The 288,358-nt window shown below is 38.4% G+C and overlaps 2 protein-coding genes across 5 annotated transcripts; both read left to right on the top strand.

The window, feature by feature from the left end:
- Window positions 1-61,149: 61,149 nt before the first annotated feature.
- On the top strand, window positions 61,150-265,395 carry cntfr (ciliary neurotrophic factor receptor). 4 transcript variants are annotated; one of them, XM_026298385.1, is made up of 12 exons: window positions 61,150-61,356; window positions 95,014-95,054; window positions 140,209-140,290; window positions 173,965-174,198; window positions 225,234-225,351; window positions 226,820-226,986; window positions 232,634-232,797; window positions 249,651-249,755; window positions 255,688-255,756; window positions 255,977-256,094; window positions 262,826-262,952; window positions 263,810-265,395. In XM_026298385.1, coding segments are annotated over exons 3-12 (1,185 nt in total). In that variant the 5' UTR covers window positions 61,150-61,356; window positions 95,014-95,054; the 3' UTR covers window positions 263,811-265,395. The 4 variants fall into 4 exon arrangements, with proteins under 4 accessions (XP_026154170.1, XP_026154172.1, XP_026154169.1 ...); XM_026298387.1 differs by lacking the exon at window positions 61,150-61,356 and adding an exon at window positions 90,916-90,933; XM_026298384.1 differs by lacking the exons at window positions 61,150-61,356; window positions 95,014-95,054 and having other exon boundaries at window positions 139,864-140,290.
- A 3,979-nt stretch (window positions 265,396-269,374) lies between these two features.
- tmem267 (transmembrane protein 267) lies at window positions 269,375-275,449 on the top strand. Its single transcript, XM_026298425.2, has 3 exons — window positions 269,375-269,418; window positions 270,706-271,171; window positions 272,722-275,449. Exons 2-3 carry the CDS (start codon window positions 270,764-270,766, stop codon window positions 273,055-273,057), a joined length of 744 nt encoding a protein of 247 aa, XP_026154210.1. The 5' UTR covers window positions 269,375-269,418; window positions 270,706-270,763; the 3' UTR covers window positions 273,058-275,449.
- The last annotated feature ends 12,909 nt before the right edge of the window (window positions 275,450-288,358 follow it).

Raw genomic sequence — 288,358 nt, 5'->3', positions numbered from 1 at the left:
TACCAACATGAGTCTGTTTTAAGAGGAGGAATGAGTCTGGAAGGAAGGATGGGAAATGAGACTTGAAGATGCTACAGTTGGGAGAATGCACATTGTGATGCTGTATTGGTGCCAAGCACACACACACACACACACACACACACACACACACACACAGACAAGGATTAGATGCAACACTGTCCTTTTTCATTTAAATTTTTTACATTCCTATTATTTTGAACAGCATACAATCAGCAGTGACAGTAAAGATAAGGAGGACAAAGGGGATACGACATCTAATAAATCAGCACAAGATCTGAGCTGAAGTGATGCAAGTCCATAGCAACTGCCTTTAGAAAAAATGAAAAATAAAAAGTATAAAAAAAAAAAAAACACACAATTGAGCCACCCAATTTAAAGGCTAAGTAATGGTGAAGCTTCAAAATACTTAACTTATTTTGTAGATTTGTGTATTTTGTTTCAGCAAATAGGTGCTCACTTCAGGGTGAGAAATTAGGCTGAGTTTAAAAAATGAAGAAGAACATGCAGCGGAAAGATAAAAACATGAATTATTTCTAATGTAAATGCGTTTGATTTTCAGCTTCTCTTGGTAGGTATGGGCAGGAAGGCACTTTGTGTCTTATCGTGTGCCTTCAGTCATTAGGTGCTGTCAGGATGCAGTTCACTATTCAAGCACTCACACTTCACAGAGTAGCAAAGCCAGCAGGTCCAACCACTGAATATAATCTACCCTTTTTGCTGAACTTGTTCTGAGAGCTGTAAATATTAATGGATATGTCACAATGGGGATGTTGAATAGCTCTGTGTCTGACTGTGCTGAGGCTGTGCATGTTAAACTAGACAAACAGACGAAAAAGAAAACCAGAATACCAAATGCAATATGTCACCCTCTGTAAGCGATGTCACCAGCTCTTATAAACAGCCTTACCAGTTTTTGCTGCAGTGATTCAATGCTTCATTTGGTAATTAAATTGTGTTATTGGCACAGGTTTTTAAAAGAATTTATTAATTAACAATATGATCAGATGTTTGTGCAGGGTGAAGCAGGAATAGCAGCCTTGTATGTTCAGTTTCTCATATTAAAAACAGATCATTTCTTGTAATTGTAAATTTATACCTGTGAGATAATCAGAAGCAGCTGAAGATGACCCACATTTTGACTAGTGTCAAATTGCAACTGTTGTGGTTTTAGCTTCTCACTCATATTGCAAGAAATGGCAAAACCGAGCACATCTGGCTTCCACTGCTACAACGTGCGCATCAGCCGATCAATTCCATATAATAAGGAAATGTTGTTACTCTGCATTTGCCAAGTTGGAAAAATTGTTAATGAATGTAGTAACATTTTTTCTGTTAGAATTCATACAAAGCTTTTAAAAATTAAAATTTACTGGCTTTCACTAACCTGTGATAGATGGCGTCATACTATACTTATAGGAAAGGGTAAAAAAAAAAAAAAGTTAATGAATTTATTGAATCCATATCTCAGCTAGAACATTTAAAATATGTCCTGCTTTTAGGACAGCACTGCATCACTCTGTTGTCTTTTTAAGTGCAGTCAGAAATTAGAAAGCCAGTGACATTTGTCATTGTTTTGGCTCTGGCCTCCAGCACACTCGATTTGAGATGAAATAATGACTGAGGTTAAAGTGCTGACTTCAGCTTCGAGGGCGTCCGAGTACGTTCATGTCCCCTGTTGAATGAACAGCGTAGCAGTCGTAGCCAGAGTTCTCCAATTTTAGGTTAATACGTAATGATTCTTTGCTCTTAAAGAGTGAGTTTTATTGGGCGTGTAGAGAGACGGTTTTCCTGGCGAAGTCAGTCAACTCAATCCAATCAATCAGGCAAAATAAATGAGGGTGGACAAAATAATAGTAATATTTAAATTAAACCATTTAATCCAATATATTTCAGCATCACAAAGCACAGACTTTTTAAATGATCATAAACTTGAATCAGTGTCTCTCATCAAAATAGTTTCAATAAAAAAACTGAACATTTATGATCCTTATGAGTGGAGGATTTATTGCAGCTCTGCAGTTGCCAGTTAATGCGTCCACCTAGTTAAAACCAATGCAGTCTGTGTGTATTTTGCCTTTTTTAACCATTTCAATATACTGTTATGATTTCATTCTGTTATACAACCTCCCCCGCTGATTATAAAAGCCCGTTGAGTCAGTATGACAACAGTTAACAGTTATATCAGTGTTGGTGCAAAATGCAGCAGAGAGCTTTATCTTTTTGTGGATGAAAGTAAAAATGATAATGAGTGTGATTGGATGCTGACAGAGACTGCAGGCCTGCTAGGATTAAGGAGGATTTTGTTCAGCCTCACTTATTTTGGGGGACTTTTGGGAGCAGATGGGTACTTATTTCAGTGGGCGATAACTATAAAATCTATTAGTTTTGCTCGTAATTGTGACCAGATGACCACACAGCCACAAGCATAAGAACTTTTTATTATTTCCTTTTCTCCACTATTTGTTGGTGATACCTTTTTATTCACATTTCAACCCTGAATTCAAATTTAGCTATTTAGCTAACTAGTTTCTTTTTTTTTTTTGCATTTTTATACAAATTAAATGTATTTCGACAAAGCTATGTCTTTCTCACTGTGAAAGGAGAAGAAACTGAAAAGTAAGGCTGCAGGTCTTATTTTGCTCTGAGGCACTGTACCTTTGTAGCCGGCCACGTGTTCATGAGGCTTTGCTGTCATCGTGCACTACAAGTTGTTGGGACACCCTTGCTCTTTCATTGTCCGCTATCTATCCTACCTGTGTTTAACAAGTCAGCTCTTGCAATCAGCCTCTGCATCATGACAAAATGACTGATACTATAGTCGTGTACTGTAGTGTGTGGAATAACACTGCAAATTCGGTGCTTGACTTGAATAACATCGTGTTACTGTAAAGTATATTGTCTGTGGATAGTGCATTATTTATGACATTCTGTCTTTCTCCTGTATTGATGTAATTACACATTTTTCCTTTGTCACTGCAGATGGCATTTTATGCAGACTCAGACAGGAGTTGAATTTGAGCTATTGTTGATGAAGTTGCCCTTTTCACTCAGTTGATGCAGTCACAATGATTTTTGAAGGTCATTCCTAATGCTCTCTCCCTTTCTCCCTCTCCTTCATTCTCTCATTGGGTTAAGGTTTGATCATTAAACCGGTCTGACTTCAGTGTCTCTAAATCCAGCAAAACTATGAGTCTAAACAATTAATAATAGCCTGAGTAACCTTTATAGCCTGTCTATGTCTCGCCTAAATTTCCACCACAATACATTTTGCTGCCAATTAGCAACAAGTGTTGTTGAACTGTTGTGTGGAGGAAGCAGCGGAGGTGACCGGTAGAGACAAGTGCTTGGTTGGACTAGCTTATTAATAAACCTGAAACAGGAATTAACCAAAAAAAAAACAAAACAAGCTCTTGCAGCTTGTTAAAAATTTGCATGTAATCCAGTTAGTTATGGAAAGTCCTGAATAAAAGATGACATTACATACAGTGCTGGTCAATCATAACTAAAAAGGCCACAAATGGCCTTTGGTGTGTCTATCTGCTCTTGCTCATTTATTGTTGTGAGGACAGTAACCTTACTTACCTTACCATATATATATATATATATATATATATATATATATATAGTTATAACTATATATATGCGAAGAACCCTCAAACTCCCAGGCCTCTGGTAGAGGACCCGAGATTGAGGAAGACACACACCACCCATAGGGGTGAGACGGGAAATTTTTATATATATATATACATACATACTAAAAAATATTTTGGCAGGCTTTACAATTCCAATCTTTATTTTGCTTATAATACCAAATTGAATATAGCTTTCTTTGAAATACCAATTAATTTAGAGAAAATTATCAGTAAAGTTTCCAGTTAATTAGCTGGAAAATACAGGACCTGGAAAATAAAGTGTGGCAAAATGTGAGAAAAATGATTGGGGGGGTGAAGCAGATGAAGCAGTGTTGATAAGAATATAATAAAACTTGTATAACAAAGGTTGCCAGCTTGTCTATGCACAACAGAGTTAACACATAATTGTATTGTCCATTTTAAGTATTTTAGTGGAGCATTATTCTGGCTTCTTATTAGAAGAAAAAGAAACAGCAAAGTACAGAATGACTTGAAGGAAAAAAGAGATTTATTACATATTTCTCCTTTCAAGAATTCAGTGTTAACAAGCAAAGTATTTTGATTTAAAATGTCATCCCCAGTTAGCATACCTGATATCACAGCCTGCTCCTGTACCTAACAGTTATTCATATCATTTAGCTACTGTACTATATTAGTATATTCATATTTAACTACTGAATAATCTCCAGCTATATCTCTGCCTACTCTATGTTTACAAGTTACAAACAAACTTAAATGGATGCTGAGGTTCAAACAGACTGATGATGTCTGACTGGCAAATATATGCACATAATCAAGGGCTAAAACATTACTATTTTTCATGGCGATGGTTAAATTTTTCATATGAGCTGGCACAAAATGAGGTAAATTACATCAGCAAAGACAGCTCATTAGTCTCAGTGAATGATGAGAGCACTGCTTAACGTTGCAGCTGGAAAAAAAAAAAAAAAACGAGCTCTGCTAAGTGATGTATAATATTGAGACCAACATCCTAGTTGGTGATATTACTTACGTTTCACGGTAGTTACCTGAACAGCAAAATGCAATCATATTTTGCAGGGCTCATTCACCTATAAGAAATACTACTACTCCATAAACCATCAAAATGACTTATTTTAATATTTTTTAATATTTAATAACTTCACAAACACTTCTCCTTACAAACCATCTGCATTGCTGCAACTGAAGATGTGATGGTGGTTATCAAATAGTGCACATAATGACAAGGTTTGTTTGTTGATATTTTTGCCAGTTGATGGGAGCCGCACAGTCGACTGTCACTGCTAAGAATGACAAATAGAGCAGATTAAATGTAAAACTAAAGAGTGCTATCAAGCCAAAGAGCATCCATCAATTAACAAATAAATACAGGTGAATAGGAAGCAAATGTATTCAAATTTATTCACTGACTGTAATTGCATGTACTGGGACTTTGACATGGCGGCTGTTTCAGACAATATTCACTCACAAAAGGGTGCTACAGAACATTAGGTGGTGTCAGTCACTCAGTGTGGTCTGTCTGTGCGTGTCTTTTGTTGACACTGTCACAACCATCGCCTGTCCTCATCTTTTAACATTAATCCCTTCCACCTACCTGTGTAATCTCATCTTTGTAAGGAGACACAAACATTAAGATGTAAAGAGAGATCACGACTGAACAAAAGCAAGAGAATAAGAGAGAGTGACTGTTTGAAAGGGTCAATATTTATGGAGGTTTACGAGCTTAAAAAGGAAAGAAAAGGACAGAAGGGCTGTTTAACTAGAAAGAGGAAGAAGAGGGGCACGGATGAAAGGACTAAAAGTAAAAGTCCAAAATGATAAAATCAAGATGAAGGAATGAGCCCAATGTGACTGAAAGGGGACAATAAGTGAGAATAGGAGGAGGAAAAAAGGCAGAATACAAGAACACTAAAGAGAACAAGAAGTAGAAGCTCAGAAAAATGAGAAGAACCGAAGCGGGAATCATGGAAGAGTAATAAATTTGCTGATGAACAACTATATAGCTTTCCACTGGTCTGAATCTTGTTAGAGTTAATTGGGCTGAGTCTATCACCTAGACAGAAGGTCTTGGACACAGCCATTGCTTGGACATATGGCCAGCCGCATGATACAGAAAGCTGCCAAAAAGAGGGATTACTTTCACAGTGATATGGGCAATCACAGAGGATTTTAACATAATAACAGTGAGGACATTGTGTAGCTAAAGAATTACAGTACACTGAAAAATGCACTGCATTGAATCTGTAAACAATATTTTAAAGTACATTTAATCACACATTATAGCTGTGTGATTAAATGTACTTTAAAATATTGGGCCAGAATAAGGTTTAGCATAACATAAACATTACCTTGCAACTGGCTTCAGTAATGTGGTAAAAAGATTATCAGAGCATTAATGTTTTGTGGTATTTGAAGAAATAAAATGTAGCGTGCTTTATAGCCACTGCTAAGCGGATTTTGTTATCTCTGAATGAAGCAAAAATAGTTGTGTATCCCTCTTTGCAGTCTCTAGGCTAGAGAAAGCTGACTGCCTAGTTTTAGCTTTATATGTAGCCAGCAGATATATGAGTGGATCATTGATCTTATCTTCAAATCCACAAGGAAGCAACTGAGCACATCTCCCAAAATGTCAAACTATTTAGTAAAAAAAAAAAAAACTCTCCTCAGTTTTGACACATTTATGTAATTGGTATTTTTCCTGCCCTATCTACATGTTACTGTAGCTAAGCTGACCCCTATCAACAAACAGGAGTTTTTCTTTAATATGTTTCCAGGGGAATTTGGGCTGTGCCTACACTTTGTTTGCATATTTAATCACTAGACATAAAAATAACACAATGTAAGTAAAAAGTGTAGAGTTCATGACATATACACTACAGCTGTTATCAATCCCCTTATACAATATGTTGCATTTTATAGATGCAAATATTACTACTCAGTCATGATGCAAAATGATCATGATAAGTAAATGTCTCTAAGACTACATTTAGTACTGCAGAGAGGTAATTATATAGAGTAGTGAATGTTTAAACACTATAAGGCAGTTTTGTCACAGTCAATTTGAGTCGGGGTTTTAACTGCACACAAACACATTCATATTATTAACTACTGATCATGTGACTGAGTAAAGTGCTAACCTGTTGTGCCTGACCAATACCAAATGGAGTGAATGGCTGGCAAACACTGAAAGATGATAATTTAATGATGTTGATCTTTGTCTGGCGGTTGCTGGTTGAGTAAACAGGGAGCCGCTTGCTAACATGTTCATCACCACAACTTTGTGAGATAATGCTATGCCGATGCTGTGTTTGCTGCTTTAACCCTAAACAAATGAAAGTGCACTGCTTTAAACTTACTTGGTAAAATGACAATAAGCAGATTGGCCCCAGGTGGGGCTAGGGCACTTGCCCTTTTGACCTCTGACCAGTCAAGTGACTTTTCGCAAGGGTGGTTTTTGCTACAGCGAACCAAGTGCTCTGGAGCGCAGCATCTACACACATCTTCCTGACGTGGTTGCGTCAGTTGGTGACAGACAATGTTACTAACAGGCTATAGCCACTGCAACTGAACAACTACTTTGTAGTTTGGAGGAGAGATCAGATGGTTTAATCATTAGTTTTATTCAGACAACAGCCTTATTTCATTGTTGCATAAAGATTTGGCTCTTTAGCCCATTAAAGTATGCACAATGTGGCTTTGCTTTCAATCTTGTTACCAGTTGCTGTAGCTGCCAGTAGTGAATGCTAAAACGTGTGCATGGAAATCTAAATAAATAGACATAAATAAAAGATGTGCTACTCTATGTAACCTTATTTTGTGGCTTTTTGTTTTTTTAGCTTGAGCACCTGCTGCACATCACTGACCTGGAAAAACTCAATTACAAAACAAGGTTTCCACAGAAGAACACTAATGCAAGCACTACAGTTTATGTATGTCATAATGTTTTTTGACCGGTTTAGGGTCACTCAGATTGCCGTTTATGCACCATGCTGCATCTGGTGGACCATGTCCAAAGATAAGATCATTGTACTTTGCTGATTACAGAGAATGAAAATGACTGCTTTCCAATAAACATATTTATCTGATTTTTTTTTCCCATTCAAGGCTCTGGCAAACGAAAGAGGGTTTTAATGGTAGCTGTTATTTCTATGTTTAGATTCTGGTTTAGTTTCTAGTTTTTTCTTATGGAATAAACATGAAGTTAATATATGCACAGCGAGAGTTTGGCAGAGGAGGTGACTTATTTACAAACAGATGTTACTCCATAAAGGCTGTGGTGGTCCTTGGTGGTCATGCATGTGTGTGTCCAGCCTGCAGGTCTCTTATTTTGTAGGCTACAGACACAGTCACTGATTGCTAGGTTGAAAATCATGGACCACACAAGATCAAATGGTGTGTGTGTGTGTGTGTGTGTGTGTGTGTGTGAGTGAGTGTGAGGGGGTGTGTGTGTGTTTGTGTGTGTATGCGTGCGTGTGTGCATGCATGCGTGTGTGTGTGTGTGCCAGTGCTCTGCTGTATGTACTGTACGGTTGATTGTCTGTTCACTCTACACATATGTATTAAACAAATGACAACTGCATCATTTTCGACACTAAACAGCAGAATAAAGACTTCACACCCATTATCTGCACTGCTATTAACTTGTGACATGTTAAAAAAAAACCTCAAACTTGGCAAGTAATTTTCTCTCAGAAACCTTTAAAAGAATCAAGTGACTGTTTTCTTGAGCAATTCAGCAGGTGTCAAGCAGACACACTGTTATCAGCTCATTATTTCTGTTGGGCTTTGAAGAAAGAAAAAGAAGGGATAGGAGAGGCAAACGCGAGAAGAGGTAATTTTGTTTTCGTAAGCTATTTTCCCAGCTAATGAATTCTGACCTTTTGAATGTTTACTTGTCCCTTTTTCTAAGATGAGCTGGGTTTTGAGTAAAAAACTGAAACATTACGTTTATTCATAAAAATAAAAAAAAAAGTTGTGTTTTTAGGTTCTTAGTGAAAATGTATCATTAGTCATGAACGTCTCTCTTCCCTGTCCCGCTTTTATCTCCCTCTTCTCCACATAACCTCTTCATCTTTTCATTTGCTCCCCATTTCTCTTATTTTTTTTTTTTCTCTTTTTTTGAGCCTGGCCAGCAGATGGGTGGAACTGTGATTTATCTATCTGGCAATGATTGAAAGAACGCTCTAAGCACACATGCTGCACATACTGTATACAAACCAGATTTAACCTTCCTTTAACACTAATTAATCACCTCAACCAAAAAAAAGAAAAAAAAATTCTCCTTAATGTCCTTGATGTCCATCAGTAGCACATTCCCTTAATTTGCAGTTTTACTTCACATTTAATGTGCTAGTTAACCTCCAATTATGTGCTTCTCTTTCTCTTTCAGGAGTAAAGATGTTGCATAAGAGCCTCAATTAACTGTAAACTTTGCTTTTTTTCTAAATAGCTTGGGTGTATGTTGCTCTCAAAAAGATACTTTGAGAAGATTTACTGTTAAGCTCAATAGGTGGAAGTGGTCCAATGCATCTTAATGGAATTACTCTTTTCTGAATATAAGAATATGAATGATGCTCATCTGTGCTCGGACCTTTTAACTTTACTGCCCAGTGCCATGCACATTGACAGCCCTCAGAGCTTTTAAATTGGCAACCCAAGTAAACACAACAGCCATAAAGGGCCTTGCACATTCTGTGTGCATCTGTCAGTATGTATATGAGTTTCTGTAAGTAGTACATACTGTTATTGCTACCACAGTATGATGGCATAAACAAACTGAATTTAAAGTTAGATGTAGCCGTGGATTATTGTTCAAAGGTTTTTAGGCTTAAACTCTGATGGTGTCTCTGATTATACAGAAGAATCTATTAAGTGAAATCATAGTCGGGTTTGTTTTAACCTCTTCAACACCCCACTGGCCTGTTTACAATGCTTGCATCAAATGGGCATTACCTTTGACAGTGTTATTGTTTCAGTAATAAATATGTCTTACTGTGAAACATCTGTTTGTAGATCAAACAGCATCAAGAGCAAGCTCCGTTGCTGAGGAGCAATATGATGATTGATCATTATAAATGACACTTCAAGCTGTATGTGATTGTTTGATCTCTCTCTCTCTCTCTTACTGTTTCTTGATCCCCTGCTCCCTGTAAAGCTGTGACAATGCTATACGGTTAATTTTCTGTGTTATGACTGTGAAAACTCACCGTGTTGTGCATGTTGTTTGTTCCAATATTTCTTTTTGCAAATAAGTAGAAAAAAAAGAATTTTTAAATTGTATTTTACGGGTTTTTCTTGTAACACACTTGCCCAAGGTCAACAAATAATTAATAAACATTAAAAAAAATGCTCATACTCACAGCAGCTTCAAAGTCATGTGCATGTATGCTCATTTTGGACCACACACATCACATTTACAGAAGAGTGGTCATGGCCCGTGACCAGGTAAAGGAAGCTGCCTTGGCGGCCGACCCCTTGCAGACACGCAGAAGGTGCAGGGGGATGATTGTACATGTATCCTGGTGAGATTGTGAGAAGCATCTGAATAAGCTCTGGTCCTCTCTGGGGTGAATTTGAACTCACCAGTTATGGTCTTTACAGATGGAGGAGCCTGTGGCCTGTGCCAAAGTGCCAGAGCATGTTCAGAGCCATGTAGACCATGAGGAGCATGATGTCCAGGCTGTAAGGGTAGAAATTCCGTCTGGTCCATGGCCTCAGATTCTGCTTCCTTCACCCTGCACTGTTTAATAGGAGAGGATGACAGTAGATATCTGAACATTTGAGGCAAACACTGATCTAAAGCCATTAGACAAAACAATTTTTTTCTTGCTTCTTTCCCAGTATTTGCTGCTGCTACCTCTGAAGCTCACATTTCCTTTGTTCAAGTAGTAGAAATGAAACTGAAACACATAAAGACTCCATATTCTCAGTGTATGACACACTCATTGAACCATAACAGTCATTAAATAGCTGCTAAATGAGTATTTGATAGGTAATTAGCACTAGCTCAGATTGGCAGTATCTGACAAAGGAAAAGGCAATGGGACATGTGGACATCACTCATTAGGCATCAGTCAATATGAAGATGTTTGTCCAAATTAAACTGGCAAACATATTCTGCATAAAAAGGATCCAGTCTGTTCATGTTCATGAGTCAATTAATTCACCAAAATAGCACTGAATGTCCAAATCCATGTCCCATGTCCAGCATGGGACATGGATTTGCAAGGACAAGGAGGAATCTGTAAGGCCTTTCTATACAGCATCAACATACACGCACATGCTCACTTCAATAATTTGACTTTCTTAATAAAACTGTATTTGGGTGGATTGAGTGTGAAAGTAATAAAGACCAATATTTCCCACAATATTTGCACATGCTGTGCAGCCTCGGTTCACCATAAAATATGGCATGGTGTGAAACTGGCACGACCCGATCATGCTGAGTACAACTTAGTCTCAGTTCGCCAACTCAAAGCTCCGCCATCTGCCATGCTCTGCCACATTAATATTAGAACCAGTAACTTTTGTGCCATTAGTTTTTTATTCATTCTATGTTTTTGGTTTGTTTTGTGTTTCACACAGTTCACCACAAGGCTTCTCTAAGATATATATTTCATTAAGGTGTATATATATATATATATATATATATATATTAAAAATCCAGTGTGAGTTTTGCTTGTCGACCAGTGTCACACAAGCCCACAGGCTGTGTGTACCAAGCAGGTGTATACCAATTTTAGGAAAAGGAAGTGTTTCTATTTGATGCCAGATCAAGCGGTGCACGGCCTGTCAGGCAGGCATGGCGGTATCACTGGAAGAAAAACAAAGAGAAAGGGAGCTGCTGTTGCAGCTTTTGCCTAAAAGCTCGTTAATCCCAATTTAGCTGTCACAGGGATGAGGTAGGCCTGAGTGCTTGCCGCGGTGTGTGTAGACGTGTGTGTGAGGAGAGAGAGAGAATGTGAAGCAGAAAATAAAGTCTTCTTCCAGTCTTACACCCTGGCTTTATGAACTGTCATATCAACGAGCCAATTAGCCTGATGGACAATGAAAAGTTAATTTCCTGCGGCTACTAGCAACGCCATGTGTTTGCTGGGGTCACGGTGAACGATGGAATAAGGTTCTCTTTAAAAATGTTCATTTTAATTGTACAGAACAGTGGTTAGATATGTTAAATCCAGGAAAGCATGATAACGAATGTTAATTGGAACAGAAAGAATACCAAATCCATCCACCGTGCTTCATCATCGTCATCATAACAGAAATCTGAAATCCACTTCCATGTGAAAAGTGACTCGAACTACATATTAAATCCTGAGCCAATCAGGAGACAGTTCAGCTGCCTGTTAGTAAAGTATCTATCAGGATGCAGTGTCTTCCGGATGCCTAGGCTAATTATCTTCTGCTCACCACCCACTCTCTGAGAGTGTGTATAATAGAGTAAGAAAAGAGAGGGAGTAGTCTGAATCAGTTTCCTTGTCTCAGCTCTTAATTAGTGCTGAATCTAAAGCATCTCCAGTATTGTGACTCATACACCTCCACACTCAAAGGTCTAATCCTTGATATACCACACATACACACAAATTACATATATGTACTGTATATCCATTCTTTCTTCTGTAATTCAAGACCTATGTCATTGTTTGCATTTTCTCCACTTAAAGAAAAACTGCAACAGATGTTCAATGCAGATCAGAATTGAAACGGTGCTGTCTCAGTATTGGTTCTTCTTAAACTTTTCAGTCACAAAGCAGACGCTCACTTCAACTCCTGCTATTGTCAGCTATCCTCGTTCAACCCAGTCAGCTATGAATATTTTCCATATGCATCTATTCTGCATTAAAGATTCAGTTGCAATGCTCAGGGCCTTTGCAGGAAGTAGTGTAATGTCCATGGCAAGATAGGATAAGTGGAAGCTTATTAATGTGTTGTATTACAGAGTAATGACAATGAGCACAGCGAGGAGGTCAAGAAGGTTTGACCAGGGGCCTTACTGTGTGCAGACTGCATGTTCTCACCATGTCTGTGTGGGTTTTCTTAGAGTACTGCAGTTTCCTCCCACAGTCCGACCCTTCACAGGATAAGCGGTACAGATGATGGATGGATGGAATAATGTCGGACGTAATAATTATTTTTCCAGTCCATAGTCAAACCTTGACACTTGGTCATTTTAGACAAGGTTCTGGATTAAGTTTTTCATCAAACTGTACTTTGCTAATGAAAAATAGCAACGTAGTTGTTGTGATGTCAGGAACAGAAAGTACTCACATCTGTCAGGCCCTGGCAAATCAGAAGAACTTCGTTATTGTTCTTGTACTGTTGTTTTGGCCTCCATGAATTCAGAAACTGCCAACTGTAGCTGATTATCTATGACACAAGATGTAATTTTTTACGTAAAAAAAAATAACTGAAAGAGTGCCTGAAGACAGAAGATGACACAACTGCTAGCTATGAGCATAATGTTATTTAAATCAGCCATTGCAAAAATTGAAAAACCCCCTACTTATTGATATTAATGCATGGATATACAGGCATGGCAGTAAACCTGTCACATCCAATGCACTGGCTCCTTGCTTAGATAGAATTTACTGGCACTGTCAACCAGGACAGGTGCAACCCGAGAGACTAATTAACATTTCTCCATAGCACAGTATGGAGAGTGTCTGCAGGAATCGTAATCATGCCAGCATTTGTGTTGTTCAGTATTCCACCATATAGAGAGATGTTTTAATAATGTCTAATAAACAATGGAGGCTTCCAAAGCAGGTGGAGCACCTATCAGCCTGTATTCAGATAGAAATACTCTATACTTGAAGCTGCTGCCTTTCTTACAACTGGCACATAAATATTTAATTTCAGTACATTTCTTGAGAAGAGTTTCTGAGTCCACTTTAGAGTCACTGTTTATGTTTTTCTTCACCTGTAATCACAGTATTTTTTCCATTCATAAATTCAGTAAACCTACAACGCTTAACATAGTAACTCAGCATCGATTGAGAATTAGTTAATGTGGCACATTTGCCTGATCTTAACCCTAATTTTTTTTTGCCTGTCCTCAACAATAACATAGACACTGAAATAAAACTGTAAAGGTAGATTAAATATGACAGGATCATACATATGAGGAAATAGTCACAAACCAGTTTTTGGCTCACTACCGAGAAAAACAGCTATTTTGTGTCTCTTGAGATTCCTAAACCAACAATAATCACTCCAAAAACCAGCAGGAAACAGACTTCCCCCTTCAATCAAGTGTATTATTTTTCACAATATTAGCATGTACCTCACAATGGGGCTTCTTAGGGGCCCACATGTCTCAGCTGGATGCTGTCATTCTGTTTATTTTTCATCCTGTTTTTATGCATCTTTTTTGTGTAGCTTCACACTTAACATTTGACTTTTTTATGAGTTTTTTTTTTTTTTTTTTTAATTCAATGAACTATTTTCTCATTTTTATGCCTTCCCACATTCCCTCGCCCAGTTCTGTCTTTCATTGCACATACATACTTTATTGCAGTCTCCATTTGGATTTGGTTGGGTCCCAAAGCTGAATGCTTAATGGTTCCTAATAATTCCATCAGTCATTAAATATTAACAGAATGAAACAATTGTCCTAAGTTGTGAAAAGTGATAAAGGAGTGGTGTATTGTAGCTCCAGGGGTGTCTAATGAAAATTTAATATTTCTGTAATAGTGTTTTGAGTGATATTTTCATTATTCCATAATGACACTAGAAAGGCTCAGTGGTTGGTAATTAGCCCCCTACCTACATAACAATTCTGTCACTCTTTTTTTCTTTCTGTTCCTCTTTCTCTTTTCTATGACATCAAATGTCATAATTCAGCACATCGTTCGTACTTTGGGAAATTAAAACCCCTTTAAGCAATCCTTTTTCTCTGCTCCGCTACAGCATCTGTGGTTTTTGGCAAGCCAATCGCAGTGAGCGTTCACAAACCGCCAGCTGCCAGCGCTCCCTGATCTGACTACCTGAATATAAACAGTCCCCAGTTCAGACAGTACACATTCCTCGAGCAGGTGTTGCCAGAGGTTTACTGTTCATTGAGTCATGTCAAGTTGTTGTTGCCAAAAAATGAAAATGTTAACCTCAGCTCCGTGCTTCAGTTTACCAAAACTGCAATAGAATATTTCCTGTTAATGCAGATCCTGTTAATATGTTTTATATTTATATTTAGCATCATATCATCAGTAATTTGTTATTGTATAACTGGAGGATGTATCCCACAAATTTTATACTGTATGACAGTGGGGTTCTGTATTTTTTTCTTCCATGATGTAAGGCATATGACAAGGCAGCCTACACAACATGCACCCTGTTGGTGACCTCCTCACTGGATGACAGAAACGTGTGACCTCGTGCATTAACTATAAAAGAGAGAGAAGCACCACAGCAGGGACCAAGATCAGACAAAACAAGTGTGGTTAAGAGTGGAAATGAGCTCTACTGCAGGGATGAAGCCTAGTGAGGAGCAAAGAAACATCTCCAGGTAGCTGGATGATGGCAAAATCACAAAAAAAATATTTTTTATTTGCTTCGAATGCAACTTTATTAGCATCACTGTAAATGAGTCAATAGCATGTAAGCACTGGCTGACATGTAAAAACATAGGTGGTATACATGTGATTAGCCTGTGGGGTCTCACAAACTACTAGAGGAAATATCCCTTTGCTCAAAGGATCAATTACGAGCTGATCAGACTAACAAATGAACAAGAACCTGATAGAGCCACAGCTCTGTGGGCTGTGTCCGGTCCTGGCTCAGCTCACTTCTCAACCAACCACTTCACACCTCACCTCCAGCCATCTGCCCACCCCAAACCTTGCAATCTGTGAGAGGTATGCTGGATATTCAGCAGATTTCACACCTGGAAAGAGGCTCCAGTCTTGGGCTAAGCCTCGTCTTTCCTTTTGTTTTTTCTTTTCTCGTTTTTTTAAACAGTCTTATTTTATGCATATACAGAATTTACAGTTATAAGATTGAAGATAAATAATAGATAATGATTGTAAACACCTTACATTTCCTGCATAATTTAACATATTCCATGTCTCCATAAGTGAGAAATCAAAAAGCAGAGACTTTAACAAGTAAAGTCCCATCACCCTGACATCTTTAAACTTTAAATACCTCTACTTATGATGGGCCACCTCAAAACTTTGAAAACCCCTCAGCCGGCCGCCCAGGCTAACAGCCAATGGATGATGCAGCCAGCAGGAGATTGCACATCGCCCTTTGGCATCTATTGTACATTATGTGAGGATTTGTTTGTAGCGCTCTCACACCCTCTGAGTTCAGCTCATAGTACCAGTAACTCTCTGTTGTGGGATCTCCATTTCCTGACAGACAGAAAACACCATGTAATGCCGGGAGAGCTCCTCTCTGACTCACTGACTCTCGGCACAGACGTGACTGTGCTTCAGCTTAAAATAACTGAAGAGATGTCGATGCTGAGCTATGTGTGTGTGTCTGTGAGTGTGTGTGAACGTATGCACCTGAACATGTGTTTACAACACGAAGTAGGAGGAGTTTGGAATGGTAGTACAATTTGTGATGCATACTTTCTTCTGGTAAGACTAAGATAGTTAATGTGCACTGAACTATACAATTTGGTGCACCTGGGACATTGAATGTATTCTAATATAACAGCAGTAGTATAGCATGGCCTAAATGCTTAGAAATTTCATAATATAGAGATTCAAATACATGCTTTTGGCCGTCACACGTACATATACAAAGACACTTAATATTACATTTTTTACTTCCTGAAAACAAGATTTGTGCTGAGATACACAGTCTAATTTTAAGGAAGTTATTTAGAATAGATGCAATAAAAAAAAAAGGCATGAAAACAGAAACCTTCAGGATATTCTGATCTGACTGCTTTGTGATGAGGTGCTGCTGGCATAATTCTGTATTCTCAACCTGTGATTAAAGCCAGATGCTTTTCTAATTACTCAAACATGCACTAATGATGCCAATGTTATTTACAGCTTAGCGATCCACTGCTTGTAATTATCGAAAACATGACCTCTCCTCATCCTTCACGGAGAATCGATGAATACAATGTGGCATATTGGAAACGGAATGCACAAACTGCACAGTGCAGGACGAGTGGTAGAGAATAGAAGATGATGTGGTGCTGGGTCACTGACACAGACTGATTCAGTTCAGTCAGGAAGTATTTATAATGGTGTTAACACACGCACACACACTCTGGAAATAAGATGGAAAAGGAAAGGGTGGAGAGACCAATATGCAGGTTAAATGTCTTGTAGGGTTGGAAAAGAAGCATTTTTTTTGGTAGGCATTTCTTAAATTTCTCTTTTCACCTTCATTGCAGTGAATAAATTAAATGCACTGACAACATAAAGAAAAATAAAAAATCTGTCATCTGTGGCAGCAACAAGGCTGAAAAAAGCCTGACCAATTATTTCATGTGACCTGAGAGAGGCTTTACGGGAAGACGTGTTACCGCTCTGTTTTCATAGCGACAGTAGAGCTAGTGAGGTATAGCAGAGAAAGTACTCACAAACACTTTTGTTTCAAAACTGAAGACTGTAGAAAGCTTCAAATAAACGCACGTTTGAGCCATTAACATCAAAAACTAGACATAATATTGATGTGGCTTTTCAATTATGGCAACAACTGAGAGAGCAAAAGTGATGCCATTATGGCCTTTTTCTGCTGGAGAAGTAATTATCATTATCAGGTTCTTTTTGTTTGGGGGATTTGTTATTCTTCTAAAATATGTAATGTTAATAAACATATAGTACTGTGCAAAGATTTTAGGCACTGAAACATACAGGGGATGCTTCTAACATAAATGACATAAATAATTTTTCATTTATCAGTTAACTTCACACAAAGTGCAGTAAAGGGAACCAACCCTAAATCTAATAAGTATTTGTACTGCCCTTTGCCTTTAAACCAGAAACAGTTCTCTCTGGTTTGACCTTGCACACAGTTTGTCCTGGTACTTTGCAGCACCTTGGAGAAACCCATGCAAGCACAGGGAGATCATGCCAACTCTAGACAGATAAGCCTCAGTCAGAACCAAACAGTGGGATTTCTTTGGTTTTCTGCTTTTCTGGTTTTCTTCTTGCTGTTTTTTCCAGAACTACCAGCTATACCTTAGTTCTACATCCATAGAATGGGAGTCACAGATATTTATGTTTACATGTTTTCAGGCATTTTCATTCTCACTGAGTTAACACTGGCAGTGGGGCCCACCATTATTCTTGTTGCTGTGACCATGTTCAAACCTTGTTTGTGCAGAAAAACATACACACCAAACTATTATCCTGTAAATACACAGCTAACATGCTCCGTAACAGCTGCAGAAACATAACAGGGAAAAAAAACAGGCTCACCACCACAAAGTTGGTTAATATGCATCTTTCTTAAAGTAAATCTGGAAAATGTGTACATTTTGACATTAATTTAAAAGACTACAATGTAGTCTGGGGCAATTTTTGATGTTGCCACTTTGTGCACCCTGTTGTACTCTGTAGTCCATGTTTGTATGAACAAAAATAGCAGAAAGTAATAGCAATGGAAAAAGCAAGAACACTAAACTGAGAAACAATTAGATGAACAAAATTGCATTAAGAAGCAATTTGGAAGAAGACTGGCTGCCTGCAAATGGCCACTGTACATTGTTTGAGGCGGTGGTGACTGATCACGTCTTGTTCATATGACGTACAGTGAGCATAAAAACTTGACAGAAGCTGAGATAATTTATTTTTCTGTAAACCTTAAAAAACTTTGTTACATAAGCCTATTTTGAAACAGGCCTGCAAGTGATGGAAAATATTCGATTAGTTTTATTATTGCATCAGAAAATAGAAGCTTCTTGAAAAACAGACCATGAAACAAAAGCAACATTTAAGCTGAAAAAAGCAAAAACAAATATCACAAAAGAGATTAAAAAACAGATTTATTGCAATCACATTTCATGTGCGGTGAACCGTTCAGGTCACGTTTTAAGGAAGTATAATGGCATGTGATCTCATACACCGTTAAGTCTTTACATTCTTCCCAACCATTAACAATCAATCAATAGTCTCTATTTCTTTTTTTTTTTTTCTTCTAATTTTTGTAAAAATGGCATCTCATATAGCTGCCAAAAGTAAAAACATTCCTCAGCGAGCTCCAGCTGCAGCTCATTAGGTTTTCTGGCAGAAAAACCTTTCCCAGCGGAAGAACAGTATAAAGATATTAGTGGTGTATTTGAATAAGCAAACACACTAATACACTCATTTTCATTGCTCCATCAAAGTAAGGAATATTGTTTGGTTATTAAATATTTTCAAACTCATTGGTATAAATTAACCTTGTATAATAAGGTGGTTCAATATAACATGTACGCATATGTGTGTTTATATGCAATATGTACAATGTAATGTAACACATCATGACAGGAGTAAGCAATACTTTTTATAAGTCCAAGTTGTTCACTGCAATTAAGCATTATTATTAACTTTGCCTTTCAGTTAGTTACTGCATGAGATAAAAATAATTATTAGTTGCTATTTGTCACTGATATGTGTAATAGACCTTCTTCTCCTATAGAGACTTTGGCTTTTCATAGCAGGAAAATCACAGGTGTGAAGTCATTGTTAACAGAGTTAGTTTCACCTGCACTTTTGCTTGGAGAAGTCAACGTCAGCTGTGAAAAGGTCTCTTCAGCTCACCTGTGGATGCTTCCTCAAAATAACAAGGAAACTTTGAATTTCATTTATTTAAATGAAGTTGCTGAGCCACAGAAGGAGTTGAACAATAGGCTTTTTTCTGAATATTATGGTGATTATAATTTAGATTCCTATCATTGCTTTATTGCATTTGACCACACAGGGAAATCAACTTCTAGGTAAGCATAGGAAACTATTGATAATAGCCATTGTTTTTCCACCTATTGTAATAACCATTGGTAAAATACCAATCATTCTGAGCTAACTAAAAAAACTAAAAAACATTTGATGACTGATGACCCCTAGTTATACTGTGTACACTAGTTTTGATGGTAAAATTATTTAAGCCCTATATTTGGTCTTAAAACTTAATTTGATGTAATTTACTACTACCTACCTTGTGCTCTATGCTTGACACCAAACAGTGATGAAGCATGTAAATATTCATACTCATTTAAGATAACTTTTCATTATCCACATGTGATTAGTAACTTTATTTTTATCACTGTTCAGTGTAACTATAATTTTCTACACTTACATATTTTTTTGGTTCAACCACGTAATGCTGTAATTATACCCAATGATAATATGTAGGTAAGTAGCAACTGGGTTATGAGGGAGGTTGTGCTACAGGCTTCCATTCACAGTAATACATATAATTTGTATATAATATAAATTGCAGTATAATCAATAATGGTAAAAAAACAGCAGGACATTAAGAAACTCAACTAGTAAGCATTTACATTAAAATGACAACCTCAGCAGCTGTAACATTATAGTGGTGAACATGATAATGCATTGGTAATTATAATTCAATAATTCAACATACAATCATGAGAAGTACCATTAAGTACTGCAAGTAATTTTGACTGCTGCAAACTATAACCTGTAACAGAGCATGATTACGCTGCAGTATTTTTACTTTTACTCAAGTAACAAATATCTGTTCTTCTTCCACCACTGCCACAGTCAAAGCAAGAGTGTGTGTAAGCGTGTGTGTGCATGTGCACGTCTCTGGCCGTCAATACATTCATGACACCAATTACAACTGTTAAAACAGCTTTAATTACTGCTGCCTCGATTATGCCTGCTTCTGCAGCCCTGCCTGCTTGACCCTCCTCAACATGTGCACATTCACATCTACGGTCAGGCATACACAAACAAACCAAAGACACACACATCAATACACATACACACACACACACATTTCACAGATAGACACAGGTGTGTAGCATACCTGGACACACATACACATCCTGTAAATGCTAATGACCTGTCAGCCTAATGAGCCTTCCAAAGCCTCTTAAAGCCTAACGATGGTAATGACACAGGTTAAATACTGTATGTGTGTGTTTTGTGCAGTGTTATGAGAAAGCTTATGTGTGTACGTGTGAGGGTGTTCATATTCCCGTCTCATTACACCCTCAAGAGCAATGTTGCCGGTCACTTCTCCCATTCTTACTCGGAGGTCTTTCAGTTGCCATTTTAAACAAGTTTGTGCATGTGTTGTAGTAGAAAGTTATATTAGACGTTTTCTGCATCAAACACATTGTGATTACTACGGCCTCTGTTGTACCACTGAGGTGGGCAAAAAGAACCACCTTGATCCTGGATCTGTTATCCTTCTTTTATATGCTTTCATTGTCTTCAGACAGCCTTTAGACAAACTGTCAACACTTTGTGCTTTTAATCTTGACAAGGCAACAATGTGAAGGCTTCTGGTTCTTCCTTCTACATATTCCTTTATGTCTAGAGACCTAAAGACTTGCAGTATATCCATAGAATCCCTAAAAGGCAACAACTTGATGCTGACAAAGAAGGATAGTGTAGGGAAGTTATTTTTTCTGAAATTCAGCCTTAATCTATGCAGCCATGAGGATGATGTGTTGGATATCTCTAAGTCAAGATTATGATGTAAACAATTATTATTAGTACTGTCACTGGACGTTAGTGATGATTAGCTCAACACTTTGATAGATACATCTCCAGAAATGTACCTGCCCCTTACCTGTGTGTACCTACATGAAAAAAGTCAAATGCATTAGTATTAATTTGAGCCCTGTACCAATCACCCTCCCAAATTAACATGTTTTCATCTGTTCCATCTCACTGCAATTAACTATTTATTCCTGTATCCTTTATCTGTCTTTCCCCTCACTCCTGTTCAACTAAGCCTTGTTTTTGCTCTCACCACCTGCATCCACTAGACTTTTCTTCACTAGCACTACTGAAAATAGCAGTCCTTGTTCTAAGTATCATAGTTAAGCACTAACCTGCAGAAGGGCAGAGCATTTTTATTTTCTGTTGGTACATTATGCACAGCAGTGCTATAAAATACTGTCTGTATTTACCTTTCAACCAAGGTTATATCTTATCTAATTAAATGTTGTTTATTTTCTCGCCTTCAACATCTCAAGGATTATTTGTTGTTCTTCTCAATCCAGTCTCTTTTAGTTTTTCACTGGTTTACGTCAATTCAGAACCATACATTTTTCAATGAATACAGATCCATAATGGGAAATGAATGTGTGTAAAAGATTTCACAGCTGTCCACCCAATATTTTCACTTAGATGAGGCCACAAGTGAACCTAAATGTGACACTGCAGAGGAAAAATCAGATCACAAATGTCAATAGAATTCATACCCTGGGGAAAACAAATGTCTGTACAACATTTTGATGTGGACTAAATTGGTGGACAACTGAAAGAGAGACATTGGCATCACTACACCTATAACATTGCTAAAATCATTGTTTCATGAAATATTTTCCCAGGAAAAGCAATACAGTTTGTCTAAACACCAAGAGCCCAGTTCCACTGTTGAAGAATAAGTTGATAAACTATTTTAATACACAGAGCTGCACGCCGTCCTTGACTGCTGTCTTCAAACCTACTGAGACCCCTAATCCTTGACGTTTAAAACAAATGCAATCATTTAACAACAAAGACATAATGATCTGTCATTGACAACACTTTTATCAGGCGTAGTGACACATGTGAGAGACAGAAAGCTTTGCAGACACTGCATTCGAACTTTGCTGCTACGTGAAGAAGTACTCAACCATTTCTGTGAAGGTTGACAATTATGCCTCCAAGCTTTGTAAAAGCTCCATTTATTTTCTACATTCACACTACAATGGGACACCTGATTTTCCAGTTTCATCCACTTGACAGGAGGATTCTGAAAATCTCTTATTTCAGCCTATGGAAGAAGCTGCCTTAGTGTTGACACAAAGCTGTAAAAGATGAAAAAGGTTATAAACTTTATTCTCAGAGTGTCTTCAAGGCCTAAAATAACAGGATAAGAGTTCCCCCTCCTTTATTTTAATCAAAATAAACACCTCCCTCAGTCTGTCTCTCTTTCCATCTCGACTCTTCCTTCAACTCGTTTGTCCCTCAGTCAGTAATACAAATTACTTCCACTGCCTTACAAGACAATCGCTTTTTCTCCCTATCTGCATCTCTTCTCCCACTTTCATTGATTCATCTTCTCACTCTGTGTCTCTTGGACTAATCCACATCCACATCCTTCACCGCTTTTTTCCCAGCACCCTCGACCCCCGCCCCGTGCAACTTTTGAGTTGCTCTGCCCTATTTTGGAAAGGCACCATACTCTCTCCTTCTCTCCCTGGCTCAAACCCACAGCCATTAATTCTGCTAATGACAGATAAATGAAGCATGGAGATGAGGAGGCTAGTGCAGAGCATCACGCACACACACAATAACACACAATGAAGCACACACGCATGCACACGAAGAATATACATGCAACTACAAAGATGTGCAGAGATCGCACTCTCTCTCTTAGCCACTAATTGACTTTGATTGAGGACCATCTTCTTTTCCCCTCTTGCCCATGTCAGGGTGAGAGGCTTATGTAACAAAGTGCACTGTGTGCTGCTTGTGTATGTTGTCTCGGAGTGAATGGGAGGCTGACAAGAGACACGCTCAAGTTTGGGTTTACAGTTACTTCATAAGAGGATTATCTGATATCCAGGGAATAGAGAATCTAAGCCATGTTTTGATTAAGCTCGGTACAGGGAGACAGAGCAACAGCAGGCGTTGGTGCAGCTTCCTCAAACCTGAAGCATCCACTGCTATTTTTGAATACAAGAAAAAAAAAAAAACAGGCAGGAATACAGAGTTATATAAAATATGGAAAAGGAAATAATACAGTGAGAGTATAGCATAAGAGCACAATAGAAAACCAGTAACTGTAATAACCTATGGGGATTTTTCAGATGGTGTAATTTGCCTGATAAGACAGCAGGATCTGAAAAAACCTGTTTACTCTCTTTTTAAGCCTTCAGGGGAAATCATTTATATTCTAACATCTTTATTTTCACAAACAGAGTCCTCTGAATACCTCACCTAAAAGGAAACTTACACTATTTAACTTTCATAGCTCACATTAATCAAACATGACTTTTTTTTAGTTATTAACCTACATTACATTAATAAAGTATATTACAGCACTTGGTGTTTTGCATATTACATGCATAATGGGGATTTGATTGTCTGCATGTTTTTAATTGGCTTAATAATGGTTTCACTAAAGCAGACGAATAGGTCAACACTCCACTTTGACTTTAAAACTCTGCACAGCAGTTTCAAAGAGCCGCCCAGCTAATTGTGAAATATATTCAGCCTGTAGATTATCATTTTAATTAATCTTGCTTACTTGGTCGTGTAATTTAAACATTTGCTGGATGGAGAGAGGAGGAGGGCGATAGAGGATGGTGGGATGCTGGGTGTGACAGGAGAAAGGAGGGAAGTTGTGTGTCAGTAGGTCTGTGTGTGTGTATGCAGCTGGGCATGTATTTATGCAAATGGACGTCACCTTCAGAGAAGTAATGCTATTCTCAGCCTTATTAAGAATTTAAACTCTGCATGCTTTGAGGGATAAATGAGGAAACTGAGGATTGGAACAGGATCACTGTAAACAGCCTGAGCAGTTGTGGCGGAGAACTGGTTTTGTTCCCCTGCCATTACAAATACACAGATCTGTTGCAAGATAAGAACTGATGTTTTCTCTTTCTAAAAACTCTGCTCTTCACATCTATAGTATGACTAAGGTGTGGCAAAGATCATGCATGACTAGTAAACTATGGGGCTCTGTGATGGACTGGTGACCTGTCCAGGGTGTACCCCTGCCTTTCACCCAAAGGGAGCTGGGATAGGCTCCAGCAGATCCCTGTGACCTTGGTTAAGGAATAAATAGGTATAGATAATGGATGGATGGATATTATACAGTGGGCAAGATATATTTGAATATGGTTTAGAACTACAACAATTGTTTAATAATGGGCAAAGCTCATGGTTATGATTTCATAACAGGATACAAATTCAGTCCTGCATAAAAGTCACACACTCATCTAATCATGTTCAATCATAAATAAAGACATCCATCCATTGCTGTGTCTGCTGCTTTTCCTGGTGCATGCAGGGTCACAGGGGGGCTGGAGCCAATTCCAGCTAACATTGGGTAAGAGACGGTGTACACCAGATCACAGGGCGGAATTCACATTCACATTACCTCTATATGCATCATTTCTAGAAGACTGGACTCAGATATCCTGGTCAGTTTGGAACCCAGGAACCATTTTCTGGGCCTTTGCAGCTTTATCTGCTTTTTGACTACAATTACATGCTGATATTTTTACAGTTAAAAGTTGCAGTTACAGTCACATAACCAGAAAACAAGAGTGCATACTAGATATATTGATATACATATACTGTAACTAAGTACATTTAATCAAGTACTGTACTTTCCTAAGGACCATCTGAGATATATAATTAATTAAGCTTTACATTATGCTAATCAGACTAATTATACTAATAATACTGATACCAATGGTCTAATACGTAATGGGGAGTTCTAATAATGTAGTGTTGCTATTTTAATACTTCCTCCCCCAGTGCAGACAACCTTTAAACCTTTCTGGTGATTTTCACTCCCTCTACACAAAAACAGGATGACTCTGTGTGCTTATCTTATTTTCTGTAAAAACTGCATTTCAAACAAAGCTTTTAATTCCCGAGTTTAGTACTTGGGACTTGGACTATTACCACGACTGGTAATTACGTGTAATTGCCTCTCTCAGTTTACATTCCTCCACTTGTATAAAAAAGTTTTTAACCCCCCCACCCCAAAAAAAAAAAAAAAAAAAAAAACAGTCAGGTCACTTCATCTAAACAGAATACAGAAATGAGAAATGCTTTTTGTCTTTTCAGAAAAGGGAAAATTATTGACGTAAAAGTTTAAAAGTTTATGGATTTTTGGAGGAGACAATGACAGACAGACACACACGTACCAAATCAATTCCCATGCATATTCATTTGTTTTTTCTAATGGGGTCTTTCAGCTCCACATTTAGCTTTGCTGTGTGATTTATGGGTCCCTTCTTGCACTGCCATCGCTATCACTTCCCTGGATGCTTTGTAGCCTGAAACCTGAGTTTAGCACCAGGCCCACAGGTAATAGTAATATATAGGTTCAAACCTCCAACCTAAATATGACTGATTAACTAATTCTGAGAAACTGAAAGTTGGAATATAATTTCACCCAGGTATGTGTTATTTTACTGGGAAGAAAATACAATTTGCCGACCTGTTTCTCATATAAGGTCTGTCTTGTTTTGAAAAACCGTGTTCAGCAGATTGATTTATATATAAGATATCCAGCAGATCTAAACACATACTGGTCATTAGTATTAAATGCTCTGTATTTACACAAAATGTACTGTCCCTGTACTATTCCAATTTTGATTATGTCAGCTTACCATTACTATCTTATCGTTCCTGCTACACATTTAATTTTGCTGATAGATTCAATGGCTGTGTTCACTAAAACTGCAATTAGTGCAGTTTTGTACTTGTATGTCTAAGTGTCATCTGACCTTTCAGTTCCATTTAATAGCAATAGAAACTGTTACAAAGTGTTGGTGGTGGTGGTGAAGGAGGAGAGGTAGGACACAAATGCAGAACACAAACAAGGCTTTTTTAACCTGAACTCCCCAGGCACAGGCAAAATTATTAACGCCACTCAGCGTTCCGGATGAAGGAAAAACAAAAACAAAAGCTCTCCTGGACAACCAAACACATGTACGTTATACACAATGCAATTCTCAGACAAAGAACAAAGAAAACCAGGAGGAATAAATACCTTCAGAACAGAGAACTAATTGACACGGGTGAAACTAATCTTAACTGATGAACATGGGGCTAATCAAGATCACATGGGAGAAAACAGGAACCTAACCAAATAAAAGTCCAAAACCGACAAGAAACTACTGAACTCTCCTTAAAAATGACTCCAAAGACAAACTTGGATTTCATCTTGGTAACTTTATGTCATCACATTTAAATAGTAAGAACATTTGGGTAAAATTAAACTCTATTCTACAATAAATGAGTTTGTATCTGGTTGTAGGTATTGAGTTAGAAACAGTAAGTACCCTTTATTAAGTCGTACATCTGAAGGACAGTTTTGATTAAAAAAGCAGTTAAGTTTTTATTACTTAATCATTATTTCACTAATACCCTTTTAGTCTATAAATCATTCTGTCATTTTTTAATCCTTTCATTTCTGACTCACAAAATATAAGTGACAATATAATGGACAATTTATTCCTTTGGAATGGCGATTCTAATGATTATCACTTAAAAACAGTGTTCCTGACAGGATTTTATAAATTCGCTTGCATTAATAACTCTATATACAAGTTTTTTTTTTTGATTTTTTTTTTGTAAAAAAAAAATAATGAAGAGTCGATAACTCGAAGTGCTGTGGATCTCTATTGAAAAAAGGGACCTTTTTTGTCTCGGGGGCTACATCCAGCTGAATAGAGATGGAGCTCAAATGAAATTTAGTGTGCAGCCAGTTATTGGGAAGCCTTGTGAGACAGACAATCATGCAAGTGGAGCCTGCCCAGGCACCTGACCTGATAGGAGACTTGGGAAACGGCCGTTCTGGGCCAGTCAGCTTAATGGTGGAGTTGTATCTCCTCTGTATTATTCATTTTTTATGATTTTCCTATTCACTCTGCTTTTGATAGATATTAGATTAACCTCAGTAATTTTGGAGCTATATAGATATGTTTCAGAAAATTGTGTAATGCAGTGTAACCTCTCTTTCATAAAATATACTGAACCCATATATTAATGATTCCTACAGGTACCTGCAAAAAAAGTGACATACATCATCTGGAAACTGAAATCTATACAAGAACAAATTTGACAGAAAACGACTACTAGGGTCAAAGCAGTGACTCAAGGATTTTTCAACCGATGAAACTTGACAGAGACCAGAAATCCTAAAAACAAATGTGTTGACTTGAAATGTTTTGGCTGTGTGCACGATTCTTCCACCTATTTGATGTACTCATGTCTAAAAAGTGAGCAAGACTTGGTGCTTATGTTAACACAGTAGTGCAACAACAGTCCAGCAATAACAACATATATACTGTAGAAAAGCAAGATGAAGTATGTGAAACCTTTGGAAGCATCTGGTTTTCTATATCAGTTGGTCATAAAATGTGGTCTGATCTGATCTAATTCAAAATATAGACAAAGAATTATCATTTATTTTGTATCTTTACTGAAGACACAAAATAAATGATAATGAATTTTCCTTGTCTAAAGTCATGCTGTGGATATTTACTTTGATGTTTAGAGTAATTGTCCTGCTGCCTCACCCAATTTCTTCGGAGCTTCAACTGGAGGACAGTCACCCTGATATAATCCTGTGAGACACCTTGAAGAATGTGGAAATTAATTTTCCCCTTTATAATTCTAAAAGCCTCTCTTGTGTTTTTTTGCCGCTGTTGTACCCTTTTTGCTAATTTATGCTAAAATCCCATAATGTATCCTATTAGATACATATACCAAAGCCCACACATGCAGCCTTGTTCAAATGCAAACACAAATCTGTGTTTGTGTCAATCACCTCACTGGAACTAATACTTTGGGAAGATGAATCTGACAATGTAATACTTTTGAAGTTGTTGCTGGATGACAGACATGATGTACTCTGTCAATTACAGTATCTTCATTTGGGAATTTGATCTGGACCTGGCAACATCCTGGGGTGATGAGATGCATAGGAAATGTATTGCCTACACCCCAGGACCACTGAGTGTGAAGCTGAGTGTATACAGACTTTCTCTTTCTAATTTGCACACAAATCAAATGCACACTTCTAGCAATGTACAACACCACACTCAACACTTTATCTCTCACTTTCACAAGCACAAATTGTCTTTTGCGTCCTCTCTTCCTCAAATTATATTCATGACTATGAGAACAATCACAAGAACATTTTCATCACTGCATGTCCCTTTTCAAATGCGAACCCTCTTTACCCCATTCAAGGCATATTTATGATGAGATAAGTCAGAGCACACACTAGCATGGAAAGAAAAAAAAAATTCTTCCCCATCTGTGCTCATTTTAGACTAAATATGAATTGGCCATAGAGTCCACCAGTGGAAGCGTTTTCAGTGTCGGCTGTGCTGGGCTATTTGATTTGGACACAATCTCTTGGCAGCCCATAGTTTATACAGTAAATGAGAGTTTTGGCTGCAGCGGCCAGCAAATGAAAATTGGATGAGTTTCCTTCTTATGCCTCATTCTCTCCCTCTTGGCACCCAGGCTAATGTTGTGTTTAGTTTTCAGCGCAGGTTTCATCTTGTTTTGGGAACATGTTGACTCTTGTGAGCAGTCACAGCGCAGAAAAGCACAGAAGAACAAGCAAGGAAGGACATCATTAAATTCATTATGTGCATTATTTTATTAAGGTTACTCATGCAATATTTAGCATTGTAACATTATATGAAAACTTAGATGACTTAGATAGATTCATGGGCAACTTAAGTTACTAAATATTAATGGTATACAGCATTTTAATAAAACTTTTACAAAACAAAAAAAAAACAAGCAAAATGCAAGAAATTGTTAGTATTATTAAAAGTTGTTTATATAAAAATTCTTTTTTAAAACAAACTGTACAAATGTTAATATTCAAAATCATGCGTGAATTAAACAGAGATAATTGTTCCAGTTGCCCTTTTCCTGCTCACCTCTCAACAATCCTAAAGGGAATGCTGTGAAGCTAATATGGTGACATCTTTTTATTTAAACCAAAGAGAAAGAAAATGAATTTCACACTTAAATCCCCATTCTTAGACAGTGGCCATAGTCTCTACACAGATTTGTCACTGAAAGCTTCTACCTATTAACCTCATTGTCCCACCAAAGCCCCTGCGTTTCTGCCATTCGAATCAGGGTTTCACAGATTGTAATGTCACTGTGCTTCATTAACCTCCTATCAGCCTCTTTACTGCACAAACACCCTTCATAGTTCACTCTGGCTTTGGGTTATGTTCTTATCCCTTGCAGCAGTTATATGATGTAGGGTGACATTTTGGGCCACCCTGATTAGCGACTGTGCCTGTGGAAATGTTTAATCGCTGCTGAGACATATTATGACCAGAAATCATTTCAGTTTTTTTCGCTTCACTTGTGAGATTTGTCTAAAAACTGCAGCTCTTTCTATCTGTCCAGTTTAAATATAGTGATTCCTGTCCTGCAACTCAAAGTTACAGCAGATTCAGCATCAGCAAAAAAAAAAAAAACCTAAAAAAAAAAAAAAAAACTGCGGCATTGGTCAACTTTTCCTCGTCGATAAATAAGGAAATGAGGGAAACTTGGCCAGCACCAGTCAGTTATTAGTGGAGACACACAGGCACTGGCAGCTGCTCTCAGCTGTTTTTTCTTTTAGAATGACTGCAGACTCACTCAAGGTTGCCAAAGACTGCAATCTAAGTGAGAGAATGGGATTAGTTGCCCTAATTCTCCAATTAGTGCAAGTAAAGTGAGAATGTGGCAGATCAAGATCAGTCATTTTCTAATGACTGACATAGTTCTAAAAGCAGAATCATATCTGCTTTACATCTTTATGCTGTTTCTCCTTTTCCTTTGATCATTTATGGCAGTGTGGTGCACTCAGAGGTGATTTAAACACTGGCTTAGTCAATATGAGCAATACTGAAGTTATTTCAAATCAGAAATTTTTGCTTTCTTCTCTTTGGTCTCGGTAATCTTTGTGACACAAGGCCTGAGGAAAGCAACATATCTAAAAGTTAACCCAGACATCACATTTTCACAACTTTCAAATTCCTTCTGTCGACAAGGTCTGAGCCCAGGGGGCAAGTTGATTTGAAAGTAAAATTATTAAACCTTTTTATCATCATCACCTTTTCTAGGACTGAGCTATAATGTGAATTTTATTTATTTGTATTGATTTTAAAATGCTCTGTGATGGACTGGTGACCTGTCCAGGGTGTACCCCTGCCTTTCATCCAAAGAGAGCTGGGATAGGCTCCAGAAGATCCCTGTGACCCTGGTTAGGAATAAGCAGGTATAGATGATGGATGGATGGATAATTTGACATAATCTGAAAACTTGGGTAACTCCGAAAAATTTCATAAGTCTCTTGAGAATCCTTATTTATTGTGCATATTTTGAAACATTGGATTAAATGCCATTATGTTGTAAGCAAAAACCCTTATGTGGGATGACCATCTAAGTAGGATCAATACCACAAAACTAAAATCCTGTAGTTATAGGGCCAATTACAGTGCAATTTAATGGTAAGGCAAATTAAGACTAATTATACTTAGAGTTAAAGGGGTTCACCACCCATGGTGCTTGGGCCTTTGAAGAAAACGCATAATGTGACCACATAACTCAACATCAGTCTGCATATAGGGTATGGCAGTTGACCCTGCTGGTACTCAGCAGTTCAGAAAACACCTTGTATTAATAAAAAAGGACGAGTGGCTTGGGTGCTCAGAATTGGAACAACATGCTCAGCCATTGACTGTAAGAACAGCCGCAGCCTACAGGGTTTCTGAAAAATCAAAATTGATGCAGCAGAACCAGAAATATTGTCCTATTTAACTCCAGACATCATTCCTCCTTGTCAAAATCTGATGCCTGCATCACCCCTAACGCAGTTCAAACACTGCCAAAATGGGTCGAGGTTTTTGGTGTGTTAGGGCTAGTAAGCTCAATTCTTTTTAATGCCACATGCCCTGATTGTTGTGCGTCCAACTTGTTGTCAGCCCTTGCTGATGCTGACTTGACAAGGAAGTTTATACAGCTCCCTCTGTAACCATTAAGCGTTTCATACAACTTTTTTTGCATTTGCACATTTAATCAGAATTGTAATTTAATATGAGCTATTTGGTTCCAGCCATCGCACAGTATAAGAGAAAAAGTCCAGTGGTATTTACGCCACTATTAGTCCGTATCTTAAAATATATCAATACAAATTAAATTTTGGATTTTCTTCACATAATTTCAGTTAATCACAGCCCAGATATGTTGTAATTATGCAAATGCTTCTGTATATTTTAAAAAAAGATGATAATATAAGTATGGATTTTATGTTTGGATTCGATCTAAATGTCTCGGTATTCCTATTTGTGTTTTAGCATTCTCACACTAAATCAGATAAATGTCCAAATGTCAGCTTTGTTGTTGTTTGTTGATTTTATGTTGGTTCCGCCCAACTCCTCCTAGCAACACAACTGAGTATTAAAAGCTAAAAGTGGAGCCATAAACATATGGCACTAGTTTGCAAGTGCGACACAACCAACATTTTAAAACATTTTTTTTTCTTAGAAAAAGGCCACTTCACAGCTCTAAATCTAATCCAGCTAACATGTGGCCAAGAATGTGTTTTGGGGCCAAGCTCTGAGTAATGACACACATGTGTGAAAGGACAAAACTAACCATCGGGAGCTAAACAAGCAAGCTTTAGGTGGCTTGACCTTTGAACCAAAGCAAAAGCTGGTGTGAGGGAGCCACCTCTAATGATGGGCTTCAAGAGGAAACCACTGTAGCTTGCGTCATTTACAGAAATCACGCTTCAAGTTTAAAAAAGAACTGTCCAAGGACAACATTTTTAAGCCTATATTTACTCAAACAACGTTGACTAAACACACATTCTCTTTTTCAGCAAAGTGTTACTTTATCACTTATATTTACTCTTGGGAGCTGCCCAGTGTTCTTATGCTGATGTAGTAGGGGAGATGAGGCTTAGTTTTTGCTGATTAGGTGGCATGGTGCAATTGTGGTGCTCATTTTGGACTGAAATTGTGTTAAAACCTCCTCAGGCCACTTCTTATTTGAGGGGCAAGCCAATTTTCTTGGCTTCATTTGGCAGAGGCACACCACGCACAAACCTCTCCAAAATCAAAAAAAAAAGAAAAGAAAAAAAAATCAATTTGGTTGAAGTGTGTCCTATTAGTGTTACTTTTTTTCCCCCGTCTACTGCAGATTGATAAGTGCATAAAATACATCTTGGGACTAAGTGAGATTACCAGTAACATCAGCCACATCAGTCCAATCCTGTGACCCAGAGTTCTGCAGAAACATTTGTAGAACGTCCTGTCTTTTCGGTGTAAAGAAACGCCTGCGGAGGGATCACAGAGCAGCAGAAATGATACGTATGCTTCATCTGCAGTGTGTGGTTTGAGAGAGAGAGTCAGTGCCTTATTTTACTCGTGGCTGGCACAGCAGCAGCACCTTCGTAAATCTCTGGACATAATGACTGTAAATATTAGTCTGTTTTTCTCAACATGCGGAGCTGTTGCTGTCCTCATGTCCTCCAGTCTAAATGACAATATAATGTATGTAGTTTGTCCCCACCTTAGAATACGACCTGAAGGATCTTTCCGGCAGAACACTTACCAGACTACGGTCATCATGGTAACATATTATGCCCTTCATGCACCCGTACCACAGGCACATGTGCCAGACCAAACTAAACATCATTGCCATGGAAACAATCATGTATTTGCGGTTAAAATAATGAAACAGCCCTGGTGTCATTAGATTTAAGTTGAAAAACAAAACAGGTATAGACAAAGATTGTGGTTTAAGTCTTTAAAGTTAGGTTAATACAGTAAGCCTCCTGTTAAGGTTGTGGAACAGTCATGGTCACACAAGAAATGCACACTTTTCTTCTGTTTTTTTCTGACCCATCCATCCACCTCTTCCAGACTCCAGTACTGAGTGAATTTCCTCCTTAGTTTGTGTCAGAGTTATTACAGGGGCTGCCTAATTATAAACTTATTGTTGGTTGTACTAACCTGCCAGCACAAACAACATATGGACTTGTTTTTTTTTTATTACAGGAAGACAGTCTCCAGAATGAGTCCTGAATTAAATCTGCCAGGACACTACAAACAAAAATCCAAATTTTACAATGAATCAATTTATCAGGCTGCAGATACAGTATTAAAACTATTAAAAGTGGCAATAAAACAATACATTTTTTGTAATTTTAATGACTATTGACACATGCCTAACACTACCTACATACTGACCTTAAGCCCAAACAATCATTGGTTTGCCTCATGGGGACCAGCTTTCTGGTAAATATGTTTATGTATTTTATGATTAATAACAATCTTATGCGATGAATATTAAGTTCACACACTGACAGTTTACAGTATAATCCATCATCTCATTTGCCCCTGTGCTTTCTGACCTGACAAGGGCAGGGAAGGGACTTGGACTCTGGCACTTCTGGGTGCCAGCATGCTAACAGTGTTGGGGTGTGTATGTTTTTTGCGAGAGAGACACTGAGACGGAGCCAGATGCTGATTTTTGTCAACATTAACATTGTTTTTATTTTTGGCCAAAACTCTCACACTCTCTCTACCAAATGATTGATCGCTAGAATCAGAAGTAAATATAGCCTGTCGTTTCATTTACTTAACATTTTATAACCTTTTGTACATAAACTTCTGATGAAATCATCCGTGTGGAATAACAAATATCAGGTGACATTTATTTTTGTTTACCCACAATAAGACATTTCCACTTGAAAAAACAATTGTTCTGCCATCTGCTTACTGAAGAAATAGTTGCTTCTGTAATTTAAGGGAATAAAGACTGTGTATACTAGAGTGTATACTGGATTTCTGAAAATTTGAAAATGAGTGTAATTTTTTTATTCATGACTTGTGTTGCTTGAGAATGTGCCTACTGCTTAGAATATTCCCCTAATTCTTAATTCTTGATTTTATAGATCACGCGTTGATATAGATCAATTTACACAGTACATAAAGTAATTAACAACTTTAAACAACCATAGCATGTAATTGCAACATATATGTCAAAACAAAAATATATGACAGGAAAATTCTGAATTCTTTATTTTGAGTACTTTCACTTTTCATACTGTCAATACATTGTGTTGATAATATGGAACTACTTTTATTTAAGGAAGGTTTAAAAGTGCAACTTTAAATTGTAATGAATTGAATTTTAATAGTGTAGTATTGCTGCTTAAAGGTTTGTTATGATTTGACAAAGGGAGGACCCAAGTGCAGATTCAGAATCTGTTACGATGTGTTGGGTGTGGGTGGTGAAGGAGGAGAGGAGAGGACCCAACTGCAGGACAAGTTCTTGATTTCGCCTGGATCTACCAGGCACAGGCAATATACATCTCTGCCACTGGGCGGGCAGGCAGGCCAAAATATCTCGACCACTCGGCGGGCCAGACGCAAAACAAAAACTAAATAAAATACACTCCTCGGACATAAGTCCACAAACGTTAATGCTCTAACAGCGAACAATGAAACACAGGGGGTATAAATACATTCAAAACCAAGACTAATCTAACACAGGTGAAACTAATCAACCTAATTAACATAAAACTAACCAAGATAAACACGGGAGAACAACAGGAAACTAACCAAAATAAAAGACCAAGACCAGAACTGGGGGATTAAGGGGTGCTCAGAAAGTTGCATCACTGCTATCCATCCATCCTTCGATCCATCCATCCATCCATCCATTATCTATACTCACTTATTCCTAATTAGGGTCACAGGGATCTGCTGGAGCCTACCCCACCTCTCTTTGGGTGAAAGGCAGGGGTACACCCTGGACAGGTCGCATCACTACTAGATGATGCTTAATCTTTCATATTTTACACATTGCACCTTTAAGAAAAAGATTGAAATATGTATCAGCTATATATTCTATTTAAATTGAATAATTATGGTTATAGTGTGGATAAAAGTCAGATGCTTTTGGAGTAGGTTAAAAAAGGTGAAAAAGGCAAGGTGAGAAATTGGAAGCAATTTAAATTTCTCTCTGTGCCAATACAAAGGCTACACCTTTGCCTAATAGTTTTTTTTTTTATCTCATGCAATTGAACTGGCTGAACCAGAGTAATCCCACAAATGCTGTGGCGATTGTTTTCAATAACTGCCTCAGTAGAAAACTCTTATAAAAGGGCCGAGGATGGGTCATCACTAGAACACATTGATGTCAATTTCCTGTCAATGTTCCTCTAATATGATACACTGACTCTCACTGAAAGGAGCCACTGAATGCCCAGTGAATGTAAGAGCCAGAATATAATAAAGCTGTGTGTGTTCACATGCCTCACAGCAAACTAAAGGCTTAACAGTTTTTTGAAGACTGACCTATAAACACAACTGAATCTTAATGTTCCCATCACCAAAACTTTAAATGCAGCTTTGTTTATATGTTGGTAGTAATACCAAGTTTACCGTTGGAATGTAATATATTCAGATCACTACTAATTTAACCAAAACTCCAGGCTTCTCTGACAGTTAGGAGAGAGGAAGCACCACCTGTGTTTCCATAGCTGTGTTTTGCCTCTTCTCAGTAATCCCTAATGCTCAACATACTTTTAACAGTTTGGTAAAGAAAAACACAAATGATGAAGTTTTTGAAATACAAAGCCTCTAATGATGTCTCATTTAATTGCTGTCAGATGGTGCAGGGTTGTTTTAGAGTGTCCCCATACTGTAGGACACAATAACATAATGACATTCAAAGTGTCCCTGTCTTAATTGATTAATTTCAGCAAGACGGCAGGAGACACTGAGAAAATCTAAACTTCATTAAGAAATGAAGATAGAGATCTGGTAAAGACACAAAGGAACAATATTAAAATATTAGTAGTAGGTATTAGGAGCAGTTGTGGGAGTTTGATACAGTGAGTGAGATCTACTCATCTCTTTGCCTTTTCTCCTCTCTGTCAGAACAGGAACCAATTGATCAAAAAAAAAGATAGATAAAACTCCCTCCTGATATTAAGTTGTAATCAATCAATGAAATCCATCAAAAATGTGCAATAATATATCAGAAACAGCGAACTACTCTCCCTAATTAATTCAACATCCGCTGATGTCTGCTCCACAGAATAGCTCCCAATCACCAGGACATGCTGGTTAAAACCGATTCATCCCCTGAGCCTTAAAGGCACAGCTTTTTCCAAGACGAGACATTGTGCTCGTTATGGTTCTACTCCAAAACGCACTCAATCATTCCACAACAAGGAAATTGATTGAGATCAAAGGGGTCATCTGCTCCAATCCTATAAATCTGGCTTTAATGATCATGCTCCCATGTGAAAACACATAAGAGTGAAACGCAAACTTCTTAAAAACAAGAAATGTCTGACAGCAGACAACAGAAGCTTCAGCCACAATCATTTCTGTATGAATCTAGTAGCGAGTCTTTTGAATTCACTGATGTGATACTTCATCCCAAGGGACAGTGGGCGTCAAGATGCACTGCAGTGCATCCAGTGAACATACAGTAGCTTCTGAAAGAATTCTGCTCTCCTCACACTTTATTGTACTTTAGTTTTAAAATAAATGCATAAAATTTCCACCTGTCTGCACTGTCCTTTTTATTTTCCACATTATATAAGCAGCTATGACTTATCTGTTATCTTTCAGACTCAGTACAGTGTAGGCAGTGAGCAAAATACACTTTCGCTCCCTCTCTTCCTCTTCCCTATACAAAACACTAGTCAGTCCTCTAATAGCCAGTCCACCTCCGTATCTTCCTCCAGATTACATTTTCCTACCCAGTTGCTCATCCTTCTGGCTGGTATCGGTATTGAGATCTTGTCAAATGACCCTAGTTCCCCAAATTAAATCCACTGCTGCTGTTTAAAATACTAGGGAAGCACATTTTACATAATTCCTTTAATTGATTAATGTAAATTTTAATGAATGAATAATCAATTGTTATTAAGGTAGATTCCATTGTAGGCCACCTAAAATACAAGTACTGTAATCTAAGTGGGAATTATTAAATAATCAATATTCTGCTCAACCTGATTTTAGGCTTCTATGGGAGTTCTTAAGAATAGAGCCAGAGATGATCTGAGATATCTGCTGCATGCATGAGTTGTTTCTGCTCCGCCTTGAGAGCCTACATCATAGTTACCCATGAGACACAATGTGGAGTAAACACTTAAATGATAGGTTCGTGATTTTTTGAGCCTGTTTTGAAGCAGGTACCCATATGTATTCTGAAACAGTTTTGTTTGCTGTAATCATTCCTCCTGTTCAAAGTGGCCATTAAGAGATTCCTTCCTAATACGCTTCCAGTGCAAGTGAAACTGTTTCCATGCACATCTGGGCATGGGAGTATTGTTTTAATACAGACTTGAAAAATATGAACCTATCCTTTAACAATAATTTTACTCACCCCTGAAGACAGTCTACAGCCACGCTATAGGACCTCTTTCTAGCTGTACTGCTTACTGTGAGGCAAAGTACTGGACAAACTGAAGCTTTGACCTGATGATTAAGCCTAATTGTTTCATACTGTGATACAGTAATAGTTGCCAAGATATTTCACTGTGAACCATGAATCACAACCTCATGGTGGCGATCAAGCAAGAGGAACTTATGATAGATTCATCCCCAGGGGAATGTGAATGTACCAAATACATGGCAAGTTGAGATATTTAAGCCATCACCAGAGCTAAGCTGCTATCATGGCTAATTATAAGAGTCAGCTTGACTGACAGTTTTTGAAAACCTCTTTTGTTGCTTGTCAAAGCTGTTTGTTTCCAAGTTCACAAAGTGATACATGGAAAAGTTTACAACTAAGACTTCATCAAGCTGAAAACTTAAATTCATTCTCCAGTGAATGTGAGTTTTTGGAAGAGAGTAAACTTCTTTTCCTGCACTCATGCTACAGCAATTTACCCAGGGAGCTGGCACTCAGCAGGCGTCAGACAAGAACACAAGCTGAGCTGAGCCACACTCTAAACTAGTTATCTGGGTTTCAGATTCATAACCAAAAGATGTATGGTATAAAAGACAGTCCAAAAATAAATAAATAAATAAAACGGTCAGGGGCAATGAGAACTTTTATAGTTTCTTTGCATTTCTTTAAAGGTTTTGGTTCACACAGCGGCAGGCTTTGCCTGCTTTTCAACTGATTAATTGGATTGAGGAGAGCATTTTTCATTCTTCCTTTTTGAGTCACAGTGGAGGCAGAACTTTAAGGAAGACTTTAAAAAGCCACATTTCTGTTTTCAGTCACACCTTTCACATTAAATAAACTTGAAATCATGAGTCAAAAAAAAAAAAAAGTCTGCACTATGAATCAGCCTTTGGCCTGTTTTTTAGCTTCCATCTAGTGTGAGGAGAGAGGACAGAGGAGTTAAACAAAGATCACTATTAATAAGCTGCCTTTATTCTATCATAAAACAAAGTCAACTGTTGTGTCAGCTACACAGGGTGAAGCTGTATCTTGTAATAGTGAGAGACAGAGAGAATAAAATGTGCATTATGTTTTACTTACCCTTCAAGTTATTTGCTGCTCAGATTTTTCTAAGGCTCTTTAGTGTTGGGTAAGATAAATTAAGTGTACCTTAAGCAAATTCAAATAAATTTTTCATCGTGTCAGGATCGGCTTTTTTGTCGAAAGATGAAAGTGTTCCCTGAAAAGGATCCAGCAAAGGAGTGAACACTTTGTTCAGACAGACTGACAGTTTTGCTGCATTTGCAGCTGATGTGATTTTATGGAGTAAACCAAATCCCATGGGAAAACATTTTCCAGCAAGGACACAGGTTTGAGCGGTTCACGCATTCAGACAGTAAGATTAACACAAATCATACTACAAATCAGGGAGTAACCAGTCGGGTGTCAATACATTTGCTGTTTAGAAATGGAATAAATGAATGTATTTGTGTTTCTATTTATTTTGAAGGCTTTTAGCTTTTGCTGCATACGCTGTTTTTTATTTACCATTGCCGGATTACAGTTGAAAATATGTCCCAACAAGCTCATGGCTTCTCAGTGCCTCTCAAGCTGTCCCTTAAAGCTATTCAGAATGATTTTATAAGTATTTCAGCAAAGTATCTGTTTTTCTTGTACAAAATTATGGGGTTGTAATGTGTAGCCCCGGGAAATGGAAGCTTATTAGACACCAATGAAAACATTTTGTTTCCAAAGCAAATGCAGGAAGACCATCTCCTCCAGTATATTTGTAAGGAAGAGGATATGAAGGTCAAGAGGGAAAACGAGTAATACAAAGAGTGAGAAAAACCAAGAGGCAAAGATGAAAGATGTGAAGGAAGGAAAGAAACAATGGGAGAGTGTGTACCCTCTTGTGGTCTATGCTAGGTTTCTTAATTTACATTTCAGACATTTGGTTAGGTCCCACATCAGTGTAGCCCAGCGTCCTGCATTCTGTTTGTGAGGCGGTGTGCAGAGGTCTCTGCGGGTTTTACCTTTCAACAGGGAAGTAAGCAGTCATTGAAACAGTTTACAGTGGCGGTGCCAACTGATCCCTGAGCCAGTTGTCTGTGTCTCTGCCATCTCTGTACTTCTGTCCTCCTCACTCCCCGTCTCTTTGTGTCTTTCACTCCCCCTATTATCCATCTCTTCTTCAGATCTATTCCTGCTCCTGTCTCCACATTACCCTCAGATGCCCACGCTCCACCTTTACTTCATCGAGTCCCCTTCTTAGTGCATTGCATCCTCCTCTTCCAGTGCATATTCTAAGCTGCCCTCTTCCTCTGCTCCCCTTCAGCCCGCTGTTTCAGGTTTTACTGTTCTCTATATCTTCTCTCATCATCCCCTTTTAACACCTACTTTTTCTCGCCCTTACCCTCTCCACCTCCTCCCTCTGCTGTTGTTATTCTTGTATCCCCTCTTCCTCCCTCACTCACTTACTGTGATCTAATGGTATGATATGTATCCATCTATATTTTTATCAAGCAGCAAACAGAACATCCCACAGATGATGTTTTTTTGTGTTTCAGGTTTTGTTGTATAGAGAAAGAGGAGGCCGGTATGTGGTCTTAACAGAAGTTAAGGGAGTGCCCTTGACCTTGCCTTTGACCAAAGACACTGACATTGCTTTTAAAAGTTTAAAACATCTCTAAAAATGGACTTGCTGGTGCTGATCTTTTTAACTGTTTACCACAAAGAGTAGCTTGATTTCCATCGGGGTGCTACGCTTTGCAGAACTTTAGCTCTCAGTTTGTATTCTCTAAAGGTTAAAGCACCAGGATCATGCCTGGAAGGTTGCAGTTTTGATTCCCACACTTTCAGGATAAAAGAGCAGCATTCAGGCTTTTCACCCCATGCTTCTTCTGCTTTTGGATGTGACTTTTGAACTGTCTAGGCCCCTGTTATAATAAAAATACTAAAAATACTTTATTTATATAGCACTTTTCTTAAAAATTAACAAGCACATTAAACAAGTTAAAACACACAACATATCAAAATGGACTCGGAAAGTGCTATTTAAATTAAATGAAACCTTAATGCCATCACTGGCCCCCATATCTGAAAAACTCAAAATTGAGTTGAGACAGTTTCCAAAGAATTGGGCTCATGGGCAGCAGATAGCTACATGTTTTTCTATACATGTTAATGTATTAGAAGGGAAATAAAGCCCATAAAAGCCTTAACACAATTTAAAGGCCAGAAGGAAATGAACTCCTTCGCATTGTGCCAGTTTGGTGACATCATAAAATACAGTAAGTGTGGCCAGAGCGTTCCTCTAAAAGAGAGCTTTGTTCTCAGTGAAACTACCCAAAAGGTTAAGAAAGAAATCGACATAAGTGATTTAGCTAATCCAGAGAAGTTTTTTCATGTTTCTAGTTTCTAGGACTTGGCAATGATGATGTTTACCTGGATAAAAGTAGTGTTAAAAATATTCCATGTTCCTTCTATGAGCCCTAGACTACCTTTATAAGCTAAACCACTAATACAGTTTATTTACTAGTTTGAATCTCCTTCAGTAAATATATTCCAGCCCAATGAATGACATCACTAGTTACCTATTGGTATATACATTGGTTCACATGTGTCTGGACTGCTGAAGGAGATGCTTGGGAGGTTTTAGAGAACCATGAGTGTAGGGAATGTCTTTGAAAGTGCTATCAGACTACCTTTAGGATGCATGTTCATACACTCCTGCTGAGATCCTGCTGTCTCTCACAGACAGCAACAACACTGCAGCTTGTTTTTTCTTTTTTTTTTTTTTTTGGTCAATTCTGAGGACACGGCATTGACTTGAAGGCCTGATGCCAAACTTCTTTCACTTCTTCATACCAGATAGTGACACTAATATTTTCTGTCCCTCACCCTTCTGCTCACCTCCTCTTCCCACTGGTGAGATTCACCCGCCCTTCCTCTCCTTTCCCTAGCATTCTCCTCTTTCCCCTCCTCTTTTCACCCACTCGCCCCCTCTGTGGTCAGGAAAACTGAAGAAAACCATTTCAGCTGGAAACCGCTGCCAAATAAAAAACCTCAACTTGTTACTCTTAGAGTTTAAACCCCTGCCAAATAAAAGCCCCTGCTCACAGGCCTGTAGGCAGTAAAATGTGGTAACAGAAACCAAGGCTTGTAAATCACATCTTGATTGAAGGCTTGCTAAAAATGGGATGTGACTCATGCACGCTTAAACACAAATGTACACACACACACACACACACACACACACACACACACACACGTCTCATCATGTCCATCATTCTTTTCTGTCCATTTCCTCTCTTTCACCTGATGTCTGTCATTGTCCTATATTTGTTTTTTCTGCTTGTGTCCATTCTGCTCCTATAGTCACTTGTGTCTTCTGATGATGCCACTCTGACCTTTACCCACTTTCACTTTCTGTCCTCCATTCTTTAAAGTATCTCTCTATCTTAAAGCTGGACTGCACAAACGTTTGTTAAACACTTCCAGAGGAGAGTCTGACTAATTAGCTTGTTCCCAACATGTTAGGCCAGGCCTTATCTACCATGAAGTCCAAGATATCTGTCACCAGGTCTGATGGAGAACAGGATAAGAAAATGAACCAGACGAAAAATAACTTAAAACAGCCTCATAGCTAACTATCATTAATGGCACTCACTGGTAAGTGTATGTATATATAAGTACTTTATATAAAGTGAAAAAGAAGTTGTATTGAGATTTTATCCTAAATCAGCTAAACTACTAGAAATAGTTTAGATGATGACATTACTCACAAACTCTCAAAACTTGCTGTTACCAACAGTTTTGGCCTCATAGATACAATATGAAGCTACCTCTAGCAAATGTATCACTAATAATTTGTTCCAAATTTATTCAGGAACCATTCTGATGTATGATTTTGTAATTAGTCCACCACCGTATTTTTTCAGTTTGAAGGGTTAAAGGCAAGATCAGTGGCAATCCACTGCATGTCATGCTTAACCAATCAGGTGCAGGAAAGGTTTATATTATGTCCCAGCGAAGGAGAGCACATGTCAATCATTTATTCTACAGTCTGGTTGAAATTAGACCTATTCCGAGAATGCCTGTTGAGCCTTGCCAGACCACAACATTTGTGGGTTTATTTTGTAGGGCTTAAAAAGATGGAGATGTGTGCCCCAGGGCACAAAGGCTCATACAATGTACAGTGTACATGACTATCCATTTGTCTTTCTGAAACATCTCCAATGCTATAATTTTTAAAGTAGACGATAGCAGTTCAGATTGTTTTACATAGGCGGCTGTGCAGGAAGCTGTGTTGGTATCACTGTGACTGCTGCAGAGCTTGAATGGCAACTGCACTGAGCAATGCTCATTCCAAAGTGCCCCTGCTTCCTATATAAATTATTATACTGTCTCCTTTCAGAGCATGAAAAGATATAAAGTCCTGAGTATACTGCGCAATTTCATTTCACTTTGTTTTTGTTTGCTTCCACTCTCATCTGAGATGGTATTTTCCAGCTTCTGATTGGCTGGTTTTACACACACCTGATGCAGGTGATCAGCAGCAGGTAAGGCAGGTAGATTTGTATAACTCCGATTTAGACCCGCACCCAAGCCATAATCACGGTCTCAAAAATAACATAATTACTGTATCTACTTTAAAATGCACATTTTGTCTGTGCTGTCCTCCCAGGATAACATATGTATTGTAATTATTATCCCTCTGCCTCTCTTCACTGTCTCACCCACACTACAAGGGTGGTGATTGCATATATTGTGAGAAACAGGCTTATGAAAAGATGGTCACTGTTTCTAATCCCTTGAGTGACTGAGGAATTCTGGGAATAAGGGGAGAGAAAGAGCTTTCTTCCTTCATTTTACCAGTGAGTTACACTTGAGGGAAGAGCTTAATCCCTAACTGCTTCAAGTGGAGCCATTCAGCACCAGCAGTATAATACTGTGGCTGTACTCGGTAGTTCCCAGGTGTGAAACGTGTGTAACTGAGTGAATGTGAAGGAGCTGCTGAAAAGGAGCATATGAATTTGGCACATCTTTGCTGTGCAAAGAGAAGTAAAAAAGAAAAGACATATACACACTTCCCTAGTCTTCTCTCACAAGTGTCAAGAGTCTGTTCTCACATTACCTGAAGCCTTCTCTTATTGCTAACACACACATACACACATCCTTCACACGTCATTCACTCCTACTACTACACCAAAAGCTCCAGTATTTTCCTCAGGCTGGACTTTTTCAGCTCATACTTAAAGAGTCAGATATTGCTGCCCTATTAAAGTCTCTCTATTTTCTATTAACCTTAGATAAAAAATGTACCGACCTATTTTATTTATGTTAAAGAGCACTATTAAATAAAATAATCAAATAAATCCAGATCCTACAGAAAATGTTGTCCTAAACCTTAAACTAATCAGATAAAGAACAAATTTTAAGAGATTTTGGAATTAAACGTAGAAATAGTCTTGTTATTAAATATAATCAAGGCTTTGGTAGAGTCATCCAACACCAGTATCCCTTATTAATATCTGAAGAAATGATCGTGACAGGAATTGACTCTCACAGTCTTGAGAAAAACAGAACCTTTCAGACTTTCTTATTTTTCCTTCCCTAAAGAGAATGAGATAAGCTGCACTATTGCAGTCCCACCCAAATTTGTCACACTTCATTTATTCATTTCTGCTTGACTTTCCCATTGCCAATAACTGTCTTGTCATTCCAGACGCAGCTGCGCCCACCTGCCTTGCAGTAAGCTCATCTCTCAATAAGAGGAGTCCACAGAACATGGAGAACTGACACAGACACACCAATATGACAGCTCACTGGGGAAAAGAGCTGGTATATAGACTTGATTAGCGGATGGTAAGGTGGGTGGTGTGGGGAACTACGTGAGCAAAACCAGAAGGAATATCTGATGAACTCTGGTGGGCAGGTGGAGAGTGGCAGGAGACAGAAAAGCAACGACAAAAACAAACATGGCTGAGAATTGTGACAGGTGCGCCTGTAGTAGATTTCCAGTCCTTCCTCGCCTGATTACCTGCCTGTGCCTGAACTTTGACCTTTTCTTTTTGGATTTTTTTTTTTTTTAACCTATGCCCAGCCTTTTGTGCTTGTTCACAGACTTACCTGACAGGGTACATGTTGAATATGCAGTTAGACACCTAGGAAGATTACACAACTCTCTGGTATAAAGGTGCTGCAATAAATTCCAAATAGTTCATTTTAAGTCCGTTTAAATTAGAAATACTTTGCTGAGATATTTATTGGCAAAGTTTGTTGGAGGTCATGCACAGCCTGATGTAAGGCAATGGAATAAACATGTCACAGATTATTAATAGGGTTTATTTGTCGATGTCAAGAGCTTTGCAGAGCTCAGGTGAAATAAAAGATTTGAGAACATTTCAGGATATTCTAAAATATATTGTTGGAGTTTCAAAAAGTGAACAAATTATGAAGCAATTGGTTTAACTATACTTTTAACATGAATTGTTGCAATGACAAGATGACAGAAACATTCTTGAATAAAAATGTCATTCTTTCATTTATGAGCAAATCTCTTTTATTCACTATTTTACACACACACACACACACATACTTTTAATCGCTTCTTTGCTTTACTCACTCTAACCAGGACCCTCTGTCTTTACATCCTGGTCGCTCTAACCAAAATATTGACTTTCATTAGTCAGATACATGTCAAAGGAAGCCAAAAGAATTAAATTCAGATGGAGGAAGGGAAACCAGAGGGCTGCTAATGAAATCTGGACCGCAGAACCAAGGCTGAAGGATCTGAGGGAGGGAAGCATGGTGAGACGCACACACACACACACGCACTCACACTCACACTCACATGCACTCAGAAGAATTCATAGAGGAACACACATGCTTAAGGACCCATTCATATATCCACATAAAAGGATTGGTATATGTGCATGGGCGCACACATGCATGCACGCATTATAATACTTTCCCAAAGATATGCAGAGACAAATGTGTTAACACACACATACATTGGCACAAGCAGAGTGAGGCAGAAGACCACAAGGCTCTGTGTTGAGGTTAGGCTTCGTTTCATCTCTGACTGGGGCCTAAATCTCCTCAGACAGGGCCCTCGTTTTGACACGTCCCCCCAGCAGCCAAGCTCTCACCCTGCCATGTGTGAAACTCTGAAGTTGCGGTTGACTCTGGGCTTTTCTGCATTTTACTATTTTTTTCCCATCCTTTTTTTCCCTTTTTTTTTTTTCTAGTAAAAGGGCTGTCTTTTTCTTTAAGCATTTCATCTGTATGCCACTGGTGTATCTCATTGTGTGGCTTGATGTGTGTTTGCAAGGGGTTCCATGTAGTGTATGCGTGCATCTCAACACACTTGCACGTGTGTGTGCATCTCTTAATGCAATGTGCGTCTAAAATTTCGCTCTCTCATTGTTCTTCTGCGTTCTCTTAGTCTCTGATTCGTCCCTTAACACACAGCAGGATATTGAACTGTGGTGCTGGCTTAGAGAGCAGGCAAACTGATATTCATCTGGGATAAATATAGAAAACAGACACTTTCTTAGGCCCCAAACTATGAAAGTTTATAAGAACAACAGGGCTTTGAAGCAGATGGGCTTTGATTTTGACGGGTGATAGCACTGTGCTGTTGTGTTTTGTTCATAGCTTAATAATGACAGTGCTTTTTTAGCATTTGCTGATTTAATCAGAGCATAAAGCTGCCCTTTTGCGTTGTTTAAAATGCAGATTCAGTTGTTGTGATGTACCATCAGATTAAGTAATCAGTCACTTAAAACCAATAGATGTCTGTGTTGGAAAGGCAGACATTTGGACCATTTCAGCCAAAAAAAAAAAGGAAGAAAAAAGAAACTACATACTTTCTCATTTTCCTCTAGTGGTATTTTATGTAATGCTGCAACAAATCATAATGTAATTGATGTGATTATTTTGCACCCATATCTAAAATAAATTAGTAATAAATAATATACGAACATAACAATTTTTTGTGAACTGTGTAACAGCCAGGATTTGGCTTATTATGTCCACATATTTTCCTCCAAAAACACAAAATATCCAGCATTACAGTATGTCCAAGCATCTTGTTTCCAATGCATTGTCCATGATGTGACAACATTCACCATTTCGCATGGCAGCCTATACAACAGTTTATGTGCACTTGACAAATAGCAGCTAAAGACGATAGCCAGTAAACAACCACAACTCTATATGAAAGGCGCATCGAGGGGATAAGGGCAAATGTAATGAATCCAATTACCTAACAAAATATATATGATCATTTCTGAAACCGAGGCACCTCACTATTTAAACACAGTTGATGTCTTGCAGCTAACTTTCTGGGTTATCGTTCACTCCCGACAAACAATGTACAGCTTTAGTATCTACTTCTAAAGTAATTTGGAAAACTATTTTAGATGATACTAGACACTAGATGAGTCACAAAATATGTCCTTTTTTTGCATTTTAAGTGAGCCAACCCATTATTCAAAAAAGGACATTGAATATTTCTGTATTTTAGGATTATTATAACTGGTTGAGGGGTATCTGTGATTCAGTCTTCTTTTGACTTCTTTAGCAAAATAACTACAGTTAGCCTTTTGCACATGAACTCTGTATTGTATTGTACAGCAGTGTCAGTAGACATCCCTGAAGGTGGCACTGAAAAGAAAGCTCATAAGGTACAGCAAGTGTTCACTCTTTCTGTATCAGATTAGCTATCAATGCCAGATAATGAGATGAAAATGAATTTTGCAGTGATTGCTTTGCTATCCAAAATATGGTAATGCAATCATCCTTATCCAATTACTTCATTTGTGAAATCAATGTACCCTTATTTATCCAACATTATGCCACTAATGGCTATTGCATATGCATTGAGTATTTTATATTCCAAGATGATTCCCTCAGCTATTGTACCCAGTATTTTACTGTATGTCCTCCTACTGCGACTTGCAGTGTTGACACTGTGGTGGGCCAATATTTACCAAGCCCTCTTCATGCTCTGTGCGTCTAGATATGTTTTTTCCAATTCTAATTGGAATTTTAATTGCAATGAGGATTAAGGCTGAGTGTTATGGATAATTGAAGCTGACAAACAGAACACGTGGCAAGCAAAACACACTGCACTAATCTTGTTCCCTGCTTTGCTTCAACTTCAATCGGAATCTTTCATGGTGACACATTCAGTATTTAGGGCTAGTAAGAGGTTTTAATCTTTAGAGGTTTAGTGGCAGTGGGGATGGAGATTGCAGCAAGGCTCCTCATTAAATTGCTGGTACAAAATAGGACTGCAATTTGAGTTTTCTTCCTGAAATATGGGAATGATGACTGGAGAGGTTATTCTAGAGGAATGGAAGAACAAATAGAAGAAACAGAGTCACAAGTTCGATGTCAAAGATGCTTCAGTTTCAAGCACTCACGGTAAGACTGTCTGTAACTCTAACATTTTTTAAGAGGAAATGCTGAAACATTACCCATCATTTGATATGGTACATAATACCAAAGTCCTTTTTCATTACATTATTGTCTTGTGGGAGAATGTGTTCTTATACTCCTCTCTGCTCTGCTGGCACTACTGTTCCTCCTCCACCTCATCATTCTTCTTATTTGTTCAGCTTTTAATATTTTTGACTTTACTAGTAACTAAGTTCTCCCTTGACTGCTGGACTCCTTAAGCTCCCTTAAAGAGCAAAGCCTTTTACATCACATCCAACTGTGTAATTATTTACTATAAATGGTCAATTCCATGTCATAAATGTCTCTAACTGAACTTTATTTGTTTATATTCATTTAAGTGTGTAACATTTAGAAAGACCTTTATAAAATGCAACAGTTATGGGAAAAGGGTATAATTATGCTGTAATTTCTCTGTTTTTAGCGTTTTTGTTTTAAAGTTCAGATGGGAGAATGTCACAGTTACATCTAAATGCTGCCAACCCACATGTTTTGGCACTTGCTAGTAGAAATGCCATGAACTGAGAATAAGCATATCACATAACCAAACAAAGAAGGGACAAACAAAACAATTCTGCAGCTGGTTTACATGCAGTTTAGTCATTTTAAAAATGGTGTCACATTGTCTTTTCAGCTTGTCATGCTTTGGACAGGTGGTCAAGTAGATCCTGAAGGAGTTGTTGATTTTGGTTCAATAGACTTTCTATGTTATGAAAGTGACAGTGAACAGCTTTTTGAACCAATGCAGCTCAAGCTACAGTACCTAATTGTCTTCAAGTGCATTTGATGACATTGCAGAGAGGTACTGAAGCTTGGAAACCCTATTTTAAAAATGCCATTAATTCAGTCCTGCAATCACACTGTGACTGGGCTAGTCATTGTTTTAAACCTTGATGCATAATGTCAGTTAGATGAATCACCTGAAAGCATTCTATTAATAATGGCATGGCCTCCTCTGCAGTTGTGATATGTCTCTCAGGCTTTATAACTACAGATCGCTGGAGGAAAAAAAAAAAAAAAAACTGACTGGACACCTGTGTCTTGCCTTTTCCTTGACTGGCAGTAATAATCTTAGTCGTCAAAAGGATTAGTGCAGACAAAAATGTTCTGTCAGGAATTTTAGTCCATTTGAGATGCAATTAACCACATCTTCAGCATTTCTGTCACTTGAATCAAGCTTGCAAAAGATGTCTGAACTATAGTCAAAGCTATCTGTCCTGTTAGTGCCTTCCAAATTTAAAAAAAAACACTCACTAGGATGTCTGATATGCTGCCAAAGTGCAAAGCAGTGGTACATGAAGTGAATTTTTATGTGTTATGTGAGGGTTTCACCTTAATGATAAGCACATGACCATGCTGAATTGCTGGCAGATTTTAACCACTCTGCTTGTGATATATCTGACTGGTGCTGTCAGAGGAGCAACAACTGGATTGCATGTAAATCCTCTTGGTGACAACAGATTTGGAATCCAATCATGGTGGATGCAGTGATGCAATCAAAGATGATCCTTAATCCAGTTAGTCTTTAACAGACTGGTGATTAGACTGGTGTCAAATTAAAAGCATCACTGCATGTGGCCATCAGAAGAACATGTCAAGACTCATCACAAAATGTCAAGCCTCCATGGGAGATGAAAACGTGTAAAAACATGCTTTCTAAATTCACCCTGTGCTGACATTTTTAATGTAACTTATTGACTGCTCATCTGTTTAGCTTCAGTCAGGTCCTTTACCTTCATATTTCATCAGTGAAAATAATCTCTGTATTTGTGAGGATCTTTTTTTTGTTTAGATGTTCTTCACAGAACTGAAGTCAGCAGCCTTAGCCAATATTTGCATCTTTAAAGGGCTATTTGAAGGTTAAGACTTGGTTTCAGAGATAATGCTAAAAAATAGGTTAAAGGTAGGAATGCACACTATTTTACTGGTCTACAAGTATTTCAAAAATATGATCTACAGACCATATCGCATGCCTTCATGTCACAACACCTTGATTACTGCAACATTCAACATGATTTCTGAGCAATGTGCAAGCCAGTATGTAGGCAGATGTCATTTATCTGTTTCAGAGACCCAGTTGGAAACTAGAGGGGACAGAGCATTTGCAGCCTTGAGGCTGTAGAACAGGGGTCTCCGGGTCCTCAAGCACTACTGTCCTGCTTGTTCATCAGGTATTCATTCCCTGACCACTGCTGATTACATGGATCAGGTTTGATCAACCAATCAGAAACAGGAAGGGCAGGGATAGTTGGAATAGCTGCAGGACAGGACAAGTATAAAACATACTTGTACAGAATGATGACAAAGTGTTTCACCTAGGGCAGCAATTTCAACTCATCAAATCATATTTTAAAAAGATAACATCAATTCAGTGGAAGAAAAAGCAAGAAGATATTTTAGGATCAGCTTTAAAAGATGTGTCTGCCAACCTGATTTCCTTGTGTGGGTCATTCTAGAGCAGGGGTCTCCAACCCTGGTCCTTGAGCGCCACTGTCCTGCAGGTTTTCCAACTATCCCTGCCCTTCCTGTTTCTGATTGGTTGATCAAACCTGATCCATGTAATCAGCAGTGGTCAGGGCATGAATATCTGTGTGTGTGTGTGTGTGTATCGGAGTGAGCAATTGTGCATTTTGTCTCTACCAACTGGACAGAAACAGAAAATGTGTTTAGGCCTTGCAATAGATACTATAGTAAAGTATGTACAGCGGAAACAGTGGATTAATAACAGCAACACCTAACCTATAGCCATTGTGGGACCCACTGATTAGTCAATTGTTTAACAGTGCATCCACCAAATTGCTCAACCATCATTTGCCACATTTAATCTAATTGAACTGGTAGATGCTAAAACAGAGAGACTGGTCTTCAGCTTCCTTTTAAGTATCAAGTATCCACAGTGGCCACAGATTGAAATTCCAAAGGGAGCGATTTTTGAAGTTTAGAAGCCAAAACCTCAAAAGCAGGGTCTCCTTTCAGCTTGAAGTGAGCCCTGGACATGATCTCATAGTACTGTTGCTCACCAACACCTAACCTGAAGTGCAGATCACAGTAATCCTGAATTTGATAACAATTCAAAATGATGAGATACTTAAATGATAAAGTGCCCCTGATATTTTTTCCACTTTGCATACCTGTCGGTACAGTTGTTTTCCTCCTCATCTCCATGTATCCATAATAAGCCCAGAGACTCAGGCATCCATTAGATATTACACATACCAACGTTTAGTGGGCTTGGTTATTTTCTGACACATTTTACATTTAAAGTTTTTGACATTCTTCTCATCAGATAAGACATTAATTTGTTTCTGAGAAAATCATCCTGCTGCTTTTGTCAGCAAGAAGCAACTAAGAGACCAACAGAGAGCAAAGAAGACAGAGTAAGAAGAACAAAAAAATGAGAGACTCAAAGAGAGGCAGGGAAATAATGATGAGGAGGGATGGAGAGAGCAATAAGGAAGACAAGATTTAGGAAATGATGAGTATGCAAAAGAGAAGGAAAACAGCAAGTGGAACAGACAAATAGAGTGAGAGACAGATCGAGCCAAAAAGTGTTATTTCTCACTGAGTGAGTGAGAATCAAGAGCCACATAACATATGTTAGGTGCATTCAATATATTTATTAAAGGGAAATGTCAAGCATGCCATGTCGTGAGAGTAACATTTATGGTTACAGCTTCTCTAGAGAGAGAGGAATATAAAATGACTGAAGTTCAAAAATATACCATGGCTGACTTACAGAAGACAATGTTCATTTGGTAACAACAGGTATTGAGGGGTTCATGTTGGACAAATAAAGTAATATAGGGTCAAGTCAGAGTTTCTTCTTCAACTCTGTCTCCTAAAAATGATGTTTCTATAAAACTCAACTGCAACAGAAAATCTGTTTTGTAGGACAACAATTTAAAACTATGTGGGATTATTCATATCTAGTGTCAGCATGCCACTGAATAATTGTAATCTAGTCTGCCACTCATTACTGAAAAAAGTATTTGTGCCATTGGCTGTGAACATCTATTTAAATGAGGTATTAAACTTTAAATTTAGCATTATTTGATTTAAATCTTTCATTATGTCCCACATACTAAACTTTAAAGTCTGTAAGTTCTGAAAATTAATAATAATTAATAATAAAGAAAGAAAGAAAGAAAGAAAGAAAATTCAGTATCATATCATGCTTTCGCCTGCATCACCATGGGTTAACTTGTAAGTCGATAAGAAGATGTGGACAGACATTTGACATAATGACACCAGCACAGCCTGCAGCGATATCTCTGCTAAAGGGTTCCAGTTTTAGAAAAAGCAAACAATCCAAAAGGCAAACAAAGCCCTGCATGGAGAACAATGACATTTTGTGTTCGTCTTATCGGAGCAAATAAATATTGGCTTAGTGCTGATGGAGGCTTGTGGGCCGGATGCTGTTTGTGATTCTGGGAATCAAGTGCCGCAGGGCCCAAAGGCGAGTTGTTGCTTTCCACCCGCAGTCTCCCAATGAGGAGGAATCTATCTCCCTGACCTCAGCTAACACCTCGAGACATGCTGATAAACACTGAATATTTATCATAAACTCGCTTGCTCTGTCTCGCGCATGCATGCACACACACTGTCTCCCTCTATCTCACCCAAGATAATCCAAAAACATGTGCATTCAGTCTCACACTCACACACACTTGTTGCCTCGCACACATATTTTCAAAGAAAGGCACATAAACAGTGTTAGCCATGTGCGAATACGCTCTCTCTCCCTATCACAAACACACACATTCATGCACACACAAAGCAGAGAAGTTTAATATTTTTGAAAAGATGGTGCAAGTGTATTGAAACCCTTAAGGACTACAACAAAAGCTGGGTATTTGTTGTTGTTGTTGTTGTTTTTTTTTCTTTTCTACAGAAACTTTCAAGAATAATATGTTCCAAGAAGAGCTCTGTTGTGTACTGATGAAACCACACAGTGTTGTTACATGATTGCTCAGACAGAATTTAATTGTTAAAGTAACTACAGAGCCCTGAAATGACAAATTCCCTTTAGTAGTGGTCTGAACCACTGCATCTGGTGTCTGTTGTTGTGAAGGAAAGAATGACAAGAAGCCTGCAATGTTTTACAGAAATCTCTCTCCTTTTGTTGTCAGTTTAACCTTTTTTTTACTAGGCTGCTGAGTGTAAGTTTTCCAATTAGCATACTGTTCCAAGTCATGCAAAAAATTAAGAGGGGGAGGTGCTGTTTTTCTTGTTTTAGAATCTTTTTTGCTTTTTATAGTAATGCCATAGAGAAATGCCATAAGATGCCAGATTTTTCTCTACTGTGACTCCATTTATACATTTTCTACATTGTTTTGCTTGGTAAATTTTTGTATTGCTATTTTTGTTTTGTTTTTTAAACACAAACAACAAAAAACTAATAAAGAAAACCATTGTGGGTGCCATCACTGCTGGTTTTACCATACAGGTGGTTAGCTCTGACACTGATAAACTAAAATGATCTTAGTTTCCTTTGCAGGGATGCTCCCTCAAGCAGTACCATAGATTCTAGTTCTTCTTCACTGAACATATTGTAATAAGAATAATGATTTCAGTGCCCATAATCAATACTATGCCATTCACACTTTTCTTTTCAAGTAGTTGTACATTCTCCAGTGTATCAGCCTATAGGGTGATGGGTTAATTATGTGTTAGTGTGGCAGGACTTCCCTATTGTTGACTTAAAAGAGCTGTCTCGCCAGGTCAATAGTTGTGTTCGAGCTTTCAGCGCTACCTCATTCTGCTTGTCAGTGGGAATTGGTGGCTTTTTCACACAGCTGTATGTTTATAGGCAGGAAGCTAAACTGTGGCATACATAGGACACCACTGTTTATGAAGATTAGGTGATGTTTTACACTGTGTAAAAACAGAGCAAAAATGAGCAGAATTGGAAAAATGAGGAGCTAAGCCTGAGGATCCTTTTTAATTGACTTCATCTTTGATCATAGACCCAGTGTTACAATTTGTAACCAATAATTTTAAACATAACAAAATATAAATTATAAATGTTTCAAAGGTTGAGATTCAAGAAAACCTTATAATTTAAGTATTTTCTGCTTCATTATACCTCTTAATTTTTTCTTCATTCATTTTTTGTGGAAATCTCTTGTGATTTTTTTCCACTCCAACAATTCCCCTTAATTAAGTGGATTTTTAGGTACTAATTTGTATTTTAACACATATCCACAATGTTTTCATTAAGGTTATTAAATTGAATGAGATACCATGCCCAAGGCAGAGTTTGGCATCTGCTGAGAATTAAAACCTTACAGAGAATAACTGAATCAGTTTTGCTTCAAACATCCATTTTAGTCTCTTATCTCTGGGTAGGATTAGTGCATGGCAGAGAATAAACCCATGACCTGTAATACACATTATTGAATTTCAAACTCAAGATTTATTCACAATAGTCCTCTGGACTTTGTTCAACGCGTTCTGTGAATGTGAGTTATTCATTTAATTTTAGAATAAACCTATTAGGATGACATGTGTGGACTAAGGGCAAAATTAACATTCAGAGCTCAAATTCAGCTTTCATGTATCATCCTTGGAAGGGATGTGTCCACTTCAATGTAGCATTGTTTAGGATGTATTAGTTATTATTATTATTACAGGACAATGAAGCAGCGATTGCAATTTAACAGACTTGGCGCTCTGGGAAGATGACTGCCACTTTTAAACTAAAACTTACTCAGTGTTTGGCAGTGGGGGAACAGACCCTTACTAATTCCCTTCTTTGTTTTTTTTCCCTGTGTAATTATTTTGAATTATTATATGTGGTTGTTGCTATGACAATTGTGATACTCTTACTTCAACAAATGCTACACAAAAATGGGTGAAATTTCATGAATCATATTAAAATTAGATGTCGCCTGCTAACAATTTATGGAAATGATTGATTGCAAAGAGCTGTGATTTTTTTTCTTACCTTATATTTTTGGTGCATTTTAAAGATATTAATATGTAATTATTGCAATTGTAGATTTGAAATAAATTTAAATGCCATCCACATCCAATCTCTAGATAACATAGCAAATATAAAGTTCAGATAAAGTTGAAATATGAATCCTAAGGATGTCCTCTATAATTATACTTTTTGGACATAAATTTCCGATTCAGATACTTTAATGATACGGATTTGCTGTTGCTACTATTTGCACAGATTCAAAGCCACACGTTACTGCTTTTTACAGTTTTTGCCCAGTTTTCTTTCCCTCCATGATGTGATCAAAATAATCAAATTAAGCTAAATAGAAATATACAGTATGTTTTTTGCTATATATCCTTACAAAGACATTTAATACATTTTCAGGTACAGTATAACAATTATAATTAAATAAACATGGCTTATTTTTAGCCAGGGATGAAATAGTTAGAAACAAAGACAATCCCAAAGTATTTATTTAGCAATCACTGTTGAAGGTTACCAGAAGGTTACATTCTTCACTTACTTTATAAGATGCCATTAAGAGCTGAGCATGCTTGCTGCTCCCTTACTTTGCCCCAACTTGCAGGGTGTAAAACATAGCACAAGGATAAGACTCTTACTGAGTGATTCAGTCATTGTGAATCTTACATTTTTCTTGGAACACCTATTTACTGCAGCAACACAACTGCTCTCAGTGCTTAATTGGTCGCTGATCTACAATCCTCAAAGGCTTAATTGGGAAATAGCAGCCTTTGCAAGTATATAATAAGTCACACATGCTGTGCTACAGTGGGCTCGAGCCATAGTGCCATAACATGTACTCGTTGCTTCCAGTTTAATTAAGTAAAGTACAAAAACCATCAAAAGCAGGGGGAATATCTACAGAATAATCAATAACACCTATCAGAGGATGTTTTTCTTGCAAACAACAAGGTTGGTCACTATTTCACAGAACTATATGGGCTATTTTTGTAGATTCATAGTTTAAAAAAATCACATCCTTCATCGGAGCCTCCTCCTATACTAAAGTTAGTGAGAGCATTTTGTTTGCTGTGCTGACCAGGTCGCTTGCTCAACAGTGTCTAAAACCAGATGAAAAGACTGATCCATTAAAGCCCCATTTCACAACCACTATAAACATCAGGTCTCTTGTGGGTGGACAAAGAATTATGACAACAAAATTGGTTGGTTCCTTTTAGCTACATTGACAACACTTCTGCAGTCGATGTGGGTGAACAGTAGATCGACCAAAAACAGCTTTAAAGCCTGAAAAATGGAGCATGGTACCTTATTTCATCATACAGTCCCCTGAGTGGAAGTGGCTTTGCACAAACCTTACAAAGTGATCATTTGTGTGCTATATGAAGGCCTCAATCAGCAGTTCATGTTTAAGATCTTACTTATACGTGATGAGCTCTTATTGCACGTGAACAAATATCTGTGCAGCAGTCAAACAGATAAACTTTCCTCGATCTCAAAATGGCAATCATCCCTTGGCATTAGAGAATGTGATTTTTTATTGTTGAAGTCAATACTGGACACTGATTTCAGTCATTGTTCTTGTGGCATCAGCATGCCTTTAATCCTGATAGAGTTCACCTTATGCAAATAGACACATTATCTGCAACCTTGCAGTCTGCAGTTTTATGTTTCGCCTTTTCTCACATTATCACATTGTCTTAAGTTTCATGTCCTGTTATGTTACTATATAACAGACAAAATGTAATGTAGTTATATTTATTGAATGCATTTTGGTTGAGTAACAACAATAAATACTCTTTTGTATTTACACACTGACTGTGATGGTTTGTCTGCGTACTAAAAATATATATTTTGAGATCATTTACACAATTTCATTAAACTGGCTCTCATTTAATTTTGTGATTTTTTTAATAATAGTATCTTGAGGTTTTATTGCTGTCTTTATTTTTATGTGTCTTATTACTTTCATAAATGAGTATAAGAATCATTGTAGCATTGCTCTGTCCTTAATTTATTCTGTATTTGAATCCCCATTAAATGTTGCCTTGGTAACCATTACTTTTCATTGTGTCTCCATTAAAAGAAATACTTCATTCCAAAGTATTACTTTGACTTTAAATAATAGACTTCACAGAGCCTTGAAAATACTATTTTGATTATTTCAAAAAAAACAAATGTATGACTGTCACAGGTAGGCCAGTGACCCTTCCATTGGGTCATTCAATCAAGTGCAAGTCAGGTGAGTGGATGCAGCTCTGTCTTGATGCCCTCATGTTCAAGCATAAACCTTTATTCTCAAAGTCTTTTTCTCCATGTAATCTCTAGGGGTGTGTCTTGCTATATTTTGTTTGCAAAACATGTGATTTGCATTTTAAAAAGATATACATTGAAATTATTCTAATGAAACCACAAGGGGGCACAATCCAGTGTCTTCATGTGCCAGTCCCAAGTCCGAGTAAATGCAGAGGGTTGTGTCAGGAAGGGCATCCGACGTAAAATTTAAGCCAAATCAAACATGCGAATCACAAATATGACTTCCATACCGGATCGGTCACGGCCCGGGTTAACACTGCCACTTTTGCTGCTGACTTACAGGGTGCCAGTGGAAATTGGATTAAGACAAAAGAGTGTCAGCAAGAATGAGAGGAAAGGTGGACAAGACAGTGGTGAGACCAGCAATGTTGTCTGGTTTAGAGACAGTGGCACTGAGAAAAAGACAGGAGGCAGAGCTGGAGGTAGCAGAGCTGAAGATGTTGAGGTTCTCTCTGGGAGTGACGAGGATGGATAGGATCAGGAATGAGGACATCAGAGGGACAGCTCATGTTAGATGTTTTGGAGAAAAAGCCAGATTGAGATGGTTTGGACATGTTCAGAGGAGGGACAGTGAATACATTGGTAAAAGGATGCTGAGGTTAGAGCTGCCAGGAAGGAGGCCTAGAGGAAGACCAAAGAGGAGGTTCTTGGATGTAGTGAAGGAGGACATGAGGATAGTTGGTGTGGGTGAGGAGGATACAGAGGATAGGGTTAAATGGAGGCAGATGATTCGCTGTGGTGACCCCTGAAGGGAGCAGCTGAAAGGAAAAGAAGATACACTGAAATTATACTAACATGTTCATTTTTGTGGGGTAAGGGAGGTCAGGGTCAACTACCAAACAGCAGCCTCTGGAAATGTATGGTGTCTGCCACAAGGACACTTGGTTTGCCAAATACTGCTCTGACATAAAGCAGGGACTTCACCCTAAGCTCTCCAGACTCCCCACCATTATGAACTCCGGTGACCTCACTTTTTACCCAAAGTACTAGAATTGGGTGAAGCCCTCGCAATAAATCAACACACTCAATAATAAAATGCAATGCTTTATGTAATCATTATCTTAACTTTAACAAAACAGTTTTAACAGTTTTCAAAAGAGCAATGTAGCTAACATTTAATCTGATTTACAGGTCCAAATATGACACACAGATGGCTGCCTGGTATTTAGAGATGGGTCTGTAGAGACCATCTGACCTACTTGCTGTAAATGGACCCTGACGATGGCAACTTTTGATGCCTTCCATCAGCTCTTGAATCACTGCTGAGCTGTGGATACATTTGAAATTGAGTGAAGGGGTCTGGCTCACTGGTGAGCTGGACCTATTATAATTTCTCGATGCTCAACATAGCGAACATATGAAATCCCTCACTGGTCTGGTGTGTGTGTATTTGTACTAAATTGTTAAATAGTTAAAAAAAAAAGCTTCATGCCCAGCAAATGTAGTAAGGTCTATCAGAACTTGTTGATTTCGACTTTCCTTGAATTACATTTTGGATATAGCAGTGTTAGTGATCAGAAGTGTTATTGACATAAGCTTTCACAGTAAACAAAGTCATCCATTTAAGTTCAGCTGAGACATTTTAGGAGAAAGACCAAAAGGTGCAACATTTGGATGCCAGTCCCCAGTAGAATACCTTAGGTAGACTTAGGTACAGCAGTTCTCAGTGCACTTTGTAATCCTAAGAAATGAATGAAAATGAATTTAAATGAATTTAAAGAAAAACTAATGAGACAAAAACAGGCTAAATATACATAGAGTACCCTATAAATAAAAAGAATGATTATATTGTTCAGAGGAAGAGCTTCCAGTCAAGTCTGGTAATATTTACAAATTCACAATTATTGCACTATAACACTCATCATAATACATACCTAAATTACCGTAGTCATATACTTAAATAACTGAATAATTATTTCATGTAAAAAACGATGTTTGTGCAGGGGGCGGGACTAGTCAGTCACGGTGCCAGGTATCTGTGACCGGAAGTGATTAGCGCGCCTGGCGTCCGAGTTAGCTAGTTTGTAAGCACTGAAGATGTCCGTCAGGAAACGCTTTGCTCCTGAGCGACAGTAAACACCAGCATTACAACCAGATTCAGCAGCCCACGGGGAAACATGTCGAACCGTGGAAAGTACAAGAAAAGTTGGGGGAAAGCACCCAAGTTCACCGACACTCAGCAGGTGTAAGATAAGCTGCTGCCTCGGGACTGTTGTTTGAAAACACACAGAAGTTAAAAAATTTCACCCAGGCCTTTGGTTTGAAAAGGAAAACCGAAAACTGTGTTATTTTAACGGTGAGTAAATATTTTGTAAATATTTTGTAAACGTTGCGGTCTGGGGAGCTAAAGCATGTAATGTGATGTATGCCTGTCATAGGACACGTGACTTGTTATTGCTGTGTTGTTTTCATTAATGTTGTTTAAAGTTAAACTGCTTTGTATGGTCTCTTTCACATCTGGATGTTTCAACAACTGGTGTTGAGTTAGGTGCTTGTAGTCACATAATAGATTCCTTGTTTGGTATCATTGTGATAATAGATGAATTTCAGTAGCTATCTGTTAATTTGTAGCTCAGGGGTCGTGAGAGCAACAGTGTGGTGCCAAAAGTTCCTGAACATTACATGAGAAATGTGTGAGGAGCTGATCAGCTAACCACTGGCATGCTTGCAGTGTGAATGTGGCTTTGGCTGCATTTGTTACAAAGAATAATGAGGCATCTGTGGTGTTTTGTAGCCTTTGCGATCTATTGATGTATTTCCCACGAATGCTTTCTCAAGACACAATCCATCTTCTCCGTTCACACTGTCATGTTGTGCAATGGCTTTAAATATTTGAGAGTGTACATGGCTTTTCGAAAATGTACTTCTTTGTAGTGATCACCATACATTTGACTTGAAAGACCTCATCTGTGGTGTTTTCCATTGTTGTTCCTTAAGGTGTGATAGCTGTAATGGAATTGCATCAGCCTTGCACCAGAAGGTCAACTTTAAAAGGTTTCCATTACTGAAAAGGTCAGTGCTTCCAGGTGTGAAGCACTGCCACAGTAGAGATGGAAAAGTCAAAAACATTGAAAAACATATAATTGGATGAATTGTCTCTAATTGTATTAAGTGCATTTGTGTTGTTTTGTTTCTTTTGCGTGAATTTGCGTTCCCCAGATGCTCTTTAAATTTGGCAAGCACCGTTGGCACTGTCTCCATACACGAGACACTTTTGTTTTTGTACGTGTATGTGCACAGAATTATATTTCATCCTATATGTCAGTTTGTGTATACATGTTATGTGTGTGTATGTGGGCTGTTCCCTCCACTACCCTGAGCGGTGGCTAGGGGGTGCACTGTGGACATGGTGTGTATGGGCAAGAGGGAAAGAAGGGGGATGAGAGAGAGAGAGAGAGTGAGAGAGTGAGGGGGAGTGTGTGTCTCAGTAATGTATTCCTGCCTGTGGCTGGGCTGGTCACATGGGGAGAGCAGTCTGTTTAAAACAGCCTCGGCTCGCTCATTCAGAGCAGTGCGAGACTCAGAGACAAGACGCACACATTCTCGCTCTCTCTCTTTCACACACGCACTCACACACACATGCTCATGCACGCAGACGGCAACTTTCCTCTACCGGACTGACACGACACACACTCTGGGACAGACACACTCCCTTGCCACAGTGGAGAAGAAGATAAGGAGTGACAGATCAGAAATAAAAGAAATACAGAAAAAAAGGAGGTTCCCAGTGAGTAGCACATTGATTTTCATATTTTTTTCCATTCTGATTTTTGGACTTTGCTCTTCTTCAGCGCTGTCTGACCAGGACCTGACAGGCACTGAAAGAAGGTAGAAGAGTTAGATGCAGGGGACTGTGAAAGAAAAAAAGGAAGGGTAGCCAGAAGCAAAGGAAAGGTGATAGAAGAGAGCAAAGATGTGGTGCTAGTGCAACACCGGGATACCTCTCCATCAATCTGTCCCTCTGTCTGTGGGATCTAATGCTGTTAATTAGCAGCGGGTGCTTGGAATGAGAGGAATGTCATTACGCGGAGCTGGAGTAGGGATTGCTTCGGACTCTTGTGCTATTCTACGTGTGTGTGTCTGTGCATGTTCAGTCTGTCTTTTTGTGTTTTGTATGCCGGCTGCATTGTGGTGGTCAGCCGTGCTGATGTTGAGCACATTCCCCGAGACACACGCTGCTCTGGCTGTGATTAATAGAAACCTATTGGTATGTAGATTGAAGGGGATAGACCTGTCACAGCACTCCGTTCCGGTAAAATGAGTGATGTGTTGGGGGTAAGAGGACTGTCTCGCTGCCTTTCCTTCTCCTTCTCCGTCCAAGTATCTGTCTGCACTTCTCTGTCCTACTGACTTGTCTTTTTCTCTTTCGTCCTCCCTTCTCACCCTCCCTGCTTGATGTTACTGCAGCCGCTGATCTCTGACATGCTCTCCCACCCCTTACTGTCCTTTCCTGTCTCTGTCTTTTCGTTAACTTTTCCCCCTGCATGCATCCCCCTCTATTTTTATATGTCTCATCAGCTCTACATGCTCTTTTTTTATCCAGCTCCTTTCTGTCTATATGATTTTCTCCCCCACACTGGCACATGCTGGTATACATAGTAGATTTGTCAGTTGCATAGAAGGAGAGAGGATCGGAGAGTTGTGAGGAGGGAAGAGGGGAGGGAGAGGGGAAAGATAGAGAAAGGAATGAAGGAGAAAGTGTATGGGGGGGCATTGAAAAGGCTGACACTGCCTTGGACAATTAGCCCAGGGAGTCCGTCCTGGGGTGCTATTCTGAGAGGGGCTTTGGCCCCTGGGCCCTGGGCGCTGGGTCACGGGATGCCTTGACCCCTCCAGTCGACAGCTAGGCATGGGAGCCATTATCACGGCCTGATTGATTAGCACTGAGCGGAAATCCCTTTTCTCTTCACTCCTTGGGAGAAAAAGACGGGAGCTTTTTGTCCTTTTGCTGCTGCTGGTTTAGTATATGCCTGTCTGAATGTGAAAAGTTCTGGCTTTTTTTTGCTGTTGTCAGTTTTTGAGGTCTGGTCTCCGTATATCTTCACCCTTTGGGCTTGTCTTTTTTCTTTTAACTTATTTTCCTCCTCGTCGTGTATGTGTGCGTGTGTGGCTACAGTATTTATTTATCAACAAGTTACCCTCCGAGAAAGATTCAGCAGATTCTGAGGTACTATTGAGTTCTGCACCTGCAGAGGCTGTTAGTGATGCATGGCATAAACTACCTGGAGGTTGTGGAGAGAAAGAGGAGTGAAGGAGAGAAAAGCATTTGATAAAAAAAGAGGTGAAAGAGAACGTGATAAAAGACAAGAATGGTAGGGGGAACACATGCAATGCTGTGGGACAGCTAGGGAAATTGAGCTCCTCACTTCAATCTGTATGTTTGCCTTGCATTCTGTCTCCATCCAATTTTTCTGTTTTGATCTTCCTGGTCCCATCGCTCTCTAACTCTTGCTACTTGTGCTCTTACTCAACATGCCCCCCTCCATAGGCTGGGAGGGAGTTTAGCGGGGTGTTTAGCCCAGCTCACTGCTGATCAAAGCAGTGTGTGTCAGACTGGGCTTAGCCCCGGCACTCCTAATGGAGCACCGTTTTCATGCCTAGTTGGTGGTGGAACGGGAGGGAGAGATGGGAGTTTTTTTTTTTGTTTTTTTTGGGTGGGGGGGGGGGGGGAAGGGGTAACTGACAGAAAGGGTTCAAGGGAGGGAAAGACAGCCAGACAGGCAGAGACACATGAGGGCAGACAGGCAGACAGGCAGAGGGAGGGAGACAGCAACAGGCAAAAGGTGAACAGTAAAGATGGAGAGACAGGCAACCCAGGAGCCAAGACAGTGGCTGTCAAATGCACATAAGACAGACAGGGATACAGACTGTGTGCAGAAAGACAGAAAATAAGCATTTTTCCAGTCTTTTTCTAGTGCATGGAGCTAGCACCAACATGGCATACAGTTTAGGCCAGCACAGGATAGCTCCCACACATGGTTTGTTTTTAGGCTGGAAGCAACACCAGGCAGAGAGAAGCCTGTGTGTGTGTTTGTGTGAGAAAGAGATAACGAAGAAAAAGGGAGAGAACTGTGTGTGTATGTGTGCGTGCATAGTGAGCATCTGTGTCCCCGTCTGTGTATGCCTGTATGCCAGGCACCAGACAGACATGCATGTATACCTCCGTATTAATTTTTAGCAGGCTGTAAGAAGTCTACATGCCTTGGACATTGACCTTGAATTTGGGAATTTTCTGTCTTTTCAAGACAATTTTTTTTTTTGTAGAGGAAAAGAATATAGACTTAGTTGAAGTGGAAAAAGTTTGCTGTTATAACCTTGAGAAATAGAGAAATAGGGTTATGTGACTAAAGGAAAAGAAAAAAAAAGGGTGACATTTATTTTCATGAAACTGAAAGGTAAAATTGAGAAGTATATAATTTAATGTTTCTGTTATATTCATCAAACAAACTGTGATTTAGATACTTTGCTTTGACCTTTTTTCTTTTTTTTCCCTCCTGTTTCTTGCTTTACTTTCCGTTCTCGGAGTTCATTTAGTGATTTCTCAAGCCTCTTCTTCTCTCATCACTCTTCCAACTTGTTTCCATCTTTTCCCCCCAATATATTGTCACCACAGTTGCCTTCTATCGTTTCCTCAGCCGACTTTTGTATTTTGGAGTCTTCACCGTCTTGCCTCTCCTTTCCCGTTCCCCACCTCACAATGCTGGTGTTTATGCTTCTAGACAGAAGAAAGGTAAAGTAAAACTAGGATAATATTTCTCCTAACATACTTATTGCCTGAGTAAACATCCTCCGACAGATGTCCGAGCGCAGGCCTGATCAGAGTAGGGCGGGCGGGGGCAGCGAATCTCAGTGCTGTAACGTACACAAACTCTACAAATTGGAAGCCGGTGTGGAGAGCGGGGAGCAAGAGAAGTAGGGAGAGAGAGTCCAAGATGTTTCTCGCCTTGAAAACTAAACTATCTCTGGAGAGGAGAGGGAAAACTCCTGGTATTTTTTTTTTTTTTCTTTTTTAGAAACTTTAAAGTAATTAAAGTTACTTTTAGGCTGATGCTGATGTCAGAATGCCAAAGATTGCTTTGCTTTCACAGTCTAAAACCTGACTGTTGTTTGGTTAATATTCTTTGTGCAAACAGGTGTCTGTACCAGCTCAAAGACAGTTAGCAAAATAAACACCACTTTATAGCAGTCTTAACAGTTTATGATTAAAAGTGAAAAACATGTGATTGCATCCTGTCAGTCTCAGTAAAACACTGATTTATATTTCTCAACTTAATAGCTTTGAATTGGGATCTCCAGTAAGTAACACTAGGAAAATGAACTGGGAAAGTAAGATGTCTAAACCAGTTTTCACCATGTTAGTTAAATGTGAAATCAACATTTCATATTTTATGTTTATTATGTATCTTCTGGTTGTAGCTGCAGTTGCTGTAAATTAAGCTAATCACACAAAAACATGTCTCTGCTTTCTCAACTGCAAAAAAAGTGGCTTTAAATCTTAAATGAATCTTTTAGATATATCTAACTTCTAGGCTTCTAAGGGTGAATCTAATCATCTGAAATTCAAACTGATTCAGACTTTATGATACTTGATTCAACTTTGACAAAGCGCTTTCAAACCCGACATCTGAAGTGGATGACGGGTGAGAGAGTGACAATAGGGAGAGAGACAAAAAGTGTCAGGGAGAGAGGCTAGAGTAGTAAGACAAAAATTAAATTTAATAAAATTAAATTTTGGAAAGCATATTTGTGTGTACAAGCACCAACAGAGACATATTACATGCCTCTGTGAAACAAATGCAGGCAAGAAGTTTTTATGCAACAAAAGGCAGCAGAAACATGAGAAAGTACTCCTTTTCAGCAACACACTGCTCCCAAACGTACTCTGTCTACACTCTTTTTTTTTTTTTTGGTTAGATATACCACTTGCTGAGTGCTTTTATCTAAATGAACCTAAGGGTCTGAAAACATGACAAGATTTTTGTGAAGATTTGGCCCCAATTAAGCTGCCTCACACATATTTCCACAGATCCACTTTCACGACAGTTTCCTCTCTGCACCCCGAGCTGGAAGACCTGGCTCGAAGAGGGACTCTGTGTGTATAATTATTTTAGTAAGCCAAAAGGACTCTTTCTTTGTACATTTTTAATGTGGAGAGGACATACAGATATATTAAACCACACTGATGCCATACCACATAACATGCTCTATAGATCAAAGCTTTAAATTGTAGAAAGTTGTGAAATGTTTATAAAAACATTCCTTGCTGTCTGTGGTTGCAATTATCTTTTCTTTATGAGTGCCTGTTTTTCTAAACTTCTGTATTTGCATTCACCTTTTGTTCGATTTTTTTTTTTTTTTGCATTTGCTTGTTTGTCTGCCTGTGAGTCAGTGTCAGTCTGCTTATGTGTGTGCTAGTGCATCAGTGTGTGTGTCAACTTATGTGGAGATTTGCTTGGCTTTGCTATATTTTCATCCTTAAGACAGCTCTCCATTCAGCCCCCGTAGTATTCTTGCAGCCCAGGCAATAGAAGAGTTTGACTCCTCTAACTTTCTGATCAAAGCAAATGAGGGAAATATAGAAAACCATTTATGAATATGCATCGTTCACCCCTCACCCTCCCAACACTCAAACTTGTTCCTACACTTCTACACACACACACACACACACACACACACACACACACACACAAAAGCAGTCTCTTCCAGTAGGGGGCAAACCTGCTTTGAAGTGTATTTCAACTACGGCTGTCTGAATGGCTTTCACATTTTAACATGCTCATGGGCCACATGCAGTGTGACAGTATGTGTGGTAGAAACATGCACACACTTATTTACCTTGCATTTTGACATGTGTGCTTTCAACATGTAGTTTTTCCCTCTGTATAGTACAGGAACATATGATGAAACTTTTGAGACAATCGTTATCTTCCATCCATCGATTTGCCCATCGACCCATCTATATTGTGCATTTATTTGTATTGTGCAGTATAACAAACTGTTTTTATTTTCTCTGTTCAGATTTAAATCACATTTTTTTTCTTTTTACATATAAAAGAGAAATGTATTTCATGTAGAATTGGGCCATTTGAGGTAGTTTTGGCATCCAAATCAGGATGCCTCCTGGGCTCCTTCCATTGGAGGATTTCTGGACACGCCCAACTGGCAGGAGACCTCGAGATAGATCCAGAACATGCTGGAGGGCTTATATATCTCATTTGTCTTGGGAATACCTTTGGATTCCCCAGGTTGAGCTGAAAAAACTGTCTGGGCTATCCTACTACCACTGTAACTTGACTCAGATAAGTGGCATAGGATGGATGATAGCTCATTGTCTCCAGTTGTGCTATATTTATTTGCATAATGGAAAGAATGGGAAAACTCAAACTGGGAACATTTGTACTTTTCTATTCTATTAATCTAAATGCCGTTACATTGTGGCCATACCAGATAAATAGAAATTAAGCTGATATCAACCAGTTTTATCTTGTTACATTCTTTTTGTTTTTCTTTCTTTCTTTTTTAAAAATTATATTTAGGCCCGAGCCATCAGGGCCTATTGTAATCGCTCAAGTGACCGCCGGTAAAAATGGTGTCAATGGCGAGCGTGCAGTGACGTAGGAATGTGTAAGAGCTGTCAATATATACATAGTGGTTGCCGTGGAAACGTCTATATTGTTATTGTCAGGATTATTATTATTATTGATAATATTCTTTTTCTGCATAAAGAATGCAAATTTCACCCTCTAAACATATTTAAACTCTCACATTTACCCAAAATTCAGGTTCGTGTGAAATTTTTTTTAATATATGCTACATAGATGAACACAAAAAGTGAAAAGTGAAAATTCATTATGTTATGACCAGTAGCTCTGATTTTCCCACATTCAGGTGCATTTATGATCAGTATAAGACATTAACACTGCATTAGCCTGCTTGTGGTCTGTACTGTCATCAGTTATTCCTGTGATCACCAGGTCCTTTTGAAGAAAGACATGGCTCTGCTAATGCAAAGAGGAGACATTTGCAGTTTGATGTACATTAATCATTCAAATTACAGTAGAGTGATAAGCTCTGATCCTCCAGGCATCATTTTTTGTTTAAAACTATGCTTCACTATTGTTCTTGTTTGTCATGTTTTAATATATATTTTCTTTTCTTGTATTTTCTGTTATGTTGGTGTTGCTCTTACTTTTGTCTGCTCCTCCATGGTATATATTACTGCTCATGCAATGGGCACACACACAATACCAAGATATTCATCACTGTTTGTGTAGATTTAGGCCTTTATAAGACAGACCCAAATGTTTCAGTGGAGGAATCAGCATTAATATGGTCTACGCTAAGGGAAGGAAAAAACTGTTGTGAAGTGTGACATCCCAGTTGCAAAATTACCAGTTGCTGTGGAATGTTGTCTATTTTTGGCAAATGGCAAATGAGGAGAGTGAAAAGATGCACGGCTGTCACACAGAGTTAAAGCATGTGTGAGAAAATCTGCGAACCAATAAAAGTGAAAAAAGAGAGATCAGGTGTTGCTGACATTGGACAATACTATGGTTCCTTCTCGAGGGAGATGAGAGATGGTGAGGTCAAGAGAAGTGACAGGAAAAGTTGAGTCTAACAACAAGCAAGAATGCTCTCACCTGAGGCATTATAAAGGGATACAAGAGACACTGAAGCTCTGACAGGACGGAGGAGAGGCTAAGCATAGCTAACAACATATGTCACTTCTTGATGGAGGGGTAAAAAGAGACAAGATGCCTGGAAAGACAACTGAAAGGGTGAGTAGGAGGCTGACAAAAGTGATTGTGGTCAGAGGAGAGGAGCAAAGAAAGTAGAAGAATAGCGGAGATTCAATTATGGAGCAGAAGACAGTTTTACTGAAGGATACCATCAAGCAGGATTGGGACAAATAAGGTAGCAGAAGAGAGGAGGCACTGAGAGAAGTGGATAGACCTGGAAGAAACTAACACCTGTTTGGGGGTGGTAGTGGGGCACAAGGGAGCTTAACACCATTATCGCCACTTGTGTGATAGAGGTCAGAGAAGAGGGAGAGGTGCAAAGATTAGAGAAAATGAAAGGGGAGATGTTGGACAGGGTGGGAGCCAGGGCAGTGCTTGGAGTTGAGATGTGACAGTGGTCATCGAACTGAAGACAAATGGAAGGGAGGTGGGGAAATGGAAAGCTCAGTGGGAACATGAGGAGAGACAAGAACACAGAAGCACATATGCATCACAATGTTCATTTTGCCTGAAATTTACAGCAGTAAAGCTTAAAATGAAATTGGGTTTGTTGCTTTAAACAGGAAATTGTAAGTTTAACAATGTTAAGAAACAGATTTGCAATTGACGTGTGTAAAATGCAGTTGCCGGTACTGTTGGAGACAATTTACCCACATAACCTGAAAACATTAGTAAATTGAATTTTTGTTTTTGTCCTCACAGCTACTGCTTGTCAGGTGCTGTATATCATCCTCATAAGTCTGCTCTCATATTACTTCAGGAGTAGGATGCTGAAACACTGCCATGCTCATTTATTTTCATATATTTTAAAAAAAAATCAAATTCAGACCTGACATCATCACCCCATGTATCGCAAATGTTCATAAGTCTGGGATCATGCCACTTTATTAATAATGCACTACATTAAAAATGCATGAATTTTCCATCAGTTGGAAAATCAACATTTATGATAATGACATGGAGATATCTCCATCCTTTCTTGAGATATTTCCGATATATTTATACATCTCAGCTTTGAAAGACTTCCGCTGGTGCTGCTGTGTGTAGGTGTGTGTGTGTATGTGTGTATTTGTAGTTTTGTGTCCACGCTATATCTTTGTCCACTCAAGTTCAAGAAACTGCTGTCTGTTCGTGCTGTGTATAAGCTTGCCTTCATATACCAGTGTGTGAGTGAGTGCCTCTCTCAGAGCCTGGGGCTTTTAATCTATTAAAGCCAGATCCTTAAACACTAATCAATGCACCCTTTTATATTTCCATTACAGTGCAGAGGGAAAGGGATAAATAAAGCATGACAGTGGATCTCAGTAGTGGACACACACACAAAAATCCCAATGCTTGTTCAAATGAGCATGGAGAGGAATGACTTGTTTGTGCCAAAAACAGGTTTAAGTGCAGTGTGGTGGCAGGTTCTTATTCATTATTTATTATTTTTCTATCCAGATTTAGTTCATTGTATTTCTATAGTCATGCTAGAGAACTTCCTGTTCAGTGTAATCAACCTGACAGGCAATATATTTTTTAAAAAGTCTATATTATTATGGTTGTTCAGACTGTCATTCTGTCATATTTTTTATTTACACAGATTCACACAAGTCACATTTTTATGTATTTGTGCCCACCTCATGTTAAGTGATATTCAATATGAGTGCATATCCAGTTTATTACAGTTTTGGTTTTATTGTGATAGTTGTGGGTGAGGTAACATAGTCACCAACATAGTGGTTGGAAAACGCTGACATTATTACAGCAGAGTATGAATGATGAATGCTAAATTAATACACCTGATACCTCCTCCTTTCATTTAGACAGTTAATTTCTGATGCTTGCATGAGAATCTGTGGCTTTTGTATGACATGCTCTTCATGTCATTGGCCTCCTAACTTTTTCCTCTTTAAATGTAGTGCTCCTTGTTTGCAGTATCGCATCACGTATTCACTTATGACCGTATTTAACTGGTGATATACAGTTTGTGCGGCAGCATTCAGCTGTCAGGAGACAAGACTTTCAAGCTATGCAGCTGGCAATATGCACTCCCATTTTAGGGATGATTTACAGCAAAGTACTTGCCTCTTCTCAGAGCACACTTTATTAGCAATGTCGGCATGTGTACATGTCCCTCAACCCCAATTAATTTAGTATACTGAAGTGGTGGATTTGCATTAGACTGTGCCAGCCTTTGGAGTATACTTTATTTGTGTTGTCTGGGTAACCTGCACCATCCCCTCTACCCCCCAAAATACCCAACCACCCCACATTTATTTCACCACGCTTACCTAGCACTATTTTCTCTGCAGGAGTGTACGTGTGTGTTTTTCCGCTGCACTGTGGTAGTTTATTAGCGATGTCTCCTTTGATAGTTAGTGTGCACGCTTGATTATGGCTGAAAGGGAGTGGGCCGGGCACTGGGCCGGAGAGGAAGTCTGCCTAATGATATTAACAACATCCTTTATTGGGTAGCTACTGCAGGCAGAGGGAGGGTGAGGAGCAAAGAGGCACGAGGGAGGGGGAATAGAGTGAAAGAGAGGGTGAGTTGGAAAGAAGAAGGCAAATGGGAGAGAGAAAATTTAGGGTGAATCAAAGAGACAGTGTGTGTGCAAGGCAGTGGGGGTTACTTGTCTGGGGATTTAGCTAAAAGAAAAAATAAGGAAGAGGTTGATGAGCTGTAGGCAGACAGAAAATAAACAAAACAAAATTATAAGAGAAGGAATAATCTATGCAAGTGACCCTGACCCAACAATATGATGGTGGAAATTCTCACCCTGTCTTCATATTTTATACAGAACTGACACTCTATATGTGCCCCTCTAATAGAAACTTTGCAGTTGTATCACAAATTACCTAACAACCCCATCTGGATCCATCATGAAGGCCCACTGGGGGATTAGCTGTTTGTAAATAATGGGTTTGACAGCTGGGCTGGAAAAAACAGTGATACCTGAAAAAAAGTGTTTTAATGCTGACTGTTAGAGTGAGTGGGTGGAAAAGGGAGAAAGTATTATTATTATCATATATAATTATAAACAAGACAACAGATAAAAGATTTGGTAGATATGCCTGGAGTAAAATATTTCACGTGATTCAAGAAGGATATTTCTTAAACATAATGGCAGTGAGAGTTGCTTTAAAAGCCATTGTGCATTTTATATGAAGATGTCAGGACACATAGGTAAATAAGAAATGTGCTTTTGCTCACAAACACAAATTGACTATATTAGGAATCAAAGAATAATGTGCACATTTCTGCATATTATTCTCTTCTTCCTAATATATTCAACTTAGCACAAAAAGGAGTCAAGGTGAAAGAGAAGGCATCATCTCTATTAGGTCTGTAGCGCTACTTCTGAATGCACTTACACTCGTACACATTAGATCCATTGCAGTGCATAAAAGACGGGGAGTGAATGGAACGGGGATTATTTACATAACCGGTTTATGTCCTTTTGTGTTGTTGAAAGACGCAAAATGAGACAGTGGAGCCTCTATAAACTGGCATTGTATGGTAGAGTCAGTGGAAAACCCACACCATATACACATATATAATTACTGTATGGAAGTTTATTATAGACAAAACTACTGTACAAGCTAGAAAGAGAATTTTGCTATAATTAGTCTGCAATTGAAGATGTGAGCGCGAGCAGCAACAAATTCATGAGTATAACTTTTGCTCCCAGCTCAAAATGTGCTATTACACTTTCCACAATTCTGAGCACTTGAGAATGTGAGAATTTGCACATCCTAATTAGTCTACAGAACATGCCTCAACAAAGACACACATGGTCAACTTTGTGAGGTAACTTGAGGCTTTACTGTCACTTCACAGAGGTGTACAAAACAGAGCGTGCAACTTTGAAGTTAGTGGGTGATGGAAGCTTTACTGCTCACAGATATACAATTTGTTTTGCGCTTCAGTTACATTTACAATTCTGTTCTTGCTCAATCTTGACACACACTAAAATCTTGATCTACACTGAGATTGATTACCGCTTTGTATTTGATCGTAAATAGAGTTTTGCTCTTTGCCATTAACAGACTTCTTTGACTGTAGACACTTTTATGAAAAAAAAAAAAGTTCCTGGCAACATTTTAATCGGTTTTGGAGAAAATGATGCGTGAAACAGCATATGTTAACAGATTTAATCAAAAGACAATGTTCTACCCTGTCTAGCACAACCAGCAATACTCTTATGAACACATACAGGACTGTCACACATGCGCATCCCCAGTTATGAACAGATACTAAATGACAGTGTGTTGATTGTTAAGCAGCACCAATCCTCATCTCCCACTAACACCCAGTAAAAGCTGTCACCTTGAAGTCTCGCTCAACACCAAAAAATGCCAAGGCTGGCAGTTTCCTCTGTTTACCTTGGCAAGGTGCCTAAGAGCCTAAGTACCTAAGAGCTCATCCCAGATGTATGTGATTGTGTGCAGGAATGTTTGTCTGTGGGCATGTTAGTCTCTGTACAACAGAGCATGTGGCATTTTTTGTTCTGTGTGAGTGTGAGAGAACTAGATGGAGACGGATAAATAAACTCATTCCCTTGCACTGTGTCTCTCTGTAAGCAGTGTCAGTGTCTCTCGGCACCTGTGGCTAAGGAGATGTATCAGACACACACGGCGAACAGTCACGCTGCCAGTCAAATGCACGCACACACATTATATCCCGTGCTGCAACAGCGAATACGCATATACATGAAGCAACAACATTCTAAAAACCCACACATCTTCAGTCTAAACGCACTTTGTCACATATGATACACACAGTCAAGCGCATACACAGTGGTTCCAGACCAACACATGCAAAAACCTGTATGTCACGTACACCCACCAGTCTGTCAGAGTTAAGATATCACATGTCTTTACCCAGGACCCTTCCCCCAGGTAAAAACGTGACTGCTGTCCATTTCTAAGCACATATCTGTGTGTGTGTGTGTGTGTGTGTGTGTGTGTGTGTGTGTGTGTGTGTGTGTGTGTGTGTGTGTGTGTGTGTGTGTGTTTGAAAGAGAGGGAGAGATACCATTCACCCATCTTTCACTTGGAGGCAGAATAGAAAATAGTCCCTTATCAGGAAGGATTATAAAAAAGTGTAATACCATCATGCACTTGAAATGACTTCAGCTTCTGTCGAGCTGTGGGTGTTTGTTTGCATGTGCATGTGTGCAAATCTAACCTTTTCTTCACATTTGTTATATATTTGGTCATGCTGTATATTTGTGTGATGCATTTGTATATGCATGACCTGTATCTGCTCAGTGTAAAAGTTTGTTTAGAATATGTAGGGTTCTGTGGTGTGTTTTAACTTGTTGTTCTTTTTATTTGTGTTACAGGAGCCATTTAGATAGCTTCAGTGCCGAAAGTAAATCAAATATGATTCAAATATGAAAATTGGAATGCAAACTAACATTATCAATATGGAAGCAAATCCTGGCAAAAACAAAACTGGACAGAGCATGTAAACTGGCTGCCTGAAGTGCCACAGTTCTGTGGCCAACAAATTGATGCCTGGTGGATAAAAACCCTGCTCCAAACACCAGCTGAACACACCATCTGTTTCTCTGCGATCCCACTCATTAGGGATACGTATTTTAATTTATTTTTATTTCCCATGTCATTGCATGGGCATTGCTGTCATCCTACTGCTTTCTGCATTCTTGTTGTTATTGTCATTTCATTTCTGTTATTGTGTGTGTATTATGAGAGCTTGACATCTTATTGTCTTGCTTGTTGCTTATTTTGAAGTGAGACTTTTTATGGTTCCTTCACAAATTGTTGATAGCAGTTCCTCTTTTCTTTTTCTCAGCATACTGCAATCTCTTTTTTTTTTTTTTTTTTTTTTTGGAACAACCACATTTGAAAACCAATGGACCTGTCAGCAGAGAGCCCAGAGGCAGCAGTCATGCTGCTAGCCTTCTGCCATCTCTCCCTCCAGATGCAACTTTTACATGCTCCATCTGTGGCCCTATGATCACTGTCAACAGCTGCTTGCAGTGGTTACATTGCTTACAGGCACAACCAGAACTAGTTTTATCTACTCCAAATTTAGAAACGTTATCTCTGTTTGTTGATGAGACACCATTGTCTGTTTATACGTGTGCCAGAGTTCAGCATGTATTCTTTCAGATAAATTGATACAGTGGTATCTGCTTGTGATCTTAAATTCTCGTCAGAAAACTGACCTACAGTTTTCTGTTAGATAAACAGATTGCCCAGATTGCACTGGCATTGCATATGTGAGAGTGTTTGCACAGTTTTCAAGTACACGTGCTTGTGTAAAAGCGCAAACATAATCTGTATTTGTGTTTGAGAATGAGAGAATAGAATCTGCATGTTTGTGTGTGTGTGAGCAGTGGATTCGATTTCACTGCGAAGGCATCCTGAACAGTCGGTCAGTTTCCTGCCACACGTTCAGCTTTGCCTCCCCATGACAAATTCCTCGATTTCCTCCAACACATTGCTGATGCATTATTGGTCATGGACATTATATCATCCCACATATTCTGTCTCTTGGAGTCTGGGAAGCATCAAATTGCATGCGTGTTTATGAGCGCAAGAAAGAATGAAAGAAAGAGCAACTTGTTAGCCAACAATGTTTTACCCCCTATAATAAGTAAGGATTTTGGCTTGCTTTATTTGAATTTCATGGCTTTTTTATTATCTGTATTTAAGCTGGGACCAGATTGTGGCCGGTTTTACTGCAGAAGCGCACATATAACATGCACTTTGCACAGTTTGGCTTTTGTTTTAGAATTACTATGGTATTGCTGTCCATATTGTTCAGGAAAGTTAAGGTTTAGCCCAAGTGTGAAATCCATATTGCAGTCTTTTAGTTATACTCAATTTGAAAGGTGATGTGTCTGTGTGAATGAGTATGAGTGTTTTTTCACGTGTCTGACTGTGAGTGTGCGTGCACATGCACAGGCCTGTTGTCATGTGTGTTATGCCATGTAATATATGGTTCTGTAAATTGGTATGAGGGTATCACTGGTATTTCCATCTCAGTGTGAGTGTGCTTGTGTTATAATTTGTGACCCTCCGCCATCGCATAAATCCACTAAATAGTAGCTCAAAAAGACCGAAATGCAGGAAAAAAGTCCATATGGAACTTATCATAAGCAGCCATATTTCTCCATTATTAGAAGCAATTTGTTTTAATTGCCTACTTAGAAGTAATATGGCCTCAAACTAGCATTTTTTTCATAAAACCCTAAATGAAATATGAGAATGCCTATTAACTGCCACAATTACGTTATAATAATCAGAAAATTGAGTTGTCAAGACTAGAAAGCCTCTTAAAGATGATAGGTACACAGCATATGCTGTGTGTAGGCGCGCACGCATGCACGCACGTGTGTGTCCACTCATTTTGTGGGGAACCAAACGTAATTACACACACATTGTGGAGACCGAACTTCCTCGTGAGGTTCAGATGCCTCTCTGGTTAATCAGTAATTATTAATCAATGAATTTTACCTTTAGGTTTGTGGTAAGGTTAGGGTAAGTCTCCATTTCAGCAGAAAACCAATGACTTTTTAGTACAGAAGGGTGGGTAACTGATTGATACTTGAATGAAACAAATTGGCGGCACATGCCTACATCACTACTATATTCACAGTGAGGAATATCCTTTCAGGGATGATTCCTAAATAGTGAGTGGCCTCTGTTTGCACTCAATTCTGACTGGCTGGAGGGATGTTAATTAGTTTTATAATAATCCCAAATCTTGTGCGCTGTAGTCATAATACCATAGTGTATGAACACATGACACACATTCTGCTGAATCAGAGTTCATAAGCCGCTTTTCCTTCTGCTTCATTTCACTGATAAAGACTGTGAGTCAAGCTTATGTGGAACAATTTAATTGACTAAGCATGAATTCCAAATCTTAGAGTGATCAATATGTGATTCCTGATCTGGCAAAAATGCCCTTCTCCATTGCCAATAGCTAAATGATCAGCTGGTCCTAACACATACAGAAATAGCTTCACTGTGAGACAAGCCAGTCTTGGGTCAGCACTTCTACTGTAATTGTTTGATTAGCAATGGCAGAAACGTAATATTAGATGTCAAAATCGAAATAGGAAAGACCAGTGGGATTTAAAAAAAAAACATGAAATGTTACTGATGCACATACTGCTTTCGTTTGGTTGACGTTTTTTATATTTGACTGCTAATGCATCAATTACCCTCAGTACACAATAGCATAAGGTACAGATAACCTCAGTCTCTGAGGATTATGAATATTATTCAAATAAAAACACATTTTTGTGACAGTGATTCTGTCTGTGCTTGGGGCTGTGCTTGACTTAGCTCTTCCAATCGTTTTTCATGTGCAAGAGGCTTTCAGAATACTTTATGTTCAGACAGGCATAAGGGATTCTCACAGGGCTGTGACACTCCCATTAGGAATATGATTCCTACAATACAGCACACATTAACTTAGAAACATACACCAGCTCTGTAGTCCCCGCCCGCAGCAGCATACACAGATTGTACTTAACATTGTACCCCAAGATGTTGTGGAGCGCTGACTCAAAAGCATTCTTGTAGTGTGAACTTTTAAAACTGGATTTTGTTTCACGGCTTCTCAAGGTACAAAACCCAACTTCTTGTAATTTAGTGGTCGAAGAAAAGGCTAAGAGCTTTTCTCATTTTAAATGCAAATGCCAGTACTTTAAGTTTGCTCTCTGCTTTCCTAAATTAACATGGATCCGGTCGCAACTGTGTATAGCCTTGGAGCTTCCAATACCATGCTGAAATATGTAAAACTAGTTTTAAATGGATTTCCAAGGACTAAAGTGGACTACTATGAAGTATTTTCATTTTTCTTAACTTCTAGCTATCCTCCTAATCTCATTTGACAAAAGCAAGACCTGCATGTGAGACACAGAACTGTTTTCATTATTTAGGAGCAGAACACACCTGTGGCACATTTCGAAATAGCATGTTTAGTAATAATACATTACCAGTGGGTGAGCGGCTGGCATCGATCATGGCCAATCAAATCAGCTCCTTCAGTCGCCTTTGAAAGCAGTGCACTCCCTGGAATGAGGCACTGACGATTTTATTAGGAAGAGTAGAGGCTGCCTTCTTATGAGAAGGACAGTCTGCACTGGACATTGCTATCTTAGAGATGGACACAGTTATATGGTACAAAAGTATCATACCATAATTATAAATATGCAGTATATAGCACCATAAATATGTTACCAAGGGGAGATGATGTCTCTCTTTAATCAAAGTCTAATCAACATGTCAGCTAGTCATTTGAAAACCATCCATCCATTTTCTATACCCACTTATTTCTTTAACCAGGGTCACATTGATCAGCTGGAGCCTATCCCAGCTGTCTTTCGGGTGAAAGGCAGGGGTCCACCCTGGACAGGTCACCAGTCCATCACAGGGCCACATAGAGACACACAACCACACACACTCACACTCACTCCTATGGACAATTTAGTCACCAGTCAACCTGACATACATGTTTTTGGACTGTGGGAGGAAACTGGACTACCCGGGGTAAACACACACAAGCACAGGGAGAACATGCAAATTCCACCCAGAAAGGTTGCGAACCCAGGACCTTCTTGCTGTGAGGCAACAGTGCTAACCACTCAGCCACCAAGCTGCCCTTGAAAACCATTATAATGCAATTTTGATACATTATTCATGTATCCACATGAATTGAATGATTCCCCCTCAACATGTTGAGAAAAAGCACCTCATGCGTATGATTTTTTTTTTTTAAATCAAAGTGTAACACATAAAATGTGTAATTAAGGGAAAGGACAAGGCAGCTTTCCTCAGTTAATGAAAGGCTGACATTTCAGTGAAGCTTCGATTGCATTTAATTTCCACAAGGTATTGTGCATGAAATATTTAATTGCAACACAAATAATTTGGATTTAGATAAAGGTAAAACATTTCTCTTGGTCTTTATTTGAAAAGAGCATACATTCTTATGTTTACCACAGAGGTGCCTGAAAGACAGTTAAAGCTTATTGGTTTTAGCAGAGTTCCCTTGTGCCAGTTTCTCTAAACCTATGATCATATAGGATGTAGCCAAAATGTAGAATTTTACAGTTTACTTCTCGCATGATCAAATAAACATAAGTAAAGGCATAAATGTTTTGAATATCTGTGATGGTGATTATTGAGCTGAACCAGCTTTCAGTTTACAGAAACTGCAGTCTCGTGATAGAACCTATTCTACTAGAGTATAAATAGCCTTTTACAAGTACAAATTACGTGCCTGCTGTCTGAGCAAATTGCCCTATCTCTTGATGTTAGTCTTGCAAATACTTAAACATATAGGCTGCAGTCTTTATATACAAATGGTTCGGTTTATTTATTTATTTGATAAACACCAGTATATACACTGAGCAAAGTGCTGCCTCTTTGTGATAGTGAAGTGTCTAAATTATGAAAGATCTTCTCTCAAAACACTTTCTTTATAGTTATTCTTGTTGTTTTGCCTTAGCTTATTGGATTTTTTGCAAATATCAATAGTAGTCATAAGAGGTCTTGGGACTTTATTTGGTTCAAGAGAACAAAGATAGTCAAAGACAAATGGGGATGAAAATGTGTAATTTCAAACTTTGAGGCAGTGACAGCAAAAACCACATGTAGTTGCTGAGACTTTATAACAGGTGATTATAGGATGATGCTTAATGCTTAATGTAAATAATGAGCAAATTAAGAAAATTATATTTTACTGTGAGATTTGTTGTAGAGTGTTATACTGCATTTCCATGGATGATCCTCAAAGAAATCCTAATTATTATCCTAATGTAAAGTGAAGCAGTATCAAACTGAATTAATAAGATTTAGGTTGCATATATCTGACCTGACAGGATGACAGACTAGGAAAGACTAGCAAGTTTTTGCAGAAAAAAACAGAATTTAAGTTGAAAAATGTGAACTACAAACAAGACTGTGGACAAACATTGTATTGATTTTACCCACTATATTTAATCTGTTTTTAGTGCTGAAGAAATAACATTTTTACTGTTTGCACTTAGTTTCCAAATTCTAATTGCTTTTATGTTGAAGAGTTGTTTTGTTTTTACTGAATCTTAGATGGTGTATGCATATTGCTGTTTGCGAAAATGTTATTTGGCAAACTGGGCTTTCAAATTGCATATGCAGAGTGATGCTGGATGAGGGTGAAATGTATTGAGAGCTTATTGATCAATAGAAATATAAAAAGCAGGGAGAGAGAAGAAGGAATTGCGATAGGACGCAATTTCTAAAACAGACCTTATTGTCATTGCCTGCTGAACAATTTTAAGTAAAGGTAAATGAATATGCAACAGAAGTCACTTTGCCAAGCACATATGTCTGTGCTATTTTAGAAATGCCACATTATTAGCAGAGTCATGAGAAGAATACAAATGTTGCACTTTTTCTTTTCTTACCATAGCGTTGTTTCCTTTATAGACCAACAATTATATTTTGTATTTTTACTGTCCGGTAATTTCTTTGGTATTTTGTACTGGAATCATATAGTATAAGGTGACTAATTTTCATGGGGAAGCTTTGTTGTTATAACATCTGCAACAATATTGAGCTTAAATCCATTGTGTTCTGATATATTTACCAGTTGCACTGTCAATATTGCAGCGATTAATTCATAGTGATGCTGATCTTTCCATAAATGAAGCCTGAGATATCTCTAACTAACATTTTGGGCCACCATGATGGCTGTATACATTAACAGGTTGCTATTACAGAGACTTGAAGTGGCCAGGTAGCAAAAAGTAGTGAAGAGCTGCAAGAGAATGGGAATGAGTGGCAGTCACTCAAAACAGTATGGCAGACATGTACATCGTATGTGAGTGGCACTCTATGCCTTTCTGCCTCAAAACTCAAAAGACAGAAAGAGAAATCAAAAAAGGTAAACATGGGGAAACACACTGAGGAAAGTAAACTGAGAAATAAAGAGACATGGGCTGAGCAACACAAGAAGCCAGACAGGCAGAGACAAAAGAGAGACAGATAGAGATATGAGAGGAGTCAGGCCACCAGATGGTCTAATGACCACAGGAAATATTACAGCTGGCAACCGCGCACCAACATTAATGACACCAGTCATTTAAGAGCCCTGAGATGAGCCACTATGTGTTCATGTGCATATCTTCCTTAGGGTTTGTGTTGCACATTTGACAGCATTTGCAAGGTCAAGAAGTTCTTCTCATTATTGCATAATTACCAAACGTCAAAGTCTGGTGACATTTTAACCTTTTGTTGTGTGAAAAGATAGCTGTAGGGTTTAGCCAAGGCCATGTATGCTCAAATGTGGGTAGGTCAAATGTCAGGAGAAAGGCAGTTGAAGACATATATATATATATATATATCCATGTTATATGGATAGATATATATATATATATATATATATATATATATATATATATATATATATATATATATCTCCATGTTATATGGATATATATATGATGATATGGTGACTAATTCTGTTTTTTTTGTGAATGCTGACCCCAAAATTTGTTCCACTGGCTGTTTAATAACAAGCTGTCTTCACAGTGTTATCCTCTCTGGGAACAGAGACCCAGAAAGTTCAAAAAGGAAAAAACTATTTAGCTGTGTTGCACCATATAATTTTGTTTAACCTTCCTTTGACTGACTATATATGTACAGAAACTAAATTGTTGCAAAAACAAAAGTTGTTTTTGAGTCGAAATGTTTTACCATTCATCCAAGTGGCACCTTCAGTCTGAGGGAAGTTGGATAGATGTCCCAATTTGTCCTCCAGGCTGGTTTCACTTCACACCTAGCCTGAATTGGTTTGTAAAGTGGAATGTAAGTAAGGTGATAAGAGTTGTTAGGCCCTCACTTAACCTGTAAGTTAGTTTCACTTCACATCTTGCCTAAATTGGCTCGTTAGGTGAACAATGGAAGTGAGTGGATGAGTGGTGAAACATTATGACTCAACAACAAGAAGTCAAGTTGCCATTATTCACCTGGTTCTTGAGAGAAAATCATGTTTTGTTGTACAGGTGATATGTGGAGTGTCAGGGACGGGCAAAAGGTGGCATTCTGCAATCTCACTACTGCGTGGCAGTAAATCTTTCACATTTTACAAATTGCACCTTTTAATCTAGCACTAGTATTAATCATGCTGAGGCCGATCTGGATATTTGGTTTGCACTGATTCATGTATTCTTACATGGTGGGGAAAAAAAAAATCACTATTTTGATATTAACACAGTTGTCTTTCTTCCCTTGACTGATTTTAAATATAGCTGTCCTTTAGTGATACTGGCTTGGTGATTGGAATTGTACATAATAGAAAATGCACTAAATAAAATAAAAAATCAAGTCTATAAAAGTTTTAATATATAGATCTTAATATAAGTAAGAAGAAATGTGGCCAAGCCTTGCAGCAAATGTTGGAGGAAGTTAGTGCTGTGTGTAACCTATTACGATAAAGGTTACACTGTCTTTTCTAATCCCCTTAAAATATATTTGGTACAAAGCTTAGCAGCATTGGTAACATCTTTACAACACATTTCTGTAAACACAGCCTGTGTGGTAAACTAATATTATCAGACCCATGTTTTTCTCTTATTACAACAAGGAGCTCCTGCAATTTTTACAAGTAAATCATAATGGGAAACTGATCAGTTAGATTTATGGCAAACTACAAAAACCTATTTGCAGGGTATAATGATATCCCACTGCACTACAGGAAAATAAGAAAAGAGCAGCTAGGACTTCAATTGAAGCACTAACCATAAAGGTGGTATCAAACTGAAACATGAAATGAAAGGAAATACACCACATTGCTATGTGGCTAATTAATTAATCATAGAAAATCTTGTTATCGGTATTTATAGGCATTTTGCTCTTTCTGACATTTGTGTTAGCCACTAAGCCAAAAAGCTCAACAGTGAGCTTCATTTAGGAAGATTGCACTCAGCAGCTTTTTCTTCTTTCAATAAGTGTTTTTTTTATGATATAATTCCACAATTACACAGTGAGCACAGAAAAAAAATAATTGAAAAAAAAAAACATGGAGTGCTCTTGTGACTTACTAGTGCAAGCATGTTCCTATCATGTGGCTAGTATTACAGTGATTAACTAAACAGTAACAGTAGTTCACCAATTAGTGCTGAGTTGTCACTTTGTCACCAAGCTTCTGCAGCCAAATATTTAGCAAAAACATGGATTTTACAGCCAGTGAAAGTGTGAAATACCTCAGCAGTTTAAGATGTGTGAATAACATGAGCTGGAAATTGTTCAGTGAGAACACATCTTTACACCCAGTTCTTTCCAACATTAGTTTCCCATTAAGGAGGCTGGGCCTTGACTTTTCCAAAATAATTTAAGAATCACACTGAAGACTTTACAAAAAGCATTTTTTTTTTCAGTTTTATAGGTATATGGCTAGAAAATTATCTATTTATCTAATTCCATATCTTACTTAGCTTACCTTAAAGTGCTTTACATGCCTTACATGTCTCCATCTTGTTCATTCTTGCTTTCACTTGGTCACTTGGTCTTACTGTTTAGTGTCATTCCTGCACAATTGCGTGATGCTTTTTTTTCTCTTCATCCTGTCTCCATCCCTCATTGTTTGTATCTCTGTCTTTCTCTTACATCTGTCGTTCCTTCTATCTGTCAGTCTCTCTTGTCTCTTATCTCTTTCTCATGGGTCTATATGAAATATTCTGGCCGGGCTCTTACAGGGAACACATAATTAGAAACCAGTGAACCATGTCTCCAACACAGGGGCTTTTCTCCTATCTGCTTGGGGAAGGGGGTTTGAAAAGGAGGGGGACTTGGGCTGTAAGATATCTTCATGGTCAGAGTATTACACTGGTCTGAAATGGTGGTGTCCTACAATACATTTAGATAGATAAGAGACGAAGAGAGAGGAGTGGGTGGGTGAGGCAGAATGGATAAATGGATTGATAGATGGGGCATGGGAGAGAAGGGATAGAGGAGGATGAGGGCCGTCGACGCTGAGATGGAAAGAGAGAGTTATGGCTTGTCTCCATTAGCTCTGGTGTCCACAGCCAGGGCTGACAGTGGTAGGGTTCATTGTTTGGTTTTTATCTTCATTAATTAGCCAGCTTCACTAAACAAGATTAGGATTTTAAAATAACAGGACTTGAGAGAATAAAGCTCAATAAAAATGACTGTAGCAGGTGGTAACATAAACAACACAGCTGTTAAAGATTATTTCTTGTTAAATGGCAAATCTGCCATTGTCCAGACACCTTTGGCCAGGTGGCTTTGAGCATGATGCAACAACATACTCTAGCATCACTCAGCCATATTCAGTACACACATTAAGTAAATGTGATTTCTCCTTGACTAATTGTTTGTGTTCTGTTGAACACAATACCTGTGTACAAGTTCATCTACAGCCTGTTTTCCAATATTAAAACTTTGTCAAGTACCTTTTCATCCCATACAGGGTCCCTGTATATGAGACACAGAGTTTTCAACAGAAAACAGTCTAAACAACTCGGATTGGTATTTTCTGCTAAGAGCAACAGGTCTGGTGACGTAGTATATATAGAGAGAAAGTCACACGTAATAAAAATAAAACCAACTCTATTTTTATGTGTCATGACATTTGAACAAATCTTAATTTGTATTATAAAAAGGCACTTGTGCATTAGAATTTCACACTTAAAGAAAAAGTGAGTGCCACATTAACTGTATTGAATTAACATGCTTTCAGAGATGCAATTAAATATTGCTAGACATTATCCTGGCGAGCTGCATGTAAAAACGCAATTGTCTGAGAAATGCAGACTGGATATTAGTTGGACTTTACTCCTAAGAGCTCAGCTGTAGAAAGTCTGGATAGCCTCTAAAACAAAGAGGTTAAGGGTGACATGGGTCTCATGACTGTGTCTTAGTCAATGTGGACCAACATCAGATAAAACATTGGCCTGTCTGCTCAGTGAGATGTTACTGCATCAGTTGGCGTAAGAACTGTAAGCATTTTACTGGATGACTGATTATTCTCACCATTTAACAGTGCAAAAATTGGAAACTCATATGGGGAGCAGTGGTACTTGTCAAAGCACCAGTATTTGAAAATCTGTCACAAAATAGTGAATTATTAATGAGTTGACTTTAGTGACAAATTGATTATCAGTTGTTGTCTGTTATTTTTCCATCCATCGACTAATAGTCTAACTGGGCACTGACTGGGTTGCATTTATAATAATTTAATACTATAGTGGAATTTGCACTTTAAATTATTCGTCAACACCCCCATATGCAATATTTGATCATTGCGACACCTCTTTACCTTGGCCACCTTAATGAAAACAACCTTGGGTCCACTATCTTACCTTAGTCTTTCAATAATCTACTGTGATATTATGCAATAACTTGCTGTACTCCAGTAGATTCACTGCGGTTCTATATAGTGTGACCATATCTCATCATGATCAGCTATATTACGATGGCAGTGTGACCTATGCCATATTGTAATTTTACTGTACCCCACTTTATGAGTTCACACTGCAATTCTCCTCTAATCTAGTGTGTGAGTATGCCTCTAATATGTGACCATGGTGTGACTTTTACCTGACTTTGTCCCTATATAGCTTTATTATGTTGTCATTGTGTGACTAGCTGGTTATGGTTAGTGCTGACGGCTTATTGTTGTATTTGAAAAGGACAGAGGAGCCTGTGGGACAGTTTTCATCACCACGTGTCCTTGGAACACACAGATGTTCACACATTGTCACACATGACGATGCACACAAATAGACACTCACCCAGTGACACAAAGACACACACCTCACACACATGTGACATACCCGCATGCACTCTATTTTTTATGAGCCCTCCCTTTTGGCTATAGCAGGAAATGAATGTCCGGCAGCTAAGGCTGTTAATTAACATTTATGGCTGTAGATGACCACTGAATTGTTAGACTGGGTCTTAGAGCCTTCATGTCAAAGCAACCAGGGTATAAAAATCCAATCTCTGTCCCTGACTCTCTGCCAAAGTAATGATAGTGGATCATGGTGCTGATTTGTTTTATAATATGAATCTAAACACCACAGATCCCCTTTGGTGATAGAGTATTGGTTTGTCCCCATAGATAGTATGCATCTGTGGATATATCTGTAAAAGGATGGGGATGGTTTGTAGAGAATTTCCATATGTTAATGGCATATGGGATTTCATATGCTTCTCACTGCATGTTCATTTGTTTCCTATGTCTGTCCATCAATCTGTGTTGCTATTATCACTTATGTTTGCAATATTGCTATGTGCACACACACATTTATGCATAAAACCAACCAGCCATCTGAGTCAATTCCAATCACAGCCACAAACACCTGTGTGCCAATCTTCCAACAGTGTTTTGTCCATGCCTGCTTCTCCCTGGCCAAAGGAAACTGTGTGAGCGCAGCATTTGTGCTCATAAGTCAGTTTGTTCATGTGTCTGTGTGTGTTAGCAGTCTGACTCCCACAGATAAGGTGGCAGTTATCTTATCATGCTGAGCCAACCTACCCTAAACCTTCACAAACCTCTGGTGTCACATTGCGTTGGCTACCATCCCCTCATTTTCATGTCAATTACACACCACTTTGCTCTCTCTGTCTCTGCCCTCCCTCCCTGCTGTCTATATCCCTCGATTTGCTCCCCCCACCTTTTGATCGGCAGTTAAGCCCATTTTAGTCCACTATTGTGCCTCTGTTCTCCCTTCATGCCTCCGTTTGTCTCCCTCCAGCCTTTTTGATCTTTCTTGGTGTCGATCCACTTGGCTGTGTGATCAGTCTCCTCCATCTTTGGCCAACTTTGACAGGATTTGCTTTCCTGCTTATTCCCATTTTGCCAGCATGTCAACCTCCCACCCTCCCCCATTAATTCCCTTTTGTTTTCCTTCTTATTTTCCTGTGGTCCCTCTCTGTCGTTGATAGTCCGGAAGAGGTGACAGTTCACTTTGATGGTGCTAGTTCACCTCACTCAATGTCATGATTTTTCTCACTTTCTCTTTTTAACTTTCTAATCCTCTCTCATCATCCAGTCCTTTATTTGCCTCAAAGATGACAGTTTTATTATTAATCTGTCAGCCATTTTACCTTCTTTTTTTCTAACTACCTGCCCTCCATCTCTGTTTCTGCTTTTTCTCCTGTGTTGCCTAGGGGTACTGTCACTCTGTAGTCACTTTTATCCAGCTATCCAGCCCCTTACCTTAAGCTTTGTCAGTTGTTCCTAAATCATATAAGATAAGTTTGGTAAGAAATAGTTTTGAAATGATCCACACTGTCTTGGTCCCATTTCGGAAAGATGTTTTTTTAGAAAAAAACATAATATCTCATGAACAGTTGCCATGTTTTTTCAAATTACCAAATGCATTGCCAAAAAAAAAAAAAAAACAGGTCTGGTGTGTTTCTAGGTTAGGAGGTGGTAGGTGCACAGTACTAGTTACTCTTGTCTAGCCATGATGAGCAAAGCAAAATTTGTTGGCCATTTTTGCAGAACTGCTTTATTTTTATTCTTTTCCTATTTTAATTACATTAGGCTTTTATCTTGAGATTATCATTTGTCTTTTGCATATTCAGATTCATTGTTTGTGAATAATCAGTTGAATATGATATGTTGAACTAAAATAGTTCAAATTCAGTGTCTCAGCCCTGGGTTATGGCTGTGATTATCTCTCATTTTAAATAAAACTATCTCTTTCTAATAGTCCATCTTTCTCCATCTCCATAAACATTTAGCCATTCCAAGCCCTCCCCATATAACTCCTTTCATCCTGTTTTCATCTCTTACCAAATATGACCATCTTTGTCAAAGTTTCAGCTATCCTCCCTTTTTCTTCTATCAAATAAAGCCTTTCAACTAATTTAACCTAACATCACTCCTCCCTTTCCTCTCCCTGCCCTTGCATTCCCATCTCAACCCAAGTCAGACACTTGTTATAAAAAGTCAGAGGAGAGAACATAATCAAAATTTTCTTTTTATCCCCCATCCTCATTTTTTTCTTCTTTGTTCTGTCTTGCCTCTGTCTTCTTCACTCCATTCTGCTTTGACTTCATTTACATCTTGTGGTGAAGAGGTGGACACAATGATGAGAGGACTGAGCACCTCCTAAATATCCCTCTAGGGTGTCACTTGTCTCTCTTTGTCCTTCTCACTGGCTTGAGGATTCATTATTTTTTGCACATTGCTATTCTGTGTTTGTCTCTGTCTCAGCTTTTAAGATGAAACCTTTTTTATCTCTTTAGATGTTTTGCAGCCAGTTTTCTTTGATTTGCAGAAAAAAAAAAAACTAGCTTTCAGGCATGCCAGTATTGTCACAAAAATGAAGCCACTGTAGAAAACACTAATTTCTTGCCAATATATGTTAAACCGAGGCAAAAAAAAGCCAGAAATAATCATACAATATGAGAAAATACTAGCACACTAATCGATAATGAGCTTTATTTCAGTGCCAGAAACAAAACATTTTTGAAGTGTCTGCCTCAGTTTGAGCCATCTGATTTATCTACAACACTGTTCACAGTTCTGACAGACATGGTTTTACAGGGTAAAAGGGTGAATGTTTCCTGGTAACAAGCAACAGCAGCTTTCTTGACAATACAATTTTCCCTGGATTCCCTGGATTTTCTAAGCATAAGAATAACATCACAATTCTGCCTCTGACATTAAGGGCTGACATTAAATAAACCCTTTCAGAGTCAGACTAAAAGTTTTGTTTGTGCGTTGCTTTACTGAGGCCTACTGTTTTTTTTTTTTGTTTGTTTTTTTGCCTTTTCATTTTTAAAAACACTTTATGTGCTTTGGTGAGAGGTCTTGTTTTCAGTTCCTGAAGGGAGCAAACATTGGCGTCTCATTGTTTATCAGAAGCTACATTGACATTTGTTTGGATTCATTTCACAATGAACAATGTACAGTAATCACACAACCCTTAAGTCAACACAGTTTTAAGAACTAGCTTTAAACATTCATCTTCTGCGAAGGTATTATTTTCTAATTTAGCCTTGTTGTATAATTTATACACAGTTTTAACTTAAGATCTGATTGATTTAATGTCACTCAATTTTGTATAACTAGGTGCGTTATGGGAATGCTGAGTAAATTATGAGTAATAGCCTGTGGTCATCCTTTCTGTGTTGGTGTGAAATTAAAGGTTGTTCTCATTACATGATTGTCTTGTAAGAAGTTTAAATGTCAGACTTTAACGCAGTGCTGTCTATTCTTTTTCTGTCATGGATCTCATTATCTTTAGTCTCTCCTTTTTTCCACTAGAAATGGCTATTAACTGAGTGCAGATTGCCTGCATTCAATTATCTATTTCTTTGCATGTTTGTCAGTGTAAATAAAGTGTAGTGACTATATCTCATGTGAGACTGACAGGTGATTGAGTGGGACTTTGACCAACTGATGACCTTTCGATGCTGTCCTTTAGAGATGGTCATACTGAGGAACATCTTATCTTGTAAAGCCTCATGGTGTGTCTGTCTATCAATGGGAGGTAACAGAATGATGAAAAAATACAAACATGTAGTGATAATGGTAACTAACTGTACATGTTTTTTATACTTATACTTTTTTTTTGCTTTTTTGCTATTATTTAAAAACACAAATTCCAATAAACTATAGATGTCAGATTAGGGATTAAGTTCTCCCCTCTGAGTCCTGATGAGTTGGTTCTATCCAGTAATCCTGCCTATTGTGCATAGGTAAGTCAATAACTGGGATCTGCATGTTGCCAATAACCAAACACTATAGAAAGATAGCTGGAAAGCTCTTCCCTCGCAAAAACTATTAAATAAAGTCAGCCTGATATGCAAAGCAGTGTGTCATTGTTGAGCTTGTAACTGCTGTTTTAATGACCTAAAAAATGTAAAATCAAATGATTGTGAGGAACCACCACTATGTAATTAGGCTTTCACATAGCTCTGACATTTGCACTACACCAATATGCATAAGAAAACGAGCCTATACATATCATGCTGCTTCAGTAATTTATACAGTGTGATTAGAGATTGTGAGACTCCTTGCCCCACTCTCCTTAATTGTCTAGATTGTTCTAATGCTTTGCTTAAAACAAATAAAATGTTTCTTGGACATGGGCGTGATTTGCACTGATCAGCCATAACATTATGACCACTGACAGATAAATAAAAATAATAATAAAAAGATAAGTCAGATCATCTCCCAAACTAGAGATCTTGTTGGGTGTTCCTGGTCTGCAGTGGTTAGTAGTGACCAAAAGTTGTGTAAGGAAGGACAAACAGTGAACAGACGAGAGGGTCATGGGTGTCCAAGATTCACTGATGACAAGGTTGACCTACAGTCAATTAAACTTTCAAATTTCAAACAGACTCACAGAAGATGCAGAGTGAGCTTTAGTGACACAAGTGCCAATCTACTGCTGCGTTGACTCCTGTGTTACACAGTGTTAGGCCGGTGGTCATAATGTTTTGGCTGATTAGTGTACATACAATTAGTGATATTAACCAGGGGTGCACTCTGTTTTGCATAGGCCACATATCCTGGCATACTTTTCTTCTCCTTCTGTCTGGCTGTAGCTGACAACTCTTCCTATTTCCTCACCAGCTTTATGTAGTGAAGTATGATTTTCCTAAACCATCTCTTTCTGTTATTTTATTCCTTTGTCATTACATTACAGTATGACAGAAAGACTCCCACCCATTACATTAGATTGAACCGAGAGAACAAGATCCAAGATAAAGCATCTGTTGCAGTGATGTCAGATGACAGTTATGAAGCAGATTATGAGGTTTATAGTCTGAACTCTCTGCCATCAGTTTACCCTCTTAACCTATGACATCTCGACTACTCAATTTACGTGTCTTTTCTTCTTTCTGTCTCACTTTTTTATTATCATTATTTTGAAATTGTGTTCAGGTTTATTGTTATATTATCCCAGTGCTGTTCCAACAGCAAATGATGCCAAGCTTTTAAAATGAAACCTGATAAAATCCTAATGGTTTTGTTTACTTATATATTTTAAGTGGAAGATCAGCAAAATTAGTTCAGGGTGGGACTAATAATAAAACTTTTAATTACTTGAGCCATAGTGCTTACATTTTGAAGAGTTTACGTCATTCCGTTTCACTTTTACCCACCTACTCCTAATATCCTTCTGTGTTGTTCTTGATTAGATGTAAGAATGCTTATCAAGCCACAATATCCTCTATCGTATTAAATACAGAAATAAGACATTTGAACAAATCTGCAAAAAATGTAATTGATTGACGACCTGCTGACTTCCACTGGATTCATCTGTCACTTTTCTGGCAAACATATTCGGCAAATAAACTGGCAGAGCAACCTGTTCTTAGTGGGTTTAACTCTAACTATGTGCGCGGTTCATTTCTCTGTCTCCCCATGTTCTTTTAGCCTTCATCTCCTTAACCTGATCCCCTTGCTTGCTAATAATAGCCCTGGCTTTAACAGAAGAGGCAGGGAAACAGAGCAGAAGGGGAGATTTGGAAGACTGTTGGCTGGATTCGCTTTGGATTTTGTGCACTGTGCATTGGCTCCTAGGACTCCTTTTAGCCCATTGATTTGTAGTAGTGATTCCACTAGGGTAACCTTTTAATTCTGTCCTTATTTTTAGGTTGTTTGTGCAAGGTGATGTTTTTATACTCACCTTTTGGCTGTCCCAGATTTTAAAAATAAAAGCTAAGCATGTGAATGTTGCTGGTATACTCCTGTGTACACTCAGGAACATTTGTCAGTTGGCTTTAATCGAGACATTCAAGGCCATGTGATAAAGTAGTTTAGCATGTTTTGTCCTCCAGTGAAGAGTGGCAAGATGGTGTGCATATCATTAAAAAGTAAAAATACTATTTGACCTCATTCCTAAAAGATTGTTAGAGCTGAAGTGACAGACTAATGGAAACAAACGAATAACTGCAATCCCAGCTTTGGCCGGTGGCTGCTGTGAATCCCCCCTCTTTGCTGTAATCCTTCAGCCCTACAATAAGCTCACAATTCAGTAAAGACATCTGTTTGCGAAGTACATCATACATGGGTAGCAGACATGGCAAAATGTGTCTGTCACTGTTAGTGCTGATTGTCACAACACACAGTAGGAATTACATTTGCCTTGCTAATTAAAGATGCTTCTGGCTGGTTTAACATTAGTTGACCCAAGATAATAAAAAAGGTGGAAATGTTGACATTGAGCCAAGCAAGGTGAGAGATGGTTTAACACTTTGTCGAAATTTCCATTTTCAATAATTTTCCCTGCACTGAGTTGTGAAGGAATGTGGACATAGGCCAATTTACTGTGCAGGAACAAAGGTTTAAGATTTTACAAAGATCTGGATTATCTTAATCTTGACTCTTATTTGAATATTTTGATGATAAATCTCTTGTGTTGTCAGTAACATATGTACTTCTGAAGTCCTGATGCACAGCCGTGGTTTTTCCAGGCTTTATCTGGACGCTGAAATGAAAATCCACCCATACTGTGATGCTATAGTGCTGTGATTGAATATTATTAAAAAGTAATGATACATATGGAGCTTGGATATCTGTCACTGCAGAATTGGGGTGCTGTTATGGGGGCGTTGAAAAGATTCATGCTGAGTGGGTAATTATCTTCGAGAGTCTTCTCTCACAATTCACATTCACATTTCATCTATTTTAATCTGTCTCTCTGTAGTAGCTGCTGTATATTTAGCTATTGCTTTTATTCTCTTTTGGAATTTCTTTTTGTTTTTTTTCTTGCCTAATCATGCTTTCATTAACCACATAAAATATTTTTGCCCTGGCTCACTAATACTGTCAAGCTCCCTATCTGGAACTGCTTGGAGGCCTGCAGGATTTGTTTTTGCTGAGTTGCTTTGTTTTTTTTTTTTTTTTAAGTGTTATTATTTGTGTTCTTAGCTGGTGTGAAATCCCATTGTGTCATCAGGAGAGTTCAAGAACTGCTGAATTGGAAAAGTTAAAGCTGGTGTTAAGGTCTTGAAGGAGGAGGAAATTGGAGAAAACTGTGTGTGTATGTGTGCGGGCCTGGTATTACTGGTATAGAAACCCGATTACACACTCACATGTGGGGACTTGGCATTCCTCGTGGCACCAGTGTAAGTGAATTTCAGGGATTGATGACTTTGTTTGAGGTTAGGACTAGGCAGGGGTTAAGGTTAGGATCAGTCTTCAAGAAGTTAATGTAAGTCAATGAAAACTCCCCACCAGGAATGAAAACAAACATGAATGTGTAGAGGAGCAGGGAGAGTGTAATGATGGAAAGAGACAAAATGAAGAAAGCAGACAAGCAGAGAGGCAGATAGAGAAGCAACAAAAAACACAAGAGTGAGAGAGATGGAGATAAAATATGTGTACTTGTCTAAAAGGCAATGTTTCACATTATAGCATGTTCTGCAATGAAGCTGCATGGCAGCATCAGAAATTCTCTGCACCTTGAAGTTTTCTCCCTCTCTCTCTCTGCTTCAACCAGGCAGGAAGGCAGAGTTTCTTGAAATAAATAAATAGCCTTTCAGCCAGTGATGCCTCTAGAGAAACTGAGATGGGCTGCCTGGATGCTATGTAAAAACAGCAACAAAATAGAAAACAAGCAAAATGTCCTCTAACTGTGACACTGCGGTCAGGTTCAACTGTGGTATAAAATGTAAGGAGACATATCTGAAAAAAAAAAAATATATATATATATTATTATTGAACCTAAACTGAAAAGAGAAGGCAAAAATAGAGCTGAAAAATGTATTCAACCCATGCAATGAACTTATTTTCCAGGTTGCAGAGTGCACAAGTGAATCGTGGCCAAATCAGGATTACAAAGGAATTGATTGTTGTGATTACAGGAGGATTTACATGACAAGGGAATGGCAGGTGTTTTTTTTCTAATCTGTAAGCACTGTTTATACCTTTTATGGCCTTAATGCTCTTGCTGTAGTTAATTTGTTTGGATAAGTGGACTCCTTGTGCTCTGATCACTACTTTTAAGTCCAGGGAACATAATTGTTTTATCCTTGGGTGTCAGTTGTGGAGTTCCAGCAAACTGGTTTGCTACCAAATGAATTTTGTATCATCAATCTGTTCTGTTTTTTTTTTTTTTATAAGACAAACTCTTATTGTGAAGTTACCAAGATGATATCAAAATAGACAGTTAAGCAGATAGATTTTGTCACCATTTAAGCATTGAAAACTGGTGTGTTTTACCTTGAACCACATACACAAGTATGTGTATTTATGTTTTTGTTGTACGAACTGTAATGTTACAGCAGTAATAAGAGTCTCAGCCAGTGGAACAACACTGGCTTGTAAAGGTGGTGGTGGTGGTGACTGTGGGTGTTCCATGAAAGACTATACTTAGAGAGTGACTGAGGTCTAGGTGCCTCTAAAATTAAATGTTGACACGGGTATTGATCAGCAACCCTCTAAATCCCCTACAGTTGTATTACTGTCACTTTGAGGTAATGCTGTATAGAACAAATATGTTATTTGCAGTAAATTCGATTTGAGTGCACACTGACTGGTACTGGTTCAGTTGCTGCCTTTCATTCCTAATATTTTGAGCTATGGTGAAATAAAGCCTCAAGATAGCTAATTAGTAAGAGTGATTAAAATGCAACTTCTCAGTTAAGATGTAATTCTACTTTGGTATTAAGTTGACTTAATTACTTACTTATTTAGGACTGTTGTATTCTGTTGTACCTGTTCTGCATTATATTCCTCTATTCTCCAGTAATGGGTTTTTAGTATGGTTTATATTCGACACTAGACCACTTCATCAGGAGCGTGACGTGGTTGTGGTAACAGCCGTTTTACAGTGCAACAGATTTGGCTGATGTGCGTGGCAGCCTAAGTTACCATGAAGCAGAGCTAGTGTGGTTTTGTGTGTGTGTATATGTGTGTGTGTGACTAGCAGACAGTGTGAAAAGCGTGTAATAGGCTCACCTGTCCCTGGCTGCAGATTGATGGGCAGGTGGGGAGAATGGAAGCCAGATGGAAAGAATAGGAGAAAGTGAGTGCACAGAACTGCCTTTAGGGTGAATACATATAGATCTTAAGTGTTCACATACTGCCTGATTAAAGAATTAAAAAAAGAGGGATTAAAGAGAGCAGACTGAAGCAGTTTATTCAAGAAACATTGCTGGTTTGATGGGCAGTAATTAAGAACCTGTATAAGGAGAGAACTTTAGGAGAACTAAACTCCTGTGACCCATTCATGTCATTCCTTGCTTCAAAATGCAACTAATATAATATGTGCAAACTCTTCTTGCAGTAACTTGCTATTTCCATTTGAAGCCAACAAAATCTATTATTTATTTACTAATACATATTATTTTATATGATCCCTTGAGGGGTTTCTGAGCTTTTTAGCTGGGTATATTTTAACTTTCAACCATACTCATTCAAATTTATGTCTAATTACTGAATGATGTTTCTACCATGTTGAAAGACAAAGGGGAGAACACAACACTTTCCTTAATATCAACATAGATGCATTCTTTAAGGGTTATGACCAATATGCCAGATGTCTAAAAAGCGTAGGAATAGACAACTTGGCAATCCGAAATCCCTTTTTTTCATTGACTGTATTGGCTGTATCCTTTCTTAGCTCAGATATTCTAAACTCAAATCCTTTACTTCACATTTTGTGTGATGGTAGTGACTAACTCTAGGTTGTTTTTGACAGGGTGAAGACAAGGACCGTGTTGACATCTTATCCTGTTGAAGGTAAGTTCCTTTTTATTTTCGTGTATATATACTATCAATGTCTTTGCAGTACCTCAAGAGCACTGCAAGTCATTCTTTTTCCACTTTTCTTTTTTCTGGTTGAATTTAGACTTTATGTAGTGCTTTTCTTATTTGTGCTGAGTAAGTTTCACAAGCCAGAGGTCTGTGAAACTCATTTCATTTTCCTTACAAATAGACAAAAATGTTGCTCTGAGTGTTTATTATCCTGCTCAACCATATCACCAGTGAATCTGCATCGCCTTGTAAATTTGTTCTACTAGCCCATGAAATTTCCCTCACACCACTTTGAAGATGATAGTTTCAGTACTAATCCCTCTGTATGAGATCAGCAATGAGAGGCACATGTGTGAAAAATCCCAGAGGTACTGTGAACCTGTTTAGCATATGTGATAACATATGGCGTATAAGAGCATAAAACTTTGGCCCCTTGAATCAATTGTTGTGATTCCAAGAGTATTGTTGTAAAATTCACGTGTTACGATTCAACAAGCAATCCCAGCAGCTGTCCTGACCCCACTGTTGAGAACCTCTGGCCTGCTTGTATGGTGGTCTCCTTGGTTAGTAGCATGTCTGAGGCTGTATCTGCTTGCCGTGGTGACATGTGTGTGTCAGCAGTAGGATGTGTGTCAAGAGGTGTGTGTGTGTGCGTGTGTGCGTGTGTGTGTGTGTGTGTGTGGTGGCGGCGGGCGTTGAAAGAACTCCATGGAGGCGGATAAAGTTCCTCTGTCCCGAAATGCGAGCGACACACACACGCCGACGGTCAGATTCAGAAACCTCAGAAATGTGGGCATGCAGACATCACACACTGTCCTACAGTCACACAGACATGCACGGACACACACATGTACGTGAAATAGGCAGACGGAGTGAACACATAAGTAGACAGATCTCCAGATTCCATGCAGGCCACTGCCATGCATCCATACTGACAGCTCAGAGCTATAAGGTTACATACATGGAAGTCCAGGGCTGCCGCAGTGCTTTGAACATTAATAGTATGTGTACACACTTTTATTCACTCACAGAGACCTGAAGCTGAAGTTTAATGCCACTCATTTAAAATTAAGAAGAAGAGACTCCTCTGAACCTGACACATTTATTTTTATACATGAATGACAGATAATATTTGCATACAGAATTAGAAAATGCAAATTGTTGCTCACTCAGCAGCTGAAGCAGAGATCTGGGGGTTAAGAACCTTGCTTAAGGGAAACTTGACTGCAGTCGATGAGGGCAGGGAGAGCATTACTCATTTGCTTTCCCCAGCCAGATTTTCTCCATGCTGGTCCTGGGATTTGAACTGAGGACACAAACCTGCACAAGCTTTAGGCTACTGCTGACAGCCAGGTGTAATGCAATGTAATTACTCTGTGATTCTGTTTTTGCCGTAAATATAATTGAGTTCGAGTTCAAGAATTTATTCTGCCCACTGGGACGTTAGGCTTGCAGCACTGCATGTGTCATGTTGCATAATCACAATAAACAAGAGCTGAGATTCAGAAACACAAGACATATTAAATGGAATGGAAAGAAGGAAGGCTCAGGGGACAGACACTCAGGAGAGCGGCTGTTGCAGGTGAGACTGTTAATGGGATTGGAGATTAATTATTTCTAAAGTCATATTACTCCAGTCATGATACATCATCCATTATTCTTACATCTGTTATAAATTTGTTATTCCTGTTGCCTTTTATTTATATAACTGTGTAGCAAAATAAATGAGGGCAAAATTTTTATTTCGCTCTAAGCACAGTATTTTATTGGTTTGGTATGCAAAGTAATATTTTTCAAAATGATATAGTAGTTGGTCTGGTGAAAGTGAAAAGTCACGTTTTCCTCCACCCCCAGGACTCTCATGATTATATGGTTTTATGGCCTCTCGTACAAACCATATGTCCAGACATAAATGGAACTGTGTTGTAATGTGGAAATGTAAAAGTGATGAAGAAATAAAAGTTTCTTTTGAATTGGAGAGAATAGTCAATTTATATTGAGGTTTTATTCATTTAATCCTAATGGCAGCTTTTTTTAGCTATGCAGTATACTATGTATCCTGCACTCTGCAAATTATTCTCACTGTATCACATTGAGATACTGTGTGATTTCCGGCCCTCATGATCAGACTCGTGGTATTTATCTGAGCATTAATCCTTTGGTGAAGGGGACAGTATAACTGGCACCACTGGAACCATATTTCCCACAACCACTGCTGAAGAATTCATTCTATATAAAACTTCTTTAGAGGTGGTGAGACAGCTAACAACTTGAAAACTTTACTTAAAAAGGAGCTGAGATTTTTGACATTTTTCCACTGAATACATTTGGTATTTATAACTTAGCCACACTACAGAGTTTTTAATAAACCAGTAAAACCAATCTGTCACCTTATGCAGCCTACTCCACTCTTACAGGATGGCAGAAGTCAGTACCTAACTGAAATGAGTACACAGATTTAACCCCTGACGATCCATGTAGATGGGAACTTTTCTTTCCTCAGTTTCTGATGACTGGTAATGCTCTCATAGGCAGGTCGGCAAACTGCTTTGTAGACACCACCATGTCATCTACACTAGTACAAGCGCATACATCTCCTGACGGTGTGTGTGTGTGGGGTCGTAAGTAATGTGAGAGTGTGTTTTGATCCCTCTGGGTCGCCTTTTTGCCTCACAGTCACCGTCAGTGTCTCTTGCACTTTTGCTGTCTGTGTCTTTCACAGTACACACATATGCAGACACTTGGTTATTTTAGATCAGACTGACATTGATTTGTTCTAAGTGTATCCTGTCCCAGTGCATGTGTAATTGTGCAAAATTACAGCAAACTGACTGTTTTTGTGTGTTTGACCATTTTTTTGCCCATTTTTCTGTCATTTTATATTTGCATGATGTCTCTCTAGCTGTGCTGTTTTTCTCTTCTCTCTTAAAAAATATGTGCACACACCCACCTCTTAGAAATTATGTTTATACACTACTAAACTGGCTTTGGGACCAGATTACATTTGCTATGAAAATGAGGTTATTTTGTTAATTTATATATTTTTAAAGTTCTAATTATACAACGGATACTGAACACTTAAAAGGTTCAAAGACAATGGTTATGTTTTGGCATTCTCAGCACTATGTTAAGCTTGGGAAAATATTGTGGTCTGATTGAATATAGGAAAAAACTGCACAGTGACTTCAGACACAACCTGTTTATTTACATCTGACCAAAACCATGAGTTTTCCTTAACCCTGACCAAAGTGCTTTTGTTGCCTAAACTAACCACAGATGTGAATTGTGGTTTCTAGTGTAGCTCTACCATCCGACCCAACTAGCTCCCAGTGACTGCCGCTGCTTCATTCATTTAAATAAGAAAGCAATGCCAGACACAATGAATCCAAATTAAAAGTATTTGCTGATGCAATTTAGTTGCGTACAGTATATGGCTTACGTGTAATTTCCATACTGTAACCATACCGGTTTTCCTACAACACCAGTGTTGCTTTATTCTCTCTCTTGCTGTCTTGCATGATCCCAGGTTTTGTTGGCAGTCCAGATGTGTCCTACGCACATTGCCAAGGCAATATTAAAATCAGCACTGGTTGCCTTCTCTGTGACCTAGAAATGCTGACAAAGAAGTGATAAGCCAGGGAGTTGTATCAACCCAGTCATGTCTTGCCCCTGTTGCTGCCATTAGACAGCTCTGAAGACAGAGCAGGCTAACGGCACAGAACAGTATCTTTTCTCTCTAAGATACCATTGCTGACAAGCAGGGGAACTGTGATCTTAAACAGCGTTGACCCGGGAATGTTAGTGAAAGGACTAGAATTAAAGCTAGCCCAACTATCAACTATACATGTTGAGTTGCACTGCACGAGCTTGTCCGGTCTTGTGTTGCTGACAAGACACTGGAAGCCTGGTGACACGCTGCTTGCTATTCTACACTCACATTAGCATGGTTAGGGTCACATTGACATCTGCAGTCAAGAGAAACTTGAGCCTATCTTTCTAGCAAACATTTTGTGTGTGTGCGCCCATTGATAGGGATTAGCAAAGCCCGACTCCCTGGGACGGCCCTGGTTGCTGCTGGAGGTCAGTGCATGTGTGCTCTAATGTCCATGAGTGTTAATGTGTGTTTGTATGCGTATTTGCCCGGCAGTGGGGGGTTAGGCCTGGATTGCAATGACAATGGAGAGGAATTTAAATGAGAGAAAAAAGGGGATCAGGGATGTTTGCAAGGAGGATGGAAGAAGCTTTGGCCCCATTGTTATTCTTCCTTTTTGTCATTCTCTCTCTATCTCTCTATTACAAATCCTTCTGTCTCCATCTCTTTCACTCTTGGCTGCTACATTTCTTAATAAAATCACTGTGTGCCTCTTCTGATTTTATCCCAACTTATCCCTATCTGTTTTTCTCACTGTGTACCTTTCTACCCTGGTTAATGCATGTGTTTTTCTAAAAGATCTTGTTCCACACCACACCAAGGTGGAAAGCCCTAATCAAGCTTTTTTTTTTATTACCTTGAAAACTCCCATTCTACAAACAGTCTTAGACGAGCTTATATTTTTATCTATATTTGGATGAAGCTTCATACCTACATCGTTATATCAATTAGGTATAATGTTTGTGGCCAGTGATCTAAAGTCCTGTTTTCATATTGGGTTGCCAGGTTTGGTACCATTGCGCCTGTATGAATAGAAAATGCAAAACCTGTGTTCACCCGCGAACGGCTTCATCGAATAGGCTTCAACGTAAAATCATGATCTGTTATTTTCACTGTGTAAATGAAACTAGTATTAGGGGTTCCTGGCCCTTCCCATACTGCTTCAAATAAAGAGTGTCATTCTAAAGAGACACTTGACTTTTTTTTTTATGTCAAACTCCTATGCCCCATTTTAATATCTTTCATTCGGTGTCACTTAACTTTCTTTCATCAGTAGTCTGTTTTGTTTTTCCATCTTTCCGTGACTCACCATATCTCTGTGTCACCCACCCATTGTCTGTCTCTCGGCCACTCCCCCTGTCTTGTTATTACCCGAGCAGTCTGTGGTCAAATGTAGTCTAGTTGCTGATATAACCACTCTCAAAACAGGCTTGTTGATTTTAATCTCTCGCTGTTCTTTTTTTTCCTCCTTTTCCATCTCTCTGTCATCCATGCACACACACACACACACACACACAACCGCACACACACTCACATGCATACACACTTTCTCCATTTGTCCAGCCCCCCCCACCCACCTGCCCTGTTGTGGCTCTAATTGCGATCAATTAGGAAACTTCAGAAGGCTGAAATAGGAGCTGTGACAAGGGGCATCCGCTGAGCTGGCAGAGAGAGAGAGTGGAACGGATCGAGAGAGGTGGAGGAGGAGAGGGGGAACGGTGACATAGGAGTGGTGAAAGAATGGGAGGGGTAGGAGGGAGACGTCCAAGTTGGTGTCAAGAGATGAGCTAATGGTAATAGCGTGATTGATGTGGCCACAGCAGCTGAAAGTCACATCGTTTTTCATGCCAGGCATCGATTCCTGACAACCTCTTGTTACCTTTGGGATAGGGTATGGTACTAACATCGCCTTCTTACGGGTTCTATTGCTATCTGAAATGTATGTTAATGTATGTTACTCTTCTGCAAGATGCTGTGGACAAAAACATCATATTCTAAATTCTGAGCATGCCAGGTGGAAAAAAAAAAATCACACCTGCAATTTGCCCTGTAACATGACCACATAATTTGTTTTGGTTACATACAGCATATAGATTTTAATTGATCTATTTGCTTTTATTAATTCTGCTCAGTGCAGCTCTACTCAAAGTCTGGCAGCAAAGTAAAACTGAAATTTGAATTTCTGAAAAATCGTGCATATATCAGCATACACGCCACTTTAGCCAGAAAGATGGGAAAGGGAAGATTGGTAATGCTTCAAACTAAAGAATAGAGAACATGTGGAAAATAAAATATTTACTTCTGTGTATCAAGCGGAGGCAACAATTTGCGTTTAATTGTTGCAACAGAGACCCAGGCTATGAGTCAGAGATGCACAGTTTTTAGTTCACACATTTATCAGGAATGTCTGGCTCTGACCTGGCCCTGGATAACTGATGGAATATGGAACGATGCAGTTTAATTTACCTACATTACTATTTTCCATGGATTGTTCTTTTTTGGGCCCCTGCATGCATCTCTTTACTCAGCTTTAGACGTATAAAATCTGGTTAGGACAACTCTCCTCTCTAAAGTAACCTCAAGGACCTCAACCTGGCACTAATAAAAGTAATGATAACATGAACTTTTTGTGTTGTAAAAATGTCAAACCACAAAAAAGCAAAAACAGCAACTGTCAATAAGGAAGAAAGTAAATTATAATATATAAAATAATAGTAGTTGTAGCTTTGCATAAATTGTTGCAGCTTTTACATATCTTTGCCTGTAGATGGCGAACATGAGTTTGTATACACTTCCTGAACCTCTTGTGACTCTGTATTATGTTGGCTTGGCCTTGTGAAATGTATATTAATTGACTTTGATGAAAACTTTGATTCTCACTCCATTATGATAATTCTGATAGCATTTACATGAGGACGAAGTCAAGTGTGTGTTTGCAACTTAAGCCTTAAGAGCAACACTCTTTGCGAATATAATGGGGATCAATGCTGCTCAAACAAAGCGTTATCTTTCCATTTTCCTCATTCGGTTTGTTTACATATGTATAACAGACTGGCCCCTAAACACAATCTCCAGACAGTTTTGCTTGAACAGTCTTTTATAGAAAAACAGGGGACTTCTCCCAGTTAGAGTCAAATATCCCCCCCACCCCCCAAGGCAAAGATTATAAATAGCATTATTATCCGGAAATTTTCCTTCACAGAGACTAGAGCACGGTTGTTGCCTTTAGCTTTCTGAGGCAACAGCTGAAGAATGTTTTGACCGTGGAGATTCTACAAGATTCAAATGATTTCATGTCAGGCTTGACTTGCACATAAAAATGCTTGTTGTAAATAAATCTACTGGTAATTTTTGGATAGTTCCAGTCAGGGACAGTGAAGCGTGTTCGCAGCCTTGGGTTGGTTAAATGTTTCTGTTCTTGATACATATACTAGAAGCGGAGAGCCTCTGGTCTCATGTTTAGCTGGCTTTGCCTTGGGGCATACAAACCCTTTTATCTTGTCACTCTAATGCATGTGTGTGTGCCTGTGTTTGTGTAAGAGAGAAAGAAAGAGAATGAGAGAGAGAGAGAGAGAGATAGCAAGAGAGAAAGATGGGAGGATCAATACTAAGCCGTCAGGAGGTCTGCTACTCCCAGAGAGAGAGGGAACAGGACACCCAGCAGAGAGTGAAGAGGGAGAAGAGAGGGAGAGGGTGAAGAGAGAGAGACAGAAACAAGGAAGAGAGAAAGGAACAAAAGAAAAGTGGGTGGAGAGAAGTATGGGCAGTGGAAAAGTAACAGGAAAGAGAGATAAATGGGGATGGAGATGGGATGGGAGAGTAGATGTGTCCAGTGATAAATGAACAGTTAGAAGGGTCAGGAAGAAGAGGGGGGAAATGAATTACATTGATGAAAACTGTGAAAAATAAAAGCAGAGGTAAGGATAGGGCCCAGTGCATGGCTACATCAAATAAATGCAGAACACATTACTAACATTATAATGTAATGTCAGACAAAGTGAATCTAACACTTTGGTCCCTATAGAGGATGCTGATATATTGGGTGTGCTATACAATTCAAAGTAATATCTACAACAGTGTTACAAAATGACTAGTTATCAAGTTTAAGGCCAATAGGTGTAGATATTTAGTTAGTAACAACAATAATGTATTATACTGAGCAGACCTCTAGTGACTGTACTGATTGCGACAAGGAAAAGTGAAAAGGTAGGTGTCAAAAGTGTATAGAGCTGAGCCCATGAAACTAAATCTACTCAAGTTGTTTGTGTGCCTAAACAAATGAAATCAGATTGGTTCCATAATTATACTTGTATTTTGGGGTCGTATAATTTGGAGGACTTATTGCAAAGTGCATAGCTGTCGCAAATAGTAAGCAGGTGTGCATGGTAGAGAAATGAGGGTTCACTATCAGTGTTGAACCATTAAAATTTTTAGTTTCTTTTACAATGTCCAGCAGCTTTTCTAAAATTAGCCATAACCATTTCAGTTATTCTAAAACAAAATGTATTTGATTTCACAAGCAACCAGTGCCGCTGAAACATACTGATGTGTCTTTGAGCAGGACAGTAACCTTCTGCTTGCTCGTCTCTGCAAATGAGAGCCTGAACTCTTTCACAATAAATGTTAATCAAAGAGAGAAACCATCCATTAACTGAAACATCACAAGTTTGAGCTTCAAAATGAAAATGTGTCCATCAAAATGTCAATTTTCCAGTTATAGTGCCATGTAGTCAATCACTGTGCATTGTGCTGACTAAATGCCCTAGATGTAAATGTCAACCTGCACTTCTTTAGTTTTCCTGTCTCTCTCTCTCTTGTACAACATTTAACACAGCATGAATGTATCTGCTCGTCTTGTTTTGTTCCCGAGTGCACCTCACGGTGTTCCAACTCTATGCACCCTCACAATTTGGGTGACACTAGTGTGATTTCAATGTGGCAGTGCTAGGGCCACTCAAGAGCCTGTCCTTATAGGAACAGCAAATAAACACAACTGAATTTATTTATAACACTCATTTTGATGTATAATTCAGTGAACATGAACATCAAATAATAAGAGAATGAAATCTGTATCCCATAAGATCTGAAAGCTTTGACTTGATACCCGTAATGAATATTTAAACCCTGATGACCTTACCCTGCGTATGTCTGTAAATGATTTATTGTTCTGCTTCCCGTCTATTTTTATACCTTTTGTCTTTTTTTTAAATTCCAGTTTTACCTCTTTTTATCTTTTTGCCTTTCTTCTTCTCATACTTTTTTCAAGTGTTAGCTTCCCACTACTTTAAAATATTTAACTAAGACAGAGAGCAGTGAGGTGTGAGCCTGATAGCGGCAGAAAGTAAAACTAAGTGAAAGAAAGAAAGACGGAATCATGTGATCATCTGTGAATTATCTACGAATATCATCAACTGTAATTATCTCTCCACAGTGTATTTCAGCCCCTGATGATTAAGCTTCTTAATGGGCTCTGGGAATAGTATTATTTAATGTAGGGGAATAAGATGGGGAATAATACGCCATTACTATTAAATGTATTCAAGATGAAGAATTTCAATTGCAAGTTTCGTTATACTTGGGCCAATAATGACCCAGGTTTCTTAATGAAAGAAATGACTCTGAGGCATAACACAGTTTTTCACAATGAAGCCTAAAGATGTAATGAAATGTCCCTGCCCTGCTAATGTTTTGTCTAGTTTGTAATGTGATGGGAAAATGAGGAATTTTTTTTTTTTTTTTTTTTTTTTTTTTTGCTTCAATGTAGAGTTTCAGTAAATGATTTTCTGGTGTTCATCAGCGCAGGAGATTGAAGTCAAAGATAATTTGTATTGTTGTAGGTCCTAATGTGCAGTTTTGGAATTGGTGCTGAAACAAAGTTATTATTAGGATAGGTATAAAAAATAATAATACCACACCTTAGGTAAGGTTTATAATTAAATTTAATTGATTGTTAGCAACACTTTTTAAAGTCTTTTTTAAAGTCTTGACTCATGACACTAAGGTTCAACAAACATAATTGATACCTAGTACTATCAGTTTTGCAGGCTAGGTTTTCTAATATTAGACATATTCAGTGATGAAGACCAGCAGCCTCTTTTATAACTGAATATGGCTTTGCAACCTGCATCTCTCTGTCTGTCTCAAGGTTAGCGCTCACGGGGGAGATGAGGGATCAAGTTACACTAATGCATCATTGCTGCTGGAGGACGCACATGCACACGCCTCGTCACACGTACTGTCTCTCCCCATCACTCGCTTGCTTTCTCTTTTGTTTTCACACACAGGTCTAAAGCATGGCCTTGTGTTATTGTGCCCTTGGAACCTGTGAGTAGTCTGCTGCCTGTCTGTGGCCAAATCACTTGTCTCCAAAAATAAACTGAAACCACATACAATCGCTGAAGGCCTGACTGAGGTTAAACAGTGGCAGAGCTGTGCATTTCAATTTGAGCTCAGTTTTAATGCAGCAAGCATTAAATTGTGACAAAATTAGTTTGGTAGCAAAAAGAGGAAATTTGGTAGTTAATTATTACAAAATGTTCAGTCTTTTTACCTTTGAAACAACAACACACGCCAAATATATAATCCAGAAAACCTTAAACAGTTGCATTGACTGAGGGTGACCTCGGAGTGTCAGAAATCCACCTATACATCTTTAATAATAATGAAAGTGCTGACACTACTACTTATTTTCAGTGAATCTCTTGTGATCTTTGAGTTTTGTTGACAATGGTGAGAAATCCCCATAAGAACTTCCAAGACCCCAAAGTATCCAAATCTAAAGAGAAAGGCAACTGGATGATGCTTGATAAAATGGCTTCAAAAATGAAGTGATGAAAATGAATTTTGAATCAAAATAGCTGCTAATTAATTATAAAATAATGGTATCAGCACTAGTAAGAAATGCCTGACCACTGCAGTGCAAACAACTCTGTGAACAACAAACTCCAAAGTTATAATTGTTTCTCTTAACTGTTGGAACTGTGTCGCCCCAGGCTGCCACAATCACTGTTTACAAAAAAAAGTTTTAAAATGATGTGGTTTTTATATGATTGTATTAAAATTCTTCAGTCTGACTACATATGAATTAATCACAACATTTCTGAGAGGAGCTGATGTGTCATTACTGAAGCTCAACCATCTTCCTTCCATTTAGCTCTCTGTCCATTAGCATTGAAAGGGCTTGTCAGTTAACACAATTGTTGATTCAGTGTCTTTGCATCTTGGACTGATGGTCAGACTAAAGCAATATGCAGACGTCCCTTTGGACTTGAGGAACTTGTTATGGTGGCTTTTCACTATTTTTGACATCCTGTAGCTGAGTAATTGATTGATCGCACAATAATGATTCCATCATTGATCCATTTTACATATCCTCCTTTTGCTGAAGCCTTTCCAGCAAAGCAAAAGGAAGCACTGTCTTCAGTCTATATCGCTGGGCTTACACACATACAAACTCTTTCATACTGACATCCAGCAGATAAAAACCTATAAACATTCACACTGGCAGAGATAAAGGCCTTCCTGTACAGATTAGATTCACTGCCATGGGACCCTGCAAGAGGCTACACATCGTTGACCTCTAATGTTAAGAAAAGACCAAAGTGCAAAGAGGTCATTTTTTTTTTCCTGAATGACATTCTCTCCCTCGCACACATACACAAACATGGACACACACAGCCACTCTCACACACAGTTGCCTCGGCGTAGTGAGAGGGCCTTATTGTATGAGCCAGAGGAAATGCAGACGCAGCAGAGGACAGGCCATCCATTGATCCTAGTATAGACTCCTTCCCTCCTCAGCCTTTTTTTTCCTCCTTTCTCTCTTACTGCTCTCCCACACTGTCTCTGACTTTCTTTCTTAACCACTCGCCTTTTCTGGTCTTTGTGTTATCTGCACTCCACTGTCCTACATACAGTTTTTGTCTTTGTGATCTTCCACCTCCTCTTCCTGTATATTATTGCTTTCTCTCTGTAGACCATTTCGGCTACTCCTTTCTCTCTGCACACATGTACCTGGTAGCCCTGCTTTTTACTGCTCTACCTGGTACCACATATTTCTCTATTTTTCTTATCTGCCCAAATTCATCTGTTCTTTCTTTCTCTTTGTAATTCCCTTCACTTCGCTTCAGCTTCCTCAGATGATGTACTGTATATAGTTTTTCCTCCTCATTTGGTCCAGCCCTTAGAGCATTTATTGTGCTTTTGGTGCAGGAATTTGGTTCAAAATAGAAATACACATAGAAGCATAAGATGGGAGCATGAAGGAGAAAAGATGATAGAAAGACATGATGGAAGAAATCAGAGAGGGTGAACAGAGAATGAAAAATAGAGTCTAGTGGAAGCAATGAAGAAACATAGCAAGCAAAAAAAAGGCTGAAAAAAAATTATCTGGACAAATTTAAAGAAAATAAGTAAAGGAGAAGTGAACAAAAGAAGGGAGTGAGGAGAAGAGAAGGGAAAGGAAAATGAAAATTCTGAAGTGAAGACAAACAGACCAAAAGATTGAAGGAGGGTTGACAATGTAGGATAGAAAGCCAGAGCAGTAACAGAAAGCAGTGACAGGTAGCTTGTGTGTTAAAACAAGTTGCAGCTGAGCCAGTAACAGCATGATTTCGTGACAGACGCACACAAACATGTCCAGCACACTGTAGCTTCATCCACACCCAAAGCAACCACTGGCGAGTAGTATAGTTAAGATTCAGCATCTTTGTGCATCCGTTCTCATGTCTTTCACTCTTTTGTCTCCTCTCTCCTTCCTTCCCTCACTCATTGCTTTGGCCATTCCCTGTTCACCTCCCTCCTTTCTTCTTTCTTCCTCCCTCTTCCCCCTCCCTCCTTCTCCCGTGCCCTGCTCCCCTTCCTGCTGGACAGGCTTTTATATGAGGCATGTGGACCTCACTAATGACATACGTGTGTTTGTGTGTGTGTGTGCGTGTGTGAAGGTGCTGACAAATGCACGTGTGTTTGTGCCTCTGCCTGTGTGTATTTGAAGTGCTGATGTGTGTGTGAGTGATGGAGGTGCTGACATGTCTGATCGCGCTGCGGTTCTCCCACTGAAGTCCTGCCGACGGCCTCTTACCTTTTGAAGAGGCCGGTTGAGGAAAGGAGGGAAGGCCAGGAGAGGGGAGGAAGAGGAGGACAAAAAATTAGAGGAGCACAGGACCAAAAAGAGAAGAGAAAAAGAAGAAAGTATGGAAGATGACGGGAGGAAAAGAGGGGAGATTAGCCTGGTGCCAAGCAGTATAGAGGATTGAAAACTGAAAGTGAGCTACTGTGTCTAGAGTTCCTCGTAGCTCGCTCTTATCTCAAAGGCTGCTTATTATTCAGGTAATACAGTTATTATAGGAATTAAGGAATACATGGCTCTGTTTTAAATACAGAAATTAGAAATATTGCTGAAAGAAGGGAGGGTGAAGGAGGAGGAGGACGACGTGCCAAAAGGTGCTGGAGGTATCATGTTTCAACTTTTTAAGCCAATAGTGAAATGAGAGAACAAAGAAAAAAGACAGTGGTGAGGGTTGGTTGGGGGGGGATTTTGACACTGAAATGAACCATCTTTGAACATGACAAGTTTTAAAGAGCACCAGTTAGGGCTTTAAGTGTTTCCTAAGGACTCTTATTCACTGAAAAGGACCTACCACCTGCCCATAGACAGAGAGAGGCACTTGTCTCAAGTTAGTCATGCGGCATATCCTTGGTAGTATTCAGCTAACTTTCTATAGTAGCCAAATTAATGGCATTTTACATGTAGCAGAAGGGAAACCTTCTGGCATAGTGGAAAGTAACAGGTTTGTAAAGTTATGCTGTGCATGTGAGGCATCTTGATCACTTGAGAAGTTGCTGAAATTTGCCCCCTCAGTGGCCTTGGAGTCATTGAAAATGTGCATTATTTTAATACTGTAAATTAAAATTTGACACCAAAGCAATAAAATGTCATAAAACCTAGCAAATACTACAAAGGATGATGTGTTTTAAAGTCTGTAGAGTGTGTACAATGTAACACTATGCATTTAGTATCTATATATTGCCTTTTTTCCTTCTCTGCATCATGCAAAGCCATTTGTCTGAAGCCTCCTGAGCACAGTTGGAACTTTATTTTGCCAAGTGTGCCTTGAAGAATGACATGCTTTCTGACTGATGATGCATCTTGCTGAAGTGGTCAGATCGGCATCCTGAACCTTTCTTTTTCAGCTCTCTTCGTGATTGTATATTTCCAAGAATCTAGTACTCCTTCAGCTCTGTGTGATTGAAGCACCATAGTATCACTTTGAAGTGATGAAAGACAAAAGGAAATAATGTAAAAAGAGACATTTTCACAATACTCTTTTAGCAAAATGCAATATAGAGCATGCAAACACACTCAGATGTATGCAGTTATTATGGACAGCCTGCTGGTATTTAATGTATTTAAGGTATGTAAAACAAACAAACAAACAAACAAACAAACAAAAAACGTAGGTGGATTAACTTAATCACACTTGACTGAAGACGAGTCACATTAAGTGACTTAACTTTTGTGTAGGGTTACAAAAGTTGACCCGTAAGAATCGCATTTATAAATGCTTAGATTAATTAGCAAGCACTGCAAACCATGCATGCAGTATGAATGCTTACCATTAGCCAAAACATTCCAGTTTTTGCCCTGACTGAATTTTTAAGCCACCACTGTGGCTTGCAGTTGTAGGTAACAGATTTTGGTTCCAACGAAGACATCTTATCTTTCGAGCCACTGAATTTGCTGAATACTGTAAAACAAAAGATGATTGAGGTTTTCAAAATGACATTCTGACAAATCACTTAAAAACACTATAAGAAAATGTGCATTGTGTTTTCTCTCTTTTATGTTTTGACAAAAATAAATGATTTGTGCAGTGTATAAAACAAGAAGATTTTGGCCCTGTTGCACATACAGTAAGTGGCTATGGGGTCCCAGAAGTTGATGTAGGAAGTGTTCAATGACAGTGTGGCTAGTTAAGAGTGATTGATGCCCGTAGCTTTCTCAGCTATTGAGGAGAGATGAGGGAAACAAGTGATGCAGATCGGGTTGGAAGCTGCCTGCTGGCATCAGACTTCAGGAGTGGTGATTAAAAACACATTATGACAAAGACAACATCTGGTGGTGCATTCAGTGCATCAGTCCAACAGTAGTGTGGTGCTACATTACCCTGGCAGTACATGAACACAAGATGAAAGGTGTGCCGCAAAACTCCAAACTCCGTTCGGAGCAATGAAAAATGGAAAACGACTTCAGAATTAAAATCTCATTTTCACTGCTTGGTGGTGCTTTGAGGAAACACTCTCCAAGTAATTAGTTTCATTGTCATATTTTTGAATCTACTGAGATTGGCCTTGAATTTAGTGTAATATTTGTTCTTGTGTCTGACTTACATTGCTGCCATTCATTTATAAGTTAATGAAACCCGATGGTATCAGTCTGCAAATGAACCGTCGAGGTGCTATCTTAAAATTTTTTACCAATAAACAATCTGGGAACATGATTTTTTTCTTCTTCTCACTGACATCCATAAAATATTGAATCTTTAAATTATATTATTATTATTATATTATGTAATTTTTTATTAATTTTAGGTAATATGGACTGTGTAGTGTCAGTTAAATGAGAAGTTAACTAAAAGTGAAATGAACAATGACAAATAGGGCCAATTTTCTTTAATGGCAAACCACAAAAAGCAACATCTGTTCTGCCACTGATTCTATAGGGCTGTTAGCTCAGTGTGGCATCATCCCGGAAAAGCGTGCACGGATGATTGTCAGGATGAGTTTTCCACTGGATCAGATGACTTTGTCATGAAGGCCAATCAATTTACTGTCTCCGAGGATGGATCACAGCGTCAGGTCTGAGTGTTCTTTGACGTATAGAAGTAATATATGTAATAGAAGTCAACAACAGTCATTATTTTTACTAAGTTTTTAAAGATCCTTCTTATTTTCTAGTGTAAATCTTTAATGGACAGTGTTTTTGTAACATAAGTGTTGGAATCAGATTTTGTATTATATTGTACTTTGTATTGTACTGTTTTGAGTCAGTGTTCATCAGACAAAGCCAAAGAGACTGCAGTTTTTAAAGTCCTTTGAGATTTAATAAGTTATTTACTTCTTTGTTGGGATCAAAGAACAGGAAAGTACCAATTTCAGTGGTCTAAGGAAAGTAAAAACATGTGACTTGCAGTATAAAGAAGAAGTGTTTTGAAGAAATTATTCTGTCATTCAACAAAAAAAAAACAAAAAAACACCATGCCACCCCAGTATTTGATTGGCATTTCATTCACATTGTATCTAAAATTTCTGAGAAATACACTGACACTTTCGTCAGTTGAATTCGAACAAGAGGGGGTAGTAAGGAGTGATATTTCTTTCCTTCAAAGCTTGAAATATTGTGACTTATCAGTAGGTGACTGTCACTCCCCACTGAGTTAATTTAAAAAAGGGTTATTTGTAATGTGGTAATCCTTTCTCCGAATGCAATGCAAAGCCAGTGAGATTGTTTGAAAACAGACCTCCTCATACTTGAGTTGACCACAGTGATTCCCACACTTTGCGGTGAAGTTGTGATCCTGTATGATAGTTTTGGTAATCAAATATGTTTTGATGATGCAAGGAGCAGATCTATCCTTTGCTCATGAACTGCGAAAATTAGCGTCTTCAGAGTTTATTTGTAGAAAATGTATCAACAACAGAAGGTGAGAATGTGAATTGATGTGTCATTTATGTCTTTCATCTGGCTGAAAACAAATCAGATTGCAGTTTCTCAAATGTGAGGAACTGGGGGTTTTCTCTTGTTTTTATTGTTGGTTGGATAAAACAAGCATTTTGAGGGTGTTACTTTGTGTCTAAGGAGTTGTGTGCATTTTTTTTGTATAGTAAGATAGGTAATGAATGTTTCGATCAGCTCAGAGATAAAGGACAGAAAGATATGCAAATTAGGAAAAAAACAATGCAGTTGTCCAGAGTAGATTGTTTGTCTCAGTGGAGTGGAGATGCTTAATTTGTCATGGTCTTATTGAAATGTAAGCACACGCGAGCGCAACCACAGTCAGTTGCAGTCATAAAAATGGTGTAATGGTATGGATTTGCACAGACACAAACCCACCTACGCACATACACGGAAGCACATACACTCTTCTGAGACCTGGCCTGGGTCTCTATTGTAAATGCTGCTGTTCATCTGTGTGAGCTGTAGTTGAGTTAGTAGCTAATTAGTTTGGCACGACGACATTCTTCCCAGGCCCTGAATGTGACTGTGTGTGAGTATAGTGTGTGTTGGGGTTGCAGTGGAGGGGTTAATCCTTGTTACTTGTTGTTCTACACCACTGCCTCATACCCCCACTCCCCCGGTCCCCCAAGCCCCTTCAACTTTCTTCCTGTCTTCTCTTCCCTTCTGTTTCCCATCCTCCTTTTGGACCCAGCTTCCAATGTGAGTCTTCACTGTCTCTAATTTACTTTTACCTTTTTTCCCATCTCTTTCTACCATTTCTTTTTTTGTCTTCCACCCTGCACAATCGTCCATTTTGTCCCCTTCTTCGCTTTATTTTTAGTTGTTCTGATTCCTGTGTGTTCCTTGTTCTTCCCGTGCATGCACAGTTATTTAATTTTCCATTCCTTATTCCCCTCTTAATCCACCCATCTCCTTCTCCCACATTTAATGAAATCTCTGAGGTTGGTCTAATCTAGTGAAGAAGTGTTGTCAGTGTCTCCCTCAGTGTGTACCTCGCTTCATTCCTCTGCGTCTCACCGCTCATCCTCCACCTTTACATTTCTCCCTCGACTAATGAAAGTCCCCCACTATCTTTGTAATCCAGTATCTCTCTCCCTCCACCCTTCTGTTGCCCTTTCTTTTCCTCTTCCTCTCTATAGACCAGTGAAATTCTGTGGTGTTTGTCTAATCCCCTGACTGTGTGCTCACAGCCTCTTTGTTGGTCAAATCTGACTAATGCCTGTCGTCTCACTCCACAGCGCAGGAGCCTCTTACCTAAGCCATTATGGACACACACAAACACTTTCACACATTACAGATGCCTTGGGAAATAATATGCTGATAATGAATGTGTCTGTCTCTGGTTAGTAAATGTCCCAGAAAGACAACTCAAACTGGGAAACTGCACGAGTTTAGGCACACATCCACATTTACATCCTCATGTTGAATGTCCTCTGATTTTTTTTCTTTGCCAATTTTGGTTTACATACACACGTATTGTTGCAGAAACCCACAGCAGTGTGTCTGATTATTAAACTCAAGCACATTAACACCTGAAGAGAAACAGTGAAATGCTGCTTCATTTAACACAAATAACACTGAGCTAGAATCTAGGAACGTCATACCACAAATAATAAGAATGGGAAGAGATCCCATCCTAGTAATTATATGGAGGCTCACTTTAAACATTATGCAACGTTAATGGTTCTTTCAGTCCCAATTACGGGTTTATCAATGTTTGTTATGTTAGCCTCATGAAACACGTTCTAAGCATAGTTTTTTAAGATGAGTAACCTTTGGGTATGCCCCCAACTCATAACTTGACTCTTTTGAATGTTTTTTTTATGTCCCACAAGTATGTTACTTCACCGACACACTAATAAAACGTTACTTTTATTAGAGTGCAAGTAAAGAAGTAAAAACACACCCACCAAAAAAACATACCTGCAGTTATTTTTAAAACTTCACCTGAAATGCTTTAGTTTTGTGTTACATTTAGTCATTGAAGATTAAAGGAGAACAGCTGTGTATTGCAGCTTGAAAAGTTTGCTGGGAGGGCTCAGTTTCTCTATTTCTTGGTTGGACTGAGTTATTTGCTATATGAACAAAGACTTGACAAAACAAACAAACAAACAAATAGTAGTATGTCCTGGCCACAAAGACCCAGAAAGCAATATGTCACAGAGGTCACTGTGTGGTTAAATAAGACCTTCAGCTTCTCTAAATGACTCAACGGTAAATCTTTGTATTTATGAACTGTTGTCACCATCGATCTGACCTTAATTCACCTACGTTTGTAGCGACACTATGCCGAGACAGCAGACTGACCCTGACACCTACACCAAGGCCAAAGCAGATCATTTTCAACCTCATCTTCATCAGTCATAACTGTATTCAGGCAGTCTGCAGGTTAACCTGCCCTCAAACAACTGCTCCATTATAGGGCATTATAGGGCAGACAACGACCTTCTGTAACCCATGTCATCCTCTGCGATGTTAATGGCTTATATTGACGAACTGATACTCTTTTTCCAAATACCACACATTCATATGTTTTAGTGTTACTTAGTAAAGTGGACTAACACACACATGCTAACAGTATGCACCACATTGTGTTCTATAATTTTTTCTTTGTTCCTCTTTTCTTCTGTCTTCCTGTGCATCATTGAGTTTAGATTATGATGCATTTATCTGTGTCTGGGAGAAGTACACGTGTACGCGCGTGCATATGTGTGTGCGCAAAAGAACGAATGTACTCGGACCTTTTATGCGTGTGGGTGTGTGCATGCCCTTGTGTGTTTGAGAGTTGGGTCTTACACAATTCTGACAGTGTTTGTAATATTTTGCAGTCATTAGGTTGCCTGTTTATGGAGAATATGCAATAAATCATGACAAAACATAACCAAACACAAGTGTGTGTTTATCAACAAGGGAACGCAGTTTCGGGCATTGCACATTTTCAGCTGTGAATGTGACACTGAGGTTAAATTGTTTCAGTCGCTTAGAAACTACATTGAAATTGAGTTCTGCAGCCTTCTATGACCACATGCTTGTATAGTATAAAAATGTTTTATATGTTGCTGAGTTATGTTTTGGGAACATAGTAATTGGATTTGTAGAGGAACAGGCAGGCCTATAGTATGGCAGTAGGGATTTAACACATAACTCAGTTACCAACACTAACAAAAACTTGTTACCAAATCCAGGTAAAATAAAAAAAAAAAAAAGGTTATATTTCCTCTACTATAATGATTTACATTCTCTAATCAGCATAATGCCGCAACTTAAATCAATTAGTATAACAACAGGGTAATGTCATCACTCTGTTGTGGTGAGCTTTAATAGAAATACTGTAAAATTAGTTCCAGTTGCCTTTACTTTGCGTTCTTTTTTTGGACCAGTATTAAGATACTTGGCTAGAGCACTCAAGATATCATGCAGATGTTTCACAGTAAAATACTACTACAGAAGGAAGGATTGAATGAGAGTTTTTAATGTGAAACATCTGCGCAGGGAGGGGACACTTTTTATTTGGCTTATGCCTTTTGGATCTACATTGTATTTTGAAAGTGGGAAGATGACAATCAGACTCAGACTGACAGTCGATCTGCAGGTACAGGCACACAAAGAATTTGACCTGGTTAATTACATTTACAGACAGATAAAGGATTTTCAATTACTTACTGAACTAGGAAGAGACAAAAAAATAACTTCCTCATTGTGAATACGGTAGTCTCCATTTTATCCTAGTTGATGTGACTCAGAAATTTACAAGTGACGAAAATGTCAGTTTCTGTGAGTCTCTGTTGTGACATTGGTGCAGACACACACATCAAATTAATATTAGAGAAATTACAGTTGTGAAGTGCATACACGTTCTGTAGATCTTGTAATATGTCCCCAGGCTCTGAAATGCAGGCACAACACAAGACAAACGTTTGACAGCAGAGGGTTTTTTGCTTTTTTTTCCTCAAGTAGTTTTTCTTGAAAATTAGATATCATTTGAACAAAGTGACACCTACTCACTTTTGAAAGCACGGAATGAAAATGAATTATACACTGCACATTTTAATGAACAGCCGCAATTGAAGTCTGTTGTCAACATCAATAATGTTTACAGCCTTGCCCTAGATCCTCCAGCTATGCTAAATTATCCACTTTAGGTAATAGCTTCCTTTCCAAGAAGGAATATAAAACATTAAGGTAGTTTAACAAGGACTTTGGTGCTGTATTTATGCACTATACATTTTACATATCAGAATTTCTCATCAACACTTTAATTTCTAACTTCCTTCTGCTACAATATCACTCTTCTTTGTGCTTTCTGCAAGTGCAGAAGACCATGTTTCAAACCAGATTGTCTCATGTGGGAAGTTAAGCATGTACAAGTCAGCCAAAGGTGAAATCCAGCCCTGCCAAGGGAGATTTTCAGCTTACAAGGTCTCAAGCAAGGCTCCTGATTCATAAAGGGTGTGTGGAGGGAGTGAATAAACGTATGTGTGTGATCACTAAAATTACAAAGCCTCAAACTGTCTCATCCATTAAGACATCTAAGGATCTGTCAGTCTTCCCAACACTCAAAGACTGTAGAGTGAATCATTTTGTTTTGAACGTTTAAAGATTTAAATATTACCTCGTGCATGGCTGAAACCTGCTGAGAATCTGATCAGAAATAACGATACATATAATTCAGATGAGAGTTGAAGCTCTCAGGTGGTAGAAGGTCTCCAGAAGAGCACAATTCTATGCGTATAGCAGAGTGGGGAGAAATCAATACAAGGATGCACAGAGGCAATTGCCATCTGAGACAGAAAGGGTGGAACAGACACAAATAGAGAACAGTAAGAGACACAAGCCCACAGACATAGAAAACATAAACACCAGGGACGGTAATAGCGAAAGGGTGAAAGGTGTCCCCACCTCTCTTGTCACCCCTCTTTAGCTTCCTGTCTAATCCGACAGAAGCTGCCATGAAATCAGCTCCCCTGCTCTTGCCCCGGGTGTAAAACCATGGTAGAATCTCACAGGCAGAGAGAAAAACTGAAGAGCAGGGGCACTAATCCACCCGTCGAACCGCAGGCTCAGAGATTTGGGACTAACTCCTATCACTTACCGTGAAGAAGAAGGAGGTGGAGGAATATGAGTAGAGGCCAGACAAATGGCTGTGTTCTCCCTGTGCACCACATCACTCGCCCCCTTACTTGTCAATCACACCACTGCTTTTGCCTTCTCTGCTTCCTACTATTGTAACGTGACAATTTATACATGGCAATTTACTCTATTTCCACTTTATCTCTGATCCACACTCACTTTGTCTGTGTTTCAATCTATGCAAACTCATTCTCTCCACACCCAACTCTCTCCCGCCTCCGTTTTTCTTCATCTTCCTCTGCCTCTTTATGTACACTGTCTTCTCATCTCTTCTTCTCCATCTTTCTCAGCAAGCTTTGTTAATACCCCTCTATCTCTAACCACACTGTGAGCCAATTTAGCTCTCTGTGCACGGCTGTAACTTCGTTACTGCTGCCAATAGACAGAAAAAGGCATCAAAAAGAGTTACGCAGATATGGCAGTTAGCAACCTATCCATGGGTGGAGGTTTCATGGGAGTTTATGTGTTAACTGTTAAGATATGAATAAGTTTTATCTGTTTTAACAGATTGTCTGTGAAGAGTCTAGATAACTTGCAAGAGTGGTCCCCACCTAAACATAAAGCAACCTACTAATTATAGCAATGCTCTCCCAGACCACTACACTATATTTATATGCTGTATAACTCACCTGCTGCTTAGCACAGCTATAATAGAAACAGATGGGAGCTCACTGTATGTCTGAATGCTACATATCAAGCCACCACGCTGCTACGGGTGGCATTTCTTCAAGACAGGAAATAGAGGCGAAACAGATAGATTGGCTCCATAATAAGATAAAATCTTGCCTTAAAGCATCTCATTAATGAACACGCCATATCTTGTTTGCTGCCTCCAAGTGCAAAGATACAGCTGTTATTGATCTCTACTAACTGAACTATCTAAAGTGACTAAGCATATTTTCCAAAATATTACTAAGGTTTTCTGTAATAGTATAAAGATTCAATACAGAGTGGGTATGATCATGCATATTAACGCTGCCAACATCCTGACATGGCTTTCCTTAAGGCTTTTCACTTATTTCTGATATGTTAGGTGAACTAGGATCATTAAATTGCCCATAGGCTTGAATCTGAGTTTATCAGCAATGTGACCTAGCCAAGATGTACGCCAGTGCTTGTAAAATGCATGTCGGGATAGGCATGAGTTCAATCACTGTTTAATTCATGGGTAAAAACTCTTGTTGATCTCATCCCAGATCAGTCTTTTGGGGAGAGTCCATCTGGAATGAAAACTGGATTATTGAGATGAAACCTATAATTTCTCACTAACATTACCATTAGTTTGGCTATCTCACCACTGATTGTGGATAGTCTTTACACTGGCAGTGGTGGTGATGGGCAGCTAAATGTTGGCATCCGTGTAAACAGCTCAAAACAGATTGTTGCAGAAGCGGCTGATTGGATTAATAAAGGACACTCTGATTAGTGATTGGTTGCTTCATGGGTTTACCACAAGCCAGAAAGGAGAAGCCCCCTGAATCCTAAAGTGGGCGTGAAATGGAGTAGTGGAGGAGAAAAATAAGTGTAAACTATCCCATCTGATTGGAAATTTTCAGGGGGTTGCTAGACAGTGCGAAATGAGACTATCACTGACCTATCTTCATGCTCAGGAAAAACCACATCAGGCCATCTCCCTGCTTGGCTCAGTGTAAAAGTTGCAGGCTGAGATAAAAGCTGTTAAGGTAGGGAGTTCTACTCACCCAGAAGAGATTGAACTTGTCACTTTGACCCAGAGTAATATTGTCAGTCGAGAAGGAGAGACTACACCTGAGTCTGACTTGAGTAACGGAAAAAAAGTTGGGGCGGTTAACACTGAGGAGTGGGTAATAGATCACAGTGAACAATTTTGCCTTAGATACATGCTTTGACTCAAACTAATGATATCTTGTAATACATTACTATCTATTTAATATGTCTTTGTTATGTTTTTATCTTTCCTTTAGTGGTTTTAGTTTTTGTGCTGTTATTTTGTAAGTCAGGCTGCGCCACCAGACATGTGGTGGCTAATTGACCTCACAGAGGTGAATATGTGCATTGAATTTAGCACATTGTGAATTAGCTGAACCCGGTGGTGCGCTGTAGATCTCATCCTGTAGCTAATTCACAGCCATCTGGTAAAAGCATAAGCTCTGCCATCAGCAATATTGCTGCATTGTGACATTGTCTCTTTTCTTGATGTGCTTTTTTTCCTCTCTGCTGTTTTCCAAAGTTTCCTGCCTGCTATTTTTCTGCTTCTATATTTTTCGCTGTTTTTGTCCTTTTTACCTCCACGTTTCTGCTCCTGTCAATCAATCTACCCATCTGCACACTTAATTTATGTCTGTTTTCTGCTTTATAGTCTATGCTATTCTCATTTTGGATTTTGCGTCTGTATTCTCACTGAAAAGTGTTTGCATTGTGACCTGTGGCTTATGCAAAGTAATGCTGTCATTTTGGAAAAGACTAGAGAAAAACCTTGGTGGAGGCAGAAATCCCAGACATCTCAAAACCTGTGTATGAAATCAGATTTCATTTTCTCTCACTTTTCTTGCGAATTGTGACTTTTTGTCTAATAATGTCATGCCTTTGCTTGTATATCAAATGTTGCAGGCTTATTGCTTTCTTTTCCATGTACCACACATGCTTAAATAGCTCATAGGGTAGATTTGAACATATGGTTGTAGTGACGTGAAGCAACAGTATCAGTGAGCTATGACATCCGTTATGCCACCTTTTATGGAGCAGCTAAGCAGTTATATCCGTCACAGAGAGATTGTTTTTGGGGGGTGGCGGTGCAGCAATGAAATGTGAAAGAAAATAGATGGGAACTAAACAGCTATGATGAAGAATTTTTATATTGAATTATTCAGACAGAAATTGACATGTAATTGGTAAGGAGGGAGGAGCATTGAAAGAGTTGAACAAGAGAGTGAAACTGGGTAAAAAAAATACTAGAAAACTAGAGAAAATAAGAAGACTGAGTGTTTACAAGAGCTGTACACACCAGAGAGCAGAAAGATAGTCAAGATGGTTGCTGTCAGGCCTTTGACAGAAAACATCAGTTTCTTTGATTGCCTGCAATTACAGATAAGTGCAGTATTTTCACAAAGATCCATTTGTTTTAATGAAGACTTGTCCCCCCTACCCAAGAGAGAGGTGAAAAGAGGATGAGAGTGAAGAAATAAGCAGAAAAAAATAGAGGGAATGCAGGAGGGCTCAAGTTCCCAATTATTCCTTATCCCATGTTTATTGCTTTTTTTTTCTATTTTAGACATTTCATCTCAATATTTTTACCTTTGATTTTATGTCTCCTCAACTGTGTTTTTCTCACTCGTTTCCCACTTTCCTTCCCCCCTTTTTTTTGATCCTCTTTTTTTCTGTTGCCCCTTTTGACACTTTCCTCTTCCATTCAGCTCTCTCACTTTAAAGTTTAATCAAACTTCTGGTAGGAGCAGTGGCACCTGTCTTGTAGACAGTGATGGCACATTCACTCTATGGTTTTTAGCTGTACCTGTACATTTCACTGTATTTTTCATTGTTGATCATGTCCTTCTCCTGCACCTATTAGCTTTCTTGATTAGGAGTTAACTACATCTGTTGTCATAGGTGCATATGGACCCAGACACAATCCAATCTCAGAGCTAGACTAAAGGTGCACTGGGCAACATTTGCATGTAGAAATCCACCTTATCAGTCTAATAGAGGGGCTGCAACAAAGTATTTTTTATTCAGCCCATTTACCCAAAAGTAGCCTTGCATAGTCCAACCCCTTTCTCATCAAGCTCACTGAAAACTGGGAGAACATCTCTTCAAAATGTTTGTGTAATGAGACTTCTGAAGTCCTAAAGCGGTGGTGGAGAGTTTTCAGAAACACCTCCATCCACTTTCCTTGGATAATGAAACTGAGTTTTGCACTTGAATTTTAGACCTTACATGACCTTGCCGTCATGTGGCTATGCTAGAATATTTGTTGTTGAGTATTGAGAAATCTCAACCCATTGGACAAATCAAAGTCGCGAGTAAAAAATTGTCCTCTAAACTTTAACAAAAATACAATTTTTAATTTAAAAGGTACACAGTTAAGATGACAATATTGTTGTATGGTAAATAGTTGCATTTAAATTTCTATTATTTGATCACATGTCAGAATATATGACTGAATCTCTTAAAGTTGATTTATTTGCAATATAAGCACAAAAAATTACTTATTGACTTCTTTAACCAGGTAAGTGAATGATCTGAATGCAAATTGGTGGCACAGCAATTATATGGTGCGTGTAATGAATAATAAGTTCACTGAGCAGAGGCCTTATTCTAGGTTTATCTGTTTCTCCATAATAAATAAATAAATGGATAAATAAATGAAATTAATCTCTGATTGATGTTGCAGAATAAATGCCCTGTCATCCATCTGAGACATTACATAAAAGCAACATGATGGCTAATTATCATTGACGATAAGTGCCATTAGTCTCCGGTCACTGAGCCAGTGCTTCCACTGGAATGGCTTTCTTTGTCCCCTTGGGACATGCCATTTAAACCGTATCATTTATAGCCAACCCATTGGCTGAGCGTTAGACAGGCTTTCCTGAACCATTCTTCTAAGGCGACTCAGAACACTTGCTGATTGATTGACACAGACTTGACATCCACTGGTGAGAGGACAAACTCAGGGATCATAAGGTCATGTCAAAACTGGAAAGGATAAAAACCTAAAGTGAAAACTCTTGCTGCTGCTAATACAGCATTTTGACTCTCCTGTGCTAGTCATCATATGGTCTTCAATAGGAAACTGTCATATCATAAATGTGCAGTGGTTTCTTTGTCTGTCTTATCATTTCCCTGACAGCCCCTATTTTCCATGTAGTGTGTAGACAAACTCGCCAAGAACTGAAACCAATTTAAGACAGGTAATCCATTACAGTGGACATTTTGTCCCTGGTTTGTTGTACATCAAAGCAGGGACTGTCAGGTTTGCGGTAATCATCAATGTTGTGTAATAGAAGAGTGTAAAAGATGATGCAAAGCACTAACTTTTGTAATACAAGAAGCAACCAGATGCCTGCTATCCTATTGAGGAGATCCATATTTGGTTATTTATTGAGAATTATCTTTAATTTTCAGGACAGTACAGTTTATAAATGCAGTGCACTTTAGCAGCCTAGTCTTTCATTGGTCCAGCTGATACTGTCAGAGAATATGGACTACACCAAGAAGCGTGCTGCTAGAGAGCCACAGCTTGACTTTGTGGTGACATCACCATATACTTGGTGACTCAGGATGTGACTGTGTGTTCTCCCTTTACTGAGAAGCTTGGGTAATTGATATTTTCAGCTTGACACAGCAATATATCACCCAGGAGAAATATATCAATGCATCAATCAAGTGTCACTAGGTCTCGATTTTGACACAATACCCTGATACCCAGATATGCAGTTGACAGGTTGCTTGACTTGGTTAAGTATATACATGAATCATATACATGGCCAATACCTGTTTATGAACCAAAGCACTGACACAATTCCAAAAGGCATTGTGTGCCTTATTCTGTTTGGCAATTTCATTTTTAATAAATAGTTTGTTTTGCTTTCATTCCTTGCATCAAACTCTCCGTAGAGAGGAAAACAAACACTGAACATGTAGAAAGTGAAACTAACAGGATTGCAGGGGAACTATATGGATGACTTTGCACGTTTACACATCACCATCTTTAAAATAGCAGAGATTTTTCCATCGATGAGTAAAGCAGGGAGAGCCCCTTTCACCTTGAAATGTGCTGCATTTCTGTCTAATTCCTCCTTAAAAAATTACCTTTCTTAAGGGCACTGAGGTTCAGGGAATCAATATATCACTCAGGCTGCAAATGTATTGTCTTACAAAGGAAGGGGGGGGGGGAGGAATGGATGGAGAAGGGATGTAGAAGCAGGGGAGAAGAGGTGAAGCTGATGGAGGGAAGGCACTGGAGAGTGGCAGGAGCAAGGAAGGGAGACAGGAGAAAGTAGAGGAAGTGAAGGATAAGGGGTAAATAGAGTGAGAGAGTTGATGGAGGGTAGATGGATCAAGCTAGGGTTGAAATTGTAGAAAAATGAGCCCGGGAGAGAAGGAGAAAGGAAGGCAGGGAGAACAAAACAAAAGCCAAGTGTCCATTTCGGATGGTTTAAAAAAGAATTAGGTAGAAGAAGATCAAATGAGAAGGTGAGGGTGTTAAGTAAATTGTAAGGTGCTTGTGGATAATTATAATAGATTAAAGGAGAGACAGGAGGCGTAAGATGTGTGGCAAAAACAGGTTGCAGGTGAAGTTGAATTAAAATAAAAGTGCATTGAAGTGTGCAGGGAAATTCTAGACAATCTTGAAAGTAATATTTACAGATTTTGAAATCGATCAGTGTGGTTACCTATGTCAGACTGCAAGTTCTTCTCGTATTCCTTAAAAGAAATTGAAATCCGAGGGTTTAGTAAGGCTTTACAGTGGGGTGGGAGCTGCTGTACAATGGTGCCAATGCTGTATATGGAAGTGACATTGTGATTTTCAGGCCAGTAGACTGTACAGGGATTTGTCACAGTTCACTAATGGTAGCAACAGGAGTCAGGACCCAAATGTAGACATGCAGGCAGAGTAGAAACATTTTTGAAGGGGTTCACTGAGAGGTGGCAGTGACAGTATGTACTGAACAGATGAGCAGGCAGGGGTGACAAGAATGCAAAAGTTGCAACAGGAATGATTTGGAGTGTAAACTAGATAAGTGATTAAAGTAAGCACAGCTGTTAAGGAAGTTGGCTAATATTCACTTCATATCTAATTTATTGCTTTGTGTTCGGGCTGTTGTGTGTGTGTGCGTGTGCGTGTGTTAAACCGAGTGCCCCAAGAGAGACAAGTAGGAGACATTCAGTCTTTGGCATCAAAGAGGGAACATTACATCACAGTAGCATTTGTCTTTATCTTCACGTTTCTAAGCGAGAGCCAATATATTCATTTATTTTAATAAGGTTGAGTAAACTCTTCTCATTTAGAAAAGATTAGGATTAATCAACAGACACACATGGGTATGAAAATAATGTAATACATTCAGATTTATGATCAATGCGCAGACAGCAATTATAATACTCATTGTTAGACAGTTTCACATATTATATAAAAATTAATATATATTTCTAGAACTATATTTTGCTAAACAGTTAATGCATGAGTGTAATGCATGTGTATGAGAGCTCTCTTAGTAACGATGTCCTTATCTCACTTATTTTGGTTGTGTGCACACTACTCATGCTCTATAATATGATGAAAAATCCAGTTACCTGAAGATGACATGGAGGGCTACTCTTTCTCTAATACACACACACTCATAAACACACATGCACACACACGTCCACACAGGCTGACAGATCAATACAGTCTCATTTCACACCTTGTGCAACCAAACTTCTCCATTGCCGAGGCAGCAAAACAGACAGACAACAGATATAGACAGAGAAAGGATTGGAGATAGGCAGATAGAGAGATGGAGGGTGTCAGAAACAAGGTATTAATGGAGAGCTGAAGTCAAAGCTGTTTGAAATGGAAAAATGAAGCCTGGGTGGCAGGAGTGTTTCAGCTTTTGGCCAAATGGATGTGTGTCTGTGTGTTATTTGTATTTGGAGTGTGTAAATGATCAGACAAGTGTTTAGAGTTCAAAACAGCCTGTTACCTTGTTTCTTACATAGACATTGACTTGGCTCTAAAATGGCTCCCAAAATTTTTTTTCCCCCACTGTATTCTTGTCTATTTCTCCTCTTGTTCTACGTTGAAGATGTTAAGCTGATGGTTTTATTCATTTGCAGCTTCCACAAAAGAAGAAGAAAATGTAAGAGCAGGTTAAGCTTACTGTAGATCATCAAAACTACAAAACAACTCCAAAAATAGGAAATATAAAACACAGTGTTAGTGCTCTTACATCAGTCCTTTGACTCTATACAATAATCATCTTTGAGAGGAGTCTAGGGATGTTCTCCAGAATATCCTCTCATCTCCACTGTTCTCCTTGCCGCTCCTCTGAAATGACAAACAACGTGAGACAACAGCAAATATGTGAATATGCCTTTAGCTTATTCTGTGTGGCATGTTTGTGTGTGTGTGTGCACTTCCATGTCAACCCGAGACAGATGCTTAAAATCTGTCCTTGCACAGCCTCTCCATTCCTCACAGTGTGTGTTCATGTGTGCATATACCTCCTCCCTCATTCGCCCACTTCATATTGGCTCCATTCCACAGGCTGCAGACTTTAGTAATCAATATATATGTGTGTGTCTGAGTGTGCGTGTGAGTAATGGAGTGGAATCTGACAGCAATTGTCAGTCATCTCACACGGGCTGTGAAATAGAATCTAAAATGGAGCACCAAAAAGCCATGCGTATGCTTCCACTCATTTATACGTATGTGTACGGGAGCTAGAAAGCAGTTGATTAACATCCATCTCTGCATCACCTCTTCCTGAGCCACCTCCAAACAATAAAAACCATTACATCCACTTTGCTGTACACCAGTGAACGTTTGTCATCCCATTCTGCCGGATAACAACACCGCAAGATTACTTTTGTTCGGCCATTATTCATCCTTTTATGTTACCATTCATTCCAAAGAATTGCCTTGTAACTCACCTCTCATGAACTGGAATCCTGTTTGTTTGTTTCATGCCAGTTTTAAAGCTCAATTTGCAGGTTTGTTGTCCTGTGTGTGCTACTGAGTCAAACCTGATGTTAAGCACGATATCATTTAGAGCTTCAGGTCATTCGCTGAAGTACAGCATTTGTCATTATGGTTGCATAAATATAATATTTTTGTAATAAATACAACTTATTTAATGTTAATCCCTCAAACAGAATTTAATAAACTTTTGTCACTAATAAATAATGCAGGTCTTCATGCAAGAGATGACTATTCAATTTTATAGTGTGTTTTTAAGGGACTATTGCCAGAAATGTTTTTCCTGACCGCTGTTTGATCAACAGTAAAAAAAAAAAAGAGGTTTTCATTTTTCCATGGGAAAAAGTTTATTAAGTCAGATGTTAACTGACATGCATGCCCTTTGGCTTTGATCACCCAATGAGAAAGCCAAAGTCATCTTATGGAGCAGTGAGACGTGTACAAAATCATCACTGAACCTGAGCTCAGTGGAATAGAATGGAACTAAGACATTAGACAAAACCCAACATTTGTATTGTTTACTGTGACGGATCATCAAGTGTGGGTAATTTTCCAGTCTGTGAAAATTGCTTTTCATCATTAAAAGAAAAATTGCACCAAATTGCTTTTTGGAAGTAAGAAAAACAAGCTCTATTGAAGCCAATTTTAAAGTTAACTATATGCAGACCCCGGTAGGGGAGTATCTAATGACAAGAATGATGATTACACACAACTGAGTCATGTATCACTTTGTCAATCAGCATTTCAACAGTCCAGTCTTATTCTTTGTGACCATAATACATTTGTAAAGCTTGGTTGTAACACCTCCTTGCCTGTTTGCATTGATTCGATTCTGATCTACTCTCCTAAAGTGGGGCTACATGTTGACGTCAGTATTAATGTTTATATAATGATAAAGTGGAACCAGAACTTCTCAGTGGTATGTTATGTGGCTCATTTCATATGTTAAGATAAAAATGATGCTAGTTTTTTCATTATTTATGTTCTTATCCGCATGTAACAAACTCCGATTTTGATAAGCTTTGATAAGTCTTTGCGACCTAAACATCACATTGTGATATGTATAAAATCCCTCATAAATCAACTACCCACGTCAAACTTTTCATCATCTTCAACTAGGGTTGGTTTCTTCTGAAACAAGTACAGGGCAGCATATCTACTGTATATAATAATACAAAAGATCTTTTTTTTTTTAAACTTGGATTGAGATATGGATTTATTTTCAGGAGCTAAGGAAAATAATCTGCAATTGAAATATCCCTTATATGAACTTAATGGCAGAACTGGAAAATGGGTTGATTTTTTTGAATTACCCCTTTGTTTTTCCTGTTTGTCATATTATGAAGTTTTTTCCATTGATGCGTGACAGTTATAAGTTGTTGGAAAATGAAAATGCAACATGGAAACAAAAGAGTTTTCTCATATTTGACATTTTGATGTAAATAATTCCCACCCACAGATGTTAAAACTCCTTGCTGTGAATAGTTAAAACTTCACTAGTGTAATCATTATTCTGGATTCAAGTATATTTCATTTGACTTAAAGTTTATTCTTTCAGTCAGTCTAGTTTAGGGGCTTCTTTCAGCTTGGGTGGTTAGATATTTATATTTGGCTGAGCAATGTGGGAGACCAGAGTTTCCAAATCCTGTGTGAGAGAAAAAATTAGAATACTGAATATCTAAGTGCTGTTGCATAAGAGTCTTAAATGAGTTCATGATAATCGGTAGACAAACACAGTTACATAAACTGCACACAAGCATCCTTCCGTGTATTTGTTTGGCCATCCGTGTGGATTTGTGCATGAAGGAGCGCCTGTGAATATACTTCGTCCGCTGTGTGTATATGCTCGCAGCAGCATGTGCGGAGTCTGGAGTGAAGAGATGAGATTTTTCACGTCATTCGCGTTTTACTTTACTTTTTATCATGCTGTTTTTCTTTCATTCAGTTATTCGCCCTCCTACTCTTCTTGCCCCTGTTGTCTTGACAATTCTTTACACCCCTTCTCATTCTTTATCATGTTTATTCAGTCTTTTTCTTCATCATCTTTTTCTCCAACTTCATCTATTTCTTTATTTTTCTTTAACAGTACTACTTTTTTTCCCCTACCCATCTTATGTTTTGGGATTTATTTCGGTCTGACAAGCGTGACCGCAACCTTTGAAGCAGCGTTGATGGTATATTTCCCCACCGCAGGTCATTTAGATGCAGTCAGGGTGGACGCAAAGTGTGCGCATAGGGATCGAGCAGCCTCGACGCTCGGCCAAACCTGTATAACGAATTGCACTGCTAATAAGATTTGAAAGGATAAGAGGAAAGTGGTATGTGTATGTGTGTGTGTGTGTATGAGAGGAAGTGGAAAGAACAAATGGGAAGAGAATGCTAATAGTTCTGTCAAGACCTTGATGAGTCAAGTGTTTACTTAAAGCAAGACACATGCGAGTGCCCACCGACCTATGGATACACACAGACATACTGTACGTGCAGCTGCTTTGTGGTGATTTTAAGGTTTTCTTTCCATTTAACATTTCTGCTTCATGTTTGTTTTTATAATTCACCTTCCCACTGAATTCTAATCTCCTCTCTTTGCATGAGTAATGACCCGTATAAAAATAGCCACTTATTTGAAATTACACAGTCACTTACCTTGCACTCACAATAAATAAATAAATTTGTAACTTTCTTTAATCAAGCACTATGCGGGTAGAGCCAGTTTTAACAATATAATAAAAATTCAGGTGATTACATAGAAACTACCTCAGGCTGAGGGGAAATTAAAATATATATTTGAACCTTTATTTATTAATGTAATGTTGACTCAGCCCGTATGCTTCTTTCAGCATTGCTCTGGTTCATGCTGCATATTAACACCTTGGAAGTGTCTCCTGTATACAGCTTTCTGTTGTTGGCCAGGGGGCAGCTCCACTGAAGCAGATGGAGGTTCAATGCCTTGCTCAAGGGCATCTTTGAAATACTTTGCTGCGGGAGGGGCAGCTGTTAATCATTTGTATTTTGCACCCACATCTGAAGGCATTTACAGAAGCTCAGTCCTCTTTTTTTTTTTTTTTTCTGAAGTAAAATGCAGCTCATTGACATCCATACTAAAGCTCATATCTGCTGAAGGCCAAGCTAAGTCAGTCTACGCGAATGAAATATTGCATTACACATTGAAATAGATTTACATTCAGAGGTTGTCACCATCCCTGCTTACTCATTGGTGTATCATCGTCACAGCAATTCCTCCGGGAAGTTCAGGGCTCTCTGCTGTGTGAAAATAGGAAATGCTGTCATCAGCGTTTACTGGAGGACACGAGAGAGAGAGAGGAAAAAAAAAAAGATATATGTAGGGAGGTAGAGTGGGAGAAAAGATAGGAGTACTGCAAAGGGAGATAGTAAATGACAAAGGTGAGAGCATATGAGAAAAGTGAACGGCAGAGAAAAGGTGAAGAGGATGACAGATAGGAGAGCAGCAGCTGGAAATAGAAAAGGTGCAATGAAAGACGTGGATTGAGGGAGAAAAAGACAGACAGCTCAATGTTGAATTATACCATCAGTGGGAGAGACGGAAAGTAAGAGAATGGCTGACAGAATGTGTGCCTATAAGGCCTTTGGTGAGCAGAGTTGACTGAGGTAATGAATGATTCTCTCGCTCTGTGATTCTCCCCCCCCTCCACACACACACACACACACACACATACTGACACAGTGTGAACTGAGATAATGACATCAGTGTTAAGTCAGCGATGACTAAGTGTAGTCCTCCAAAATAATGCTGTTCAGCAATAGATGACTCTTCTCATGGCTACTAAGCACACAAGTGTGATGTAAGATGATGTCCTGAGAAGTCAGCAGGTTTAGGTGCATGCAGTCCACTCATTATGTTCCTATGTACAAAGCTGGTTTATGACTTTAAAAATACTCCATGTTTTTCCATATTTTCTTAACTTTTGTTACATGATCTGTCCTAAAAAGGATTGTGTACTCAGGAAAGATGCCCTTTAAACCAGAAGTGCCATGCAGAAGGCACAAGTACTAATAATAGGATTTTGATGTGTCTGTGTTTTATACTGGCAAGCACTGAATTAGACACCAAAAAGAGGTCTCTTTTTAAACTTACAATAGGAGTAATGAAAAAATATGCCCCTAGCTTAAACACTTAACCGTTTTTGGTTTCAAGCTGGGAATTCCTGAAAAAAATATGCTTATCACTTAATACTTTTTCAGATTATACATTACAACATAAACTAGAGTTCTGTTTAACCTACTGGCACCTCAGAAAATAAGTATATAAAGTTATGTTTTAGGAATATTTGAATGTGCATAACTTTTTCTGTCCAATAAGGAACTTTTGTGAATTTCAATTCTGTACACTTTAAGCACTTTCAGATCTATCTGTCTATCTATCTATCTATAGGAATAGATAGATAGATATATACTGTATTTATGGCCTCTGCATAAGGATAACAAATTGCAAAGTGTAAACACACACACAAGACTATTTTAGCCATGTATTTGTTCAGTGAGACGCAACAAACCCTTTACTGTACTTTAGTAAATGCTCCAATATAGTTAGTACTGTATATTTATCTGGTGACTGAGGTTCTGGGCCACCCAGCTCAGAGTGCAAGAGCCTGCTGTGTGTACTTATGTGTATGCATGTGTGAATATTTGCTGAACAGTCACTACTACGTGAGTGAGTTTTAGTTTGAATGCATTTTTATCCATAACGTGCATTGTGTTTGTGTTAAGGTGCATATACTGTATCTGTGTGATCGTATCTGACTGGCAGTCTTGTAAATTATGTCTGTGTGTGCTTGTTCTGTATGTGTGTGTGTGTGTGTGTGTGTGTGTGTGTGTGTGTGTGTGTGTCTATGCACTGTGTATGTGTATACTGTATGAAAGGCCACCCTACATGAAGGCTGTAGGAATTCGCTCTCCGAATAGCCTCCTGTGGAAAAGACCACTGGGTGTTGAACACAGTATTTGTGCAGTGTATTTGTGAGTGTTTGTGTGTTTAAGTGTGTTGCAGCCTGGTCTAAGCAGCTACTGTATCTGCTGTATTTACAAAAGTGGCTTGGCAAACGGGTTGAGTAAACATGCTGTTTTTTGGTTTCAAACAGGTAAACGCACAAGCTTGCATTCAGACACGACACACAAAGTCACACATACATGCACACTGCTGCAATATGACAGAATTAAAATGTGTATTCACCTTTCTCGTTCTTAGTGCATCTTTTGTTCAGTTTTTATTTTCAGTTCACTTTACACCTGTCCTGCCTCCCTTCTTTGTCAGTCTTCCTCGCTTTGTGTTCATCTCACACGTTCTCTCTCCAGCGTAAGGCTTTATCCACAATTACAGCGTACGTCTGAGAGATCAATAACCTCTAGTTTGGGAGAAAAAAGCAAACAGATTTTTAAAAAAAAAAAAAAAAGCACAGTTGTGGTACTATATTGAAGACAAACAATAGGACAGATTCTCTTAACACTCTACTACTTTTGTCTGAATCTAACATGCCTCTACATGGAATACAAAACCATAAAGGCAGATGTCATGGACACAGTAATTCAAAAATATATTTTGGTGTGATTTGCAGTTTGGTATAATCTATATATAATCATATTTAAATGTGTGGAGGCCAAGCCATGAAATAATAAAATAATCAAAACCAGTCAGCACAACCCCCAGATAGCATATCAAAATAATGAATTAAATTATCTGTTATAAAACAAGATAAAGTGGTTGGCTTTCTTCAATCCATATAAATGCCAAGCAAAAAATAACATTCCCAACCATGTCCTTGAACACCCCGTACATGAGTAGAGACCTCAACCCCCCAGTGTCGAACCCAAAGTTATGCCCTTGGATTCAGTGAATTATTTTAACCTAATCATTTTGCAAACTATAACCAACACCACCACTTTCATGACATGTCATAAAACGTAGATTGAATAACTAACCTCCTGGCTAGCAAATAAAATCAGTGTTATTGATATGGTTAATTAATTTAGCAGTTACAGATTTTACACGTGCAAACCTGTAGTCTGCAAGCCACAAGTCTAGAGGATAACTACTCCATATTTGAAAAAAATAAAGTTTTTAATAAAGCATTTTATGGCTGATGGCAGGTAGAGCTGTGGAAATCTTATTTCCTCAAGTGAGGTCCGTTTATGAAAATTTGATTTGTAAAGGCAAAGGGTGCTTGATGATTATTGGTTAATTATTTAACCCATTTGATGCAATTCAGCAGCTCCTGTAGTATATTCAAAAGCTACACATCTCATTTCTAGGAAAACATGTCTGCAATATTTTAAGTGTAAATATAAGGTCTGTTTTATAAATTATAGTTGATTAATAGATCAACAGGACAGCATTACTGATCTTTTTTTTTTAAATGAAAATGTCAAAACATATCATCTCCAATCATCACATTAAAAGTGATATTTGTTTCAGTTTATTTGGACGTTACTGTATCATTGGGTTTTTGGACTGTTGTTCTAGACCAACCAAGCAATGTAAAACTTAAAACATTTGAAGTTGATGAATGGATTAAGAGATCACTTAGTAAGGAAAGTTACTGCTTGCATGCATGTGCTATCTAGATTTACTTTGAGTTTACTCATAATAGATAACAAAATATTACTTTGAAGTGAGGAACTGATGCTCTTAACTGCAAGCCAGTAGAACTGAATTTGGAAAAGGTGGAGCAGTGACTTCTTGTGTGTATGTGTGTGTGCGTGTGTGTGTGTCTTTCATCCACACTGGTAAGACCTCAGCTCTGGTTCTGATTAACGCCCTGTAAAAACACCTCTGTTCAGGACATCACAGCCCGTACATCACACTCTCCATCACATACACACACATACACACATGCTGCGCAGCTCCTGGAGGCTCCCTGTACACAAAGGGGAGTCTACACCCATCATTCAAAGCCTTATAGGCCTTAAGAATGTAGACACACACACTCACACTCTCATAGACCCACAAAGTCCTCTGTTTTCTTAGCTTTGATACACTTATAGAGTTCAGAGGTGAGAGGGCTGGAGGTAACACTGTGTTTTTCCAGAGCTTTCTAACCACCTAAATCTGCTGCTACACACACAAGGAGGTCCAGATGGCTGGGTGGAGACAAAAACACTCTCTCAAACACTTATACACACACAGTCATGCTTGAATGCAAAAAAAAAACAATGCACATGAGAAGCACTCGTATATGCACTTCAGCGTTCTGTTACCTGATGAGTCCCATTCATTGAGGTTGTGTTTAGACTGGTTATTCAGACTCAAACCAGGTTAACTATCCAATTTACCATGTTAATAATAATATTAGTCTTCAGTACTGCGAGAAGTAGAACTCATGTACTGTTACTGTGTGTAAAACAAACATGATACTCTAGCTGTGTGATATGGCACTTCCAACACAACACACAGCAACAGGGCTGTACACGATACATAGTAGCTGACATGTTCAGGTCCTCTAAATCTCAGCCAGCTGAGAGCAGTCGCATGCGATCAGTGGCTGAATTTATCACTTCAAGTCAAGAGCCGTCATCCACTTGCACATGCGCGAGAGTGTGTGCTTGGGTGTGCGTACATGTGTGTTTATGGGCTCGACCTCTGCTGCCTCTTGAGACACGATTGACGTTGTCTTTAGCGAGCAATTATAGCCAGAATGACTGTGAAAAAGGTCACAGCCACCCAACTATCAACACTCCACACCAAATGCCAACAGTGTGTCTGTGTGTGTGTGTGTGTGTGTGTATGCTGTACCCAAAATGCCAGCAGCCACACTATCAGGCTTGACCCCAGCCCTCCCTCAGTGCTTACGGATAATCTGCAGCAATCCAGCATGATTGATGAGAGAATTTGTGTTGCCAAGCAAGGCGGTATGTGAATGAGGAAGTTGTATTAGTGAATAAGGAAAGGAGCGTAACATTAACAGTACAGTGGCAATAGTGCGATTATGTGTCGCGTTGTGTGTGTGTGTGTGTGTGTGTGTGTGTGTGTGTGTGTGTGCGTGCGTGCGTGTGTGCGTGCGCGTGTGCGTGTGCAAACTGTGGATGCCTTTTAGGCAGGACAGCCAGTGATGGATGAGGTGCCATATAGCAATTTTTCCTGTTATTGTGGTCATTAGGGTCACAAGGACAGTAAACTCATTAACATTTGAGCTAATTAATGCCTGACTTCTGTGTGGATAAACACCTGTCAGTTAGTTTACAGTCAGTGTCAGGGTTTAGATAAATGTTAAATCTGTCCACTATAAAAAGACTGTTCGGAACTTGAGATTTAGTTTTTTTTCTAAAAACCTGAAGCTTTTTAATTACTGAAGCAAGACACTACACTCTTTATCTTCATAGTAAGAATGGAAAGGTGATGTTTATTAGGTATGATAGGGTGGTAGTTTTTTAAATTTAAAGTTCTGCTTCCCTCTGATGCACCTGTGATGCACACATCACTTGTGCAGTGATTCTTTTTTTCTTTTTCCTCTATTTTGGTTGTGCCATAAGGTTAATTTCTATATTTCCCTTTGAATTCATAAGATACATTTATTTAGTTTGCGTTTTGTTCTGATGTTGTTTTCAATCATTTTTAGCACTGGTGCAAGGAAGTAAACAGTACATTAGGGTTTTTGTATGCACCATACAGTTTAACTTCATGGAACTGCTCTTTTGAGCAATAGGTACACTATTTTCTATGGACATCTCATTGTGAATGGAAAGAAAATGATAATCTTTTAGAAAATGCTGCTTGTATATCATTGCCGCAAGGTAGGACAAATGTGTTAAGAGTCGGTCAGACAGTTAGTTCACTGAATGGTGCACAGAACAGAGGTCTTATGTCTGCACTAAGGATCCTTTTGATGTACAAGCTTACCCCCTGGACAGGATGCCTTACCTTAGAGTTTCAAGGTTTTACATTTTATGATGATGAAATTGGAATATAGTCCCAAAAAGCATCTGTAGTTATTCACCCTTTCTCCTTGTTCTAGGCAAATTTTTTCTATAATTTGAGACTTTCTCATGACTCTCTACATCTTTAAAAAGTTTTGGATATAAAACTTTAGGAGGATGTATGTTTTAGCTCCAAGAGAAGTGTTGTGTGGCAGCCTGTTCTGCACTTTCCCTGGTTGCTATATTAGGCAGCACTTCCTGTTAATGTACGTGACCTATTCCTCCAGATTTCAAGTTGTGTTGCTCTGAGAAAGTATGCTATATAAAGCAAGTAGACAGGGAAAGGTGTTATTCTACAGATGTTTAACATGCTCTTTGGTGCCACACGCTTTTTTTCAGCGTGTGAAAAACAGTCAACCTCCAGCTATGTCCTGGCAGGGTAATGCAGCACTATCTCAACATCATCATATAAATGATCTATAAATCTCAATTCAGTACGTTCCTTTAAGAAATTACTACTACAAAATAGCTACGTATAAACTTTATAAGTAAAATAATTTGTTTTACTATTAACATTGCTTAATAGTAGGTGTCATTTTTGTATCCACATAGTGGATATCTTACTTTGAAACGAAACTCTGTTTCCTGCCAGTGGTCAGAACAACAATTGAAGTTGTCTATTGTTATGTACTCCTGCACATTTGATAGCTGTGGTTGATGTTCCTGAGGGCTATAAACTCAACTGTTTCTGTAAATCAGACAGCTCATTTATTACCCAGGAGAACACTTCTCTTATTTTCTCTGCAGACACATTTATAATGAGTTGTTCTATTTCTGACAGCTCACTGACAAGGGTGAATTTGGCCATTTGGTTTTGAGAGAAAGTGACAGAGTGAGAATATGATTACATGTGCATGCGTATGTAGTTAATTAGTCATTTAGTGAAATGTGGATTATAATTAATAAGCAAGAAGAGGCCACTACCATTCTGGCAGTACTAAGGCAGTAGCGGTTATTTCAAGGGGAGGTTTTCCATTACAGGACGCTCTGTTGTACTATTTGGCCAACTAGTGTACCTGTGTGATTTTGGACGTTTCACATTGTGAGGGAAAACAGCCCAAAGAAAGAAAGTATGTATATGCATTTCTTAAAGAGAAGGATGCCTTCTATTTTCATACACACACAAACATGCACACCCAGGCCCGCCTAGTGCATTTCCCTCCTGACTTTCCAATTTAAATGCAAATGTTCCCAAATCGGACTCCACAAAGACGCAGAGGCAAAATCATTTGACGCAGCAATGAATTATATATTTTAATTAAGAAGCCAAAGAATCACGCCTATTCAGCCTTTTCCCCTTTAATAAGAAATGAATAAATAAATATGGAAGAAGGGAAGAAGAAAAAGGGAATAAATGGGAGAGTCGGGGGTGGGACGGATGGATAGATAAAGGGAGGAGGGTTTATATTGAGTTTGTGTGATTGCAGCGCTAACCGCCTGTGGCCTGTCATTATGTGAGCGATCTGAAGCTGTCAGATTTCAAAACTGTATTGTTTGCTGATAGACGGGCTAAATACCCCCCCAGTTTCAAGCATACGCGCACATAACGTACTCAAGCGTTTGCACCCAGAGAGTCCCAAATGCATGCACACACACTGTGCGGATTTTGATGGGCAAACCAGCACTTAGAAAACGAAGAGCAGAGATGGGGATTGTGATGCTCTGACAAGGGATGCAATTTTAATTTCACCCCCTGTCACTCTCCTCAATATTTGCTCAGATGAAATACATATGAGCTGCCAATCACTCACACATACAAATAGACACACAAGTGCACACCCACAAATACACAATCTCTCAATCGCATTCATGCATGAAAACTTTTACTTACTTTTTCCTTCTTTTGAAATCACAGGTACAACTACACAAAGCTTCATCATTTAATATATTATAACTGAAAAAGAAACTTTTTTAAGGCAGGGGCTAACACTAGAGTTGGATATTGGCAGTTGAGATCCCAGTAATTTACAGGAATTGTCATGGTAATGAACTCCCCTGTCGTGTGAAGAAAACTGGAGATTTATTTATTTTTTTTAGCTTTTGTCTCTGTCTGCACCTGCATGTTTGCCTGCATTGCTATTAATGTATGCTAAAATAAATCTCAGTAGCACTTTAAGGAACTGTAAAGTGTAATCTTATAATGCTGTTACTACAGTAATATAACTAAACTACTTTTTCATGTAGTAAAAAGCAGCTTGCATTATAGCTTTGTGACAAAATACACTCTAGAATAAGTGAATGAAGCACAAAATCTGTGAACATGTGTAGCAGCAAGTGCAGAAGATAATTCATGTTACAATGCTTCCATGCCTTAACAATAAAACCAAAATGGATGCAGACAACAAATTTTCCTTCCCTGTCACTGCACATAGTGAAAAAAGTCAGGTCACTTGTAAGAACAACACAATACGGTCCCTTATAACCTATTAAAGCTGGTAAGAAAATGCTGAAAAACAGGCATAAAATTATCCTGTATTGTTGATATTGTTATTAAGTCAGAAAATGACCATCACTTCAAATATTTTGGTTTAAAACCAAATTTATTTATGAAAATCCTGAGGCTGTATTCATAAAGATCCTAAGAATCCTCAAAGAGCTCCTAACTTTCAGCTTGGAGTCTTAGAGTGATTTAGGACTAATCTTAAAGCAACTCTGTGCAGGGAACAGGCAGAAACTCTTATCTCACTGAGGAGGTGGGGCTGACCCGATTGTTACTTATGACGCATCTTTTTGAAGACCACATACAAACAAACGTACATGATATATTATGAGCCTTTGGAAAAAAATAGGCTTACCCTATTCACACAAAGTAACTGGGGAAATATGGTCTTGCTGTTTATAGTCTGCAATGAAAACAACTTGAACGTTGATGCAGTGGTTCCTCTTTCTATTTACATAAACCTCTTCATTTTCTGACAGTGCAATAATTTGGATGTGTGATCCATCAGTTACTCCAACAACACTGGGGAAGCTCATATGTGCCTTTTTGTGAGCCTGCAAGGTGTGAATGTCTTGTGGAAACGAAATGAACTGTGACATGATATGAGGTTCTGAGAGAGTGCTGTAATTGTTTGCATCATCACTCTGCTGATGGATGATTGTGACAGACCCAAGTCATCACTGCTGCATTGTTGTATTTTTACCAGTTGCCAAATATTTGAGTTGTGATGACTTTGATTTCTGGCGTGGTGGCGTGTTTGCGCTGGGTAGGAGACGTGAGTGCATCTCCAATAAGATCAACCACAAACATTATTCCTGCACAATCTGATCTGTAACATTTGATTAACTCACTGTGATTCTGTTTTGAGCACATTTCTTCTCCCTCTTCATCTTTCTGCCATTTTCTCCCCTGCTGAAGAAACTCTCCCCTCCTACCTACTCCCAACGCCTTTCCTCCCTGAGATCTTTTAAGGGTTAAGATGCTTTATGAATAACTTTGAGTTCATAATTACACGTTTGTCAAAAAACATGATCATCTACATCTTTGGACATACTTATTGTCTGGGGAAGCATGTGCCTTTGTAGGTAAACAACTGGGTGGATCAAGTGTATTAGCATCTGTTTCCTACTTATACTAAATATATTATGGTGGAAGTGCATTTCCCAGTTTATCTGTTTATTTATATGCCAGTTCCCCCTTAATGAAAAGCATAATTCAGGTGTGACAGTTTTATTTAATTTTAGGCACAATTAATTTTACAGTTTAAGAAAACCTTTCTTTTTTCTGTACTGTAATAAGCTATTTGAGTGTAAAAGCTTTTCTTTTCAAACACCATTAGCTGGGTCATTTATGAAAACATTCCCTGGTGTGTTTAACATCTTTGACTGTTTTATTGCTTTTTGACATTTTAGCCTGACTCTAAAAGCTTTTTCATGTTCTTGAACGTCACTCAGCAGCATTCGCAGATAGGTTTCTTCTGAGCTGCTTATACATGGTGTACTGGTGTTCATGTGAAGGATATTATAAATGAGAAATGGAAGTTTAGAGATACTGTAGTGTAGTGAAGAGAGTGGGAAAGACAGTGAGATGGCAGGAGAGGAGAAGTGGAAACATGAAGTAGGAGAAGGATGAAGCTAAACAAAGAGTAAGAGGTAATGGAAGATGACAGAGGATTGTAACAGCTGGATTCTCGAAGCAAAAGAACAAGAAATTTCACTTTCCCTTCTTTGCCTCTATTTAGAGTGCTCACTCTGTTCCCCACACGCAGACATGCACACATCTTATTCACTGCAGGTCTCAGCAGCAAGCAGACCCTTAGACTTTGTCTGTAACAGAGCCAACCATATCTTCATGCTGGACAGCAGAACGGATGGGGAAAGGGAAAACAGGCAGGCCATATTTGAATATTATGATCTGGATTCAAGCTGTCTTGTTGACAGGGACCCACCTTGCTCGAGCGTCTTTCAACAGGATGGTGAATTCAATAGTGTAGTTTTGTTGTAGATGACTCTTACCTCTGACCTCCTAGTGGAAGTTTGAAATCAACAGAGCAACCTTAACCCTGTCATCTCTAAAGCTGACAAATTAACGTATATCTTTGGTGTTTAAGGTGTACAAAAGGTGTACATATAAAAAATGTAGGAGAGGAGATTCGACTATTTTTAGACAGACAACACTAACACGCCATTTCTGCTAACCCCATCAGGTTGGTTATAATGCTTGAACCAAATCTAGGGTACTTACCAGTTCCCTTAAATGGTCATTGTATGGTTCTTGAACCTCTTCTCTTATAACCATGAACTGTCCCTTTAAATATTTCTGTTTATCTACAGGTTAAAGAAAAAGTTTCCAGTTGGAAAAACATGTTTGCTTCCTTGCCCATAGTTAAGTGAAAAGATTAATGCTGCTCTTGTGTCTTTATAGTCTAGCTAGTCTTTCTTTTCCCAGTATTTTGATAAGTTACCCAGGTACTGGATGTTGCTTTAAATGAAGCATCCAGTCATGTATGTAATTTCAGTCTTGTCTTCTAAATCTCTGCAAGAAACTTTTCTTTCAAATAACAAGATTTATTAAGTAAGTCAGCCTCAGCTTTGATTAAACAATTGCTTTCAATGTGGAGAAAAACTCAAAAATGGAGTAATGTGGCAGCATGGTAGGTGAGTGGTTAGCACTGTTGCCTCACAGCAAAAAGATTTCTGGTTCGAAACCTGGCAGCGGCCTTTCTGTGTGGAGTTTGCATATTCCAGTGTGAGTTGCGTGGGTTTTCTACGGGTACTCCAGTTTCTTCCCACAGCTGCTTTTGTGACCTTTTCTTGGCCTTCTCTGATTTGTAAGAAGCGTCACTTATTAGAGTGAATTGCAAGCATCTGACAGCCCCTTTCCTCATTAAAGATATGTTTTAGAGCATATTTTAACTGAAAAATATTTGGTAAAAAGTTGCATACAACAGCTGAAAAAGCAATGGTTGACAAAAGCCGGAGAGAATGAGAAAGTAAAAAGAGGAGCGCACCATTCACTTCCATCATCATGAAATCAACATGATGAAATCAACATGAAATATTAAAATTGCTAATACAATTGTTTTATGTGAGGCCATAATGACATGACTAAATGCATATGAAATATTGTAGTTGTGTATTTGTTTATGGTGTGCTATAGCTTTAAGAGCTGCTGGCCATAGCCCATCCCAGAGAGGATGGACCCATTAGGCTGATGAACAGAGAGAGAGAAAGAGAAAGAGAGAGAGAGGGAGGGAGATACAGTGAAAAGCCTAACAGTAGTAAGATAAGTAAAGAAAGGAATACTATTTGATGTAAAGGGATTTGACTAGTGAGAGGAACCGCAAAGGAGGGAGAAAAGGCCACTTCAGGGACCATAAAAGTGAAAGAAGATAGAGAGATACTGAGAGATTCAGAGAGAGGACAGGAAGCGGCTATCTATCCATCTCTCACATGGTGTTGTAGGCGTCTATGGGTCTGTCAGTCACTCAGGAGGACAGGCGGACACACTCATTCGCCGACTCTTTGTCTCTTGCACACACTCACGCTGATGCCTTTACTCTGTGTGTGTCTACAGATGGCAAACCTTGTGACATCGTTGTGCTGTGTAGTTCTGGCCGCAGTGGTGGTAGCCTACGCTCAGAGACGCAGTCAACTTGGTGAGTATGCGTTTTATCTTCATTGTTTCTGTTTTTTTTTTTTTTTCTACTGTGCTCTTCTTTGCCTCTTAACTTCACAGTGGCCTTCTCTTCTCAGCTTCCTTTTCCTATCTCTGCATCCCTCTACAAATCTCACTTCAGTTTAGTATAACTGATGTTCATTCTACTCTATGGCGCTCTGCTTTATTTGCAACTTCCCCCGACTCCATTACTCCACTTTGATCATACCACCTTTTATTTGGTTAGTTCATCTTATTCAATGCCCTCTGCTTTTATAATACTGTCTGTCAGTGCATACACTACTAATGGTTTTGCAGCAAACTTTTAATTGCGATCTAGCTGATGACTTGTGAAGTTATGGGGTAAGATTTTTTTAAATTGTGAATGTCACTGTAATTTCACTACAGGCTGGTTACTTGTTGTGGGCTCGAAGGTGCAGCAGTAAAAAGAATGACCCTGTGAGATAGCTTAGGTGGAATTCACACAAACAAAAAAACAATGGCTGACCAAATTAGCTTGTCATCCCTCACTGCGTGGTGCTCATATTTTTTGCCACATTGCCAAGGCTACCTCCATAACAAATAATATCTCAAACAAAGAAACCAGTCAGGTCAACTGATGATCATGAGCATGTTTCAAATGATTTGTGTGCTGAGGTTTTGAGAGGGAAGAGAAAAGCTGAAAAGACCTTCTTAACGCAGTGACTGCTCTTCTGAGAGTTCACACAGGATGCATGACCATAAATTAGACAGTAAATGATGTGTGTGTTTAACAGTGGAGTCAATTTGTCACTTGGGCTGTTTAGGTCAGCTGACCCAAAAAAAAAAAAAAAAAGTCTAAGAAAGTCAATAATTCCACAGTGATGCACAGTACTATGTCACGAGGGTGTCTTAGACACATGAGCAAATACACAAACAGGAGAAATGGCTTACGAAATAGGAATGTTATCTTTGGGGATTAGGTGAACGTAGCAAAGAAGTTGAAGACAGACAGAGGACAACTGGAAGAAATCAAGAATGATTGAACAGAAACAAAGACTGACAATAAAAATCAGGAGGAATAATAATTGGCTCAAAGAATGGGCTGAGAGAAAATCAGAGCTGTGCCTTAAACGCCCCCCTATTTTAGTACAGCTTATTACAACTTCTTTTTTTTGCCATATAATATGAAGCTGTATAGCGGTGATCAATCCTTATCTACTTTTAATTTTGTGCAGTTTGTAAAAAAGCACAAAGTAAATAAGATAGGAAAAGCAGGCAAAAACAAAAAAAGTTGACAAGGCAGCACTTCAGGGATTAACTGATGTGGATAGACAGAGGTATGAGTAACATGAACAGAAGAAAGAGAGCTGTCAGTTCAGTCTTCTGGAAAAAAAAAAAAAACTCTGAGTGTGTGAGCACCGTAGTGTAGCTGCCACTGTCTATCACTTCTTTCTGCTTTTTTGTGATCCTGAATCACCTGCCACATGCATGCATATACCCTAGTATGCAAATATTGTATGATTTTTGTATAAGCATTGGCCCCATGACAAAGGTCAATAACAATATAACAGCAAAAGGATTGCCAAATATACCTTTGAACCCAAAATCATATGGACACATATAAACACTGTTATACTCACACAGAGACACTCAAATACACATCTGTCTGTCTTGGAAAGTGTCTTGTTTCTATGACAAATTGCTAGCCTGTTTGATTGACAGGAACCCCTGGGGTCTGCCCCACTTGGCAGGAAGCGTGCAACATGCACACACATGTATACACACACAAGACCAACACATGTGCACACACACATGCAGAGAAAGTACAGAGGAATAGAAAGGGTATAAGCTCTCGTGCTACCTTCATCTGTATGTGCATATAAATGAAGGTAGCACAGACTTGTGTGTAGTTGTGTGTGTGTGTGTGTGTGTGTCTAACATTGAGTATATGGGAAATCCATTAGAGACTTCATAATTAATGACAGCAGTACATTGCCAAGCAAAGACAATAAGAAACCCTGGTAGAAAACATCCACAGATACAGTCAAACAAATTGATACAAGTTCTACATATAGAATTGTCAGTGTCGTTTTGAAGAAGAGAGATAGGAAGTGAAAGAAAGGCAGGTAGGCCACCCAGTTGGAATGTTCTTCTACTATTTAATAGCCCGCTTGGGCTTCCCATCAGACTATAGTTACGGCTCAGTAGGTCCCTACTCATCTACTGGAACCTACTGGTACTTAATAAAAGGTTTAGTAGGTCAATATCATCCCAAATATCTTCATTGTCTTCAAATGAAGATGGAGCTTTCTTGCTTTAAATAAGTTATGTCCTTATGTTTGAATACAACTACTACTCAGTTTGGTTAAGACATTAAAATTACTTCATTAGATTTAGAAAAAGATTGACTTGTATTATATTTGTCTTAAACCACCATGGGTCACTATGCACTGTGGGTGCACATTAATCGGCTGTAACAATCTTCTCAACTACATTTATGTCAGTGCTAATTGCCATTAAATGCTGGCTCTCATTGGTTCCAGTAGGTGTAGTAGTGACCTGCTGACCTATACATATGGGACAGATGGATGCTGATAATGCTTATTCAGTAGCATGACAACAGTGAAATTGGCTGAGAAGGTGTACATGACAAATTGAAGTAATGACAAAATGAGTAAAGAAAATTGAGACAGAAAAAAAGACCTTGTTTGAGTAGGTGTAAGCAGCATTAAATTGAATACAATATAAGAAAATACATCTTGATACAGCGTTGAGTAGGAACACTCTAATTATCCCTTAGTGTCAAATAAATCTATTGCTGGATTCATTTAAAAAAAAACAAACAAAAAACTAAACTTTGTTATTATGAATTCAACAATAATCGATGGAAGTGCTTGCAATGAAGAATATCTTGAAATATTTTAGCACAGCTGGTGTACATTATCAAAACAATATGTGAAAACAACTAATTAACACATAAACTTGATTTACATCTCATACAGATTGGATTCTGGACTGAATTTGTTTTTGTTTTAGCTTTTATATCCAGAGAGCAAATCAAGTACATAAATCAACAAAATGAATGAATTAGGATTAGTTACTAAAAACACCATAATGCCTCAAACACTACCTGTGGGATCAATAAAAGGTGAGATATTTCACTCTGTGTCATTTCCAGCACTGTTGCATAATTTGTGAAGCTACACAATTTTTCCCGTAAGTATAAAAACTTTTCTGATACTGAGGAAAGTTCACTGAATGTGCGATTGCCGTTCACGTTTCGTAATGTGAACAACAACAAAAAAAACCTCTTACATGGAAACCCAAGCAACAGAAAAGACAACCCCTTAATGAGACATCACTTGATACAACAAAGGAAAAAGGAAGTAATTGAAAGCATTAAACCCCCAGAGAGAAAGGCATTGACATTCAGAGGCCATGCCAATTAATCTCCCTTGAATATGAATTTGATTTTGATTGCCAGTGAAAAATAGATCATGAGATGGTTTCAGTGGCATGGGAAAAATATTGGGTGGGTGGAAAAGATGCAAGACAGATGTGGGGAAAGACATGAGAGAATACAGAACAGATGACAGATGAAGTGACAAGAGAGTGAGAGTATGGGAGACAGAGTCGGAGAGGGGCAATGCAGACCCAATTATTAAGACCGATTTTATGGTATATTGCTCAAACACACGTAATTCCTGTTTTCAATATGAAAAACCGAAGCATTCCTTAGGGCTCAGAGTAAAACTAAATGCTAAAATCAGTGCAAGTGTAAACCACTAACAAATACCGCAAATGTTATGACATGAAATTTGCCTGCAAGATGCTGAAGGCCAACTAGTACCAGACATGCTGTTCTGTTCTGCTGACCCTGACCTCTGAACCTCCCTGTGCTTGTTGAGGTGAAGAAAAGATTCCTTGAGGGATGAATAAGGTAATTTTTATTCATTAGATAGACAGCGTATTGTGCTGCCAGCAGAACAAAGGATCATGAAAAATACGTTTATGTGCAGAGCCATAGGAAGTGAAACCTTATGTTGATGAGGTGAGCAACGTGAGTATTTTCAAGTTGTCAATCATGATAATGCCAATTATAGTGTATTGTCAAATAGACCAAATGTACATATTAAACTGTACTATTACAAAATACATAACTGATTAATTATACATAACTGCATAATTATAGACATCCTCAAGGCAAAGGTCTAAATTAAAACAAATTGTTTTTGTAATTGGCTGACTTTGATTGTTTACATGGTTCATCATGCTATTAGATCAAAATCAGTGAGGATTCAGTCTAATTATTTTCAGGTCTAATTCGGAAACAGTTCTAACTATCCCCTTATATGTGGCTTCTTTTGAACAGTGGTTTCATGCAGGCTTTCTACACCTTTGTTTCAAATTAAGTCCAACATTTTAAACCTGTTGACCTGTCCAGGTTGTACCCCTGCCTTTCACCCAAAGAGAGCTGGGATAGGCTCCAGCAGATCCCTGTGACCCTGGTTAAGGAATAAGTGGGTATAGAAAATGGATGGATAGATGGATTTTGAACTTGTTAAGATCTCTGAAACACATGTACTTGCACTCACTGACAATTGCAAAGTGTAAAATCAGGCAACTGAGCGATACCCAGAGTATAAGTTTAAAATTTGATCTATTCGTAAGTGAAGGACTGAGAGTTGAAAAGACAATTCGTACTTTACACATAGACACAGTTAAAAATTGGAATTTCAAACGGAAACAACACACATTCCTCACGGCTGCTCTGGATGTCTGTTTCTTCCAGATTATTCTATTTCAGCAGTGATACGATCACTCACATTACAAACAAGGTGAACCCTCTCATGCACAGACAACCTGGAGATTGATCGCGTACTTGCACGAAATAAGCCTTATTTTCTCTCACTATTTGTCTTAATCTGATACCTTCTTCACCCTCCTCTCTTTGCCTTTTGTTCAGGCTCATTTTAATCTTGAGATATACCTGAAAGTCCCTATCAAAGCAATACAGTGCCATTAATCGGGTGCCTTACACAGTAAATACTAAGAACAAGCACAACAGGAATACCAATGAGTAAATTACAAGAACACTCGATGGAAAGTGGAGGAGGGGACAAATCAATTAAGAAAATTAAACACAGGATGAAGATAATACAGTGCAATTGAGATTGAGTGAATTTTCTATTTAGCTTTTTTATGACAGCAAGAGCAGTGCTATATCTGTCCTCCCACCCCCATGCACCATATCTGCCTGTGTGTGTGTGTGTGTGTGTGTGTGTGTGTGTGTGTGTGTGTGTGTGTGTGTGTGTGTGTGTGTGTGTGAGTGAATGTGGTGACATCATGCTGTTGACTGAGAGAGCATGTTATTTATTGGAGTCCATATCCTGATTGAGAGACGAACGTTTCCACTCATAATCATCCCCTTCATCTCTTCCCTCCCCCTCCCTCGGTGTCTTTTATGCCTCTCTATTTCCCCTCCCTCCTCCTCTTTCGCTCATTCAGTGCTGTGCCCTCTTCCTCCACTTCATCGTTCACATCATCCACACTTGTCGCCCTTTCAGTTTTTCTTCGTATGTGACTTCCTTCTTTTCTTTCCTCACCTCTCTAATTTCTTTGTATTACTTTCTATCTCAAGATCTCTTTTGCCTTTGCCCCATTATACCTCTATCTCCTCCTCTCTTGTCTTTCTATCCATCACCGAAATGGTCAACAGCAGATTTATTGCCCATGACATCATTTGCTGCTGACACTACACCAGTGTTTCATCTCTGGCCTTTGCTGAGCTTCTTTACCTCACACTGACTCGATCTAATTACTATGGACAGAGAAGCGAGAGCAGAAGGGAGACGGGGATCAGGAAATAGAATGGCAGAGTGGAAGAGAGTGGATGAGAGACAGAGGAAGAGTATGACGTTAACTCTCACACTAATTCTATGGTATTGCAGCTGTCGAAGCTGCATTTCTTTCTTGAGCATTTGACACATGCTGCTATGACTTAACAACGTGTCTGGGCATACGCTGTGCTACACTACAGTTTTACTTATTGACACCCTGGTGAATGCATAATATTAAATGTACTTACTGAATTATTCCTTGCAACTTTTAACACCCGCAATCATGAATGACAGCCAAGTTCAATCTAATTCATGTACACGTGGAGATGCACATATGGCCAGATGTATTTGGTATTAAAAGCAAAAGGAGATGTTAGTTGGAAAATACACAGCGAGATATTAGAGATATTTCTGGGAATGGGATTTATTGATTGTCTTAGATGTAGCTTCAGCAAGGGGACAACGGTGTCATCCAATATGACTTCACAAGTTTGCTCAGTTATTGGTTATAATGGTAAGGACGTGTCCCTACTGTCCATATGCAAAACTGAGCTCTTGCATGTCAGTGCTCTATGTACCACTGTTATGTGAGCACTTATATAGCTCATAGTCTCAATATATACATCTAGGACATCAGTCGGCAGAGAAAGCTACTATAATTGCAATATTTTCCTAACTTAATTATGTAGCTTTTTCATACAGTATACTTTCAGTTATGAGTTTTATGAATTCTAAATGCAAATGCAAAATGGCCTACCATTTTGATCCAGTCAGAGAGGTTATTTATTTAGTTCTGACATTTAAAGTCAGATTTTCCTTATAATACAGAAGAGTACAGAAGAGAGTACTGAATTCTCTTAAGACCTAACCATCCAAACATATTGATGCAAGCAAGTCAACACAAATAAGGCAAAAATCATTGAGCTTTAATGACAACACACTGAGAGAGTTTGGCCTCTAAAATTGACACAGCATGTTGACCGAACTAAAATGTCTCATGATGAAAGCACTTGAAATAGCAGCTGCTGTTTGTGATCTGCACTTTCACAAGTACAAAAGACAAATCTAGACAACTAATGGTGATCAATTTTACCATGTACTTTAACCAGTCTCTGATGTGTCATCACAGAAAACAGACAGCTGTTATAAATGAGTAGATAAGGAGACATTGATGTCTGTGCGATGTTTCAATTTGCCTGTATGTCTTGTATGTGTGTGCCATGTATCTGCTGGTGGAGAACCTTGTTCGCACTCATTACCCTGAGTAGCACTCAGTCTAATCAGCGTTCTCTGCTTGGCAAGCTGTTAGTATTGAATTCAAGCTTGAGTTCAACCAGTTGATTGACTGACTGGATTGGCAGATGGATTACAGTCTGACTGACTGGGTGACTGGCACGGAGGTAAAGTAAAGCAATACTAATCACATTCAGTCATGGCTTTGAAATGCAGAAACTAAAGAAAACATGTAGTCTATGATTTTGGCAGAGAGAAGAAGCAAAAGCAAAAATATAATCTGTTCAGCATGTTCTGGGTTTTACCCACAGGTTCTACTACCAGTTATATGTACCCAAAAAACCTCAGATGGAAAGTGCCCAGGAGGTACTGTATCCTGATCAGCAGCCAGAAGCACCTTAAATAGCACCTCTTGACATGACGGAGGAGTGACTCTCTAAATTTTAAACATTTAAAGTTTTGAGTGCTAGACCAATTGATGTTCAGAACCTGTATCTATGAAGATGTCTACTGTTAAAAACAGATTTTTGGCATAATAAGGAATAATCACAGGTATAGACTATTAGATCACTTTTACTAGAGAAGACTCTCTACACAATCCACTTGTGATCGTAGAGTGGTTATCTTCAACGAGGTATAGCATTTGTGGAAATAATGTTCAGTTGGAGCCACAGTTAGAGAATGCGCATTTTTTTAGCAATCTAAAACTGGAGCCAAAACAGAACTAGCTATTGAAACACAACTATAACAAGGATGGCCCCACTGAATACACGAAAACACAGTCATCCACTGTCAATCAGCCTGTATTTTCCATCCTAAATGTGTGTCATATGTTCTGAATTTGAGTGAAAGACATAAGCCAAAAAGAGACTTGGGCAATAACAAATATCTATAGAATACATTATTGTTCAGTACTGAATGGTCTGCAGTCGGTCCAGTATAGATGCAGGGTTCCCGACTGTGATAAAATCTGTTTGGTAATGGACCATTTCCAACCAATCGCAGTTCTTTATGCTAAGATATGAAATCTCGGTATCTCACAATCTGAGCAGTGTTTTGTGCAGCTGTGTGTGAGTGTATATATGTGTGTGTACATCCAGTTCAGCTCCTTTAATTCATTAATCTTTTAGAAGGGATTCCCAGTAAAGCTTTGATCAATGTTCTCTCTCTCCCTCTCTCTCTGTGTGATGGCTCCATCCCCAAAGTCAAGCAGTCAAATACTGTACACTACAGTTCCTGCCTGTGTGGAGGCTGAATAATAACTAGGAACTCTTAATGAAATATGGTACAGTAGGTGATGACCATTACCCTTGCATGTTTTATCACCCTGTGTTCTGTTTGCTGACCCTGGTGTATTGCTAGATGATCTAGCTGTAGTGCTGGAGAGATGCATGGGAAGGATTTCAAGGGTTTGTTTATGGGTGACACTGTCAATCTGGATGATTTTGTTTAACAAGATGTTTGGATAGCGCATTGCTGCTGGTAGATTGTGAAGGTGATGAGGATTTTAGTGATGGCTAAGGTTCAAATGAAAGCTGATGGTAGTGACTGGCCAAAATAAAGTTTAAGATCACATTGGGACTTTTTTTTTTTTTTTTTTTTGCTCTCTTTAAGTTGATTACCCTCTTTTTGGTACAGACTCTGTACAGACTGGTACAGAGACAAATGATACAAAAATTTCATGGATTGTTTAGATTGTTTAGAAACTATACAACACCAAGCCTCTTTGAGAAAATAATGACTATTTTTAAGAAAACAGATGTATTGTGTAGTCAAACATTTTTCAAAAAGGCACAGCCTCTCTTGAACACCCAGAATTATTATTATAAAATCATTATTTTATTTTTTATTTTTTATTTTTTTTTGGAACAAAGGATAAATGTCATTGTTTCTAGACTCAAAAAAGAGCAAAGTTCAAAGCAAAACATCCTTGGGAAAGACAACTAACACTCGTCTATGGCTTACTCTAACCCCTGACCTCTCTGTTGTGCAGAATGTATAGTGTTATATTACTCATCAAGCGCTCACGTGTCGAGAAAATATAAATTCTAGATCCCCCACAAACCTTCCCACTCATTTTATACCATTTGATATAGCCCACTGAAACTGAAAAGGAACACACTGTGTGTTGTGTAGAAGAACACAGATGAGCAACAACAAGCCTTATTTTTTTTGTCTTCCTTCTTCCTTCCTTTACTTCTTTGCACATTACTGTCTCTGTCTCCATTATCTCTCTATCCTCCTGTCTTTCATTAACAACATTCAACAGACAAAAACAGCTCCTGTGATCTTTGACATTCAACAACTGAGTATCGGAAACTCAGAATTTGTGTTTTGTCCTTGTGTTCGTCTTTCTCTCTGCCTGGGCATATCTTTCGAACACACTCTCAAGATGAAAGTGGAGGCAGAATGAGAAGGATACACAGGTGAAACAGGTCTTGAACAGCTTTGTCAGCCAGTTCAGAGCCAGACACTCACCTTGGCTTTCACAATTCATTAAAAGAGCCAAATAATATGAATGCGCTATTGTTTTTTATTGCCTAATGTAAGTCATTAACGTAAGTGTATTCTAATGAGGCTTTCAGCAGGTCACAACCAGCCAGTGTTTAATGACAAATAAATAGAGAACAGAATGCTGCGAGGGCTTTAGTGTCAGACAGTGTTTAGCATTTTGGAGCTGGAACAGTAAATTTGGTTACTCACTTTTATTCAGCACTTCCTTAAACGCACAGCAGCGTTTCCATTATACACTAATTGTGACAAATTTTATAGGATGGTGATGTACTTGTGTGTGTCTGTTTCTCTACATATTAAGTGAATGTGGAGGGTAATGCTATATTTTATTTACTTTTTTAAGCCACCACCCCCATCACAACTCTATATTTTGTGTGTATGTGTGGGAGAGGGTGAACACATGTGACTCCTAACATTCAGGTGTTTCTGGAAGTGGAGGTTATAATGTGAAGGAGACAATGTGAATGTGTGTCTGAGTGAAAGCATGTCCTGAAGTGTGTGCGCATGAACATGCGTGTGTGTGTAGTTCAGTGACTTTTTCTATGTGGCTGTTCATAATGCCCTGATTAATTTTCCAACACCCTGTTGTGCAGCTGATGAGTGTGTGTGTGTGTGTGTGGGTGTGTGGGTGTATGTGTGTGTCTGACTGCTTGTTTGCATTCATGTTTGAACATAATTGTAGCACTGGGAAATAAAAGTAGGTTAATATTTGAGCAGATTAGGAATTCTACATTTCAAGTTATTAACCTTACTTTGGAATAGGCTGTAGTTCTTACATTCTGTGATTGTCTCTGAGGCATTTCAATGTATTTCCAATTACTGCACCATGCAAACAGAAACCTCAGCACTTTTTGCTTCCCATGCTGTATATCACAGGGTGTAGAAAGGCCTCCTTAATATATAGAGTTCTACATTTTTGGATGGTTTATGTATGCAAAATTTATTGTGTTGCTATTCTGATTTCATGGAGCACTTAATCTTCATTTAAAATGATGATGCAATGTAGCCCAGTTTTTTTAAATATAAAAACACATGCACATGCTCATGAGAAAAACAAAAAATATTATAGCTAAGTTGATTTCTGTGTTGTCGGGGATAAATACAGTCAGACAGATGTGTGAAAACCTGCTTTAAAAGGTTCTAAATGGCTGGTATTTTCTTTTTAGATGAAATAAAAATCCTACACTCCTGGTGTTCGAGAGAGAATGCTCAGGCAGAGCTGAAAGTGGAAACAACAGTCTGCACTTTCAAAGAAATCAACTTAACAAATCAATTTATTTTAGTCATTAAAAAAGGCATTTCATTTGTAGATGGATAGAATCGCCCCTCTATTGAATTGAGTGGCCATTTGCAAGAAGGATTTTCTGTTTCTAGAGCCATTTTGTTGATTCCAAACCATTAAATCTCAAGTTGTGTTTTCTTGTGCCATTAAAATCACTGAACTCCTACTAGTTGCCCCAATTCCTCCTGATAAACTGTTCAATAAGTTAATGTTGCCAGGAACCTAATGTAATTCCAGCCAGTTTGAGCAGAGTTTTGGCTAATGTTTCTTGGCAATAAAACTTTGTTCCAAGACATTGGAACTGAATCACCAGAGGCTTAAAAGGGGTCTCAGACCCTTCAGTGGTTCTACACTTCTAAATATACACATTTAATTTGATCTATTGTGAACAGAAAGGCCTTCAGTGTGACACACTGTTGGGAGAAAGTAGAAGACTGGCAGGGGGAAAAGATTGCCATTTATCACACTGAACCTCAGCTTAATTTAATTCAGATCAACTTTATTGTCATTCCTCTAAACTTAAGTCATTCTGCCTAACTTGAGAGAAATAAGAAAAAAAAAATGTTCCGAGTGCAGCTGAATGAAAACAGAGCAATGAATGCCAAAACAGATACTAGGAAAAGAGAAAAGAGTAAAAAACAATATCACATCCAAGGTGTAATAAACCAAGTCAAAAATAGGTTAAAATCCAAACTGATGACACACTGCTTTAGACTACTCAGATGAAAATAATAAAACTGAGCAAATAATTGTGTGTATAACAGAATAAAGACTTGGGAACCTTATTAGCATATTAGAAGTATTATTAAAAAGAATATGTGTTGACCTAAACTCCTTTAATCTGTGGTGTTTATTATTAATTTGTTTTGTATATCCAGCCACAATTTAGCTTCTTTACTTCCCACACTAGCCACGCAGTTCATCACAAGTCCTGTGTCCTTTTAAAGTTGAGCACATGACTTTCAGCAAGACAGTAAAACCCTTACTTGTTACTTCTTTGGATAGGAGCATCATTTGATTTAAAAAAATAAAACAGAAATGTCTTTGAAATATTACCAGGAGTGGTTCTGTGTTTCACTGCTTTGAGTGCTTGTTTTCTCTCTGGAAAACATTTTTTTTTTCTTTTTTTTGTACAGTCGAAAATAACAAAGCTTTGCCTTGTGCTGTCACTTTGTGCTTGTGTCTGTGTCACTTTGTATTTCTTGTAAACTTTTTGAAAAGAGGATGTCTAGGTATATAGCTGGGTTGTAAGCCAATATCTGTGTAGCAAAGAAAGCAAGCCAAATTGAGTGAACTTTAAAAAAGATAAAGAACACTACAGAATTCCTAAACGTGCTGTTTGTCCTTGCAGAGGATAGGCAACAAAAAGTAAAGCGCAGAAAAAGTGTGTCCATATTTGTGCACGTCCGTGCGCTCGTGATTGCATGCGTCTTTGTGCTTTCATTGCCTATGACTTTGTGCAAGGACAGTTTTATCTCCTTGGTGTGATTTTCTGTGGAGGAATGGATGCATACAGAAAACTATTTGCTCCCAAATCCTCATACTCTATTGTCTACGGACAATAGCCTCTCTGCACCCGATTCCAATTCAAATTCCGAAAACTTTCTTGTCCATCATGCTGACAGTAAACTAACTCCGGCTCAGAGATGGTGAAAGTCCACAGAGGCTTGAAGAATTGTGGCAGTGAAATTATACATGAGAGCAATTTAAAAAAAAACCCAAAAAAACATAAAACCACACCAACAAACAATATGTAATAATGGTAATATAATATTATGTATTACATATATAATATTATATACAATCCTCTGGGCAGCCTTTGAGTTACTGAATGAGAAGCAATTGCTGCACATCTTTCTGGATGCATAACCTCGTGTATCAGTTTCTTTGTGCTTTTGTTTCCAAACTAGTAGGTGCTGAGTTTTCACTGACTGTTTTTGCAAGTGGTGCAACAGTTTAATGGTTTGGGAGATTGTTCTTTTATTAATAGATAACAGGCTGGCCATGTGCAATGACCATGTACCCTTAAGGAAAATGCAGAAGCCCAGCCTGCTTCGTCTTTGTCAGACATGCAACTGAGACGCTGCCTCGGGGCACCCCAATGCATAATCCAGCAGGACTAACATTATGCAGTGCAGTGTCCCATCCTAGCCTAGGTGACCAGCCATGGGACTATGGTGCAAAATCTCATTTAGGCACTGGTAAATGGATAATATCACCTCTAGATCTGCGATGAATATCTCACCAAAGCTACATGTGTGGAGATGAGTGCTGAGCCAGGGGAGGGTGCACCCCCTGACCATCAATTACTGCCAATGGCAACAATAATAATGAAACAAGATAAGGATAACAGGGGAAATAAAAACAAACGTAGGTTCTGCTATGGCTTTTTAAAAACTTTTCGAATCCTTTCAAACATGCGTCATTGGGCTGTTAACCAGTTTTAAAACAAACTACATCACTTTTTTCTGTCAGTTGCATCCCTAAACCTTTAAAGTGGAACTGCATGACCTAGGCACTAAAGGTAGCCATCTCTATATGGATTGTGGTAGAATCTAATTTCAAATATCACCATAGGAAAAATGTGAATATCCTCATGCACACACTTAATTTCCAAGTGATTCCAAGCTGTTGGCGAGTCAGTCCTGGATTAGGCATTGCTAAATAGGAATTTATATAATAAATTCTTCTGAGTGTGAACAATAGTCCATATATCATGAAGTACCCCTGTGGTTAGTCAGTCGAACAGTAAGCATGTGTCTGTCTTTTTTCTTGTCAAGACATACTGTACACACATGATGAATTGAGGCAGGGCTATTTCATGTCTCACACATACCGCAAAAGTGGTTTTCTAATTGCACGTGTGTGTGTGTGTGTGTGTGTGTGTGTGCGTGTGTGCGTGTGTGCATGCGCGTGTGTGTGGACATGCGTGTACGTGCACAGACGAGTGCAGAAAGGAACACAGCTCAGTCCATGGTGTTGTGCTGTTCCGCTCAGCACTCTTTCTGAAAGGTTAACTTTAATCCTGAACTAATAACATGACAAAATTAAAGCAAATAAATGAATTTGTAGTCGAGAGAACACTGGGGTGAGTTTAACTTAATGCTGCTTATGTACACTAAACCTGTATCAGAATATTTTATCTTGATTTTGTAAAGTGAAATTAAGAGTAAGGAGGAAAAAAATCACCTGCTCCTTTATTTTTATAATTACTTTCTGCCCATGCCTTATTGGTCTCCTAGTGGAAGGCACATACTCTATACATGTAGCCTACAGCCTTGGTTATCCATGTGTGTTGGGGATTTAGGCTTATTATCATTGCTAGCCAGCAATGCTAAAATCCATCCTATCCTCTTGCAACCACACATACACAAGAGCCCAATATGTTCATGATGGACTGTGATATTAATTTGTGCACAAAAGTCCTTGAAGAATAAATGTTTGTGTAACTGTATGTGTCTACAGTATGTAATTGGAAATGTCTGTATAGGGTAGAAATTGTGACGTATGAAGGATTGATTATATCTAATGATTATTTTTGATTACTGTTTAATATTCATATTTTTTAATTCACTGTTAGACTAGAAATAAAAAATACTGCCAGGTGGACTATCCATTGTATCCATTGGCAACTAATAAGACATAACAAAACATGTTTTTTTGTTGATTTGTGAAGCTATATACTTGTGGTGCTACTACTTTTTTTCATTTTTAGAGCAAAGATGAAAACATCATGTCACCACTCCAACTAATTGAAACAAATAACCTGAACTAACCTTTACATGTGATAAAGTGCGGCTATCAGAAAATAATGCACACTTTTTAAATTAAAATATGTGATGCTTCAGATTTAATCTAGTAAATCTTGATTTGATATCATTTTTGTGAGTCATCTTGCCATCTATTCAGCTGTTTGGAGGATTGGGTCTGTGGCACAGGCTTTTTCATGTGCAAATTCAGACATAAAATACTTCTCCTTTGCTCCATTCTCTCAGCATATCGACATGTAGTACATTTCCTTCCACCTTTGCCACTTCCTTATTCCTTTTCTTTCTCTCTCATACATTATATTCATTTTTCTGAAAAGGTCACGAGGTCCTTCAGGAGAAATGTCCCAGGTTTAATCCCTGACTTTTACACACTCTCACATTCTCTTGAAACACAGTAACAGAAAAGACACATTATGATAGTGAAGTAGAGCAGTCACTTTCTTATAGATGCCTTGGCATTTAGAAGCAACAGCTCTGATTTGTAATTTCTTGACTCTTGTCTTTGTGGGACTTATCTGCCTCATCGCATCCTCAGTACTAACAGCCCCATATAACTGTCAGGGGCCACAATAGAAACAGAATACATAGAGTTTACAGAACAGGAAAGTCTTTTGTTTCTTTAGTGCAGTACCCAAATTGAGGCAATTAGCAGCAGCAACTTGTACACCCATTCTTAAGAGCAGAACAATAAGCCCTCGTTGGCCACTTAAACTCCTAAACCTGCTGCTAAAATACGACCACATACTACTGCTACTACACACATCACACCTGGCTTTTGTATTTAGTAGTAGTTTTTGAGGCATATTTCACAACAGCCAACTTTAGCTTTAGTAAATATGTTTCAGTTTTTGTGTTTAAGGTCTCTCACCTTGGTTTGATGAGGTAAATTTAAAAAAACATCAATTCCAAAATCGCTGTTGAGAAGGAATGATTTAGCAGGTGCCTTTCACCCAAACAAAGCTGGGATAGGCTCCAGCAGATCCCTGTGACTCTGAAGTAGGAATAAGCAGGTATAAATAATCGATGGACTGATTTAGCAGTTTTTTTAAAATTAATATTCCAGTGTCACAGTCTTTCTAACCTTTATTCACAGGTGTAATAGATCTGGGTTGAAAAAAGTGTTTCTTTCACTCTGCTGTTATTATTTTTTTGTTGTTGTTATTTTCCATTTATGAAAGAAATGTCATTATTCGCAATCAGACTTTCATCAAGATCATTTCTGGCTATAGAAGAATGGTATGACATGTAGGCTCATGTAGGCTCAAGAGAATGTAAGTGTTGAATACCTTTTCCCTCACCAAGCATAAGAGACATGAATGCTTCTGTCCTCAACTGTGGAGTTAACACATGCACGCTCATGTCTCCAAAATCTAAATAGTGTGCAAATGCCCTTCAGTTCAAATCTGCAAGCCCGGACTCCTGTTAAAATACGAGTGACAAAATGCTGTAGTATGGTGCATGTTTGTCATGTTGAGTTCACCGACAGTTACTAATGTTGTGACATATTTTCCCAGTGTATTTCAACTTAGAAATTTGCTTGGGTTTGTAGTAGCCCAAACCTCACATTCTTATCTGGTTATTTTATCATGATAATATAGCCGCTGAGAATTCTTCATTCTGATTGGTGTGGATTAACATTTAATAATCTGACATCTATGAATCGGATGCTTGTTTTCAGTTTGAAGTTATTGAGACAAAATTGCCTTTTAAAGACATCTACAGTGAGGCTTAGCAGAATAGCTTTGCGTTTGGTTATTCGTGTAATCACCACCAACAACAACAGCAAAAAGATAAATAGCTTCTCATTATGAACCACAGCTGCAGGGGAAGGGAGAGAGCAAAACCACATAGAAAATGTAAAAGGTTGTGGAAAAGTCTCAGGTGAGAATATGAGAGTGAAGGAGTTTAGAAAAACAACAAAAAAAAGTGAAAAAACATTTTTAATGTTTCATGTTAGAAGACTGCAACAGTAAGCTCAGGATTTTAGATAATTCTTTAGAATTTGTTTTGTGGCCTGGTTGAAAATCTTGTTTTGACCCTGCATTGTGAAGCCCTTCATGTTTAACTCAATGTACTCAAGGACTCAAGGAAAAGGAAACTCAAGGAAGTAACTGCATTTTATAGTATTTAAACCAGAAATGTGAGCTTTAAATAAGTTATTTAAGTTAATTAATGAAATATATATTTTTATTTGATTGCACTAATAACCTCCAACCTCCTTGTATGAGTAGATTGTCAAGGCTTTTCCATTACATTATACTCTCCATTTAATTTTCTAGATATTTAACAGTGTATAGTAATACTGAAATGCATAAACCACACATAATACATTTCAATTTTCACCCACACCTATAGAGAGAAGGTGAATATGCTGTTGTCATAAAGGGACAGTCAGCATGTCACAGTAACATCTTTCAGTTCAACAGAATAACAATATACTTCAGTTGTTGCTACCTTAGAAAACATCCCAAAGGACCTGTGCCAGACCTGTGTAGTGTATTAACATTCATATGCTCCAAATGCACATTTTATTTATAAATGTATAATACCTTCGTTGTCATGGTAATTATCATAAATATGTAGTTATGATTATTGAACCATAACAGTTTCATCAGGTAGACACAAAAGCAGCTGAAAAAAGATTGTGTTTTGAGTTAAAGTAACCTTTGTTTTCATGGTCAAATAGCAGCCTCCTATAGGTAGCTCTATGGTTTCTGATCCATCCTCTTTTGTTAATGTCAGTTGCTGGAGGTCACCTCACTATAGCATGTTACTGTTGGTCATAATAACCTGCTGGCACAATGGACTTATCAGCATTTTTTTTTTTTTTTTTATCAGGACAGTCTGCAGTCTGTCTGCTTAACAGTACACATTGTTACAAGTGCCCTGCTCTCACTAAACTCAAGGATGGACTATCATACAGTAACTGCTGGTGTTGGACAGGGTGAACATGTACACTCATGTCTCTCATGTTTTCAATAAGGAGGTAGCAGGTAGAACACAGAGTAGAAAGTGTGTGTATTTTTTGTGTGTGTGTGAGAGAGACGGGAGGTCTGTTTTGAATGAGACGAGAGTTTTGGATCAGACACAGAGGCCAAGCTACTGGAATGTCAACAAGCTGGGGAGAGGGCTCTGTCTACGCGTGTGGGAAAGCCTCATACACACTGGGGAAAAAATTAAAAAACAAAGCATAAATATTCTGTACCATCATGCACCTAAACTAATGCACAGATGCACACTATCATACAGATGTGCAGAAAGAAACAAGGCGATCTCTGTGTAAAAATACACATACACACATGCACAAACTGTGCTGCCCGATACCCTTTTTGGAGCTGTGATGAGCCGTGTAAAATGAAGAGCAAACATACCTGGATGTCATTATAGCTAGAACTCAGAAAGGCTTATTTCTAGAGCAGATAATTAACCGTGTGTGTGCATGTGCACATATGTTTCTTATTTGTGCAAGTATTCCTACATACTTTTTGTGCCTTCGCATATTTGTGTGCTGTTGCTTCTCTGAAAAGTATATACATATAGCAGGTGTTTAGGTTATGTGTTCTGTAAATGCACAGGGAAGTACATACCGACATCCATGCACAGTTATGGAAACACATAGATATGCTGTATTTTCTTTTACTCAGTGAATCGTTTTTTCCTTTACCAAATCCCCTTTGCTGCCCTTTTCCCATACAATATTTTCTTTTTCTCCCTTTTCTCTCTTTTTCCTTCCTTGCTTTCATGGACAGATCCCTAACTTCTCACACTCATCCATAACATGTGTTTTGACATTCCTTCTCAGCAGCAACAAAGCCTCTTAATTTTGCCCATTTGGTTGTCCTGTTGTTACAGCGCTTGACATTTCTGTGGTTTCAGTCTGCTGTAAAAAGGTTGACCTGTCTGTTGCTTATGAGGGTGTCGATCGCAAAGTGAGACAATGAGGGTAAAAATGAAGGTTGATTCGAGAAAGAAGCCTTTTCACATTTGCGTCTGTATTTGTTGTTCTCAGCCTGTAATGATGCTGATCTTAATGACTATGAGGGCAATAGATGATTATGCTCTTGTCTCCTTACTCGGTCACTCCTTACCTTTTAACATCCAAAACATAAAAACAGACAGACCTGCATTGGGTTTCAGTATCAAACCACAACCTCAGAGAGAAAGAAAGTGGAAGAAAAGGAAGAACTAAAGAAAGAAAAACTACTGACTTTTGGATCACTAAGGTAGAAGTCTATTGATTCTGGCTGCATCTACACTGGCCAGTTCTTTCCGTTTGTTATTGAGTGTCTTTTCTGTACAATTTCTCCAGAGCTGCTCCATATGTACTAGCTTATATTTAGTGCATCAGGGACCATAATTAATTAATTCCCATTTATCTTCATAAGGGGAAAGAGAGATGTTTGAATTGTAATGTAAGTGATGTAAGTTTTGGACTGTAGCACTTCTATTCTCTAGTTCATCAAAGAGATTATTTGAATCGATTCAAACCCACCTACACGAATGTAAAAGGAGACAAGTATCTGAAGGCCTGTGCTTGTGGCTATATGTGTGTGTTCAGAACGTCTGCTTTGCGTCATGCACATATATCCTGTACAGATATGCACACTATACAGAAATACTGCCGGAATTGATGCACACATGGACACAGTACTTACATACAGACAAATATACACACCCAGCTACAAAAACACACTTTTTCGCTGTGACGTGTTTTTCTCCTTACTGTGCGTGTCGACTGTGTATGCTTAGAGCTTAAAGCTGCTTTCTTTTCTTTTCAGCTAGTGTGGGTGTGTGCGCGCGTGTGTGTAGGTGGGTGCGTGTGTGTGTGTGTGTGTGTGTGTGTGTGTGTGTGTGTGTGTGTGTGTGTGTGTGTGTGTGTGTGTGTGTGTGTGTGTGTGTGTGAGAGATGCCTGGCCTTAAAGTCTTTGCTAAAACATACCCTCCCTCACATAAACTTCAGTCTTTGTGGGTACACCCCTGACATAGTGCATTCCCTGACAACTAAATGCCTAACCACAATCCTTATCCTTACCCTAAACTAAAGCTAATTCTAACCTTATCCTTAAAAGCCAAGTCTTAACTCTCACACAGAAAATGTGAGGACTAGCCACAATGTCCTCCCTTTGATGGAATTATGATCCAAATGGTCCTTACAGAGATAGATGTTGAAGTACATGCTTACATAAAGAGTATGTCTTACAGATCTCCTATTTCATATTATCATGTTATATTCTGATTTTAATAAGTGATCTGATTAGATGAACATAACGTTCTTTTTGCACTGTTTAGCAGTTTCATTTTCATCTAATGATCATTATGATTATGGTCATTTCTAATCATTATAACCTACTCCATTAATTAATATACATTCCTTTAAACCATGATAAGAGTCCGCTACATGTTGCCTGTCTTTGAAGTCAGAAGTATTCATGGGGACTACTGGAAAGAGAGGGTAGACTGTCAGGGACAATTATTTGCTAATAATGATTTTCATTGTAGCAAATGCTGCATTCAGGCTCATTAATCTTTCCCTGACAAATGACAAATGTGAAGATGTAAGTAAAGTTTAGCATCAACGATAGAGCAGCAACTTTGCAGGCTCAGCTCCACGTCAAATAATTCTCAGAGCGTGCACCACTGGGCTCCTCTAAAGTTATTTGTTTTACACCATTTTCCACCGTTTCATAGCATGCCAACTGAAGCTCGGGAGGGGGAATGGTAATCTGTGCAATCTCAGCTGCTTGGATTATGTGACAAGGTGTTTTGCATCCACCGTAGCTGACATCAGTTCTTTTCCCTTCACACCTTGGTTGTTGTGAATAAGTGCACTTCTGTGAGGGACCAGACATAAAGAGAGCAAGTGGACATGCAGGTCTCTAAGTGTGTAGGTGTGAGTACACATTGGTGCACTGTGTGTGTAGTTAGCTGTACGTGTTTGTTCCACAGTCATACATGATTGATTGCAACTATAGAACTGCTCATGTGTGTGTCCCTGGGTACCTACCAGTACCTGGGAAACAGGCACACATCTAGAAGCACACAACTGTGGAAAAATCATTCTTGAATTTCACTGAACCTCTGGCGACAGGGAAATAGCCTCAAGTCCCACTTGGAATGGTGGTCTTTTGATCATTGCCAGAAATAACAGTAAAAATAATGCTGGACGCTCCCCTGCACAGCAGTGGAGTTGCACCCATGCTCCATTTAGCTGCCATAGGACCAGGTTGACAAAGCAGGCTGACTGTTGTTCCAAGTGTTGGGTGATTGATAGGCCCATGACAGCTACAGTACACTGACTGCAGCAGCAGGACAGCTTATATGCCTTTTACATGCTAAGATAAGCTGTTTTATGATACAGATAAATTACTTTTTCACTTACAGATTTTATCTACTACCCCCCTAGTATAAAGAAAAATTTAAAATTCTTACAAAATCAGACTTTTGAAGTAGACTTTCTGCAGAAATTGACTGAAGATCAGATTTTAAGTTTGAATATGAATTGTCACAGAGTGAGGCAACAGGGAAAAGGATCCAAATGCAGCCACTTGAGGCAGACAGGCAGGTGCAGTGAGCTGTGTTCAATAGAAACAGTGATGGCCAGGTGTACAGGTAAGCATGTTGCTACAGGTACAGAAACATAGCAATACAGGCAAAAAGGAAGGTCAGAGCTGAACAAGAGTCCCTGATCATGAGAGTCACACACTGGAACATGACGATCTAGAAAGGATCTGGTGCATATGTTTGCTGTAAATAGTGAGAAGACTGATGAGTGAACTAGGGACAGGTGGGTGGGTGGGGATTCTCAGGTGAAAAGTAAGGTAAGTGCCTTTAAATCCTTAGCTATTTGTAACTATTTCCTATATGATGAAGTGCATAGAATTTCACACTACATTGATACTACACTGACATTCTGTTGATTAAGTTATTTAACAATGTATTTACTGTCACAAATATACCAACTCTCCATTTGCTGCTCTTCAAGACTTCTAACTATTTTCTTTGTGGAACTAAATACTATTACTACTACTATTATAATCAAAGTATTATATCTTCCCTATAAAATATATATCAATTATTTTAAAATGAAACTTCTCTTTAGTTAAAACATCTGTGTGTTAAATTGTCAAAAAGGCATTAAAGTCACTTGGTAAGCCAAATGGTGACACTTAAATAGTTGCCCTGGATCCAGCACCAGACTGATTTTAAATGGGATAAAAGACTCAGCCTCTTTCATAATTGGAGCTATCATAATTTTTTATCATGGGGAGACACGGTCAGTTCTTGTCAAGAGTTTGTCCGAATTTCCCTGCCACTTCTGTCAAGGTCATGGTATATTTGCACAGTGTGCCTATGATGATGGCCGTAATTTTTGCTGATATTATCTCTGGGTCCCAAGAATATCGTCATATATTACAGTCCATTAATTAAGCTGGTCATTTCTCTCTCCGTTCCCCTCTTCTCATCTCTCCTTCTGAAACCCTTTCCCCTTCATCTCCCCTTCTACCCACTTATCACTTCATTCCCAGTTAGCTTGCTCCCTGCTCCTTCTTTTATGTCCTTTACTCTTTCCTGGTGCCCTGCTTTTCTCTGCTGTTTTTCTCACTCACGTCTTTCATTTTATCTTTCCTATTTCCCCTTCTCTTCATGTTTTTCCTCTCACTGTTTCCTCTCTGTCTGTATTCCCCCATTTGCTTTAATAAATGAGCAGCGTGGTATTAGCACTGACCTTCAGAGTATGGCACTCTGGGAAGGCTTAGGGTGATGTTAGTCATGTTATTAACCAATAAGATTAGGGCTACGAGGGAGGTTTTGGCAGGCTTATGTGTGATTATTGTTACTACACTGTCTTGCCAAAGGGGAGTCAGATAGCGTATTTATTAGATACACGATTCATTATAACTGCAGATAATAACAATCTCATTCCCTTTCTCAAAGGTCACAATGTTGGCTCTGGTGTTGTTCATATATTTAGGTTTTCCCTCTAAAAGTAGCTTTATATATCTATTTCACTGAATATCCTGGCTCCCAACAGTTGCAGTCTGCTGTAAGGTGCAACAGCTAGTCTGGTTCGAGGCTGCATCACTGACATCATGATGGGTCAACAAAATGCAAATGAGATATTTAGATTTGGTTATTTGCTGATAGAACAAAAATCATGGAAAGGAAATGCTCACCATGATGGATTACCAATGTCAAGCAGGACTCCAGTCGCTGTAAGTTCTGTCTCGTGGACATGAAGGAATGGAAACCAGTGGCTGCTTAAATGGGAAATCAATTTAAAAACCTACCATGTAATTTTGGAAAAGGTCAGCAGTGCTGACCAAGTTCTTTACTGCTTTACTTGGATTCATTTAATATGATCTGCTTTTATTAAGGGAATCCTGTGGGAAACAAAAAATAATGAATATATGAGGTTTTTAGTTGTTGGAAAGACATGCAAAATTACAAGTACACTATAATCCTTTAATAGCAAACTCAAGCTGAATAAGAATGATAAAGACACCAGAGAGAGGTGAAGTCAGACCTAAACCTGACCAGACAAACAGATCAAGAGGGTGCAGTAATTTCTCTCCCACCACTCACTGTTTTTCTCTCTCTGCTGTGAAATTTACAGATGTTTCTGATCAAAGCAGTGTTATCCAGCTGTCCCGCTTCTTTTCTTTCCTTATCCCCGTAGCTGACTCTCAGGAATCCTTCTTCCATTCCTCATTTCACGATCTCTCTAATCCAGGCTTGTAAAATATTAACTGCCCTGCTCACTCTCAACAATTCTTTCTCCCTCCTGTGCTGCCCCCCCTTTCCTCTCCTTCCCTTTTTCTCTGTACTCCATCTTTCTTTCCCTGCACTCCTTCCTCTCCTTTTTGTACTCCCTCATCTCACGAGCTTCTGTCTTCCTCCCTGAACATAGACATCAAAAACGTGAAGTAACAATTAACCTTGTTGCCTGCAAATCTTTATGTCATCTCTGGCAGCTTCCGCTAGCCAGATGATGAGGATGATGACACACACACACACACACACACACTGTATGTCTACATGTGCATTGGGACCAAGATAGCATGGCAGGAAACAGGAAGTAGATTTATTTGCGTATTGGTGCCCTGACTCATAGACACACACGCACAGAAAACACACACGCTCACTATCAAACACACAGCTGCAGCTGCCTCAGTGCTCACATGAAAGAAGAGGCAAATGCAGAGAAGGAGATTGAATGTTAATCTCTCTGGGAAAAAGAGACAGAAGAGGATAGAGTGATAACTTAATTCCAAGATGTTTCCAGAGGAAGCGTATGTGTGAGAGCATGACTGCAAAATTGAGCATGTTTGTATGTGCATAACTCTATCCAGTTGTGTGGCCTGTATGTGTTGGTGTGAGCATATACTTCATGTGGGTATACATCTACAACGCAGTGCATCTGTATCAGTGTACTGTATTAATATGTGCAAGACCGTGAAAGTGTCAACAGCAGTTTATTGCCGATACTTATTATGTCATACAGCAGTTAATCGGATCTCTGTCTTGTAAATCGTTGGGGGGATTTAGCATTTCATTGTGTCATACCTCGCTGAAACATCTGAGGGACTGTCTAACCAGCTGTGCCACATGATGACTGAGGCAAAAAAGGTCTCTTGGGCTCTTAAAAATGATTAGAAAACAATACCTGTCTGAATTATTATCTGCTGATGCAGAATATGCAAGCATTTCAACCTGTGTTTCAGTTTTAATGAATAGACTAAATGTTTAGACTAAATAATATTTAAAAGATGGTGAAGCGTCCTCATTACAGCTTCATAGAAGCCCACCTCTAGTCCAAATAAGGAATTGTCATTAAATTACAGTGATATAAACTGAGAAAAGTAGCAAATATTCATCACTCTTGATTATTCTTCATGTTGCATTTGTTTTTGTTCAAAGTCCCTATACTGTCATTAAATGCCCACACAGGTGGTAACTAATTTGGTTCTATTAGACCTCTCCACAGGTGTGGTTTCATACACAATTAACATTTCCCTCACTTTCCTGTAGGGCTAATCATTACTTTAATTTCATTAACCCATGGATCATTTTTCAACTACCTTATTATGATTAAAATGGAAAATGTCAAAAAAGTAAGGAAAACAAAAGTCATTTTATGTCCAATGACATGCTAATAAAGAAATCACAACTCAAATTTGAGTTTACAGTGATATGAAAGAGACAAAAGCAGCAAATCCACTTGGGAAAAATGTCTGTATTCTGTTCAACTGTCCCAGGAAGTAAAAAAAAAAAAAAAAAAAAACAAGACTTAAATCTGTTTTTCTGCTCTAACATGTCAACATAATCCTGCAGTGAAAGCATATAATCCCTATGTAGCTTTACCCAAATCCAACTTGAGTAGTCTAATCAACTTGAATAGCTGAAATGACCTGTTGTCTTCACCTCTGCCTAATAGGCCATAAATATACGATTTAGGATGAAATGATTAAATTTGATTTCCTATTGTTCACAATTATGTAAAAACAACTAAATACAGAGACTGTGATTGTCTGCTGTTTGTTACACTGGTAGCTTGAGGACTTGCTTGTAACTTGTGCAGCACATAAACAACAGCCAATGATAGATAGATAGCTACCTTAGGGGAAACAAAAATAGACACATGAAGTCGAAGGTTGTGGAACCACTTCAACATGTGTTAAACTTTCACTGGGCCTACTTTGATTGCAAAATATTTTTCAGACACAAACATATCCCTGATAAAAAAAAAAAAAAAAGTATTTCAAACAGCATATAGCATATTCTTTATGCTGTGATCTTTTTTTTTATTTTTGCTTTTACAACTGTGTGGTTATAAAAAGATATGTCTTCAAGAACCACATCATTAAAGTTGAACTGACTTTTTCCAGTATTCATTTATTATTCCATCTATAAACCTTTACTACACAGATTTAAACTAAACTAGTGAACATTATTTGCACAGTAACAAATACATGTGGCTGGAGGCTTAATGATGTGAAACACTTGTGTAAACGATTTTGATAGATGAGTGTTCAGGTGGATCTAGTGAATAGAAAAGTGAAGGCAGAAACTGGCGGAGAGGTGTTGGCTCAGAGGACATGAGCGACCAGCCAGTCGGGCGTGAATAACCTGAGTGTAATCACATGAATCATTTGTTTCTTCCACTTACTCAACCTACCCTGACTAAACAACAATTCAGTGTTTGACCTGTAACTTTGCGGCAGCGTTTCCAAACTAACTGACCAAATGACCATACAAGACTACAGTATGTACAATCCTTATGATCCACAAAACATTCTAACAGTCTGAATTCATTGTAGGATAAATGCATTCTTCAGTGACTAACTTCAAAACTGAAAACATGGCTTGTAAAACCCATTCTGGATATAGAAAAAAAAAAAAAATTTCTAAAATACACAATAAATAGGGTGCAGTGGATGGTCAGGTTTAGAAAGTACACACAGTTTAAAGTGTTGTCAAAGTCCATTTCTGAATAAAACGTTACAATTTCTGTTTTTGGTTAAAATGAAAACAGAAGAAAATGAGTACCTCTCTTCATCAAATTGGATCAGTAACCACTGTTCTTCCAACCACTGTGTGCATTTTTCTTTCTTAGGCACCATCACCATCTGCAGCCAAAGAGTGAAAAAATGTGATACTCTAAATCTAAACTGATAATTCTCCAGAGCTCTATCTCTGTGTCAGCCAATCCAGTACTTTACTGTTGGACGTTCAAAAGGCATGGCTCCCCTTAGGCATACAAATGCGATTCACTGATAAATGTTCTAGTGAGTTACAGCTCGGCTGGACGGCGACACGGTTTCACACAGTCTGATATGTACATGCCAATGAATCCATGAGGAGAACAAGACATTGTCAAGCAAACAAAGAAACAAACACACACATCAAAATGCACACACAAACATGCACTGTCACGGACACACAAATACATATAACACTTTGAGATGGTAAATCAGAGTGCCAGCGCTGGACTTCAGTTTCATTTCACGCTGTTGCCCTGGATTTGAATGATAACTTACAGCTGGTTACTCACAGAGACACACACTTGAATACATGCACAGACAAGTGCAGCCACAGATGCAGAATGATAGAGCTACACTCTTGTACCTGTGAAGAGCAGATACTCTGTAAATTGAAACTCACACACACACTCACACAGCTGGTTCTCCATTATCTAAATTCATATTCTCTTCTACTGTGTGCCTTCTAGGTGCATCTGTGTATATACACTGTACCTGCCTGCGTCTGTAAAAGTCAGCCTGTTTACCTGTGAGGGCTTGTGCATGCACATTGTGTGTGCACTTACATTGCCAATGTAGGAGACCCTGTTTTTTTCTACTGTTCCATCAACCCAGAGGAAGATTCATATTTTGCTCCATATGTGTGATTCTAAATGTATTTTTATTCTTTGATTTTGAACATGTAGGAGCTTAGACCTGGAGAGAGATGGTTCTCAGAAAGCTGTCAGACTGTATATATGTAGACTTTAAAACTCTGCATTTGACGAAAGACTATTTTTTTCCAGTAGGTAAACCTGTTGTAAAAACTAGTGAAATCTTGCTGACAGAAGGAAAAGAAGTCATCACACCTTAACAAAATGGCCCTTTACTCTTGGTTCCTAGAATTTCCCGTTTACGTGTTTTCTTATCCAATTTTCATATTGTCTGGACAGTATTATTTGTCAGTGCCTTTTAACACGGTCCATCTGACTGCTACAAAAACAATTCATTAGGCAGTTTTGTGATCTGCCGTCTATATGATTTTGGTTTGGCTTACTTGACAGTATAGCAAAAAAGAACATTTAATAAAGGTTCAAAATGCTGTTTTTGTTCTTCTCATTTTCAGAATTTTGGCTTAATTTATTCACTGAAATCTCTCTGAACTGAATCTTCTTAATGCAGAGGAGAAAAATGGTGATATGTTCATCTATTACCCACGTTCACAGAACAAATGGCAGCAAATGACTTGTCCCCATTTCATGGCAACTGCTAGACTGCCTCTGATTGGTGAAGAGCTGCAAAAACCCTCTGAATGGTGCTCTGTTTAAAAAAATATATATATATTTTTTTATTATTTATAGTAAGTATTCTCGTCATGATAAGGTATATACTTATCTTATATCTTATACTTTAGATAAGTATTTGTGAAGATGTAGTTTATTCTGTTCTCTGTAAATCTCAGGCACTGTCCCACATTATTTAAAGCTTTTCTGTATGTTTAGTAAGCCTTAAGCTAATGTCTTCCTCTAAGTAAATGTCCACACTTCATCAATAGGTGTTTGATGATGTTGCAGGGGAAACGTATAACAGTGTCGTGCCCAATGGCATTTAATGTTTGAGCAAGTAATTCTAGCAGTGTTTAATCAGCTAATCAAACAGTGGGGCTACTTGTCCTGATGAATATCCTCTCTGACACTTAGCTAATGATAATTTGACCTTAATTGATCTTTCTGGTTGAATTACGGTTAATCAAGGTGCAAAAGATGAAAGAATTAATATATGAGCATCCTTCTGTCAAGAAGCAACACACGTTCTTTCTCTGTTTCCATCTCCCTTGCCTTCTTTTCACTACATCCCACAGCCTTTTTCTTTTACTTTACTACCATAATTTTTACTGATTTCTCTCCTTCTCTCCCTTCTCAGTTTTTCTTTTCTTGTTTCTTTCTGTCACTAACTCCCTCATGTACTTGACTTGGTCTCTACTACAGCTGTTCTTATTGACCTTCACTGGTATGCTAAACACACAGGGACATAGAATCTGACCCTCCAGCATTTCTCCTTCTGACTAACACTGCATTGTGTGTGTGTGTGCGTGCGTGTGTTTCCCACTTACCAGTATGTCAGTTTAGTAAGCATCTCATGGACCTACATATGCAGGTCATTGCCCATGGGTCTGTGTCTATACGTTCATTTTGTTTTAATATAGCCTTTGGACATAATGTAATTGTCCAAGGGCTGTTGTCCTGCAGGTCAGTGAACTCATAATATAATATTTTATGGTAATCCACCGCTCTGGGGAAAGATTCCGAGGCTGTATGAGAACTAAGATCATCAGTGCACTGCAGATTCCCAATAACAGGAAAAAGTTCAACTTTGCTGTAATGGAAAAAATTGTCTTCCCCATAACCCTTTGAGCCCCAGCTTGTCCTGTTATTTTTCCACACTGTAAAAACAACTGTATGTACATTACACGAGTGTGTTCCAACACATAGTCCAGACCAAACCATATAAAAGAAATTCTCACCAATGTCTTAAAATTCTGTGGAACTTAGACCTGACATAATTGGTATTAAAGCCTTGAGGCATTGACTTGATTTTTAAATTACTTTTATGTGTGTACGAACAGCATGTGCAGCAGACATTTGCATGATTGACTGCTGCGTCTGCTGGGGTGCATGTGTTTAAATGATTCATTACTATATTCACTTATTTAGGTTACCTGTATGCATATGAATGAGTCTTCTGTTGTTGAGCATAAGAAATAAAATAAAAAAACACACACACAATTAAATAACAGTGATATTAAAAACAACTGTGCTTTTCACTGATTTGTGGTGTAAATTTTAATACCCTGACACATTCCAAGTATTTTCCAGACTATATATCACACTTTTTTTACTGCTCTGGCTTGTATTGTTACTTATATAGTGAAGCTACTTATATGTGTATATTTACAGTCATTTTGTCGATTAGTCATTAGTATTAGATGGCACTCTTGACTTAATTGAAGATAATACTGTACTGCGAAAAAGAAAAAACACTTATGTTCACGATAAACTACAGCTGCTAGTATAACACAAGTGAAAAAGCTATACTGCAGATTTGAAGCTGATGGTAATAAAGTCTGCAACTGAAACAAAGTTTGGAGTGAGTGTTGGCATTCAGAGGTGGAAGCGCCGCTTCACCTTCTCCCTGATGTTGGCGCAGTTGTTGAACATTACTTACACAGATGAATGAATTCAGTAATGTGCTTCTGCTTGTTATGTCTAGCCTACGTTCTTTACAGGCTAATTTAGACTATAATTAATATAATTAGAAATGCGACTTATACACCAAAGTGAGTTATATATGTTTTTTTTTCTGTTCAACAAGGCTGTTTTTGCTGAAAGTGACTTCGGTGTGATTTATAGTGTGCCAAATACGGCAATATACACAAATATGTTTCAAATGTAGGTAGGCAGTGGTGGAAGAAATACTTAGTAGTAGAATTATAAACTAGGCTAACAAAAATAAATAGAAATACTAAAGTAGTGTACTTCACCTCAAAATTGTGCTTGGGTAAAGGTACTTATTTACTTTCAAACCACTGTACCAGTGTCCTTGATCTGTCTTCTGTTTTTAATTGTTGTTTCATCACTCATATAAGCTGTTTGACTTCTTTATTGCAGTGTAGAAAACATATCTAAATAACTCATCTGATTTGCCTCTAGGAGGGTCATAGATTGTTTTTATTCATTAGTGTCAGTGTCAGCTGGCATCAACATAAATATGTAGAATAATGAGTAAAACTAGTACAATTGAAGGTTTGTGAAGGACATTGTTGATTATCATTCTCATTTGGTAGGGGATAACAGTGTCCCAACACTGCTTACTATGCCCTGTCTATTACCAAGAGATCAATAGCACTTGAGCTGAATGTCATTATGGTTATAAGGCTTGCTTGTCTGTATGGTGATGAGGCATGAGGACATTATGCAGGGCGGTGTGGGAGCCTACGTGTATGTGTTAGTGAGTACATGGGTGTGTTTTTGCCTGTGTATTCTGTAATGCCATTATGTGTATTATGCAAGTGTCGCATGTTCACAGAATAGCTATGATTGGTTATGTACTGTACCTGATAAATGCAGTAGTTTCAGTAGATGGAGAGAAAAGAGGGAAAGGTGAGCAGCGGGTAATTTAAAAAACTTAATGGCAACTATTTTGATAATTGCTTAATGGCTCAGATCGTATTTCACAGGCAAATTTGCAAAGATTTTCTGGTTCCAGGTTCTCAGATGACAGGATGTACTTCTTTTCCTGGTCTTACATTATAGAATATTTAACATATTCAGGTCTGTGACTATTTAAAAACATCACCTTGTGATCCAAGATATTGTGATGGGCATTTTTCACTAGAATTTTTTATAGACAAAATGGTTAATCAAAAAACAATAGGCATAATAATTTTAAGTAGCAGCCCTAATAACATGTTCTTTCATTAGAGTAAACAATGATATTGTAATTTATTTTGAGTAAGTCAGAAATATAACAATTCTGTGCCTTCACATGAGCCACGGCTATTGTAGGAATTTTTTCCATTTTTACTAGAAAAATGTATGTTTGTGATCTTTTCTTTATAAACACAGGCAGGAAAAATGGACAGATTTATTGTTCTGGTCATTTCTATGCCCTAGCCACATACAGGAAACCAAAATCCAGCCATAGTGTGTTTAATGGGTGATTAGGTTCCTTTCAGTGAAAGTATGTGATTGGCAGCATCAAGCAGCAATATCATCACTATGGTAACCAAAGGTGTGATAAATTTAGTGAAAATTGAACCTATCCCTCCCAGCCAATAGGAAACCACTATTTTTCATGGCCATGGCTCAACTTTCAGTGATCTGTCATTTACATGTTTAGTTGCCAGTGCCAGGTTTATCCTCATGTTATATTTGCGCTGTGCCAGCTCAAGAGAAAGGCAGAAAGCTCTATCATTCTCCAACAGGTAGAATAAAATGTTCTGGGTTGTCTGAATAATTTAAACCAGTCGGAATCAAGACTTAGCTCATAGCTGGAGAAAATGTCACAGTGGAACATTTTGCACAACATTTGTCAAACTCTAGCCTTAACACAACGTTATATCTGTTTACTGCATTATGTTTCCATACCAACTGGAAACTAGTCCATTTTTTTATTTTTAAATGAAACACTCCTTAAATGATGTCTTATGTGCACCGCTACAGAGTTTAGCTGCAAAGGGCAAAGAACAGGAAAACACAAAAATGAGAAACAGACTGAAATAAATGAAAGGAATGAGGTGAGAAAGGACGTGGAAAGAGACAGATGTTGGGGAAGGAGGAGGAGGCAAAGAAAGGAGATGGTGGGATGAAATGAAGATAGAACCAGAAAGAGGAGGAGGAGAAAGTGAACTTTGGAGTAAGAAGAACTTAAAAGGAGAGGACGGAAATAAAGAGGAGGGCTACAGAAGGAGCAAAGGCTGGAGAGATGAATGGATATGGGAAAGGACAGAAGTAAAGAGAGTGATTTAACCTGAAAGGATGAGAAGAATGGGATGTGTCACAGAGGGGGGTAAGAGAAGAGGTCAAAGAGTTAACACTATGTAGAGAGTCTCAAGGACATTTATAAAAAGGTTACTTCAGCAAAATATTCTAAGGGGCATGCTCCTCATAATTTATTTTTTCTAGCCTGACTTCTAAATACTCCTTTCACATGACTTCAGTTGGAAAAGCATTAAGATTTCACTCTCCTACTATGATAACAATTTAATGCCACCTAAAGGCGATGAAAGGAATTTTAGGTAGGGATCTTTTCTAAACTATTAAAGTATTGAATCATGTGTTCTCTGGCTTTGATGACGTAGTAGATTTAATAAGACTTTACAGCATATCCTGTAGAATTATGATTTTTTTTTTTTCCCAGAAAGGATGTGGATGTTCACTGAATTACAATACTGCAGGAAAGTTCCTCTCCTCTCCTCTCCTCTCCTCTCCTCTCCTCTCCTCTCCTCTCCTCTCCTCTCCTCTTTACACTTGTCACATAAAGCACAAGGGCACCAGCAGCATCATCAAAGCTAACATCAAAGTCAAACTTTATGGTTTTTGCTAAGATGCAAATAACTTTTTATGTAAATAAAGTTGCACATCCTTTCAAAGTAACTCAACAGAGGAGGAGATCAAAGGAAAATGGCATTTCTAGGCACTAACATGCATATGCACGCACATTATTTGGACTCTGGGAAAGCATGGAGATAAATGGAATGGACAGAAGTGGAAAAAAAAGAATAAATTATAGACAGAGAGAACAGAGAGGGAAGGGCTAGGAAGGTTGTGGGGGAAAGAACGACAAACAGAAAGAGAACAAACGGTGTCAGATTAATGTTGCTGGGGACAGGGATCTTGTCTTATTAAATATAGATGGCTCTGTTATGGGGCATGAAATATACATGGAACAGTAGGCTGACATCTGTATTGTCTGCGTTAAGAAGCACGTCTGAGGAGATGGAGAGAAGGAAGTCAGGTCATGTGGAAAGCAGCAAAATGAGAGCGTCTATGCTGAGAAAGAAAGGAGGGAGGGGACAAAAATACAGACAGTGGGAAAGAGACACCAGGAGCTTGACAAGATTTGATGTCAGGCCAGTGGGGGCATTTTTTTTCATTTCTTTACAAATGAGGTCTTTTCCTAGGATGAAAATCAATATTTTATTGTTATGTCTTGTTGCGCTGTTGATCCTCAGTGTTTAAGTGTTAATCTGAGGTCTTCAGTCCAACAGAGCAGGGCTAACCCCAGTGTCCTGGCTAAGACTCCCATTAGGCTCACATATATCCCTTAACCTTCAGGGTCATGGTTCTCTACAACTTTACCAAACCTGTGGACTAAGGTATTGGGTTTTTTCGGTAGGCATTGTAGTGAGGTAGCTTTTTTGCCACTAGCTTGTGCTCGTCTTTTAACTAAAACTTTTTTTTTTTTTTTTGTATACCACTTTGGTCAACTTTTGTTGTTTTTTAAGTGCTGTATAAATAAACTTTGATTGACAATGGCAAAGGCAGCCCAGAAAACACAAGTCAATGAAGAGAACAAAACATCTTCACTTTAAAATTATTTTTCATTTCCATTTATAAACTGCTGTTCAATAATACCTTTATTCCTAATGTTTTCAAGTAGCTGGGAATCTGTATGACAATTTGCAATATGCAAAAAAATGTTCAATATTTTGCTTGTTGAATATGCCGTTTTGTTTGATTTGACTATGTATATTGCACCTTTTATTAGCTATTAATATCACAAACACTTATGTCTTTGCTTCTGCCTCTTCCCAGTTGCTAGGAACCAGTATGAGCGAATGGGTAGTGACGTTACTATGCAGTGCGGCTCCCTGGACAATGATGCGTCAGTGTCCTGGAAGGTGAATGGGACCGATGTGAAGGCCCAGCATCGTCTAGAAGGTCCCAGACTGATCCTGACCCAAGTGAACCTGAGTCACAACGGACTGTACAGCTGCTTTCAGAACCCACACGGAGAGAGGCGCGACACCATCTTTCTCCACATTGGCAGTAAGTAGCCAAACAGTTGCCTGCCGAACATTATTTCAAACAAAACACAATGAATATGTAATCAGCCCAAAGGGAAAACCGGATCATTGCAGCAGTAGAAAAAGAATAATAAAAAATTAAACAAAAGAAAAAAATAAAAGATGTGGTGCAACTCCACACGTGGGATTACAATTCTACAATAAATACATGAATTAATAATGATTTTAACTTGTATATGTAAAAACACAAAAATACTACATAAAACTCGGCTTGCAACTGTAATTAATGGTTACAGTCTCAAGTACCATTGAAATGTACTGCTTATAATTATTTTTTATAGCTGTCCTGGAGGCTCTGTTTAAATACAAATGGGCTTATCTTGACTATTGTGGTGGAGTTGCACTATATCTGAAAACTGTGTTGCACCCTACACTTTACTGGCATTGCACAGTTAAGATATAAGCTAAAATGTAGACCATTTTCAAACAGGTCTAACTCATTCATTATTAACTGTTGGGGATGCCAAGGACTTGTCAACATTACCTGGGACAAACTCCATCCTTTTACATATATGTTGATAATAGTTTGCACGCACAGTGCCCTGTATTGTTCTGTACAGTTACTCTTATTAATCATAGACACAAGTTTGATTTTATGTTGTTTTTACTTGATAAAGGAATTTCTCCAGGCCGGTCTTTGTTGTTATCAACCAAGCTATAGCAGTGAGGCTTGCCTAAGTAACATAAGCATCTCTTTATATATTGCAATACAGCTCTTTCAAAATTATCCTACAGTTGAATCAACACCTCTTTAAAATATTTTAAGCAAAAACTGAAAAAGAGAGGATTTATGGCTGGGCACGTGCACAGTGCATTAATTTGGTGTGCATGTTAAGCCACCAACTTGTGTATAAGTTTATTAACTTCTGTGGGTTTAACATCAGTCTGTGCAACAGTACTTACGATAATGAAAGCATGCTGCTAAGGTAAAGACAGGAATACATTTTAAGAATTTCAGGCCATCTTATTTCTGCCCATAGCTTTACTTACGGTGTCACAGATTCTTTATGACTTCGTGTTGTTATAATGACTCGATGATTAAACTGCATGCAGCTGACCACCACCTTCCCAAGATGCTGTTTAATAAAGATTACCATTAATTAGAGTACCCTTTTCATATTTTTGTTGCTTGCACAGTAAAACCCTTGATAGTAAGTTATAATATTTGAAAGGCTGTTTTATTTCAATTTAAATGCTAATATAAAACCTGAATTGTCGTGATAACAGTCCTTACAGGAAGACACACCTCATGATTAGTTGCTAAACTGACATTTGGTCATTTTGCTGTTACTGCTGTGCATTTTAATAATCATACAAAAGCTAAATTTAACGGTATGTCATAGTGGCCTGTGAGTTGGCAATGGTCTCCTTTGAGATCCATTATTCTGATGTTGAAGGTTTTATATACCAAGTCTGTGCATAATAATGGTGTTGAGATAGGATAGACTTGTAAATGACAAGTACCCCTGAGGATAATGAAGGGAAATAATGAAAACACCTTTGTTAAATGTGGTATTTAGCTCAAGTGAAAAATCTTTATTCATACATAAATTATCTTTTTAAACTGCACAATTTAATGAAAGTACTCAGGTACTGAAGTATTTGGCCACCATAAAAGGTTTTCTCATGGATACTATTAATGCCTGATTTTGCATGACTAATTGTAACATTAGATGAAAACAACAACATTGTTTATTTTTACTAATAACAATACATGAATGAATAATAATCTGAATATTGACAGTGTATTGTAGTTATATATATATATATATATATATATAGTAAGCACCACTAGGTTTATTTAGTAGGCAAAAACAGTACATTGTCTTTTCTGTTTAATTTACATTACACCCACTAATGTTTCAGATTTATTGTGACAACTGCCTCTTCTAATCTTCGCCTGGACCTCCTCCTTTCTGCTTCAGTTCGGCTGTTTGAATACATTTGTCCTTGCAGTAATGCGCCATGATTGATGGCTGCCGGTCTGTTTTTCAGTGACAGGTTTGAGAAAAAACATTTAGTCAAAGGTGACATAATGCTTTCATAATATGGTAAAGAAAACAGGGATGCACTTGTGCATTATCTCTGCTGCACAGCATTTCACAAGTAATTATTTTCCACCTCTTGTCAATTGAGTATGTTTGTGTAATGAATATGCAGCATTTTGAATTACATTACAACAGGAGAAAAAAAAAAACATACTGCAGCTACTAGCTGGCTAGCAGGTGAAATTGGAGATCCCTTTGGCATCAGCTACTTCAGAACGATACCGTAAGTGACAATGTCTGATACACTGCAGAATAAAAACTTGATTCATCCCTCCCATGACACTGAAAAATATGAGGCCACACCAGTTTTCTTCTTTTTGACACTGTTATAGAGTCCCCCACAGGTCTAAATCAGAGAAAGGTAGATTGAAAGAAAGGCTGACTGGTCCTGCTGTCTTGTCTGCGCAGAGTCATCACAAAGTCACCACATGACATTAAAACAAACAGATAAATATAGCTAATTCAGTGTAAAAATAAGACAAAGTATCGGGACAAAATCACTGTTTTGAAAACGTGGTCATCTAAATAGGGAACCACACCTTTCTGATTCCTTTCACTTGTCACCAGAATCAATATAAAGCGGAGTGCACCACCCATCAAGATATTTTCCACGCTCATGTTAAATGTAACATTTCCACGCAAATTGATTAATGGGTCTGTGTGGGAGTGTGACAGTTTGGTTAATCATATCAGCAATGATGAATTACTGAATGCTGAAATAATACTGAATTGATGAGAGTTTTATGTTATGGTAGATTATGTCAGCAGGGTGAATGATGCATTGCATAAACAGAACAGAATATGTTTGTGTCTGAGTGTGCGTGCATGTGTGTGTGTGTGTGTGTGTGTGGTGGGGGGAGGATCAAGATAGAGAAACATGGACAGCATGTCTATGTTCAAGCTTGTGCGTGTGTCTGAGTGTGTGCGCTTCTATTCACCAGTGGTAATTTTCTGCATCATAATGACACTTTGGTGGTCTCAAACAGTCTGTGTGTGTGTGTGAGAGAGAGAGAAGCAGAGTTACATTGTGTAACTATTCATCAGGGGTGAATTACAAGTTTGTGAGAACAATACCTTAGTGGTCTAACCTGGCAGTGAATGTAATTGCCTTGATAACAGTTGGTGATTTTATGACAGGTTCAAGGCACACACTAGGGCACCATCGACTTTAATTCTACCTTTCAAACTACAGAAACTCTGATTGTCATCTCACACTGTATCTCTCAGTCTTTCTCTGTCCTCCTTTCTCTTCTTGCTATTTCCATTCTTTTCTTTTGATTCTTCTCTTTCTTTTTTCTGTCCATATTTTTCATTATGTTAACTACCACCTACAAAACTTTGAAGTGTTAAGCAGATAGAGTGATAATGACATCATGACAGGCTACACTTGTCGTGATTACCATCATGCTAGTTTGATTTAATGCAGTGTTTATGACTTACACCAGGGGCTTGTTATGTTTTACATAGATAAAAGTGTCGGGAGAATAGCACGGAGCCATCTGTCTATGATTTTTGAAAATGTTCTTCATTCTTTTGAGTCTCTGTTCCCCAAACTTTGTGATTATTTCTTTGTCCTTGCCTTTTCTCTTTGTCACTTTGATGTATATCCTTCTACAGTATTCTACAGTATCGTTTCTCCTCCCAACAACATCTCTTGTGCCCTTCTGTCTGCAGATGCTGTACATCCTCTGTCCCTCCATTGCTCTTTGTCTGTGTGTCTTGGCTTGTAGTTTGAGGCAGCATCTGTTAACTGTGTGTTTACACTGGGTTGCATTAAGAAAAGAAGACATCACACTGTAACCCGTTTGTGTGCATGTGTGCTTGCCCTACCTTCACGGCAAATTTTTTGGAACATTCGTGATCTTTTTCCAGGTGTGTCAACATAATATCAGCAGGAGTCTGTGTGAAACTATAGTGCCGCTGTGAAGTCTGTTTCTCTTCATAATTTTAACACTATATAGCTGTAGAATGTTTAAATTATGTGTATCACCTTATATATTACACACTACAGCTATTAAAAATCTTAGAAAGTATGTATAAATGTTAACTTGTGCACTGGCATGTATAGTATGTGTATGTTGATGGATAGAAGAAAGTATTCGTGTCTGTGCGTGCACGTTAGTCCGATACACATGTGGAAAGATGGTATTGTGCCAGAGTGTATAGAAAAGTTTCCCATGAAGACTCTTCCAGAAAGACAAATGATAGCTGGACAGATTATGGGGAATGGATAAATTATTGCAATCCTGGCCATTTCTGGCTTTGACCATTCTTCTATATGTTGCTGTCTTCAGCGGCCATTGGCTAAACAACTTATAGCATCACAACATGGGCTGCACCTCCCAGCTAACAACATCTACTGCAGATGGTCATATATCTAGCTAGTCATCCTGGTGACCTGTCACACAGCCAGCCTGCAAGACATAGTCTACTAGTAAACAGTCAGACAATTAGCAAACCGGAAGGTATCGCACCAGTTATGCTTAAGTCGCTTGATTGTATCTTGGGAGTTACATATTAAGGTATTAAAACATGTTCTGTCATACAGGTTAGTTAAGTAATGTGTTTATTACTTATTAGCAGTTGACATGGGAAGATTATAATAATAATAATAGACATGCTCAGCAGCCACACAAATGAGTAAATAAAATAGAATTAGGGTAAAAAGAGCAGGACAGGATAAAACAGATTGTGTACCTGTGTGTATGCGTGAATCTGCAGTATGCATGTGTGATTGTATTACATGTACTGTATCTAAGCATAGCCAGACAAGTAAATGCAATCAAAAGTTGTTCGCTATTTACATCTTTGTTGCTGTTTCAGCCATTGTTTCATTTGAGTAGTGTGCTTTGGGGATGATTTTTTGAGTAAATTTACCATACCCTTTTCACACCTGCAGACATATTTTTTTTCCTTTAAAAGTAGCATAATTCATGAATTTTAAATGGCCGTGAGCAGTGATTGAAATGAAGACCTAGCTGAAATGGAAAAAGGTTGATACCACACAAGCTGTGTCCTCTTCAGCGGTAACCATCTCTTCCTCAATTCGATGATTTGCCGTAGAGCTGTGAAATTGCGATGGCCCTCCAAACATCAGGCCGTGCATATCTAAAAGCTCTGTTGCTGATCACTCCCTATCTTCAGAGCCCATTAGCCAGCCACTCAGCCACTCAGTGTGCCGACCAGTCACTCAGCCTGCCAGATGACACTAGACAAGAGATACCCTTTTCTTTTTTCCCAAAAATTCTTGACAAATAATTCATGGGGCACTCCAGACACTAGACAGCACACTCCCGTTACTGTAATGACAAGATTTTAAACATCCATAATGAAGAAAAAACATGTCTGTTTTGTGCAGGAGTGGAGTCTGTTTAGTGAGGAGTTTATACCATAAAACACCACGTAGGAAAGAGGGTTCTAGGTTAGACATTGACTCATTCTTGTAAACAAATACAGTCTGAGCAGCTCTCAGATCATAGCAGTGCCATAATGTAAACAATGTTGCAGCATAGTTTGTTTTTTTTTTCTACCAACACTTAAAATTATAGCAGAAGTCCTCCCCGCCAGTGGGTGGGTTATGAGGCTACGTCCATTTGGTTTGAGTTAAGGTGTGTCTGTGTGTGTACATGTGGTTAGTGTTTTAAAAAAAAACTACTAAAAATGTTAGAAAACAGGAAAGCTGACTTAAAGCAAAATGTACTCTCTTTAAACATCTGAATTTAAGTGACGTGTGTGTGTGGTGGCTATACATTGGTGGTGTTACACAGCAAATGAATACTGCATGCATCACCAGTATTAGGGTTAAATGATAAGGTGATATACAGATGAAGCGAACATGCAGTTTGTGGTTATGTATAGCCTCCAACCTAAACTTAACAGGGAAATTATTTAGGTAAAATTACATTGGCTGAGGATGAGTTGAAGTAGGAGTGAGTTCTCATGTCTGACTGATGTACATCTCTCACCCTCAGGCATCTTATTTCTGCGCACATACCAACTGATATCTATTTCCTCTCCCTGGGCAGCCTGTTTTTGTGTGTATCTCCCAACACACACACTCAGGGGACTCATGCTACATCACTGGGTAATGGAATTGTCTTGTCTCCTTACAGACAGATCACTGTAGAGGAGGGTGAACTCGCATAGGTCCATGTCCTCGGGGACTTCCTGTTTAAACCGCGAAGTAGTTGGCCCCACATATAAGGCCAGTGCTAGAGCTCCTCAGCTTCTATTTTAATTACTCCCCCTGTTTGTCCCACTACTTGGTCAGTTATAATAAATAGAAGGGCATGGAGGATTTAGGCGACTTTAGAATTGAATTGAGCAGATTTCAACCTCGGCTGCTCTCTCGGGTTTCGCCACTATCAATGAGAAAAGCTGCCCCAGTCTGCTGGGACGCTGTGAAATCTTCAAAATTTGAATGCTTGGTTGGAAATGAAGGACTGGAAGGACCGAAATTCAACTACTTAATAGCTTGATTAATTAACGTAAATCATGATCACAATATGGTAGAAATATTGTCTCAAAATATTCGTACTGTCTATATGATTTATAAAGAACTGAAGGAAACAGAATTCATGTATCTAAACATTGATTTAGAGAGTGAACAACTGCGTCAGATTTATGAGGTTCAGATTTATAGTACAGAGGATTTTGGCCACCGTTGTCCTTGAGCCAACACCATGACTTTCTGCAGCTTCAGAGGAATATTTCTGTAGCTCTCTTCAGACTTCTAAAGGAAAAATATTAGTTTCTGGCAGGAATCAGTAATGTATAAGGTCAAATAAAATAAAATAAAATAAAAGTAGGTTGATGACCTGGGAGGCTTGATGAGAATGTAAATGTAAAAACAACGCGCTTTGGTTCTCCAAGTTTCTGTTCAGTAGGAGTTTGTAAAAGAAATGCAGTAATAAATTTCATTCTCTCATTTCCCATGGTTTTTACATTTTGTTAAGCAGATCTTGTGTATCTTAGGCCCTATACTAAACATCTGGAAAGTCACCATGAGCATTATTTTCACTTTTCTCCCATATTTTCTCTCCCCCCCATAACAGTTTCTCCTCTTTTGTTCCGCTCCATATCACCAGTTTCTTGCCTCTCCATTTTTTGCTCTATTTGCAGGACAACAGCAGCTCCCCTTTACTTTATTGTAGCAGACAACCATAGCAAATGGTAAAATGGGCTTCGTTTAAGAAGTCAATGGAGAGCTATGAGAGAAACTCAGACATTAAAAAAAAGAGTCATTGTGTGCTTTGGCCTCTTTGTATCTTTTGAGTATCAGGAGTAATCTGGCAAGACACATTGTTTTCCTTTTTCCTTTCTCTAAATGCTGCTGTTTTAAAGAGAGACTATGCTGAGAATTGTCTGCAACCTTAAGAGCTGAGAAAAATGCTCATATTTTTTGCACTTTAACATGTAAGTTATAAACAGTGTTTGCACCTGTATAGCAGATAGGACCAAATGTGTGTATACAGTATTCTGTAGATTACATGTAAGGGAGCAAGAAGCTCATGTACTGTACACACTAACGTAGAAAAGTAGAAATGTATACTCTTTGAAGCTCAGCCAGGGTAGTTTTTTTTTTTTTCTCAAGACCTGACTCCATTATTCTGTTTTCCCCCTTTTTACACATTTTCATACCTCCACTACTCATGTAGCAGTTTTCCCAGACTTCTATTTCTCATATTTTAAAATTCTAGCCCGATCCTGTGGTCTCTATCTCATTCTGTTCTTTCTCCTCCACTAATCCTCTTATACTATCCCCTTGTCTATCCAGCATCACTTATTACTTTCTTTCTCACTTGTCATCTTTCTCTCTATAGTTTGCTGTATATTCAAAGTCTCAGTTCAAAGTCTGCAGCATTACACTCTATCTTGCACCTGCTGGTTTGTGAGGGTCATGTATGTTAGTATGCTTTGTGTGGCTGAAACCTCCATCTACGGCTTGTAGATAAACACAGAGTTTTGAATCAGTCTGTGTATAATTTGGTCACATTAAACTCAGGCTTATTTTAGAAGTTTGAAGAAAATACTCATAACATCTCATCTCATTTAATGGTATCATTTCACAAGAAAGGCCGTAATGGTGTTTCATTTGCAAATCTATTCCTCAGAATTGGTAGGCTTTTACATTATATGAAGAAAATATATCTATTAACTTTATTGAACCTGTTTATGCACATTTTCTGAGTCTATAGCAAAAGCCTGTAAAAAAAATAAAAGTGATTTTAGCGAAATTAGTTTCACTTTACAAAAGCAGACAATGTAACAATTTAAGGAAGTGGAGACTGGTAGTTTGGCTGGTGATTGCATGATAGAAGTAAATGACATATTTTGTGAATTTGAAGAACGATCAAGCAGAATAAAACAGGCTACAGAGAGAGTTCAAGCGACTGTGCAAAAACTCAGACAGGTTAGATGAAGAGGATAAAGCCACTAACGTAAATGCAGTTTAGGTTGGCTTGCTGTAGTAAAAAAAATCTCTGGGAAGATGCTGAAGTGGTGGGGAACTAAGTTATATAGCTTAGTTTTAGAAACGGGCCTAACGGAGGAAATAGTGCATGTAGAAAGCAGGATTCAGGGTCTTTGCAAGGATTTAGCAAAAAATGAAATTGTGCGTGCAGTGATGAGAAAAAGTAAAATACCTGCTGTACTTTCTCAGCTAAAAACGAATGTGAACTGTTAAAAAAAAAATCAACCCCGAAAGAAGGCAGGATACAGCTACATTAATATATAGCAATGTAGGGCTGTGGTCAGACGGAATAATGCCAATATTCATTTCCACGTCAACAGCATGAGGCGCATGGTTTTGTTTTCTGGGACCTTCAAACCAATTGGAGCAGACTTGAGCTGCTGAGCTTGAGTGGCTGGAGCATCACTTCTAGTTTTCTAAAATGCTGCCCCCCTTGCTCCAATTAAATTTTTAGTGTCCCGGCTCTGTTCCACTCAGATGCTCCACATGAAACAACACCATGGAAGTATACTTGGTAATTGGCAGTGTAAAGTGAGTGTGCTGCTGCTGTCCTAACCCTTCTTGTTCTCACTAACACACTTTCTGTAACCTTTCAATCTCTGTCAGTATTTAGAGGCTGTGTCTTCTCCTTCTGTATTTCTGGCCCTAATCTCATTCTCCTCTGTCTCCTTTTCATCCTGTCTTTTATGTAGACACTTTATTTATTATTATTTATTTTTGATAAATAACTGATCATTGTGTTAATATATTTGAATTGCATTTGATCAATGTTGTCTCTGATTCAAAAAGTGTATTTTGACCGTCTGTTTCATTATAAAAAGATCATCTTGCAGTGAGCCAGGGTTCATTGTGTTTTCTCTCCTTCTTTCTCTCAGTGCATCTCTCTCCTTTTCTCACTCTAATTACCCATCTAGAGGTAGTGGAATAAACCGCCTGACTGTATTATTATCTTGTCTCCTCTGTTTGCTCCGCATTCTTACACTTGACATGTAGCATGTCCGTGCTTTGTGTGTGTAGATATATGTGGGCTGTGTTATGTAGGTGTCACTGCTTATGGGTGCCTTTTTATGTGCTTCATATGAATTTGTCACTCTGTCCTTGTGGGTGTGCAGACACAGCTTTGTTTGTGCCAAATATTGCAGCTGCATTTTTATGCTGGTGAGTGCGCGTGTGCACGTCAGTGGCTGTCGCTAGTGTGTTTTGTGTCTGTGCCAAAAAAGGTAAAGGCCTGTTCCCTCTTGATTAGTGTCCAGCGCAACAGAAATTTCTGGGGCTGTCTCAGCCCTTTTACGATCTGGTGTGTGAGCGAGACAGAGAAAGCGAGACAGAGAGAGACAGAGGAAAAGAGAGACTTTGACCAGAAATATTCCCTCTGGCTCAGTGTCCAGCAGTGAGGTTGAGCAGTTTCCTCTGTTGACGTCAAGCGACCAAAGAATGGCCAGATAGCCATGAAAACATGCTCATCGGCTGTTTCTCTGTGTGTGTGCGTGCGTGTGTATGTGGCTGCTAAGGAAATTCAAATGTCAGATGTTTGAAAGAAGTAAAATTGTCCACTCCTGCTGAAATGTTCGGCCATCTCTGTCACATCCATTCTAGATAATGCTTCCCAAACCTGACAATGAAAGTCTACAAAAGGAGCTTGTCAGAGCACACACAGAAATTTTTCAGTGTTGCAAAGGTTGTCACATACATAGTGACATCAACCCTAGAGAATACATTAATGCAGAGCATGGTTTACCACCCTCTCTTCTTTCTATGTTCAGTCTGTTCAGAATGATATTTTTGCTGATAGATAAATTCATGTTTCTCACTTCCTTTGCTGCATCTTCTCTATTGTATTATATACCCACCTGTTTAAAAGTCCTGGTATTAGTGTGGAAACATGCTATAAAATAATGCATTCATAACTCCAAAGTTCATGTGGAGTAGTCTGGGAAAAACAGCGAAAAAAAAAAAAAAAAAAAAAAAACTGCAAGAAGCTGTTGTGCATAAAACTGAACAATGACACATAAAATCACCAAAAGTTTCCATAACCTGAAGCTGAAATCAGGCTTATAATGTGTGAGATGGTGGAAGTATGACTATAAATATTTAAATATTCAGTTTGACCGTTTCATGACTCAGAAATACATTGTCACATATCATCATTATAGTAATTTAAATTCTACCACGGTCATTGGCAAGTTTAACCCATTAAATATTGCTGATAGAGAGATGTTTCCATTTCATAATGATGTGCATGAGGACTTTCACAACAAATATTTTATTAAAGTTATACAAAATGCTTTCTTCTCTGTCTTTTAGACTTCCATTGGTGCTACAAAGCTCACAAGTAAGCCAATTAGGAAGAATCCCCAGACTCTCATTTGCAAGCCTGCTCTGATATAGGGGGTATAATAAACCTGTGGTGTGTGGGGGACAAGGAGAGAAGTACAGAGGGAAGCAATGAGCATGTCTGTGAATAAGAAGAAATGAGCAGGGGAGAAAACCATGTAGAATTCAACATGCTTATATGTATCCATGTCTGAAAGTCAGTGCATTCTTACTATATTTTTTCAGCATATATCCTTATATGTGAGTGTGCAATGGACTAGACCCTAACATAATTTCACGCTTCAGGATAAAAGTGACTTCCCCATTTGGTCTATTCGGGCCATTTCTATTTGATGCAGCAAATTAATCTGAGCTTTCAAAGGGGATTGTTTCTCACTCACTCAATGACTTAATAAACTGATGATAATATACAGAGCGACTGCTAGCCCTTTAAGCTCTAGGAATGTATTCTGCTGCACCTTGCTTCTATAGTAACAAAGAAAGATGTCTTCAGTGAAACCAACTAATGTTGTGACAGTAATAATTCATGTATTTCAAAGTGGCTTTGAGTAAGATAATGAACCCGGTGACTGTTTCATTTTAAATCAGCCTTGATCAGCTAATTTACTGTCAGCAAAAAAAAAACAAAAAAAACTTTATGGTGTGACTGAAGGAGCCAGGAGAGAAGAACTTTTGATATAGTAGTGTCTCATATAAAGAAGTCTAAACATAACATAACCACCTGTATGTTTTTAATAACAAACCCTACAACAAGCCGTTGCTTTGTGAAGCTCATGTTGTGAGGTAAGGCATTATCTAGCTGGAAGTGTATATCTATATAATAACTATTTAAGATAATGAGCCAAACCAAGCTATTGTTATTGCAAAGGCATTCATTGGATGGCATTATAATGCACAGGTGTTCGTGGTTTTTCATCCACCACCTGTGTAGTTTATGTACTATATAAGTTCCCAAAGGATAATGCACTGTTTTATATAGACACACTCAGGCGCCAATTTATTTGATATACCTAGCAAAAATGACTGCAGTCTAATTAAACACTCGTGCAGTATATCTTATGAGTTTTGGTGAAACAGTTTCTCTGGCAACAGAGCATATGTTCCCAGTGCATTTTGCATTTGCATCATATACAGTACATACGATATATGCATACTTAGCATAGGGTATGAATTCATTCTAGTACCAGTAACAGAAACAATTTTAGTAACTGCATAGCACCTCTGTAGTTACATAGAAAAATACAGCACCCCGAGTAGTGGCAGGCATCAACCCAGTAGAAAGGGGAAATAAAACTGTAATAGTAGAAATATTAGTAGTATTAGCAATAGTTTCTTTGGCAGTACCCATAGTCAGATTTTAAGAAACAGTAGTGGTAGCTGAACTTTTAGCAGGGTGAATTGTAGACAAAGTAGTCTGGGGAGTAGCAGTGGTGAAATGTGAGAATGAAGTTGTAGTAGTTGTAGTTAACCTTTTTTAAACAGGCCTAAAAATGTAGTAACAAAATGATTAGATGTATAGCATCACACTATTGCTGGTAGTAACTCTACTAACAATAGCAGTTCTAGTAGTAAGAGCCTTTATATGTGTCTGTAATGTCGTGTTTTTGCAAGACATCACATATTAAGATATAGCCACAGTACTGCTGTCCTTATGGAGTTGTCTCAGTTACAACAACTTGTTGGTCCACTCTCTCTGGGGACCAGCGAGCTGTGAGCATGGACTGTGGTGAAATGGGATGCTCCCAAAGGACAGATATACTGAAAACACAACAGCATGGGATGAGACAGGGAGAGAGAAAGAAGCATGGACAGGGAAAAAGAGGTACAGTAGTAGGTAAAAGTGTGGTGAACATGACAAGTGCAATGTAAAGATATATTCAAAAGACAGTGTGGTGTAAAAAAGTACATAGGGCTTATATGCTCTTAAGATTTAGAGCTAACTGGTACTAAATCTATAGAAATATAAACACCGGCAATAGTTAAAATTGATACATCATATAAAAGAAAGCTTCAGAAAAAAAAGATATGAAAAGTCAAAGAAGTGCTTGTGTTTAGGACAAACAAATACTGCCTTCTGGATGTAGAGATACACACACTGACACACACATGCACATACACATGCCCTTCACACATGTAGAGACACATCTTGCAGTGGGCAGATGAAAAGAATCCTGCACAAACACAGCTCCTGTGTCAAATCAGCCACTCTTAACATCTCTAAACACAGAGATGTTGCTCTTGGCCCAGACAAAAATATGAGCTGTATTGGTTTTGTGAGTGTGTGTGCACCAATGAAAGCACAAGCTTGCTAGTTATTTGTGCAGGCTGTGCTTCAAAAAGTCAGCATGCTCACATACATACAGGCAACCACATAGACACATGTAAAATATGCTCATAACAAGTCTAATGAACTGTTTTACAGATAGTGGATGTGTGAACCTCGCTGTGCTTGGCACATTTTGAGTTGTGCATGTCATCACGTGTGTGTGTGTGTGTGTGTGTGTGTGTGTGTGTTAGACAGTTTGTGCGTGTGCATTTGGTTGTACACTTCAAGCACTTTAAATTACTAATAATCATGCATTCGTTAAAATACGTTAAAATTGGATGTCACCACAATGTATTTAACATTGAGCAGTTACACAAATGAGGCACATGTTCCATATAGTGAGGAATTGTAAGTGAGCAATTGAGCTTGTCTGATGTAAAACAATATTCTAACACACAGTGACATGAATAGGCATGCACTGTAATAATGTACATTACAAGTACTCTTGTCAGTTTGCATTTTGAGAGTGCTAATGAAAATGTCTTTTTCTCTATTACCCCATCAAAGGTGTGAAACTAGTCTTGGATTCACAGTGAGATTGAGTATCTGCATCTGATTATCTATGCTGGATGTGCAGGAGGAGGAGCATTCACTCTCAGATAGTCCAGAGTAATTTCAACTAATGGGAAATAGTACACAGAGAAAACTTTCCCCCTCAGAAACACTTTCCCATTTTAAATTTCATTCACTTTAAACCAAATTTGGTACATTACATGCTTGTAAAACGGATGATGGGTCTCATACACTGTGTAGGAGGACACACATTATAATTATACATCGACACCTCTTTGTTCAAAACCCAAATTCTGAGAGCATTTAGGAATTTCCCAGGTGCTGATTTTGTAAATAAAAAATGTATCAAAATAACACATTTAGAAGAATATGCCAACCTTGGCAGGTTGTATATACTTCCCAAAAGTCTGACGTGAGCTCACTATATTGAGCTGGAACCATGCAATTAACCTTCATAATACACCTAATGTGAAGCCTAATGTGCATAAAACACACTTGTTGGGGGAGGTCAGAGGCAGGTGACATGTGTTACTTAACCTACATTTCTTTATAAATATTCAAAAGACTCTGTCAAAATAATTAACAACATGTAGAAGTGAATAATTCATACAAGCTCTTTGCTTCAGTTGAGAGAGAATGAGAAATAATTTAGGTATATGTTTAAAAGCATGCACACTTCTTCTTGAGCTTACAGGTGTGTGTGTATGTGTGTTCACATGTTTGCAGGTGCATGAGAGAGAGAGTTGAACGGTATCAGAAAACTCGGAAAACGAAATCATTTCGGATTTCTTTTAGCATCTCTGGAGGGGGAAGTTATTGTGTGCTAATCAGACAGAGATGAAATCATCAAAGCAACACTACAGTCTACTGAGTCTGCCTTCATCTCCATGCTCGGACTGTTTTTCTCATTTCTTCTTCACTCTCGCTCTGCTTTCTGTCTTTCTTCTCACTGTTTGTTTAATGTGTTATTTTTTTCTCAGTTAGCTTCAGTATCTCTAATGTATCTTCTCCAGTTTGAATCAGTTACTTTTTCTAATGCTTGGGCAGCAGAAGTATTTTTTTTTTTAAGACTTGATTTCTGCATTTCATAAATTATGGCAGTTCAATCAAGTGAATATCAGCCCGTTGTGTTGTTGATAGTGTTTTGTACGACGCATACTTGTCGCTGCTAGCTGGTAGAAGATAGCACCAGAAAAACGCACAGGATTGAACGTCCATACTAATGAGGTGTTGCTGGATAGAAAACGTGCCCTTACTTCACATTTTTATGCCTGTGTTGCTTCCGTAGCAATAAATGTCATGATGGTAGCAGATTTTTATGCAGTGTAATCACACAAATTCAGTGTGATCATTTGAAAGTTACAACAGGAGCATTTGAAGATTAGATTTGAAATACAAACTGGATTCTTTTGGCCCTAGGATCGTCATGTACCTTACATATATTTTCAGTTTGTCCTGCATCTATATGGTTTTACTCTGTTCTCTTATCTTACATGCAGCATCTTGGAATTGCTTTTCCTCCCTGGCTCCCTGCTTGTTTCTGTCCTTCCCACCCGTCTCATAGTCTCAATCATATGATGCATTAAATTGAAAAATGCTGTCTTGCCTGTGCAGTGCTGTTGTGTTATCTTTCTAAAGCTTATTAAGAAATAATTAACCAAATTCACTTTTGCTTTAGGCAGAGTTTCCCAATGGTATTTTATAGCACTGACGTACAGTGAAAGGAGAGATAGGCGACAGTGCTTTTGGGAAATGAGGACAGAATTAATGATAACATTGTACTGTTGTAGTTTACTATAGAATAATTCAAGACTATTGATAATGTCTTGAAATACCAAAGAAGGAATATTAAATGGGCAAGAAGTGAAATTGCTAATAACAAATACAATTTAACAAATACCACATCCAATCTGTCACGCTGGGTAGCAGCTGTGTGTTACCTGACTTGCAACATTTCCTGATTGTACAAATATTTTCCTGTCAGTTTTCTAGGAAGCTTCCTGGAAATCACTATGCAACAATGTGGTAATTATAGAAAATGGGTTGTTTATGACTGTATGTTGCTTTTGGACATGATCAGGTGCTCTAATACTGACCTGTATAATCAACTGAACGCTGTCTCCTTTTTCTTTATGAATAGCACCACATTTCCAGGAAACAGCTTTGAAATTATTTGAAAATTACTCAGCAATTACTCATAAAATAAAGTGGTATCCATTTCCCCAGTGGCTTGTTGCTGTACTAACATACTGTGAATACTTTCATTGAATGGCTAAGGTAGATTACTGTAGAAGAGAGTAAAATATGCTTATACAGATGCCAGCAGTCATCATTAACCATCTTAATGAGGTCCAGGTACAATCAGTTCATGCTCATGCAGACATTTACATTCAAGTCAAGATCACATATGCCAGGCTGGCTATCAGGAAAACAAATGATGCCTTTATTTGCAATAGAGTGCTTGGTAATGCTTTTCTTATGGGTACATCAAGCATGATGCAGTAAGCTGTAAAACAAAATAGCACATAACGTAACAACATATGATGTCAAACAGTAAAAATAATGTTTTATCTCACCATGAAGCTTCTTGAGGGTAGATTTAAGGGGGGTATTAAAACATTAGGGTTCAGGTGGTTGGCTACCAGGAAGTCAGATAAAATACAGCATGATTAAGCTGGAGTTGGTGACAAAAGGTGAAATGCTGTGCCATTAATCTACCAGGACAAAACATGCTTCCATTGTTCCTCCAACCAACCTTTCATTTCCTTCTGTCCATCTCTTTGTTGATAATGATCTTGGCAGGCCACAATGAATAATGTACACTTACCGTAATGGTCCGAAGAGGTTCAGAGAACACACACGCACATTCACAAGTACACAGAGAGGCATGGAGTGATATGCTCACATACATTATATGTGCACAAATGCAGATTTCCCCAATTATATGTGCACACACTCCCATCAATATATGCTTTGTCATTGATATATGTGTACACCAAAGCTAGCACACACACACACACACACACACACACACACATATATATGTTGTCAATTATATGCACATAGACACACACCCATGCAGCTGGGGATAATTCCCTCATTTCTTAATGATGTGCATCAGAGAGTAGAGAATGTAAATTATTAAAGCATACAGCAATTAGATACATAACACTCCCAGGGAGCCATACACGCACTCAGTCTTACAGTACGCATACACAATTGAGAATGGGCACAGTGTGTCAGATACATCAACATAAAGCACACAGCTTTATAGAAAACAACTGAAAGAAGTGATTGCTTTTGGCATGTACAGGTACACATGTATAACTTACACATTCAAATCATGTATCAGTCTGTTATTGCAAGTGTCTCTGAGAGTTAGACACTACAGCTAATTACGGATGAGCGTGTTGTCTGTTTGACACTAAATTAAAGGCACCGGCTTAATACTTGACTTTGAAATGTAATACTTCTTTGAAGATTAATGTCTCAGAGAAAAGTTGTTTTGAGGGGCTGCTCCTAGTCTGTGTGTATATTGGGTGTGCATACAGTACTTGTTATAAACCCTGAGGTCTCTAATCATAATATTAGTGAGTTTGAATTTTAGTAGCATTTTAATGCAGTTAAGCATAAGGTGAGGCTAATTTTAAATTTCATATTGTAGTGTAATTACATTCTAATGCAAATGTAAGTGTTTAGATTTTGGAGGCTTTAGTTTTTTCTTCATTACTTAAATTGGTCATTGTGAACCAGACTGAGAGGAAGAAAAAGAGAGACTATGGAAAACTCAAACCGTAGATGTCATCATCTTAATGCAGATTTTACAAGCTGAATATGTTTGTATGTCAACCTGTAATCTGCAAAGTAGCTATAGGAATGATAGCTCGAAAATAAATTGAGTGGAAATTTAAAAAAAAATAAAATCGATCTTCTCTTTGTGCATGTTAAATTACTCCTTGCCATGTGCAGAAAATTCTGACTTTTTCCTGACAATGTAGGACTGTGACCTCAGGGTTAATGACGGGCTAACGTCAAACACCTCTAGCATCAAATACCCTTTTCAAAGCAGTATTAGAAGAACTTATTAGATCTGGGTGCTGGTGTCATTACAGAATTCAATCTCAATGTTCTAACTTGTTTCTCGGACCAAGACACATTTCCTGGGAGACAATGTCTGCTGTCCATTGCCGTATAAAAAAATGAATTATTCATTTGAGGTTACTACATGATAACAATGTTTCATATCTTCAGATATCCTTTGGATATAGGAAGCCGGACAGTTGCCTATTATAAAATTCATAATGTGGGATGTAACAATGTCAAGGGCAGTGTGTACCACTTTTGGAACACATATGAGAATCACACTTTCATAGAACATTAATTACCCTTCTGTCCTTAGAGGTGGAAGGTATTACAGGCTATTGAAAATGAATTCAGATGCAAAGCTGAGCCATTAAATTGGGATTAATGGCCTCATGGGTAAATGGGACATCATTTTTTCAATTACATACTGGAGGCATAGGCTGTAGGCAGCAGGGCAGTAGGATACAGAATGTCATTATTCATTTGATCTTTGGTTTAATGGCTATTTAGGCTTTCTTCGAACATAGATATTGTTCACTGTGGTTGTATTTCTCTTTGAAGGTAGCTCATGTAAGCTCAGGTATTATGATTGTTAAACCTACTATGCATCAGTTGGACCATTGAGTTCCTGGTGGTAATATGGCTGAGTTTAGATAAACGGTACTTCTCTGGATATTTATTGGAGCATAGATCAGGCACCTGGATCTTAAATACATGAAAGACAAAAATAAGTTTTTATTTTTTCACAAATGAACGAAACTTTGTAAGCAGAAAGTTAATAGTTTTCTTTCCGGTCAACTGTAATGCTTTTTCAGGTATACTTGTCCATTCAACTCATGGATGTACTCTAAACTTTTTTTTTTTTTTTTTTTTTTTTTAAACCTTGCTCCTGCAGTTGGCCACTGGGACAAACTGACAGCAAGGCCACACTTTCACAATGTATTCAGCTCTCTTATAATAATCTGTCCCCTTTCCCACTTCACCTGTCTTTCCCAAATCTTGCCATTGTGTCTCATTCAAAACCATGGGTGAGGCATACAAGTTTTTTGAGTTGTACCAGTGTAATGGATTGAAGTTCTGCAGCCCATGTACACTTCCTTGTAGTGATCATATCATTGCTCCCCCTTCTCTCAGGCTGTGCTCTCCAGCGGGACAGTGGCCTTGCTGCTCTAGTCCGACTGACAGTCCCTTTCTGTCTTCCCTTATGAATAGAAAATGCAGTTTTTGAAGAATTATCTACATTTTTATTCCCTATCATCCATCTCCTGACCTTGCTTTTGTGTTAAAAGGAAAAACGTTTTCCTACTCATTGTAAATCACCCTTTGTACAGTGAGGGCATCTGTTAAATGCATACAATGCCAATGAAGAATGTAATGTAGGTGACAGTCAACAAACAATTTAGCTTTACTTATGAAATCTCCTATTTACCACAAGGAAACATCAATGATCAATAAGCCAGAACAAATGGTTTTTCTTTTAATAATCATGTTTCTTAGCTTATTGATTTTCTTTAGAAATAGAGGTTAAGCAGATAACACTTGCAATGACACAACAAAAAAGTGGCAATGACTGTCATGGTGAAAGTAATCTGTTTAATTTGTTGTGTGTGTGTGTGTGTGTGTCAGTGTTGATACATACATACATACATACGTGTGTGTGCGTGTGTGTGTGTGTGGGTGGGCAGGCGCACGTGCATGTGCATGTTTTTGTGTCTGTGCTTAAGCACAAGCAATGATAAATGCATAGCAGTGTCTGACTATCCCTAAACCCGCATGAAAATTGATCTGTATATAATCTGACTGTGGAATTTCCCCTGGCAGTATCAAAACCAGTCATTTACCCTTCACACTGTGGTTATGTGATGTGCTCACAAACACAGAGACACACACAGTGAAGCCAGTCATTCTGATGGCAGCCTTGCTGAAGTGCGCTTTTTGGGTTTTGGGTCACGTTCAAGGCTAAAGTGTTTTGCCTCAGTGTTGTTGACCGTTTATAAATGGGATGTGTTCGTACGTCTGCACAGCTAATGACATGTGTGCTGCCTTTGGTCTAGCCACACAAACAGCCAGCCACAAGCCAGGGTCAGGAAAAAGAGAGAATCTCACACTCATGTAAATTTTCTGTTCTGTTCTTTTCTAGGGCCCTGCAGTTTCATCTGATCCATGTTAACACTGGTAAAATTCTGTGTTAACATGATATCAACAGTATTGGGCTGTTTTGACTATGTAACACAGCAACAAGCATGAGTGAAAGTAAAGTCAACAATACTGCAGTGTACTGTGATAAACGTTAGGTCCAAAAAGAAACTTCAGAAGTGTGGAAAAGCTCATAAAAAGGCCACTTGTACAACTGTCCACAGTGAGCAGTTTAAGAAAAATCAGCTGAGTACAAGGATGGTCCAAAATTCTGTGAGTGAAAGTAAAACATTGTGAGTATGTCAGAAAGACCAGATCATGGGAAGGCATTACTGAATCCTTCAAACTTCACTTGTCTCCAAACAACTAAAATTATCCTTAATACAACACCCCCAAAAGATGCAGGCGGTGTCCGATATCTTCTGCAGAGCACTATGACTCAATGACAGGCAGTTGGTTCTGTCAAGGTACTTAATAATTAAACATTTTTTCAACATTTTATGCTGTCATCATGACTATTGTTATCGCAAAAATACCCTCAGATATATTGAAAAATAATATTACCTTAGATTCTTTTCCCCATCATTCGATCTCTTTTCATAATCCCCATTTTCACAGCTACCCTCTCTCTCCCCCTCCCTCTCACTCTCTAAAGTGATTTAGTATCATGTGATTAATGATGGTCATTAGAAGCTTCAATATCAACGGGTCTTAGAGTTCACCAGATACGGCCCATGTAGCATCTGGCTATCCATGTGTATGTGTATGCGTGTGTGTGTACCTGTGTGTTTATGTGCATCATGCATGCACTGTAATGTATGTCCGTGTCTGTCAGTGTGTTGCTGTCCTTGTGTGTCCACAGATCGCCCCTTTAGCAAAAGCAAACAAGCACACCAACATAAAATGCTTTTTCCTAGTGGGTGATTTGTGCATAAACACACGCACACATCTGTACTCATGCATTCCTGGGAGTTTATTAAAAATGTAATTAAGGTTCAGACACCTTGAAATGGCGCCACAGTATTTTGTTTAAGGCCATCATCTCTGAATAATGAGCAATGTTGAAAACATATCCTTTAAATTCCTGCAATAACATGGCCTCAAATATGCTTATTCACCCCAAAGTATGTACTTGTTTTTAATAGCAGACAAGCAGTAGAAGTGCAGTAAAGGAAACCTGACAGCTGAAAAATCTTTTAGTTTCCCATGAATGTGACTTTCCTTACATATTTTTGTTTCTCACCTGAAGTGCAGCAGACAATTAAACAACCTAAATGTATTTTTTAACATCACTTTAATTAAGCTATTGTCTTTATTTCTCAGATATCTGTAACTATTGAAGGTCATGTGTCTCCTATATAAGATACAATAAGGCTGTGTCACCTCACTGGATGATAAGTTGCAGAGTTTAAGTTTCAGACTACTTTAAAAGTACAAATCACAAGCAAGTAGATTCTCTTAAAGAGACATTTGACCCTGAAAAAGAATAAGCTGAGTATAAATACAAAGAAATATCTTTGGTAAAGCCTGAGAACAAGATTTAAAAAAGCACTCACTAAATTTCACAGCGATGATAGAGTATTATAGCTGTTTTGTTTTTTTTTAACCTCACAGGCTGTTGTCTGTACATCATAAAGAACAGTTTTGTCCTCTGCGTGTGTCTGATAAGAGGCTTTGAAAGGTTTAAGGCAACAATACTTCGCACATACTATAAGCCCCATATTTACTGTTCACTTTTTACCTTCATCCGACTTCGCTTTGTCGCTTTTAATTTATTTATTGATATTTTCCCTCTGGGATCATGCAGAAAGAATTTGGTGGATTTAAATTAGGCAAACAGGATTGCTGTTTTCATAAGACAACTGTGCAAATAGAGACTAGAACATAAAATATGGTTCATAAGTTTTTATACTGCAGTCTCATATATCAGCTGCTTTGAGTTGCTAAAAGGATCATTTCCAAATGGAGCTCACTAATGAGAATAACTGAAACCAAATCATGTTTTGTTTTCCTTATACAGATACAAATTGTCTGATCTTTTACGTAAATTATGTTTTCAAATGGGTCAACACATGCTGTTTAGAAATGAAACTTAGATGTTTAGGATTGACAGTAGATAATGACGATAATTGTGATGTTGGAAAAGTTTAATCGCTTACTTAACTTTGTGTTAAAAGCCATGAATATGGATATACATCCCTTATTTTCAGTAGTAGAGTTTTCTGTCAACATGGGTATGTCAGCCCATCACACCAGCCCACGAGCTCAGAATTAGCAGATAGTGTTTTGATTTATGTCAAGTCTCAAAAAAAGAAAAATTCTCAAAACTGTCAGCTTGCATCAAAAGGGGCTCTGATTTCACACATCTGCAGCAGGCTCTTGTAGATAATACAGCCTGTCAAGAAATCACATATCCTAATCACGCTTGTAAATGTAACAGGCCATAAAGTTAGATGCAGCTGTCTGAGAAAACCCAGTATTTATCGACTTTGTATGAGGTTATCTATGATGCATCAAAGGAACATCTCCCTCTCTTCATCCTGTGACAGTGCATCTCTCTCCTGCTCATCGTTTTTCTTCCTCTCTAATTTGACCTATTATTCAGCCTGTAATTGAATATTCCTTCCATTGCATGGACCCATATCCATGTTCTTTAGCCACGTGCCGATGAGGTAATGTGCCTTAGGTAATGTACTTTAGCTGAGCAGAATACTCCTTATGAGAGTTTTCTCTACACTCACTTTTCCTTCTCCTACTTCATCTTCTTCTAGTTTAGTCACTGATATACTACTATAGAGAGTGCCTCTCTATAACCTCAAAAATTGTGGACACTTATTCTATTTTGCAGATGATTTTTTATTTGGGCAGGGACATCAATAAAATGAGCAGAGTTTTTTTCCAGTTTAGAAATAGCAAGTCTTTTATTCAAGAAGATTTGACTGCAGCTGTATTGTCAGTGGAGAAATTGGAATCTCTTTTTCTACTATGATGAATTTTCTTATATTATTGTTGAAAGCTGGTGATAATGGTGTAGCTTCTGTAGAATAGTTTTCGAGTCATCTCACCTACATTTGGCCAGTTTTTCTTAATAGGCTCTGAAAAGTAAAGTTTTAGGCTGTGCATTATTTAAGTTAAGATATGCCAAATATCCAAAAGTATCTGGACACCCCTCTCCACATTTGTTTGTATGCTGTTGGACAGTGGCTGTTTTTCATGTTTTAGTTCAAATAAGGGAGAGCTTAATGCTGAGTCGTATCAAGATATTTCAGACAGTAGTGTGCTTTCAATTTTACAACAGCATTGTGGGGAAGGCCTCTCTCTTTCAGCATGCTACCTTGTACAAAAAGAGAGCAATAAATAAATTATAAACAAACTATTTTGGTTTGGGAAAAAATGACACACATACTCAGCCCATTCCTACAGTGTTGGAACATGAACAGCATCGCCTAATATCAGTGGCCGATCGCACTAATGCTGTTGTGGGTGAATATAAGGTTGGAAAACCTCCCCAGCTACAATCACATAGGGGTTCTTGTGTCCACAGACTTGGCCATGTAGTTTAAATGCAGTAATATTTGGCATTTTTGGCATAAATACTAAAATCCACCACATGGGAAAAGAAACTAAATGAAAACTTAGCTTGATATTTGTAAGTCTCTATTAGTGGTCTCATAGTTATTAGCCCCTACATAATCTCTCCAATTAAAACCTTTTTATTCTTTATCCCGTTCCCTCTCCTCCTGTCAAGAGGTTGCTCACCCTCTGCTCTTTCTCTCTCTCTTTCCCTCCTTCTGTGTCGATTTATCCCTCCCTGGTTAGGGACTGTCACCTTGTGTTTAGTGTGAGAAGTGATGGAGAGGAGAAGAAAAGTGAGGAGGAAGCTATGGAGGAGGGGGATGATAAAATAACATGAGAACAGCAAGAGAGCTTTGGATGGCGTTTCAGATGGGATTTTGGTGTTCATGTGTGTCTGTATTTTTATTTCAGATCAAAGTGCACAAAAAGAGAAGATGTATACATCTGCTTGAATTTGAAATCTGTGTTTTCAGCCTACATCTTTGTGTTTGTTTGTCTGCAGATCTGTTTCTGTGTGTGTCTCTCTGTGTGATTGGGGAAGCACCCTGAAAGAGTGGTCCTCGGCAGGGGGGTCATTCATGATTTCATGACCCAAGCGCAACGTAAAGCTCGCTCAAACACTCCTACTTTTCTCTTGACCCCTCTTTGCTTCTTTCCCATGCTCCCTCATTTTTTCATGTCTGTCCTACAGCTCTCTACACACTATGTTTTTCTCTGCCTTCTTTATTCTTTATTCTGCGATCTTCAGCGCTGTCCCTCTCTTTTTCACCTTGTCTCGTCAGTGGATTTACAACATTTTTGCCCGTATCTCCTCCCTGTTCTTGTGTTTGGTTTTGTCACCACTATCTTTTTCTTGTGCTCTCAACTCTTGTGTCTAAATGTTTTATCTCTTCAGTCCTCACCTTTAGTTCCTGTCGCCATTCTGACTTTAGCTTCTGTCTTCTATCTGCCTCCTTTTTATTTATTTAATTTTTCCAGAGATTGTGCCATTTTGATCTTTGTTTATGTGTGTGAATTAATTCAGGTAGTTTGACGTCATTATACCAGGTTCTCCTTTTAGTTACATTGACATGACTTAATGACTTTTACTTAATATAATTATATCCATATTTTTCCTTGTTTGTCGAATGTTTGTGATGCTACATTCCTCTGCCTGGCAACCCAGACTTTTTGTATAGATGTGATTTGATTTAATTTCAGCTGATCGTTATGGAATACTATAATGTTGGCTAAGCAGTTTGCTGTGCACAAAGCACCATGAAGACATTTCCTTACCCATTTTACAGAAGTGTGCTGCCCATTGCACAAAGTTTATTCGGGGTACCAACACTCTGTGATTCATGTGCAGTTGCACAGTGCTTTGAATGTATGCAGCTCATTCCTTTAATTAAATGTTACAGATGGAGGGTACCATTTCTGCTGCCATCAGGCGACTACAGGGATGCAATCAACGGAAAGGGAAAGCTTTCATATATTCTATAAACAGTTTTGGATGACAGATATTGGAAAAAATCACCTCTTAACCTTCCCTAGCACAGACTGTGTCATACTCAATTTATTACCTTATTTACAGTGAAATTGCATTTCTGCTGTTGCATGCAAACATTTCCTAAGGTTGAAGAATTTATATTCAATTGGAACATATATTAGAAGATTTTTGTGAGATTGGAAACCATGGTGGTACTAATGGACACCTGTATCTGTGGCAGTAATAAAATTATATAATTGTACAATCTAAGAATCTACTTCACTCACCTCGCCTGTTTTTGAATTAGGTGCTTTTTAAAGTAAAGAGGAATTAGTGAACACACACAACAGAAATCATCTGGCATCCCACAAGACGATCAGGAATATAGGAGTGGTGTGACAGCCTTATCTCTTCCAACAAAAACCTCAAATGACTGTGTTCTTCGAAATCTGTAACATCTGCATCCTCTCCCTCTTAACATACCATATACACACCTACACACACATACTGAGATGACAATAGGGCTTGCGGATGATGGACTGGCTTTCTTCATCTCTCTGCAGTAAATGCAAACTCTCTCTCACACACACCTCATTGGCATGCCCGTATGCCTGCACATGTCCTGTCAGATTCAAGAAGGCATTTAAAATACTAACAAGGCTTCTATTCACTTTGGCCCAATGCCAGCCTCTGACACACGCACACATGTACACATACACATATACAGACAGAGAACCCATATAGACACATGGACAAACACTTGCAGGTAATGCAGTCAAAAAGATCGCATATATGAATGAACACACTCACATGCACATGTACTGCTCTAACGCAAAGTTCTACAATTACACAGGAATATTTTGATAGAAAATTCCCTAACACCCCAGGTGACTGACCCCCTGATGTTGAAAAAACACACACTCCCCTCATACACACACATTTCCGTCAGCTAGAAGAAATTGCCCTTCAAAGAAACCGCACAATCAACAGCAGCACAGTTCTGACCGAGGACTCTCCACAGCTTTCACATTGTTTCTGTGTGATCTTATATTGCGTATGCCGCATACGGGTAATTTTGCACGTATGTGTGTGAGGATCTGCAGATGGGAGAGAAACGGTCCATTCGCAGGTGATGGCGGTATTTGTGTGCCACAGCACGGAGCAGTTAGTCGTGTCACATTCCATCCACATCCAGCTCACACCATAGCCTGCCCTTTGATACTTTATAACAAACACGGTCTCACACACACACACACACACACATACGTGACAAACTGGTGCATGCATTTCGATTTTTCTTCACTTTTGTCATTCTTTGTGTTAGAGCCAGTGTACACAAAGATGTTAAAAAAGATCACAGGACTCTGATTGTTTGTCTAGCTCAGGTTTTTTTTTTTATTATTATATTGGTGATAAAAAACACAAAGACACATTCAAATCCCACATTATAGTTTATAATGATTTCAGGGAGCCATGGGAATGCCATCTTTACTTAATAAGTAACTCTACATTTCCCTTGAGTATAATTTGAAATGTGATCCATACTTATAGTTTTTATTCTGCAGCCCCTCTGTAAGTTTCACCCCTCCTTCTCCTGTTTTATGAGCCTTTTGTTTGTTCTCAGGTTAAAGCTTTGCAAAACTAGGCTACATTTTGACATTTTGATTTTTTTTTTTCATCAGTCCTGCTTGAATGTATTTGCTTTGCATTTAGAAGTAGACTTGAGAACAATGAGCTCTTCTCTGTTTTTTGTCGTTTTAGCATAATAGGGAGCAGACACAGACCAGCTCTCAACCTGCCAGAAGCACACTAATGTGTTTATAATGAGGAACAAGTGTATTATGACTAATGTCACAATGAATGAATTTCACAGTGAACCGTTACTGATGTCGCTGCACTTCATGCACCCTTTGCTTTTATACTCTCACGCACAACATTTTGTAAAGGAGCCTTTATAATGAAGTGGACTAAACATTTTATTTGGTTCTAACTGACACCAGCAATTTATAGTTTTTTTTTTTATTATTATTTTGTTAAAATATACAAAAGCTAAAACTGGATAGTGTGTGAATGTAGTATGTTAATTTATAGTTTATAAAATAGTATATAAAATTTTATTTGAAAATGTTTTTTAAAACCTTCAGTTATTTTGATTACATAGTCAAAAAATGAGGTAACTGTATTCAAAGTTTTTAATACTTCACCGAAGTCTGGAAAATGAGAATGATTTTTTTTTTTTTTTAGCTACAGCCTATCATTTGTTTTAACTGAAAAAATCCTAACCACAGATTTCCTGTGTGAAACCAGACAGGAGGTGGACATGTTATGACAAGCAATCTGTAGACCTGTGGCCTTTACTAGCTCTGCCCATGGCCTTGTCCAGTCCGCCTCTGTGTGGGTAAATGATTGAAGGTGCTCAGTGTGTGTGTGTGTGTGTGTGTGTGTGAATATGTGTATTCAACCCCAGTGGTTGTTGCATGTAATGTTTAGCCACAGGGGCACTGAAACCATAAACCTCAATATTTTCCAAATCCAGTTTTCACTATGGGAAACTTTTATATTGTTGTTTCTCAAATGGTGGCTGACAGTACTTCACACATTACTTCAGCAACACACACAAAAATAAAAATCCAATTAACATTTAGCCTGATTAAAACACATGAGGGCACATCCTGCATGATGTTATTGCCAGAATGTAATAATTGCACAATACATGCAGGGCAGCAGATAACAATCAGGTGAATATAATTCAGAATGGATTATTTGCCCATAACACCATTAACAGTGGTGAGACAGTAGTAAATCAGAGTGAGACTGGTGCAAAAAGACTATTTCGCTTTTGTAAAATCTCTAAGGGATTTTGTACACTTGGGTATTTTATTTTTTCAGACCTTTGCTGTATTGCACTGAGGGTTCCGTATACTGTACTTGGTGAAGTGTGACAGGTGTTGTCAAATCCAAGTGCAGTGGAGAAAAGCTGTCTCAGGTCTATCTAAAAACAGTGATCCGGACTTCACTTCAATCAAACTCCAGAGACATCCCCTGAGGTTCACACCAGATGTGAAACCTTAACCCTGCGCTTTTTCGAGGTTAAATAGTATGAGTCAGTGTTAACATTGTCTATCATTGTGTAGAGGGGGGCAAGTTGATCAAAAACAATGAAACAGAAGCATTTGGTGTTGTGGATCTATCCAGAACTGGCATGTATAATGATAGAAATTATATAATTCACAAAAGAGAATAAACATTTGTGAGAATATTTTTCAGTGTTTATGATGGCAGGACATTGTTTGAAAATACTTTATGCTGTAGCTGAAGCGAAACTTAGATACCAAAACAATACTTTTTATGCCTTACTTTGAGAAATATAGTCTTTTTTTTTTTTTTTACAATAAAAGCCTGTTATTGATTTAACAAAAGAAGTCTGGTCTAAAACTTGGAAATTATAGACTTAAATCAGAAACTGTGTGCTGAAAGAAAAAGTAAACAAGAGTCTGAATTGCCCAGATATTCCTTGCCAGCTTTTATTATGTGACAGTTTCCAGTATTCATGATATGAGTGTAAGGTGTTGTGGTAGGTTAAAAAAAGATTGTGCTTCCCACCCAATCATAGTGTTTATAAGTCACACTTTTTTGTCTTTGGTACAACTATTTGTCTTCCTCTATTTGTTTTCTTTTTCTTGCTTATTCTGTGTAATTTTTCTCTTTTTGATCTCTGTTTTTTCACTGTAGAGCAGCACTGGAGACAGCCATGGCATAATCTTCTGTCTAATCTGTTTAATCTCATTAATTATCACACAGCCATTATTCTACCCAGTCAAAATCCTCCCCAACCAGAGACTTACACAGCGTATACTGTCAGGAACTAATGCATTCTGGTCGACACAGACACAAAAGCGCAAACATATAGAAGCAAAACAAATCAGATTCAATACTATCAGACAAACTGTGCAGGGGACATGTCAAGGTCAAGAGGTAGAATGCATCAGTGGAGTCATTTGATTAATCCCAAAAGGATGAAATAGGATCACCCTTTATTTACAATGGCAGGAAAATAAAAAGTGTTGTTCATGTTTGTTCTGAAACGCTTTTCAGCATGCACCCTCAATCACAGAGCAGGAGGGCACTGAAAAAAATAACCAACAGTGTTTGGAAGTGGACAATAGATGTGTTTTCTGAGAAAGCTATTCAGGTAACAGAGCTTTCTGATTTCATTTGAAACTGTCAACAGACTGTGAAGCCAAAAGACTTCAATAGGTGAAGTTCATCGATGCAAAATCTACAGAGGCCCAGAGCCAATTTTGGAGAAATCTAGAGTGAATATATGTTATGCAGACTCCAATAGGGTGATGGCTCAAAAATGCCTATAAAATCTAGTTTAAATTAAAATAATTTAAGGTGTTTTACTTAATGCAGATCTCTTACTGTACACTAACCGGGCCAAGGGTCATCCTTAAAATGGTATAAGACTGGATAAGAAATGTGTTTCTTCCTGTTACCACCACAGCCAATTTGATTAGAACATTTTGGAGCAGGCAAAAAAAGACACTCACAGACACATTACAGGTTTATACTGTATATCAGCCTGAATTCTGTTCTTATCTCTGAAGGACACGGTGAACCTATCACTTTGATGATGAGTGGGTGTTAAAAAGGCCTGTTTGGAGCTTTTTGGAGCAAACTGAGATTGTTCTTGTTATCAGTAACCAATTTTGAGAGATAAGCTTTTTTTTTTTATTTATTTGCTTCTTTCTCAAAACTGAAGATGAGCTTTGACATGTCCAAACAAATTTAAATGCAGCTTCCCTTAAGTTGTTGAATATCCTCTAGCGTGGGTTTTGTTTGTAATATATCATATCATTCTAAATTTGACTAGTGGGATAATATTAGTGGTAGTCTGCTTATCACCCAGGTTGTTGTTCAGATTATCACAGAAGGAGGGAAATAAACTTCCTAATTGACAATAAAGACATAAAATCAAACCTCACATTATAGCTGCATGCATCTGTGTTGCTGCAGAGGCATGGGTGCTAAAGTAATGTACTTCGACGGTGTCACTTTACTGAAATTGTGAATATATCATCATGTCTTTGCAGGGACTGACATATGAGAATGCATACACAGCTCATCCCAAATATGACCTGTAATGGGACATGAGCTTGTGAGCATGTAAATGTGCTCAATGCTTCAAAAAGCAGCCTATGCATAGACCATAATTCATTCACCCAGACCACTTAGCCTTATTAGTCTAAAACAAAAGATTAATATTTCAAAACCATAAACAACAAAACAAACAGAGAAGCCACCGCGGCACCATAACTCAGGTCCAGGCCACTTAACGTTATTGTAAACCAAATATTTAATATTTCAGACCATAAACTAAAACAAACAGACAAGCTTGTTGTGTTTGCTGTCCATCCTCCCCTCTCCTCTCCTCCTCTGCTCTTCTGCTTCTTTTTTCTCCCTAATCTTGTCTCACATGGGTAATTTGTGTACAGTATGTGTTCGTGCATTGTTTTAGGGGGTGTGTTTTGCTTTATCAAATTAATCAAATGCCCTAAATGGAACAGCTGTCTGTCTGCAGGGAGGGAGAAAGAGATTAAGAAAACCAAAGGGATGTAAAAAGAAAGACAGATGGAAAAGAAGAATGAGAGAATCATGACAACAAGGGAGCGATGCAGGGGAAGACAGCAGATTGCAGAAGTGGATGAAAGCATGGGTGAGAACAGGGTTGGAAGATTTACAAAGCACAGCAAATACGTGATTTGAGCGAGAGTAGCAAAGCAATTAGGAAAAAGGAAATAAATGAGTTCGAAATAAGAAGTGGATATTCAATTTTGGGGAGGAAAGAAATGAAAAGATAAACTAGAACTAGAAAAATATAGAAATAATAATGGTGGGAAAGAGAGGCAGAGGCAGAAAAAAAGAGGCTATTATGATTGTCCAGGTGATCAGTTTCTTGTTGCTGTCATTGCATCTAGGCCCTGATGCAGATGAGTCAGCTCAAACATAACACAGCATCACTCCCACACTAATGACTTGCTAGCTCACTGTTTTGTCTGAGTGCATGTGTCTAAGTCTGAGCAGTGGATTTTAATTTTTTAATTGTCATTTTTGTGTGAAGTATTTTTTATTGCACATTTAAATGTTAATTGGAACCATTTTGTCTTTTGAAAAATTGCATGCTCTTGTCACTGCACTCATACAAAAAAATAAAGGCTTTTAATTTAAGTAATTACTTCTGAGGGTTAGACTCATGGATCCAAATGTTTTCTTTCATAGCTACATTTAGTACATCTAACCTAATAATTGATGCTCTGATTGACAGACTGGTATTGCTCTTCTTATTTCCTGGATAATTATTGTGGTATTGATTTGATTAACAACCATCAATACTCCATCTGACAGCTGTGTCTACAAGTCTTTTGTTTTGTGTCACCCAGTCTTGGCTGAGATTACCATAGGCTCAAAGTGGTATTGATTGGAAAATGAAGGGGATCTGGTTTAGATTATTCCATCTGATTCTGGATTTCATGGACTGGATTGGTTCTTAATTTCATCCGCAGATGGGTTTATGTGTGTTAACCGTATCTGTGGTTTTACACACACACATACACACACACGCGCACACACTGTTATTTACCACTCTCCCCCTCACTTGCATTTGACAGAGTTCTCCATAATTAGTTTGGCCAAGGCTGCTCTGCTGTTTTTAATGGGGTGAAATGATTTCACTGCATCAGCACAGAGGTTTGGAAAAGTTCATCCAGCCATTCAATATCTCATACCCTCAATTTTGTGACTTTGCGTAGGTAATTGTGTGTTACTGGATCTGTGTGTGTGTGTGCTTGGGTATAATTGTGTGTGCTCCACTGTGTTTTTGAGAAATGAATGTGCATGCAGTTGTGTTTATAGTTTGATAATGACTTATTGATCTGACAACAAATTAACTTGTCACCATGGAAGTCAGCCTGACGGTTAGTGCGTGATGTGTTTCTTTTTCTCGTTCACTTTGTTATACTCTAACTTTCTTGTACTTTTGTTCTCCACCTGGTTACATGGTGACTTTTCTTTCCCTTGAATGTCTTTTCTCTTATTCTGTAATTCCCCCTCTCTTTCCCTCTGCCAGAATGAGAGACATTGTCTGTGATGTGGTTGTGCTGAGATATCTGAGGGAAAGCAATCTGTCTTGTGTGATTTTATGGTGAGAAGTTAAAGTTTCATACAGTGTTAGCCATTGTAGTAGAAGTCCCCCACATCCTGCGTCTATCCCACTTTTCTACTCTTTACCATGTAACCGCTGTGGAAGGCCACCATATCCTGCAGCTATCCGCTGTGATTACTGCAGATGTTTCCAAATGATTCATCGTGGGGCTGGAGTAAGGAGGTAGCAGGGCTACATTAAATAAAGCACTTTGCAAAATTAAAGCAATTTCTGTTCTTAAAAAAACAAAAAAAAAACAAAACTTAAATCATTTCATTTTGTTGCCTCTTAGTGTGACTGATGTGCGGTATTTCTTTTAACATGCATGGCCTTTTATGTGTGATCATATTGCATCCTTTCATGTTATCTTTTTTTTAATAACATGAAGTGCTCTCTAACAAAGTTGTTTGTGTCAAAGGCAGAGCGAAATGGATTTGACCTTTTGATGGCAAGTACCACCTTGAACTTGTACTTTTTTATGTAAGATGTATTTATTAGGTTTGCAATGATTCATGTGAATATCTTTGCACAGTTGTATCTCTTGTAAAATTCACAGTAACTGCGGCTCATGTTGAGAGCGTTATGGAAGACAATAAATAAGAAGACCTCATTTTGTAAGTGAAACTGCATTTGGCATCTCTGCATTCTGGAGAATCACAATAGCAACAGTTTGACCAAATATTTTGAACTTGGGAAGGTCTGTTAACTTATCAAGAACCTAGTTTCCTGGATATTTTGCTTAGCTATTCGTGGTTTTACCTAAACAAAAGGTTACTGCATAATCTGCTTGATCCTATATCCAGCAATTGTATCGACTCTAATTGTAAGATCTAAATGGTAAACGTGAAATACTTCACTTAAAGCAGAATGTCATGCTCCTCATCATCAGTGACACTGACAATTGTTGGCTGCTTGACACGGAATTTGGTGTCTGATATTTTTGTGGAGTGAGGGCATTCGGTGATGCTTTTTACTCCATGAATGTGTTTTTTTGTTTTTTGTTTTTTTTGCTGTGGCAGCTTAACTTGCTACAGAGGCCATCAGAAATACTCATGGGCTGAAATCACTTTTAGGGCTGACTAACTCTAAAAGGACACATTTTAAACAGGCTGAGGAAAATCAGTCACAATCAAAAGGAAAAGAAATAAAGGAAACAAAACTTTGTAACCTCTTTCTGTGTGATCAAAGAATAGTTATGATCACACAATTTAATTATGTCAAATTACAAACAGGGTTATATAAGGCAAGAAAATTATGTAGAAAGGAACACATCTTCAGATTGCTAGTTTTTTTTCCACCAACAGTCTAAAACACATTGCATTTTAATCTATGATGTTATCAAACAAAGAAAAATCAACGCTCCCTGACTTCGAAATCCTAATTTATTACTTTGGAGTGCTTGGTCAGAAAAACATCTCCCATGGGATGGTTTGAACACTCAAGAGCTACCGTCCAGCTCTATAATGAAGATCTCTAACACAGGTGTATTGTTTTTTTCGTAAGACGAACTCTCTTAGTGTGGCTTTTATCAAACCCATCAGTCCTACTTTAATAAAATCTTGTCGTCTTAAACTGTGGAACAAAGTGGGACGTGTGAAAACTTTCTCCCTCTGGATTTGGGGAGGGGGTGCTGTTGTCTGATTCTTCTAAAGGAGATTAATGAAAGGAGTACAAACAGAGAAGGAGGTGATGGACGGAGGGATGAGAGAGGCCGCGAGGGAGCGAGTGGACGGGTAGGAGTGTTGTAGTGGTGGGGTGGTGAGTGTGTGTGTGTGTGTGTTGACTGGGGAGTCTTCTGTGAAGTCCATTCATGCCTTGCTGAATCAATGGAATTCTTTCTCCCCCACTCTGTTTTCCCATTTCTTTCACATTTTCTCATTCCCTCACCGACTCCCTCCATCATGTGGTTATTCTCTCTTTCCCTCTTTTTTTTTTTTTATGGTTTCAATGTCTCTCACCCTGCATTCCTCCTGTCTTGCCTGTCACGGCCTTATGTCTGTGATGTCATTCAGGACAAAGAAACCACGCTCGCCTGGAATGTGAGACTGACTGAGAGAGGGTGAGACAGCAAGAGGGGGACAGAGACAGAAAACAGACGAGAAAGAGTAAAAGAGGAGGAGAGGGCAAACTTAGAAAAATGTCAAATGTCATAAAAATGTCAACACAGTGAATCACATGAGACCGTTATGTTCTTCTAATAAGAATTGTTACAAAGCCCAAGTGCAGACAACTAACGCTCTTTATTTTTAATGCCACACAGAAGAGAAACGTAGCTCGGGCAGACTGGAACAGGAACAGGCACAGACAAAGATCCAGCACGTGGTGAACTCGAACACACAAACTCAGAAACTCAAAGCCATCAAACAGCTCAGGTTAAAAGCAATACTCCAGCAAGGAGCAAAGGAACAGGGCAGGTATATATAGGTGTCTAACAAAAGGGGCAATCAAACACAAGTGTAATTAATCATACTAATGAACACAAAGCTACCTGGTCCCTAAGCCAGGCCGGACAGGAAAACAGAAACCAAAATAAAAGTCCCAGAAGAAACTGAAAACCTCAGGCCATGACAGAGGCACAATGACCAGTTTATTTGAATCAATTTGAAATAGTATACAGCAAGTGATCTCTTTTCCAGTGTCATGTAACTTTATTGAAAAGAAATATTATGTTAATGAAAGCAGTTGGTTTCTGTAGTTTTTGTAGAACAGAGGTTTTTAAACTGCAGGATAAGCAGCGAGTGAAGCAGCGAGGTGACACAGAGGGAGTGATATGAGTCAAAGACACTGCATGTGGTGAAAGAGACAGGTGCATGCCAGTGTTCTCAAAAGCAACAGGAGAATTACTTGCTTACCAACAATGACAGTGACGGTGCTCACAGAGCTCACACAGGAAACCTGGTTACTTTGAAACACTCAGCATTTGATTGCAGCATATCTGAACATACAGTTTAGTGTGATCTACATTTACAAGTATACCCTTTACACCCAGGATCAATTGGAAATAAATGTTTGAAAACGTACTCATAGAAAAATAAGGTACTCGTACAATTTCAGAATTGTACAGTGTGAAACTTAAAAATAAGTTCTGAGATAAATGCAGGCTTTGAAAATATACTAAAATATATGTCAAAACCAAAACAAAGCCTGCCTGTGTTTTTTAGCATAAGTAGCTCCAAAAAATGAATCGCAACCAAATGGACGTAATTGAAAATACAGATGAGTAAGTTGGAGCTGTCGTTGATGGCGTAAGGCGTGACTGTGTTAGCTCAAGTCTCTGTTACTATGGCACCGTGTTAGCGACGCAGTCTCTGTGACGGTTCTCCTGAATGATCTCACAATGCCAATGACGTAACTGGTAGACAAAGTTGTCTGTGAATAAGATAAACGCATTCAGAGATCTTGAAATATTTAGGGGTCAGTTTGTCAAGAACTTTGGGGTCAATTTTCCTTTTCTCCTCTCCCTTTAGCTACTCCTGTTGCCAAGCAGCACTTCCCTGTTGTGTTGTGTTTGGGAGCTATTTTGATTTTCCAGGGTAATGAATGACAGCAGTCTTTCTCCATACGCCGTCCTGGCATGCATGTTCTCACATATCAGTGTTGTCATAGCAAAATAACATAGTCAGGCTGTTGAATGAATGAATGAACACACATCCCTGCATTGCAAGTGACTGATCAGTGGATGAATAAATATGTTAACTGTGTTTCTACTAATCCTCACATTCGACTGATGTCAAGGTTACAAAGAATAAGGTAAAGGTCCAACTTGAAAAATACTGTAAAAAGTGGCAGAAGAGGAAGCGAGAGGGCAGAATAAAATGGGAAATGAGAGCAAAGAAAAGTACAAGGACAGGAAAAGAAAAAAAAACAGAGCAGATGAAAGGTGGAGAGGGAGAAAAGGTAACGTCGGGGGAGAGCAGAGAATCGCATTGATATTCTAACTAAGGCACTCACTTTGTGTGTCCCAGTAGAGGAATATTTATGTCTGACCACACACACACACATGAAGTGTGACCTCTCTACAGAGGCCTGTCCATCAGCCAGACATACTGATGGATGAAGCTGTCAGTGGCCCTGTGTCTCGCTTATCAGGCAGTCAGGTACCCCTCTTTGTAGACCACACACACACACAGGCACTGACTTAAATAGAGTGAGACACTTGTAGAAATGATGAAATGGCAGAATAGGTAGAAAATGAGTGGTGAACATGATGTATGAAAAGATCCAGAGAAAAGTCGTGTTTTCCTTCTTTCTTTCTGCCAGGATTGCCATTTACTGTACGTCAGTGTCCTATAGCTGTGCAAGAACCAGTTCACCTTCAGCTAACATTAAGTGCATCATGCAGCAAAACATTAGAGATTTATTGAAGTGATACTGACTGAATGATAAAGTAGAATCAATATTATCTTCACTGTGTTGTTTGGACTTGTATAGCTGCAGCACAGCCTCCCAGCGAGGAGCAGAATGAGTGACGACAGGATATACTACTGTGGATCAGTGACTCACTTTATACCTGTAGTGCTGTACATCAATTCGATTACAAAAAATCAGGCATTTCGCAACAGCTCTATGTAGTCTGTACTTGCAGGTAAGCATCATCTAAGTAGCAAGTGCTAATATTCAGGATGGAATTTGCTGAAATTGCGAAGGTTACAGGTCTCACACTACTCTCTGTACACCTGGTGGCCATTAGTTGTCATGACAGATGAGACACTGAAGCAGGAGATTCTCTGTGGAGCACTGCAGGAAGCTTTACCTCAACCACACACCCTATGTAATGGATTTCTGCCCCATGTTAATCATTGACTTGGGGTTGTCTTGGGCAAAGAGCAATTACACTACGGATTTATTCATGGAGACCTGGAGTGAAGCAACATTTAAAAAAAAAAAAAAAGAAGAAAACAACTTTATGCTCTTAGGTAACACCATATATCACCTATTTTAAGCACAGAACGTTAGGTATATACTGTGTAAAATGAAGTATCATGAGTGATGCCCAAAGGAGATGACAGAGCTTTTTCCAATTTTCCAAGCGAGTGTTTCTGGGGAGAAGGAGAGCGAGACTCAGCATGCTCTCATCCTCAGTCTTCTTTACTCTCTCAGGTAGTTGGCATGGGGCTGTGTGTTTGTGCGTACATGTGTGTGGGCGTGCTCTCGACTGCTTGCCTGTGTGGCTCACCCACTCAGCAGTAAATTCTGTTATCCTTGTGGGTCCAGCTGTGCAGGGATTACACTGGCATCCCACTCTGGTTTTAAAACACAAACAAACACAGGTACAAACACACAAAATCTCATGTCCAAAGAGACACATAGACACACATTCCAAAGTATACCTGAACAACACACGCTCTTACTCACACACACATGCACACACACCAGCATGGCTTTGCTACGGCTCCGCTTTTCAATTTTCAGCTCAATTACATTCCACTGTTACCTATTCTAAACCAAGATCCCTCTTTTCCCTTAGGACACACACTCGCACACACACAGACACACTTATTTAATGGTACTGCATCCCACTTAAGCCCAAGATTGTGTGGCCTCCTAAACTTTCACTGAAAGTGAGAATCATTTGGTACTATGGAGACTTTTAAAAACTTTGTTCCTTTCTGTTTACCCTCTGTAGAAGTGGATCCTAAGATTTAAGACCACTGGTTTGTATGAATAAGGATTTTCTCTGTTTTCAGTTCATATAAAAACAAAATATAGTGAATGCACTGACCCTAACCTTTGTATCACCGCAGCAACTGTTCCAAGTCCCCCAACTAATTTATTTGCTCTTAAAGCAAAACAACAGTATACCAAGAGCGCCCCTTTAAGGCCAGAATAAAATCTTCTCATAATCCAGCAAAAGGAGTATGGAATTACAGCCCAATATCATTCAAATTAAAGGCTCATCTTATGTTTATGTTCACAAACCACAACTACAAAGAAAAATAACAAATCAATCATACTTAGTTATGGCACTCAGACAGTAAATCATAAAGTTAAAAATATGTTTTAAATCTAAGAACTTCCTTCATTAAAACAAAGCCAGAAGTAAGTTTTTTGGGTTTTTTTTTTTTTTTTCAGTCTGCTTTTAATCACATTCTCTGGATGGAGTAACTGCAGCTGCTCTTTCTGCATGGCAACAAACTTACATGTCAATAAACTTGGCAATTTAGTAGGTTTTCTTCCACAAAAATCTGTTTCAAAATTCACTGTGGCTTATCATCGTAAATAAGCTTTTAGTTGAAATTAATTGACTTCTATTTAAAATGAAAAAATACTACTTGGTACACATGCACAAACACACACACACATGCACACATACTCCCTGGTCCCAATAGCATTGCAGGCAAGCGTACAAAGAGAACAAACAACCATGTAATGCGGTGGTTCACTCGCATTGACACTGGGCACTGGAATTCAACACGGGGGGGTGACATGGTGTGTGTGTGTGTGTGTGTCTAAGTCTGCCTGTGTGTGTGTGTGTGTGGGTACGTGTACCATCCTGTCAGATTAGCCTAATGATTAGCATTACTGAGAACTGACAGCAAGAGGAAGGAACAAAGAGTGTCATTTATCCTCTTTTTCTCTCATGCCCACTCACTTTCTTTTTTTGCTCTGTTCCTTGCTTTGAATTTCTGACCCCCCCACTCCACCCCACACACACACACACACACACACACACACCAACACACACACTCCCACCCTGCAGTGTTACCGTCTGCCTGCCTCTGTCTTAATGGTTTTGTTCCCATATAGCGTAGAATTTTCTCTGTAAAGTAGAACAGAAATGAGTAAAACAGTTCTTTATAGGAAGACTTCGTATTGCTGGAATATGTTCAAGATCTCACACACACACACACACACACACACACACACACACACATACACATGCTCTTGCAATGTCACACGATTCAGCAATCCAACATCATTAAAAACAGCTTGGCTGATAAAATATAATGACAGGTTGCCACCTCCAAGCCCTGTAATATAGTTGAGGCACAGACTGCCAATAAAGCTGTTTGTAATCAACTAATGATAGGTCATGAGGGTTGAGGTTGAGATTGGTTGATACCCATGATTTGAACTCATCACAAAAAACAGGGTGAGGAGGATGTGTGTGCGAGAGGTGGGAGGGATGAGAAAGGATGATTGTCCAGGAACAAAAGCAAGAAAACAGGTATATAAAGATCAGGTAGGGGATACATAGAGAGACTGAAAAATAGAAAAGATACACAGTGTACTCTCCCCTGCCTCCAGCTTTTTCTCTGTGACTCTGAAATAGAGAATCTATTGATCTTCATGTGATATACCCAGCATTTGGTGCTTTGAAAAAAATAATTTTACAGCTCTGATCTTTAAACTGGAGACTGGCGTCTAAAACCCCACAGTGGAAATGATAACTGAAGCTACATTTTACAGCTTCTATGTACATATAAAACTCACAGCATGTTGCCAGGTTTTTCTTTTTTGACTGAATGCAATCCGTGTATCAAAATAAAAGAATCAGTGTTTCTAACATATAGAGGTGGAAACAGGCTGTGCAGGTAGAGCAGGTACAACCAACTCACACCTATGGAGCAATGGTACTGGTTGGCATCATGTAAAATAAGTTTGAAAGGTGACAAGATGAAGTTTCTTCCACTCATCTTTGCATATTTCCTTCAAAATACTCTGGTTGAAGTGTTTGCCACTTTAATCTTTAACAATGGAGGTCACGTTAACTGCATTTTAAAGGGTCACAGGCCAAAATTGTTAAGTTGACTTTATCATTATATAAATGCTTCAGGGATATAATATTTTGAATTCTCCCCAAACTTTTCCATTTTGTCCTTTCACAACATCAACTTCAGGATGTGGAGCTGGTTTAAGTCAGAGAGGAATAAAAGTAGAGGGAAAAAAAAAAAATTCTTCCAGGAAAAGTACTTCACTTCTACTTATCACTCTGATTCAGGGTTATGCTCCAAACTCAAGACATGAGCTTGTGTGTTTGTGTTTCTTTGCTGCTAAAAAAAAAAAAACAAAAAAACAAGCAGGACTCAAAGGAATGAGGATAGGTGTGATAAGAGCATCCTGTTGTGGTTGTGCCTCTGCCAAAATACTGCTGAAGGAATGAGATCACTGTTTGTTCCTTCACTGAACCATGTAGACCAATTTCTACTTGCTTTATTGCCTCAATTTAGGTATTCTCCTTGCCCGTTCTTGCCTCCAGGACTGGAAACTTAAGGGCATTGTCTCTGAAGGACGAGGGAATTGAATTTTATGATTACCTATCTGCTTTGGAATCTTCATAGCAGGACGCGTTACTGCGTAGTAGATGGGATGCATCCTTTATTCTTCGCACCATCATTTCCCCGCTGTGGAGCTTGTTCTTTGTTGACAAGCAATAAATCACATCTGTGATGCACAGTGACCAGGTCATTCTGCTCTGAGCTGGAGTGAATTTAACAACTGTGGAGGGAAAAGGTCACATCGAGTTTTAGCATCACGTAAGCTGTACAACATCGGTATAAATTGTCAGGACATGTCAGGAACAATATATGTTAACATTCGCTACCATACTCTGGTTTGGTAGATAGATGTAGTAATTGGTAGATTGGTGTCTTTAATATAGTTACCTACAAATCCTCACTTATCATTGACAGCTCTTTCAAATATTTGCCTAGTAGAAACTGACTTTAATGAAGACATGAAGACAGGCTGCATAACATTAACACTATGCAGCCTGTCCTTGCCTGATCTGCCCCTGAGTACTGCTGCAGAGCTGCTCGAAAACACGTTATAACGGGGGTGATGCATGATCACTTCTGCCCCAGTTCCACATTGATAACCAAGTGCTCGTGTTTCAGTCTTGTTTGCATTTCCTAATGATTTTGTTTTTAATGATGTGATATACTTTGTTTTTAATACGCATTTTGCATAAGACCAATAGATGCAAAGCTGGTCTTTACTCTAATGAATGGTGTTCCATTGTTATATTTACATCAGACACAACCTTTTAAAAATATAACCCTCAGTAACTCCTTTAATTAGATTTTTATTGCAGTTTGTTTGGGATCATTGATGTTGGATAGCAGAGTCTTTTGATTCAACAACCTGATGTAGGCATGTCATCATTATATAATACCACAAAAAAATGCTAAAATGTTGACTTACTGTCTGGTTCTAATCAAGGCAAAAGTAACCTGATCTGCTTTCCAGACCAGCATACAATGTTGTGTTATTGCCACTCCTGCGGTATCATTAGCTGACTACCTGATCTAAATTATGTAAACAGTGCTGAGATTAGCCAATTCTTGTGGATACTATTAAGAAGACAGTTCTATTCTCAGCTGATGTTGCCAAGAACCGAGATCCTCCAGCTTGGCTGACAGGGAGCCTGGCTTAGACTGGATATTGCACAGCTGGTGTGAGGAGGACCTGATTGAAAGCATGTAGCTTAAAGTCGCTGTGCAAACATTCCATTAGAAAAGCATTACAGTATTACCAAGAACCACTGTTGCATTAGCCTTAAGGTTGTTCAGAACTGCATGAAATAGTGTCTCTCTTTTTGTTTGGTTTGGTTGTGTGTTGTCTGTGCGCTCTGCCCGGCTCTTTTGCTTTCAGGCATTTTCACTTTCACTGTGTGTGTGCAGCTGCCTCTTAGACCTCAGTCTATACAGTGAGCGTATCTAAAGGTTTCCGAGTGTGCAGAATGGGTGTTTGTGCCTCCACAGTAATGTGACACCTTTCATAACTTCATAAAAAGCACATGGTGTATGTAAAAAGACAGGACAGAGTGCTCCTGTGCTAAGCAACTGGCAGATTTCACAATGATGGCCTCAAGCTTTACAGTCCAGACACTTTTGATTTCTCCCGGTCTCTCCGCCAGTCTTCCCGTCTCACTATCTGTCTGTCCTGTCTACCTTCGAATCTGACAGCTAAATGTAAAGGAGTCAGCTGTTTTGATTCAGACGCTGGGGATTCTGGTGGTACCTGTCTGTCTCAACTGTCTTTCTCACTATGTGAGTGATGGCAGTTAGCTGTTTGTGAATCTGGCAGTCTGACACCTCTGATTGGTCAATCCCAACCTGTCAATCATTTCACCATCAGGGCCACTGCAGCTAAGAGGCAATTGCTGCTGCAGTGACAGGGCCTCAGGCTATTATTGCCATGGTGACATAGAGCTTTACCTCTGAGTGAGACTAGAGACATATCAACTCAACAGCTTAAACACTCAAATTTCAATTTTGCACGGTAAAAGGCTATCTGCTGCTTAGTAGTGCTGACAGGATTTTCAGTGATGGAATGGCAATTTCTAGTTTCATTAGTGTGCTGGCATTATGTTGACCTCAATAGCTTTCCTCCTCATTCCTTCTCTTCACCTTCAACTTTCTCTAAGTGTCAACGTGTCATGTGCTCGTGCTTTACCGCTCACTGTGATGCAGAAACAAGTACAGAAGAAGTGTGGCTGAAGTTGTTAAAGTGGTGTAGAGGCAGTATAAAAGTGTAGAAAGAGTACGTATGTCTTCTGTTAAGTACAATCAAGCGCTATCTAGAAGGTTTTAAAGATTTAACCCACACAAAGTAATTGGGAAATTGGTCCGATATGTGGCAAAGCAAGAGCAGAAGGAAATAATTGGTCTGCCCTCCGTCTACCACTTGGAAAATGAAAGATGATGACTATTGATGCCTTAGTTTTTGAGTGTCACCCTATATTACTTATAACGTGACACAGTGCAAGACTAGATCCCGTGTTAGCCAGTGTTTAACCTGTGAGAGCACCCGAGAGAAAGGCAATTAATCCTTAACCAGGCCCTGCATTTGGGGGGGAAGGGTCTGTGGGAAGAGCATTTGATTCCTAAAGTGAAAAGATTAATTTCTCCTCAAACAGTTAAGTATCAGAAAAACGAAACCCTAAAACTTTCCAGGTATTGTTTTACTACTTTTGTTCGTCCTTGCGATGACTTACACCAGGCCATTTTTGTGGTGATAATGCAGCTACTAAAAAAGGAATCGAAATAAAGTTTGGATAAAAGCCGAGGCATGTAAGCTTGGAAAGTTAAATTCTCAGTTTTACTAAGAAGATTACTTTTAAATGAGCAAGTCACTCATGAGTGGCACTGTGCTGTTTCCCAACTTTCCTGACAATCTTCAGTCCACTGTCAAGATAAATAATAATGAAATATGGTCAGAATGAAGTAGCATAAAAGGAATGCCTGGTCTCTCAGAAGCTTCTGGATTCAATGCTACTAGTCTGGGGCAAGTTAAGCACAGAGAACCTGTCAGAGAACCAAGTCACATACATATATGAATAAAAAAGAAGAATTTTACAATGCAGTAAATGTGTTTATTTGTCTGAAAGGCCAAATACATATGACTTCTGAGGGACTTTTGCCTGCATAGGTATGTGAAATGGCTATTACCATGCATATTGAATAGTAAACTTGGAGAAGAGCAGAAAAAGCAGAAAATGGATGGAAATTGTTAAAAGTAGAATAAGAAATTGAGAGAGAAAAAAAAAGCAAAGTGAATAGGGAACATGGGACATTGAAAAATTGTCTTCTCCTGTTAATTGTTTTCTTTCAAAAAACACAGTCAGATTCACATGCTGAAATCTGGACCTTGTGTGTTTTTTGAATAATTAAGCAAAATTAGGGAATGATGAAATATTAAGCAGTTTGGGGGAAACATTTCTCTTTCATAGCTGTATTAACACATCAAAACTGAACAGCTTATACATACTGAAGTATCGAGTGAACTTCAACCTCATAACATCAACACCGTCTACTATAAGAAGTTTCATGTGTGCAAGGAACCAGTCAAAAAGTCAGAACAATTTGGGAGAAAGTGCTTGAGGTGAGATTTTGTGAAGCTGCTTGAGAATGTTGTTTTATTTCCTGTGAAACATAAGCTGTTATTCCCTATCTTTGAGAGAGATTTGTGATGTCAGGTGGGGTAAGTGAGAGTGTGTTTATGAAAGAGTGAGAGAAAGGCTGGGCAGCCGATAATAGTGTCCAGGTATAGTGGTCATCTTCCTTTGGCTGACCGGAGGGCTTCAGAGTTCAGTGCAAAACTTTCAGCATCGGCTACCTATTGTACTGCTTAACAGTCCTTTTAAAGAACAATTCCACTTTATTACAGCTTGGCTCTTATTTTGTAGGTTTTGCACGTATTCCTTTTCGTTACAATAACCCTGTTCTCACGGAGTAAATACAAGAAGAGAAAAACATATTTAAATAGATAACTGATCAATGGCGACCTCTTTGTTTTCACCCTCAACACTTCAGTTCTCTTTCCTCCTCACCTTTTGCTCTCTCTCACCTCACTTATCAACTCCTGATGCTCCCATAAGGTATTCATCCTCCTTTCATTCATTCATCCCTTACACATAGCTGTTTCCAATTGGCCCCGAGACATTCCTGGAATGCCAGGGTGTCATTGTTGTGTGCAGTGTGTGTGTATATGTGCATGCACTCGCTGCCCCACACCCCCACACCCCTACCCACTCACACCCGCCTGTTGGACCAGGATCTATTAGAGAGAGAGAGTGAGACAGAAACAGAGCGACAGTAATAAGAAAGATATGTAGAGAATAAAACTACAAAAGTAAGAGAATATTTGGTGTCCATAGTGTATGCAGTTCTTAATCATTGACTCAGTAAGTTAATCTCAGTTGTATAAACCAGACACACCAACTCACAAATGTACACACAGGCAGAATGCATCCAAGCTTTTGGTTTGGTTTTGCTTTTATTTTGTGTAGACCTTTTTCAATTTAGAGTTTCAAAGATATCAAATATACTGTGCTGAATTTTAAGCAAATGTCTATTAAATTACGTATGTGCAAAGCACACTACAGTCCACAAAAGGAAACTAAAGGTACTTTTTAGATATGCTTACTAAAACACGGCACTCAGACATAAATTAGAGAGACATTTAAGTGCACATATTTTATGGTTAAATGCATGCACTTTTAATTCAATTACATATTCATAAAATTGTATATTCACATTACAATACACACTCTAATTGCATACAGCCACATACACACTAACGTGCATACGGTGGAATATCTTCAGAGCTCTGGATAAAAATATTACACCACAATTACATTACTGTTAGCCACGACAGCTGGTCTGGACAAAAAGGCACCACAGAGTCTCTGTCTCTCTATGACTTTGTGCTACAGTTTTATTTACATTCTTCTTTCTCCCATGACACATGACTAAGCTAATCTAAAATACAGTGAGCCCAACGTTGGCAGGCCAAGTCAAGCCGAGACCACAGCCATATGCCTAAATGAGTTATGCCAATCAGTGCAGCACAGACTCCAAGAGGATCCAGTTCTTCCCAATAGAATTCCTAATTTAAAAAATGTCATTTTAAAATCAACCAGATATGCATGTCAGATAGACAGACCAATTAGCTATATATATGGATGATAAATAGATGGATTTGTTAGGTACTGAAGACCCTTGGTTTGAACTGTGTTTAGCAAAGATTGTGGTTTGTTCAATTTATTCCATGAAAGCAAAAAACAAATCAAGGACAACACGAACAAAGATTCTGTAGTGATGTTGTGCTTTCGCTGAGGCCAAAGATGCTCTGGATCATGAGCTTTTCATTAAAAAAGTGAATGAATGAAGCAGTTGCTACAAGAAAAGAAAAGGCATTCATCTTTGTTGTCATAGCAAGAGAATCTACTATAAACACTTAGAAGTGCAGAAGGACATGCATGTGCGTGCACACACACACACATACACACACACACAGGAATGCAAGCAAATCCACACTCAAAGCAGTAGGGAGACTACTAATACAACTAAATAGCAATTACTACAGCATCTGCAGCCTAGCAACCAGACCACTGGATGTCATTGTCCCTCATCGCATTTCTGTGTGTGTGTGCCCTTCTGTGACAAAGATCCTCTTTTGCAAGACCCAGAATTTTTGTGTGACAGGTTGAGAATGGTGGGAGAGAAGAAGAGACTATGGCATGTGGAGAGTATGAGGGGGGAAAAAAACTGCAGTGATCTGATGGTTATTCTTATTAATGTATTTATTGCAATCAGCCAATTTAGAACATGATTTAAAACTGAGCCACAGTTAGTTGGCAACACCTGCTTTTGAGTGATCATATCCTTGATTTATGTAATCAAAGCTCTCTTGCAGCCATTTAGCTGTGGTACAAAAGAGTGAAAGAGCAGCATATAGTTTTAAAAGGGACAGAACCTGGTGCCAAGTCCTGTATGAATTTCAATTTAACAACTGATAGTCTGATCTCTAGTTTATAGAGAGATACATATCAACAGAACATTTGGTTGGTCTAGTTAGGATTTGTGAGCCATTGAAGCCTTGAATTATTACCATTTAAAAGTAACCTTACCAAAAACATGTGCAGGTGGGCGTTACACCGGCTAACAAAGATCATCTCCAAAATTGTGTTCAGTGTTTAGCAATTCAAAGAAGATGATGAAAGCGCTTCAGTTCAAATAACATTTATTCATGAGTGGTGTCCTCTCTGCCACAGACTCAAGTGGCATGTCATGTTGGGGGGGTACACAAAAAAGAACAACATGCACAGTGTCATTTTAATTTGAAATATTGTTTTATGTGCTTTAATATTCATACTGTCTTTGTTCTCTGATTTTTTTTTTCTACAGGTGCATTATCTCTCGTTCTTTCTTCTTTCTGTCCCAAGTTCTGTTTTCATTAGATGCATAGGAAGCTTTTGATGTTGTACTGTTATTGAACCAGCTTTTTCTGTATGCATATGTGTTGTCTGCCTGAAATTTTTAAGGGCACATTAAAAACATTAAATCTGATAAAAGAGAGACATCTATTCTCATCTCTCAATTTTTCAGGCATTTCCCCCATACTCTTCACTTTCCTTCTTCTTGTTATAGTCTTTACTTCCTCTTTCATCTTTGCCTCTCGGTGCACCTGTTGTTTCCCATCATGTCCTTTTCCCTCTCCTGCTTTACTCTTTGTCTTTGCTGTTTGTTCACATTAAAACTAGGCACTAGTTGAGAAAAGTTCATCTAATGGTAGCTGAGAGTAGTTCACATTTTCACTTGTTGGTAACTTAGATCAGCATGATCAGCATTGCATTGCTCCTTCTGTTATGCTTAACTATCAACTCATGATGAGCAGGTGACATTTAGGTGTCAGTCTCTTTGTACACATAGACTCTCAGGTTCTGGGGTCATTTGGTATTGACGCTCCCCCTCCTAACAAACACACATCTCAGTCCCCCTGGAGGAGCCCTGCAGTATGAACTGCCCATGGTTTGATTGACGTCACTAACGCCTGGCAAAATGAACTAAATGAAAGGAGTAAACACTCAAGAGTTCAAATAAACCACTCCAAACATTCCTGGCCTGAGCACACACTTATGTCCATCCCCTTGATGCCTTTTACCTTTTCCCTCACTGCTTTCTTCGCCTGTGTAATTTTTAGTTGTCGTCTTTGAACTCTTTCGGGTTCCTAATAAGCACGTTTGATTGATTATGGCTGATTCTACAGAGCCTACTGGTAACACCTGCAGCTGTCCTGCAGTGTGTATGTTTGTGTTTGTCTGTCCTGACAATGTATGTGTTGGTGTTCATGACTTTGACTGAAGCTCTCAGATGAGGAGCCAATTGATTGAGATGGCCCCAATTAGTCCCTGTGATTAATTCAGTGTGATTGGATGTCAACCATGACACCTCGTTGTTAACGTTATTGACAGGCTAATTAGTTGCCATGGCAACTGTTTAAACACAGCTGATTGTGTGTGACAGTGAAGTGACCCCATAGAAACCAATCAAGTCTACCTCTCTTGCCTGTGCGTGTGTGTGTGTGTGTGTGTGTGTGTGTGTGTGTGTGTGTGTGTGTGTGTGTGTGTGTGTGTGTGTGTGTGGGAGCCATTCACAAAGGATGTTACAGAAATGTCTTTATCACATTTACAAATTACAAAGTAATTAAATGGCACTGCAAATTGTGAAAACATTTTGTTGTGAATTTGTCTTCACTGAACCATCATAAATACAACTAATTGGATTACTTAAATGAATGTCAGGGTTTTGTAGCAAGAAAAATATTTTATTGATTGAAAATTCAGCATCCAAGAAAGCAGCGGAGCCTATGAGATTGAAAAGAAGCGACCATACCATACTTGCTAATTGCTGAAAGTAGAAGTTACAGAATAATGTTTCTCAAACTACCTGCAAAGTATCTCAGTAATCATCCATGATTAGAAAAATGCTAGAGAAATATCAAATGATCCAAACCACTGCAGATATCTAACACATTGCAGACGTACATGTGATTTTCCACTTTTTCTACATCCCTCTCTTCTAAGATTGCGTTTCCACTTGTGTTGTTTTCTTCCACTGTTCGTTTTTTCCTCTATTGAGGCGGTTTATCTCTTTCTTCTCTTTGCCACAGAAAATACTTGTTTCTCATTGGTTATCAGTTATCATCTCCTCAACATTGTAAATCAGCGCTTATGTATGGGATAATACCTGACAAGTTGTACATTCTGTGATTGTAATGGTTGCTGCAGGGGCTAAAAGCCTCCTCTGGTTTGCCTTCATGAAATCCATCACAGTCATGAATGTCCAAACGTGGAGGTTATTATGCTGCTTATTGTTCTGCACTTGCCAAAATAAAGCCATATGTAATATCATTCATTGCTTTAGAAGTATCTATAGTGGGAAATTTCAGTGACTGCTGTCGATATGAACAGAGAATAATGATACATTCTGTAAATATAGGAAATGATCAACTCTGTCAGTCCAATGATGATAATGTTACACACTCTTTCATATGCACAGGCTGCCTCTCTCCCCTGTGTCACTGATTCAATGTCTAACTCACTAATATGTGACTTCTCCACATCTCTTTTTCCCCCCACAGCTGTCCCTTGGGTTTAGGCTACTAGCTTCGCCGTGGCTAACCTTATTTAGGTCCCCTCTTGTCTCTTCCAACTGTGATTTCCAGATTCATGCAAATAGGAATTTCATTTGCATAACTCTCACTACGCAGCTATTTATATTTATTGTTTGTTGTAGATGGTTACACAAATAACCCTTGCGCCAGTCTCTCTGTTGTTGTCTTTTTTGCAAACAGTTTTCTACTGGTGTGCACATTTAAAATGGCAAATACACACCTGGGTCAGGATCCTGAATTTTATATGGCCAGGCTATAAGTTTATCTAGCCTTTATTAGACAAGGTAACGTAGCAATATTACTCATTGGCTCATTTGCTGTATATTCTCACCTCACTAGCCAAAACATGTTTAATATATATGTATAAGTATTTTGTGTATTTTGTATGTCTATATCCATTGTATTCAGAGAGTATGAAGATGCACTCTGAGTGAATACTAAAGGTTGCCTTATCTTGTTTGTTCCTGTTTTTAGAGAATAATTTACTGTACAAGAGACGACTGAGTAAGGGAAATATTTGGAAATTTGTAGTGACCTTTGACTTTAATTCAAAGTAAAGAGCTAAAACATTATTAAAGACCCCTCTTTGTAACATTGATCCTTCATTTTCTGACACAGCCTGAAAAACATGTTCTGCAACAACACAGAGAGATGTTGTTTTTCCCACATGGGACACAAATCCTGCAAAAATGAGCAGCGTTTGCAGTTTTCCACTCTGAATTGTTTAACGACTCTTAAGACAGGCTGACTCATCCCACCATGTCAACATATATATTGGCTGTAAAGAAATTAAATTGTCTGACTCCAGCTGTCTATAATACTGGGACATATATATTACTGATTGGCTGATACTCATTATTTAATAATGAAAAACAATGCCACCCCCTTATATTATCAAAGCAATATACTGCAGTAATCCTAACCAATGAAGCTTTATGTTTGAAAAGAAAAGGCTGCAATTTAGATCTTATTATCTCTGCATGTAGTAGAGATAACAAGGGTGAAAGGGTAAAAAGCTGTGGGTAGGAGGAGGGAGTGGTAGACGACTATACGGTTGACTAGCTCTGGAGAAAAGACTAATCTTGGAGGAGGCCAGGGTTGGCGTAACATCACTTTTTCCAGCCAGCCACTTTTTTTTTTTATTCCACCACTCCAATATCCTTCTTTTCTCCTTTTTGCTTTTCTGCCACATTCTTTACTTTTTTTTGTCCTTTGCCACTTACATTTCTCTAAATCCACTCTCCATCACCTTTTGCTCTTTGTTTTTTTTTTTTTCCTCAAGTTTAAGTTGATGGATTAGTTGGCTTGTTCTAGCACTTCTCTTTAGTTTGACCTGCGGACAGTTTCTCCTGGTATTTTGCTGCCTCTTGGAGAAGTTGCTGCAGTCATTCTGTAGATTCAGAGGAGAGGAGAGGTGCTCAGTGCACCAATGGGGAGTCCTCAGGCAGTCTAGGCCTATAGCAGCATAGCTAAGGGGTGGCTCAGGGTCACCTGAGCAAGCCCTAACTATAAGCTTTGTCAAAAAGGAAAGTTTTAAGTCTAACCTTAAAAGTAGAGAGAGTGTCTGCCTCCTACACTCAGACCAGGAGCTGGTTAGCTTGATAGCTAAAACCTTTGCCTCCCATTCTACTTTTGGCACCACAAGTAGACTTGCACTCTGAGAGCGAAGTGCTCTGCATGCTATCCCAGACTGACTCCACACTACTAATATCAGGGCTCTGTGGGGGATAGACCATCTGCTGCAGGACCTCTGGTTCTTCTTGCCTCTGGGAATAGGTCTTCATGAACTCTAGTGGGTTCATTATGGGCTCATTGTCCTGAACATTAAACCTGGGATCAATCAGACACCTGTGTCGGAGTTTTTACCAATGTGTCTTTCTCAAACTCAACTTAGCTCTTAGTTGTTTCTTCTTTTTTGTGTTTTTCTCCCTTTAGTTCCCCCTCGGGAGCTCACAGTCAACTGTCGATCCAACACCTACCCTAAAGGCTTCTACTGCAGCTGGCATCAGCTCCATGCCACATACATCCCCACCACCTTCGAAGTGGATGTACAGTAAGTACAGATTGTGCTCTGCACAAATGTCTCTGAGTGCTGCTTATATGTTTTCATGTTTTAGTCTGTGTGTATTGGGATGGCAGAGCTACTAAAGGTGACTTGAATTCAAAGCTTTTTCAGTCTATCACAAATCAGATCCAGTTTTTTTGGAAATTCTAGCAACAGGGGCTACTTTTGCTGATGTCTTTCAGTTATAGTAACATTGTACTTAATAAAAGTAATTGCTGAGAACATAGCAGCAGCACTATAATGAAATGGAGTAAGACATAATGCGATAGTTACTGTACGAATAGCGAGGATGGTCAAAACTACACCATTTTTCTCCTATGGTATTTCTCACGGTGAATTTGCTGAATTGAATGCATCCAATTTCATATGGCCCTGGCTCCCTTCTCTTCCTCTCTCTTGTCAAAGAGCTTGAAGCAAATAAATAAGCTTTTCAGTTTGAACATTACTAAGCCACATAAAAATGTCCACGCGTCTATGGAAAAGCTTTGTCATTATTTATTTGACAAATACATTTACTTTGCAGTTAATCACAAAATTTCTCATTACACAAAACAACATTTCTGGATTCCATTTTTGACATGCTTCTCTATTCACTACAGTGAGAAATTGAACATGCCTGGAGCCGCAGGAAAGAGTTAGACCTTTTTCACATTGTTTTTCACATATTTGTCTAATATGGAAAATGCATTTTAAAACCACGGAGAGGAGAGTTTAGAAAAAAAGGATCATTTCGGTTTTAGCCTATAGTGAGACATCTCCAACTTCCCCCAGACCTTAAGGAGACCCAGCAATTACAACAGTAAGGGTTGAGGTTTCCAGATAGATTTTTTTGTGCAGAAGAGCATTCAGCAGGTGAAACATTTTAATATTTTATATGCCATCAGCTCCACATTCTTCTTTTCATTGTGTTTTTTATCCAAAACATCCATGGCATCCTAAAAAAAGAGGACTGCAGTCGTTCTTGGCAGTTCTAGTGCTAGTTGATGGCATCGGGTTTTTATCTGCAGTAAGTAACATGATTCAGTACTGACTCACAAATGTTGACAGAATTTAGATTTATAGTATGGTTTTAATTTAAACTCATGCGAGATTCTGAAGTGCTTTTAGCTTACAAGCGAAATAAGTTGGAAAAACACTTTTAAAGTCTAAAAGACTAATATAGTAAAACTTGGGTTTCCTCCCATAGTCTACCCTGCTCTGTGTATCAGGGAGCATAGCCAGCAGTTTTTACGGTTGGAATCAAAATTATTCCCCAGTTTTGATGCATAACACCAAGACTGCTAAAAAAGAGGGGGGGAATACTTAACCCGGTTCCTGCTGTTTTTCTGTATTTGCACATCAGTGTGTAAGAAGCCTCTTTCAAGCAGAAAATACATCAGCTCATCCATTCTCTGTCTTTCTCCCATCTGTCCTTGTTTCTCTCCCCTTCTTCTCCTTATTTTCCTCTCCTCTTCAGACATGACCAGCGTTCACTGGAGGTGCAAAAAGATTCGGTCCACAAGAATCGCTGTCATGTACTGTTTCCTGAGGTCTTCTCCAGCTTCCCCTACAAAGTTAACGTGACAGCAGTCAATGCCTTGGGGAAAGCCTCGACCACCATTTCTTTTGAAGAGTCCTCTATAGGTAGGATACAGTATATGAAGTGTCACATCTTTGCTCTGTTATGTTTGCTGCATGTAAATAGGGAAAGCAGTTCTATTTTCTGATGAGGTTTTGCTCAGAATTACATGGTTCAAAAGGGACACACTGATATTTTGAAAATGTCTTTTTTTTTTTTCTCTCTGCAGAATATTGAGACTTATAATTAAAGTTTACAGACAGTTTTTTTTTTTTTTTCCTTTTAATTTGAGGGACAAATGTAAGATCCTTTCCCACACAGATTGACAGATATTTGGCAAAGCAATAAAAGGACAAAAATGCTGAATGTCAAGGCATTTATTTGAGGATGCCAACCAATGCGCATTGTTAATGCATTTGTTTGACCACAGATGACTGATTTCATTCACTTCTGGATCCCTTCTGAGATTTGCTGCACACACAGTAATGGTCAGTGGCGGAAAGACAAAGAAAATTGAAATTTCAATGGCCAAATAAATGTCACCCCTCTGAAAAGAGAGTGCACAGCTTTTTTTCTTTAACCAACAGCATAGTCCATTAGCGAGAAACCCACTGACTGTGCACTCATGTCCTTACCAAAGGCAATAGATAATAAACACTCTACCTCTGAAGCTTTTCAGCAGCAAACAGTATTTAATTGAGGCTTGGACAGGATGTGACAGTCATAAAACAATGGTCTGGTTTCTTACTGAAATGTGCCAAATCACCCAAACACCAACTGCCATACAGGCACAATTTACTCATATTTAAATGCAGCCTCTTCATTAATTATTTTCATATGGTAAATAAATAGTTTGAAAAAAAAAAAGTACAGTTTGGATTGTGATGTTTTTGTTCACTCAGTCTGCAGAAGGCTACATAATAACAGCAAGACTGTTAGAATTTATAGCGACTCAGCCTGAAAAGCAGTGAAGAGGAGACATTCATTTTAAAGAAGAAATGAGGAGCACTTTGATAGATAAGGGAAGTGCTGCCAGCAGTCCTCAGCTCTGTTGTATTGCTTAGTGTGATTTGGCTGTGCGGGATGCATAAACACACACAGACACCAATGGGTCTGTGACTGATTGTGTGAAGTGTGTCGGTTGAGAGGGTGAGGTATTGAAAGCGTGTGCGTATTTGTGTGTGCGTGCATGCATGTGTGTGTGTTTAGGTAACCAAATGAGGCAGTGACATGCTCTGCCAAGCCCTGGACACAGGACTCATGAAAATGCTAATGCTAGCCGGATTAGTGCCTTGGCTGAGGAAATATTCCTAACCTATTGATGATAGCAAAATACCCCACTGCTCCTTTCTTTTCCTCTGTTTTCACTTTCATTCCCGCATGCCCTTATTGTGACTTTGTACTTTCTCTGCTCTTCAGTCCAATTTTTCTTTCTTCCTCTTCTCCTCTGTCTTTGCTATCATTGGTCAAATGTTCTTAGATAAAACATCATTTGGGTGACAAATGTCTTTAGTTCACGCAAATGTTTTGAGATTGATTTCTCCAAGTTTACTTGACCAAGTTTTTTTTTTTTTTTTTCTGCTTATTTATTTTTCTACTTAAATTGCAGCCAGCAGACAGACTGATTTATTACCGTCACATTTTGGAAAGTTATATGAGTATAATTTACGTACTCTGGTTGGTTTTTACAAGCTAAAGTTTGCTTCTTTTTGCCTCCAGAACAAATAACACAATACAGCTATTGTCAATGATCACACAGAGAGAAGAAGTCTGTCTTTTATTATAGAAAATACTAGTTGAAAGGCCACAACTCGGAATTTGTTTTTGTTTTCAAATTTATCAAAATTAGCGTAGATGACATGCCCTCTTCCTTTCTGTCTGTTTTTTTTTCTTAGTTTTTTCTTTGTATCTGTTTCATATTGTTTGTATTCTCTCACCCCTCCTTTCTCCCTTCCCCTCATCGCCTCTGTGTCCCCGCATTGTTAAAAGTCTCTCTCATGCCATTCTAAGTTGTAAGTCACATTCATAGTCAGTGACAACGAGGCAGATCGTAAATAAATAAAACAATTTCATGCTTCCTGGTGCATTTCTGAATTCTGAGTGGGAGTAAGACGATTCTCAACTGTCCTTGTTCATCCGACCAAAGCTGGGATGAAATTAAATGAGAAGAGATTATGTGTGTCTGTGTGTGTGTGTTTGTGCGCGTGTGTGTGTTTGTGTATCCTCCCAAGTGCGTGCATATGTGTACACTTAAAAAGAGAACCCTCAAGCAAGATCCAGACTCATCAAGTCATAACTTAAAGCTGTCTGGTCTTATCTAAGTGTAAAGGCTTTTGCAGTTAAAGCATTTTGGCTTACAGATAAAATGTATATGTCCACTCTGACATTAGTCCATTGCTATCAGTCAGCAGTACTGCAGTACTACATTCATTCACTGTGATTAAAATAAATATAATCAATTTACTTATTGACAGTTTAACATAATATTTAATAAAGAACACTCTGGTGCTATTTACCGTTGTTTACAGTTTCTCTTAGAGCAATAAATAAGTCGCACAAACTTCCATAACAAGCTGGTTTGTTTTTTTACGATTATTTGTTTAACAAAAACAAAAAAAGTCACTTTGTTGTGACATTTGGCTGATTCATCAAGTACTCAAAACAATCTGAGAGCTGGGCTGAGGGTTAGAGGCTGTTGTCAACAAAGAATGCACAAATTACTATCTAACAAAGTACAGATAGACATAATAAAATAATGCAAAAAATGATGTATCAATAAAAGTAGGATGCTACAAAGTGCAATGGAAGCAGAATAAATCACGAGATACATGAAGCATGTGACTTAAGTCTGCTTCCATGAAGACAAACAAGAAATGCAGTAGATGAAAACATGAGATCTCTGAAGTAAGGATGAGCCTGGAACCTTCCTCAAATTAAGAATTAAAGCAAATATACTATAAATAGTGTATTTTCAACATGTTTTCTATATGTTTTTTTTCCACCATGTCAGGTTTGTCTTATTCATCTTTAATCTTGTTTTGCCCTCTTATTCTGCAATACACCCAGTTGGAGAATTTGCACCAGCAGCTGTTTATCTCTTAATATTTCAGCAGTGGATGGAAAGCACATTAATTCACATTTTCCATTTCCCTGGTTTTCTGAAGATAAAGTTGAAATTTAAACTTAATGTGGGTGGGAATTTAACTAGCATTAAGTTTGACACTTACAATAGCATATATCAACTTTAATAGATTTGGATGAATTTTGCTATAGGCACTGTGTGTGGAATGGCTGCGTCGTGGTGAAACACCAGTCAACATTTTTGTTCCGTTTTCCTTTTTAAGATATCACTGCAGATCGAAATACTCTACTTCTCCCCAATTTTTCCATTTTTTCAAGTGCACTGTTAGACGCTGTTATCCAGTACCTGAATAGATGTCTACTTTTTTGTTCCTTTTGAAAGGCCATTTATTTTAAAGAAACAATGGTGTACTGTGGGAACAGGGGAGAGAGGAGCTACAGCGGTTTAGATGTCTTTTTTTTTTTTTTATCATGCAGTCACACCTGGAATGCATTAAGTGAAAGAACTAGATGACATATAATAATGGTTTTAGAAATACTAATACTAATCAGATGTTCAACAAAAGGCCTGGATGTACTCAGACATGCATCGTTACATTCAATTCTACATGCAGATATATCTTTTGCAAATCTCTTACATTTTATTGCTTGACTGTTGCACAATCGTAGTCACCAGTTTCAGCAAGAAAGATTAGCCGCTCTTCCTACTGCCCTCTCATCCCATTTTCAGCAGCCAGCTTGTATAATGGGCTCATAAGAAGCTGTTTGAAAGATTAGACTTTTATGTTACAGTATACCTATTCTTTTGCATCTCCAAAGAGAAATAATGGGCTAGTGTGACTGTTGCAATGTGACACTGAAACGAAGAAAGAGGAACAGTGATGTGGGCGCAATTTTGAATGAACAGAGCCAAGGGAGGCATGACAGACGTTTTCAGGCCAAGCATGGACAGGCACAACAATATGATCCTATAAAATTAGACCCTTATGTTCATACTTTTTTTCTTTAGTTGATGGTTTTTTTTATTATTTTTTATTACTAATCCTATATTTGCCTCTACTTTAAAAGACATTTCATGGGATATGTACTCTATGTGACATGGTGTTTTGTTTGTAATAATTCTACCGTATTAAGTTAGATGCTTTACTGTATGTTAGTTGGTAATTATGCACTTGCAGAACAGAATCTGTCTTGATTCATATCTGCCTGTGACATTATTTTAAATTTGATAGATACTGTGAAAGTCCTTGAGCCCTGAATCTTTTCTTTATTTTCTTAAAAAATGCATCGGTCAGTGAAGTCACTTGTTGTTTTAGTGGATCAAATGGATTTAAGACTAAAACCTTTCCTTCTTTCAGCTGTAGCATTTATAGTGCGTGGTCAGGCTCCAGGTGCCCTCTCAGAGGTCATCAAAAGAAGGATGTGTTCATTATTGATTCAACACAAAACTAATGCTCTATGTTTTAAGTCAGATGAATACTTTAAAATCCTTGGGGACACCCCACCCTGACAGACTTTCTGTTTTGTTCCGTGCTTGCACGCTTTTTCTTACTGTTGAACAAAGCCGATGTGGACAAAAAGGAGAGGAGAGGAGAATTTCTGCTCTCTGGTCTCCACTGACTTTGCGTTAGTTTCACTCCATCAGTGTGAACCTTCTTTCTTCCTTTTGTCCTCCCTTTCCTATTTCATCGTTTTACACGTTTACACGGAGAAGGTCACAATGAGATTACCATCTCTTTGTCAAGGCAGAATGCTGCCTCTCCGCTTTTATCTGTCTTTTATCGACATCTGTCTTTCAATTTTTTTTAATCATTCTGTCTTTAAAAGTCAAAGTGCTAGCTCAAGAGATATCTCTCTGTTTTCTGCCTGACTGCAGTTGCCTGTGTGCTCGTCATGTGTGTTGCTATGCTTTTTTTTTTTTTTTTTTTTTTTTTTAACCTGAAGTGCTTTCATTTCCTATTGTACTTCATGGACGAATTTGTCCAAAAAAAGGGTATCATGTAGCCAAAGTAACAGACATATTGTATGTGTTCCCTAGTGGAAGTGATCTAACAAATACTGGATCATTTATTATATTCATGTCTCTGTGTGTCTTTCTCAGAGGACATGTATTCATACACCCATTTATACATGTCTTTTCACCAGTGACTGGTTGTTTCTCATTTTCTCTGTTGCTTCCATTCCCTCAAACAATCAACAATAGGTTTCTATGTTCTCCTTGTTTTTTTTTCACTTGTAAAGTAACAGACTTTTTTTTTCTTCACCTATAAAGGAGCAGACATTTACACAGCTTTCACAAAATATGGCAATTTGTAAGAGAAATGTTTAAAAGAAAGTGGTCAAAAATTGTTCAGGCTTTAATATTTTGAATTTAGGCTCCAAACACTGAATCCTACAATTCCCATAGTTTAACTCAAAAACATTTTTCATATAGGTGTCATTTAACAGGTCTACTGTTAAATGACATGGTTGTTTACATACCATACCTTCAGTTGTCACAGGTCTTCTGTTAAAGATTTGGAGTCTAAATACTAACTTGAGATAATCCCAATGATATTATAATGGTTGTCTTCCCAGACTTTGGAAATGACTAAACTAAACTAACGTTTAACAAATTTTTCTTATCCACAGTCAAACCAGACCCCCCAGAGCGCGTGACTGCAACTCCGATCCGTTTCAACCCTCGGAGGCTGGAGGTATCGTGGCACAGCCCTTCCACCTGGCCTGACATTGACAGTTTTCCTCTGAAATACTTCCTTCGATACCGGCCACTCATCCGAGAGCAGTGGCAGCATGTGAGTACTGCTCTGTGTGTGTGTGTGTGTGCGTGTGTGTGTGTGTGTGTGTGAGTTTGAGTGAGAAAGAGAGGGAGAGACAGAGAGAGAATTTGGTATTTTCTTTAGACTGATAACTGAAAGCACTGAGAAGACATAAGACATACAGTATAAAGATCTATTAGTATATCATGTAGATTTATACTGTATCATTGTATCATTTACAAGGAGTCAAGATGCTCTAAGAATCCAGTTTAGGAAAAAGTTTTATATGATGGAGCCAACAACAACATATGCCCGAATTTCACAATATAATAAGAGCAGAAACAAAGGGGTTATGAATGGTCAAGAGTGTTGGTTCAAATAGGTCTCCATTACCAAAGGCTGTAAGTCAACATTGAAAAACACCTGTTAGAGTATGATTCATTATTTGAAAACATCTGGTAAGTGCTTATTATTTCTTTTCTGGAAATGCGGTTTTAAAGAAAAAGACTGGCTTTCTACGTATTTCAGATTAAGTTTCACCTCATTGCAAAACCATTTCTCTAAAGGAAATGATCAGTAGTATTGGCCAAAGTAAATTAAAGTGGGCCTATTTAAAGAAAAAATATTCTTTGTCCAGAAACTTGCCTCAGAGATAAAAGTTAGTTATGAGTGAAATGGTCCAACCTGTAGCTATTTAAGTCAGACGGACATAATCGTTCAGCTGCTTTGGTATACACTATGTTATTGTATCTGACTCTTTCTTGTGGGTTCAGCTCCCTAAGGATTTTGTATAGTAAAAGCATATGTGTCCACTATAGGATTTTGCACCAAGGTCTAATGTTGCAGGACTATTATCATGCACATCAATGCTTACAGAGGTGTTGTTCCAGGAATTTGGGTTACGGACCCTCACATTGAAGCACACACACACACACACACACACACACACACACACACACACACACACATGATTTTTAGACAAATACACCTTTTTCTTTTTAGATCTTTCTTCTAATACTTACCATACTTTTAATATAGGTGCTTTGAGACTGGAGGAAGGTTTTCATATCTCGTAGAACCTTAGTAGGAAGTTCCATTTTTGTGTGTCTATACCACAGGAACAGAGGACTATAACAGTTCTTAGAGCGCTGTTCTAGGGGACTTGATTACCTCCCACTTTCGAGTAGTTACTTTTTCAGTACAATAGGAACCATGGGTGACATACATTTACACTGATTTGTCATATACTAATTTCAGCCAATTCAGTACCAGCTACCGGTATTTCTGAAAGTTAATTTAGTATTGTAAACAACAGCTTTAGATATGGAAAACCACTCACACAGATGGACCAAAGACGAAGTCCGGGCTGACTACATGAGAAAAGGCCCTTAAGAATTATAGTCCTATTCTACTATTTTTCTCCCAACTTTTTTGTCTTTTCAGCCATTTCCTTTCTTATATATATGCATATCATTTCAATCAGTGTTATTATTTTGTGCCACTTGGTATTGTTTGCAGGTAGATCAAAACAAGCTGAACTAAAGATGTAAATGCACCTGAAATGATTAAACCCTCAAGACATCCTTGATTTTTAATTCTCCCCCTAATTACACTGCCTCAGACCCTTCACAGCAATGAACTGTGCTTATTGTTTTTTTAAATGAGCAACAGAAAAGTGATTACAAGAAATTAAAAGTATTGATTTAATGTTGTAGTGATTTATCATTGTATATGAATCATGTGATTTATCAAGTGCAAAGATTTGCTGCTTCTACTCGTTCCACCTCCAAACTCAGTGTCTATAAGGAAAATAGATCCTTAAAATCCTAAATGAAAATGAGTTAGAAGGTATTGTCTGAAAAACACCTCTGCTATATATGAGACTATATCTTTCTGTGACACAATCACAAAGAGCAGTTGAATTAAAGGAAGTTGTAATAGCCTCAGATCTTTGTAGCTTAGATTGTTGACAGACCCTCTCAGTTTTCCTTGAACCATTTACCACTAATCAATCAATACGTGAACTCATGCCTAACGTTAAAGCTGGGAACCCTTAAGTCAATATTTGGATTGGACAAGAACATGTAATTTGGAAATGACTTAAATTCAGTCGATGACAGCCGACAGTTGCAAGGTTTTCTATGTTTGTCATGTTCCTTGATGAATGCCTCTGGTTATGGTTGTAATTGTGTTCTCAGGCCCACAGTATGTGCGCTGTATGGTTAACAGATAAATTACTGATTTTTGCAAGTGGAGTTATTTTTGTTCAGAACTGGTCTAGTTCATTTCTTTATGGTTACGTCAGCGTATCATTTGCTAAAAGTCTAAAATCTATAGCCTGGCTATGGACGTCTGAACCATGCACCACATCTTTGTCAGGTTTGTCAGCTATTCAAATAGGCAGGTGTTGTACTGATTGAAGGCTTTTTTCCCAGTTGGAGAATGAACAGAGCCTATCGCAGCTTTGAGGGTTGAGAGTTAAAAATTCCACATCCACATAGCCACATGATGCCTCTGGATACTGCCCTTATAGCTGATGATTCCTGAATATACTGTAAAACACATGCAGAATGCATTTGGATTTAAAACTGCCAAGCTGTGACATAAATCATTAAGTGGATTTTAATGAGATTACCAAAATACAGTTTACTTGCTCCACATACTGCATATGCTTCATTTATTTATATCCTCAAAGGTTAAATATGAGTTGCAGCAGCTTATATTGCTGAGGAATTTACCTTTAATGTGGTTAGACAGCAGAGCTGAGTGAGAATGTCTTTCACGTGTAACATTTTGAAATGTGTTTTGAGTCAGAAATGAAAGCAGCAATGTGATCAGACAGGACTTTATAGGAAACCATCCAACCTCCTGGGGAATGAAGGGATAACTGGCCCAGATACTTGGAGTGATGGGGATTCAGACGCAAAGAGGAAAATGAGGAAAACTTTAGCAGTAGAGATGAATGGAGTGCAACAGAGAAGGGGAAAAACATTAATGGATTGCAGACTGTGGCTGGAACACTAAACAGAAGGAAACTATGTACTGGATATACATGAGGTAGTCATTTATGGATACATGAGATCTTTTGGACTAAGTTAGTCACAAAGGTGACTGGAATAGAGACTACATAACTAGGGATGAGCAATCGAGGCAAGGAAACTTTTGAAAAAGATGTGTTGCTAAATAGGGAATGTGAGTCTGAAACCATGTTACTTTATGAAAACTGAAAGAAAGATGAATGGTGTGAGCTATGGAGAGAAAATAGAGATTGTCATGTAGAAAGGCAGATGATTAGACCTATGAAGCCTGAAAAAGAGAAAGTGTGAGAGAAGCACTAGACGCGAGTGTGAAAGTGAAATTTCATAAGGTGTAAGTTAAAAAATGTTTCAGGTTAAGCCCTGAAACAGTGGAAGACGTTGGTAAATAGAGAGAGGGAAGGACCTAAAGCAAATAAAATATTACTTTTAAGTGACATACCTACAGATACAAAGGCAACTGACAATTATTCCCACATCGAGTAAGAAATAAGACATACATAAGTCAAGAAGGCATACAGCAAAAATGTAAGCCTACTGTAGATCAGTTCTATCATTTCTAATGTTATTGTTACAAGTGTGAGTTTCTTAACAAGAGATTATTTTCTTTTGAGGAGAATGAACTGTAAGTCAGGGAGGGCAAGGAATCTAAAAAAACGTTCTCCATAAATACCACATATAACAATCTCTGCATCAGTTTGTGAAACTAGAAAACTGTACATTTTTTGCTGAATTATTAAATGTGGAGAGTCCAGAGATTGAAATGAGACCAAGGAGTAATATTGTATGTAGTATTTGTAATGACTGCTGATGTATTTCTAAATTGTGATATCTAGTTACATTTGTTAATCGAACATATCAAAGATAACGGTCTGGAAAAATACTTGCTTTGTCGTTAAGTTGCATTAATGTGTGACTGGTCCGGAGAGAAGAGGCCAGAGCGAATGTGTGTGTCCACAGCTCCCTCACAGCTCGTTGTTGTTGGTCATTGCCAGGTCTGTTGTCCAGCCACTGTTACCAGTGTCCTTTAATTTCAGTTATCAGTTTTACAGTGAAGAGGAGGAAGCTGGCCTAAGGGTTGTTTTCTCTCTTCTGGGCATGTCATGTGTTTTAAAACATATTCTATCATATCTATATATATCATATTAGAGGCACCTTGGAAGGTGTGGTCTGCAATGGGATTTTGTTGATCAAAGGTCCTGATGGATTTGCATTTATAGAGTGTGGACTCAGTTGTCCTGCTGGCTGGAAGTGTGTTATGCAGCATACGCAGTAACTTCTTGTGCTGGCTGTCTGTTTGATCCTACATAAGACATGATCCTACATGAAAGATAAGATTTCATGATGTTGTAGACAGTGAAATGGGACCATGTGTCCTTAAAATCCAAAGTTTGTCAAGATAAAAGAAAAATCATCTAACAGACGTGGGCATGTTCTTGTGGAGAAAGCACATGTGCATATCTTTATTTAAAGAAAAATAAATTGTTTCAGGATGTCCGTTGTTGAAATAAATTTATTGATCTTTGTTATTGTATTGGTGCCTAGTACGGAGTCCCTGCTCTGGGGGGGGGGGAAATAGCAACTGAGGTTCAACGTGCTAAGTCTCAAGACATTTACTGTAAAAGGAAACACACACAAATAGTGTCTGATGGTGGCGTCTTGACTTCATCGCTTGGGGACGTTCAATGATACACTGCTATCTTATTTCCTCCATACATTAATACTCCTTAAAAGTGTCTACTTTTTCAAGCTTGCACATCCTGGCCACCATACGATAACTACTAGGTTTTGATTGATGCAAATCAATTAGTGTTTTGCACTAAAGTGAGTAATCAAACAGGGTTATTTGAGCCATTAATATGCTTATCGTCCACTCTATAAAGCAGATAATATCTTTCCTTTAGGCTGTACTTGCAGAGAGGGGGAGCTCTTGAGTCAGGGAATTTCTCCATGACACTTTGCGTGTTATGTTTGTATTCTAATCTAGTAAGTTAGAGTTAATTATAAAAGATGCTAAAGACTCAACACATGAAACTACAGCACATCTGTATGCCTTTAAATGGCCTGTGAATGCTTCTGTTTCCCTCCTGCCTTCTGAAGCAATATTTCCTTCCCACTCTCACGCTAGCTTCGCTGAGATGTGAACGCAAACCCTCACAGCAATTAAAGCAATGGTCCAGTAACTGTGATAAGAACAATTTCAGATTGCTCAATATCCTCTTTGTGGTTTGAAACTACATCTGCTACACTGTAACTGCCCTTTGGGGATGACGCCGAACTCCAGACAACTGAAAACACACAAGTTTTCATGCACACACTCTCATGCAAAGAAGTGCGCATAGTCACACAGAAATGAACACACGCACATGCACATCTACAACACTTACAGCAGCGTGTACAATCTTAAATGCTGGTATGCATATAAATTAATACATATACACAAACATGCTCATACACATGTGCATTCTTGCTCCTCAAATTGCAAAAGATTAATGCTCATGCAAATGCAAGTATTACATGGATACACAAGTGTACATGTGGTAAAGTCAGTATTACGATAACAGATATTTTGCACAAGATCACACTGTAAGAAATCTCATTACTAATTTCTAATATAGCAAAAATTCTCATAAGTGAAAGTCTGCCTGAGCAGGGAGATATATTCAACTTGCTTTCAGGGCCAGTGATTGTGTTTCATGAATTTTGTACAATCACTGTTGTTTTTCTAAATTGTAGTGTAGCCAACCTTTTTCTTTCTTATTAGCAAAATTATTGAAGGAAGTTGGAAACAATCTTATATACCAGAAGCGTTTTCATTTGTTGTAAGATAAGAAGGCTAAGAATTGCTTTTTGTAACTAATACAAAGACACTCTCTGTATATCTGCATGTAATTACCCACCTACAGGCTGCCTGTGCGTTGTCATACCCACACTTACATACAGACAAGGTAGAGGGCAGAAAATTAATAACAGTACGAAATAAAATTTTAATCATGTAAGAGGCACAAACACATAGGGGGACACAATAAGTCCACAGCTGAAGTAGAGAGGAGAAGTGGACTTACATACTTTAATTTAGTCTTCTTGACCAATACAGCCTTAGCCTCTCATTCATTTATATAACATTTTTCCCCTTTGTCCTCCTCTCTGACAGGCTGCATCCTCCCTCTTTCATCCATCTCCCTCACTCAGCCCTCACCTCACTTTCTTTGTCGCCTTTTCTCCCTCTTGTCATCTCTTTTTTCAATGTCCTTCCTTCGCTCTCCCCTTCTTTTCCCTTCTTCAGTAGTGTTGTACTTTGCTATCAGTCTCCTCCGATTTCTCTCTGTGTTTGCCAAAAATCTCTCTTATCCTTTGAGCACTTAGATAAATCAATAGTGAGTCAGGAGCTCTGTGTTTGTGTGTGTGAGAGAGAGATGGTAAATAGATTCACACAGATGTACTGTATTTCTGCATGTTTGTGCATTAACATTTTCTGTGCATCATGGCAAAGGAAGCAGAGATTGACACTGGATTTGAGGTTATTCCAGTCAGTCCGACATTGAACATCAAGCAGTGGCTCTGATTCTCTCCACTTTTCCTTCATTTTCACTTTTTTCCTTCCTCTTTCTCACTGTCTTTATATCCCTACCAGCCCTACCTATTTGGTTCATTTTCATTTCATTTTCACCTTCCCATCCCACTCTAACACTAGCTGACACTTTGCCCTCTCTCAGCTATGCACAATTTTTTACCATCATCCACTTATGCGTTTGTCCATCTAGTCATTTATCCCTCCATCCATGCATTACGTCAGCTATCTAACCATCTATCCCTGAAGCCACCCATTTGTATCTATGGCTGCAAATGATAAATGTTTAGACCTTATTTGTGGAAAACATCCTATCTTAAGGACACTGCCATAGACAGATCATTTATCAAAAGCCATCTCACACACACACACACACACACACACAGTGCAGATGCAGCATTGTCACATAAGAAAGTCATCATCATTTACTTCTGCTGTCAAAATACATTAAATTTGAATTTTATTCTTTATAGCTGCACAAACATATACACAGAGAAATGCATTGTGGATCTGATACAGTTTTACAAATTGCACAGTCTGTTGGCTCTTTGTTTACTTTTGACAGAAATAGAAATATACAGTGGATTCTTTTGCAAAATCAGATTTTTTCTTTTCATTGTATTATCCATAAAGGCAGTAAGAAAAAAAAAAACACATGTATGGAATTATAAGAAAGCAGCTAAAAGGGTAGAAGAAAATATAAAAAGTGACAGAAAAGAGAGGCCTACATAAAGCAGTTGCTCTTTCTGTTAAGCACACTTGAGTTAAACCACATATGGAAGAAATAGCTTATTCTGCTTATGCTTACTTTTCTCAGATTGTGGTATCCCAATGTTTTCTATATGCTTTTCTTTGAAGGTCTAACTGCATAAGGGTGAATGAAGATGAATGAGGCAACTGGCCTCTCATCTGCTCTGCCTCTATTGATTTCTTTATCACCATGTCAGCTGTCATACACACTCCTATGTGCCAGTAGATGCACATGCACCACACTGACATCGTCTTAGGGCTTTTGTCTCATGGCCAATGAGTTCTGATAGAGTCAACATAGCACCCAACAAAGAAAACATGGAAGTTACCAAAGCTTGATTTGCTGTTTTTTGGGTTTTTTTTGTTTTTTTTTTTGGCTTCCTGAAATTGTTTAATATAAAAAACTGCATATCTTGAAAAGTCTGTGTGTGCAGCCATACTTTCTTAAGGCATTTATGAACAACTTTATTGCCCAAAGGCAGCAACTTCCAATGAGCAAGGCCAGCTGCCATTGAGCAGCGCAGCTGTCATCACTGAAGAGTGTTTCAACTGGTCTATGGCAGTTTCAGCACTCATCATGTCCTGTCAGCTTCAGCTGTTATCATTGTATCAGTGTGCAGTTTGTTGTTTTGAGTGAGCGAGGATTCGATTTGAGGCTTTGTGACATTCAAATAAGAGAGGTGCCAGCATTTCCCACTGTTCACCATACTCTAGATAGCTGCTTTGATTCATGATTTTTCTTCATCTTCCTCTGCCAGAACTGACAACTTCATGAGATATGATGGTACACACCAAATGAATTATCACACCCAGGCTTCTATAAAAATTAGAGGTATTTGTTATTTGTCTTATGATTCGGAATTAATTGGCAAAAAAGTGCATGATTTAACAGCCAATTACATGTCATGACTGAGTTTCAATAATGTTAATGTTACGGGTCCCAAAATGGTGACGACGCAACAAAAATCTGAGTCTGGAAAACACTGGAAAACACAGGTGAAATGTAGCAGCAATAAGGAAACGGAGCGTCCAATTCACTTTCCAGATTGTCTATGAGGCCGGAGCGGGAGGTCCCCCTCTAAGACATTCCTGGCGCAAATGCTCCCATCCCAATGGTTCCTACCTAATGCTGCTTTCTTTGATTACGTTAATGTTAACTACTAATTATTACCAAACAATTTGGTATCTTCACCACACATCTGCCCGGGGTGTTGTAACACGCTGTACATACGGGTGCATTACTGTCTATTCATAAAATACAGAAAAACAAATTATGTAAATAATACAAAAGTGGTTACACCATTTTGGGGTGTACCACACACTCCCCAACAAACAGAAGTGGCTCCTGACACTCACTTTTAGAAATTACTACAACGTTCCCAAAACAATTGAGCCCCTCAACCATACAGTACTGAACTCACAACCGGTTAAGGAATACCCAAAAATTAACATTATTGATAAAGTCTCTTTTTTTTTTTTTTTCCACAATCAATGTCTCTGTCCCATAGACTCCTCAGTAACAGTGAGCAGGGTAAGTGGTTGGTAAGTATGTGGGTGGAAGAGTAGTGGTGGGGTGAAATGTGTAAGAACATGACATTGGACAGTGGTAAATGTAACCTAAGGGCTGAGCACCTATAGCACTGACCATGAGGCGTGGTTGATATGTGGGCTGACCCAGGGAATTATAGGTGAACATCTGGCCAGGTCGTCTCTCCCTGGTTGATCTCCTCAGCACAGGCGGGGTCTCAAGCCAGAGTTCTTGGACGTGTGGTTGTGGGTCATCAGGTTGTGTTAGCTCCTGTTGTCCCTGAGATGAAGGTGCATAATACTGAGTCTCATTCTCAGTTTGTTTTCCTTGTTCTTCCTCCAGAACTGTCTCTCTCACTTCTCCTGACTCGACAAGTGGACCCTCTCCCAGGTAGGTGTTAGTCTGGTTGACATCGTGTTGTAACTCGCTGGACTCATTTTGGTGATGTGTGTCACATTCCTCCCTTGGAGCTCCCCTTGGGAACCACAGCCAGTAGCGAGGTGTATCTTCATCCTCAGACTCACTTGTTTCTTGATCTTCTCTGTCTAGAGACATTGAAGGGTTCCCTTGATTTACTGGAGTTCTTGCGTTTTCCGACAGGACTGGCAGTGTCTAATGGCTCAACAGGTAAGTCATTGACTTGGAGTAATAAGTTCCGGTGGAGAGTGCGAGTCGGACGACCTCCCGCCTCAGGACTGACCTTGTAAACTGGGTTATCCCCAAGCTGTTCTTTGACAATGTAGATTGTCTTTTCCCAGTATGGTTTTAGCTTGCTTGGACCCCCTCTCTCGACGAGGTTACGAACTAGTACTCTATCGCCTGGCCACAATGTCACTCCTCTACTCCGTTTGTCATAGTAGTGCTTGCCCTTAGCACTGGATTGTTGACTATTCAAGCTTGCTATCTTATATGCTTCAATCATTCTCTTTCCTCATTTTTCTGCATATCCACTTGGTGTGTCTTTGTCCCCTTCCTCAATCAATCCAAAGAGTAAGACGACCGGGAGATGAGGATGTCTGCCATATAACAAGTAGTATGGGGAGTAGCCTGTGGACTCATGCCTGGTGCAGTTGTATGCATGAATTACATGAGGCAAGTGATCCTTCCAATTATCTCTCTCTTTCTCACTTAAAGTCTTGAGCATTTGCAACACGGTTCGGTTGAACCTCTCTGCCGGGTTACCTTGTGGGTGGTAAGGTGAGGTCCTGGAATGATTCACACCAGCTAACTGCCTGAGGGCCCTGAACAATTCATTTTCAAACTCCCGGCCCTGGTCGTGGTGGAGTCTAGCTGGATATCCAAAACGAGGAATATAATCATTAAAGATCCTATCGGCTGCAGTTTTGCCTGCCTTGTTTCGGGTGGGATATGCTTGTGCGAATCTGGTGAAATGGTCAACCACCACCAGGATGTACTCGTAACCACCACGACTGGCCTCAAGGTCGAGGAAATCTATGCAAACAAGATCAAGAGGTGCGCTTGATGTCATACTCCCAATGGGTGCTTTGTCATGTGATGCTGGTTTTTTCTGTTTTATACATCGGCACTTCCTAGTGACGTACTCCTCAATATCCTTTTTCATAGACGGCCAGTAAAACCGATCTCTTGCCAGGCCCAATACTCTCTCAACACCAATATGCCCCATGTTGTCATGCAGGTAGGTGATAGCAGTCTGTCTGTATATGGTAGGTAGAACTAACTGTTTGCGAGCAAGGGTTTTCCTATATAGGAGACCATTATCCAAATGTAGCTTGCTCCACTCTCTCGACAATTTTCTTGTAGGCCTGTCGAACATTCTGCGTCTGTCCTCTGTTAACTCAATATTTTTCTCTTTTAACTCCAAGATTTTTCCAATTGCTGGGTCTCTCCGCTGTTCGTCCACTAACTCATTGTGGTTGATGTGTGAAATGGGCTTGGTGTGAGTGTTTTGTTGTGTCATTATGTTCAGGGCTGCCACCCATGCTACATCCTCCCGCTGGGCAGCTTTACTCCCTTCCCACGTGGCTCGCACTGCCTCCTCTGGGAGTCTCTCCGAACACTGAGTCATGTAGGCATCGATATCAAGGGGACAACGAGAGAGGGTGTCGGCATCAATGTTCAGTTTGCCTGGTCGATATCTGATTTCGAAGTGGAAGTCTGCAAGCTGACCCACCCAACGATGGCCCACTGCATTAAGCTTCACAGTGCTCATCACATAAGTCAGCGGGTTGTTGTCTGTGTAAACGATGAAATGGGGAGCATAAAAGAGATAATCTCTAAATTTGTCACAGACTGCCCACTTCAATGCTAAAAACTCAAGCTTGCCACTGTGTAGATGGTAGTTTCGCTCAGCTGGTGTCAACGTGCGGGACCGATAGCCGATCACTCTCATTATACCACCCTGGTTCTGGTACAGTACTGCCCCGAGGCCCTGTTGGGAGGCATCGGTGTGGAGTATGAAGGGTTGGTCAAAGTCGGGATAAGCTAACACTGGTGGTTTAGTGAGGATGTCTATCAAACGTTCAAGGATTTGTTGATGCTCACTATTCCAGTCCACCGGGGTGCGTGAGGGGAGCTGTGGGCCTTTGGTCTTCCCCTTGGAAAGCTTTGGTGAATGTGAGCTTGGTTTTATTTGGAGTAATTCGTACAGTGGCCCTGCAATACCTGAGAAACCCTGTACATATGCCCTGTAATAACTCAGGAAACCCAGTAGCCTCCTAACATCCCCTAGTGTCTGTGGAGTTTTCTTCCTCAGTGCTTGCACTGCCTCGATCCACTCGTACTCCTTCTGCAGAGACCAGCCGACCCACATACCTGACTTCCTTATGAAATAAATTCGCACTTTTCTGGCCTCAATTTAACTCCATGACACTGCAAAGCTTGGAACACCCTGTGCAGCACTTCCACATGCTCTTCAAAGCTCCTGGAGAAGCAGAGGATATCATCCAGGTAAGGAATGCAGCATTCATCCCTGAGTGTGTCAAGCATTTCCTCCATGCTTCTTTGAAAGGCGGCTGGCGCATTGGACAGCCCGAAGGGTATCCTGACCCATTCATATAAACCCCAGGGGGTGGTAAAGGCAGTCATATGTCTGGACCCTTCAGCAATGAAGCCTTGATGATAAGCTTTCCCTGATCTAAGATGGAAAACCAACTGTATCCCCCTAATGAGTCATTTAGGTCCTGTATACGGGGCAGGGGATGGCGGTCAGGTACAGTCTTTTGGTTGAGGAGTCGGTAGTCGATACACAGTCGGAGTGACCCATCTTTCTTCCGCACACAAACAACCGGTGCAGCATAGGGTGACCGTGATTTCACAATCCATCCCTTCACTAGCAATTCCTGGATGTACTCTTTAACTTCTTTGTACAATGGCTTTGGGATGGACGCATACGCCTTTTGAACAGGGATGTCGTCTTTGAGCTTGACTGTCATTTGAAGAGAAGTGATACATCCAATGTCATGGCTATCCTGGGCAAAGGCTGCTGACTCTTCCCGTAGCAGGTTCCCAACTATCTGCTGTTGTTCCAAGTTGAGGTGCCTGAGGTCCACCGGGGGTTGCCAGCGCTCAGGAGGGGTGTTGCTAAGGACGGTGGTCTTATTGACTTCAACCCCTGCGGCCATAGTCCGTGATGTTTGTTGTGTCTCTGGTTTGCCTAACTCAAGGACTTTGACAATGTGTTGAATGGTGCCCAAAGGAGTTCTCTTTGGCAGGGTGATTTCATGTCTGGTGTGGTTTGAAACAGGTATCCGGACATACGGCCACTTAGTGCTGTTTATCTCTAGGAGACCCTCCCCGACACCAAGCTGTTCCACAGTTGTATTCTCTTCCTGAGGTTCATATAAGGCAACCCTGTTGGACACATTAAAGGTAGGTGGAACTCTGCACCGTATGTATCTCTTTTCTCCCGCTGGAATGCTAACATTTTCTTTGCCCACTCTTACTGTCGCCATACTATAGTTTGTTGTCTTCCGGGTCTCAATGAAACCCACTATAGTCCTTGCCTGTTCTTCGTCCACGCCAAGAGCCCTATGGAGGAGACTGATCACAATGGCATGTGCTTCCCCAACAGATTCTTGTCGATTAATCATCTCTTGGAGCACATTAGCCCCCAGTAAGGGCTGGGGGAGGGGAAGTTGACTGACCAAAAAGGGGGCCTGGATGGTAAGATTGGGGTTGTCATTTCCTGCCAGATTGACTGTTAACTCGACCCACCCATCATACGGGATAGGCTGTCCGTTTGCAGCACAGAGATCTAGATTTTCTCCGGGGTCTAAGAGCTCATCCAGGGACCTCACCATGTGACTGGGGATGAAAGTCTCTCTCCATGATTTGTCAATGATGCTGACTTGCGAGCCAGTATCAAACAGGACTGTTGCTGCATAGCCTCCAATAAAACATTTGAGCAGACTCATCTTGCCAATCAAACGTGCTGTACAAGGGGAATTTTCAGAGGTTACTTTTGTCTCTTGAGATTGTGACTTTTTGTCTTTGTTACCTTGATTCTTACACTGTGGGTGTTGTTGCTTGTGTTTTGGGTTTACTGTGCGGGACTGGACTTGTGGAACGGTCTCTGGTCGTCCCTCAACAGAGGCCGTTTCCCATTTCCCGGCTGCTGGGATCTTTTTAAGCAGCCCACTGCTCGATGACCTGCTTCTCCACATACAAAGCAGTGATCACAGTTCCCAAGTCCTTGCTGGGCACAGTTAGCACAACTGGACCTTTGACTTTTCCTCACGATAGGGGCAAAGGCAAATTTATTTGTATAGCACCTTTCATACACTACGCAATTCAAAGTGCTTTACAAGGCGTATAATTACATTAAAAGCATTGAAAAGAGCATTTAAAAATAAAGACATTTAACATAAAATAAATTTAAATCAAGTAAAGTAAATTAAAATAAAATAAAACATAAAAGCACATTAAGAAAACACAGATGAACAATTATTCGAAGGCAGCAGTAAACAACAGAGTTTTCAGTCCTGATTTGAATGAGCTGACAGTTTGAGCAGACCTCAGGTGTTCAGGAAGTTTGTTCCACAAGTGAGGAGCATAGTGACTGAATGCTGCTTCACTTTGTTTGGTTCTGGTTCTGGGAACACACAATAGACCTGTCCCAGATGACCTGAGGGGTCTGGAAACCTCATAGGGAACTAATATATCTTGGATATATTTTGGTCCACAACCATTTAGTGCTTTATAAACTAGCAATAAGATTTTAAAATCTATCCTTTGACTAACGGGAAGCCAGTGTAGTGATCTGAGAACTGGTGTGATATGGTCCAGTTTCTTGGTGTTTGTAAGGACTCTGGCAGCAGCATTCCGGATTAGCTGCAGCTGCCTGATTGACTTTTTGCTAAGACCTGTGAACAAGCCATTACAATAATCTAACCTACTGAAGATAAATGCGTGAACAAGTTTTTCTGCATCTTGTGTAGACAGAAAACCTTTTATTCTAGCAATGTTTTTCAGGTGGTAACAGGAAGATTTAGTGATGGATTTTATGTGGTTGTTAAAATTCAGGTCTGAGTCAATGATTACACCAAGGTTTCTGGCTTGATTTGTAGCTTTCAATGACATGGAGTCAAGGTGAGCAATGACCTTTGACCTTTCATTTTTGGGGCCAAAAACAATCACTTCTGTCTTGTCTGTATTGAGCTGGAGAAAATTCTGGCGCATCCATTCTTTGACTTGATTAATACACTCACATAATGAAATTAGAGGACTATAATCATGAGATGATACTGATATATAAAGTTGGGTGTCATCTGCATAGGTATGGTAGTCAATGTTGTAGTATTCCATAATCTGAGCAAGGGGCAGCATGTAGATATTGAATAAGAGAGGACCAAGAATAGACCCCTGAGGAACCCCACATTTAATTTTTGTTCGCTCAGACTCATAGTTACCAAGTGAGACAAAATAGTCTCTATCTTGTAAGTAAGATTTTAGCCAATTTAACACTGAGCCAGTAACTCCCACCCACGCTTCTAGTCTATCAAGCAGCACATCATGATCAACTGTGTCAAATGCAGCACTGAGATCCAGTAGTACTAAAACAGAGGTTTTGGATTCATCATTTAAATGTAAATCATTTAAAATTTTAATAAGTGCAGTCTCGGTGCTGTGGTGTGCGCGAAATCCAGACTGAAGTGCATTAAAAAGATTGTTTTGCACCATAAATCTGTGAATTTGTTGAGAAACTACTTTTTCAATTATTTTTCCCAAAAATGGAAGATTTGATATTGGCCTGTAGTTACTTACTGCTGAAGCATCTAGATTAGGCTTTTTAAGAAGAGGTTTTATAACAGCAGTTTTTAAGGCCTGGGGAAACTGCCCTGACTGAAGAGAACTATTGACAATCTGCAATACATCTGGAGCTATGCTGGTTAGGTGGGAATCGGACTGAACTAAAGGGAAGTGGCTAAGGGGTCTAAGAGTGTTTTGGTGACCCGGCATACACAGTTTTTGAGTGGGTGGCTGTTGTCTGTTGATCCATTAGAGCTGCTACCATGTTCGTGAGAGTCTCTATTTGGGCACTGAGTTGTTGGATTGTTTGACTTTCTATTTTGTTAACAGCCTGCTCCCCATCATCCACCTGGACATAATGTGCATGTGTTATTTTCTGTTTGGAACAGTAGCCTAGTCTACGCTGATGTTCATTTTCATCGCTAATTATTTTCCCAACTTGGCTGAGAATTTCTTCATCTGTGACATCACTGTTTGAGAGGAAGGGTCTCAATTGCTGTCTGATGTTGGTGTGTTTTGACCCTAAGCCCTGGTAGATGGTGTGGAGGAACACCTCCTGGACAGTTCTGGGGTCATAACAAATGTCCATGTTGCCCTGCTTTGACTGAAACAGGATCTTTTGTTTAAGTCCTATCATACGGTACAGGAACTTCTGCGGAGGTTCGTGTTCATTTTGCTTGGCACACATGAGTTCCTGGAACAGCTCTGTACTGACCTTTTCCCCAAGATGAGATCTGAGAAATCCTTTAAGCTCTCTGATTGAGATTTCATCCTTGTGGATAAGCATGTCCTTGAAGGTGCCTGGTTTGATAATTCTCAGTACTCCCCGAATTACTTCTGCCTCTGTGATACCCTCCATGAGTCCCTCATCTATCTGCTTAGAAATACTACTATATGTTATGTCTGAGCTCTGGGCTCCAATTCCCCCCCCCCCATGTATCTTAAATTCCCTCCTCTGAAGATAGGAGAGGTCCTTTAGGGAGACCACCCTCTCTGAAGCTACTTGTGACTGAGCCTGCTGTAGCGGTGAGTGTAAAGTTGACTCTGGTGACTGGTAATGCATTTCTGCTGCTGAGCTAGTTACACCCTTACACCCCTTTGACTTAATTAGCTCATTGTGCACCGTGTGGAACTGCCCTACAGCTTGGGTGTCAGTGTTGTCTGCACTGAAATGATTATGTTGTTGTGTGATATGTTCTGGGGTGGTAGTGACTAACGTGGGGCCAATCACTGATGTGGATGGTCTAGTTACTGAACGTGTGTCAAGATCTGCTCTCTTTGTTGGTGGGATGTAAGTGGACGCTTCTTGTGCCTGTGTTACCCCATCTACAACAGTAACTATATCACGGTTTTCAATCACACTATACACCAGGTCATTCAACATCAACAGCTGGCTGATCCCTTCATCTTCAGATTTCAGTAATGTGTCAGATTGCATGTATTTAAGGATGTAGTCCACACAACCTTCTTCGTCAGTGGACTCTAAATCATCTGTATGTTGACTGTCAGTAGCAACGTCTCTTGCAAGCTGGTAGGCCTCATTGCCCAAGAGCTTGTACAAGTTCTTTTTAATACACCATAACAGTTCTTTGCGTGTGGTGGACATGTTGTGCTTGGTGTAAAGAGGTAGCTGTGCAGTTCTTTTGGTGGAGTAAAGAATCTTGTCAAATCCCGATCTCCCCTTGCAGACACCCACTGGCTACTGTCTTGATTGCAAGCCTGTTGTTGCACGTTGGCCTTATGGTTCTGGTAAAACTGGATCTGCTCCCTCCAACAGGTCTGGTGGAAGCTGAGCCTGGACGAGCCCCCACAGTTTGTTACGGGTCCCAAAATGGTGACGACGCAACAAATATCTGAGTCTGGAAAACACTGGAAAACACAGGTGAAATGTAGCAGCAATAAGGAAACGGAGCGTCCAATTCACTTTCCAGATTGTCTATGAGGCCGGAGCAGGAGGTCCCCCTCTAAGACATTCCTGGCGCAAATGCTCCCATCCCAATGGTTCCTACCTAATGCTGCTTTCTTTGATTACGTTAATGTTAACTACTAATTATTACCAAACAATTTGGTATCTTCACCACCCATCTGCCCGGGGTGTTGTAACATGCTGTACCTACGGGTGCATTACTGTCTATTCATAAAATACAGAAAAACAAATTATGTAAATAATACAAAAGTAGTTACACCATTTTGGGGTGTACCACATTAATAATATTTTTTTTAAAAACTTAAAGATCCACCCATTATTTATACTGTAGAGCATCGCTGGGGGTACACCTTGGACAGGCCACCAGTCTATCCCAGGGCTGACACATAGACACAAACATTCACTCTTACATTCACACCTAAGGGCTATTTAGAATCACCTTGATGAAAGAGTTCAGTTCAAAATAACAAGTCCAACACCTAATTTTCTTAGGACTTCATTGCCAATGATAAATTACCCTTATCTGAAACAATGACAGAGCAGCAGCTCAGATGGAGTCCTGGTAAACAGATATTTCCTGAGTCCATGAGCAAGGCAATTTATTGTAGGGCCTGCTTTGTATATGTATATAGTAGTGAATGTGAGTCGGTAAGCTTGAGATTTTGAAAAGTCATTTGCAGTGTTCTGATGATTTAAAAAAAAAAAAAAAATTTGTGACAGTTGCCTTAAAATCAGTGCAGCAGTAAAATGCATCCAAACCGTCAGAAAGATCTATAAGCAAAGAAAAACATTTTGACAAGAGTGGTGCTCAATTTGACAAGAGACTTGTTACAGAAGGGTAAGGAGTAAGGGGGTGAATACTGATGTTAATTGTTTTTTTCTCTCTTTCATGATGTCTTAATGTTTGACATTTTTGACATGTCAGCATGACAGGTTAAACTAGAGTTAATGTAGAACCACCTCCTCTACTGCTGTGCTGTTGAAACTACCACATGCAAGGTCTAGTTCGGGATTTTCAATTGGCTGGGGGGTTTAGCTTCCTTTTACAGTAATTGCTGCTATGGAGATTGGGGCTTCAAAGAGAGAAATACTGTCTGACAAATTACCCCTGGACCTGGCATTTTTTGTGCGTGTGAGTGGGTGTGTGCGTGTGTGTGTGTGTGTGTGTACTCATTCTCAAATGAGAGGAGAGCGTGGCGGAAAAATGGGAGCTGTCAATCAACCTAATGAGACCAACCTTCTCAGGGCACACACACACACACACACTGAGAGCGCCATCGGGCCATTGGAAGTGCCATATAATTGGGTTTCCTTTCCAGGACAACAGACATGCTCACTGGATTAGATCTGACCACGGACGCCAATTCTCCCCATGTCTCCCTCTCTCTCCATGTTTTCTCTCTTTTGCTTTCCATGACAGTCTCTGTTTTTTTTTCTTTTTTTTCACAGCCTCTTCACTTTTTCCTACCAGTCAGTTCCTTTAACCATTTTTCCTGTTTTCTTTCACTCTCGAACTGTTCTGCTCATTTTCACTTCTGACCTACAGTACATCTGTGCATCTACGGATGAATGTTTAGTTTTAGGAGTTAAAATGAGGTGAAACTGTATTCAGCCGAGTGGAAGAGTTGTTAGAACTTTCTGCAACTGTAAAGACAAGTCCAAGATAGAATATATCACGGGAAAGAGTAGCGGTGAAATGATTAAAAATGGCATGAGAATGGACGCTATAGGAGTGATGAAGTGTAGGGAGATGAGAGGAGAGAAAACGGGATGTGTGAAAAGCAAATGTTCTTTTTTTTCCTCACAGTTCCTTATGCAATCCCTAAGGAATGTTCACATTTCCTCTCTCTGCCCCTCTCATTGTCTGGATTTGTGTAGAGGCTCTTGTGGAGTGTGTGCATGTGTGTGTATTGTAGCACCAAGCCGTGTGTGTGTGTGTGTGTGTGTAGTGTAGTTGGTAGTGTGAGGGTGAATTTCTAGGCTTGTGTTTTTCACTACTAGAATCTGAGTAAATATTGTATCTTGACCACCAAAACCTTTTGAAATAATAATTTTTGCCACAGTCTAGAGCCCATGTTGTATATTTGAACATAAAGTAATACTTTTATGCCACAGTAGCCTATATCAACATTTATTTCCCTTACTGTTCTGACTGATCTCTGCCTACAAATCTAACCCATTTCATAGTCTTACATTTTATAATGTCATTTTTTGATTTCATAATGTCACAATTTATGACAGTGGAATTGTCACTGTCTTCTCACCTCTCAGCCATTACACGTCTGCCTCTTCAGCCCAGTAAGCAGGCAATTTGGGGGGTTTATTCCTTTCTTTAAGAGAAATATCTTTTATTTTGTGAGTATAATTTTACTTGGCTGCAATCGTTTGGTCACCACCATACCTGGCTTTCTATTGGCTGGCGGGTTTTAACAGGGATGTTGCTCAAAAGAGCGAGAGCAGAAGTTTCACGAGCGTGCTGCTGCAGTGACTGTGAGGAAGATGAGCTACGTGTGAGCACAGGAAATTTGTCCAAGCTGCTTGATATCTGAGAGCAGATTTACAATTTTGAGCATGAGCAGAGCAAACCTGAGCACAAGCGGGGACTGTTTGACAGGGTTTTGAGAGAGAGCATTGCAATATTCAAACATCTAATCAATAAATTACACTCTCAAACTGAAAGATCTCAAGTTCTTGAATAAAGCTAGAAATAAACCCTCATAAGTCTCGCAACAGAGGGCGGATGGAGAATCTGGTGCTCTAAATAAACACAGACACAAATCTGTCTTGTCAAGGCTGTTAAAGTTACAACATAAACTGGATAACCAGTTAGAAGAGGTTGGATTGGATTATTATCCAGCAGCTACCTGTTGATTTGTAAGTACAAATCAAAATGAATTGCCTTGACAGCTGGCAAGGTATGTAGCATGTGCAGTCTTGTTAAGCAAAGGAAAGGGAGAGGTTTGGTCAGTGTGCCTGTGTTTACTTACAGCAGCAGATAGATGGCTGATCAGAAGTGTTTCAACAATGCTCTTGTTCTAGCTAAAAGCTAGCTGGCGAAACCTGATAGCAATTGTTAAATCCTGAGCCAAGTCAAATGTTTATTCCACATAACGCGCCTCTTGGGTCTGAAAACCACAGCTTTTGTGGTTTCAAATGTCAATTGTTTTATTGTAAAGATGTTGAACTTTGGTTTAGGGAGGAAGCAGCAATGCATTTGCATTTTTATTTTCAAAGCAGTTAAAAGAGCCAGGTGCACTGCCTCCCAAGTGGGTTCCTGCAACAAGACCAGGCTTCCATCTCTGTGTTCTTCATCGCTCACACACGAGTACCTTTCTCCAGAGTGAAGACATTTAGTGATCATTACTTTCACAATAGACCATTTTGCTTTCAGTCCATTTGGTTAAAATCTTTATTAGCATATTTTTAGTTCAGTGAGTACATTGTAACCCACAGTCATTGGACATGATTATGGTAGGATAGGTGTTAGGGTGGCAAAGTTTCTTTTTGTGGTTATACTTGTTTTCCTTTGTGCGGGTGTATTTTCTTTCATATGCAGAAATGCATTCTCCTGTTTGCAGTTAAATTTTTTTATGAAGACCGTGTGAGAATTGTTTACTTTACAGGTCTAAACAGCTGAGATGGAAGCAGATCAGACTTGCAGATGCATATGAAACAGATTACACACACACACACACAGACAGAGCAACAGGTACCCCTGCCACAACACACAGGCTTGGTCTTGCAGTGTGAATGATCCGTGTTTTTGGCATCAGCCTCTCCGAAATGCATCTCCTCTTTCCATCTATCTACCTCTTTCTATTCCCTCCCTCATTCTTACCGCCGTCCCCTGTACTACATGGTATTAAGTGGTGCTCTTAACACAGCAGCACACCCATCTCTCTGGAAATGTTTGTCTGCAAGCTGTTAACTCCACATACTCTTTCAGTCTTACACATGTACTTACATGTACTTAATTCACGTGTGCACACCGCACATGCACCAGTTTCAGTTCAGCCTTGCAAAACAAACAGTACAGCTGATGTACAAACATGCGAGTGCAAAGAAACAAAAAAAATAAAATAAAGAGGCATATTTTCACAGACTGTTGTGCGAGTGCAAGCAGAAACATAGCCACACACAGCAAAAACACAAAAATATAATATAGACACATGCACAGATTTACCTGAGAAAACAGAATCACACAGATCCAGGTGTATGGCAGAAGTTTGCACACTGCAGAAATTAGTATGCAAACACCCACATGCACACGCACTACAGTTACTGAATTATATCCACACATACTGAACACACAGTACTCAGCTGGAACATAAAGACTTAGAGCAGATAGAGAAAGGCTATGAAGATCAAGACGATGTCGAAAAAAGAAGGGTCAACTTTAGAGAGAGGATGAGTGATGAGAGAGAGATTACAGGAAGACACAGGAAGCATGCTGGGGATGGATGAACGGGTCATTTGTCTGATCGACTGCAGATTTGCACATCCTGAAGATCTAAAAGGGAAACTCTGATCTGAGCCTTGGCTATGGCTGGTGGTTGGCAAAAAATTATATGGTGGTGTGAGGGATTTTTGATAAAATTACAGACTGTTCTCAGTAGCTGGTGAGCACAAGACTATATAAAGGATAATTCTGTTTTATTACAAACTGGTTTTATTTTGATATCCTGATACTTCCGTCAGTAATATATTATTATGAAGAGAAATCAAAGGCCAAACTATCTGATCCCTCCATTCTTGGTTAATTTTTTCATTATGCAATGTTTTCCTTATGTGCATTCAGTAGCAGGACACAACCTCTGCTGAATTTTAGCGCTTCTGTTAAAAGCTCATGTAATTCATTAATATTCACACTGAACCTTAGCTGCCACATATTGTGATTTTTTTTCTGACTAAAACAATGGAGATCCTACCACAATGAAGGATTTCAGGTAACCTCCAGCTCTAAATTCAGCCCAAATCACGTAGCTCTGTGTGTGTATAGTTGAAGTTTAGGTGTGTGAAGACAACAGACATGTCACTAAATCATTTAATACAGCTTCAGGAGTAGAAAAGGGAGTATCCTCCTTTTTCCCTAATGTCCTTTGGTCTTTCAGACGCAGGGCAATGGGAAGTAACCGTGCGGGGGCACACACACACACACACACACACACACACACACACACAGTACTAACCATAAATTACAGGGAAGCAGCAAATCATCCTCTCATGCACACCCCGTGACTCAAACATTTAGTACATTCTGTTGGGCTCTGCAAATTAAAGTGTGCACAAAATACTTTCAAATGTTGGCATCTATTATATTGTGTTATAAAATTATGTGGCATCGATGCCAGAGCTTTCTGGTATAATCATCAATTATGTCGCTGGTATTTTGCATGCATGCCTGAGTGGTATGTGTGGAGTGTGGAGGCTTCCAGGGGTATGGAGGTACAATCTGTGCAACAGTGAACAGCAAAACAATGCAAGGATAAAGCAACAGGTGTGACCTATGCACAGAGTAATGATGAAAGGTGTATTGTAAATAAATGAGCAATGAATAAAAATTGTATACTGTATGGCACAGCTGAATCTACACACCATAAAACATTAAAGGCCCAAGCTGAGATTGCTATACTGAGCACATAATTTATGGGTAGAGCTATGGGTAGAAGGACAGGACATCCAGACCCAAAGTTGACTTAAGACCTCATAAGTACCTTTTTTTAGCTGAGAACCTTCATAATTCATGATATTGAAACATTTTGTATCCCTAGAGCCATAGATCCTATTCAGAAATTTGTGTATGGTCATACAAATTCTGTGTGTTAACTTTAAAAATAGATGTTGCTGATCCGCACTGACCACCTGCTTTCTTCTATTGGCTTTTTAGGTGGAGTTATCTGACAGCACCTCCCACACCATCACGGATGCCTATGCTGGGAAGGAATACATCATCCAGGTAAGAAAGTGACCTTACTAGTCAACAAAGACAAGTGAAAATGGTACTTTGGCACTTGAGAATGCTATATGCAACATGGCAGACATCAGAATTGTAAATCAATACATATTGTATAAATAATACATAAGTAATTAAATTTGTGGTGATAAAGTTCTGATTACATTTACTGATGAATGATTGTAATTTACTGAATACTTTCTGCTGTCATTGTGTTCAACAGGTGGCTGCCAAGGACACGGAGATCGGAACATGGAGTGACTGGAGCGTTGCTGTCCACGCTACACCCTGGATTGAAGATCCCCTGCCGATCACCTCCACAACTGAAGTGGATCCTATTGGTATGTTTTGCTGCCTTAGAGTCTTAATTAAGATGTACAGGTTCAAAAATTTCAAAATGTACGTGTTTGCAGAGAAAGTAATTGGCGGACAGACCTGTACTCTTTAACCTTAACAACAACACCAACAACAACTTGCTGATTCTATCACAGTCAGTCAGTCATGCATTGAGATATAATGAAACAAGAAATAACATCCACGTTTGCAGCTCTGACTGTACATTTGCAAGAAATTACTTAGAGCTAAATAGTAGAACTAATACTCAAATATAGCAAATATGAAGTTTACCATCTTCATGGCCTCTATTTAGTGAGACACAAGGTAGTGCTGTGGCTGATGGAAATGTCATTAGTTTTCCAGGCATTTATTGAGATGGCTGTCATGAATAATTAATGATACTCTCATTAATTCCCCAAATATGCAAGTTGACAAGTTAAAAGAGAAAAAGATAAAAGAGATAGTGACCAAGGGCTTACAGTGAGTGTGTGCCTGTATGAGTGCAGAAATATCTATAGTACTGTTTGGTTTTTATCATTCTTATAGGCCATCAGCTGGAGAAATCTTTATAAAGATGATATAATATTCCTATAATTTTTTTTAACATTGTTCTTTATGTCCATGGCTGTCACACAATAAATTTCCTGGACCAGTTAGGTATGAAATTAAGTTTGGTTAATAACTTTCTTTATCATTAAATTGAGTACACTATAAGCGTTTGATAGCCTTGAACTTTTATCGCAGCTTAAGCTATAAGATCCAGCAGCCTCCAGACAAATCAACACATATCAACCTGAGTGCCTGCACGCTGCCTCAGGGAAAAACTGTGCCATCTTTTAAAAAATGCTCACGTCTCTCGTTCAGCTTCAAATTGGCCCACTTACAGTTGAACAAGGCTACATTTTACAAGTTCTTTAATGCATGAGAATTGATAATTCAACATGAAAATCGTCAGTGATTATTATTATAGTTTGTGTTTCCGCTGCGCACACACACAGGCACGCACGCACACACACACACACACACACACACACACACACACACACAAGGACAAAGCTATCTCTGGGAATTATCTAGTTGGCACTCTTTCAGCATGTGGTAAAGATCAAGGATGGCTCGCTTGTCAAATCGAAATCTCTCAACCCACTGATGATCCCTGAACAACAAGACATCCATTTTAGGTCTGAACACGCTTTTGTACACATCTCTGCAACCACACTGGAATGGCAAAGCGCTGACAGCTGGATACATTTTGAATAAGTAAAAGTTATATGTACTGTATTGAGCGAATTACACCATCTACTTTGTACTTCTGATGTGGTCTTGCTAACGTATGAGTACTTATTTACAACACCGGTTGCATGTCAGGCTAGTGAATACTATAATATTCAAATTCACCTCAAAATACTGTGAATAAAGATGATTTCTGTTTCTGCTTAACTCATTTTAAAAGGCTGAAACCTTTGAGTTTCTTTCACCTCTGACCACAGCCTGTAAGCTCTCCCTACATTATGTTGTTTGTGTTGGCATCATCACTGGATTATAAAATACCACTATGTGTGTGTCATGCATATCGTGTAAGTACTAAGCGCTGTGTAATCTAAAAACAATATAATTTCCACTGAAATCTACCTTAATACTTTCCACTTAACTGTCCAGCTTTAAAGCTATAGACATTTTGGAAAATTCATTTGTCATATGTTTAATCTTTAAAACCAAAGTGGTTTTAAGGGACATCATGTTTCAGACTGTTTCTTGGCCAGATGCAGGGACTTGCTGTAATTTCCACTGGGTGCCTGGCAGTATCACAATAAATTTCAAACCTCAGGAAGTAACAGCACCTGGCGAGAAAATAGTCTCTCTCATAGTCTCCCATTAGAACAATACTTGTTTCTATACTTCATACAAATCAACAAATGAGACATGACATAGTTGTTTATGCTATGCTATGTTAACAGGCTGCTGGCTGTAGCTTTATACCCAACAGACAAATATGAGAGTGGAAAAGGAAGACTTGTCTAACTATCTAAAAGCAAATAACTATAGTTCCCAAAACGTCAAGTTAACTTCAAATTAATTCATATAGGCCAGTATATCAAATCACAAACTCGTCTCAAGCGGCTTTACAGTCTGTCGAGCATATGGTACCCTCTGTCCTTAGACCCCTGAAACAGATAACGAAACACTCCCAAGAAAAAGCTATTTAATCGGAAAAAATGGAAGAAGACAGACTCCACAAACACACAGGAGACAAAACAGGTGTCAAACTATTCCTTGAATGTTTCTCATGAGAGATGCTCTGAATTTAAGAAACTGATACATTCAAGTACATGTATTTCATACTGTTCAAGCTGTATGAACAGCTGAACTGATGGAGTGATTTTGTTCTGGGTTTTGCCTTTAAGGCTACAGCTCTAACTGTCTGATTGACAGAAACTGTCTCACAGTGCTCACCCTGGGAGGAGCTTCCAAATCTGAGTCATGGATGTAATCTATATTTTATTGTATTGGTGTTAGTTCAGTAATAATACAACACATATGCACAGAATTCCTGACCTCTGACTCATTTCTAAAACCAGACCTATACATGCCCCCATATTTATGAAGTCAACAAGGTGTTTACTCTTTAACTGTACAACATGAAATCTACATCTTTAGGTTCAAGGTTCGAGGCAAAAGGAAGAAAATTGTTTAAACTGTAACTTTCAGTCTTTCGAAGAAGAAATTCTGTCTGCCTACCTGTCTTTCTCTCTGTTTTTGTTGTCCATTGAAATTTCTCAGTTTTACAGTACAACAGTGCCTCCTGTTGCTGGTGAGCAGCACTGCACACTGATAATTAAAAAGCCAGCACTGAATGAGCTCATAAACGTCTAGAAACACACAGGCACATGCTAAACAGTACACACACTCTTCCCTCGCCCAACACACACACACACACACACACAAACACACACACAACCATATATACACAATCAGCATACCTCCCTCTGATAACATGCAGTGTACACACACAAAGACGCATGGCCTCTGATAACATGCAGCGTACAAACACACACACCGACACACATAAAAACTCAGTCAGCACACAGTGTATTATTCTTGTTCTCGCAGGAAGAACAGGAGGTTATTGGGATTCTCCTCATGCCTGTTCTCGATCCAGCTGCCACTTCTCTGCTTCCCTCCTCTGTCTCCCTCTTCTGTTCTCTCTTTCCCTATCCCTCTGTTTTGCCTCTAGGTCTCTCTCTCCATTTCTTTCTTTTCTTTTCTCACTTTTCCTATTGCTCTTTTTATTGATCGATCACACTCACTCTTACCTTTTGTCACCTTACACTTTCTACCCATCTCTTTTTCTGGCCTGCTGCCTTCTTCACAGATGTTACTTGCTGGATGACTGGTTGCATCCATTCAGTGACTGAAGTGCTTTGTTCATATCAGTAAAATGATGATCAGGATAGACGAGTTCTTTACGTTTTGGTATCTACCTGGACTTTGAAGTAAAGGCAGTGGAGAACGAAGAAACATCCACCTGGTTTAATAATAAAACATCAGATTAAATGCCAGACAAAAAAGCAAAATTGCTGACAAAAAATATTTTTGGGACACATTCATTCATAAAAGAAATGGCTTCTTAAAGTAGCTTTGAAAATAGTAGTGAATGGCCATGATGTGTCAGAGTAAGTGGTGCAGAATGAATTATGTAACCTTGTCATGTCTAGAACATTTTCAGTCACATAAAGACTGTTCCTGGAAACTTTTAGCAGGCATTTTAAGAAATTGCTAAAATCTTGTGCAGATGTTTTAAAAGAAACATGGTTTTTGAATAGAAATGAACTAATTATTGAGCTTGCAGTTGCTTGTTGTAATAGCTGTACATGTAACAGAATCACTCCAACAGGGAAACAAGAAGAATATCTGAGTGCCCTTCAATGACCAGACCAAAAAGCACAAAAGGTTCAGCCAAAAACTTTCCTGGCTGCTTAGCTGAATAGGAAATGAACAGGCTTCCTGTGACTTATTGATTGTGTAGCTTACGGTCTAAACACACAGTTACACTTTCTCTGTTTCCTCCTTCTCTTTCTTCTGGTTTGCCTGCACCACATTTCCTCTTCCTTCATGTTTTGTTAGTTTTTCTTTATTTCTGTCCACACACATCAGCAATAGCGAGTCATTCATACTTACAATACTGGTCAAATGTCAAATGGGGCAATTTTCCAATTGTTATGAAATTGTATGAAGTTCACTGTAATGTCTCAATCAAAGATTGTTGGGATAGATAACAAAGTTGCATTTGTTCCCACAAATGTGTGCATTGCATGCATTTCTAGGTTTCTTTGCAGATAGCCGATAGGATAGCGTAGTGACAGACAAATGACATTTAGAAATCCCATCCTCAGTGTTTGGACCATTGCGTAGCAACCACATGCCAGGAAGTAAAAAGCAGATCGCCTGAAGCTTTAAAAAGTCGAGACCATCCTTGGCACTGCAGCCACCCATGATAAATGTTCCTGCCTCGCCCACACTCTGAGACAGAAATTAGACACTGTCTAGTATGAAACAGGCAACACTACATAATACTTCTTATATATGTCATGTCTAGAGCTATTTATAAATGCTTAGTTTCTGTTTCAAGGCATGTGAAAAATATATGAGTGCAAATGATAATAACCACAACCCACAACAGATAAACCCAAACCAGCCGTGCATTAATGTCCTAATCTGCTACATGCTAGTTGAAATGAATAGAATAAACACAAATGATTATATCACGAAAGTGGCATGGAGTTTTATTTCAGGCATCCGGGGTTCTGAAGGTGAAAATCCAATTCAGCTTCTCCATAGATAATGTTACAGGCGTCTGACACAGTTGGAGCATTTCTAATGTTTGGAGAGGCATGACGTTCTACTGGCTGAATCATCAGAACAAAAAAATTTGAATTAAAAAATATTGGTTCTAAACTCAAGGTAGGCGCGTTGATAAGAATTGAAGGACAGAGGGTAACATTGACTCTGCAGGTGTATTTTAGTACCAAACTTTTGATATAGTGTCAAACTTTGGATTAACTCAGCATTTATTCAACGGCATTTTAAAAAAAACAAAAAAACTGAAATCCTTCTTCATTTGCTGTGGCACTGATTGATGCCTCTAACTGGCAACGGCAATTGAGACTCGAGGGAACAGATCTATTTGCCATAGCTGGCTGGCTTAAAAAATTCTCATAAAAGAACATTAAAAAAAAGACATAAAAAAAAAAAATAGATGACCATAAATAACAAAAACATGAAGATTCAGCTTCTTAATATCTTATAGAGCTCTACATAAACACAGTATTTGTATTTTTAATGTACATGGCCTATTTTTGTATTTATTATTTTCTGTGTTTGGTATTTGTACTGGCTGCTGTGAGTAGTGGTTAGTGCTTTGTTTGCAAATAGTTGATGTCGTTCATTTGTGTGTAAACCAAAACCTAAATCTAACCTCCAGGACGGATAGTCACAAAGTTGTGGATGATCACAGATGCTACAGTTGAGCACAACATCATCGTACATGTAAACTGTCGGAGAAACTAAAGTCATTCAGCAAATTTAATCTCATGAATGTCGCTTCCTTTAGTGCATCCTTTATTTATTCTTCTTTTCCCTTTTATTGTTTTTTTCTGGCTTCTCTGTTCAGACACTTCACACTATCTTTACCTATCTTCACCTGCTTGTTACATCGACTTGTGGTCGGCATTATTTCTGCATAAATTTTATTTTCTTTGCCACTCCAAAGCTAAATGTTTTGCTGCACGGAGGAAGTTTTGCAATGAGCTGCTGAACATGTTAAATATGTCCTAGTACTCTCTCTCTCTCTCTCTCGCTCTCTCTCTCTCTCTCTGGCTATTTCACACCTGGCTGCTTCTTTCTAATATCTCCTGACTCCCATCGCCGTACTACACAACAATCATTAATTGGAAGGAGAGGGAAATCATATTCTCTTTCCTGTAAAAAGAAAAAAAAAAAGCTTTGGGTATTAGACCGAGCGGCAAACAGTGTGCATGAGTTAACATCTACTGTGCAGCCTGCAGCTGTAGCAATAGACCTGTTTTATAAAACATTAAACTGAGATTTTTATTTGTCAAGCAATGTAAGCAATGGTTAAGCACACAGTCATTTTCTTGTGCTGTAAACTCAAAATATACAGCATATTAAGGATGTGTAAATGGCTAAGTCTGTATTAGCCTGCCTATTACCAGAAATATATTAACTTCTGCAATGCACATTACCCATTTTTTTCTGTATCTGTCTCCCTCTTGCTCTATTCACTATCTCCTTTATCTCATGGTTTTTACCTCGTCCTCAGTTTCCCTCTCTCCTTTCCATCTCCATATATTATCTACCTATTTTACTCTGTCTCTATCCCCGTTTCCCTGCGGCTTCAGTATGAATGAGATTTTTTTTTTTTTTTTTTTTTTTTTTTTTTGTCCAGTTCACTTCATAACTGCCTTGACAAGTCCCATATTGATTGTGCTTGCAGATTAGAATTGATTTCACCCAGCACTGTATTTTCCTTTCTGTTTGGTTCTTCCCAGTATGATGAGCACTCTTTGGTGACCATTCATCAAAACGACATTTTGTACCTTTAGCCTGCAAGGCAAAAATAAAAAAGAATAAAAAGAACTGAAGAACAAATCAGAACAAGAATTCAGAGGAATTCATGCTCAGTAAGGTTTATTGTGTTTTCTGATTGGTTTTGCAGAGACTACGACCTCCCCCATACCGTCCTCCAACGCACCACAAAAGGCTGAACCTCCAGTGGGCCGAGCTGCTAGGCTCCTCACATTTTTCTCCCCTTTGCTGTTAGGAATGCTGCTGCTGTTCATGTGGTAAGACAACACACAAATACACTTCTCATCTTTGAATTTATAATGAACCCAGTCATATATCTGCAAGTCGATGCATGTCTGTCGATGTCTAGAACATATTTAATGGAACAAGAGCAACAACGATTGGGTTGTTGCTCTTGTTTTATGGCCCAGCAGGGAGTTTTTATTTTCATTTTTCTGCTGAGACCCCCTGAAAGCTTTGAAGTAGAATCCGATCCAAAGCTGTCCCATTTCATTACCTTTACAGATTTTACACTATAAATCCTTTCATAACGTGTCATGTGGAAGATGTAGATGCTGAACAGTGAATGCTGAAACCACTAAATTGGTCATAAAAGTGAACAAACAGGAAATGGTGTTTCTGCTCAATTCAGTCAAAAGAGAAACACTAAATAAACAGCATCTATATAATGACACTGAATGACATTAACCATTTCCAGTTCAACACCTATTGCTCATATGAACCATTGCTACCAGAAACATCAGCCCCTACCAATCTGGAAATTTGTTATGTGCAACATCTCATCAGAGATAGATTGATAGCGATAGAGATCAGATTGGCACTTTGATGACATGCTATAAATGCCATATGTAATTTCTTCCTACAGTGGGTAGGTTTTTGAACACAGCAGCCTCACCTGGAATGGAAACCTCTTTACGGTTTAGATGGATGGGTTGACAGCTAGACGTATAGAAGCACATATAAATCAATAGAAATGACAAAAACTGTGTGAAGTACAATCTGGTCAGCTAATAAAAGGAAAATCACAAGCGATACAAGCAAGGTCAACAGATCTGACAGTTTGTTGATGAGGTGCAGCAGTTTGAAAGGCCTAATGTGTGCTCTCTCTCTTCAGATGTAAATGTCTTATTCCTGAAGGGAAATGAGAAGTAGGAGGAAGAAGAGGAGGAGGAGGCTGGTCTTTTTTCTATTTTGCACATGTTTCAAGGATATGGTGCATTGATCATTTCTGCCCATCACGCAGTCACTTACCAAGATTATTTAGACATCAGATCAGACTATGATGGTGCGATTTAGCTTTTTTTTTTTTGTTTGTTTAATTAATGGTGACAAGGAAATTCTTCAGAGGAACTTATGAAAGTGGCATCATCATCATCATCATCATCACCACCAACAACAACAACAACAGGAGCAGCAACAGCCACCACAGCAGCAGTGATATTAGCACCAACAGTCTTACATTACCCTCTGCTGGCTTTGATGGGCCACAGCAGACTGATTTGTTTGGCAGACTTTAAAACATTGACTTGTTAGATGAGGAAAAGTATAATCTTTTTGTCCTTTTTTTATTAATCATTCGATAGTCTTAATTTTAACTTTTCTTAAAGTGCAGTCACTGCACAGGCAAACACACACACACATACTAGTGTGTGTGTGTTTGCCTGTATTATTATCACAGCAGTCCCCATACAGCTAAATCATCATGCCAAAGACTCTTCTTCTTCACCCCCAACAAAATGGTTCCTAGAAAATTCACTGAGCTTCCTGAAGCCTGTGCCTGTCTTCATCCTGGATTGAAAACCCCCAGAAAGCTGTGTACATGTGTGAGTGTGTGCGCGCACAATGTCCTTATTGATGCCGACTCAAACGGTATACAAATCACACTTGGGACAAATCTGGGGAACCCTGCAGCTCCTGTTTGTGTAAAACTACCATTTGACAAAGAAGCCACAGAAATACTCAATCACACTCTGAATCTGTTTGCCTCCAACGACTGAATCAAACTGCTCAGAGCAAGTCGTTTCTCAGTAAGAGGACTAACACTTTGAAGAATTCAGTATCGGTAGTCTGGCTTATTTAGACACTTAGCTTTACTTTCTGCTTTCAGCAACAGACAAGGAAGACCTGGATTGTAAAAGAAATAAAGTGGATATGAGGCTGATCAATTCTTTGCCCACACATTTTTGGTTTTTGGTTTGACTTTGTATTGAGGGCGGCAAAGTTGGTTATTGAACCATTAATGCGAGCTATGTTGGGTTGGTTTTCCATCTTGATCTGTGCTGTAATATACAATAACACACCACAGTTTGCTTTCCAAATCCTGACGCCTTTATGAACATAAAGAACAAATGTCTTTTTGCAGTTTACATTTCAATAGCCAATATCACAAGTTAATATTATGTTACTCAAAGGAATATTGATGTGTTTTATTGTATTTTTTGATTTAATGGGCAAATAATAAAAACACAAATATAGGGTTTTAGTTTACTTTTCAGGCATTCATAATGGCTTAATTCTCCTTGATCCTATTTTGTAAACTGTGATATGTAACTTTAACATTGAACAAAAAGTTTATTATTTAATAATAATAATAATGTATGTATTAGCAGTAGAATGTCGTAACCTGTACCTGGGGTCTTTTTTATAGATGTATATACAATGACAGGTTTCAACCATTAAATGTGACCATTTCACAATGAATGATGGCACACTGGCGTCATACTCATTTTGCCTTTCAAACGCAGAGAACACAAAATATCAGGACTGCCAGTTTTCTCCTGGTGAGAGGCGGCGAGACACTTTTTATCTGGCATGGAGTTTTCATTGTTATAACAGTCATGGCCCATATCATTTCTCCCACATTCTGCACAATCAAAAACAAATGCCGCTTCATTTAATTTTTTTCTCAGTTTGGCAGGGTAGAAGTTATTTACAAATTCAGATGAGCTATATTGGCATTGCATGAAGGTTCATTTTATCTTTTAAACTGTTTGGCTGCAATGCATCATTCACTCTTCACTTCCTTTTTTTGATGTGTAAAATGCATCCTCAATTGGTTACATCAACACAGGGGAGCATTGACAGTCATGCTGAAATAAGTGTAATTACATTATATACAACAGGCTGTGTTTCTGACTTGTCACAAAGCTAATGTTTCGCTGACTAAACAGACAGAGTGGATATTGTCATGAAGTCAGGCTCTACAGACAACTTCCAATAGGAAAACTATAGCTCATAAAACAACACCAAATGATACTTTGCCAAATTACATGAAGGGAAACCTAATGGGGCTGAATGGGTTTAAAATATATACACCAGTTGACAGGTATAGGAGGCACTATGAACTGAAGTTTGTAACCCAAAAGAGAGGGATTTTCCAAACACACTGCAAAAGGTACACAAGAGGTATTGTATCTGACCTCACTTAAATCCAACATAACACCTTTGGAGTAATTTAAAGTGGAAGGTCAAACTATAACAACAAACTATAATAACATTTTAGTGATATTGACCTGGGGTTTACTCATGTTTGTTGTATACTGTTACAGTAAATATCATTTCACTGTAACCTTGATCTATCCCTGATCTTAAGGACAAAATCTGGTTTATTATGATTATGGTTGTATTTTTTTTAGCTTTCCATCATTTTATGATAAAATGTCACTCACAAAAGTAGTATAGGTTTTGTTTAAAACTTGTGTTATCATCTGTCTGCTGGTGTTTCCGGATCTAGCATTGTTGCAGTGCTGCTGTCTTCTCAGATGTCAGAAATGAATTAGTTGACTCTCATATAACTGCCAAAATTGCAATATGAGGCTAAATTTCCTTTAGTCTCATATTAGCTATACTTGAGCTGACGTGGATATTTGAGACATTTACAGTATCAGCTCTGATTCGAATACACTCAACAACCAACTAGGAGGAAGACGGTGTAAGAAATGTGGCTGCCAAAAAATTTTCTATTGACCTTTGCCTTCTCACTCTCTTTGTCTCTATCTTTCTCTAATCTGTCTCACTGTCTCTCTTCCCTCTTTCAAGCTCTCTAGCTGTCATTACCGATCTGGAGACCTAGTACAAATCAATACACCATCTAACAGCTGCGAGTTGAAGCCTTCTGTGTGTGTGTGTGTGTGTGTGTGTGTGTGTGTGTGTGGAGACGAGCGTGTATCTGCTTATGTGGGTATTGCATTAATTATTCTTTCCTTCCTTCCCTCTCCCTTCCCTTGCCTTCATTTCTTTTTTAAATGGTTGTGTCAATAAGAAACTGATTAATATGTACAATGACACGACATTATGTGAGAGTGGAGAGGGCTAGTCTCATAGTGTCCTTGTTGTTCTTTGTCTTGTAAATAGAGAAAATCATATTTTTTCTGCTCTTCTGGTTAATAAGGAAGAATTATTAAATAGCATCTTTTCACCTGATATTTCAACTGAACTTTAATTAAATGGCAAATGAAATATTCAGCCATGCTCTCTTTGTCTGCAATCATGATGTAATCCACGTTAACCTCAAGTATATAAGAAAGTGCAAGTGTGTGTGTGTGTACGTGCACTATTCAGAGTCACTTCCAGTAGCTTTGCTCTGCTCTAATGACTAGTTTGACCTTTTCACTGATAACTGGATGAATGACAAGAGCGCTGCTTCCCTCTCACTTCTGCCCTGGCTTTTGGCTCTCGCCTCTTTAAACACTCAAGCTGCTGCCGCCCTGCATTTCCTCTATGACTTTCTCTGCATGACTGTTTTATTCTGTCTTCTTATCTCTCTCTCTTTTTAGTATTTTACCTTTCTTTTTATCATCCCTCTTTTCATTGCCTCAAAACATATTTTTACTATATCATCTTACAATTTGTCTTTTTTCTGGCCATTATTCTATCAGTTTTAATATCACACTGAATTGCAGCATGTACATTAAAGGCACCACAAGGTTGCTGAGTGAGGACATCTGTAACTTTTGCCTGATGCCAAAAAGTATAACATTTCACAAAATCAGTGTCCAAACTTCACAGAGAAGTGATTCTTCCAATACATCACAGCTATAATAATTACCAATGAACCTGGCAAAAAAAACAGCATCTTTGTGAAGAGCGTTGAAACACACTTTTTCTTTTTTTAATTTGTTTAACTTTGTTATACTCTAGGATGGCACTTTTTCATACATTTGGATTGCTTAAATTATATTTTTAATACAATTAACAAAAAGATAACAATATTATGCTGCCACTGGAGGGCAGCAGATACAATCTCCCTCTGTGTGCTGTCTGTGGTGCTGAAATATTCAAATACAGTCATTGTCTTTGTGTCTCTGTCCATGGTGCTGAATAGATCAAACCCAGGGTATAAGAAACTCTTATTTCATATCTCTTTTGTCCAGGTGTGACCCATAAATCATTCAAGTCCACTCTGATAATGGATCGTCATCCCTTTTATTTTGCCTTTTGCTCTGTGTAAAAGGGTCAAGCAGAAAATGGTTTAGGACTTCTAGTGTTTAAATATATGTGTGGAAAACCCAGAGTGTCCGTGTCTTATTTTGGTCGAGCTTCATACCTGCTTCAATCAAATCCTACTTTCTATGGACCTTCAGTGGTACGTATTTAGAGACTGTTAATTTAATGATATAGTTTTCATGTCAAAATTTTGATTTTAAAGCAACTGTGGCAGAAAATGTGCAGTGAGCTCCAAATTTCTACCTGGATAGGTGACTGAAATGCTGATTATGTTTGCCTGTCAAATCAGCCAGTGACTGAACTGTTTGCTGTTAATGCTTGTCAGTCTTAAACACAACAGAACACAGGGCACAACAAGTGGGAAGAACATTGGCGCCACATCGTCATTACATTCATCACGGACATTGCTGTCCAAAATGTTACTCACTGTGGATCATAGACCCCTTCTCCTTTGTAGTGATACTCAGTAGTCTCAGTTATTTTGTATCCTGAAGTATCAGAGTAAACTATTGTAAAATAATTCATTCTCTAAATTTAAGAGACCAAAGCTCTGTTCACAGTATTGGCAGCATCTTATTTACTTACATTATGTAGTTGGTTACAATGCTTAGTGCCTTGTCATTTGTTTCCATTCTGTGGTCTTTCCCCCTCTAGTGGTGCTCACAACACTGCAGCTGCTAAAAGAAAGACCTATAAATTAATTTCAGTTACTTTTTCTGTCCTGTTCATTGTTGATTTGCCCCATGCAACACTATAGGACTTCAATAATCATTTTATTTATCCACTTATTGTAAGTGTGAGTTCATGTTTTGGTAAGTGATTGAATAAATGCAGTCTCACTTTTAACTAGATTTAATGAGAAATTTCAAGGCTAACTGGTAAACAAGGTTTCCAGAGTCCAACTATGAAATGGACGTTTTAATCATTTACAGTATCATGTGCCGTCTCTCAAAGAAATGGTTTGTACTGTAACTGCCTTGGTGTTTATTGTTTTTAAGACCCATAATCACTACATTATATAGTACCGCGAGTGGTTAATTCTTGAAATAACAGCCACTATTTTAAGTGACATTTTACATATTTTTCTTATTACGCTAAATCATATTTGAAATTACTGAAACAAAAAGCACTGAATTATTTCCTGGGATCAGGGATGCTTGCTGTTCCACCCATGACCAGCTGGTGGCAGCAACGCGCCGCCCACCGTCAGTACTACCACAAATACAACAGAAGAAGTGCAGACAGTTTGGGGATGGCTAGCCGATGCGGCGCAATGGGGTGAGTAGCATTTTGTTTGTCAACCAGTTGATAAAGACAACATAGATGTGTTTCATGTATTTGGCAACATGGAATTAAACTACGGGTTAAGTCCAAGTGAAGGGCGTCATATTGTGGAGCACACCGTGGGCGTAAATCGTGACCGGTGCTGTCCGCCTACACAAAGCAGCCACTACTGTTAGCCTGTTAGCTGTTAGCTTCTAGCTTCTAGCGGTGCTGCAGCTTGTAAAGATGAGATCAGGCAGCGCATCTTTCTTTTTTTTTACATCTCTGATGGGAATGTCATACTACGAATAAAACCCCTTAACTATTGTTAGCCTTCAAATGATAGGTAAGCCAGGTAAATGATCATACATGTTATTGGTCCTGCTGTTACATCAGAGAGGAGTCTGTCCTACATTTCACCCAGTGGACGATATGGGGACCTATTTTATACTCCCTCTGGTTGAGGACTCAAAGAGCAGTGGGTTGGATGGGAAGCGATGGACTTAAAGATTTGTCTTCATGAGCAGATTCACATTAGGGCAGTGGTGTTGATATACTGTGTATTTTATTTAAAGACTTACTTCCACCAATTATGATCCTTTTTTAATTCATCATGTAGACCACATAATAAATGTTTTGAATATATTGTTATCCACATCACAACTAATAACTAACTGATTTTGAGCATATTCTAAACATTTTATGGTTATGTGGTATATGATATAAAATAATGAATTTTAAAAAATATTTAGTAGTTGTGTTGTGTATGTTATTATCCAGGCAGCACAGTGGTTTGTGGTTAGCGCTGTTGCCTCACAGCAAGAAGGTTCTTGGATCAAAACCCAGCAGGGACCTTCCTGTGTGGAGTTTGCATGTTCTCCCTGTGCTTGTGTGGGTTTTCTCCAGGTACTCTGGTTTCCTCCCACAGTCCAAAAACATGTATGTCAGGTTGATTGGTGACTCTAAATTGCCCATAGGAGTGAGTGTGAGTGTGTGAGGGTGTTTGTCTCTATGTGGCCCTGTGATGGACTGGTGACCTGTCCAGGGTGGACCCCTGCCTTTCACCCAAAGAGAGCTGGGATAGGCTCCAGCAGATCCCCATGAACCTAATTAGGAATAAGTGGGTATAGATGATGGATGGATGGATGTTATTATCCAGTTTGTGGAATGGAACACATATTTGGAACATAGTATTTCTAGTTATTTGTAACTTTGTGTATTTAATGAATGTTCCCTAAGTCTCACCCACTTTTTCCTCCTTTCATTTTACTGATTAATCCCTCTCATTTTTTCTTTCCCCAGTATAACTGAATCTTGCTGACCTTTGGTGATTATTGGCCGCCCCTAGCCATCTGTCAGTATGCAAGGATTCTACTCCAAGCTCGACTCCTCCCCCTCCTCATCCCCATTACTGGGGGTAGGCCTTGGGGCAGATCGTGCTCCCGTGCCCCTCAGTCTGGCTGTGGAAACAGAGAAAGCTCAGGCCCTCCTACAGACATTCAGCTCCGCCTCCCTGTTGGCATCTGCAGGACTTGGTATGTTTTGTGTGGTGGCAGACCACGCCCTCCAGCTGTCGGTCATCCAGAACCACCTATGGCTGCGTGCTGCCCTGGACAACGCCACTCACGGATTGGTGGGGCTGTGGTCGTGGGCAGTTGTTATTGGACTGAGGAAAAAGAGTGATCTGTATGAGGTACTGCTGGCCGGTCTCCTGGCATCAATCATAGACTTGGACCACTTCTACATGGCTGGATCCCTGTCACTCAAGGTAAGACCTGCACCCTTACTGAAGGTTCTGCTGCATATTTAATATGTATTGACAACTCTGCAGTGTATACAACAGTCTAGAGAAGCTATATTTATTCATGTTAATTTGGGAGTGTATTTCCGCTATAGACAAATGTGTGCTAGAGTTATCTAAAGCTAAGCAGACTGAAATAAAAAGGGCGGAATAAAATAGATTTGACCTTTATCAGGTTTTTTTGCTAATGATGTGTTTGTCGAACACCAAGTCTCGTAAAAATACTCTGATTCTTATCAGACAACATTAACACATTCAGGGAATTTGTATATAAAACATATTTTTTCTGTTGTCATGATATCAAAATTTTGACAGATACCAATACCTGCCTAAATATCCCCCGATACCAATACTGAAACAGTACCATCAGGAAAATTAACCGAATATTATAGATGACAGAACATGGAGCTTATTAAACAAGAAATAAATGATATTTTGACAATGTCAGAGCTACGGAGAGTGTAAGAAGAGCATAAAACAACAGAAGTGAGTTATGTTAGTTACATTACTAAATTAACAGCTAAAAAAATGAAGTTAAATTAGACAGTTACCCTTAATTTCCTGATCAAACTCTGATGGTGAAAAATGTTCTTGTGACAAAATAAATCACACTCCACCAAATATTATGACTGAGGGATACATAGGCAAAGCTAGGGATATGTAGCTCTTCAACTGTTGCATTTACCATTTTTAACCTACTTCCCATGAATAAACAACAGAATGGCAATAATCTAATATAACCTATACCATTTCTGATGGATTTTTAAAAGTTTGTTTAAAAAGAAATAATAGCTAAGTTGGTACTGAATTCTGTAAACATTAAACAAAGTGTATAGCCCAGTGTGTGTAGTGGGGTGTTGAGTTAAAACAAAATAAATAGGAGGCCAGCACTTTAAAATAATATATTTATACAAAGCACATATGTTTTGGATGTTTTCTTGGTAAGGTAAAATACACAGAGTACATATTAGACACAGTTTCATTTAAAAAGGCCTGTCAGCTTGTGCATTATGACCACATTAACATAGAGTATCTATGTTCTGTATTCTATTAACTGATCTTTACCCCTCAGATTGTAAAGAGCAGCAATAGATTTTACTGTTTTAAATTATTGGGTTTTTTTTTTTTTTTACCTGACACAACAAACAATCATTTTAGAAGCTGTTTGTGGTGCTGTTGAACTCTTGCTTTATCCTGACAAGTGTTCCTATTATTTTGTCTACACCATGCATGTCAGTGAGGCTCACCTAAAGAGAAACTTTTCTGTAACATGCAGCACAGCCCAACAGCAGCATAAACCACAGCCTTCACAATGATCATACAATTGAATCAACATCTCTCAGGAAGAAACATACACATCACATTCATACAGGAGCATTTATTTCAGGGCTGTTGTATCAGAATCTATACTTAGTGTATACACTGGAAATTGGTCTTTACAAGTATTATTGTGACATTGTGAAAAGGTGTTCAGCAAAAAAAAAAACTTGTCATTCTCTCTCCCAATTTGTTTGCAGGCTGCTGTTTCTCTCCCTCAGCGTCCTCCTCTACACTGTTCCTCCCTTATCCCTGTCCTCTGTCTCTCCCTCCGCTTCTTGATGTGGATCGGCCGCCTAAAAGACGCTTGGTGCTCCTTGCCGTGGATGCTTTTCATTTCCATGGCGACACATCATGTCCGAGATGCGGTGCGCCACGGCCTTTGGGTGTGCCCATTTGGCAACACGGCGCCAATCCCATACTGGCTGTACGTCAGCACAACAGCGACACTTCCTCACCTCTGCTCAGTGCTCATGTATCTGACAGGAACCAGGGATGTGATCTCCACCAAACACGGGGTGGCCATCGATGTTTAATGCTGATCTGGTATGGAGCCCTCTGAGCAAATATGTCCTTACCTTTGTAAAACAACCGTTATAAGTACTGTGGTTTAATGCTGTACCTGGGAATAGAGAAACCACCATTTTCACACATTCACACTGTGACTGAATGATGAACTAACCATGAATCTTGACTTGAAATTACTGGAAAAAAAAGGTTTTCTGGCACTTAAGTGATATTTAAAGTGAAAATGACACTTGCACTTGAAACATAAAACATGTATTTGGGTGAATAGAAAACTCCATGGAAGGAAATATCGGTAAAACGACAATTATCTGTTTGAGGGGGAATGGAGGTGGTGGTGCCAATCCTGGATGTTTTTTTGTTTGTGTTTTTGTGCTAACATGGACACACATGACAATTCTGCTCATGTATCTGGAGAGTGATGCTGATCTCTAATACTTGTCTTAAGTGTTTCAGGAGTGACCCTTTAAAGGCTTTAACTTTTTACACAAGCTTGCCTGCTATTTGTCCTTTTGCCCACATCCGAAAAATGGTCCTGAGACCTGACCTCCCTCAAACGTACAAGTCTGCACATCATCTCTTTTCCCCGAACTTATCACCGCAGCCTAAGAAGTCAACCAAAGGTCAGTGCATCACAGGCTCTATCACACTGGCATTATGTTAGACAACAATACGTTACCACGGTTATCTGCGTGTAAAATTGTCTCTGCCTTAGTAGTGCAAGATTTTTAGAGTTTTAAATACCTGCCACATTCCAATGAAGCATCCACCATTAACCAGTGCTGAAAAAAAATGTCATCAGCTGTCTTCTTCTTTGTCAATTGAATGAGCCTTATTGTCCAGTCAAACATAACTGTTCCTAGACAAGCCAGGTTGCTGCAGTAGGTTTCAGTGCATGTCACCCACGGATATGGATGGTGATTTGGTAGCTCTGTAATGTGGTGGCTTTTTGTTTCTACAATTTGCAGTATCTGAAAACATGTCCTTATTTCAAACCAACAGATGATTTTGTATTTCAAAGTCAGTTTGATGGGTACATGGTGTCTTCAGTGACTTTTCATTTAACACCAACCATGAACAGGACTAAGGGAAATTAAATTGTAGACTCTGGGTATTAGTTTTTAAAATTCAGTGGAATAATTTGTATATTGTAGTGTGTAGCAGTAATATTACTGGTAAATTCATATATTAATATAATTAATATTTACATATGTGTAAAATGGAAATATGTGATTTCTGCATTAACTTAATATAGTGTAAACTGTTCCACTGCAGTTTTTTTTTGTTGTGCTACTGTACTGAACTGATTCATAATGTACAGCACAGCTTACATGCAATTTGGCTTTTCAGTGGTGAAACCATCGATTTGCAGATAGATAAGAGACTGTATTGTATTTTATCTTAATGTTAGAAGTTACTGGACATTTAGAGGGAAAGTCATTACACTGTTTTAGATGTAGATCATTCCTTAACAGTATTGTTAATACTATGTTTTAAATACTGCATAATGATGTGTAATAGAATGTATATAATGGGTTTTAGAGATTTGTGTTATTTGACGTGACTGGTTTGTTTTCAGTATAAAAGAGATGGTGGGTCACCTAAAGAGGTTTGTAATGGCCCGCTTCTAATGTTTTGATCTGGACATGGTTTATAGGTTGTGCTGGAAACCTCAGATCACAGTATTCTCAATAATCAGCCACAACAAATGTAACTTTTATCACATTTTCTTTGAGGCTTTCTTTTAAAGGCTTTGTGATTGTAGCTGTAGTGGCGCTGGTTGTCCACTAGGTGGTGGCAGTGTGCCGAAGGGATAATTTCACTTCACATACTAAAGATTTTCGTGTTTAGTCTTCAATTTGAAAAATTAAAAAAAGGACATTTTGCACTAATCAGGTCCTAAATTTTAAGAATTGCACTGTGTTGTAGGGACCAGTTCTGGTACGTAGGACTTTAATTTAAAAATTTTGTTTTGTTTTCCATATGATTTGGTGTTTATGTGGAGAGGAAATTACGCTGTCGCTGTCATTTTCAGTAAAACGTTTTTATTGCTGCTCATATTTACAGTGTGACCTTTAATAATGCAACAAACAAGTTGAATTTTGCACATTTTTAGTTTGAATTGTTTTCTTAATGTTTTATTATACAGTGGTAATAATTTATATGTAGTGACAAGGTATTTTTAATGTAGTGTTCTTTTTATCTTTAAGCTTTATTTCAATTAAATATATCCTGTACACTGTAAATTCCAATAACTGTCTGAACTCAGCTATGGACAATATTTGGTTTTCACTGTCATCCATACATTTTAAGTTGAAAGCAGCTAATGTAATGTAAAGGTGATTTATGAGGTGAATCAATTGTTAAGAGGATATGGCTAAATAAATTTTAAATCACCAAGTACTTTCCCCAAAATGAGGCATTTTAAGTTTTTACTTTGGTTTCTACAGTTTTCTGTCTGTGTTTATATTCTACATGTCTCTGTCACGTGACACCTGGGCTGGTTCTGAACCAGGTTCTGCTTGTGTTCATCTTTTTCTATTTACTCTTTCAATGTTGATGTCTGCACTGTTACATCTTGACTTTCTCCCTCATCAGTTTTTTTTCACTTTAAGTCTAAAATATACAAAGCCTACTAACAATGTTAAAAATATCTGGCAAACACCTTTTTTTTGTTTTTTGTTTTTTTTTTACATCATCCTGAAACATGAGAGTACTGAAGCCCCGAACCCCAGGTCCACCAGAGCTGTCTACACACCTGCAGTAAGAGACAGGCTGTTCTGTCTTCAGCAGCCCCTCTTCACAGCTGGGACACACATCCTGGGCTTGGACTACTTTCCAGCAAACGCTTCCCGCCTCGAGGACCAAGATTGGTTGGTTGGGTGTCTCAGAAGCAGCAGATATATCATTTTCCATGTGCTGGTGTAAACAATGGGGGCCCTGATTTTTAAGATTAGGCACAAACATGACTTGTACAAAAATGCATCAGTTCTTTCAAATTGCCCGCGTTTTCCACAGCAGACAACTGAGTGATAAACCTGAAAGGTAAGAATTAAAGTGGAGACATTTAGAGTCTAGAAGCCCAAATAGATCAGGTTTTTCCTCTGAGCTTCAATATTTTTGAGAAATACAGGCCATTCCTCCAATGACTCTACTAAAATCAGGAAAATTCTCTTTTCCTGTATAGTTACATTTTTATAACTGAATTGAATGTTATATGAAAATATATGGGTATGGATGTGTTTATATTTTAAGTTCCAAGTGTGGCTGAAATTTTTTGTACATGCACAGGCTGTGCATTATCTGTCCATTCAAGTATTTCCTTAAATCTGGAAAACAAACAATATATATATATATATATATATATATATACAGATACTACACTAAGGCATTTTTTGTCAACCAAAATGGTCATACTATACTGACATTTTTTGTCAACCAAAATGGTCATACTATACTGACATTTTTTGTCAACCAAAATGGTCATACTATACTGACATTTTTTGTCAACCAAAATGGTCATACTATACTAAGCCATTTTTTGTCAACCAAAATGGTCATACTATACTGACATTTTTTGTCAACCAAAATGGTCATACTATACTGACGTTTTGTGTCAACCAAAATGGTCATACTATAGTGTGCCTATAATGAGGCATTTTTTGTCAACCAAAATGGTCATACTATACTGACATTTTTTGTCAACCAAAATGGTCATAGTATACTGACATTTTTTGTCAACCAAAATGGTCATACTATACTGACATTTTTTGTCAACCAAAATGGTCATACTATAGTGTGCCTATACTAAGCCATTTTTTGTCAACCAAAATGGTCATACTATAGTGTGCCTATAATGAGGCATTTTTTGTCAACCAAAATGGTCATACTATAGTGTGCCTATACTAAGCCATTTTTTGTCAACCAAAATGGTCATACTAAGCCATTTTTTGTCAACCAAAATGGTCATACTACTAAGCCATTTTTTGTCAACCAAAATGGTCATAATATACTGACATTTTTTGTCAACCAAAATGGTCATACTATACTGACATTTTTTGTCAACCAAAATGGTCATACTAAGGCATTTTTTGTCAACCAAAATGGTCATACTATACTGACATTTTTTGTCAACCAAAATGGTCATACTAGTGTGCCTATACTAAGGCATTTTTTGTCAACCAAAATGGTCATACTAGTGTGCCTATACTAAGGCATTTTTTGTCAACCAAAATGGTCATAGTATACTGACATTTTTTTGTCAACCAAAATGGTCATACTATAGTGTGTCTATACTAAGCCATTTTTTGTCAACCAAAATGGTCATACTATACTGACATTTTGTGTCAACCAAAATGGTCATACTAAGCCATTTTGTGTCAACCAAAATGGTCATACTAAGCCATTTTGTGTCAACCAAAATGGTCATACTAAGCCATTTTGTGTCAACCAAAATGGTCATACTACTAAGCCATTTTTTGTCAACCAAAATGGTCATAATATACTGACATTTTTTGTCAACCAAAATGGTCATAATATACTGACATTTTTTGTCAACCAAAATGGTCATACTATACTATGACATTTTTTGTCAACCAAAATGGTCATACTATACTAAGCCATTTTTTGTCAACCAAAATGGTCATACTATACTGACATTTTTTGTCAACCAAAATGGTCATACTATACTGACATTTTTTGTCAACCAAAATGGTCATACTATACTGACATTTTTTGTCAACCAAAATGGTCATACTATACTGACATTTTTTGTCAACCAAAATGGTCATACTATAGTGTGCCTATACTAAGGCATTTTTTGTCAACCAAAATGGTCATACTATACTGACTTTTTTTGTCAACCAAAATGGTCATACTATACTGACTTTTTTTGTCAACCAAAATGGTCATACTATACTGACATTTTTTGTCAACCAAAATGGTCATACTAGTGTGCCTATACTAAGGCATTTTTTGTCAACCAAAATGGTCATACTATACTGACATTTTTTTGTCAACCAAAATGGTCATACTATAGTGTGTCTATACTAAGCCATTTTTTGTCAACGAAAATGGTCATACTATGGCATTTTTTGTCAACCAAAATGGTCATACTATACTGACATTTTTTGTCAACCAAAATGGTCATACTAAGCCATTTTGTGTCAACCAAAATGGTCATACTAAGCCATTTTGTGTCAACCAAAATGGTCATACTAAGCCATTTTGTGTCAACCAAAATGGTCATACTACTAAGCCATTTTTTGTCAACCAAAATGGTCATAATATACTGACATTTTTTGTCAACCAAAATGGTCATACTATACTAAGCCATTTTTTGTCAACCAAAATGGTCATACTATAGTGTGCCTATACTAAGGCATTTTTTGTCAACCAAAATGGTCATAATATACTGACATTTTTTGTCAACCAAAATGGTCATACTAAGCCATTTTTTGTCAACCAAAATGGTCATACTATACTGACATTTTTTGTCAACCAAAATGGTCATACTAAGCCATTTTTTGTCAACCAAAATGGTCATACTATACTAAGCCATTTTTTGTCAACCAAAATGGTCATACTATACTGACATTTTTTGTCAACCAAAATGGTCATACTATACTGACATTTTTTGTCAACCAAAATGGTCATACTATAGTGTGCCTATACTAAGCCATTTTTTGTCAACCAAAATGGTCATACTATACTGACATTTTTTGTCAACCAAAATGGTCATACTATAGTGTGCCTATACTAAGCCATTTTTTGTCAACCAAAATGGTCATAATATACTGACTTTTTTTGTCAACCAAAATGGTCATACTATACTGACATTTTTTGTCAACCAAAATGGTCATACTATACTGACATTTTTTGTCAACCAAAATGGTCATACTAAGCCATTTTTTGTCAACCAAAATGGTCATACTATACTAAGCCATTTTTTGTCAACCAAAATGGTCATACTATACTGACATTTTTTGTCAACCAAAATGGTCATACTATACTGACATTTTTTGTCAACCAAAATGGTCATACTATACTGACATTTTTGTCAACCAAAATGGTCATACTATACTGACATTTTTTGTCAACCAAAATGGTCATACTATAGTGTGCCTATACTAAGGCATTTTTGTCAACCAAAATGGTCATACTATACTGACTTTTTTTGTCAACCAAAATGGTCATACTATACTGACATTTTTTGTCAACCAAAATGGTCATACTAAGCCATTTTTGTCAACCAAAATGGTCATACTATACTGACATTTTTTGTCAACCAAATGGTCATACTAGTGTGCCTATACTAAGGCATTTTTTGTCAACCAAAATGGTCATACTACTAAGCCATTTTTTGTCAACCAAAATGGTCATACTATACTGACATTTTTTGTCAACCAAAATGGTCATACTATACTATGACATTTTTTGTCAACCAAAATGGTCATACTATACTGACATTTTTTGTCAACCAAAATGGTCATACTATACTGACATTTTTTGTCAACCAAAATGGTCATACTAAGCCATTTTTTGTCAACCAAAATGGTCATACTATACTAAGGCATTTTTTGTCAACCAAAATGGTCATACTATACTGACTTTTTTTGTCAACCAAAATGGTCATACTATACTGACTTTTTTTGTCAACCAAAATGGTCATACTATACTGACATTTTTTGTCAACCAAAATGGTCATACTAAGGCATTTTTTGTCAACCAAAATGGTCATACTATACTGACATTTTTTGTCAACCAAAATGGTCATACTAGTGTGCCTATACTAAGGCATTTTTTGTCAACCAAAATGGTCATACTACTAAGCCATTTTTTGTCAACCAAAATGGTCATAGTATACTGACATTTTTTGTCAACCAAAATGGTCATACTATACTGACATTTTTTGTCAACCAAAATGGTCATACTATAGTGTGCCTATACTAAGCCATTTTTTGTCAACCAAAATGGTCATACTATACTGACATTTTTTGTCAACCAAAATGGTCATACTATAGTGTGCCTATACTAAGCCATTTTTTGTCAACCAAAATGGTCATACTATACAGACATTTTTTGTCAACCTAAAATGGTCATACTATACTATGACATTTTTTGTCAACCAAAATGGTCATACTAAGGCATTTTTTGTCAACCAAAATGGTCATAATATACTGACTTTTTTTGTCAACCAAAATGGTCATACTATACTGACATTTTTTGTCAACCAAAATGGTCATACTATACTGACATTTTTTGTCAACCAAAATGGTCATACTAAGGCATTTTTTGTCAACCAAAATGGTTATACTATACTGACATTTTTTGTCAACCAAAATGGTCATACTATAGTGTGCCTATACTAAGCCATTTTTTGTCAACCAAAATGGTCATACTATACTGACATTTTTTGTCAACCAAAATGGTCATACTATAGTGTGCCTATACTAAGCCATTTTTTGTCAACCAAAATGGTCATACTATGGCATTTTTTGTCAACCAAAATGGTCATACTATACAGACATTTTTTGTCAACCTAAAATGGTCATACTATACTATGACATTTTTTGTCAACCAAAATGGTCATACTATACTATGACATTTTTTGTCAACCAAAATGGTCATACTAAGGCATTTTTTGTCAACCAAAATGGTCATAATATACTGACTTTTTTTGTCAACCAAAATGGTCATACTATACTGACATTTTTTGTCAACCAAAATGGTCATACTAAGGCATTTTTTGTCAACCAAAATGGTCATACTATACTGACATTTTTTGTCAACCAAAATGGTCATACTACTAAGCCATTTTTTGTCAACCAAAATGGTCATACTATACTGACATTTTTTGTCAACCAAAATGGTCATACTATAGTGTGCCTATACTAAGGCATTTTTTGTCAACCAAAATGGTCATAATATACTGACTTTTTTTGTCAACCAAAATGGTCATACTATACTGACATTTTTTGTCAACCAAAATGGTCATACTATAGTGACATTTTTTGTCAACCAAAATGGTCATACTAAGCCATTTTTTGTCAACCAAAATGGTCATACTATACTAAGCCATTTTTTGTCAACCAAAATGGTCATACTATACTGACATTTTTTGTCAACCAAAATGGTCATACTATACTGACATTTTTTGTCAACCAAAATGGTCATACTATACTGACATTTTTTGTCAACCAAAATGGTCATACTATACTGACATTTTTTGTCAACCAAAATGGTCATACTATAGTGTGCCTATACTAAGGCATTTTTTGTCAACCAAAATGGTCATACTATACTGACTTTTTTTGTCAACCAAAATGGTCATACTATACTGACATTTTTTGTCAACCAAAATGGTCATACTAAGCCATTTTTTGTCAACCAAAATGGTCATACTATACTGACATTTTTTGTCAACCAAAATGGTCATACTAGTGTGCCTATACTAAGGCATTTTTTGTCAACCAAAATGGTCATACTACTAAGCCATTTTTTGTCAACCAAAATGGTCATACTATACTGACATTTTTTGTCAACCAAAATGGTCATACTATACTATGACATTTTTTGTCAACCAAAATGGTCATACTATACTGACATTTTTTGTCAACCAAAATGGTCATACTATACTGACATTTTTTGTCAACCAAAATGGTCATACTAAGCCATTTTTTGTCAACCAAAATGGTCATACTATACTAAGGCATTTTTTGTCAACCAAAATGGTCATACTATACTGACTTTTTTTGTCAACCAAAATGGTCATACTATACTGACTTTTTTTGTCAACCAAAATGGTCATACTATACTGACATTTTTTGTCAACCAAAATGGTCATACTAAGGCATTTTTTGTCAACCAAAATGGTCATACTATACTGACATTTTTTGTCAACCAAAATGGTCATACTAGTGTGCCTATACTAAGGCATTTTTTGTCAACCAAAATGGTCATACTACTAAGCCATTTTTGTCAACCAAAATGGTCATAGTATACTGACATTTTTTGTCAACCAAAATGGTCATACTATACTGACATTTTTGTCAACCAAAATGGTCATACTATAGTGTGCCTATACTAAGCCATTTTTTGTCAACCAAAATGGTCATACTATACTGACATTTTTTGTCAACCAAAATGGTCATACTATAGTGTGCCTATACTAAGCCATTTTTTGTCAACCAAAATGGTCATACTATACAGACATTTTTTGTCAACCTAAAATGGTCATACTATACTATGACATTTTTTGTCAACCAAAATGGTCATACTAAGGCATTTTTTGTCAACCAAAATGGTCATAATATACTGACTTTTTTTGTCAACCAAAATGGTCATACTATACTGACATTTTTTGTCAACCAAAATGGTCATACTATACTGACATTTTTTGTCAACCAAAATGGTCATACTAAGGCATTTTTTGTCAACCAAAATGGTTATACTATACTGACATTTTTTGTCAACCAAAATGGTCATACTATAGTGTGCCTATACTAAGCCATTTTTTGTCAACCAAAATGGTCATACTATACTGACATTTTTTGTCAACCAAAATGGTCATACTATAGTGTGCCTATACTAAGCCATTTTTTGTCAACCAAAATGGTCATACTATACAGACATTTTTTGTCAACCTAAAATGGTCATACTATACAGACATTTTTTGTCAACCTAAAATGGTCATACTATACTATGACATTTTTTGTCAACCAAAATGGTCATACTATACTATGACATTTTTTGTCAACCAAAATGGTCATACTAAGGCATTTTTTGTCAACCAAAATGGTCATAATATACTGACTTTTTTTGTCAACCAAAATGGTCATACTATACTGACATTTTTTGTCAACCAAAATGGTCATACTAAGGCATTTTTTGTCAACCAAAATGGTCATACTATACTGACATTTTTTGTCAACCAAAATGGTCATACTACTAAGCCATTTTTTGTCAACCAAAATGGTCATACTATACTGACATTTTTTGTCAACCAAAATGGTCATACTATAGTGTGCCTATACTAAGGCATTTTTTGTCAACCAAAATGGTCATAATATACTGACTTTTTTTGTCAACCAAAATGGTCATACTATACTGACATTTTTTGTCAACCAAAATGGTCATACTATACTGACATTTTTTGTCAACCAAAATGGTCATACTAAGCCATTTTTTGTCAACCAAAATGGTCATACTATACTAAGCCATTTTTTGTCAACCAAAATGGTCATACTATACTGACATTTTTTGTCAACCAAAATGGTCATACTATACTGACATTTTTTGTCAACCAAAATGGTCATACTATACTGACATTTTTTGTCAACCAAAATGGTCATACTATACTGACATTTTTTGTCAACCAAAATGGTCATACTATAGTGTGCCTATACTAAGGCATTTTTTGTCAACCAAAATGGTCATACTATACTGACTTTTTTTGTCAACCAAAATGGTCATACTATACTGACATTTTTTGTCAACCAAAATGGTCATACTAAGCCATTTTTTGTCAACCAAAATGGTCATACTATACTGACATTTTTTGTCAACCAAAATGGTCATACTAGTGTGCCTATACTAAGGCATTTTTTGTCAACCAAAATGGTCATACTACTAAGCCATTTTTTGTCAACCAAAATGGTCATACTATACTGACATTTTTTGTCAACCAAAATGGTCATACTATACTATGACATTTTTTGTCAACCAAAATGGTCATACTATACTGACATTTTTTGTCAACCAAAATGGTCATACTATACTGACATTTTTTGTCAACCAAAATGGTCATACTAAGCCATTTTTTGTCAACCAAAATGGTCATACTATACTAAGGCATTTTTTGTCAACCAAAATGGTCATACTATACTGACTTTTTTTGTCAACCAAAATGGTCATACTATACTGACTTTTTTTGTCAACCAAAATGGTCATACTATACTGACATTTTTTGTCAACCAAAATGGTCATACTAAGGCATTTTTTGTCAACCAAAATGGTCATACTATACTGACATTTTTTGTCAACCAAAATGGTCATACTAGTGTGCCTATACTAAGGCATTTTTTGTCAACCAAAATGGTCATACTACTAAGCCATTTTTTGTCAACCAAAATGGTCATAGTATACTGACATTTTTTGTCAACCAAAATGGTCATACTATACTGACATTTTTTGTCAACCAAAATGGTCATACTATAGTGTGCCTATACTAAGCCATTTTTTGTCAACCAAAATGGTCATACTATACTGACATTTTTTGTCAACCAAAATGGTCATACTATAGTGTGCCTATACTAAGCCATTTTTTGTCAACCAAAATGGTCATACTATACAGACATTTTTTGTCAACCTAAAATGGTCATACTATACTATGACATTTTTTGTCAACCAAAATGGTCATACTAAGGCATTTTTTGTCAACCAAAATGGTCATAATATACTGACTTTTTTTGTCAACCAAAATGGTCATACTATACTGACATTTTTTGTCAACCAAAATGGTCATACTATACTGACATTTTTTGTCAACCAAAATGGTCATACTAAGGCATTTTTTGTCAACCAAAATGGTTATACTATACTGACATTTTTTGTCAACCAAAATGGTCATACTATAGTGTGCCTATACTAAGCCATTTTTTGTCAACCAAAATGGTCATACTATACTGACATTTTTTGTCAACCAAAATGGTCATACTATAGTGTGCCTATACTAAGCCATTTTTTGTCAACCAAAATGGTCATACTATGGCATTTTTTGTCAACCAAAATGGTCATACTATACAGACATTTTTTGTCAACCTAAAATGGTCATACTATACTATGACATTTTTTGTCAACCAAAATGGTCATACTATACTATGACATTTTTTGTCAACCAAAATGGTCATACTAAGGCATTTTTTGTCAACCAAATGGTCATAATATACTGACTTTTTTGTCAACCAAAATGGTCATACTATACTGACATTTTTGTCAACCAAAATGGTCATACTAAGGCATTTTTTGTCAACCAAAATGGTCATACTATACTGACATTTTTTGTCAACCAAAATGGTCATACTACTAAGCCATTTTTTGTCAACCAAAATGGTCATACTATACTGACATTTTTTGTCAACCAAAATGGTCATACTATAGTGTGCCTATACTAAGGCATTTTTTGTCAACCAAAATGGTCATAATATACTGACTTTTTTTGTCAACCAAAATGGTCATACTATACTGACATTTTTTGTCAACCAAAATGGTCATACTATACTGACATTTTTTGTCAACCAAAATGGTCATACTAGTGTGCCTATACTAAGGCATTTTTTGTCAACCAAAATGGTCATACTACTAAGCCATTTTTTGTCAACCAAAATGGTCATAGTATACTGACATTTTTTGTCAACCAAAATGGTCATACTATAGTGTGCCTATAATAAGGGAATTTTTGTCAACCAAAATGGTCATACTACTGAGCCATATTTTGTCAACCAAAATGGTCATACTATAGTGTGCCTATACTAAGCCATTTTTTGTCAACCAAAATGGTCATAATATACTGACATTTTTTGTCAACCAAAATGGTCATACTATAGTGTGCCTATACTAAGCCATTTTTTGTCAACCAAAATGGTCATACTATACTGACATTTCTTGTCAACCAAAATGGTCATACTATAGTGTGCCTATACTAAGCCATTTCTTGTCAACCAAAATGGTCATAATATACTGACATTTTTTGTCCACCAAAATGGTCATACTATACTGACATTTCTTGTCAACCAAAATGGTCATAATATACTGACATTTTTTGTCCACCAAAATGGTCATACTATACTGTGACATTTTTTGTGTACCAAAATGGTCATACTATAGTGTGCCTATACTATGACATTTTTTGTGTACCAAAATGGTCATACTATAGTGTGCCTATACTATGACATTTTTTGTGTACCAAAATGGTCATACTATACTAAGGCATTTTTTGTCAACCAAAATGGTCATACTATACTATGACATTTTTTGTCAACCAAAATGGTCATACACTAAGGCATTTTTTGTCATGTAAAATGGTCATACTATAATGTGTAAAAATTGCAAGTAAAATGGTCATACCATACTATGACATTTTTTTTGTACCAAAATGGTCATACTATAGTGTGCCTATACTAAGGCATTTTTTGTCATGTAAAATGGTCATAATATACTAAGCCATTATATATATATATATATATATATATATATATATATATATATATATATATATAGTCTCTGTTTTCTTTGTTTCACAACACCTTGGACTGTCTGTCATTGTAGAGACTCTTGTTCTCTGATTTACAGTCACACTGTACAGTGACATCTAGTGGCTGCACATCGTAAAAGCCAATTCATTAGTAATGAAATGCCTTTAAAATAAACCTATTAACCTTCTATCAAAATGACAAAGAAGCAACTCTTAACACTGAAATACTCCTGCACTAAACTAGTTTATTTTACTAATGTTCATTCATTTATTGCTGAATGTCTTTCTACTCTATTTATTTAAAGATATGCATGAAAGTTTGTATTTGTAATAAAAGAAAAAAAAATGTGTTCTAGGCTACAGGTTTTTAAGCTTAAAGCTCAGGTTACTCCTGTCATCACTAATAACGCCTGTGGACACACACATATCCATCATAGTAAACAGTACTTCATGTCAGAAACTCTAATTCTCATGAGAATTCTTTTTTTTTTAAAGTTTTCCAGACTGAATGAAATAGATGATACACAGACATGTTTACACAAGAAAAAAAACAGAACAGACAAATCAGAAGAGGTTCCTGATTAGAGCTACTGGTACCTCTCCTGTTCTGAACAACTTCTGCAACTATACACAACCTCAAAAACTCCACTACTTATTTCTTTGACAAGTCATTAGTCCAGAAAACTGATGGTCTGGATTAATGAGTTTTCAAATTCTGATCTCAGGTCAGGATGTGCTCCAACAGAGCACCCTCTTGTGGGGGTTAGGTGAGGTTCAGATAAAGGTATTAGGGGGAAAACATTTTGAATGGGGGAATAAATTTCAGCACATCAAATTTTGGTAGCAGCAAATATGGATATTTTTGTATCAGGCTACTTACTGTACATCACTTACAAATTAACATTTACTCAAGCAATGTACAACTTTAAAGTACTTGTATTTCCATTGCTGATAATGGAAATATTGTACTTTCAACTCAACTAAACTGATTTGCCTTAAACTGCATGTAAAAATAAAGATCATGTAATATCCTACTATCCTGTAATTGCCACTTGCTGGCATAGTGACTTCTTAAGCCAGTTTAACTTACCAAGACTGTTGCTGCTGAGTACTTGTAGTGTAGAGGGTTTTCACTCAAAGCCATTGAGCTGAGCTGTTGCTGCTAATTGAGAATATAGGAAAGAATAAGTTAGGCTGAGTCAGAGTTGCTACTGCATATAGTTACATTATATAACAATCTGTGGGCTAAAACTTACACCCTCCACTGTGCTTCTATTATTCTAAATAACCACACCAGCACTAGTAAAGGATTTGTGTCCACTGTTCGTTCAGATAAAATAGATTTCCACGTCTACAACTATATGGATGTGGTCTATTTAATGATGGCCAAGAGAACAACAGAGAATATCCTACTGTAATTTGGAGAATTAGACCCTGAAAATGCCAAAGCCTGCATGATTACATGTTTGCAAGATGGGAAGTGTACCCAGAAGCCAAAGCAATTTCTTTCCAGTTGTACATTTTAAAAGCCCCTTTCACACAGACAACAAAAGCCAACTTGAGCTCTTGGGATTCATCAGACACTGTCACAATTAGATAGTGGAAAGTTTCTAAAAGAGGCTGCAAGAAGCAATGTGCTTTAGGGGAAATTCAATCTTTTTTTTTTTTTTCTTTTCTTTAGAATTACAGGCACAAACTAGTAAGTGTGGAAAAAAAGAGGCCCAATCGCCTTCACCAATGGCTCATGTCTTTTTGCACCACATCTAAAATGTTTTTGACAGTGGACATTTATTACCAACAGTACAGTCAACCAGCAGTGCTTTCACCAGCCAATAAGCAAAGATGGAGACAGGTTTTTTTTTTTTTTAAATAAAAAAGGTGCAGTTTTACTAGATGAAAATTTGAAAAGATGTGAGAAGAGCTTGTGAACCACAAGTGTGATAAAATAGTATTTATTTCACAGAAATGTATAAGGATAGGGAGAAAACAGCTTATAGTGATACCTATCGTACACATACAGCAAAAAAACGAACAAAAAAAAAAAACAGACTATGTACATC

The sequence above is a fragment of the Mastacembelus armatus genome, chromosome 12, assembly GCF_900324485.2.
Source record: "Mastacembelus armatus chromosome 12, fMasArm1.2, whole genome shotgun sequence".
Taxonomy (NCBI): domain Eukaryota; kingdom Metazoa; phylum Chordata; class Actinopteri; order Synbranchiformes; family Mastacembelidae; genus Mastacembelus; species Mastacembelus armatus.
Note: the sequence above shows the minus strand (reverse complement) of the source record. Positions and strands in the feature narration are given on the sequence as shown.

Excerpts from the sequence above, each read along its gene's own strand:
- tmem267 (XM_026298425.2), top strand. The coding sequence starts at position 270,764 with ATGCAAGGATTCTACTCCAAGCTCGACTCCTCCCCCTCCTCATCCCCA. Across the intron at positions 271,172-272,721 it reads CTGGATCCCTGTCACTCAAG|GCTGCTGTTTCTCTCCCTCA; the intron begins GTAAGACCTGCA and ends ATTTGTTTGCAG.
- cntfr (XM_026298384.1), top strand. The coding sequence starts at position 140,182 with ATGCCTTTACTCTGTGTGTGTCTACAGATGGCAAACCTTGTGACATCG. Across the intron at positions 232,798-249,650 it reads TCCGAGAGCAGTGGCAGCAT|GTCTGGTGGAAGCTGAGCCT; the intron begins GTGAGTACTGCT and ends TCCCTCCAACAG. Across the intron at positions 256,095-262,825 it reads AACTGAAGTGGATCCTATTG|AGACTACGACCTCCCCCATA; the intron begins GTATGTTTTGCT and ends TTGGTTTTGCAG.